Source organism: Mobula hypostoma, chromosome 10 (genome assembly GCF_963921235.1).
Source record: "Mobula hypostoma chromosome 10, sMobHyp1.1, whole genome shotgun sequence".
Classification (NCBI taxonomy): domain Eukaryota; kingdom Metazoa; phylum Chordata; class Chondrichthyes; order Myliobatiformes; family Myliobatidae; genus Mobula; species Mobula hypostoma.
Genome location: NC_086106.1, coordinates 107,970,159 through 108,215,586, shown reverse-complemented (window position 1 = coordinate 108,215,586; position 245,428 = coordinate 107,970,159). Strand labels below are relative to the sequence as shown.

General features: G+C 40.9%; 1 protein-coding gene across 2 annotated transcripts; it reads right to left on the bottom strand.

The window, feature by feature from the left end:
• Nucleotides 1-18,556: 18,556 nt before the first annotated feature.
• On the bottom strand, nt 18,557-170,864 carry LOC134353103 (nuclear protein AMMECR1-like). 2 transcript variants are annotated; one of them, XM_063061010.1, is made up of 8 exons: nt 170,709-170,864; nt 122,746-122,837; nt 113,159-113,522; nt 72,544-72,654; nt 45,231-45,345; nt 40,374-40,464; nt 40,037-40,133; nt 18,557-23,374 (listed from the first exon to the last, which is right to left on the bottom strand). In XM_063061010.1, the coding sequence occupies exons 3-8, from the start codon at nt 113,449-113,451 to the stop codon at nt 23,260-23,262; spliced, it is 822 nt and encodes a 273-aa protein (XP_062917080.1). In that variant the 5' UTR covers nt 113,452-113,522; nt 122,746-122,837; nt 170,709-170,864; the 3' UTR covers nt 18,557-23,259. The 2 variants fall into 2 exon arrangements, with proteins under 2 accessions (XP_062917080.1, XP_062917081.1); XM_063061011.1 differs by lacking the exon at nt 122,746-122,837.
• Nucleotides 170,865-245,428: the final 74,564 nt, after the last annotated feature.

Here is a 245,428-nt window from a genome sequence, read left to right as displayed (position 1 = left end):
TCGTACATTCTCCCCGTTACCCAATGGGTTTCCTCCCACATTCCAAAGACATGCAGGCCAGTAGGTTAAGTGAGGACAAGGGTGTAACTGGGCAGCACAGGCTGGTTGGGCCGCAAGGGCCTGTTAGTGTGCTGTATCTCTAAATAAAAGTTATGGAGGATGAAGGGTGTGAAGCTAGATAGCTGGGCAAGAGCTAGTTGAGTTTATAAGTTTAAGGGCATAAAAGGGTGGTGGTTTTGACGAACTGAAGCAGAAGAGATCCAGAGTTGCCTTCAGATCAAAGCAGGACATTGTTTACAGCAGCTTGGTTATCCTTACTGAGACAAGCAATTTTACACAGTTAAGTGACAATAGAGATGGTGTGAAGTTGGAAATGGCTCAGGGTGAAGGTAGAGGTTCAGATTTGTTTTATTTATCACATGTCCATTGAAACATGCCACAAAGTGCACCATTTTGCATGAACAACCAACACAACCCAAGGTTGTGCCAGGGGCAACACACAAGTGTTACCATGTATTCTGGTGCCAACATGGCATGTCCACGACGCTCGGCAGAACAACACAGAAGACAACAGCCAACAAAACAAGCCCCTTTCCTCTCTCCCTCCCTCCGTCCCACCCACCACCCACATACATACAATCCTCCAACCCTCAGGACAGGAAGTCTCTGGCCTCCAGCCTCCAGGTGGGATGCAAGGTTGGGAAAGAGTTTTCCACCCCTTTCCTTGGCCACTCTCAGAGAGTCATAAAGTAGAGAATAGAGTTTGTAATGGGAAATGAAAACAATGCCTTCAGTCTTCCCACATTTAATTAGACTACAATTTTACTTATCCAGTACTGGACAGGGAGGTGACTAAGCTGCAAGCAGGAGATTGCGAGCTGCGGTGTAAAGAGTTTGGCTGCACGAGTGTACACATGACCTGATCTTGTGTTCGTAGTTTCCGTTGCCTGACTGAAAAATTAAAGCAGCTTCCAACTGTGTGTGAGAGGAGAGGACAGTCACTGCGAAACGTGATCACTCTTACCCAACCAGTCACAGATGGAGCATCTCCCTCCCATCTCAGAGCGTGTTGGAGGGTGATGTGGTATTAGCAGAAACCCAACCTGCCAGTTTTAGCCTTGAAACGTAGCGTCGAGATCAGGTATGCTCAAGAGAAAAGCTGGGGATGGTGGGAAGAGCAAAGTGAGGTCATGGAGAAGGGCGCCAGGGGCAGAGCTGATAGGAAACTAGCAACACCATCCACATGCCAGCAGGAGGTTGGTGGGCACAAGACAGGAGCAGGTGGTGAATCATGCTTTAAATTTAGTACAGATCAAAGGGAAATGAGAAAAGCATATTTCTGAGGAAATCGGAATAATATCCATTAGAGAAAGCGATTCAGCAGAAATGGCCAAACATGTAATTTGCGGAGCCCCTCACACTTGAAGCAAAGGTAAAGTAGGTGTGAATGTGCAGGGAAAGGCCTGTGAAGAGAAACTGGAAGCAATCTTTACATTTAAGTTCGAAGAAATGAGGAACACAAATTCTTTATGACACAATCAAACCTGGCACAACTGAGGATGTATGGTGTTGGTAGCCAGAGTCCCTTGGAGAGTGGCGAACAGGGAGTGTAATCCTTGGAGTAGGGCAGGAGAGGGAGATTTGTAATTGGGGATGGATGCCGAGGACATGAATAAGCAGACCATTTAACTGGTGAAATGATATACTGATGCAACATGCATACCTGTTAGAAACTGAAAAATTGCCAGTATCAGGGATTGGTCTGGTGTGGGTTACTGCTGACTCATAATCACTGTACTGCTCATAATTACTGCCAGAACCTTGCAGCTCAGCTCTTACAGTGGATCTGACAACTTCATTGCTAAAAGATTGCAAAGATTTAATCACAGTTCTAACAATTTTCCTTCCTTCCTTTTGGACTGAATAGTTAACTCTGTGACTTCAGTAACCTGCCTTTCTCTCTGTCAGAAATAGCCACTTCTGCTGCCAAGTCATCCATATGTGAAATTGGCTCAGTTTTTGCTCTCCATATGCACAGCCTGACTTGCTGGGCAGATCTTGTATGTTGCAATTTTTTTTTCATTCCATTTGTCTGTTATTAGTCTCTAATTACTGCCACTAATCCACTGACCACAGCTTATTGCCATAGCAATCCTTGCCTCACCTTACTTTTTCTTATTTACTTTCCTTCACCCCAACCCTCACAAAGAATTCAAATTCCATTCTTTTGCTTCCTATTTCCACCTTGCTGTTACTTTCAAAGTTGATTTCCTACTATTCCCTTCCTTTTCTAGATTACCTCCATTTTCAGGGACAAGTTACAGACTTGCACAATGGCTTGTGTCAGAACTCTATTCCATTCCTCCAGCTATATCTTTTTCATTCATTTGTTCCAGTAGATTTTCCTCAAGGGTGCTTGAGGTTTTCTTTCTTCCTGAACAGTGGCTCGCATGTCCCCAACCAAGTTGACATAAACCTCGTCTGTTTCCTGCACCATGTCTCACCTCCTCCCGGACAGAGCAAGGATTGAAGGCCCTTACCTTCCACCCACTAGCCTCTGCATTCAACTGTTTCCACCATCTTCAGCAAGGTTCTCTCACTTGCCACCTCTTACCCTCCCTGCATGTTAAAGGGATCATTCTTTTTGTTTCGTTGGTGGTCACCGTTGTTTGTGCCTCCATGGTAGGCCAGTTGGCTTTGCTCCGAATTAACAGCGTGCGTACATCCACGTCTGCATATTCATCATTCAGATCCACAATATATGCCATGTGTCCTGATTAAAACAGCCCATTTTGCTCCTGCGGCTTCATTTTAAACAGAAAATGGCATATGTTGTGCCCTAAGCAAGTCGCGAAATTAGTTTCGCTTTCTGGGTCCCCACAAATCAAGTGCCTTTGTATTGGCACATTCCCATGGAACCAGAGGACATACAACACCTATCCTTTTGCCTCTTCTCTTTCCATCTTCCAGGAATCCAAATGGTCAACTGAAGCAGCAATTCATGTGTACTTTCAGTACCCTGCACTGCTGTCAGTCTTCAAAATGTGGTCTCATCCACACTGGAGAAACCAAATGCTGATCGGGTTAACAAGTTGCTAATCAAATAAGGTTTATTCCAAACTTGAGGAACAACATCTCGTCCTCCATTTCAAATGCTTTGCCACTTGTCAGACTTTATTTTCAATTCTATGATAACCTTGGAAACTTATGGTAACCTGCATACGAACTGGCCGTTTTCTCCAAATCGTCCGGCTGTGGTATTGGCACAGGCTTTCCATTCTCCATTAGCCCAACCCGACCTGCTGGGCATGTCCTGTACCCTCACATTCCACAACGGTTAGCACTCCTTTGTATTATTACAATAACTACAAAAATTAATCAATTGACCATTACTGTCAGCATGGCAACACTGGTCTCAGCCCATTACATTTCCTCCCCTCCAACCAAACTAAAACTTGGGAACAAAGAATGCAGATACTGGATACTGGAGCAAAATATAAACTGCTGGAGGAATTCAGTGGGTCAGGCAGCATCTGTGGGTGGGTGGTGGGGGGGGTGGGAATGTGGACAGTCAATGTTTCAGGTCGAGACCTTTCATCTGAACTGAAAGATTGCCAGCATACTTGATAAAGGAGAGGGGCAGAGCAAGAGCTAGCAAGTGATAGGTGGATCCAGGGGCACTGTGGCAATTGGCAGGTGCTCGTACTTGGTTCTGATGAACTGGAATGTCAGCTCTTGTTTCTCTTTCCACTGTTACTATCCGATCTGGTTAATTTTCCCAGCACTTACTTTCAATCTCACCTGTTCCTTCCAATTTCCATCCCATTCACCCCCCATGTGATCATTTATTTCCTTCTGGTTGCATCTCTAGATATATAACTAAACTTCTCGCCACCCTTTCACTGTGTGACTGTTGGTCTCCGTTCTATCACAGGTCAGTTTTCTTTATCTTTATTTCGAGATACAGCCTAGTATAAGCCCTTTGAGTAGCTCTGCCCAGCAACCACAGACAACCTCCGATTTGACCCTAATGTAATCATGGCACAATTTACAGTGACCAATTCACCTACTAACCGGGACGTCTTTGGACTGTGGGAGGAAACTGGAGCGCCCGGAGAAAACCCACACATTCCATGGGAGGACGTACAGACTCCTTAGAGAAGATGCTGGGTTTGAACTCCAAACTCCGACGCCCCAAGCTGTGAGAGGTAGGTACTCCCTTTGTTTTCCCACCCCACCCCCTCCACCCACCAACTTCAATTGTATAATTTCTAACCAAAACATTAACTTTTCCTCTTCATGGGTCTTGTCTGATGTGTGCTTTAGTTTCCTTTTTGGACAGACAATTAGTACAAAGGGCTAACACAGAACAGTACAGGCCCTTTGGCAAATGGTGTTCTGCCAACTATCATAAACCTTCTCCACAATCAATCTAACCCTTCCCTCCTACACAACCCAGAACACTCCCTTTTTCTTACATCCATCTGTCTATTTGAGTCTTGTAAATGTCCCTATTGAATCAGCCTCTACATCCACCCCCAGCAGTGTGTTCCAAGCATTCACTGCAGGTTATAGTCAAAAAAAATTCCTCAGCTAACATATTTCCTCCACTCACCTTAAACGGATGTCCTCTGGTATTAGTCATTAATAAGGGCATCCGTTAGTCTTGCGAGACCATGGATCTGCGCTGGAAAGTCTTCACTCTCCAGGGCGCAGGCCTGGGCAAGGTTGTATGGAAGACCAGCAGTTGCCTGTGCTGCAAGTCTCCCCTCTCCACGACACCAATGTTGTCCAAGGGAAGGGCATTAGGACCCATACAGCTTGGCACCAGTGTCGTCGCAGAGCACTGTGTGATTAAGTTCCTCGCTCAAGGACACAACACGTTGCCTCAGCTGGGGTTCAAACTTACAACCTTCAGATCGCTAGTCGAATGCCTTAACCACTTGGCCACGTGCCCACAGGTATTAGCCATTATCACCCTAGGAAAAAGTTAATGGTTGTCCGTGATATCTCTGCCTCTTATAATTGTATGCAGCTCTGTCATATCACCTCCGATCCGCCATCTCCCCAAAGAGAAAAACCCTAGCTTGCTCAACCTATTCTCTCAAGACATTCCACGTGCCTCAGTTCCAGAGGAGACGTTGGACTCCCTAGCCGGTGAGTGCACAAATAGCGAGCGGGGCAGTCAGAGTACTGTGTGCATCACAGTTCCCAAGGAGACATTGGATTGTGTATAATCAGGCACTTGACAAGGGCCAACAAAAAGAAGTCTGGTTTAAGCAGAGCAGCCCAGTGTTAGACTTTGGCTCATAGAAGCCCAGAAGAGGCAAAGGCTGTAGGTAGATTTTTTTTTCATTTAATTTCTTTCTCGCTCTCTTGTTGCACTGTTAGAGCAGTGGAGATGCCATGCAAAGTAGTGGAATATTCCCCTCGCAGGATGTGGGAAGGCAGGGAGACCTCCACCATCCCTGACAATTTCACATGCAGGGGATGCATCCAGCTGCAGCTCCTTTCAGACCATGTTATGGAATTGGAGCTGGAACTGGATGAACTCCGGATCATTTGGGAGTTGGAGGTTAATCGACAGGACATACAGGGAGGTAGTTACACCCTAGGTGCAGGACACAGTAACTGGGTGATGATGGTGGGGCGGGGGGGGGTGGGGAGGGGATAGGCAGCCAGTGCAGAGTACCACTGTGGCTGTTTCCTCAAGCCACAATAGGCAGGTTTCTGGCACTGAGTCCAGCCCTCTGTGGCGGTGGGGGGGAAGGGAAGAAGAGGAATGCAGTAGTGATAAAGGATTCAGTGGAGTCCATATTTAGAGGAGCAGACAGCAGATTCTATGGCCATGAAAGAGACACCCGGATGGTATGATCCCTCCCAGGTACAGTACCAGGGTTGGGGATGTCACTGATCGGGTCCACAGCATTCTAACGAGTGAGCAGCCCGAAGTCATGGTGCATAATGGTACCAATGATACATGTAGGAAAAGGGAGGAGGTTCTGAAGAGAGAGTATTAGGTAGAAAGCTGAAAAGTAGGATCTCCTAGGTAGTCATCTCTGGATCGCTGCCTGTACCATGTGCCAGTGGGGGTAAGGATAGGATGATTTGGCAGATGAGCACATGCCTGAGGAATTGGTGCAAGGTGCAGGGCTTCAGATTTCTGGATCATTGGGATTTCTTCTGGGCAAAGCATGACCTGTACAAACAGGATGGGTTACACCTGAATCCGCGGAGGACCAATATCCTCGCGGGTAGGTTTGCTAGAGCTGTCGGGGAGGGTTTCTACTAACTGGGTAGGAGGTTGGGAAACAAAGTGATGGGACTGAGGATGGGGAAGCTGGTGTACAAGTAGATGCAGCACATGAGGAAGGACGGACAGATGATAGGGCAAAATTGCAGTCAGTGAGATGAGCTGAAGTGTAACATGGGAGCAAAATCAAAAAGGGGGATGAATACAGGACTGAAGATGTTATATTTAAATACATGTAGTATACAGAATTAGGTGTTCTTGTAGTGCATTTAGAGATTGGCATGTGTGACATAGTGGGAATCATTGAATCATGTCTGAAAGAAAATCACAGTTGGGAGCTTAATATCCAAGAATACACATTGTATTGAACGGACAGGCAGGTAGGCAGAGGGAAGGGAACGGCTCTGTTGCTTAAGAATTGAAATTAAACCCTTAGAAAGAGGTAACATAGGACCAGAAGGTGTAGAATGCTTGTGGATAGAATTATAAAAACTGCAAGGGTAAAAAGACCCTGATGGGAGTCATATACGAGCTTCAAAACAGTAGGTAGGAGGTGGAGAACAAATGAGATAGAAAAGGCATGTAAAAAGGCCAAATTACGGAAGTCATAGGGGATTTCAATATTCAGTTTGATGCTGAATCCCAAGAGTTAGAATTTGTAGAATATCTATGAGGTGACTTTAGAGGAAAAGCAATTCTGGATTGGGTGTTAATGTAATGAACCAGATTTGATTAGGTTAAGGACACTTTGGGAGGCAGTGATCAAAATATGATACAATTCCCCCTGCAGTTTGAGAGGGAGAAGCTAAAGTCAGATGTATCCATATTACAGAGGAATAAAGGGAATTACAAAGAGGAGCTGGCCAAATTTGATTTGGAAAGGGACACTAGCAGAGCCACTTCACCGAGGAGGCTCTAGTTTCTGGAAATAGTTCACAAGTTGCAGGACAGGTATGTCCCACAGAAGTTGTTGTTCTCAAATGGCTAGGTTAGGCAACCGTAGCTGACAAGGGAAGTTAGGGACTGCATAAAAGCCAAGGAAAGCGCATGTAAGGTAGCAAAAATGAGTGGCAAGTTAGATGATTGTAAAGCTTTTAAAATCCAGCAAAAGGCAACTAAAAAAAGCTATACAAAGGGAAAAGATGAAATATGAGGGCAAACTAGCCAATAATATAAAGTGAGATACTAGAAGTTTTTTCAGGTATATAAAGAATGAAAGGGAGGTGAGAGTTGATATTGGATCACTGAAAAATGCTGCTGGTGAGATAGTAATGGGGGACAAAGGAATGGCTGGTGAGCTTAATAAGTAACACACAAAATACTGGAGGAACTCAGCAGGCCAGCCAGCATCTACAGAAAAAATTACAGTCAACATTTTGGGCTGAAACCCTTCAGCAGGACTGGAGAAAAAAAAGCTATGGAGTAGATTTAAAAAGTGGGGGCATGGGGAGAGATAACCACTAGGTGATAAGTGAATCCTGGAGGGGGTGGGATGAAGTAAAGAGCTGGGAAGTTGATTAGTGAGATGCGGTGAGAGAGGAAAAAGATGCTGCCTGGCCTGCTGAGTTCCTCCAGCATTTTGTGTGTGTTGCCCAGATTGCCAGCATCTGCAGATTTTCTCTTGTTTGAACTTAATAAGTACTTTGTTTCAGTCTTCACTGTAGAAGAGACTAGCTGTATGCCAGAGGTCTCTAAGTGTCAGAGAGCAGGAGTGAGTGCCATTGCTATTACAAACTGAAATTGCCAGACAAACTGAAATGCCTTAAGGTGGATAAGTCACCTGGACCAGATGGACTACGTCGCAGAGTCCTGAGAGAGGTTGCTGAAGAGATAATGGTTGCATTGGTCATGATCTTTCAAGAGTCACTTGATACTGGCATGGTTCTAGAGAAATGGAAAATTGCAAATGTCACTCCACTCTTTAAGAAGGGAGGAAGACAAAAGAGGGGAAATTATAGGCCAGTTAGCTCAACCTCAGTGGTTGGGAAAGTGTTGGACTCCATTATTAAGGGCAAGGTTTTGGGGGTACTTGGAAACCTATGATAGGTTAGCATGGTTTCTGTAAAGGGAAATCTTGCCTGACAAATCTGTTAGAATTCTTCGGGGAAGTAACAAGCAGAGTGGACAAAGGAAAGGCAGTGGATCTCATTTACTAAGATTTTCATAAGGCATTTGATAAAGTGCCTCACAGGAGGCTGCTTAAAAAGATAACATCCTACAGTGTTACAGGAAATATACTGGTATGGACTGAAGAATAGCTGACAGGCAGGAGGCAGCGAGTGGGAATAAAAGGAGCCTTTTCTGGTTGGCTGCTGTTGACTAGTGGTGTTCCTCAGGGGTCAGTATTGGGACCACTACTTTTCACATTGTTTGTCAATGATTTAGATAGTGGAATTGATGGCCTTGTGGCAAAGTTTGTGGATGATACGAAGATAGGTGGAGGGGTAGGTAGTGCTGAGGAAGCAATGTGATTGCAGCAGGAATTAGATAAACTGGAAGAATGGGCAATAAAGTGGTAGATGGAATACAGTGTTGGGAAATGTATGGTAATGCATTTTGGTGAAAGGAACAATAGTGTGGACTATTATCTAAATGGGGAGAAAATTCAAACCTCAGAGGTGTGAAGGGACTTAGGAGTTGTCATGCAAGACTCCCAGGTTAATTCACAGGTTGAGTCTGTGGTAAAGAAGGCAAATGCAATGTTGGCATTTATTTCAAAGGGAATAGAAGATAAAAGCAAGGAAATAATGTTTAGCATTTATAAGACACTAGTCAGGCTATACCTAGAGTATTGTCAACGGTTTTGGGCCCCATATCTCAGAAAGGATGTGTTGTCATTGGACAGACTCCAGAAGAGGTTCACGAGGATGATTCTGGGAATGAAGGGGTTAACATATGAGGAGCATTTGACAATTTTGGGTCTGTACTTTCCGGAACTTAGAAGAATGCCTAGGAATCTCATTGAAACCTACCGAATGTTTAAAGGACTAGATAGGGTGGATGTGGAGAGGATGTTCCCTCTGGTAGGAGTATCCAGAACAAGACAGCACAGCCTCAAAATTGAGGGGCGACCTTTTAGAACAGACAGAGTAATTTTTTTTTATCCAGAGAGTGGTGAATCTGTGGAATGCTCTGCCACAGACCGCAATGGAGGCCAAGTCCGCGAATGTATTTAACGCAGAAGTTGATAGATTTCTGATTGGTCCGGACATCAAGGGACATGGTGAGAGGGCAGGTGTATGGGGTTGAATGGGATCTGGGATCAGCCATGATGGAATGCTGGTGTGGACTTGATGGGCCATCTGGCCTAATTCTGCTCCTACATCTTATGGTTTATACAGGATGGCAGAATATAGCATTAATGGTAAGACTATTGGCAGTGTGGAGGATCAGAGCGACCTTGGGGTCCGAGTCCATAGGACACTCAAAGCTGCTGCGCAAGTTGACTCTGTGGTTTAGAAAGCATACAGTACATTGGCCTTCATCAATTGTGGGACTGAGTTTAGGAGCTGAGAGGTGATGCAGCTTTATAGGACCCTGGTCAGACCCCACTCAGAGTACTGTGCTCAGTTCTGGTTGCCTCACTACAGGAAGGATGTGGAAAGCATAGAAAGGGTGCAGAGGAGATTTACAAGGATGTTGCCTGGATTGGGGAGCATGCCTTATGAGAATAGGTTGAGTGAACTCTGCCTTTTCTCACTGGAGCAACGAAGGATGAGAGGTGACCTGATAGAGGTGTATAAGATGATGAGAGGCATTGATCATGTGGATAGTCAGAGGCTTTTTCCCAGGGCTGAAATGGCTAGCACGAGAGGGCACCGTTTTAAGGTGCTTGGAAGTAGGTACAGAGGAGATGTCAGGGGTAAGTTTTTTATGTTGAGAGTGGTGAGTGCGTGGAATGGGCTGCCGGCAACGGTCTTTGAGGCAGATACAATAGGGTCTTTTAAGAGACTCCTGGGCAGGTACCTGGAGCTTAGAAAAATAGAGGGCTATGAGTAACCCTAGGTAATTTCTAAGGCAAGGACATATTCGGTGCAGCTTTGTGGGCCGAAGGGCCTGTATTGTGCTGTAGGTTTTCTATGTTTCTATCCATAATTTAATTTTTAAAATATTATATATACAGTGCAGAATAGGCCCTTCTGGCCCTTCAAGCTACACTGCCCAGCAATTCCCGAGTTAACCCTAGCCTAATCACAGGACAATTTACAATTACCAATTAACCTAATAACTGGTATGTCTTCGGATTGTGGGAGGAAATTGGATCACCTGGAGAAAACACACATAATTCAGCTAATTAGGGAAAGTGAGGAGGTGATTGATAATACCTATAGAGAGATAGTGGACAGTCCCCCTCAGAAATCGATATATTATTTTAGATACTGTTGGAGAGATTGACCTGACAGAGGAAGACCACAGTGAATGGGACTCTGGCATTCTGCCTAGTGCCGTGATCAAGAGAGCAAGGAGAAATGCAGTAGTTATAGGGGATTCCATAGCGAGGGGAACAGACAAGAGATTCTGCGGGCTGGACAAGGATACCTGGATGGTGTGTTGTCTCCCTGGTGCCAGGGTATGGGATGTTTCAGATCAGGTCCAGAGTATTCTGAGGAGAGAGGGCGAGCAGCCAGAAGTCTTGTTACATGTTGGTACCAATGACATAGACAGAAAAAGAGAGGAGGTCCTGTAGGAAGATTACTGGGAGCTAGGAAGAAAATTGAAAAGCCGAACCTCCAGAGTAATAATCTCAGGATTACTGCCTGAGCAACATGCTAATGAAGGTGAGAATAGCAGAATTAAGCAGATCAATGTGTGGCTAAATAACTGGTGCAGGGGGCAGGGCTTCAAATTCTTGGGTCATTGGGATCTATTTTGGGGGAGGCATGACTTGTACAAAAACGATGGGTTACACCTGAACTCAAAGGGTACTAATATCCTGGCGGGATTGTTTAATATAGCTGTTAGGGAGGGTTTAAACTAAATTGGCGGGGGAAGGAAACCAGGGTGTTAGGGTCCAGGAAGAGGAAAATAGAAATAAGTCAAAGATACTGTGCAGCAAAGATGGCAAGAAGGACAGGCAGGTGAATAGGCAGGATAATTTGCTGTGCGATAGAAATATAGCAAAATCGGTAACAGATACTGATCTAAATGTACTGTACTTAAGTGCACGCAGCATTAGAAATAAAGTGGATGACCTTGTTGTACAGCTACAGGTTAGAAGATATGATATTGTGGCCATCACTGAGTCATGGCTAAATGATGGATGTGATTGGGATCTGAATGTCCAAGGATACACAGTGTATAGGAAAGATTGGAAGGTAGGTAAAGGGGGTGGCATGGCCCTGATGGTAAGCAATGATATCAAATCACTAGAAAGAAGGGACATAGGATCAGAAGAGGTAGAATCCTTATGGGTTGAGTTAAGAAATGACAAGGGTAAAAAGACACTAATAGCAGTTATATACAGGCCTCCAAACAGTAGCCGGGATGTGGACTACAAGTTACAGCTGGAAATAGAAAAAGCGTGTCAGAAGGAAAATGTCAAGATAATTATGGGGGATTTTAATATGAAAGTGGATTGGGAAAGTCAGGAAGGTACTGAACCTCGGGAGAGGGAGTTTGTAGAATGCCTAAGGGATGGCTTTTTGGAGCAGCTTGTCCAGAAGCCCACCAGGGGATCGGCTGTTTTGGATTGGGTGCTTTGTAACAAACCTGACGCGATTAGGGAGCTGGAGGTAATGGAACCCCTTGGAAGTAGGGATCATAATATGATTGAGTTCAGTTTCAAATTTGAAAAGGAGAAGCTGATATCAGGTGTATCGATATTTCAGTGGAACAAAGGAAATTACAGTGGTGTGAGAGAGGAACTGGCCCAAGTCGATTGGAAAAGTAAGCTAGATGGAGGGATGGTAGAGCAGAATTGGATGAAATTCCTACAAGAAATAAGGAAAGTGCAGGAAAAATATATTCCAAGAAAAAAGAAAATCATGATTGGAAAAATGACACAAATGTGGCTAACGAGAGAGGTTAAGGCTAAAATAAAAGCAAAAGAGACGGCGTACAAGGAAGCAAAAATTAGTGGGAAAACTGTGGACTGGACCACTTTTAAAAACTTACAGAAGGAAACTAAGAAAGTCATTAGGAAAGAAAAGATGAATTATGAAAGGAATTTGGCAATTAACATAAAAAGGATACTAAGAGTTTTTAAAAAATATATGAAGAGTAAAAGAGTGACACAGGTAGATATAAGACCAATTGAAAATGATGCTGAAGAAATTATAATGGGTAACAAAGAGATGGCAGAGGAACTGAATGAGTATTTTGCATCGGTCTTCACAGTGGAAGACATTAGCAACATACCTGATAGCCAGAGGTCTCAGGGAATAGAATTAGGTACAGTCAAGATTACTAGAGAGAAAGTGCTTGGGAAGCTAAATGGAATAAGAATAGATAAGTCTCCTGGACCGGATGAGGTGCACCCACAGGTTCTGAAGGAGGTGGCTTTGGAGATTGTGGAGGCATTGGAAATGAAATTCCAGGAATCAATAGACTCTGGCATGGTTCTGGAGGACTGGAAGGTTGCAAATGTAGTTCTGCTGTTTAAGAAGGGAGGGAGGCAGCAAAAAGACCTATTAGTCTGACATCGGTAGTTGGAAAGTTATTGGAGTCGATCCTCAAGAATGAGGTTATGAAATACCTCGAGGTGCATGACAAGATAGGCTGAAGCCAGCATGGTTTCATGAAGGGAAGATTCTGCCTCACCAACCTATTGGAATTTTTTGAGGTAATCTCAAATAAGATTGACAAGGGAGAGGCTGTGGATGCTGTGTATTTGGATTTTCAAAAGGCCTTCGATAAGGTGCAGCATAAGAGGCTGCTTAATAAGATGAGAGCCCATGGAATTACAGGAAAGATATTGGAATGGGTGGAGCATTGGCTGATAGGCAGAAAGCAAAGGGTGGGAATAAAGGGATCCTGTTCTGATTGGTTGCCGGTTACTAGTGGTGTTCCACAGGGGTCGGTGTTGGGGCCACTTCTTTTTACAATGTATCTCGATGATTTAGATTATGGATTAAATGGTTTTGTGGCTAAGTTTGCGGATGACACCAAGATAGGTGGAGGAGCAGGAAGTGTTGAAGAAACAGAAAGGTTGCAGAGAGACTTGGTCAGTTTAGGAGAGTGGGCAAAGAAATGGCAGACGAGATACAATGTTGAGAAATGTACTTCAGATTATTATTTAGATGGGGAGAAAATTCAAAAATCGGAAGTGCAAAGGAACTTGGGAGGGTCCTTGTGCAGGATACCCTAAAGGTTAACCACCAGGTTGGATCGGCAGTAAGGAAAGCTATGTTGGTATTCATTTCAAGAGGAATAGTGTGTAAGAGTAAGAAGGTGTTGATGAGGCTCTATGGGGCACTGGTGAGACCTCATTTGGAATACTGTGTGCTGTTTTGGGCCCCCTATCTTAGAAGGGATGTACTGATGTTGGAGAGAGTTCAGAGAAGATTTATGAGGATGATTCCTGGAATGCAGGGGTTTAGAGTATAGAAGAATGAGAGGGGATCTCATGGAAACATTTTGAAAGTTGAAAGGGTTGGACAGAGTAGATGTGGAAAGGCTGTTTCCCTTGGTGGGTGAGTCCAGGACAAGGAGCCACAGTCTTAGAATTAGAGGGTACCCATTTAAAACAGAGATGGGAAGAATTTTTTTTTAGCCAGAGGGTCATGGATTTATGGAATTCATTGCCACATACAGCCGTGGAGGCCTGATCATTGAGGGTGTTTAAGGAGGAGATTGATAGGTATCTAATTAGTCAGGGTATCAAGGGATATGGGGAAAAAGCCAGAAATTGGAACTAGATGGGAGAATAGCTTAGCTCATGGAGTGGCAGAGCAGACTTGATGGGCCGAATGGCCTACTTCTGCTCCTTTGTCTTGTGATACTCCATGGGGAGAATATACAATCACCTTACAGGTAACGCTGGAAATGAACTCTGAACTCCGATGTCCCGAGCTGTAATCCGTTAGTCTTGCGAGACTTGAAAGTCTTCACTCTCCAGGACGCAGGCCTGGGCAAGGTTGTATGGAAGACCAGCAGTTGCCTATGCTGCGTCTCCCCTCTCCACGACACCAATGTTGTCCAAGGGAAGGGCATTAGGACCCATACAGTTTGGCACCAGTGTCATCGCAGAGCAATGTGTGATTAAGTGCCTTGCTCAAAGACACAACACGTTCCCTCGGCTGGGGCTTGAACTCACGACCTTCAGGTCACTAGTCCAATGCCTTAACCACTTGGCCACGTGCCCACACCCTGTTTCCATCAGGAGACAAATTATCCAACTGACATCTTCTACAAACTAATAGCATCAGAGCAACCGCTACATTACCATAGCGCCCAATAATATAAAAGACAATACCAAAATTTTTTTTTGTATATTGTATATAAAAAGTAAGAGAAGTAAGAGTGGATATCGGACCACTGGAAAATGACACCGGAGAGATAGTAATGGGAGACAAATAAATGGCAGAGAAACTTGATCAGTATTTTGCAGTTCTTCACTGTGGAATTTACTAGCAGTATGCTAGAGATTGGAGTGTCGGGGGCAGAAGTGAGTGTAGTTACTGTTACTAAAGAGAAGATGCTTGGGAAGCTGAAAGGTCTGAAGGTAGATGAATCACCTGGACCAGATGGACTACACCCCATGGTTCTGAAAGGAGTAGCTGAAGAGACTGTGGAGCCGTTGGTAATGATCTTTCAGAAACCACTAGATTCTGCAATGCTTTTGGAGGACAGGAAAACTGCAAAGGTCACTCCACTCTTTAATAAGAGAGGGAGGCAGACAAAAGGAAATTTTAGGCCAGCTAGCCTGACTTCAAAGGTTAGAAAGATGTTAGAGTCCATTATTAAGGATGAAGTTTCAGAGGACTTGGAGACACATAATAGACCAGTTAGCATGGTTTCTTTATGGGAATATCTTGCCTGACAAATCTGTTGGAAGTCCTTGAGGAAAAAACAAGCAGGATAGACAAATGTAAGTCAGTGGATGTTGTATACTGAGTTTTTCTGAAGGCCTTTGACAAGGTGCCTCATATGAGACTGCTTAACAAAAGTCCATGGTATCACAGGAAAGATACTACCATGGATAGATTAGCTAACTGGAAGGAGGCAAAAAAAAAGGAAAAAAAGGTGGGGGGGGGGCCTTTTCTGGTTGGCAACCGTGTTCCACAAGTGTCAGTACTTCTTTTAATGTTATGTCAATGATTTGGATTCCCACTTTTTCCAAACTTGAAGGGTAGCCAAGGGCAATCACATAGGTCCCAGTTATGCTTGCCTATTCATCAGCTATATAGAACAATATATGTTCGAAGCCTTCCCCGATTATACTCCTGAACTCATTGGCGTTGCTCCATGCACACATGCTGAGCTCATCAATGTTATCAACTTTGCCTCTAACTTCCACCCTACCCTTAAGTTCACTTGGTCCATCTCTGACACCTCCATTCAGGGCCCCAAATAGTCCTTGCAGGTGAGGCAACACTTCACCTGCAGATGTGCTGGGTTAATATATTGTGTCCGGTGCTCCCACTGCAGCCTCTGTATTGGTGAGACCTGTCATAAATTGGGGGACAGCTTTGTTGAGCACTTCTGCATCACTGGCCGCAAGCAGGACTTCCCAGTGTCAAACATTTTAATTCCCATTCCTATTCCACATGGTAAAGGAGCAACACCTTATATTCTGCCTGGATACCCTTCAACCTGATAGTATGAATATCGATTTCTCCTTCCGGTGAAGAAGTTTCCCAACCCCCTCTGACCTCTCACTTCTTCACACTTGCCTATTACTTCCCCTGGGCCCCCTCCTCTTTCCCTTTCTCCTATTGTCCATGCTCCTTTGTCAGAAGTTCCAGACAATAAATATTCTGGTAGTTTAACCTCAACATTCAGTGGTATTTTCATTGAAATTCTCCGCCATCAGAGGCTCTGTTACATTCAGCCAGGAGAACTCCCTTCCACATATCAAAAAGCCCTGAGCACCGAATACAACAAAGACTCCATGTTCAGGCAGCAAACACCAGAGCCGCAGGATGCCCGAACTAGCTGCACCTCTTGGAAACCTGTATGGCAGAGCTTTTAAAGTGAAGGTGCCACTGCACTGGTTTGTCATGAGCGAAACTGTATGTCTTTTTAAGAAGCAGGACATACCTGGGCAATCTTCCATACTATTGTGTGCTTACTGGTGTTTAACTACTGGCTAAGTAACTGGGGAAGACTACAGCTGTGGTACGGAGATCAGAGGCTAGGTCTTTTATAGCAAGTGAGCCTCATTCTGACATCCATCATCTACAAGACACATCCACTTTCATTGATCAGTGCAACTCCAAAAACTAGTGACTCCATACCCACTTAACCAGCATTTCATTCACCACCCTAAACAGTCATTTCCACACAGTGTACACCATCTACAAAAAGTATTGCACTTGTTCACCTGGACATCTCTTGTAGCATCTCAAAGCCACCGAGGAAGGCATGGGTTTCAGGCACAAAGAAATCCACCTGCAGCTTTCTGTCAAAATAGATATAATTTGGACTGGGAAATGTACCTTTACAAAGAAAGTACGGCAGCACCTCCACATTCTCATAAGTTTTTTGAAGATGCAGCATGCCACCTAAAACTTTGATGAACTTCTATAGCTGGGTGGTTAGAGTATTTTGACTAGTTGCATCATGGTCTGGTATGGAAACAACAATGCCCTTGAACAGAAAAAGCCTACAAAAAGAGGTGGATACAGCCCAGTCCATCACAGTTAAAGCTCCCCATCCCCTACCATTGAGCACATCTATGTGGAATGCTGTCGCAGGAAAGCAGCATCCATTGTTCCCCCACCATTCAGACCATGCTCTCATCTCGATGCTGCCACCAGGAAGGAGATACAGGAGCCTCAGGACCCACACAAACAGGTTCGGGAACTGTTCTTACCCCTCAGCCATCAGGACCTTGAAGCAGAGAGGATAATTTCTCTCACCCCACCACTGAACAGGTCCTACAACTTATGGACTCACTTTCAAGGACACTTCATCTCATGTTATCAATATTTAGTACTTATAAATAAATAATAATAAATATTTGCACAGTTTGTTGTCTTTTGCACTCCGGTTGTTTATCTATCATGTTGGGTGTGGTCTTCCATTGATTGTAATTTGTTTCTTGTGTTTATTGTGAATGCCCACAAGAAAATCAATCTCAGGGTTGTATATGGTGATGTATATGTAGTTTGATAATAAATTTACTTAGAACTTAGAATATAAATCTTGGATTTAATGTCAAAAATAGAATCAGTAAAACATTATACACGAAAAGTGACAAACAACCAATGCTCATTTGGCTTACTTTGCAAATTAGCTGTTTGTCAGTCTGTGTTTGTGTGTAGTATTTCACTGATTCCATTGTATTTCTCTGTGCTACTGTGAATACCTGCAAGAAAATCAATCTCAAGATAGCAGACAGTGATTTTATTAATAAATTTACTTTGAACTTTGAAGCTCCCACCCCAAGAACAGCAGAAGGACTGCTCTGATTCAGGATAGTGATTCAACATCTTTTCAGGGGATTCTTTCTGGTGATACACAGGTCCTGAAAAAGATGAATAACTGAAGCTTCATCTCAAACAAAAATAGAAAATGCACAGAATACTCAGATCAGCCAGTATATGGAGAGAGAGAGAGAGAGAGAGAGAGAAAAAGAGTTAATGATTCAATCGATGACCTTTCATCAGAACAGATGAAAGTTCAATGGAAGCACATTGATCTGAAGTATTAACCATTTCTCTTCGTCAGTGCTGCCTGACAAGAGTTCTTCCTGCTGCACTTCAGGTTTCCAGAATCTACATTCTCCCCCCCCCACCCCCAAGTGAAATCTACATCAAAATAGATAACAAAATTAAAGAAATCATTTGCACAACTATGACCTTTCTGTAAATCATTGTGTTTTTTTTTACTTACTTTAAAAAGGGCAGCACTCTGATGTGATCTAAATTAGCTTTGTTATACTTCTGGTTTTGACGTACTCAGGATTACTGGGGATCCAGATGGTACTTAGAAAGTTTTCAGGAGATATGCATCACAGACAGCCAACATAGCTTCAATGACAATTCATTTCAAAATATTCTGCACTCAAAGACAGTTGATGAACTAAATTCTACACCATTGTAAATTATGAGCAGCACAAACTGTGAATGTATTTTGAAGCCATTGGTGGGTTACTGAGGAGAAATATGTATAACTAACAAAATTTCAATACAGTCATTCATTACAACACTTGTATGTGCTTTTATTGGCATTTTTATTGATAAAAAACATTGTGGGGAAAATGCCCCACATATTTCACTAAATATCCTTATTGATTCACCCTCCCTCCTCAAATAATCTTCAGCTTAGAAAAATTCACTGTAGATTTCTGTAGATTCCGGAATTCAGTTTGTTCTGATTGTAGGTGGTTTCCCTTCACAGAGCATTGGCAAACAGTCTCCCTTGACTGGAAGTCCATTCAATCCACTAGTACTGTTCATACTTTATGAAGTGGTATCTCTCCCAACTTGAGTGGAAATAATTTCAGTGCCTGTTACCTCCACCGTCACCCATTGCATAACATTTAAAAATAAATTCCATTCAGTCAAAAAATTGCATTTCTAACCATCTAGACCCACAACATTGTGAGATTTTTCTTGAATCTGTCCAAAACTAGTATAGTATACATTAGGCACGTGAAACACTCATTTCATTCTGTGTACCAATGAGACCAATTACTTATTAATATTTTATTGGGTTTAAAATGTAAATGGTTTAAAATGTAACAATAGTGTTAAAACTACTACATTGTTCCACAATCCATGTCTCACAGACCCACTGATCATTTTGTAATAAAGACCCCCCCCACACTGACTTACAACCATTCTATAAATGCCCATTTCAACAATCATAACACTAATAGTAATTGTAAAATTTTAAATGTGGAAGAGGATCTAGTCATAATGAAAGGGAGTTCTTCACATATACTGTGGTGCCATTATTCAACAATTACTAACAATGAAAACATTTTTGGGTACAAGCTACACCAGGTAGTTGTTATCCCAGCATCACTGTATCATCAGTAGGTAAATCAGTCTGCTGGTGACAGTGTTAACTCATTTTGTTTTAACATATAAAAAAAACACTAAAATAACTTAGAAACTAGATCCAAAAATTCAGAAAAGAATTGACTTCAATGTACAAAAACTGTCATACATGTGTTAGAAAAGTTTGATACAACTCTCTCGCTCTCTCAGTGCGATTAACAACCAGTGTAGTTACTGGGTCCAGAGTAAAATTAAGAAACAAGAGTTCAAACAACAATGGCAAAAATAATTAAACACATCTTTGTATAAAGATTTCCTGCTGGTCTCTAAGATACAGATTAAAGAAACCCTTAGGTCTGAGAGGCACACAAGTGGGCTTCTTCGATACAGCCACCACATGGCAAAGTTACCAGTCATCAATGTTCAACAGTGCTCAGTGAGAATCTTCAAATTAAACTTAATTGAATCAATACTACTAGCAAAACCAGTTACAAATTGTACAAAAATAAAAAAACAAATTATTAAAATCTCCTGCAGTACCTTGAAGGACTGGAAAGCAGGTTTAATTCACAGCAGCATTAGATCATGGCTGGAGGCATCTTTGGTTCAGTCTGAACGACAACACGATGTAACCTCTACTGCACAACAGTATATAAAAAGTGAACATGTTTAAGAGGTGGCATTTAATGTAACAGCCCCATAAAAATATTAAATATCTAATGCTTCGATTTATTCATTTTCTCAAAGGAAAAAATTGACCAGCATGAACATACTGTCATGCTCCTATAGCTACACACGACAAGATATGTCCCATTCCACCATGCCATGCAGGGAAGTATTGCTGACCTCGTCCTTGCAAGGCTGCAGGATTTTATATATTTGTTTTCATCATTATTACACTGGTAATAAAGTTTTGTATAATATCTGCATATATCAAGATTATTCCGATATGAACTCGGAGTCAGCATGACCAGTCACGTGACCTATTCAGAGTCGTATAGCACCATTTTTTCTCCCCCCCTCCCCCCAAAACTAGTAGAGAGCTCAGGGAAAGGATGAGCATGCCGAGATGATAGACATGATGTTTATAGAAATTCAGTAAACTAAGTTCCACTTGGCAGCCAAAAAGATTGTTCAGTTTTGTGCTATTTGTGTCAAAATTAAGGCAACACAAGTGAAATTTAAACAATTGCTTTTGGTGTTACTGTGGATGCACAACCCTTAAAATTCTTTCATTGTGACTAATGGAAGGAGTCAACGAAAACGGCAACTTAACATACTGAGCCCTCTTTCACAGCATAAAGACAAAACTTCATTCACTGTCTGAAAGCCCTACCATTCAATGCCTGAAACTTCATTTAAATTGCCCACTGGCATATTCAAAAGCAGAACTCATGGTTTATTCCAACAGTTATCAAAGGTGAAATTAGATGAAGACAGTTTTGACAAAAGAGTCTTTGAAACTTAGCTGATCTTCATCAATAAAGCCAAATCTTAAAAAATCTTCAGAAGAATGCCATATTGACTTTAAGGCTCAAATATATAATTCTGAGTACAAGGATCTTTAAAAAAAAGTCATATTAAAGGCTAAAAATTTAAAGACTTGTTAAGAATTCTAACAGCTGTAGTCCTCAAAATTGATTTGTTTCAATAATGCTTTAATGAAAATCTCAAAGAAAAATTGAGTAGTTAATCGAATCTTTCAGGGCAAGAGAAATATGTCCTTTGGTACCAGTAATAGTCCTGCTTATGCCAGATCTAAACATTTAATTTAGGTAGTTGTCTGCACCCTTTTTCCCTGAAGAGATACAAATTTTTATTTTCTTAAAAGGAGAGCAGACAAACATAAGGCTTAGCAAAGTAATACTATGTTGTTAAATTTTATACATGTAACCTGTTCAAAACTGCCTATATTTTGAGAAAAGGAATTGAAAATAACTCATATCTACCTGTCCAAAAGCTGGAAATCCAAAGTAAGAATGCAGAAAATGGAAAGTATTACAAACATTTCCTACTTTTATTTTGCATCTGGAAATATTGGGTTCTTCAAAAAGTTCACCTTAGTCAGAAAATTTGAAATAACTTAATAAATTCTCTTAATATAAACCTCTAACACTGACCATAAGTGCCTGAGCAAAATATTGTGTTTACAAAATGTGTTGGCAGCCTCAGGTTGCATAAAATACTGTGCATTTTAATGCTTCCCTGAGTTATAGCACCATGACAGCCCAGTCACTTAGTCTTAATTCTCTCCTTCGTATAATTGCTAATGTACACACTGACTAATGCAATCACTGTTCAGGATGTAGAGAATAGGAAAATGTTAGTCAATTATCTATAATTAAACTCAACGCAAACCATGTTTGTTTTACTCAAAGACTACATGTACTAGAACCAAAGAATTGTCACAGCCTGGCTAATTATTGGAAAAGGCTAAATCAATGTTTATGCTTTCCTAGAAGCAATCCAAAAAAATCTGTTTTCTCTGGCGATTCAGTCGGAAACAGAGTGGTAAAATTGTGTTTTAAAGGAGAAATCTTACTACTATGCTGCACTGCCGAGCCACAATGAACAAAGAATGATATAGGGTTAAGAAGTTTAGTGATATTTTAGATGTGTCCATCTAGGTTTGTTGAGTAAAAGAGAATTCCAAAATTCAATTATATTTAATTGAAGCTATTCAAAACAACAAAATAGGAGTTATTCCAAAGGGAGCACCTCATGTATGGATAAATGGATAAATGGTTTCTGGTGGTGGTAAACTTATTCAATAAAAAACATCTACCACATGATATTTTACCCTCAGTCTTCGAGGAGAAATAAAACAGCAAGAGAATGGAGACCCAAAAAACAAGAAAGCTTTCACAGTGTTACGATAGTAATGCATAATCACACTTTTTAAACCATAAATCAAATTTCAATTCAGAATTCCTTTTGAAAGGAAAAATTCAGATAATTCTGCAGCAGCATGATGATATATTAAAAATGGTTACCTTTTCCCCTCGAGGGAAAATACAACTGACGAATATTTATATTCAAAAGTAGGTGAACGTGAAGCATCTTATGATTATGTGCTATCTGGCAAATATACTTAATAGATATTCAACCATGGATAGCTCCGAGGAATAGTTTTTATCATGAGCCCTCTGCATATACATAAGTATAATATGATATTTCAGCAATTCAATTTAGCCCTTTCCTATTTAGCTAGGGAGAAAATAATCTGATCACTGGTGTTAAATACTGGCCGCCAGTTGTACTCAGTGTACACATTTGGCTTTGTTGACTGTAACAGAACCAAAGTGCAAAGCTGAGCACAAGCAGCTGATGCTCTCACATACACTCAGGATTAACCAGCATGTTTCGTAATTGCAATTTAAAGGCTGCATTTTAAACATGAAAGAGTAGTTTAAAAATTTATACTAAAATGATTAGTTTAAGGAATTTGATGCAAATCAAAAGCAGTAATGTTATAAGGATTTTTAAACTCATTTCGAGCATCTGAATCAACCTTAAAGAAAACTAAAGAGTTTTATCTGCTCAATGAAGAAATGTAATTGAGCAAAGAGATAACCCTGAAAATTCTTGTTCCTGGAATCTGGAGCGCAAAACAAACTCAACTCTCCTTCCATTTATCCACAGATTTAAGAAAATTTGGGAATGCAAAAAGCAAAAGTGACAATTTCATTGGAATTTTTTAAAAAACTGTACTGAATAAAAATATAATGTTCCACCCGTTGCCAAATTGACATCAACGAAACAGCTGTATGTCACTATGGCAACGGAAACTATCATCATAAAATGGTACAGTAATAGAGATAGCTAGACCAGGAAGGGGAAGGGTCCCCGGGGAAGAGGTCTGCTGAAAGATCAAGTGACTGGTCATGCAAGTCATTGTCAGGAATAATGGTTGTACGATGGTAGAGGGTGTGCAATGCCATTCTGGTAGTGGTGATGCTGACGGTGAGCTAGATACTCTGAGTAACTCAGTGTCATCTTTTCACTATGGTATCTGCAAAAAAAAAAGAAAAAATTTTGTTAGAAGATTTGAAAAGAGTCAAGAAAGCATCTTAACTGCTAATATGGTGAACATCTTCAATAAACATCGCTCAGTAGCATGATCCCCATTAATTTCCCCAAATTATTGAAAATATACTATGGATTCTTTCTAAGTGACTTCAATAAAGTTTGTTACTAAAGCACAAAAACAGGCAAGAAATAAAATACACAGATACTTACCTCAAATACTTTACATGAAGACAGCAATCCCAGGTTTGTATTCCCCTTATTACTTATTCATTCCCTGTATGATATCCAGTTGCACACAATGAAGTACAATGCCTTTTTCTATACCTTTAGCACTTTACTAAGCCAATCATTTTTGCTCACAATCCATCTGGTTGGTTGGGGTTGGGGTGGGAATAATTGAACAAAATCTAGCCAATTCAACTTTGTAATTCTGAGTGAATGATTAACATGGTCATTAGTTTTTGAAAGATCAAAATGAGACTTAAGGTTCAGGCGATAGCATTTGTAAATGAGAAAGAACCTTGCTGCCAATATTTATCTATATATCTACATCAAGTAACAGATTACAGAGTCATTTATCAATATTATCTGTAGGACTTGCGCAAACTATGACTGCCATTTTGTTCAAACAACTTTGCCTGCACTAAGAGTAATTCACTGAGGTGCCCAGAGGAACTTTGCAGGCATGAAGAATACAATTTAAATGCAAGTTTTGCAGGTGAATGGCTGAAGTTGAATGGTGAAGCTGAAATTTAATCCAAAAATTTGGATTAGGTTCAGAAATGTCAAATCCCTCAATCACATTTATGTCTAGTGAACTTAGATTACAATAATTATCCTTATGTAAACATTTAACACAGCAAAATGAAACAATATTAAAATCCCACTAAAATTACAGAGGACCAGGACCAGTGTGATTTCAGCATAAAGTCATGCATAATGCTGGTACCATGTTGCAGCTGGAAGGAATCATTTTCACAGTAATTACCGAAGCAGGAAATAAGAGTAAAGAATGATTAAATAACACGAACAGATCTACATTTATAGATGTATGCTTGATACAGTTCAGTTTCCAATGACAGAATTTGTTTTGTTTCAGTCGCAAGCTGACAATTCCAAAGCAAACCATCTTGTTTTACAAATAGTTCATTTTGTTTTGTTTTATACTTTGAAGCATCGCTCAACAGCAGATAGAGATGACAACAGCATTTGTACATTATTCCAGGCAATCTTCTCAACCATTAATTTGCTTGATTTCATTCAGCATGAGCAAAGGTATGTTGCAAAGTCTTGCCTTTCTTTATATTACAAAATTAAGACCTCTGTCATGTTGGGAAACTATTTGTCTCAAGGCTTGGAGATCATATGCATTTCATTTGGCTCTTACCGTATGCAAAGGCCTGGGGACTTCACAATAGGCTTTCTGGCTATTGTCTACAGGTAATTCAACAAACTAAACCAGTACCATACTATCCTTGCAATTAGAACAGATTTAATCATGCACTTGCCTTACTGTTGGCTACACTTAAATGACAACTTTTGCCAAACCTGCAAAGAGCATATCACACTGCTGTTACACAGACCGATCAGTGGGAACAAAGTGTGAAGCTAAGGAACAACCTTCTTACTTAGGCATTCCTTGAGTTCATAAATAACTTGCTTCCAAAGTCAGACCAGGACCTGCAAATTTTGGCAATGGGTTGGGCTGAATCATGCAGGTCAGTACTGGACATTGAATCATTTCCCACCAGTCCTGAAAGTTGATTCTACTCTATTGGGAACCCTGCCATAGGTACAGCAATATGGAAAAAAAGATTGGAGATGATGCTTGGAAAATGAAGCTGCCTTTTTGGACCTCATTGGTTAGAATCAAGGCCTGCATGGCATCATGATACAAACTTAAGGTCAAGAATTTCTGCTGGCAGCCATATTTGAGAAGGATGGCCCAACTGATTGAGCCAAAGCCATCAAGGAGGTCAAGAAAGGGTATGTATTATGGTACAAATTCACACATAACCTGACTACTCCCAGCAAAAAATGAGCCATCGCACCTGACAATGTCCGACTGGAAATGCACCATAATTATGATTCATGAAAATACTAGGAATCTGAATTTATTTGATGAGAATGGCCAGAATATGTAGGATTTTATAAACTGCAACTGTAAAGCATTTCAGCATTAGAAGCTCCACCATATCTCAAGGAAAAATGAACATCTACACAAGTACCTGAAGGGAAAGGTCCAATAGAATATCTGTAACCTATAGAAACATAGAAAAGCAACAGCCCAATACAGGCCCTTCAGCCCACAAAGTTGTGCCGAACATGTCCCTACCTTAGAAATTACTAGGCTTACCCACAGCCCTCTATTTTTCTAAGCTCCATATACCTATCTAAATGTCTTTTAAAAGACTCTATCATATCCACCTCCACCACAATTGCCGGCAGCCCATTCCACGCACTTACCACTCTGAGTAAAAAACTTATCCCTGGCATCTCCTCTGTACCTACTCCCTAGCACCTTAAACCTGTATGCTCTTGTGGCAACTATTTCAGCCCTGGGAAAAAGCCTCTGACTATCCACACGATCAATGTCTCTCATCATCTTATACACCTCCATCAGGTCACCTCTCATCCTCTGTCGCTCCAAGGAGAAAAGGCCGAGTTCACTCAACCTATTCTCATAAGGCATGCTCCCCAATCCAGGCAACATCCTTGTAAATCTCCTCTGCACCCTTTCTATGGCTTCCACATCCTTCCTGTAGTGAGGCAACCAGAACTGAGCACAGTACTCCAAGTGGGGTCTGACCATGATCCTATATAGCTGCAACATTACCTCTCGGCTTCTAAACACAATTCCATGATTGATGAAGGCCAATACACCGTACACCCTCCCAACCACAGAGTCAACCTACGCAGCTGCTTTGAGTGTCCTATGGACTTGTACTCCAAGATCCCTCTGATCCTCCACACTGCCAAGAGTGTTACCATTAATACTATATTCTGCCATCATATTTGACCTCCCAAAATGAACCACTTCACACTTAACTGGGCTGAACTCCATCTGCCACTTCCCAGCCCAGTTTTGCATCCTATCAATGTCCCGCTATAACCTCTGACAGCCCTCCACACTAACCACAACACCTCCAACCTTTGTGTCATGAGCAAACTTACTAACCCATCCCTCCACTTTCTCATCCAGGTCATTTATAAAAATCACGAAGAGTAAGGGTCCCAGAACAGATCCCTGAGGCACACCACTGGTCACTGACCTCCATGCAGAATATGACCCGTCCACAACCACTCTTTGCCTACTGTGGGTAAGCCAGTTCTGGATCCACAAAGCAATGTCCCCTTGGATCCCATGCCTCTTTACTTTCTCAATTAGCCTTGCATGGGGTACCTTATCAAATGCCTTGCTGAAATCCATATACACTACATCTACTGCTCTTCCTTCATCAATCTGTTGAGTCACATCCTCAAAAAATTCAATCAGGCTCATAAGACACAACCTGCCCTTGACAAAGAAATGCTGACTACTCCAAATCATATTATACCTCTCCAAATGTTCATAAAGCCTGCCTCTCAGGATCTCCTCCATCAACTTACCAACCACTGAGGTAAGACTCACTGGTCTATAATTTCCTGGGCTATCTCTACTCCCCCTCTTGAATAAAGGAACAACATTCACAACCCTCCAACCCTCCAGAACCTCTTCCGTCCCCATTGATGATGCAAAGATCGTCGCCAGAGGCCCAGCAATCTCCTCCCTCGCTCTCACAGTAGCCTGGGGTACATCTCATCTGGTCCCGGTGACTTACCCAACTTGATGCTTTCCAAAAGCTCCAGCACATCCTCTTATTTAATATCTACATGCTCAAGCTTTTCAGTCTGCTGAAAGTCATAGAACGGACGGTGGGTGAAGCCAGCAGGAGATCCAGCAACTTGATGACAATCATGATGTGCAGATTCTTCAACCTCTCACTGCTGCGGGCGGAAGTTCCCACTTGCTTCAAAAAGGCAACAATTATACCAGTGCCTGAGAAGAATAATGTGGGCTCCTTAATGATTATCGCCTGGTAGCACTCACATCGACAGTGATGAAATATTTTGAAACGTTGGTCATGACTAGATTGAACTCCTGCTTCAGCAAGGACCTGGACCCACTGCAACTTGCCTAGCGCCACAATAGGTCAATGGCAGACGCAATCTCAATGGCTCTCCACAAGGCTTTACACCACCCGGACAACACAAACACCAACGTCAGGATGCTGTTCATCGACTATAGCTCAGCATTTAATACCATCATTCCCACAATCCTGATTGAGAAGCGGCAGAACCTGGGCCTCTGTACCTCCCTTTGCAATTGGATCCTCGACTTCCTAACCGGAAGACCACAATCTGTGCGGATTGGTGGTAACATATCCTCTTCACTGACGATCAACACTGGCGCACCTCAGGGGTGTGTGCTTAGCCCACTGCTCTACTCTCTACATACACATGACTGTGTGGCTAGGTGTAGCTCAAATACCATCTATAAATTTGCTGCTGATACAACCATTGTTGGTAGAATCGTGGTGACGAAAGGGCGTACAGGAGTGAGATATGCCAACTAGTGGAGTGGTGCTGCAGCAACAACCCAGCACTCAACGTCAGTAAGACGAAAAAGCTGATTGTGGTCTTCAGGAAGGGTAAAACTAAGGAAAACATACCAATCCCCAGAGGGATCAGAAGTGGAGAGAGTGAGCAGCTTCAAGTTCCTGGGTGTCAAGATCTCTGAGGATCTAACCTAGTCCCAACATATCGATGTAGTTATAAAGAAGGCAAGACAGCGGCTATACTTTATTAGGAGTTTGAAGAGATTTGGCATGTCAACAAATACACTCAAAAACTTCTATAGCTGTACCATGGAGAGCATTCTGACAGGCTGCATCACTGTCTGATATGGGGGGAGGGGCTACTGCACAGGACCGAAAGAAGCTGCAGTGGGTTGTAAACCTAGTCAGCTCCATCTTGGGTACTAGCCTACAAAGTTCCCAGGACATCTTTAGCAAGCGGTGTCTCAGAAAGGCAGCGTCCATTATTAAGGACCTCCAGCACCCAGGGCATGCCCTTTTCTCACTGTTACCCTCAGGTAGGAGGTACAGAAGCAATTCAGGAACAGCTTCTTCACCTCTGCCATTTGATTCCTAAATGAACATTGAATCTTTGGACACTACCTCACTTTTTAAAAAAATATACAGTCTTTCTGTTTTTGCACTTTTTAAAATCTATTCAATATACATAATTGATTTATTAGTATTAACTTTTATTTTATTTTTTCTCTCTGCTAGATTATGTAGTATTGCATTGAACTGCTGCTGCTAAGTTAACAATCACATGCCGGTGATAATAAATCTGATTCTGATCTGATTCAATACTATCAAGGCCATCTGTGGCCCAAATAAGCAACTGACAACCAAGAACGGAAGTTGGCAGAGCCTGACGTCATGATTCACTGAAAGAAATACTTCGAAGAACTCCTGAATCGTGCCTGATGCATGATGAAAACTACGTGGCAAACTACCTCATCGAGACTTCCCACCATTCCTGACTGATTTCCTGACTGAAAGACCATATGAAGCCAAAGACAAAAACATTATGAATAGATGGTGTCCCTGCAGAAGTACTAAACTTGGCTGTGAGGTATTCAATCACTAATTCAATCTAATTTCCCACATCTTCAATGAAATAAGACGTAACTATAGAGGGCTCTCCCTGCTGTTTACTACAAGTCATCATTAATTCCCACCTCAATCTTTTCATCCCAGTGGTTAAAGAGTTGCACGCAGAACTGCAACATAGATTCTATTTTCATCACAATACAACTCAATGAAAAGTGTACAGAGCAGTATCAACCACTCTGTGGCTAAAGAATGGCAGGAAAACCTCTGTGTTTAAGATCGTAAGACGCAAGAGCAGAATTAAGCCATTTGACCCATTGAGTCTGCTCAGCCATTCAATCCTGGCCAACCCTGTTCTTCCTTCCTCAGCCCCGATCCTTGGCCTTCTCTCTGTAACCTTTGATGCTGTGTTCAATCAAGGACCTGTCAATCTTTGCCTTAAATACACCCAACGACCTCACCTCCACAGCTGCCTGTGGCAACAAATTCCACAAATAGTGACTAAATAGTGTAAAATACTATTGTATAAATTAATAGATTTGTTCTCTGTGTAGGAACCATTAATGAAGATAGTTAACATTTGAAGTAAAGTCTGTTTTGCTCTATCAGTCACATCTGCAGCACTTTGCTTTCAAGAGTAGCAAAAGTTAGTTGAACACGATGCATTGTGTGCATATGCATTTACTTACCGAAAAGGTACTGATACAAATGAAAAATGATTTGGAGAAACACCCTATGAATTTCATCAACATATATTCTCATTAAATCATCAAAACCCAGGAATGAAAGGGTTACCGTATGAGGAACGTCTGGCAGGTCTTGGGCTGTATTCCCTAGAGTTCAGGAGAATGAGGGGGGAATCTCACAGAAACATTCCCAATGTTTAAAGGCCTGAACAGATTAGAGTTCAGGAGAATGAGGGAGGAATCTCATAGAAACATTCCCAATGTTAAAAGGCCTGAACAGATTAGATATAGCAAAGTTATTTCCCATGATAGGGGAGTCTAGCAGAAGAGGGCTCGTCTTCAGGATTGAAGGACATCCTTTTAGAACAGAGATGCGGAGAAATTACGTTAGTCAGAGGGTGGCAAATCTGTGGAATTTGTTGCCTTGAGAGGCTGTGGAGGCCAAGTCATTGGGTGTATTTAAGGCAGAGATAGATCGGTTCTTGATTAGCCAGGACATCAAAGGGAATGGGGAGAAGGCTGGGGAGTGGAGATGACTGGAAGAATTGGATCAGCCCAATAGTGAATGGCGGAGCAGACTCAACGGGCTGGATGGACTGCTTCTGCTCCGATATCTTATGGTCTTATTAAAATAACACTGTCAATGCCTAAAAGTTCTTGTAGGAATCGCATAACACAGAAATGGGTCACCTCAGTCCAGCTCTCCTATGCTGACTAATGCCCATCTATGCTAATCCCATGTCAGCAATAGGCCTGTATCACTATGTCTAAGCACCTATTCGTATACCTGTAAAATGCCGTAAGTGTATTTGCCTCTACCACCACATCTCGCGCAGCTCTTACAAGATAAACAGATGTGTGAATAACTTACCTCTTCCTTCCCCTCCCCCCCCAGGTCCCCTTTAAATTTCTCCCATCTCAACTTAAACTTCTGCTCTCTAATTCAACTTCTTACTTGGAGGGTGGGGGGGGGGGGAAAGAAGACCATCCTGTCTGTGCCCCTCAATTTTATAAAGCTTTATTAAAGCTTTATTAAGGAGGAGGAGAAGATGGCGGTATGATGCAGCACGCACGGCCTCTCCGGTAATGAATATCTGTAATCTGTCAAGTAGGAGGCCATGCACAATCCTGATTTGATGGAGACAGGCGTGAGAGCACGGAGGAACATCTGGTGAAACTTCTGAAATGCCTGCTTCGCTGCCGCTGCTACTGTGTGATCCGAAATCTCCGGAGGGGAAGGCCCCGAATCATCGGCTTTGCCTGTTGCTTGGCGGCCGGGGCGGGGTCAAAGCGCTCAGCAGAGACGGTGCTCAGTGTTGGAGGCGCGAAGTTTTCGGACGGACTCAGAGTCGGACTGTGGTCGGGTGTTTCCAGGATGCCGCCTCGGCAAGTTTGTAGCGCTGGAAGCTCTTGGCAGGGAGAGTTTCTTCCTTCTACCGTCTGCGTGAGATGTTGGGGCTACTGGGACTTTGAGACTTTTTTTTACCGTGCCCATGGTCTGCTCTTATCAAATTATGGTATTGCTTTGCACTGTTGTAACTATATGTTATAATTATGTGGTTTTTGTCAGTTTTGGTCTTGGTCTGTCTTGTGTTTCTGTGATATCATACTTGAGGAATATTGTATGATTTTTTAATGCATGCATTTCTAAATGACAATAAACGAGGACTGAGTGTCCTCATAATCTAGTAAGATCTAGTAATCTAGTAAGGTCACCCTCTTAGCCTCCTATGCTCCAGTGAGAATAAGCCCAGCCTATTCAAACTCTCCTTACACAAATCTAGCCCTCCATTCTAGGCAACATTCTGGTCAATCTCTTCTGCCCTCTGCCTATTGCTGTTATATGCTATACTATAAGTTGTGGTACAGTGACCTTCCAGCGTTTGTAGTCATATTAGTTTGTAATTAATACTGGTAGAAATTAAGAGCAATTCATCTGAGTGCACCATATAAGCAGGGCACAAACTAAATCATACAAACAAATTTGTCACTGGGACTGTTTATCCATTTGTGGAGGATATCAACAGGTGAACTTATTACAGGTTTATAAAATCAAGGGAGGTAAAGATATGATGGATTGTTACAGACTTTCTCCCGGGGTAGGAGAATCCAAAACAAGGGACCATAGGTCTAAGATGAGGTGGAAAACATTTAAAGGGGATCTGAGAGGCAAGTTTTTTTTCCATACAGAGGGTGCTGAATATGTTGAATGATCTGTTAGATGAAGTGCTAGAGGTGAGCACAATTACAATATTTAAAAGAAATTTGGACAGATGTATGTATAGGAAAGATTTTGTGGAATGTGGGCCAGACACAGGCATATGGGACAAATAAAAGGCATAAAGAACAATCTCAGACAGACAGCTTTGTCAACCCAGATTAGTTGAGCTAAAGCATCTGTTTCTGTGCTGTCTAACTCTATGACTAACATAAAAATCTATCAGGTACATAGCTGGAGGCATGTGAAAGCCCAGTGACTACCTTAAACTTGAACCACCCTTCAAACAATGCTTAGTCACTGCATACATTTTCATATACATCATCTGCCATGGTAGAAAAACCTTCCAAGGCTCAAAACAAAACTTATAATGGAGTTTTAGTGGAACCAAGACTTAACTACAGAGAAATAGAGAATAATGTCTTAAAACCAACACTGCTGTGTGATCATACTGTCGAATTAAAATATCCCAATTCCAGAAGCAGGATTGGATCAGGAATGCTATTCCTGCGCTAATATCAGAAATATTGGACAGTTTTACCATGTGTGTGCATGAATTAGAAAAGGAAGAAATGGGAAGTTTAAGAAAAGGAAAGCCTGTTTTCCTCCCCATCTTGGACCAAAATGAACCACATCCAATCTTAAGACATCTATTCTTTTATTCCTAATTCCCTTCACTACATTAATTTTCCAGTTCCTAACCCATGTAAAGTCTCTAAACAAAACAACTTCAGTTTCCAAACAGGCAGATCCATTTCCATCTGAAAACAGCACCTTGCTGTTAGGCACTAAAATTAAGGCAGCGATGGAAACAGCAGCATTCACCATGTTTAATATACAGATTAATCAAGAAAGCAGTTCTTTGCTTTGGGGACCGTAATGTCAGACAGCCAAGAAAGATCCGGTTCTTCTTACACTGTTTTGTCCCATAACAAGTTCTCAATTCATGTGAGTATATAACCCCCAACTCCTGCATGGGGACTTACAGAAATCTAAATTCTTCACATCTACTGGTTAGAAACATAGAAAAACCTACAGCACAATACAGGCCCTTCGGCCCACAAAGCTGTGCCGAACATATCCTAACCTGAGAAATTACCTAGGGTTACCCATAGCCCTCTATTTTTCTATGCTCCATGTACCTATCCAGGAGACGCTTAAAAGACCCTATCGTATCTGCCTCCACCACCGTCGCCAGCAGCCCATTCCACACACTCACCACTCTCTGCGTAAAAAATTTACCCCGATATTTCCTCTGTACCTACTTCCAAGCACCTTAAAACTGTGCCCTCTTGTGCTAGCCATTTCAGCCCTGGGAAAAAGCCTCTGACTATCCACACAATCAATGCCTCTCATCATCTTATACACCTCTATCAGGTCACCTCTTATCCTCCATCGTTCCAAGGAAAAAAGGCCAAGTTCACTCAACCACATAAGGCATGCTCCTCAATCCAGGCAGCATCCTTGTAAATCTCCTCGGCACCCTTTCTATGGTTTCCATGTCCCTCCTATAGTGAGGCGACCAGTACTGAGCACAGTACTCCGAGTGGGGTCTGACCAGGGTCCTATACAGCTGCAACATTACCTCTCAGCTCCTAAACTCAATCCCACGATTGATGAAGGCCAATGCACCGTATGCTTTCTTAACCACAGAGTCAACCTGCGCAGCAGCCTTGAGTGCCCTATGGACTCAGACCCCAAGATCCCTGATCCTCCACACTGCCAAGAGTCTTACCTATAACACAATATTCTGCCATCATATTTGACCTACCAAAATGAACTACCTTACACTTATCGGAGTTGAACACCATCTGCCACTTCTCAGCCTATCAATGTCCACAGCTATTAAGGGTTAGCCCTCATCTATTCTACTGGTCACATTCCCAAAGAATTCTAGAAAATTAATCATGCACACCCTTCCAACTCAAATCCGTGCCAACTCTGCTTATATCTTTATACTTTCCAAAGGCATGTCACAAAACAGAATAATACGTAAGTACCAACTTTCTTGACTCCTCACACTATATCAGCCTCACAAAATACTTGTTACTCCTTCCCAACTTCTGTAGCTTTGTAGTTTAATATAGAATTTATTTTATCATTGTATGGTCCACTAATTACCATATAACAACAAAACATCTGTGATAGGCTACCATTGCATTTCTGAATTAATATGGTTGTTTTATACTGACAATGGATAGATCCTATATTTTTCACCTGGTGTCTATACCCTTTCTTTCTAGAAATCTAATTCATTCAAAAACTTAATTAAGGCACAGTCCAAAAGCAGATTCAAAAACCCCTTCAATAGAGTAAAAATTCAAAATATTGAAATGTGCTTTCCAAGGAGCTGTCACTGTGGCCAGTCTACTAATACAATATCAACGATTCAGAGTGCATTTATTATTGAAGAATGTATAAATTATACAACCTTGAGATTTGTTTGCTTACAGGTAGACACAAAGAAAGAAACCCAAAGGAACCCAATTAAAGAAAAAATAATAAAAAAGGCCAACATCCGACCGAGCATAGCTAAACTTCAATGTAGTGAAATGTCTCAGGATGATTCACAAGAAAATATTCAGAAGGAATTTAACACTGATCAGAAATCTCAGTTTTTTTTTTAAGGTGGATTACATAAAGACAATTTCATCTACAGCAGCACCTCACAAACAAACCAAGTGAAACAAAATATTTACCAAGATGTTCTTTGTAAAATGGTATTTGGTGGAGTAAAATTATATCCTGAGCATCTCCTTTGGAGAATCATTAGCATTGAAAATTCCCAAAGGATGAAAACTAACTAGCAAATGAGCCATATTGTACTGAATAAGGGTTACCACATTTAAATGGCCCAGAAGCATAAAGCCAACGATACCCTAGAATGGAGAGGCACGGTTCAGATGGCAAGTAGGTCTCATGCACACAGGGTCATTGCCCTATATTCCAGAATGTATGTAAGTTGGTCCAAACACTACAAAGTTTTAAAAGCTTTTAAAATTAATATTGATTGTGGAAATTAAATATTAAGTAGTTCAAGTGTATTAAAGTGTTAAAAATAATTAAAGCCATTAAAGTGTTTTCTATTTTTCCACTACTTATTTTATATACATACATACATATATATAAACGTAATTGTAGTGTGTGTATATATATATATATATATATATATATATGTATATACACACACTACAATTACATTTTTCTCTATTATGTATTGCACTGTACTGCTGCTGCAAAATCAACAAATTTAACAGCATATGCCAAAGATACTAAACCTGATTCTGAGAAAATAACTTGTTTTCATCACCAGAGGCAGAGAATACCCTATGAAATGAAATAGGGGTTTTGATTCTACACAAGGTTTGGTGCAGGACCACCAGGCAATTCCTCCAGCACAATGGATCCCAGCAAGATTAGGCTTTGATACACTCCAGTGATGGAATGTACTGACAGGTGCAGGAGTATCCATCACCCAGCAAGTCAAGAATTACAGTAGGCCTGGACAAGCACAGGATGTGCTTTCCTTCAAATGGCCTAATGCCAACAGTTTCTTTTGGAACTCACAGACCATCGACAAAGATACAGGCAGCAAGCCAAATTATTGAAAGGCAGGAAATCACTCATTGCTGTGGTCACAAGCTCCCACCTGCTTCAAAAGGGCAACAATTACACCGGCACCCAAGAAAGACAATGTCAGTTGCCTTAAAGACCATCGTTCAGTAGCACTCGCATCTACGGTGATGAATTGCTGTGAGAGGTTGGTCGTGGCCAGAGGCAACACCTGTCTCAGGAAGGACCTGGGCCCACTGCAACTTGTCTATCGCCACAGTAGGTCTACAGCAGACAGGGCCTTAATGGCCTTGGAACACCTGGACAATACATATACATCAGGATGCTGCTTATTGGCAATAGCTCAGCATTTAACACCAACATTCTTACAGTCCTGATCTAAAAGCTACACAACCTAGGCATCTGTACCTCCCTCTGCAACTGGATCCTCGACTTTCAATCTGTGCAGATCGGAAATAACATCTCCACCTTGCTGATAATCAACACTGGTACACCACAGAGACGTGTGTTTAGCCCACTGCTCCTACTCTCTCTACACCGATGACTATGTGCCTAGACATAGCTCAAATGCCATCTATAAATTTGCTGATGATACAACCACTATTGGCAGAATTTCAGATGGTGATGAAAGGGCATAAAGGAGTGAGATATGCGAGTTAGTTGCTGTCGTGGCAACAACCTTGTACTTATAAACAAGACCAAAGAGCTGATTGTGGACTTCATTGAGGAATCTAAACTGGACAGTGTGAGCAATTTCAAATTCCTGGGTGTCAATATCTCTGAGGACCTAACATATTGATACAGCTATAAAGAAGGCAAGACAGTAGCTATATTTCATTTGAAATGAGGAGATTGGTTTGTCAACTAAAATACTCGAAAGCTTCAACAATGGACTGTGGAAGAACATTCTCGCTGGCGACACCACTGGCTGGTATAGGGGAGGCTACTGCACAAGATCGAAGAAACTACAAAAATTAGTCACCTCCCTCATGGACCCCCACCAGCCCCAGGACATGCCCTCTTCTCACTGTTGCCACTGGGAAGGAGGAACAGAAGCCTGAAGGCACACACTCAGTAATTCAGGAACAGCGTCTTCTCCTCTGCCATCCAATTTCTAAATGAACATTGAACCCATGAATACTACCTCACTACTTTTTATTTCTGTTTATGCACTTCTTATTTTAATTTAACTATTACGTACACACACATACACTAACTGTAATAGGTTTTTCTCTATACTTATCATGTATTTCATTGTACTGCTGCCGCAAAGTTAACACATTTGACGACATATGCCAGTGATATTAAACCTGATTCTGATTCTGAAAGGAGATAAAACTCAACTGCCTTGACCAATGATAAATCTCCATTATTCATTTTTAAAAATTGGTTAATGAAAATTTACACATGATTCAGCATTAAATGGTGATGTTAGAAGAGAGCAAAAAGAATGAACAAACAAAGGACTCATCCCATATGGAAACTTCATTCAGACCAAATGAAAGCTTACATCTGGGATGCCGGAAATATGCTGGAACACTCATAAGGTAAGACTTTCTGCTGTTACCTTTTTCAAAATTAATCCAATGTTAACTGAAAATGCACTACAGAAAAGGTGCTGACAAAAATGAAAATAAAGACAGCTTGTATGTTTATGCAAACTGAAACTCTGCAGGAAAATATAACATTAATTATCCATTGCAAGTCTTAGACTGAGAAATCAGAGTGTTTTAAGACACAAATGAAGTCACAAAACATAGAAACCATACTTGAGAAAAAGCCAAGGATCTACTGCTATGTCAACAAGAAACTAAAGTTCATACGTCTTCAAGGTCACTTCATTTATTGCATAGCTCATTATAATTACTGTGGACATTTCACAGTTTCAGTCTTTTGATTACTGCACTCCAAACATCAACTTAGAACTGACCTGAAACTTTAATTCTATTTATTTCCACATACACTGATTAACCAAAGTATTTCCAAAATTTCTCTTAAGTAATACACAGTGTGGATTTTATTTAGCGGAACATATAAGCACAATTGTGAAGCTTTTTTGGTTAGGAGCAACCTCTTCAAGAACACTCCAAGACATTGACTTTGATGTTGGGAAGCCAGGAGCATATAGAGCATCAGATGAAAATATTTCAGATGATGAATGCAGCAAAGGAGCTTTAATCAGTTAGACAACAAGGTATAAGGTATCAGTATTAATCCAAAGTTAGTATCAATGCAACCCCAACCTAGTGACCAAAGTATTGCAATGTTCTTTAGAGTAAACGAGACATTCTTTGAATTGCATGGTGAGAATTCATCTTTAATCATATCTGAAAACTACTTTATACATTTAAAAGCAGCTCAGTAAGGGATTGTGGCAGATGGAGTAAATTCCTAATAACTGAAAGAACATTTAGCTGCCACCAAGCAAACATACAAAACACTTGTTAAAATATCAATTTGAAAGAGAATTTGAATTAAATACATTTTATATCTACATTTCAAGCTTTAGTGTTTGCATTGTATTTTTGGGTAATAAATGAATCAATTGTTTCAATTGTAATCTTATTTGAAAGGGGTGTTCATGAGGCTGTGGGTTTTATTTATCTACCTATTTATTGAGATAAAGTGTGGAACAGGCCCTTCAGCACTCGAGCCACGCCACCCAGCCATCCACAATTTAACCCTAGCTTAATCACAGGACAATTCACAATGACCAATTAACCTACCAACCAGTACATCTCTGGACTGTGGGAGGAAACCGAAGCACCCGGAGGAAACCCATACTGTCACAGGGAGAATGCATAAACTCCTTACAGGCAGGAGTGCAGTGCTAGCCAGAGCGCGTCCGGCACCTCTTTAAGAAAAAAGCCGAAATAAACAACCAGAGTGATTTGAGTATCTCAGAAACTGCAGATCTCCTGGGCTTTTTACGCACAACAGACTCTGGAGCTTACAAGGAATGGTGCCAAAAACAAAAACAAAAATCCAGCGAGTGGATTTAACAAGATGTTTTCGTTCACAGAACAGCCACTCGCTGTTCATATGTTCAAATTTATTTGTTTGATTATTGTCCTTTGCACATGTGATTGTTCTGCTAATTGTTGATTGCCCATGGCTATTTGCACTATTGTTGGTTACTACTGTGTTGTCTGTTATGGTTTTGTCCTTTCTTTTATGTTTGGCACCAAATCACAATCAATTCTGGCATAGAAACAGAAAATAGGTGGAGTAGGCCATTCGGCCCTTCGAGCCTGCACTGCCATTCAGTACGATCATAGCTGATCATCCAACTCAGAACCCTATACCTGCCTTCTCTCCATGTTTCACATACTGGCAATAAAGTGATTCTGATTCTTGCCTACCTGATATAACATCAGCATTGAGCTACAGCTGTCTTAAAAATATATGAAGACTCAGTTTCCACCACCAATTGAGGAATAGGATTCCAAATACTTGCAAGTCAAAGAAAATACTTTTCATTTGATTTACGAGGTGAATCTTTTATTTTTGAGATGAAACCTTAGTTCTAGGTTCTCCCAAGAGGGCATATCCTCTCCACATCTACCTCATAAACACCTCTTATGTTTCAATAAAAAGCCTCTTGAACTCTCAAACCCGAGCCTAGCCTATCTAACTATTCAAAATAAGACAACATACCAGTTATCAGTCTAATGACAGAACAGCTTCACTGCACAGCTACCAATGGCTTTATATCATTCCTTAAATAAGTATATTTCTATACACGGTTTTCCAGTATGATCTCACCACTGTCCTACATAAGTTCAACAGATTTTGCCATTTTTGAATTCAATTCCCTTTGCGATAAATGCTAATATGGTTAGCTTTCCTAATTACTTGATGCATTTGTATATATTAACCTTTTGCAAAATCATGTGCCAGACAATCCAGATCCCTCTGCATCTCATAGTTTTGCCACCTCTCAATATTTGGTCATTGGTTTTCCATTTTTCTCCCAAAATGAAGAATATCACACTTTTCCACATTATATCTCACTTGTCAAATCTTCATCCATTCAGATCACATGACCCAATGTAACAGAAATTGCATGGAAGAAAACGTACTCAAGTTGTTTTTACATTTATTTAACAGAAGAGAATAAAGTTGCCTTAGTAGTATTATTGTCATAGCATGATTGAATTCCTAGACATTGAAATGTGAGGAATATCTCAGGTTTTACATAGAATCCTCATGTCTCCATAATACGTAAATAACAAAAAAAGTCTAATCTAGAAGTACATTTTAACCACATATTATTAGAATAGAGGAATTGTGAAAGCAGATTTGAATGCTGTTTCAACAGAATACACTATTTTTCGGTTTGGAAGAAAAGCATTGGTGAGAGATGGCAGAACTGAGATATAGATCATATGAAACAGAGCAATAGTTGATAAATTTACAGTAGAAATATTATGCAATTTAGTAAACTATCAAATTTGATCTGCATACTTAAAATCAGGTGCATCTAAATGAAGGTGTACCTTTACCTGGTCAGTTTAATGGTCTTCCTGAAGTCATTAGAAATGGGAGCTTTGTAGCCACCCTTCCGTAACAAGGAATCTATGGTTTGAATATGGTCCCAGCCTGCAATAAAATACACGAAAGAGTTATTAGTATACCAGGACAAAATGTTACCTTTAAATGCATTTATTTTTCTTTAAATTAGGTATAGGAGCATTAGGTCACAGGTTGCAACCCAATCACATTCTTAAGTACAATAGTTTGGTTAAATGCAAACTATTAAGGAACTACTAAGGAATAATTATTTTAAACTTGGGAAAGAGGGAAATCTGTGTTAGAGTGTACATAAAGTGCAACATTGACCTTGCTCCTTCGCAACCTCCGGCAGGTATGTGGCGGTGCGTTTTGATCCTTTTTCATTGATGAATTCTATTCTAATGCCATGTACACCCACCTGGAAGAAATCGGCAGCTTTATTAGAATATGAGGTATGTAAATATTAAACTGAGAATTTAGTACTTAATCTTCCCCATGGTACTATTCTTTTTCTCTCAGGTGACTATATAGCTTCACTTGAAAAATCATAGCCCAATCTCAACCAAAGGAAAGGAGATTCAAAAATTAATTGAAGGCAAGATAAACCCTGATAGAAAAAACGCAGTAACAATTTGAAGAAATATCCCAAAGAGTGAGAAAGATCAGGGAATTAAAATAGTGCAGAAAGCAGAAGAGCCATGGTTGGTCAAACAGTGGTAACTGAATTAAGCAGCATTAATACTTTATTACAACCACGAGCCGATCGAATGGAGATGAAAATAGAGCAACAAACTTCACTTAGCAACTAAGAGTAACACCTGTTCACAATTAATGGGAAGTTAATGCTAGTTAACTTGTAGACTATAACTTTTATAACTCCAGTGTTGGTTTCTGGTCTTGTCAAATTTTCTAATGGACACTACTTGGGGCGGGGGGGGGGGGGGGGGGAGAATTCCAGACAGAAATTGGCTTCTTTATGTGTTTAAAAAATATATGTATTTCAAAATATGGAAACATCTTGTCAAACGGAATTAATAACTGGTAAGATATATTAGGAAAATTATGCCAAAGAAGACTACCATAAATCTTTAATGGCTTGGATCCAGACATCACACAAAGCTCAATTCTTTTTGCTTACAATTCACTTGAACCTCAAAAGGGTATGATAGAATTTTATTCACTTTTTCTAATAGTGTTCATAGAGATTATTTCATTTGAATGCAAGCAGAATGAGATTGTTATTTTATTTCAAATTAAAATAAGCAGGATTACAATAAACTGTTAAAGATCTGATTATATTTACGTAGCACTGTGAATGTTATAAATAATGTTCTTTCAGTTCTTTAAACAGAGCAGCAATGGGTACTGCACAAGTAGATGAAAGGAGGGCAAAAAGATCAGTTGGAACATGTTGGGATGAAGGGCTGCCTTCTGTACAATTTCAAGGTAATGTGTGTGAGCTGAGGCAGAGGCTGATAAACAGGAATTTCAGGGAATACGCAGCAGGTTAAGAATTGTCTATGGAGAAAGAAAGAAAAGGTGAAAAGTCATCATTAGTGACCGTAAATGTGGTAAAAGAGCATCAGGAAATTCGAAAAACACAGCAAGATAAAAGATTTAATTAGAATTCCAAGTGTATAAAAGCCTATAAGTGAGGAGGGTAAAATTAGATACAATCACTACATTTAAGAAACATTTAGATCAACAGCGAAGCGTACAATTATCAAATAAGGATATCTGTGAAGACGTAATTAACGTAGGTGAGCAAAAAGGTCAGTGGGGACATATTGGGATGAAGGGTTGCTTTCATTGCAATACAAATCTATGGTATGTAGTGATGTCATAGTGGGATTTGAAGGAGTGAAAATGTAATAGACTACAGCTCTTGGACAGACATTGCTTTGAGACCCAGGGTTAAGAAGACAAAAGCACTATACAAGTTTTTAAAGTTGTTGTAAGGATGGTGACAAAGGAAGATGGCCAGATGTGGGACAGGGTGCAGGATTCTGCAGCGAGCTACAGTTGTTGCTTTTTTATTGTAGACTCCATTTCAACAGAATGACTTGCCATTTTGTTTGCCATCTACAAGAAATTATCAATTTACTATCAAGTGTTGTCCTCTACTTTCTTCAGCAGTTTTCCAATGAACGTAGGTTTAATTGGTATTTTGTTTGTCTAAAAATGAAACGATCCTCTGTATTAAATTCCAAACAAGAGAAAATCTGCAGATGCTGGAAATCAAAGCAAGGCCCTTCCTCAGCCCAAAACACTGACTGTTTATTCTTTTCCATAGATGCTGCCAGGTCTGCTGAGTTCCTCCAGCATTTTGTGTGTATTGGTCTGTATTAAACTGTATCTATCAAAATGGCATAATTCTCAACCTAACATAGTTTAATTTGATAGGATTGATTTTGCATTTGGTACCACTCTAGGTGTGTCCACTAACCCTCAGCATTTGTGTTTCTAGTTGCTCAAAACTTTAGTAGTACCGATCAAACATCTTTTTCTGCGCTCCATATTCAATCAGGAGCATCATTTCCAGGCAAGGGACAATTTATAACAAAGGAAAACATCTCAAGGTAATGTGTGAGAGCTAGGGCAGGGGTTGATAAATAATGACTAATATTGAGCCACAATGAATTAGGCCAGATGAGAAATAGTTAAACCAGGCTAGAAGGAATCATTTGGAAGAGGGAACAGAGAGGTAGAAGATAAAGATGGAATTCCCAAGTCTACAGATTTGACAGATGTAGGGATGATTGCCAAAGCAGAATGATTAAAGAATAATTAGTAGGAGAAAATCAGAGCAGAATAAAATAAATAAATAAATTATATATATATATATATATATATATATATATATATAGATAGAAGGGTTTCAAGAGTGGAGAAAACTATGAAGAAACAGCTCAGCAACACCGATGAATCGGATTTGTTTCAAGTTAGGGTATGGCCAGAGTTTTGAATGATTGCAATTTGAGGTGAAGTAGAACGGGAGACCAGAGAACAGAGAGCATTAAAATAGTCACATAAAGATACTAGGCCAAATCGCATTAGCAGTAGAATTAAAGGAAATGACAATGTTTGAACATTCTTAACTAAATGCTGAACTTGTATAGACCCACTAAGTCTGAGATGTGGTGAGTGACTGATGTGGGTGTTTTGGCCACTCCATTCCACTTCTGGATGCCATGTAGTACAGGATCAGATTTTCTAATCACCTTATAATCATTCTCAACCTTCAGATAAGGAAAAATGCTATTTTCAAAAAAAATTATTGTGTTTTAATTCTTTTGATTCCCCCCCCCCCCTTAAATTTGCAAGCCTATTGCTGCAGCATTGAAGATGTCTGGAATCTGATACAAGGTCTTCAATGCTTTGGCAGGGGGCAAAGCTCTGACACCACCATTCAAAGTCCTGGGTTTTATCAGCACACTAACCAAGGCCTAAATGCTGCTGAGACTCCACACATTGCCAAACACCTCTGATTGTCCAGCTCCATTTCTGCTCTGCATCCAACCTAGCTAAGTGCAGGCTGGCAAGGACTCTCAGCCAAATCCAACTCAGTATCGCTCATGTCACAGATGAAGGCTTCAGCGAGAGATAAATCAAGGAAAGGACAGAACTGAGATGATTTTACCAATGACAGTCCAATAGTTCAGTTGATCGTCTTGTAGGCCAATATTGTACTCAGGTTGTTAATGATTGAGTTGAGTTTTTGGATGCTTCCGATGAAGAGGTATGCAGGTAATCGCTCGGGAACAATTTGCATTAAGGACCGAAGACAACTTTGGACTTTCCAACATTCAGTTGTGACCACATATATCAAACAAACAATCAGACATTTTAAAGACAGTAGTGGGGTCAAGAGAAGAAACTGAGGGGATCAAATGGGTGGCACCAATGTTTGTGTGAAAAATAACACAATGATTTGATGCCACCAAGCGACATTAAATAGATGAGGAGAAAACATGATGGCTTCTTTAGGATCTATATTTGGCCAAGTTAATATAGCTGACACAGAAGTCATTGCTGACAATTCTTTGGCTATAACTGGATTGATCAGAATCAAACCAGGTATCATTTGGAATAAGGACTGTGGGTCAATCATGTTAAAAGATGCAGACACATTAAGAAGGTTGAGGAGAAATATATTACCTGTATTGACAATCACATCTGATGTCATTAGTGACTTTGATCAGAGCCATCACAGTACTGTGGCAGGGTTGGATATCTGAATGGAGAGATTCAAAGAAGGAATCCTAGCTAAGGTGGGCAAAAATTTAACAGATTACAACATATTTAAGGACTTTTGAAAAGGAAGGTTGCATATGGATATATTAATTTGAAAGGAAGGTATCAAACCCTATTCCTTTGAGAACAGTTTGGGCATTTTCCTATATTAAAACTACTACCAAACCCAATTCCTATCGTACATGAGGTTTGCTAATTATTACTACTTACATAACACTGTGACTTGATCATGTGTTACTAATTATCAAATTAGAGCGAGGCAAGTCCAGAGTGAAACCAGGTAGGAGATTCTCCACTACCTAGATCAAAATTTTCAAGAGAAAGATTTGATAAAGTTGTTAGGTAAGGAATAGACATGGAGGGAAAAAGTAGCCTGAAAAGGTGGAAGTAGATTTTAGCTATGATCCACTAAAAAGGTGGAGAAGTCACATACTGCAGGCTGGCTTCCTCCAGTATCTATAGCATCCTATTCAATCTTATGATTTTTTTTGAGCCCAACATGCCAAGCTTCAATCGCAAAAGGGGCTACTTGAGAGCGAGGCAATGCAACGAGTCTGTAAAAAAAAAATCTGATGCACTCTGGAGCATTCCATTACTGCTTGCCAAGCAAAACACTCTAGAGAACTTAGTGAAATTCTGTGTAATGCATACAAGAAGAAAGACACATGATATGTTAAACATTCAAAATGAAACTCTCCCACCATGTAACATGACCAGACCCTTATTCTCCCACCATCCCTCACCCTGCCCAGGTGGGCTACAGTGGCTTCAATTTGCCAAATCCTCCAAATTTTCCATTTTGCCCGTCAAGTGAAACAATGATTGAAATTGCTGCCACAACCTCAGGAGAATGCAATTCTAAATTAACAAGACTGCAAATTGTTCAAAAGAGACAGATTTTACAGGAAATATTTAATAAAAGTTACTTACCTCCCAATCTAAGTAATCCCCAACATCTTCAAAATTGGTAAGAAGAGACACCGAACAAAAAAGTCGTGGTAACTCTTCCCTCGTCATTGGAGGAAAGCGACTGTCTTTAAGGGCACTGCAAGAAAGAGAAAGTACTTTTTGAAACCATTACAACTTCACATATGCTTTAGCCACAAGATAAAATACAAGCAGGTTAGTGTAATTAACTTGAACCTTCAACTCTGTCAATGACCTAAGCTTCTGTAGCGTATACAAGTGGACTAAATTAGAAAACAGACATTTGAACTCTGGAAAAGTGTGAGGCGTTACTTTTCTGCCCTCTGCATTCTGTCTATATCTTGTTGTAACCTTTGATCACCCACAATACCACCAACCTGCAAACTTAATTACCTATGCTTCTACTTTCTCAACCAATTCATTTATCAAAATCACAAAGATCAGGAGTCCGAGAACAGATCCTTGCAGAACACCACTAATCATCAATCAGGCAGAATACTCTTCATCTACGCCTCCTCAGTGCAAGTCAATTATAAATGCACACTGCCAAGTCCCCATGGATCCCATGACTCATGACTTTTTAGACAAGCCTACCATAGGGAAACCTTTTTAAACACTTAAAAAAAAAGTTCCAGCCCATTCTCTTCGACAGTTCCAGCATACTAAAAATCCATATATGCCACATCCACCACCCTAGCTACATCAATTTGTTTTGTTATTTTCTCAAAAAAAACTCTAGTAGGCCCATGAGACACGGCCTGTCTCTCTCCGAGCAATGCTATCCCTAATACAACTATGCTTCTCCAAGTGCTCACAAATCCCATCACTAACAATCATCTCCAATAATTTTCCTACCACTGAGTAAGACTTACTGGTCTCTTACTCTCAGGATTTTATGTATTAACCTCTCTTGAACAACATTTGCATCCTCCAATCCTCTGGTGCCATTTTGTGGCCAGGAAGGGCACAATGTCAAACAGACGCCCCAGCAATCTCTTTCCTTGCTTCTTGAAGTAACCTGGAGAAGACTTCATCTAGCCCTGGTGATTTAACTATCATAAAGTTTTACAGAAAGTCCAACATTGCTTCTTTTCTTAACCTCCAGTATATTAGCCAACTTCACATTCGCCAAAGTCCCCTCTCTGGTGAACACTGAAGCAAAGAATTCATTATGGACCCCCACTACCTCTTCTGCTTCTATGCACATTTTCCCCTTTATCCATGTATGGTCTTATCTCACTTTAGACATCCTCATTTTTCACAGATGTGTAGAACCCCTAGGGGATTTCCTTAATCTTACTCACCAAAGTCTTCCCGTGTCCCTTTCTAGTTCTCCTAAGCCCCTATTAAGTTCCTTCTTGGCTACCTTATAATTCACAAGAGCCCTGTCTAATTTTTGCCTTCTAAACCTTAGGTCATAGAACATAATTGCCCCACCAATCTCTTCCCTTGCTTCTTGAAATAACCTGGAATATACCTCATAGTGACTTATCTATTAGAGTGAATATGCTCTGCAGCTGCTCTTGGACTTTTGCATCCTTCCTAAAGTGACACAACCAGAATTAGATCCAAGTACCTAGTTATGGTATGCATAATCAATGTTTTATAAAACTTCAAGAATCACCCAACTTTTGCACTATATGCCTTTGATTATGTCCTTCCTGCAAATCATATATATTGGTATTCATTTACACATTATGCCTTTGAACAGAAAAAACTACAAAAAACAGTGGATACAGCCAAGTTGATCATGGTTAAAGCCCTCCCCATCATTGAGCACATTTACAAGGAGTGATGTCACAGGAAAGCAGCATTCCTCATCAGAGAATGGGCAAAGAAGTGGCAGATGGAATAATGTCAGGAAGTGTATGGTCATGCACTTTGGTATAAGAAATAAAATGGTAGACTCTTTTCTAAATAGAGAGAAAATACAAAAAACTGAGGCGCAATGGGGCCTGGGAGTCCTTGTGCAGGATTCCCTAAAGGTTAATTAGCAGGTTGAGTATGTGGTGAGGAAGGCAAATGCGATGTCAGCATTCATCTTCAAGAGACAAAAATACAAAAACAAGGATATAATGTTGAGACTTTCTAAAGCACTTGTGAGAGCTCACTTGGAGTATTGTGAACAGTCTTAGGCCCCTTATATTAGAAAGAACATGGTGAAGCTGGAGAGGGTTCAAATCTGGTTCATGAAAATGATTTCAGGATTGAACAGCTTATCATATGAAGAGCATTTGATAGGTCTAGGCCTGTATTCATTAGAATTCAAAAGAATGAGGGGTGATTTAATTAAAACTTTATCAAATGGTGAAAGGCCTTGATTGAGTGGATGTGGAGAAGATTTTTTTTATGTTGGGATAGTCTAAGACCAGAGAACACAGCCTCAGAATAGAATGGTGTCCTTTTAGAACAGAGATGAGGAATTTCTTTAGCCAGAGAGTGGTGAATCTGTGGAATTCGTTGCCACAGGCAGCTATGGAGGCCAAGTCTTTTATGTATATTTAAGGCAGAGGTTGGTAAGATTTTTGATTGGTCAGGGCATGAAGGGATACAGCAGGACGGCAGGAGATTGGGGCTGAGAGGAAAAATGGATCAGCCATGATGAAGTACCAGAGCAGACCCAATGGGACAAATGGCCTAATTCTGCTCTGATGTCTTAATAGTCTCATCAAGGATCCTCACCAGGCTATGCTCTCTTCTCACTGCTGCCAACAGGATGGAGGGACAGGAGCCTCAAGACTCACACCAGAAGGTTCAGGAACAGTTATTACCTCTCAACCATCAGGTTCTTGAAACAAAGGGGATATCTTCACTCATCCCAACAGCATACTGTTTGCACAACCTCTTCATCTCATGTTCTAGATCTCAAGATCAAGAACTCATCTCATATTCTAGACATTTATTGCTTATTATTATTTGATTTTTTTTTATTTTGCAGTTTGCTGTCTTTTGCACATTGGTTGTCTGTACATCTTGCGAGCTGTTTTTCCAATGATTCTATTATGGTTCTTGGATTTAATGTGAGAAAATGAATCTCGGGGCAGTATATGGTGACATGGATGTAGATAATAAATTTATACTTTGAACTTTGTAATATGCAAAATAATTCAAATTCAATGTGTAGTAGCTAAGTTACTTACTATGAACACAGTTAAGTGGCAGTATAGGTGTGTAATCCCTGGAGAGATTTCATTGACTAAAAATGTACATCAAAAATAATCCATCATAAGGGACAGAATATTGCTGTGGTAACTACATTTTTATTACACTCTTGCCTGGCAAAATGTCAGAGCTGATGGATAATTGTGTAAAATTGCCAGTGTAGAGTGCCAAGGGGAATGTACAGCCATTTGACTTTTAGTTCCTGATCTGGAAGTCGTGATTTGTACATGACAGAATGAATTTGTATCAACTAAGTTCCATGTTAAAAAAAAATCAATAATTTGACTGAAATGGGAAGATAACCTAATACGTTTCCATGTTTTAATAAAAATTAGAGAATGGACATGTATTGATTTTTTTTTAAAACTACAGCATTATTTATGACAAGAAATACTGATTGCACAGTGCTGAATGATGGAACAATAATTTAATGTGTTTCAAACACTGGTCCACAGGTACTTAGATAAGCTGAAGATCAGTAGATTTCACGTGACAGGCCATCAATGTGTCTCTGTTTGAAGGCTTTGTCGCAGGCTGGAAATGGAAAAGCCTTGCTTCACAAATCTTCAAAAAAAAAGCTTTCAGGCTGCATGTAATTTTGCTGTTCAGCTGAAAATTCTACTTTATTAAATTTCTAATACCATACTGGTGATAATTTTTGCAGTGGGCTGGCTGAAACACTTTGAAGTGTTAACCATTTTAGATTTACTTTGAACTTGTAAAAAGTATTTTTTTTTGTCAGGAATACACAATTCACCACCTTTCCTGATCTGCTCGGATTCATCTGAGAGTCATAATTAATTAAGTGTAAATGTATCATAAACAGTTAAAGATCAAGAAAAAAATGACCCTCTGATATTCAAAGTTGTGTGGGTTGATGTGTTTACTTTTTTAGCCATCCAGTACAAATATCCTTTCCCAAATAGCTAACATTCTTGAAGGTAACTTATTCTACATTTTGCTATCATTGCTAATTAGAGAGGCTATTTCCAAAAACCCCACCACAATATGATTCATCCCCTTTTAAACAAATGTGAAGACTCTGAATGTAACAGTTACACAATAACCATTGGGATCAGGTATCAACATATCAGCTTTATCATTTGGAAGGACAAGCACAGATTACATGAAAAACTCAATAATTTCAAATTTCTGGTTGAAAGCTTCCCTCCTCTCTTCTCCCCCCGCCCCCCCCGCCCACTCCCCAAATAGCTAACATTCTTCAAGGTATCTCCATAAAAGTATTGCTCAATAATCCTTTAATAAATCTGTACAATGCAGAGCTTATTTGCAAGTTATGAATAACCATACCCTGGATCCTACAAAACCTGCTCTGCTATAGTGCCTCCCACTTGCCAAAATGTCAAGGCATCCATTTAAGACACAGTATTATCCATGTCAGAATTAACACAGTTGGGAGGAGAAAGTTCTTTGCTCCCAGGAGATTCCATTTATTTGAAGCATAGAACATAATGAGCCATAGTTTTAATATAAGCTTCTTAATAACTAGGAAGAACCTAGTCATCTGGTGCAGCAGCTCAGGGCTGCTGTGCTTGATGCAGGCGTGGCCCTTCCCTCACTCGGAATCACCTGGGTCATATTCCAATTCACCTGGAGATCCAAGATGGAGTGAGTCAGATGAGTCACAATGCACAAGTCCCCAGACAAAGGGGCAAAAACATACTCAATGTAGCCTTCATCCTCATGACCACCTTCAGGTGTGGCTACATCAGGCTGTGTGGAACCTAAATATGCAGGTATCAAGTGATACTATGAGTAGAGCTTCTACCTGTCCCAGTGTGGCAAAGCCTGGGACTGTCCCTGTTGCCATGCAATGCCCCAGTCAACTGCACGTTGCTGTAGTACCCATTTTTGTAGAAAAGTTCTTCCAGACCAACACCTTTAAGCACAAATCAATCAGAGTCATAAGCATAGAATGTCATGCAGACACTACAAAAGGACTCGATGGATATAGAGGAATGGCTTCCTGAGGCATTCTGCCAGATATTCATCGCCAGATCTCACCAACAAGCACCAAGACTGAGGGATGCATTGAAGCTTAATGCAGGGGCTCAGTGAGGCAAGTTTCTACTGCTACTGGACAAGGAGGTTGGGTTGTGTGAGGAATTCCCTCAATTACTGTGGTAGTGTACCACTCCAGGGCACCACGTGACTGGCAATAGTCCCATTGCTTTAAACAATGTAATCTAAGACTAAACATTCTGCCTATGACTGCAAGAATGAAATGGCTTTACATGGTTTAATCTTGCAAATTATTTTTATTAGGAATAAAGTTTATTTTGGTTAAGAAAAATAAGCATGATCAGAGAATCCTAATGAAGAGGACTATGGGGCTTTATATACAAAGCATATGCCCAAATGTAAAGCAGCCCAGTAATCTAAGGATTCTGATTTTATTGACCTCAGCAAAAAATGTTAATAAAAATTCTTAAGAATATTAAATAGGTGCAGCAGTATAGTGGTTAAAAAGAAAACTGCCGCAACATTCAAAAAGATCATATATTAGGTCTCGTTCTGCGTTGGGTCCTCATGGCCGCCAATTCTCTAGTTTATCCTGCATTTTTCTTCAATATTTCCAATGATTCCATCTCCATAATCGTCTGGGGTAGAAAATTCCAAAGATTCACCACCCCATGATCATCCCTTCTGGTTGTTACAAACATAAGAGATGAGCTTCTTCTAGTGGAAGTAGCTCAACACCAACCACACCATGTCCCCACTGCAATCTTACCTAATTCAATAAGCTGAGGAGAGCAATTCATTTATTTATCCACTCATGACACTACAATCCTCTCATTCCAGGTAATGGATGCTTTGTAACAACTATGCCAGGATGTACTTTACTATCAAACTTTGATACTAAAGATAGAAAATACAAAAAAGGGAGTTGGGCTATTCTGCCCCTTGCACTTATTTGACTATTAAGATCAAGGCTGATCATCTACCTCAAAACCATTCTTCAAAATCATCTTTTTGTTCATAAAAACCTTGATTCCTCTAATATCAAGACAACTATGAACCTCAAGTTTTGAATGCAGTGACTGCATTTTCACAATCTTCTAGAGAATTTCAATAGCTCTCTAAGTTCTCAGTGAAGAAGTTTATCCTCCTTCCAGTCTGAAGTGACTTATTCCCCATGTTGAGATGCCAGTTCTAAACTCCTTAGCCAGAGTAAGGCCTGTCACGCCCCCTACAATGTTTAAATTAGATCACTGCTCTTAAATATGAGTCCTAGCTTACCCAATTATCTCTTGATATAACTTGTCTTCCCAAGAACCTGTTTGGTGAGTCTCTGTTAAATCAGTATTTCCAATAACTAGAGCATCTGTGGCTGTTTTTGTAAATTGTGCTTTGCTAACAGATAATCGTTTTAAGCCTTGAAAAATCCATTAAAGTTCAGATCACTGAAGGAGGCCAGATTGACATGCATCTTACCAGGTTAGAAATAATTTGAATTTATTTTATTGTCATGTGGAAATGACTTGGAATCATTCACTGTTTTATTTAATTTCATCTTCACAAACATAATGAGAAAATTAAGCATACAGCAGCTGGTCCAATGCTGTATTGACAAAATTCAATTGTCTGGATAATACAAAATTTGTGCAACCAATGTTTAAAAAAAATGTTCACAATTAAGCACGGAGAACTTTTCAAAAACACTACAAGGAGAGTTTTTAAAAACATAACTTCAGTCTAATTAAATTTTTGCTCAGTTGACTAAAATAGAGGCAGAAAATGAAAAACAGTCACGTTTCAGTCCAATTTACTGCCCATCTTTTCTTGAATTTGGTTTTCAAAGTTAAGACATAAAGTTGGAAAATAAGTTTTAACTTTGTCTTAAAAAAAAACAGCCAGCATCAAGTCATTAAGAATTTCATTCAATGCTTAAGATTCCTATGCACTGTACCATTATGTTCTTGTGTCTTCTCCGCATAAGGGTGCACATGGCATGTCAATCCTTAAAACTCAAAGTTAATACCTAAGTTGTCTTAATTTTAAGACTTCATTTGCCAAATACATTTCAAAATTCTAGCTCCAATTCCCAAGGTAGGTTTAGTGTGAAAAGGAAGAAGTGGCATGTTCATGAGCTTCACTCAAACGTTGAACAAGCAATTCCAGCTGTACTCAAAGATATTAACCAAATTCAACCAATCATCTTTTGGTAAAGGAATAATTTAGTCACAAGAAATGGAAAAAAATGAGAACATGTTTATTGACATGTACGAGTTTAATTTCCTGCAACAATTGATACCTATCCAACCGTTACAAGGTATCATTCAATACAATTGTGAAATGGCTAGCAATTTTTTATTACAAATACATACATAACAGTAAACTATGCTACTTGTATTACAGATAATTGTTTTAATCTGACACTTTATGACTACTCATTGCACCAGGTAAAATAGAATCTTTTCAGCTCCAGACTTTGTAGGTAATGTTTCGTAAATCAACACGTGCATAAGAGTACTTAAATAGCTCTCACATGAAACCCTTCACACAAGGAATTGTGTAGGAGGAAAAAAAAGGAAGATCTGGAGCTGCTGACATCTTACAAAATCACAAACATGAGGAAATCTTACAAAATCATTCTGCTTGTATATTCAGTGCATGGGTGCAGAGTGACAGCTATGATATGCAGAAGGTTCCTGTCATTCTCTTCAACTAATATGGATTTAACAATTTACCAACTTATTTTACCCCATTACAATTGTACCAATCTTCTACATCATGGCATGTTATGCAGCCAATCTTTTAAAAAATCAGTTCTCCCTGCACTTTACCTACAATGAGGAGTATCACTTAAAAGCAGATCCAAACATTCCTCTTCCTGCCTTCTCCACATCACTCCATCTCATTAAGAACAAGAAATGAATTACATAATCACAAAATTTGAGTGATTTTCTATCACATTTGTAAATACTTACATTGCAAAAATGCACCACTTGTGTTCAAGCTTGTCAGGGGACATTAGAAATGAAACAGGACAACATAATTGAACATGCATTTTTAGATGGCAGACACTGCCTCCAAAACAACATTTTTTTGCCATTTGCATAAGACAAGCAAGAAGTCTAAAACAGGGAATTGAGGCAGTCTACATAATACTTAAAATAAAGACAGCACAAACTTTCTCCAGGCTTTGCTTTTGAAACTTAAGCTTACTTTTTAAACTCTGGAAGGAGCTTCAGTTTAAAAAAAAATATCAAACCCAGCTTTGCTGTTGGCCAGCACAATAGATTAGCAGAATTGCAGGCTGAAATTTGAACTATAAATGGAGCAGAGTATATAAGTCAGTAATTGGAGACTTGTAGTCATCAAGCTGACTCTCAAGAGACAGTAGACCAATGACTGTTTCTTTCTCCTAAATCTTCAAGACAAAAATCAGGCACCACACAGCACTTCTCATGAAGTACTAAAAATGAAGAGGCATTTCCTATTTACTCATGAAACTACAATACAAATACATAAAATGCAATAGAACCCTCAAAACTCTTGCTCTAATTCACTCAGATTTCTGAAAAATGATCAAAGTATACAAGCAGATGGGCTGCAAAAATAATCAATTTCAGCTCCAGAACACTTTTTGGCAAATGACTGCAGATTCTTCTGGAATGGGAAAGATAGAGGAAAAAAATTCTATTGTGTTGAATTTAAAAGGCAGTTAAGTTTCATTATCCATATGGGCACTTTTAGATCTTTCACTGATTCTTTAAAAAGGAAAATTTGGAGAAAATCAAAAATCTTACAACATCAGTTGATCTTGCAATTACACTCATTATCTTGACTCTTCTATACATGTTCTTCCATTTATTTCTTCCTTGTGCTCTTCATTATGGTTATATCAAGCAAAACTTGTAAAGTTGACTCCAGTCCTGATGAAGGGTCTCAGCCTAAAATGTCAACCGTTTATTCTTTTCCATAGATGCTGCCTGGCCAGCTGAGTTCCTCCAGCATTTTGGATTTCCAGCATCTGCAGATTTTCACCATGTTTAGGGATAACAGTGAAGTGCAAATTGACAATTGAACTTTGAGGAAGGAGCACATTTATGCATGCTATTTTTCACATATGGAAACATTATCACGCAAGGCAGCTTATGCAGCAGCCAGAGCACTGAATGCAATGTTTTCTCACTCATCCTATAGACTGTAACATCAAACATTTGGACACAAAAACACACCAAAACTTCAAACAAAGGGAGTGAACATAATTAAGGCATATGACATTAAAGGAAAGACAGGAATTATGAGCAGTGCTGTAGGAAAACCAGCAAGCACCAATATACACAAGAGATTATATATATATATACATACACACACACACACACATACATACATACACACACACACACACACACACAAAATGCTGGAGGAACTCAGCAAGTGAGGTATCATCTATGGAGGAAAACAAATAGTTGACATCTGTTTACTCCCTCCATATATGCCATCTGACTTGCTAAATTCCTCCAGCATTGTGTTGCTCAATGGCACCCACTATTTTCCGGTGTTTTCTACAAGTATAGATTAATCAGCATTGCTTCTGCTCACTATAATCAGAAAAGGAATTATCTGCAAAAGGTCAATACAAATAATTTTGCACAATATTACATTTCACTCAATAGTCTGACAATATCTTCCTACAGTCAAGCATACCATAGCTCATTAATTATCATCTGCACATCAAATTAGGTCAGCTAATTATCCAAGTTAAAATATATCAGGTAGTTGGCTTCTGCAGAATGGGCCCTAAATATTGGATTATTTAAAATTAGTCATTTTCCATGTGGTCCAATTAAGACCATTAAAGGAGCAGTAAACACAAAATACTCTGCAGATGCTGGGGTCAAAGCAACACTCAACACGCTAGAGGAACTCAGCAGGTCGGGCAGCATCCGTGGAAACCATCAGTCAACGTTTCGGCTGGAACCCTTTGTCAGGACTGACACACATTCAGGACGGACACTGACTCAGTCCTGACGAAGGGTTCCGGCCCGAAACATCGACTGATTGTTTCCATGGATGCTGCCTGACCTGCTGAGTTCCTCCAGCGTGTTGAGTGATTAAGGGAGCAGAATTAGGCCATTTGGTCCATCAAGTCTGCTCCAGCACTCAATCATGGCTGATTTATTATTCTCTCTCAACCCTATTCTCCTGCTTTTTCCCATAACCATTGACACCCTTACTAATTAAGAACCTATCAACATCCGCTTTAAATACACCCAACAACTTGGCCTCCACAGCTGACTGTGCCAATGATTTTCACAGATTCACCATTCTCTGGCTAAAGAAATTCCTCCTTATTTCTGTTCTAAAGGGACATCGTTTTATCCTGAGTCTGTTCCTCCTGATCCTAGTCTCTCTCACTACTAGAAACATCCTTTCCACAACCTCTCTATCCAGTAGATTTCAATGTCCCACAAATTCAAACCCACTTCTCCCACACTAATCTTTAACTAATGACATCAGCTTAGTGAAACTAGTTATTTTAGAGATGGTAATGAATAAATAAATGTGTGGTGGCTCTTCTCCATCTAAAGATTTTTAAAAGTTAACAGAAGAACTAGTTTCATCACTAAACTGCTACAGTGCACACCTGAACTGGAGAAGCTCACTTTTAAAGTGGTTGGTTATACGTTCAGTCAGCATGACACTGCAAATATTCAAAATGATTACTCAAAATGTATTAGTGAAAACTGTTTTGTTGCAGTACTACAGCATGGAAGTACACTTCATTCTGCAACATTGCATTTTGGTGCAACACACGCAAAATGCTGGAGGAGCTCATCAGGCCAGACAGCATCCATGGAAAAATGTACAGTTGATGTTTCAGACCAAAACCCTTTGCCGGTCCTGCCGAAGAGTTTTGGCCCGAAACATCAACTGTACTTTTTTCATAAATGCTGCCTGGCCTGCTGAGTTCCTCCAGCATTTTGTGTGTGTTGCTCAAATTTCCAGCATTTGTAGATTTTCTCTTGTGATTTGACTGCACGTTGGTGGCTTGCACTACGTTCTACTAATATGTATACTATGTGAACCAAAGAGCAATAATAATATTTAAAAATATACAATTTGCAATAATTTTATATCTGTCCAAAGCATATATTCTAACTGATGGCAAAGTTCCTGTGCTGTTCCAATTACGTTCAAGTTCAAGCTTTGTCATTCATCTGTAATGTATACCACCAAATGAAACAATATTCCTCCAGATCAAGGTACACCACACAGTACATATACCTCACACACAGAACAAAGTATTATTACCACAAATCAATTAACAAACAAGGTGCATATACAAGTTTAAAAAATAAACAGCATAACACCACTGGCACTTCATCCGTAATGAGACCTGGGTGGTGACAGGGAGTTCAGTCATCTTACAGCTTGGGGGAAGAAGTCGATTCCCAGTTCTTGTCCTAATACTACGATACCTCCTGCCTGATGGTGGTGGGGTGGAAGAGATGGTCCAAATAGGTTTTTGGACAGATGGTGTTGTGCATTTAATATTTCAATAATATACGTTGATTAAGCATTCTTGTTCATTTAAATAATTATGGGTTTATATATAAACATGCATTAATTGCCCATGGAATTATAGGAAAGATATTGAAATGGGTGGAGCATTGGCTGATAGGTAGAAAGCAAAGGGTGGGAATAAAGGGATCGTATTCTGATTGGTTGTCGGTTACTAGTGGTGTTCCACAGGGGTTGGTGTTGGGGCCGCTTCTTTTTACGATGTATATCGATGATTTGGATTATGGATTAAATGGTTTTGTGGCCAAGTTTGCGGATGACACCAAGATAGGTGGAGGAGCAGGAAATGTTGAAGAAACGGAAAGGTTGCAGAGAGACTTAGTCAGTTTAGGAGAGTGGGCAAAGAAATGGCAGATGAGATACAATGTTGACAAATGTACGGATGTATATTTCGGAAGAAGAAATAATCGGGCAGATTATTATTTAGATGGGGAGAAAATTCAAAAATCGGAAGTGCAAAGGGACTTGGGGGTCCTCGTGCAGGATACCCTAAAGGTTAACCACCAAGTTGGATTGGCGGTAAGGAAAGCGAATGCTATGTTGGCATTCATTTCAAGAGGAATAGTGTATAAGAGTAAGGAGGTGTTGATGAGGCTCTATGGGGCATTAGTGAGACCTCATTTGGAATAGTGTGCGCAGTTTTGGGCCCCCTATCTTGGAAAGGATATACTGATGTTGGAGAGAGTTCAGAGAAGATTTACGAGGATGATTCCTGGAATGCAGGGGCTAACATATGAGGAGCGTCTGTCGGCTCTTGGATTGTATTCATTAGAGTATAGAAGAATGAGAGGGGATCTCATAGAAACGTTTCGAATGTTGAAAGGGTTGGACAGAGTAGATGTGGAAAGGTTGTTTTCCTTGGTGGGTCAGTCCAGAACAAGAGGCCATAGTCTCAGAATTAGAGGGTACCCAGTTAAAACAGAGATGAGGAGAAATTTTTTTAGCCAGAGGGTTGTGGATTTGTGGAATTCGTTGCCACATATGGCTGTGGAGGCCCGATCATTGAGGGTGTTTGAGGAGGAGATTGACAGGTATCTAATTAGTCAGGGTATCAAGGGATATGGGGAAAAAGGCTGAAATTGGAACTAGATGGGTGAATAGTTTAGCTCATGGGGGAGCTGCGGAGCAGACTTGATGGGCCGAATGGCCTACTTCTGCTCCTTTGTCTTGTGATCTTGTGAATTCCACATGTCATCACACTACCATGTGATATGCTCACGCCTTGCTTAAAGTAAAGATGAAGTTATAAACATAACGTGGTATTCAATAACTTTTACCTCTTTCAATGATTCTACTATGAAGCTGCATGCGATTAGAACCTGTGATTTACATTTTGATGGTGAGAGCTTGGCCGGATTGACTGGTCTGGCAATTTGCTGTCTCCGAGGGAGTTCAATGAGATTTGGAGCAGAGGCCTGGGAGCCTGGAGACACAGTGCGAGCCCATGAAGAACTCAAATGCTAGTCTCTGATTGAGGAATCAAGCAAGGCTAAAATCAACAAGGATGAGAGTGGTGGAAAGGCAGGTGCATGGCATAATTTGCCTTAGTTTGACCGGTCTTCTCCCTCTCGCTAGCTGCTTTCGGAGAAAAGTGCAAGGTTCTTGGGATTCACATTGCAAGGATTGATTGGCAAGGCTATGGACTCGTTTTGTAGGACTTTGAGGTTCATGTTGTATGTGTTTCTACATTCTGGTTACTTTTCTATTTTCCTGTTTTTAAGCTGCTTGTTTGGGGCAATCAAACAGCTCTTCAGCTAAGTATGGCTCTGTGGCCTGCAGAGGGCTAGCGCTATACCTCAAAACTGAACTAAAATCTGAATTCTACAGGACTCCTGGTTTGAAATTTGATATTCCATGCGCTGTTCGCTCAATTTTTGTCATTTTCACAATTGGTTTTTCATGCCTTGGGTGTTTGATATTTTCTTGAATGTATTCCACTGTGTTTCTTTGTTTTGCGGCTGCCTGCGGGAGGGCGAATCTCAGAGTTGTATTCCGTATACATAGTTTGATAATAGATGTACTTTGAATCTTTGAAGTGAGCAAGAGCTGAAAAAACCAGTTATATTAAAAGCAGATTTCCTGTCACTTGCATGACATAATAACTTAATGGGAACAAAATGGTAGTTCTGCTCATGAGCTCTGATGGTACTAGTTTCATTTTCAAAGGACTGAGTATTTTCATCATCAAAGAATGGTAAATACTATGCATGGAAATTAGGGCTATGCCAAATACAAGAGAACAGCGGTCCCCAACCACCGGGCCGCGAGGAAACGATGTGATTTGGCAATAGGAGTCAGCTGCACCTTTCCTCATTCCCTGTCACGGCCACTGTTGAGCTATTACGCATGTGAGGTCATTACCTGCGCACCATCCATGTCAGTGCGGGAAGAAGATCAACTCCTCGGGCCTGCAAATGACGGCGGGCTGAAAAGTGTGTTTGACATAACATCTCTGCCGGCATTATGGATCAAAGTCAAGGCTAAATATCCTGAGATAGCCACGGAAGCACTGAAAACGTTGCTTCCATTTCCAACGTATCTCTGCAATGAATGCAACGAAAACTAAATTGCGGAATAGACTGGACATTAGGAACCCCGTTCCAGTATCGCTGTCTCTCGTCACCCTTCGATAGGACCGTCTTGTTGCAGGAAAACAATCCCAGAGCTCCCACTGATTCAGCGATATTGGTGTGTTGCAATGATTTTATATGTTCATACGGGGAAAATATGCGCGGTGTGTTTAATATCCAAACGTTACTTAAAATGTTATGATGCTATTGACTTATATAACCATATAACAATTACAGCACGAAAACAGGCCATCTCTGCCCTTCCAGTCCGTGCTGAACGCTACTCTCACCTAGTCCCACCGACCTGCACTCAGCATATAACCCTCCATTCCTTTCCTGTCCATATACCTGTCCAGTTTTTCTTTAAATGATAATATCGAACCTGCCTCAACCACTTCTACTGGAAGTTCGTTCAACATTTACTTCGTTCCCCTGTCCTCCCCTTTTAATTGACTTATCACTATATTCATGCGAGGAAAATATGCGCTGTGTTTAATATTAAATTCGTTAGATAAACCCTTTTAGAAACGAAATTGAGTGTATTAGCTAATTATTATCTGCATTCCGGTCGTGATTAACACCCCCCACCCCGAGCAGAATCGGCAAAAACGACGAAAGAAAAAAAAAATCGTACACGCATGCGCACTGGTGACCGCGCAAAGCTTCATGGTCATTGTAGTCTTTTTCGGGGAAACAGCGTATTTGACTGCTACTCTTGTTCGTTGACAACCCTTACCCCCTCCCCCAGTCGGCCGGTCCGCAAGAATATTGACAATATGAAACCGGACCGCAGTGCGAGAAAGGTTGGGGACCCCTGCAAGAGAAGACACATGGCATTTCAATGACATTTTCAAAAATTATATTTTAGCTGCAATGAACATGGAATTACTTTGGTGTGAAGCAAGTGGCAGGTGAGTTAATGTTAAATGATCAAAAAGGCACAAAAAGAGAGGCTTTAAGAGATTGTGGATTGCTGGATGATGCAATGACTTCCCCAACCCCCTCTGCAACTAAGGTAAAGACATGTATAATTGCAGAGTTTAATGACAAATGATCAAAAACCAATCAAATCAAAGAGCTTTGGATTGATGTTAATGGTAGTGGTAGGCTACTGGGTGTGTGAGAATGATGGTGTACAAAGAGAAAAGAACCACATTTACATTCAAGATCAAAAGATAATATACAAATCATAAACTGACATTTATTCAAATAGACATCACCTATGTTTTAAGGTGTAAACATAGTCTCTCTAGTTCTTGCATGTCTTGACCACAATGCACAACCCACACGATGAACCACAGCAACTTTCAACTTGAACACAACACCTCCATCCATCACTTAGAGCAAAGGAACAACAAGATGGAAATAATTTCCACACCATGAACATAACCGAATGGTTGTTGTTCCTTTCCACACCTTGCGGCACATCGGGCAGCAACCTTGCTGTTTCTTTAACATTCAACGCTTAACCCAGCAAGGAGCCAGCTGGATTTGAACCCAAGACCACTCGCCTCAAAGTCTGGTGCAAATGCCACTACACCACCAGCTAGCCAACTGAATGATTACAGTCCTGAAAATTCCTATCATTGTTGGTCTTCCATCATCACAATGATTCCAGAAGGTGGCCCCACCATCACATTCAGGACAACTAGGAATATGAATCTAATCAAAACAAAAGGATAGAAATCACACAGCAATTCAACAACAGAAGCTAACTTGGTTTCTCTACTTGTGAGAATTGGCCAGTTCTGTGGGTTATCCATCTGTATCATTAATACGGATTTTAATCTCAGCACTGATATTGCCCAATTTGCTGGATACTTCCTATAGCTCTAACCTGCATTTGCAGTTTTTATTAGTTCCTTTGATTTCATTCTGATTTGATTGCACTCACAACCCAACCAAATAATTCTTCAATAGCTTATCACCATGGCAACCATGGCCTCACTCTTCAGCAGAAATTAGAACACAAGAGACAGTTTGAAGTGATTCCATGTCAAAAATGACTTTCATTACAGTTGAAGAACATTTAAGGAATTTCATGAGTTATGAAGAAGTTCCCTGAGGAAACAAAACTTTTTAAGAAAGGGCGTAAACATTTTCTAGGATGGAGGCATGTTGCTATTATAGCTTGGGGTGCCGGTATTTGGAGTTCATTTCTGGTGCTGTGTGAGAGGAGTTTGGTCTTTAAGTTGTCCTGTGATTGGGCTAGAGTTAAATTGGGGATTGCTGGGCAGTGCATGTTGAAGAGCCGAAATCTCAATAAATAAATAAATAAAATCATTGCCATTGAGAAAATCCTTTGGAGGACACACTCTGAGCCATTACATTCCTGCTGATGAAGGTGCTTCCACATTGTGGTTTGCTTGCACTTTCCAGGATTTAGGCCTTGTGGGAAAAATGAAGAATTGCATACTTCCAAATGAATGTGGAGCTAGAGTGGGATGGTAATGGAAAGATAACACGGCCTTGCTCCTCCGTGATGTCTGTGATTCCAGATTAGAGATGTGCTTACAGGACTAGCTTTGTTGGTGGCTGTAGTGTATTTTGTACTTGACACACTGCAGCCATGGTGTGCAGGTAGGGTGTGAATGCATAAGGCAGTAGATGGATGCCCATCAAGTGAGTTGCTTTGAGAGTTTCAGTCACCTAGGCAACTATATTCTGTATTCCTGAATTGTGCATTGCAGATATAGAAAAAGCATTATACTACTTGGAATCGACTCATCAGAAATCCCCAGATTCTAACTCACTCCTATAGTTGCAGGATTGTTAACCTCCTGGATGATGGGGGCTTGAACAAAAGTACTGTTAGAGTCGCTCTCACTGGAGGATGGCCATTACTGGTACTGTGATGATACATGTATTTGTTGTCACTATTTTTCCACATTCAACTAATCTGAAATTATGGTAAAGGCAGTAAAAGGTGAACAGAGTTGGAGGAAAGCAATGTCTCTTGTAGAGATAAGGTTAATGGCAGCAACATGGAAGAATGGACAAGCCCCCTTAAGATTGGAATGAAAATTTCAAAACCAAGCTGTCTTAGGACTGCAGCTCTATAAGAGGTCGGTACACACAGAAGTGACCACTGGGAAGGGCTTGCATAGATAAGCAATCGCTTTTGCAGAACAAGCTCTTATAAAATAGTAAACATGAGAAAATCTGCAGATGCTGGAAATTTAAGCAACACACACAAAATGCTGGTGGAACGCAGCAGGCCAGGAAAAAATACAGTCGACGTTTTGGGTCGAGACCCTTCGTCAGGACTAACGGAAAAAAGAGATAGTAAGAGATTTGAAAGTGCGAGGGGGAGGGGGAGACCCAAAATGATAGGAGAAGACAGGAGGGGAAGGGATAGTTCTTATAAAATTGTTCTCCATTTACAAAAATAGCTGACTAGCCATTAGACAAAACATGTTCAAAATAAAAAAAAAATCTTTCCTAGTCAGCAATGGAACCGAATTTTGGAAAAGATGTAGAATGTGTAGTCACTATTACAATAGAGTTTAGACTAGAGGCAAGGATGAATGTTCAGACAAATGTAATTTTAAAGTGACCTTGTCTAATTAGGAAACAGAATGTCATAGGTTAATCAATACACATTTTAAAATCAAAATTATAAACTACATTTCCCAATGGCAGAGTATTCAAGTGAAGCCTGACCAAAGCACCTGTGTTGATTATTTCTATCAAGATATTCAACTATAATTCTGGGTCCCTTTCATTTGGTCATTTCATCAGCTCATGTCCATATTTCTTCCCGATGTGAAAATCTTCATTAGCCTGCATTAAGATTTCACTAATCACTAAACAAAATATTACACAATTCCAGAGTAGCCTCCTCCAAATACACATATCCTACACATTGAATTATGTTTACAATGAGCTTTTAAATCCACACTATTTAAACTGAGAAATAATAACTAGCATCTGGATCAAACCAAGATTCAGTTGGTACAAAAAGACCACATTTCTAGAATCTTAAGCAAATCTTAAGCAAATCTAGAAGCAAAGAACAAACTGCAGTGCTAGAAACAAAAGATATACAAATCAGAATGTCTGTGTGTCCTGTGCATAGCTCAGTAATGAAACAACCTAGGAACTTGAAATTTTGCATAGGTTTTTCATTAGGATGCACACTACACTTAGTTTTTCTAAACCACCCATAAGAGGCCTTCCATGGCAACAAAGTTGGGGGGGGATCTAATTTTAATTTCCCCATTGGAATGCAGAGATTTTTTCATGTCCGGGGTACTAAATACAGGGTGGACCTGATCAGGTATTTTTGAGTTACCTGAACCACAAAGAGAAACTGAAAATTTCCGTAGATCAACTATGATTTAAAATAATTAGATGACTTCACACAAAAAAACCATACTTGAGATACCACAGAAATACATTAGCTACGATTACAGAGACCATTTACAATGATCAAGAAATGAGTTTTCGTATGGATATCTTTGGTGGAATAGAAAAACCTTTCCTTATCAATCTACTATTAGCTAAAGTTAGCTGAGAAAGCATGATTATCCTGGTTGTGATGTCATTAGGCACTGCTTCATAACTTAACAGGGAGCAAAAGTTCCCTTTAAATTCAATGCATGTGGAGACTCCAACATGTAGCATTAATTGGGGACTGCAACGGAAAATAATTCTAAAAGGTTAAGCTTATTGTCTGGGATAAAAGCACAATGGCTAACTAACAAAATGGCCATTGAAGCATTTTATCTTAGACAATAATAAATTAATGTGAGGAGTCACTTCAGTGCTAGCTGGAGATTTGTGCCAAACACTACCACAAGATGCTATAGCCTTACTAAAGCATATACTTGGGAAAATGTTAAATGTTTACACTTGAAAACCAATGTGTGATTTTCTTTGACAGGTAATCCATCTACACGAGCTTGCTTCAAACCTACTCAAATTGGAAATGGGAAAATTATACAAAGACTCAATGGTAAAAATTTCGATTTAAAAAAAAACTTGGGCTGATTTGTTACATCTCTCCCTGATCTACTACAAGCTATTTTCCCAAACATCACTCAACACCATTTGAATTACCAATGGTTACATGAAAAAGCAATTTTAACATCAGAAACGGTAGTATAGGTTAGGAGTAAAGACCTTCATGCAGAGTTTCCCCATATAACCTTTACGATACAAATCTATTGACAGAGTGGCAGAAAACTGTGCATTTTCTTATAGAACTTTTAAACTTTTACTACCTGGTGCACTGTCACATCATCTTGAACTGAAAGTAGCTTCAATCATGTCACTCACAAATTTGGATGCACCATTGCAATGCATCTGATTTAAATTACAATAATGACCATCAATGCTGTTGGGGAGAATGTTCTCATCCCTCAGATACCAATTAGCCCATCTAATATACCTTTTCAATGCAAACATCAGTTCTGTATTCAACTTAGCTTTACAAAGAGCGTTAACAAGGCACAATGTCAAACCAATAAAGATTGTTGATCTTACTCTCAAGACAGTGCTCTTCAAGTGAATTTAAATACTGTGCATCAGTATTTAAGAAAACATTATTTTTGTACACCTATTTTCAACATGTTTTGAGGGTTAAACAGTATAATTTTAACACAATTATATTATATGGAATAATTATACATAAGTTAGATTTTATTTCATTTACAAGGAATGCTGTAAAGCCCAACTGGATGGCGATAAATGCAAACATGATTACCAGCATCCTCTGACATCCTACCATCAGGCAGGAGACTGTGAAGCATAAAGATAGGCACAGTCAGGATGGGAAACAGCTTCTTCCCTCGGGCTTCTGAACTGCTGCACTGCATTTGAAGTGTCACCAGATAATTTGTACTGTACCCTACCATATTTAATTTATGCTCTTTATCAATGCGTAATTCAGTTGTAGATTTAATTCTTACTTTCCTAAGTATTGTGTGTTACGTGTACTACCGTGCTTTACACCCTGGTCCAGAGAAAAGTTGTCTCTCTTGGCAGTATACGTGTATATAGTTAAACGACAATAACACGAGCAATATTAAGCATAGTAGCTAGTCAGAAATAAACAAGTGCTGGAGATAATGTGGTCAGGCAGGTGCTGAGGGAGAAACAGCTAACATTTAGGGTTGTTAGACTGCTTTTTAGGGAGGGAGAGAGCAATAAGGATAAAGGAAGGGACAAGAGACAAACTAAGAACAGTGAGTTCAGACCATAGCTAATGCTGGAAACTTGAAATAAAGAGAGTGGTGGATGTAATAAGCAGATTTTTAGCATTTGTATGAGAACTGATGTTATAGGTGGATGACCTGTCAATCAGAACTGCCTGGTACCAATACAAACAAGAAAGTGTACTGAAGTTGTTGAAATCAATGCGTAGTTCTCAGGGCTATAAAGTACAGGTTCCCCCCCCCCCCATCCGAAGGTGCAGCGTTCCTATGAAACGGTTTGTAAGCCGGAATGTCGTAAAGCGAAGAAGCAATTACCATTTATTGATATGGGAAAAATCTGTGTGCGTTTGCAGACCCAAAAATAACCAAGTCATGTCAAATAACACAAAAAACCTAAAATAACAAATCTAAAATAACACTAACATATAGTAAAAGCAGGAATGATATGATGAATACACAGCCTATATAAAGTAGAAATACTTTTCCACAATCGTTGCTGCACTGTTCTCCGTAGTGAAAATCTCACGCAAGCGCTCTCGGCAGAAACACGGCACAAGTGCTCTCCAGTAACCTTTAAGCTGTGAGGCTGCCAAATCATACCAAATAACACCTAAAAATACACAGCCGATATAAAGTAGAAATAATGTATGTACAGTGTAGTATCACTTACCGGGATTGGGACAGCGCCGAGCACACTGATGATGGTGTGTTAGGCTGAGTCGTCAAAGGGTGGAGTGGTGCAGTGGCCCCCACCCTCCGGGCAGCGAACCGATACCGATCCGCGAAGAATGCAGTGGTACAGTGGCCAGAATGCACTCAGCACATCTTTAAGAAAAAAAGTTGAAATAAATAAGCTAATTAATTAGGTGCCGCCCAGCACGTAAATGTGGGCCCAGGTCAGAGGCGATGCAATCAGTAATCGCCTCTGATCTGGGCCGACATTTACTCGCCAGGCAGCACCTAATTAATTAGCTTGTTTGTTTCAGCTCTTTTCTTAAAGATGTGCTGGGTGCGTCCCGGCTACCACTTCATTCTCTGCGAATCAGTATCTGTCCACAGCCCGAGGGTTGGGGTGGTGGGACACTGGGGCGTCATCTGTTTCTGTCAGGGCAGGCAGGTCATCTTCTTCTATGTCTGCCTGCCTCGATGTCAAAGGTCGAGGTTCGTCGTCTGCTGTGGCTGATGTGGAAGGCTTGCTTGACTGCTTAGCATCGTGCATTTTTAGATCATACAGTTCTTTGTAAGCACTCAAACCATCCTGCAAATATGCCCTAAACCGACATACCCATTCAAAATTAAAGTCGTACTTTATCATTGCAGCGAAAATCTCACGCAGCTGCTTCACGTTCAGTTCCTGAATGACTTCACTTTTGGTCTGTTCGCTACTGCATTCGGTTTTGATTGTTATCCTTTCCTCTTCCAATTGCATCAGCTCTTCATCCATCAGTTCTTGGTCATGAGATGCCAAAACCTCTTCAACATCATCTTCGTCAACTTCCACAAGCCAAACTCACGTTGTCCTTACTTCGTTCACCACGATCGAAACCCTTAATTATGTCTAGTGTAACACCCTTACGAGCTCTTTCAGGCTTTTCCAATACATTAGAACTCATCTTGCTAACGGCTGCTCACAGGCACGTGTTTAAGCAATGCTGGCGAGAATGCCGTTCCGAATCCGGGGGAGGAGCGGCTGCTCGGGGCGCGCGCTTTTTTTTTCGCGCGCTGCCTTTTTTCATAACAGTGAAAACACCTTCTGTTAGCGAAAACAGGTAACTAATGTAGGTTTTTCGTAACAGTGAGGTTTCGTAAAGCAAACGTTCAAAAAGTGGGGGACACCTGTATACAGATGCAAGATAAGGTGTTGCTGCTCAAGTTAACATTGGCTTCCTACATAATTTCAACAAAACCCAAGAGAGATCAGAATGGGAGTGGAACTGAGAATTAATGGCAGTAAGGCAACTTCATTCTGCAGACTGGCATGGGTGACTGCTTTGCAAGACATCCTGTCTTGCTTGGTTTCTCCAATGTAGAGAAGACCAAATAAGAGCATCAAGTGTAGGAAGCTAAACTGAAAGTGCAAGATAATTGCTTCTTCTCCTGGAAGGTCTGTTTGGTTTTATTGGAAGGCCTCGAGCCGAAATGTTAATAGTGTTTCCCATTCTACAGACAATGTTCACCCTGAGTATTTTCATATTTTCTGTTCTTACAAGCCCAAGCAGCACATGTACACTATGGTAATAACAGCAGAGGAAAATTCATATAGTTCAGTCTCCAATTACTTGGAATCACCAATGATTCGGCATTTGGCTCACTAGGCTCCATTTCCTAGCTCTCTTTAAATTCAACAGTACTATATCTAGCATTGCCTTTAAACACCAAGACCCTGCTTCCTGAATACTCTTCAATTACACTGGGCTCCATTTCACAAAGCTCTTTTAAGTACATCATGCTCATTGTAAAATTTGTTAGATTATATTCAAAAGAGAAGAGAATTAAAGAGTAACATCCAACATTACAAGTCTAGAAATCTGCTGGTACATAAAAATGTCCCAAGAGACTGAATTATCAGTTTTATTGTGTTTCACTCAATGGAAATTAAAAAAGGGTTGTCCACAATATTATCTCTTTTCTACAACAAAACATAATACCACGTGAGCAGATAAGATTAAAAGCAATCACATTGTTAACATATTGGCACCAACAATATAACTGCTAAAACACACAGAAATAAATTCTATCAATTATCTACACCTATTATTCAGTTTAAACTACTTGGATAATATACTTACTGGTTAAATAAACAGAAGCTACTTGACACAGCAAGATACTGAATCAGCCCAACAGTATCAAGTGGATCAAGGCTACAAGATCTTAACATAGCTTCTATAAGCAGATGACTTCATAAAGTGACAGGATAAGTAAATGAAAAAAATCTTTCATTTTGTCATGATGCACCATTTGTGGCTAATGCAAATTTCCATTTTTACCATGAGTTTGGATATCTTGCCAGAACAAAAAATGCAACAGAATTCCAGAATTTAATAGTTTTGGGAGTCTCTGTCCACAGCTCTGTCAATTACCCAAGAGCAAAGATACATAAAGTGCAGTTTTTACATAAAAATACTAAATATATGGCTACATCAATTTATTTGGAGGGGCCCCAATGATTTATAATTTATACTCAAAGCAGTACCATACTAGCTGAATGCCTTCTGTTTCAATTTTCTGAATGGACATGCACAAACACGTGCAAAAGTCAGTATGCAATTCATTCATTTGTTTCAGAGTTTGACCATTGGACAAATTGACTGTAAAATACCAATTGATTGTTTTGGACTTTGAAAAAAACTGCACAGTCAAGGCAGTATGTACCAGAATACTTTTCCCAATCCTGTTTTGCTCATATAGAGAATATAGTTCTTCAAAATCCGCTACAACCAAGTAAAAACAGGAGCCTTCCAGGCTTACTCAGTTTATGAACAATTTAACTTTAATATTCTACCAGAAAAAAGTAGTTTTTTTTATTTACTGCAGGTGGCAATAATGCAAATGGCATTCCAATTATCAGTTCACAATTCTTCTTAACTCAAGCAATATTAAAGCTTTTGAAATAAAAAAAAACCTGGATTAAAAGGAGTTTCTTCATTCTTCAAAATAAAAAGGTACTCTGAAATAAAAGGACTTACTGGCAACTAAACTTTACAATCACAGCTCTAAAAGCCAGTTAATTATCATTTTTTTTTAAAAAAACACTGCTGCTGCCTGAAGCCAACTACCCAAGGCATAGCCAAATCGACTTCACTATCATCCCAGGTGAAATTTCACAGCAATCAGTTAAATGGACACAGGAGCCAGATTCAAACTGGAAAAAAAATACAGTTAGACCACTGTGAAAGGTAGTGTCAGTGGCCAAGATAAGAAATGCATTCGCTTTATTAGCAAAGGTCATTTTATAACCAGCTTTCAACTTCCAAATGGCTGCCATTAGAATTTGAATCAATTAATTTTGCTATGGAAGAAACATTTATTTATTTCACCTGCATAACTGGAGGATAACAAAAAAAGGTTGACATACAAGCAACCAAAGGCCAGCTGATTTCAAAAAGCATCTGCATTCCCATTATAAAAGCTATTTGTAATTTATAGTATAGAATTTTATTATTTTTGATAAACTTCCACAAATATTTCTGGTAGCTAAACATTTCAAATAACATTCTTCCATTTGACATATTTGTGACTCAACAAGAGAAATTCTGTTATAATAATGTCTGTACTTGTAAGGATTGCAATTAAAACTTAGTTTTCTTTTATGCACAATTCCAGCTATTAATGTTCCAGAATACATAGTCATGTGAATTCATCTAATATTATTTTGTAACTATCCATCAAAATATGTAAGAACCCATTCCTGATAGAAATATGGGCCCAGTCAAATCAGAAGAGAATGAAGAGGAACATTGCTATTAAGAGAATATGCACATGTTTTAAACTTTGCTGGACTTATAAGCCAAATAAAACATTTTTAAAAATGAAAATGAGGCTAATTTAACCCGAATTTGATGAAATTCTACTTCACCGATTTGGACTCCATCACGCAAAAGGTATTCTGAATTTGTAAATATTCACCTTTTGTACATGGGTGCCCCAAGTAAGTCCAGCATTTAGTTATAAATTTAGTAGTAAGTTTAGTCATGGTCTATTGATCCCGGGGGAAATTGGTTTTTGTTACAGTTGCACCATAAATAATAAATAGTAATAGAAATAGTAATAGTAATATTACTATTAGTAACTAGTAATAGTCATAGAAATAATAAATAGTAATAGAGTAATAGAAAATAGTAATAGTTAAATAATATGTAAATTATGCCAGTAAATTATGAAATGAGTCCAGGACCAGCCTATCGGCTCAGGGTGTCTGACCCTCCAAGGGAGGAGTTGTAAATTTTGATGGCCACAGGCAGGAATGACTTCTTATGACGTTCTGTGCTGCATCTCAGAGGAATGAGTCCTGTGGCTGAATGTACTCCTGTGCCCACCCAGTACATTATTTCAATGATTATGTAATTTTGAAAAAGTACAAATACACTGACACTGGAATTCAATCTTCTTCCCCAATTTTGCACCCTTGATAGATGCTTACTGACCTCTGGTGTGAAGGATTTAACTCATTAAGTATTTAAAACAAATATCTAGAGTTCTTAAACTACTCAATCAGCATATTCCTTAATTAAGGCAAGGCCTATTCTGTCAATCACTATATATTAATGATGCAAACCACTTTTAAGTCTACTTTAAAAAATTCAGTAATATCAATTTTCTTCTCCACATTACTTAAGTTAACATTGTCATAAAAAAACAGCTGTTTTGCTAACAATGGGCTGAAATGTACTGCTTATAGCCAGTTACTCCAAAGGAAATTGTGCAGTCATTCAGCTATTCCCAGATAGTACCTAGAACCTGTTGCAAGTCCAGGAAATCATGAATAAAAGATGTCATCTGGAAGTGAAATCTGGCTTTGGACTCCCTCAAGTCCAGCCACAATGAAGAAGGCTGATCACATGGAATTTCCCAGCATTATGCAAAGGAAACTGCCTTTTCCCACTCCATGAGTCAGAACTTACACAGCACCAAAGACTATTCTTTGCATACTAGAAGCATTTCAAATCTAAAAAATGCCCCTGCCTTTTAGTAGCTACTTGGGCATACTACAGTTAGAGCCTCAGCAGTACATTTGCCCGAGGCCCAACTACAGTGAGATAGGCTCTCCATCCACTTCAGTTAAATGCACTGAATCCTGCAGGTAGTGGGCTGAATCTAGCTCAGTTTGACCCAGTTTCCTTGATAAATATATGCTTCTAAAGGAAACAAGTTAACAATATTAAAAGCTCTGACTTCCTGTTTTTTCTCTTCTTCCCTCCACCCCACCCCAAGATTGGTGTGGTAACAAACTACACCTTGAAGCAGTTAATATTTATAAAGCAAATACTAGTGGAATTCTGCAGGTCCTCATGGGCAGATTCAGCAAGCTTTTTGATTTTTTTCTGCTTTTAGAAATATTCTTGGAATTCACCATAAGTCTTGGAAGTTTTGTTGACATTTTTAGTGATATACTCAAAGATAGAACTCTTCTGCTAATAAATCATCAAGCTGATCAATTAGCTTCTTTTCCAAATAGAAAGCTTTGGATATGTGTCTTTTCATTATGGGTGAAGCTGCCTTCCGAAAGTAGTTAGCATTATGCACTTTAAAAAAAACAAGGTAGACAACAGCTCCTCGACATTAAGTACTACAATTTCCAGCACTGAGCCTACCAAAGATCTCCAAAAGAAAACTGAAGTCACTGGCAAAAAATAACCCTGTTTTCATATAACTATACTCAAAATACCAGACCACTAGAGGTCATTTAATTAATGTCATGATTACAGGCCATTTCCAGATAATGAATGGGTTCTAGCTTTAAAGATATCGTCAGATTTATTTTGTCTGTAGCTCAGAAAATACACAAAGAAATCTCAATATGGTAACATACTGTACATTTACACACAAGAAAGCACAAAACACTGATAAGAAACAGCTAAAAGTTTGGTGGGGGGGTGGAAGGAGAAAGGCACAGAAAGACAAAACTTTCATGAGAATAAACATAGGAGATTTGAACTGAATGATCGTCGGAGCACATTAGGGGTGTCAGTAAGACAGATGTTCTTAATGCAGGACAGCCTGTCTTTAGTACACAAGTATTTCCCACACCACCTAAATGATTAGTTATCAACTTCCTTCCTTGATACATAGACAGAAAATACTGTTTAAACCAATGTACTGATGTGAGCATGCTTGAAAACAAAAAGAATAAATGAACTCTGCATAACTCACCTGGTAAGAGTGTACTCCCTGAGTCCTGAATGCAAGTTCATGGCAGAAAATGTACCTATGCATCCTCGCAACCGCTTATCACGGCCAATCTTCCACGTCACGAATAATGGGCTGGAAAGTAAAGTGAGAGCATAAGTACCAGGGCATGAAGTGCTATCTGAACAAATTTTATCTTAAGAAAGAAGTCTATTTACCTTTCAGCTCAATATTAGAATAAAACTTTGAAGCAGCAATGGATAATGATTTTTCTTTTTGATAAAGCATTTACAATACACAATTAAAATTCAAAATTATGGGTGCAAATTATGTAATTCAGATACATTACTGCATTTTAAGAAAGGAAGTAAAAAGTACAGGATTTATTTAAAATTTAGAAGTTTAACGTCTATAGATAAAAGCAGACCATAAAGTACTATTAATGATGGGCATACATAACAGCTAATGCTAGGTAGCTTAAGCCAGAGATACAGATGTGAAACATTATGTCCAGCACAAAAGAAATTCATACAATCATATTAAAGTGAAAGGAATGTCTAGCTGCAATCAGAAACGTTAGCAGTTTATATTACTCTTTGGCATTGATGTGCAGTGATTCTCATCAACTCAATAGAACAGAATCATTGCAATTTGCTGCATTTGGCTCAGTCTCTGCATCTACTTTAAATGCCTTTATCATTGTGAGAGATTCCATCCTTTTACATTTTAAACACATTGTTTCTGTGCTGTAATTGCGTCGCCTCTGATCTGGGCTGACATTTACATGCCAGGCAGCACCTAATTAATTAGCTTGTTTATTTCGGCTTTGATGTGCTGGGTATATCCCGACCACCACTGGACTGCGGCATTCTTCGCAGATCGGTGTCGGTCAGCGGCCCAGAGGGTGGGGGCCACTGCACCAACCCAACCTCCGATGACTCAGCCTAACACACCATCATCAGTGTGCTTGGTGCTGTCTCTCAATTCCCGTAAGTGATACTACACTGTACATACATTATCTCTACTTTATATCAGCTGTGTATTTTTACGTGTTATTTGGTATGATTTGGCAGCTTCATAGCTTAAAGGTTACTGGAGAGCGCTTGCGCCATGTTTTTGCCGAGAGTGCTTGCGTGAGATTTTCGCTACGGAGAACAGTGCAGGCCATGATTGTAGAGAAGTATTTCTACTTTATATAGGCTGTGTATTTATCATATAGTAAAAGCTGGAATGATATGTTACGGTTATTTTAGGTTTTATGTGTTATTTGGCATGATTTGGTAGGTTATTTTTGGGACTGCAAACACAGATTTTTCCCATATAAATAAAGGGTAATTGCTTCTTCGCTTTACGACCTTCCGGCTTACGAACCATTTCATAGGAACGCTCTACCTTCGGATGGTGGGGGAAACCTGTATATTATTTTAGTCAATTCTTGCTCCACTAACAATAAATACCCAACAAATAGATACTACTACATTTGTGAAGCGTTCAAATAGGCAAGGCATAGAAGGATACAATTCTAATAAGAGCACGTGGGACTGTTGTGTATGAGCAACAATAGTTGGCAACTGTGACACTACAAAAATCTCCAAGACACTGTACAAATGCACAAATTCTGAAATCTAGCATGTCTGACAATTTAAAGTTTTGTTGATTTATGTACTTTGACGCAAATGATGTTGTTCCACCACAGCTAGCTTCTCACTGGAAATACTTGGAATTGTCTTTGACATTACCAATCTCAACATTTGAGCTAGAAAACTAAGACAATAAAAAGTGGGAGGTGGCCATTCAGCCCCTCAAGCTAGCTCCAATATTTTACAGGATTACAACTAATCAAGTCCACATGCTGTCCCTTGTGCATATGTACATTGATTTGCTTACCGATACAGACATACTGTATCGCTTTCAGCCTTAAACAAACCAAAAGTCTATCTCTATAGCTCTCTGAAGTAAGGAGCTCCAAAAACTCAGTCCCAAAAGATGTTATCCTTTAGCATCCACGCTTCAATGGGCACTCCTTGTTCTGAAACCACATCCTCTGCTCCCGGACTCCCTCAAAGGCAGTTACTTCTCCCAAACATTTATCATGTTCAGTCCCCTAGGAATCAATAAGATCACTTCTCATTATCCCCATGATCCCAACCTGTTTGACCTTTTTGTCACTTCATTCATTCTAGGTTCCGGCTTTAAAGCAGCTCCAATGGAAAATTTTCCCTTGGTTAGAGCGCCAAAAAAATTGTTCAGAATGCTTGGAATGTCATCTCACTACTAGTGACTCTCTTAATTCATCTGAGAAAGCTTGGCCAATAATTACATCAGAGAAGCACGTTTCCACTAACATACTCAGAATATTCATTCACTGCTAAAACACAACTTTTGCTAAGACATGGATGCGATACAAAGGTTGGCTGCTAGTACATCTTATCTTTGTCACACTTTGCTCACATTCAGGTCATGCCAGGTCTCCCACAGCATTTACATTCCCCCACTTATACACCATTAACGTATTCTGACATATGACAATTAACACTCCTCTAACACTTCTGTCACTCACTTACCTACACCAGGGATAATTTACAGTACTCAGTTAGTTTATCATCACATTCTTGCTGGTGTCAAAGGAAATCTTTGGATAGAAAATTTTTGTACTTATCCAAAAATTTCTCTTAAATGTCTTACATCCACCACTTGTGCTGGCAGTTTGTTCCACACTCTCATCACCCTTTGAGAGAAGTTCCTCATGTTTCCCTTAAACATTACACTTTTCACCCTAACCCATGACCTCTAGTTCTAGTCTTACCTAAACTCACTAGAAAAAGCATGTTAGCATTTACACAATCTATACTCCTCATGATTCTGTGTAACTCTATCAAATCTCCCCTCAATTTTCTCCGTTCCAAGGAATAAAGTACTAACCTATTCAACCTTTCCATATAACTAGGGTCCTGAAGTCCTGGCAACATCCTTATAGGATTTTCTCTGCTTTCAATCTTACTTATATCTTTCCTGTAGGTAGGTGACCAAAACTGCACACAATATTCCAAATTAGGTCTCACCGTTAACATCTCAACTCCTGTAGTCAATACATTGATTTATGAAGGCCAATATGTCAAAAGACTTTTAAAAAAAAAAATAAAAGTCTATCTACCTGTGGCACCACTTTCAAGGAAATATGGATCTGTATTCCCAGATCTCTGTTCTACTGCACTGCTCAGAGCCCTTCTGCTCAACATGTAAAACACTCAACTGGTTGATCCTCCCAAAGTTTAACACCTTACACTTGTCTTCAGTAAATTCTATCTACTGTGGTGACCCACTTTCTACACAGGCGAAGCGGCTCACAAAATGGCGCGCGCGTGTCAGCAGAGAAGCCAGCCCCAAAATGGCGCTGGGCCGCCTTCACCAGCAAGGGGAGAAAGCCCGAGCGCGGGAAGAGACTTTTGTAATGCACTTCTGACATCATTTCTGCCCAGAGGGCGGGAACGGAACTGCGGAAAAGCCAGTGCCATGAAGTTTGAATAAACTAGTCTCGAGTGCAACTTACAGACTGCGTGTCGGTATTTCTAGCTCTGTGTGTAGCACATCGCTACATTGGTGACCCCGATGGTCCAAACGGGATTTGGACCAAAGATGATCGACTCTTCATCTGTTTACGCAGTTTCGCAAAAACTGCCAACTTTCTGGACGCTGCGACCACGCGTGTGGTTTGACCAAGCAGAAGCCCAATTCCAGATTTGGTAGATATCTTCTGATTCCACGCGTTACTTTTACGTGGTGAGCTCCCTTGACCAGGAGACAACCGCACAGGTTGGGGATTTCATACAGTCACCCCCAGAAGGTGGCAAATATGCAGCATTCAAAGCGCTGCTCATAGGGACCTTTGGCCTCTCATAGGGACCTTTGGCCTCTCATGGCGTGAGCGAGGTGCCTGCGTGCTGCACCTGGACGGTTTGGGAGACAGGCCACCGTCAGCACTAAAGAATGTGATGCTGGCTCTGGTTGAAGGACACAAGCCCTGCCTCATGTTTGAGCAGGCGTTCCTAGAGCAACTGCCCGAGGACATACATCTGCTGCTGGCCGACGCAGATTTCAGTGACCCCCGGAGGGTGGCAGCCCGGGCAAACGTGCTGTGGAAAGCCAAGAGGGAGAGCGGGGCGTCCGTCGGACAGATTACCAAGCCACACGCCCAACAGCACAGAAGCCCGCCGTTGTCGCCTGCCCTGCAAGTTCCCGGAAAACGGCAGGGCCAGACGCTGCTAATGGCTACGGTGGCTGGCCACCAGGACAGCCTCTTGTACATCTGGGACAAACAGTCAGGACGCCGCTTCTTGGTCGACACCAGAGCAGAAAATCAGCGTCTTAACCCCGACGGGGTACAACACCCACAACAGGGAGCCAGGACCCACCCCAAGGGTCGCAAACGGCAGCACAATACAGCAGTGCAGCTGCAGTTTGGCGCCAGCTGGTTCACGTGGTACTTCACACTGGCCACTGTGGCCCAACCACTCCTGGCGGCGGACATCTTGTGAGCTCACAGCCTGCTGGTCAACTTGCAAGGGAAAAGACTGGTCCATGCCAAGACTTTCCAGACGTTCTCCCTGGGTGAAGCCAAGTTGCTGGCCCCACACCTGGACTCCATCACGCTGTCTGACAACGAATTCACCAGAATCCTGGAGGACTTTCCATCGGTTCTGGCACCGTAGTTCACGGCAGTCATGCTCAGACACAGAGTACAGCACCACATTCCGATCCAGGGACCACCCCTCCATGCCCGCGCACGAAGGCTCCGCCTGGCAAAGGAGCAGTTCAAGAGGATGGAGGAATTGGGGATTGTACGGTGGTCCGACAGCCCAGGGGCCTCCCCCCTGCACATGGTGCCCAAAGCAGCCGGGGGGCTGGAGACCATGCGGCGACTACCGCAGACTGAACAAGGTTACAACTCCAGACCGCTACCCGTGCCACACATACAGGACTTTGCAGACATCCCCAAAACAGCACTCATCACCCTGTTCGGCCTGTTCGAATTCCTCCGAATGCCATTCGGCCTGAAGAATGCAGCACAGACATTCCAGCGGCTAATGGATGCGGTGGGACGCGACCTGGACTTTGCATTCATCTATTTGGACGACATCCTCATAGCCAGCAGTAGTTGTCAGGAGCATCTGTCCCACCTCCACCAGCTCTACTCCCGCCTGAGTGATTTTGGCCTCACGATCAACCCCGCCAAATGCCAGTTCGGACTCAATACCATCGACTTCCTGGGCCACAGGATTACCAAAGACGGGGCACCACCTCTGCCCACCAAGGGGGTAGACACGATCCGCCACTTCGCCCGGCCCAACACAGTCAAAGACCTGCAGGAGTTCGTCGGTATGGTGAACTTCTACCACTGCTTCCTCCCCTCAGCAGTCCATATCATGCACCCTTTGTTCACCCTTATGTTGTATAAAGGCAAGGACATTACTTGGGACGAAGAGGCCACAGCCGCTTTCGTTAAAGTCAATGAAGTCTTGGCAGATGCCGCGACGCTGGTGCACCCCAGAACGGACATTCCAACCACCCTCACAGTGGACACATCCAACACAACAGTTGGTGGGGTGCTGGAGCAAAACATCGAGGGGCGCTGGCAACCCCTGGTGTTCTTCAGCAGGCACCTACGGCCATCCGAACTCAAATACAGTGCCTTCGACCGGGAGCTATTGGCACTATATCTGGCAATCCAGCATTTCAGGTACTTCTTAGAAGGCAGGCGATTCACTGCGTTCACGGACCACAAACCGTTGACCTTCGCATTCACGAAGGTATCCGATCCCTGGTTGACCCACCAGCAGCGACATCTGTCTTACATCTCCGAGTACGTGATGGACATCTGGCATGTCTTGGGAAAGGATAACGTCATGGCGGACACACTCTCCAGACCAGCTATCCAGGCCCTGTCCCAGGGGGTGGACTATGCAGCACTAGCGGAGGCGCAGCAGGCAGACAACGAGATGCCCAGATACAGGATTGCAGTCTCGGGTTTGCAGCAGCAAGACTTCCTCGTAGGCCCAGGTGAGAGGACCCTCCTGTGTGACGTGGCTACCGGCCAACCTCGCCCCATCGTCCCGGCAGCGGCGAGTTTTCAACTCCATACATGGCTTGGCGCACCCATCTATGGGGACAACCGTCCGGATGGTCTTCAGCAAGTTCGTGTGGCATGGACTTCGCAAACAGGTCAGCAAATGGGCCAAAACGTGCATGCAGTGCCAAACAGCCAAGGTGCAGTGGCACACCAAAGCCCCGCTGCAGCAGTTCGAACCCACCCGCTGGAGGTTCGACCACATTCATGTGGATATCGTGGGACCCCTGCCAGTGTCGCGAGGAGCGCGATACCTCCTAACTATGGTAGACCGGTTCACCAGATGGCCAGAGGCGGTCCTGCTCACCAACACCACCGCTGATTCCTGCGCCCGAGCGCTGATTGCAAACTGGGTAGCACGCTTCGGGATACCAGCCCACATTACCTCCGACAGAGGCACCCAGTTCACCTCCAGCCTGTGGTCAGCTGTGGCCAGCCTGTTGGGGAACACAATTACACCACACAACTGCCTACCACCCACAGTCGAATGGACTAGTGGAATGCTTCCACCGTCACTTAAAGTCAGCTCTCATGGCCTGCTTGAAAGGGCCTAACTGGGTGGACGAGCTTCCCTGGGTCCTGCTTGGAATCCGCACAGCGTCCAAAGAGGATCTGTACACCTCGTTGGCCGAGCTGGTGTACGGCACACCCCTGGTCATCCCAGGAGAGTTCATACCAGCCCCAAGGGGGCAAGAGGAAGAACCCGCAGCAGTCCTGGACAGACTATGCAAAAGGCTCAGCAATCTGGCCCCTGTACTGACTTCACAGCACAGACAGATCCCGACCTGCGTACCCAAAGACTTGCAGAATTGTAAGTTTGTATTTGTACGAAGGGGCGCACACTGGGCACTGCTACGGTGGCCATACGAGGGGCTGTTCAAGGTGATCAGGAACAATGGGTCCATGTATGTTCTGGACATTGGAGGGGGGGGGGAGAAAGAGGAGGTTTTCACAGTGAACCGACTCAAACCAGCCCATGTGGACTTGGCGCAGCCGGTCGAGGTTCAGGCACCACGGCACAGAGGCAAATCGTCCAAACAGAGACTGATCCACATTGGGGGAGGGGGTGCATCACCAGTTCTGGGGGGGTTATGTGGCGACCCACTTTCTACGCAGGCGAACCAGCTCACAAAATGGCACGCGCGTTGGCAGAGAGGCCAACCCCAAAATGGTGCTGGGCCGCCTTCTTCACCAGCAAGGGGAGAAAGCCCGAGCGCGGGAAGAGACTTTTGTAATGCACCTCTGACATCATTTCTGCCCGGAGAGGGCGGGAACGGAACTGTGTAAAAGCCAGTGCCGCGAAGATTGAATAAACTAGTCTCGAGTGATAAATAAATAAACAAACAAACAAATCTCCCAGATGTAATAGTGGCCAGAGGACCTAGGGTAACAGAGGAACTGAAGGACATTCGCATCAGGCAGAAAATGGTGTTGGGTAAACTGATGGGACTGAAGGCTGATAAATCCCCAGGGCCTGATGGTCTGCATCCCAGGGTACTTAAGGTGGTGGCTCTAGAAATCGTGGATGCATTGGTAATCATTTTCCAATGTTCTATAGATTCAGGATCAGTTCCTGCGGATTGGAGGGTAGCTAATGTTATCCCACTTTTTAAGAAAGGAGGGAGAGAGAGAACAGGCAATTATAGACCAGTTAGCGCAAAATAATCTGCAGATGCTGGGGTCAAAGCAACACTCACAACACGCTGGAGGAACTCAGCAGGTCGGGCAGTATCCGTGGAAAAGATCGGTTGACGTTTCGGGCTGGAACCCTTCGTCAGTACTGTAGGGGGAAGGGGCAGAGGCCCTATAAAGAAGGTGGGGGGAGGGTGGGAAGAAGGCTGGTAGGTCAGGTGAAAAACCAGTAAGGGGAAAGATAAAAGGGTGGAGGAGGGGAAGCAGGGAGGTGATAGGCAGGAAAGGTGAAGGAATAGGGAAAACACAATGGGTAGTAGAAGGAAGTGGAACCATGAGGGAGGTGATAGGCAGCTGGGGGAGGGGGCAGAGTGACATAGGGATAGGGGAAGGGGGGGGGGAGGAAATTACCAGAAGCTGGAGAATTCTATGTTCATACCAAGGGGCTGGAGACTACCTACACGGTATATGAGATGTTGCTCCTCCAACCTGAGTTTAGCCCCATCATGGCAGTAGAGGAGGCCATGTATGGACATATCTGAATGGGAGTGGGAAGCAGAGTCAGATTGACGTCAGTGGTGGGGAAGATGCTGGAATCAATTATAAAAGATGAAATAGTGGCATATTTGGATAGCAGTGGGAGGATAGGACAGAGTCAGCATGGATTTACGAAGGGGAAATCATGCTTGACTAATCTTCTGGAATTTTTTGAGAATGTAACTATGAAAATGGACATGGAAAAGCCAGTGGATGTAGTGTACCTGGACTTTCAGAAAGCCTTTGATAAGGTCCCACATAGGAGATTAGTGTGCAAAATTAGAGCAAATAGTATTGGGGGTAGGGTACTGACATGGATAGAAAATTGGTTGGCAGACAGGAAACAAAGAGTAGGGATTAATGGGTCCTTTTCAGAATGGCAGGCAGTTACTAGTGGGGTACCGCAAGGCTTGGTGCTGGGACCGCAGCTATTTACAATATACATTAATGATTTAGATGAAGGGATTAAAAGTAACATTAGCAAATTTGCAGATGACACAAAGCTGGGTGGCAGTGTGAAATGTGAGAAGGATGTTATGAGAATGCAGGGTGACTTGGACAGGTTGGGTGAGTGGGCAGATGCAGTTTAATGTGGATAAATGTGAGGTTATCTACTTTGGTGGCAAGAACAGGAAGGCAGATTACTATCTGAATGGTGTCAAATTAGGAAAAGGGGAAGTACAACGAGATCTAGGTGTCCTTGTTCATCAGTCACTGAAAGTAAGCATGCAGGTACAGCAGGCAGTGAAGAAAGCTAATGGCCTGTTGGCCTTCATAACATGGGGAGTTGAGTATAGGAGCAAAGAGGTCCTTCTGCAGTTGTACAGGGCCCTGGTAAGACCACACCTGGAATATTGTGTACAGTTTTGGTCTCCAAATTTGAGGAAGGACATTCTAGCTATTGAGGGAGTGCAGCGCAGGTTCACAAGGTTAATTCCAGGGATGGCGGGACTGTCATATGTTGAAAGGTTGGAGCGACTGGGATTGTATACACTGGAGTTTAGAAGGATGAGAGGGGATTTGATTGAAAGATAAGATTATTAAGGGATTGGACACGCTAGAGGGAGGAAACATGTTCCCGATGTTGGGGGAGTCCAGAACCAGAGGCCACAGTTTAAGAATAAGGGGTAGACAATTTAGAATGGAGTTGAGGAAAAACTTTTTCGACACAGAGAGTTGTGGTTCTGTGGAATACTCTGCCTCAGAAGGCAGTGGAGGCCAATTCTCTGGATTCTTTCAAGAAAGAATTAGATAGAGCTCTTAAAGATAGCGGAGTGAAGGGATATTGTGAGAAGGCAGGAAAAGGGTACTGATTGTGGATGATCAGCCATGATCACGATGAATGGTGGTGCTGGCTCGAAGGGCTGAATGGCCTACTCCTGCACCTATTGTCTATTGAGTGCAACTTACAGACTGCATGTCGTTATTTCTAGCTGTGTGTGTAGCACATCACCACACTACCATTTTTCAGCCCATTTTTCCCTCTAGTCCTGATCCCACTGCAAGTTTTAATTGTCTTCCTCACTGTCCACTACACCCCCAAACTTGGTGTCATCTGCAAAATTGCTGATCCAGTTTACCGCATTATCATCCAGATCATTGACACAGTTGACAAACAACAATGGGCCCAATCAACAACAGAATTTTGATACTATAATCAATATATTATTACACCCAGTTCAATGCTTAAATATTTCTTTATTTTAAGTTTTTAAAGAATGAGATACAAGTTATTTAATTTGAAAGGAAACTTAACAGGGAGGAAGTAAAACTAGTTCTAAACTAGTTGTCAAATCCAGTGTATGCATCAAAACAGCAAAATATGCTGCACCCCAGAATTTGTAGAAGCTATTTGTTTCATTTGGTAACACTAAAAATATATAAAAAAAATAAACTTGAACTATCGAACCGAGGCTGAATAAATCTTAACAAAGTAACCAATCTCTGGGAAATTTTATCTCGATATCATAATATGATCTGTGCAGAATTGCAACTTAGGAAATTCCTCAATGAGTAAGTCACCTCCAAGTAATGAATGTGGCAGTATGAGAAACTCAACTTTATGAGGAAGTAGTCATTTTCAGCCAATTTAGAATTTAATATGGAGTTTGCATAACTACCTGACTAACAAAGAAACAAACCACGTAATTAATTTGCTGCCTTGATGATGATCAATCAAAACTTAGAAGTCTGAATAGAAAGTTACCATATTTCTGATGTGGGTGCTAGATTCCCAGAACCCAATATATTCTCTACCTAGGGTGACAAGGTAGTGTAGTGATTAATACAATGGTTTTACACTACCAGTAATCATCAATTGGGGTTCAATTCTCACTGCTGTCTGCAAGGACTGTACATTCTCCCCGTGACTGCATGGGTTTCTTACCAAACGCCAAAAACGTCCTGGTTAGAGTGAGTTGTGAGCATGCTATTTTGGTGCTGTAAGCATAGTGACACTTACCCCAGCACAATCCTCGGACTGTGATGGTCATTGACGCAGAAAATATTTCACTGTACACGTGACAAGTTAATCTTTAATCTTTCTCTTTGACCACGCCTACTCCCGATCGGTTTTTTTTCCTTCCTGCCTTAATTGCCAAAATATGAATTTATTTGAATATATTTTCCATTCACCTTTAGTCAGCTACTTGACTGGCAATTCCAAGAGCAAACAGAATTCTAGTGAAGCAACACACACAAAATCCTGGAGGAACTCAGCAGGCCAGGCAGCATCTATGGGAGAGAGTACAGCCGATGTTTCAGGCCGAGACCCTTCATTTCTAGCTTCTGCAGATTTTCTCATTTATAATCATTGTTTTGCACCATCAGCACGTGACATCATGTAGCATTATGCCCAAAGCTAAACATATGACACACTGGAGATTTCCAATTTTGCTATAATGCAATATGGTGTGGCATTAGTAACGCGAAGTGAGTAGAGAAAGCAGAGGGGAAAATGTGAATGCAACAACAAAAAAATAATCCAATTAACTTAGCCATATCCCAAAGTAATGAATTGTGACCACCATGCTTCACTTCTTTCACAATGATTCAATTTCTCAACTCCTATTTGGCCAATAAATCAGCAGGTGCACCTCTCAAGAGAAATTTAAATACCATTTATTACAATCCTATTTTATTATTTCGTTGTCTTACCTTCAAAAAGGGCTAGCTTAATCCATGGATTTCTAGCCATCTTTATATCCAAAGCCAGCTTGGATTTATTCAGCCAACTCCTGCTGTCTCAGAAGCCAGGATCCAAGGACTGAGAGTGTGATTATATTAATTAAATCCTGCCTGCCCGCCGATGCCAAAATTAACGCTCAGGCGGCATTAATTTAGTTAATTTATGGCTGCCTGCCTTCTTCAAACTCCTGATTTAATTCACTGTTACTTTTAGAGCAAAAATACAAATGAATCACAAAATATTTTACATTAAAATGACAAGAAAGTTTATAAACACAAGAAATTCTGCAGATGCTGAAAATCCAGAGCAATAAACACATTGCTGGAGGAACTCTGCTCCTCCCTTCAGGCCCCCTTCCCTACCCACCCACCTCCCCCTCACCTAACAAAAAGTAATTTTGTACTCCTTCCACTCCCCCACCTAATTCTGGCTTTCCCCCGGCCCCCTCCTTTTCAGTCCTGATGAAGGACCTCATTAAGTCCCTTATTGTTTGCATTGACCCTGGAACCACTGACGGAGACTATACGTTCTCACCCCAAAATCTATGGGTGCAATACAGAATATACTATCAACCAGATTTCCCTTTATGCCGACAATGTTCTGTTGTTTGTAATGAAACCATATATTACTATTCCAATTTTGCTGGAAATAGTCCACTTATTTGGCACTTTCTCAGCGTATAAGATTAATTGGGGTAAAAAGTGATTTATTCCCAGTCTGAGTAGAAGAACAGGAGGGGCTTAAACAATTTCCATTCAAAATAACCCTTGCGGAGTTGACTTACCCTGGAATTGCAATAACCAAGAATTATAGTTCTCTATTTGAAGCAAATTTTACCCCTCTAATTGAAAAGATTAAAAAGAAAACAGAATTTTAGAAGACACTCCTAATTTCTTTAGTGGGTAGAGTACATGCAGTCAAAATGATCTTCCTTCCCCAACTGCTCTATTTCAGAACCTGCCCCTTTATCTTACCAAAACCTTTTTTAAAGGATTAGATTCGATTATTCTACCTTTCACAATGAATTATAAAGCCCATCGAATTAGGAAAGAGCATCTCTGCAAGAATAAGACTAGTGGGGGGCTAGCACTACCCAACTTTATTTTTTATTACTGGGCTGCTAATGTCAGCCATATAGCATACTGGACAGATGATACAGTTGTACTTCCCGGATGGTTGGAGATGGAGCGTGAGGATTGCCTACCATATTCCATAGGGGCAATCATTACGTCCCCTATTCGGTTAAATAAAGCCTGTTATAAAGGCAATCCCATTATCCACAGCACTATACAGATGTGGAGACAAATGGGGAAGCATTTGAAACTCAGAACACTATCTTTTCTTGTACCTATATCAGCGAACCCCTCTTTTATCCCCTGATGTATAGATGGGGCCTTTGATGCATGGCGAGAATTAGGGATATGCAGCATTGGAGACATACATTCAAGGGATTTTTGTGTCATTTCAGCAGCTCCAGGACAAACTCAGATTGCAAAAGGGTCATTTTTTCCAGGTATCTCCAGCAAAGACTCTACATAAGATCACATCTTTCTGTTTTGCGATGGCCGAACCTGATAAATTAGATAATCATTTAAGATCATGTTTAGGAACAGAACACATCATCGCCTGTCTGTATCATGCCATGCAAAACAATTGCCATACAACAATGGATAATATTAAAAAAGAGTGGGAATAGGAGTTGGGTACAGAGATAGAGGTGGTTATATGGAATGAGGCTTTGGAGTATGTTAACTCCTGTTCCATCAATGCCAGGCATTGTTTAATACAATTTAAAATCCTACATAGACTACGTTACTCAAAAGTAAGGATTCATAAAATATTCCCAGAGGTGTCCCCAATGTGTGAGAAATGCAAGTCCTCAGAAGCAAATTTGTTACATAGTTATGCTTTATGTTCCAGGATACAAGAGTATTTGGAAGCAAATACTTGAGGTCCTATCGAAGGTACTAAAGGTTCAGATAGTACCAGACCCCATTTTAATAATTTTTGGAACTTCTGCGAGGTCAAATATATTCCAGGCTAGCCAGCGACAAATCCTGACCTATGGCATACTTAATGGAAAGAAACTCATACTGATGTTCTAGTAAAAGGAGGAAACACCATCACTCAGACAATGGCTGGCTGCATTAATGGATACTCTGCATCTAGAGAGGATAAGATACGTTATCAAGGACAGACTCAAGGAATTTGAAAAAACTTGGCAACCATTACTGTTGTATTTAGAAGAGACTGACAGCTGAACTAAGTGTGGGGGGCAGTAGGACCTAACCAGCACATAGGGGAGGGGTGAGGGGAAGGTAGGGCTGGGAAGGGGAAAGGAGACAGGGGTGGTAGGGTTTCCTTTTAGTCATACTTTATTGATCCAGAGGGAAATTGGTTTTCGTTACAGTTGCACCAACCAAGAACAGAGTATAAATATAGCAATATTTTTGCTTGTTTACTATACATATATTCATTTGATTTTCATTATGTTGTTATAAGAAAGAAAAAAAAATTGTACTTTAGGACATTGTCTGTTGTGGTTAAGCTGATGTTGCTTCACAATAAAAACAAATTTTCTTGGTTTCAAATGTTAAAGCAAAGTAGTAAAAGTTACACAAGGAGGGCTCAAATTGAGAAGTGTGCATGAATTAATGCATGCATTACCTTTAGAAATAAAATGCACTTCAATAGTGAGGCAAAGTGAACCTAAAATTGTTTGTCAATCTCTATCATTTGATGAAGTGAAAAGGGGAATCTTTAAGTGAAAGAATTGCAGGAGTGCAAGAGCAGGGTTCAGTTTTTTGTCATGCTTATGTATAATAGTTCTCATTTATAATCAAATATAAGAGCATAAGAAATAGGAGCAGGAGTAGGCCATCCGGCCCATCGAGCCTGCCCCGCATTTCAATAAGATCATGGCTAATCTGTCCGTAACTCAGCTCCATCTATCTGCCTTTTCCCCATAACCCTTAACTCCCCTATTTTGTAAAAAAAATTTAAAATATTTGAAAAGTTAACAAGCAGAACTTAATATCAGGCAATTTGCTGCAATATAGGAGAAAAACCTCAATGATGCAATGCACATACAGGCGCACATTCCTTTATCTGAAATTCTGAAATCCAAAAAGCTTCGAAAACCAAAGTTTTTTTTCCTACAACAGCTGACATCACTCAGGTGTGACGTGGCAGCACTAGCAGAGGCCACCCGCTAGACGTCAGTTGTGGCTCAGCACTCATACTGGTTACACGTGAATTTGCTGTTTGCTGATATTTTGTGTTCACTGTTGACATTGTGTTTAATTTCATTGTGAAAACGTCAAAAAGAGCTGCAGATACCCCTATGGGTAACAATGAGAAAAAGGGAAGGAAGCATCTATCATTATCAATAACGCAGAAAGTGGAGTTATTGCAGAAGCTTGATCGTGGGGTGTCTGTGCAGCATCTTACTGAAGAAAATAGAGTCGGAACTACCGCTGTAATATGATTTAAATAAACAGAAAGACAAGTTACTGAAGTTTTATAGTGACAGTGACATTCTACATTTATTCCAATAAGTCATTTACCATGTGTTTGATTCGGTTCGTTTGAAGCTGTATATTTTTATGTTTTATTGAATGTTTTTGTTGGAAATAAAATTTCTTCTTATCATTATTCCCTAAACAATACAGTATAACATTTACATAGCATTTACATTGTATTAGGTATTATAAGTAATCTAAAGATGATTTACAGTATACAGGAGGACGTGCGTAGTTTGGTGCGCTGCTTGGTCCTAAAGTCCACTGTACTGAGACAGGTTAAATAAGGGACTTGAGCATATGTGTTTTTTGGTATGGGGTGGGGGGGGGGTGGGAAAGAGTCGTCTGAAATCCAAAAAATTCTGAATTCCGAAATGCAACTGGCCCCAAGGATTTAGGATAAAGGACTGTGGACCTGTATCATATCTGACATGATTGGAAAAGGAGAATGAAGGTGACAAATTAATGTTAAACTGGGGACTACCAAAGATGCTACAAATTGCCACAGAAAAGCCAGGTAAGTTTAGTTGATGGAGTATCAAGATTTTTAAAAATATGTTGGTTTTCTCCACAGTTCAGGACTATAACAGATTCTGACCCTCATTAGTAAAAATAAAAGCTAAAGCAAAATTTTGCAAAGGCTCAAGTCTGACAGGAAATAGCATTTACAAGAATCAATGTTCCACTGGTCCCCATGCCATGGTGGAGAGATCATAAGTGCTAATAATCCCCAGAACCAGTGATGGTGGGTACACCTGCTCCTACCAAGTTCAACCGTACTCAGTCAGACCAAGGAGGAACAGACACACCGGTCAACAGATTAGCTGTGGGTCAAAAAGGTTGTCCGCACTGGAAATTAAAAGTGTTATGGAAACATCAGCTGAGAATTGCAATGGTGAAAGCCAAACAAAACCCACAGCAACCAAAAGTAATTGTTCAACACCAGAATAAAATACAATGTTTGAAATGGGAAATTTGGTTAAGTGACAAAGACTAAGCACTGCAAGCCAACAGAGAGCCAAGAAGCGAGTGGAAGAACCAACTGAAAAATTGGAAAACCACTGAAAGTGCCTTGCCAGAATACACAGATGTTCATGTTTTGTCACTGTCCAAAGTGTAAGTAAGCAGTGGGTTACTAATATGGGTTCATCCTTTGTATGATCGGGATTAAAATTGGTTCAAAATACTATTATTTTAAATGCATCATTTTCTTTTCAGAATTTCATACTATAACAAGCTAAGTGGGCTTTAGTTTCCCTTTTCAAATTTACATTAGGTAATACATTAAATTTTCAAATTGTACCCATTTCAAATCAATATTGCCACTTCTACTTCATCTTGCTCTGAAAATTCACAGAAAAGATAAAATTTCAAAAGCAATCTGAGTATCATTATGCACAATGTGACTACAATGTATCAGAATAGTTTAATCTTGAATGGTTTTATTTAAGGCTTTGCTCTATGAACAATAATATTACTAGTTTTATATTAAAGTAGTTTTACCTTATCCTAATGGTGAAAAAGGGATCCTCATTTCAAAATAGGAATGATCTACAATCATAAATCTTTACTTACTTCCCTCATGCAACAGATTGTGTAGAATTAGAGGAGTATTACATTACTGGAGAGCAGCAGTCAGTACTAATCAACAAGCCTCAAAACTTGGGCCTCTGTACTTCCCTCTGCAACTGGATCTTTGGCTTCTTTATTGGGAGACCACAGTCGGTGTGGAATGGTAATGACATCTCCTCACTGACTACCAATATAGGGATGCCTCAAGGATGCATTCTGAGCCCACTGCTTTACTCTCCTACACTCATGACCATACGGCTAGACACAGCTCAAATGGCAGCTATGAATTCACTGGCAGAATCACAGATGGTAATAAGGAGGTGCACAGGAAAGATTGATTCATTGGTTGACTAGTGTTCTAACAAGCACCTCACACTCAACATCAGCAAAACTAAAGAATTGACTATGGACCACAGGAAGGGGAAGGCAGAACACACCAGTCCTCATTGAGGTGTTAGTGATGAAAAGGATGAGTAACTGCAAGTTCATGGGTATCAACATTTCGGACAATCTCTATCCTGGCCTCAGCACATTGATCAAATCACAAAGAACGTACGTCAGTGTCTTTACTTCATTAGGAGTTTGAAATTTGGTATGTCACCAATGTACAGTGTAGTGGAGAGCATTCTGACTGGTTGTATCAGTCTGGTATGGAGCCTTCAAGGCTGCAGATCAAGGACCTCTCCACCATTTAGTAGCCTAGCAGTTAGTGTGACGCTATTACAGCTTGGGATCAAGTTCGGAGTTCAATTCTAGCATCCTCTGTAAGGAGTCTGTACATCCTCCTAGCAGATGCATGAGGTTTCTTTCTAGAGTCCAAAGATGTGCCGGTCAGTGGGTTAATTGGTCATTGTAAATTGTTCCATATTTGGGCTCTGGTTAAATCGGAGGTCACTGTGTGGCACGACTCAAGGGCTGAACGGTTACATTCAGCTTCTTCGTTGTGTTATGTCCATAAGGGATAAGGTACAGGAGACTAAAGACCCACACACTTCTTCCCCTTTGCCATCAGATTTTTGAACTGACCATAAACACCATCACATTATAAATCTTTTGCACTATTTTGTAACCTACAGTACTTGTCTTGCACTGTACTGCTGACTGAAAAATGACACATTTGACAACAGATGCTAGTGACAATAAACCTGATTCTGGTTGAGGCAGGTACAATAGGATCAATTAAGAAGCAGTTTGATATATACACAGGGATGGCGGGGTTGCTTAGAAGGACATGGGCCAAGTGTTGGAAATTGGGACTAGCTGGTGGACATTGTGGTTGGCACGTACTGGTAGGGCCAAAGGCCTGCCTGTGCTGTACTACACTTGTCTAATTAAAAAGACATTTTATTTTATCTTCTCGCTACTTTTTTTTTTTAAAACTCAGTGTTCCAGGACACATTCAAACAACTCTGTTCTTTATACTGATTCTGTGTTCTCAGCTGCAACACCAGCAACAAAACAGAAGTTCAGGAACAATTGCATCTGGCCTCCAGCTCATCTCAGACCAGTACCAAGCCAGGAAATGCCAGGCAGCAAGGAGATGACCAGCAACTCCTCATGGAACTGCTGGCTCAAGACAAATAAGATTTGTCCTTATTATTCCACTAGGAAAAAGTACAAATACATACGATATTACTATGGCAAAATGCCTGTTTTACTGTATACATTTGGAATCACAAGATTAGTACCTCTTAATGTTCATTTCAGCTTCGTCTGTCAGGATGCCATGCTACTTACCTCCACAATTGCTCTCCCCAGAAGCTTCATATACATTACTGCTCAAATGATTTTTCAGTTTAGCAGGCATAGGCAATAATAAATAATACCTTGCAGTTAATTTGCAAAACATGCCTCATAGTAAGATATTTGACAATCACTATAAAATTACACACAGGTGCTGTTAAGACAAAGGCAGGACTAGAGACAATGAGAATATCCTCCACAACTTCCTACAAAACATATCTTTACCTCTTCCCCCTCTCTCTGCTTTCCACAGGGTCACTCCCTCAGTGATTCCCTTGTCCAAACATCCCTCCCCACTAACCTCCGTCCTGGCACTTATCCCTGCAACTGCACATTCACCTCCTCCCTCACTTCTATTCCAGCCCTGCCCTTCCAGATGAGGCAACACTTATGCAAATCTGCTGGGGTCACCTAATGCACCTGGTGCTCTCAATGGGCCTCACCAATGTAGAGGAGGCCACATCGGGAACTGGGCTCCACTTAGTTGAGCGCCTCTGTTCCTTCTGCCAAAAGGAAAACTTTATGGTGGCCAAACATTTTAATTCCAATTCCCAGTCCGACATGTCAGTCCATGGCCTCCTCTTATGTCAAGATGAGGCCACCCTCACAGTGGAGAAGCAACACCTTATGCTCCGTCTGGGTAGTGTGATGAGAATACACATAAAATTAAGATGTTTGCTGGCCTGGGCTAGCATCAGTGGCATCAGCAGTTGGTCTGCCACCTGCCCTCAGGGGAAGGAGAGATAAGGAACAATGGAGCAGCGTCTGGAGATGTGTAATGAATGGACGTGGGAGAGATAGAGCTGTCTGGAGCGGCTCCCCCTTTGAACCCTGAACTGTTTGAAGTGATGGACAGGCGATACCCCAGCAGGGGGATAAAAAGGGACAGGTTTGCTAAGACAGAATACACGCCACCCGAGGTAACGAGACCCTGGAAGCGGTGCGCCTCTCACGAGTGGGTGAGAAGTACCAGACAACGACCAGGGTGGAAAGGTACGATCAGCGGGAACCCGGTGTGTGTCCGCCCTTGCCTGGGTGCCGGGTTCACTGCAGAGGATCGACCGCATCTGGAGGAGGGGTCACAGTTGGTGACCTCAGGTGACATCACCAAGGACCCGCCCAAAAGTTGCTTGTGAGCAATCTCGCCGGTCTGTGAGTGAAGCCGTTCTGAATGATCAGTTGTTCCTGTTCTATCTCTCTCTTCCCCCCCCCACGTTGTCCATCGCCATGGCAACGATTACTGCGAACTGAACTTTGAGTCACTTTGAAATTTGGTCATTTACCCCTAGACAACGATAGAGCTTGATTGATGCTGTTATCTTAATTCTGTGCACATGTGTGTTTATCATCGCTGAACTGTTGCATTTATTATCCTTTCGATTACTGTGTTGCTTGTTTCTTTAATAAAACTTTCTTAGTTCTAGTACTCCAGACTCCAACTGTGTGATCCATTTCTGCTGGTTTGGCAACCCAGTTACGGGGTACGTAACATTAGCCTCCAACCCAATGGCATGAATATTGATTTCTCCTTCCCGTAAAAAAGCTTTTCCCTCCCCCTCCCTTCCTCACTTTAGCCTCTTCTCACCTGCCCATCGCCTGCCCCTGCTGCCCTTCCTTCTCTTTCTTCTAACCTATCAGATTCTTTCCTCCAGTCCTTTACCTTTCCTATCCATCTAACTCCACCCATCACCTTCTAGCTATCCTCCTTCCCTTCCCCCTGCCTTTTTATTCTGGCACCTTCCCCCTTTCCTTCCAGTCTTGAAGAAAGGTCTCAGCCCAAAACATTGGCTGTTTGTTCATTTCCATAGATGCTACCTGACCTGCTGAGTTTCTCTAGCATTTTGTGTGTGTTGCTTTAGATTTCCAGCATTTGCAGAATTTATGTTTATATCAGAATATCTGTCCACAAACTATCAGTTTTGGCAATTCAGATACATCTTTGTGGTCATTTTAGTCAATGTTATTTATTTAGCATCTAATTTCATTCTGCTGCAAGTTTCTTATTCTTTTAAGACAAAAATCCACTCACATAAAAAAATGTCTAAATATTTGATCTCACAAATATTGGAAGCAGGAGGCAGCAATTCGTGCCGCTCTGGAACAAATTCTCAACTTTACCAAGTTTGACCGATCCCTCCATTTCAAATCACTTTGAGTGGGGTGACAGTAAAAACATTGACTACTTTAATTACTCTTCCTTCAGTTAGTCCTGACGAAGGGTCTCGGCCTGAAACGTCAACTGCACCTCTTCCTACAGATGCTGCCTGGCCTGCTGCGTTCACCAGCAACTTCGATGTGTGTTGCTTGAATTTCCAGCATCTGCAGAATTCCTGTTGACTACTTTAATAGCATTATTGGAGCATCTTTTCCACTTGTTCTACAATATTTCACATCAAAATATATATATATTTAAAAAATATAAAATACACACACACACTGAAGTGCAGGGCAATGGATTTAATGCTGGAAAGTGGAGTTGGATTTGGCATTTCTTCAATTGGTAGACATGCTATATCAAAGTAGTATTTGTACCTCTACCTCACTTGAGCAGAATGTTTTGTGCTTCTACAACAGTTTGGTACCACTCTACCAATAGATCCTTCTCATAGATTCCATCTGAAGTTCCTCAAATGTTATACACTTCAATCTAATCTCTCCTCTGACCCCTCCATTCCAATGGAAATAACTCTTAATTTACCTTACATTTCAGACATCCTTTCTCAAATCCCTACACTAATTTCAGAGAAATCAACTTTCCTATCTGGTGATGATCAGAATTAAATACTGAAATCAAACCAAGGTCAGCTGGATTTGTATGCAGTTCCAGAACAACCTCCCTTTCTTAGAAACATAGAAAACCTGCAGCACAATACAAGCCCTTACGGCCCACAAAGCTGTGCCGAACATGTTCTTACCTTAGAACTTACCTAGGGTTACCCATAGCCCTCTATTTTTATGAGCTCCATGTATGTGTCCAGGAGTCTCTTAAAAAGACCCTTTCTTGATTAATAAATGAAAACATTCCTTGTGTCCAGTCAAACCACCTTATTAGCCTGTGCTGCTTTAAGGGTCCGTGGATATCTATCCATAACCTTATAATAGAAAAATACACATGAAGAACAATTGAGAAATGCTGGAATTATCCAAGAGTTTTATCTCAAGTTGGATTTATTTGACAACAAAAGTGAAGCCTCCCTCAACACTCAAAAGAATGATGAAACACCTGAATGCTGAACAGAGAATCACAGAATCCTAAAAACGCATAAACATATATTTGGTCCATCATGTCCATGCTGGACAGTGTCATTAAATCACCATAATTCAGGTTTTCAGAGCAACAACTATGGAGTAATAAAGTTAGAATCAAAATGTAGTTATTCTGCAAGAGAATAAAAAAAGACTAAAGTCAGTAAACAATTCCATATAACAAGGTCAAAAAATATTTATCATTTGTTGAAGGTAGTCAGAGAAGAGGCTTTCAAACATTAGCATGACTGGTTCAGAATAACCCGTTTCCATCCAGGGGGTCAGTGTGCACATGGTGGAGGATTAAAAATACTTGGGGATACGAATTGACAATAAACTGGACTGGTCAAAGAACACTGAGGCTGCCTACAAGAAGGGTCAGAGCCGTCTCTATTTCCTGAGGAGACTGAGGTCCTTTAACATCTGTCAGACGATGCTGAGGATGTTCTACGAGTCTGTGGTGGCCAGTGCTATCATGTTTGCTGTTGTGTGCTGCGGCAGCAGGCTGAGGGTAGCAGACATCAACAGAATCAACAAACTCATTCGTAAGGCCAGTGATGTTGTGGGGATGGAACTGGACTCTCTCACGGTGGTGTCTGAAAAGAGGATGCTGTCCAAGTTGCATGCCATCTTGGTCAATGTCTCCCATCCACTACATAATGTACTGGGTGGGCACAGGAGTACATTCAGCCAGAGACTCATTCCACTGAGATGCAGCACTGAGCGTCATAGGAAGTCACTCCTGCCCGTGGCCATCAAACTTTACAACCCCTCCCTTGGAGGGCAGACACTCTGAGCCAATAGGCTGGTCTTGGACTTACTTCATAATTTACTGGCATAATTTACATATTACTATTTAACTATTTATGGTTTTATTACTATTTATTATTTATGGTGCAACTGTAACGAAAACCAATTTCCCCTGGGATTAATAAAGTATGACTATGACTACTATAAGTTATATGCACATATCAATCTGTGTTTGATGGACAATTCTCACTTCTGACCACACAATGACTAACTCCTGGCTAAACTGATATATATCAAAGTGGTTTACTGTACACACAAAATTTATTCATGAAAATGAATTCAACATTTCACTGACTACAGATTCTTAGAGAACAAATTAATTTTACTTCATCAACAGTATTCACCCATTTGAAATAGTGAGGGTAACCAACCAGTATATGTAGAAATAATTTTCTGTAATGCAGCAAATAAAATAATTCTGCTACATTGCGCACAGTAGGAACTTGCAAGCAGCTTGAAATTCTCAGTAAATTTTATTAATCTACAAAGGTCAAGCAGCTTCCCAGTTTCTTGTAATAGGAACAGAATAGCATGTATGCTATTCATTTTGTCCAATAGGAGGCTCTGATTACCTCAGTTTAATACCTGACATAATTACTTCAAAGCGTTGCTTTAATGTTGCAATCAAGGAACCTTCAAATAATCTTCCTGCAAAGAGAGTTCCTAGAAGATGAAAACCAAATTTGATTCGGCCATTTCCCCAAAATACTCTAAGAATTAGAAATAATTATCTGAATACTCTAGAAGAATTGTTGAATTGAATGTTGCAAAATTCAGATAAAATGTAGCCTGTCAACAAAATTGTAGGAATCCCACAAATGCCACGATGTGGTTTAGATTCTATAATTATGGTCAAGCAGGAAAAATGTATCATCTTATCTATCCCAATTGGCCATTTCCTCAGACTTCAATTGAATTTGCTCAATGCAATATTATTAATCATATCCTAGCATATTATGCATATCCAGACTGCGCAAATCTAATCCTTCGATCTAGATATGGATCAACATAATCTCAAAATGACTATGTATTCTGCAAAGAAAACATGAAATTCACAATTTCAACTAAGCTAGCATAAAAAACATTTAAGTAATTGTGGAAACGAACTAATCGTCATTAGTTTGAGCTGTTCTTTCAAAATGAAAGTCAAGGAAGCACCAAGTAAAATAAAAACTGTTTCTGTGCCAAGTGATTTATACAAGTGAATCCAGCGTTCAACCAAAAGGCAGCTAGTCAGAGGACTAAAATGCCAGCAAAAATAGGCCAAAAAAAAGTGGAAGATGATAAAATAATTGGACTTAATCGTAATTAATCCCCAATACATAATCACCTACATCCTTGAATTTTCAAGGAAGCGACTAGGGTGTGGCTACACCAGTCATCATCTTCAAAGATTCCACAGATGCATCACACTTCACTTTACTGGAAGCAAAAAATAATTCCTATTTAAAAGAAAGACAGCAAAAGACTTAAAATTATAGATTGCAAACCTGGCATCAGTTAGGGAGAAATGCTGAAATCTGTTAAAATTATATTAACAGGGCATTTAAAATAAACGGATGGGACATTGGCAATTATATAACAGTATTTTTGGCAGTAAATAGCAGCATAGATGGGGGCAAATCAGAGTACATGAAATATTTGATCTACAAAAGAGCTTCGGATAAAATAGATTAAGCAGGAAGATCATTGAAGGTGGTAATAAAGTAGAGAATTTCTCCCCAATTATACAGGAGGCTGGCAAGAATATTGTGTAAAAGGTCTGGATCTACACAGCTGAAGGATTGGAGTAGTGTAATAAAGAAATCAGATTGATTTCTGAGCTGGCTGATTGCATAGAGAATAAGTTGACTGAACTCCTAATCTTACAAGTACAAACTTCTTGCAGACATTGAAGGGCCTGTTGCAGGAATAATTGTCTCCATGGTTGGGGTGTCTGAAACCAGGGATCCATCTCAAAATAAGCACCTGGTCATTCAGATTAAGTCTTTATCCAGCAAGTAGAGTAGCTTTAGCATACTCTACTCGAGAAGACAATAGTAGTAGACTCCCAAAATATTTTAAAAACAGATTGGTGTTCCTTTTTAAATACCTAGGGAATCAGAGAACCAGGACTTGGTGCAAGAAAGTACCATTGAGACAAGAGTTCAGATATGATCTAATTGAACAACAGGGCAAGAATAAAAGCATCATCCTGCTTCTAATGTTTGAGTATTCATGATTTTTTTTATTTTCAAAACACTCAATTAAAAATATACATTATATTCTGAATTTATAGCAATGAACTGTTGCAATTTGGTAAACTTTTAAGATACTAGAGCAGAATTTGGCTGTTTGGGCCCCCGAGTCTGCTCCATTATGGCTGATTTATTTTCCCTCAAAACCCCATCCTCCTGCTTTCCTCCTATAATTTTTGACACCCATACTAATCAAGAAGCTACTTTATCAACCTCTGCGTTAAATATACCCAATAACTTGGCCTCCAGAGTCATCTGTGGCAAAGAATTCCACAAATTCACCACTTCTGACCAACCTGGGATGCACTAACTCCTTGGTTAATGGTTGGGTTTCACTGCATAAAAGATTGGGAACACCTGGTCTAAAGCAATTACTCATCCCTTTTCCAGAGGGATGTCCTTGTATTCAGAAGCTGTGTCCTCTGGTCCTAGAACCCCCACCCCTTCCCAGCTATAGGAAATATGGTCCTCACATCCACTCTATCTACGCTTTTCAATAGGCTTCAATGAGAATACCACCCCCCCCCCATTCTTTTGAACTCCAGTGAGTACAGGCCCATAGCCACCACCAGCCTGGGCAAGATTTTCATCACTAGTAATTTGAAGTTAAAAATTCAATACACAGAAGTTCTAATGTAATATATGTACATATACTTTCCAAGACTGTGCAATTATCCTAATTTCAGCTCTAGTGAAAGTTTTCCAACTTTCAGATGAAACTAAAATTTGTCATAGCTCCTCAACTTCGCTTAATTTTCAATTCAGATTTTACTCCAAGTGCACAATTCTACCTGTATAGTAGTTAAAATGGACTTTGTAATTCAAAAGTTCCTAATACAATAAAATAAGAACCTACCAATGCTAAAAATCTAAAATATAAACAGAAAATATTGGAAAATTCTATGACATTTAAAGAAAGAAGGAACATTTTAAGTCACAAATTATTCCCTGAAAAATATGGCTCAGCTCAAAGAGCTTATTTAAAACCTTTTTTTTTTAAATTTTAGAATTAAAGCAGCTTCTAAAAAAAGCAAGGTATTTTTGATGAAAATACAATGAACAGTGGATTGCTTTCCAGAAGTTATGCAGATGAAGTTAATTTTAGTTCAGACTTTATGCTCAATTAACAGAATTGGTTCCTTGTTTTTACACTGATAGTTTGAAGGAAGGTCAAATATTGTTTTTGTGCTCATTCAAACCCCCAGTTTCTCCAGGCAGCCTTCACAAATAAAACTGATCACTGAAAATCCAAATGTTGTAATGTAAACTGCTGATTATGCTGCTTAGAGCAGCAGTAACTTGCATGCCTAATCAGCAGCTGTTCAGAAATCAATTTACTACCCTGCCTAAAACAAAGGCTCAACTTTTAAATCCCTCATTCTTTTTCTTATGTAGGCCACTATTAAAGATTACTACAGCTTTAAGGAAAAGCGGATTATAGGCAGTATCATAACCACAAGCAGATCACTTTACTCCATGAAGCTAGAATACAGACAACCTCAAATATACAACTTCACACTTATCTAGATCATATTCCATTCTCTACCTTTTTCAACTAGGTGAAATGGATAAACTTTCTGCATTATCTGCAAATGCCTTGATCCTTCCCCATCCAAACCAATTCTGAACAAAATGCATGGGACCTGGTTCTAAGAACTCTTTACTTTCCACTAGAGCCAATTTAACACTTTCCTTTGGAATTTGCTGACATTTTATTGACCAGTAGGGCATGTGGAACCTTGTCAAACCTTGCTAAATGTTAAATTAGAAAAACTATTCAACTCAAGCACACAGCTGACCTACTGCAACCTCAATTCCTCATTCCTACTTATCCTGAGTAATTTTCATTCCCTTGTAATCACAGATCTATATACCCTGTAATAAAAATGTTTGAAGACTTTGGAACCTTTATAGGGGGCAGAAACAAAGACTCATGATCGTCTTAAAATTGCATATCCTGTTTTAAATGGGCAATACTTTTGTTTAAAAATGTGTTTCCACATTCTAAATTCTCCCCCCCAACAAGAGATATCCTCTCTACTTCAAATGCAGCAATGAACTCTAACAAAAAAAAATTGTTAACCAGGTACTTCTTTAATAATTCTATGCTGTCCATAATCAACAGCTTCCATCACTTTATGATTAGATGGCAATTAGCTAGATTGGGCTTGTTTTGCTTTTTGTGAACAGGAAATAACTGGGCAATTCCCAACATCATTGGGTAGATGCAAGTGCCTAGCTTGAGGCACAACTAGTTCCGCAGGTTTACAGAAATAAAGCTGATGTTATTTGGTCCCACAGCCTTTGCTGTAGCCAGTGCACTTAGCATTCCTTCATAACACATTGTGCAAATTTAATTGTCTGAAACTGGCTTTCTGTGTTGCTAAGTTCTTGAAGCTTTCCTGTTACCCAATTATTCACCATCATTCACAAAAATACATGATAGAAGCACAGAGATTCAACTCGATCCCTTGATTGTCCACAATTGCATACTGTGTAACATAGAAGTAGCCCTGCCTAGCAGCTTCACTGATGCAATCCTGGCAAGCCCTTCAGCACTCATTGAAGGACTGATCCACCAGCTTGATGGTAATAGTACAGCAAGGAAAATGCCAGGCCACATTTTTGGTGCTGCAGCTGGACCACAACATTTCATGGATGCCCAGCTGAGCTGGCACATCTATCCTGAGACTATCACATTACATTTGTGCCACCTAAAACTGAAAGAGTCATCTGTGATAGGACAGGACTACATCCACAAGGACTGTACTGTGGTTATTCTTTTCCATTTCAAACAAGTGTGTTAATAGTTCTCCAGCATCACAACTATATCCTAAGAGAAATGGAGAATGACAATGCCTCTATTATTTTCCATATGAGCTCAATACACATTTCATCCATCTATTCATGCTAAAAGATCAAGTTTAATTGTTATTCAACATACACGTGCATAGGCCAAACGAAACTGTGTTCTTCTGCGGCCCAGGTGCAAAACAGTTCCAAAAGTCACACGGCACACATAGTTACAATAGCAAAAAAAAAGCCCAAGTCCCCGAGTGTCATGGCCTGCAGATTGATGGCGCATGGTTGTCTTCTTGGAGCCAAGTTTCTGCAAGAACAGCCTACAGCTGTCCTCATCCCGCACTAGTGCAACCACAGACGAACACTATCTAACTTGTCTTCCACCAAGCGAACACTTGGTGAGCCCTCAACCAAGCCCGGAATCCAGCAGCACACAGCCACCTCTGGCATCTGCTTCACTCGGAGACCCAAGTACGACGGACTACCAAAGCCACAGTTGGTCTCGCCAATGAACCAGTGAATCGGACTTGCAGTATTCTGCATTATCAATGTCTAACGGGATCTTGCAATCACAACAAAAACATCCAAGACAATCACCCATACCATCTGTTGGATCACGCACTGCCTCTGACCCTTCTTCCCTCAATGGCTGAAGCAGGTGTTAAAATGGTGTGCAACAAATTCAACTCCAGTTATCGAGCGACTTATTCAAGGGGTAAGCCTACGATAGCTGTTCTTCTTATCTAGCAGTGTCTTGTAAGAAAGACAAAAGAAAGAATAATCACACCTTTGTCTGGACCCAGGCAGGCCAATGCATCTGAGCACGCTGCCACCTTACTGGAAATCCAAAATGCCAAAGCCTTCAGGTTTCCCCTCTTGCAATGTTCATTCCAAATACTTTACCTTCTTCATCAAACATGTGCACAGTAATGTCCTCAATTGTTAATAAGATGCAAAGCATTCATTACAAGCCCCCATGTGAAAAGCATTGCTGGGTTTTGGCAATTTTTACCTCTCATTTTTGAACAGATGTTGGATCACACTTTGTCTCTCAACAAATTAATGTAAGACTGGGAAATAACTTGTTGAAAGAATTAAGCAACAATTCTGACATACTGAACTAAAGGGTGATCCACAGTTCTTCAAAAATGAAGAACAAAACTGTCAAGAGTTAATACACAAATCATTCCCCAAAAAGCCCTCAAACTTCACTGGAACATTAAAAAGAATGATAGAGATATACCTCAAGAACAACTCAGATTAAAAAAAACTTGCTCACCTAAAAAGGTAGTCAGCAAGCTATAAAAGTTAGTATAATTGTGATTCAATTATTAAACATTAACTTGAAATTATTTGATTCAAGATGTAATCTAATAGGCATGCTCCAAAAATCAAGTTAGCAATTTAACAAATATATAGATTTAGTATTGTTACAAAGCTTTATTCTTAAGAAATAGTAATATTTTCCCTGCTTTGCATTTATAAATTTGGTATTTGTCCAAATTCAATTCTCCATTCGCAAACTGGTTCTAAGAAAATAACCAGGAGTTTAAAAAGAAATTAAAATTTAGCACCTGCTCGTCATTTTGGGCACTTCAAGTCGCATTACATAAGGCACTTGCATGGGCCATGCTTACAGTCAACAATTTTTAAAATAGAATGTGTGTGTGCTTGCATTCAAAACAGTTATTTGTGTTACTGGTAGGTGGTGAGGAATAAGTAGTAGACAATTCAGAACTGTTTTGCTCACTGCAGTTTCAAGCATTCAGCTTTGAGATGCCAGAAATGGCCAGGAGTGAAAATGAAATTTCACCACTTCAGCAAGTTATGAAATACAAACAACTCCCAGGTTACATCACTGATGTGTCCCAGTGCATCCTATAATGTATCTCAGCATCATGAAGGTAATGACAATCTTGAATGCTACAGTGAAAATGAAGATTTGGAGGATGCAATCATCGAAAGTATTGTATGAAGTCAGTCAATTACCTGAATTAGGTGTCTGTGCTGATATTGTTCATTTACAGTCAAAAGTAGATGGCAGTGCACACTGGATGAATTCTTCCATTGATAACTATTAAAAACTAATAGTTTTATAGTATGGTAGTGGTATTGGTAATGTTCTAATTTTCTCTATTTCATTTAAATACATAATGTTACTCAGTTATATAATAGTTTGTCTTTTAAAAAAAATACCATTTTAACTATTTTCACGAGACTTGCACTTATAGGGGCAGCTGCTTAATTGGACCACGATATATTGGTCCCAATGTATCCCAATTAATTGGAATCCACTGTAAAGTTTTTTTTTTTAAAAATAACAAGCTCAATCTTAATCACTGAAAACTTGCCACTGATGATTTAGTTTGGTAGGAATGCTAATTCCATAATACAAGATTTAAAAACTAAGAAAAACTCTTTGCAGGCAAAGAATTAATCTAACACACACCTTCTGGTTTGTATTTATGCACTGTCGTACAGTACAGAGAATTTCAACTCAATTTATCACTTCGCTAATATAGATTCCAGATTCTTGGCATGCACTGTGCCAAAATGGCACAGTGATCACCAGTTCCAGTGAAAAAAAAACACACACATAAATCTGTTTAGTGTGGAGTTTGTATGCCACACACATCAGAATCCAGGGCTTTTGCTATTTTTTCCCCCTCAAAGTGTCCCAAAATTCATGGCACAGATAAACAGAATTTTTCCACAATATAGATTAATCTAAAGCAAAATGCAACAGATTTTTGGATAACAATGCATTAACTAGAATAACTAAAGGCAGCATTAATAAACACCCCATGGTGGTTATCCAGAGTAAACTCACCGTAAATCACCCAATCCTGCCAGTTAGCATTTACATAACTTCATTGGTATTATCCACTATATTTGGTCATTATATTCAAGAAAACTATTCAAGTAATCTTCTATATTTATAAAAGCACCAAACTCAATCAGCTGAGGATAGCTATGTGTCTCATGTTTGTGACAAACAAGTATAGCTCTGAGGACACATGCAATGTTTTCAATGGTAAGCTTAAAATCAGCATGACAAAATTATACTTCATTTGCAGACATGTCAGAAAACAAAAGATCAGGGAAGCACTTAGATTTGGTCTGTTGAAATTAAGCCAAAAATGCCTTTCCATTAAAGAAAAGGTCTGTTTCCTTACGCCAATTTGATTGTTATGATTTTTTCACTAACCCCAAAATCTGGATTACATGCTGTAGAACTATTGAATACAAATTGTCATCTCAGGTTCTTGCTCAGTCATGCTTGTATTTATAAGGCAATCACATGAAATCAGCAAAAGCAACTTGCACGAGTTTGAATTTCACATAGAGCCTAATGCAAATTTATTGTGATCTTCTTCATTACTTTCTTTAAAAAAATGTTTAAAACTGGTCTTTGGTTTCTACTAATTGTGTCCACTTGGAGTTCTGAAATGCTATTAATAATTCTTAACAAATCCAAAATAAGCATTAATAGATATCTTTTTTTAATCTTTGTTGATAAAACTGACAGGCATAACAAAGATTCTGCAGTTTTAAGTTTTCGCTGCTTTAAAAGCTGGTTAATGAAAAAGCTAGCTAAGAGGTTAGATGCCTAAAATTTGAGCTAATTTATGCCATCTGTTGGCCCTGTTGGCCTGTCAAATGCATTATACTATAATATATATATATAAAAATAAAAAAAAAGTGTGAAGGGGCTTGTTCTGCTGTTCATAAACACAAGAGATTCTGCAGATGCTGGAAATATAGAAGATACTGGAGGAGCTCAGCAAGTTAGGCAGCATCTACCGAAATGAATAAACAGTCAACGTTTCAGGCCGAGACCCTACTTTGTGTGTATTGCTTGCTTTGCTGTTGCTGCTGCTGCTTGTGTTATTCTTGTGCTGAATATTGTGGGCATGCTATATTGGCACCAGAATCTGTGGCGACAATTGCAGGCTGCCCCTAGCGCACCCTTGGGTGTGTTGGTTGATAGCACAAATGATACAGTTCACCGGATGTTTCAATGTACATGTGATAAATATGAACTCTGACACCATTACTATTAACATTATTGCAATTTCCCATTTTCCCTCTGACAAATTACTATCTATATCCATCTTATCACTACAATCAATTCTTTTTTTCTAAGGTGATAGTGGGGAGATGAAAAACTACTTCAGTTAAAACAAATTTGAACTACAATTCTACATATTTTGGTATCACGTTAAAAAAATCCCTCAACTCACAAATACATGTCATAGGGCAACACAACACAGATAAATGCCCCTTTGGTCCAATACACAAAATGTAAGCTTTAGAAAGCAAATCTAACTATTTTGACAAGTATACTGAGCTATCATCTGTAGGTCTAACAGTTTATACTTTTCTGCACATTTTGGTTATTAGGCAGAGCAAATTATTCCCATTCAAATGTCCATTCATACTCATTTTGATCATAGCCAAAAAAAAATTTGCCAGGAACTATACAAAAGCGTTTTGGAATTTATTTAAAATTGAGAACATTTCTTGATGCATTTTAGAAAGGTAAGATGGTCAAGTAATTAATTCCACATTACAGGGGTTCCCAGGTTGAGTTACAGAAATAAGACTTGACACAAATTCTCCAATACTTCAAGCTAATAATAACAATAATAATAAACCCCCATAGTATTTTAATGATTGGATAGTCACTAAAGTATATACATTTTCTCCAATAGTTTTAATATGGTGATTATTCACTGAAATAAAATTATAGCAAGCGTATGGAAAGCAGTAGGATGGAGTAGCTGGAGAAAACAGGCATTTCTGGGATCTTATGGAAAAATTGATTCTGTACAATTCTCAGGATCGAAACTCTTCCACCACTCCAGGATTGCCTATATTCAAAGATAGCTTATCATAAACATTTTAGATCAACATGTCTAGATCACCAGCTTTTAAAGCAGTGAAAACTTAAAATTATGCAGAATCTTTATTATGCTCATCAGTTTTATCAACAAAAGATTTTTAAAAATCCTTTAATTCCTGTTGTGGATTTGTGTAGAATTTTTAATAGCATTTCAGAACTCTTCAAGGGGACACAATTAGTAGAAACTAAAGGCCATTAATGCGATTTGTGGCAAGGCGAGATTTAAACATCTTTTAAAGAAAGGAATGGAGAAGATCACAACAGATTTACATTAGACGTGATATAGAACCATAGAACATTACAGCACAGAAACAGACCTTTTGGCCCTTCTTGGCTGTGCCGAACCATTTTTCTGCCTAGTCCCACTGATCTGCACCTGGACCATATCCCTCCATACACCTCTCATCCATGTACCTGTCCAAGTTTTTCTTAAATGTTAAAAGTGAGCCTGCATTTACCACTTCATCTGGCAGCTCATTCCACACTCCCATTATTCTCTGTATGAAGAATCCCCCCCCCTAATGTTCCCTTTAAACTTTTCCCCCTTCACCCTTAACCCATGTCCTCTGTTTTTTCCCTCCCCCAGCCTCAGTGGAAAAAGCCTGCTTGCATTCACTCTATCTATACCCATCATAATTTTATATACCTCTCTCAAATCTCCCCTCATTCTTCTACGCTCCAGGGAATAAAGGCCTAACCTATTCAACCTTTCTCTGTAACTCAGTTTCTCAAGTCCTGGCAATGTCCTTCAAAACCTTCTCTGCACTCTTTCAAACATATTAATATCCTTCCTGTAATTTGGTGACCAATATGAAATTCAAAATCATGCAAGTTGCTTTTGCTGATTTCATATGATTGCCTTATAAATACAAGCATGACTAAGCAAGAACCTGAGATGACAATTTGTATACACATTGCTATTCAATAGTTCTACAGCATATAATCCAGATTTTGGGGTTAGCGAAAAATTCATAACAATCAAATTGGTGTATGGAAACGGACCACCTCTTTCATGGCAATAATAGTCAAACATCCAATGATTTAATTCCAATGTGTATTTTAATAGTTAAACAACTTCAGATTTAAACAACTTCTTTTAGTTATTAGGGCTGCAACTCTCAGTATACTTCTAATGATTTGTGAAAATCTACATCAACACCTCAAGTAAATAAGCACTTTAGAAATTCAAGATTTGGTTGCAATTATGAACCTCATTTGCAGTTGTCCAATCACAGTCCAAAGCTTACGAATTGAGAGATATTTTCTTGTAAACAATCAAAACCGTCAATTCCTATTATAGTCAACTCTTGAAACAAGCTTGCAAAAGTTTTCCACCTATACAGTGATACCTTTTCCAGTGGTTAATTAAAATATCTATCATGAAGGCTCACATGGTGAGACAAGTTTAGCACGTTTCAATATAACCTATTATTCTGGGAACATTACTGTTCAATTCAACTGAGCTAGATAGAATATAAAAACTAAATACTGTACCATATATTGGAATTAGGAGAAATATGACTACAATGCAAAGCAGAATCCACAAGCTATTTCAAAAGGTAACTAGATGGTTGCTAAAAAAAAAGTTGGAGCATTGGTCCTTTGGCAAAGACAGTCTAGGGAATTAATAATGGAAAACAAGGAGATGACAGATGTTTTAAACAGGTTAAGACCATGGAAAATACTAAAAAGTAAGAGTAACAGGTGAAAAATAGTTGCAAATCAGGAATTAGAAGTTGTAAAAGTTATGGTAACCAGAGAGGAGGTATAGAACATATTGTTGGAGCCAGGTTCCAAATCTGCAGGTGTGGTAGTTGAAACAATGGAAAAATAAAACCAAAGTCACTAGCATCAGGTAAGGTTTAAATCAGGGGTTCCCAATCTTTTTGATGCCATGGACCAATACCATTAAGCAAGGGGTCCATGGACCCCAAGTTGGGAACCCCTGGTTTAAATAAAAATACTGCATTTGCTCTCCCTCTTTCTACACTCACCTCCACAGCTAAAGAGACAAAGCAGGAATTAGTGCTGGCATCTCAACCTTCCCACACTTACATAGAGTCACTAAATTTACTGATTATATGAATATATAGGTCAAAATCAAATCTACTAGGCAGGCACAAGGGTGCAAAGAGGCTACAAAAGGGATAAAGTAGTTAAAATACATAAACAAAGACAAAAGGATTGTGATACGGCAAGTGTGAAATTGACCACCCGGCAGAGAAAAATACAAAGGAAGAATATCATCTAAATGGTGGGAGACTACACAGCGATTTGCGTGAAAAATTAAATCTCATTGAAAACTGAGGACTTGCTGTATAGAACATTAAGTTGACTATTTTTATTCTGATACTTCTGTGGATTTGGCAAGGCCAGAAAGCCCATCTTTGATAGAATTTAATAGAGGACTTCTCTAAGATCATTCACCATCCACCACTATTGCCTCATCATTAAAGCATTAAGATTACAGGAGCAGAATTAGGCCAGTCAACTCATCGAGTCTGCTCTGCTATTCCATCACGGCTGATTTATAATTCCTCTCAACTTCATTCTTCTGCACTCTCCCCATAATCTTTGACATCTTGACTAACCAAGAACCTATCAACCTCCACTTTAAATATACCCAGTGCATTGTCCTCCATGGCTGTCTGAGGCATTGAATTCCACAGATTCACCTCCCTGTGGCGAAGGAAATTCCTCTTCATGTTCTAAAGTAACATCTTTTTATTCTGAGTGTGTGCCCTCTGGTTCAAGACTCTCGGATATAGGAAGCATACTCTCCAGACAGCTTCAGTGAGATACCCCCCATCCTTCTAAACTTTAGCAAATACAAGCTCAGTGCAAACATTAACCCTTTCATCTCCAGAATGACTGCAAATCTCTGTACCCTTTCCAAAGCCTGCACATCTTCCTTAGATATGGGGCTCCAAACTGCTGATGATACTCCAAATGTGGTCTGACCAACACCTTAAAGCCTCAGCATTACATCCTTGCTTTTATATTCTCAAAACGAATGCTAATATTGCACTTGCATTCCTTATTATTGACTCAACCTGCAAGTTAACTTTTAGGAAATCTTATACCCGGATTTGCAAGTTTCTGTGCAGCTCCAACTTCTGAATTCTCACCCCATTTAGAAAATAGATTGTGCCATTATTCCTCTTACCAAAGTGCATAAGCATATACTTACCTACTCTATATTCCATTAGAAAATTTTTGGTTCATTCTCCCAACCTGTCCAAATCCTGCAGACTCCCCGCTTCCTTAATACTACTTGCAGCTCCATCCAACTTTGTGTCATCTCCATGAAGCCAATTCTGTCACCCAGATCATTAGCACAATGTGCAAAGTAGCAGACCCAAAACCAAACCTGCAGAATATCAATCGACACCAAGTCATTGTGGAGTCAACTTCTTTCACCCCAGGATTATGATCCTTTCCTGAGCACACGTCCTACTAATAATATGCTGCCCAATTCAAAACACCTAACACCTCAAGGAACAGCCATTTCCCATTAATGTCAAACCACTCAAGCAATTATGTAAAACACTACTGACCAACAGACCCAATGGTGGTCAACAATCTAACAATCGCTGACAGTTGATTCTCAAACTGATATCTCTAATTGTGTGCCTGATTAAAGACCTTCCACACATTACCCCTCCCACCAGGCAAGGTGGCAGGTGTATGGGGTTGAGTGGGATCCGGGATCAGCCATGATGGAATGGCAAAGCAGACTTGATAGGCTGAATGGCCTAATTCTGCTATGTCTTATGGTCTTACCCCTCTCTCCCAGCAATATGGAAACCTTTTCAGGAAACAGACAAATTCTAGACTGGGGCGTTCTACCCTGCTCCATATTGAACTCCCGAGTTGCTGACTAAAAGATTAGTTCTATTTCTAACATCAAAACATACAGTGAAATATGTCGTTTGCCTCAACAACCAGCACTGTCAGAGATGTGCTGGGGGAAGCCTGCAAGTGTTGCCATACTTCCAGCACCAGCATAGCATGCCCACACCTTACTAACACATGCATCTTGATAATGTGCGAGGAAACCAGAGCACCTGAAGGAAGCCCATGTGGTGACAGGTGAATGGACAAATTCCTTACAGACAGTGCCAAGAACTGAACCATAGTTTTCTGATCATTGGTGCTAGAAACCATTACACTAACCACCATGCTAATGTTTATCCCTCAGTGCATCTTATAGATAGCAGATACTGAACTCTCAATGCACCAATAATTTGCCCTGGAACATACTGAGAATGTGCTAATACACCTGCATTTTTTCTAGTCAAGTGGTGATCAAGGCATCAAGCTCATGATATATGCCTTGAAGTTCTACACAATCAAGGGAATGACTGATGTGTGGAGTATCCTAGATGTTGATAACAGGATAATTTACAAAGCTGACAATATCACAGAATGTTATGGAAAAGAGCCCCCACTGTTCAAAGTTTTAAAAAAAAACTGTAATACTGAAAATCAAATAAAACAATGTGCTAGAAACACCCAACAGGTCAGACAGCACCTCTGTAAAAGGAAAAACAATGCTGCCAGAAATTAGTTGCCTTATACTTGTTTGGCACATAAACCAAATCTGAATGCTATGCAGGTTTAACTGCAGATGGGCATGGATAGTAAAATATTGGAGGCATAGCAAATGAAACTATTCACTGTGACAAAACACCCCAGTTCTAATGTTACATATAGGTTTGTCTTATTCAAATACAACACCACATATTCTGAACTGAACTCCACCAGCCATTCCTCAGCCCATTGGCTCATTTCATCAAGATCTCAATGTAATTAGCCAATCACTTTTTAAACTGTCCATTGTACCACCAAATTCAGTGTCATCCACAACTGTACCAACCAGGCCATCTACATTCACTTCCAAATATTGCATTTGACAAATTCCCATAAACTTTTTGACAATTTGAAGCTGGGTGGTCTTCACACCCCATCCCAAAACATCATTGCACTTTCTCAACCAATGGTCTGTTCCACTTTTCAGAAAGTCGGGTTCTATTCCAAAATAGTTTAAAACAAGATATTCTGCATCCTGTTTGAACATATTTTAAACATTTTTCTTTTACTTCCTTGTTGTAATTTTTAGAGTATCCTTGTTATTATTTCACCGCTTAATGAAACACCTTTCCCTAGTTCATCCAAACAGTGGATCCAGTACTGATCCCATTAAGATATAGGAGCAGAATTAGGCCATTCAGCCCATCAAATCAGCACTGACATTCCAGTATAGCTGATTTACTATCCCTCTCAACCCTATTCTCCAGCCTTATCCTCATAACCTTTGACACCCTAGCCTCCACTTTAAATATGTGGCACAGTACTAACACAGACTTCCAGCCTGAAAACACAGTAATAATCTTGCCTCCTGCTGTAAAATTAATTTTGTTCAACAAAGACAAAAAGTGAGATTTTATCTGCTCCACTTCAGAATTGCATTGCAGCTTTTATTTTCTTATAGGTAAAAATAGTTTTTAAAACCAAAATCATTTCAATATTAGTCCACTTCCTTTCACATACAATTCCTCGTAATTGGATATGTAGCTGTACTATTCCAGTTATTCTACTCACAACCCACACTTTGAAAGGTTATTTCCAAGTTTACATACTACATTTCTGACATGTTCTTCTAATACTGCAAATTCATGCTGCTGAACATAATCTGTGACTTTTTTCCAATACTGAGTCCATCAAAAATAAAACAGTCTCCCCTCCAGGGACCATCTATACTTCATTAACTCGGTATAACAACCAAAATAACTAGAGACCCCTTCCACAGTAGCCATTCTTCACCCCCCCCCAATCCCTACTACCAGGCAGAAGATACAACAGCCATTATGTACAATCAAACTCAAGAACAGCTTCTATCCTGCTGCAAGAGACTATTGCATGGACCTCTTGTACAATAAGATGAACTCTTCGCCTATCAACTAACCTTGTACATTATCTATCTGCACTTCCTCAGTAGTAGTTGCATTATATTCTGTTATTGCTTTTCTCGTCTAATCTCAAGGTACAGATGTAATAAAATCATCTTTATAGATGGCATGCAAAGTTTTCCCTGCCCCTCAATACTCGCAATAATAGAACTGGTTTTATTATCATGATCTCAGTTTGCAATTATTAATTATATACTTTATCCATACCTTTACAGAATTATGATGTTTGGCATACAGTATATGCCAATTCTATACATGCACAAGGAAAATATGCACCTCACTAGAAAGCAGTAGCACCCATTCAAGATCAAAACAAGCATTCCTCCTACAGTCACCTTCTTGGCCTTGAACTATAAGCAGCAAAAAGTTTTAAACTGTACAGCCATAACTGATCCTGGACCAGACACTCTCTACCATGTACCCAAGTTTCAATAACACTGAAAATTAAAGCTCACTTTTTAAAGAATCTGCTCAAAATATAATGCTGACTCAAACTTACCTGGAAAGGAAGTTCCATGTCACAAAGTATGCATCATGTACCTTAAAATTTGGTTACAGTTTCCTGCTTATGAAACCCAAGTTTATGTGGGGGTCTATAAACACTCAGCTCAACTTATAGTGAGCATTAGAAGCAATTTATAATTAAAAGAGTAAGGAATTGACATTAGGATCACATCTCCAGAGCAAATTGTGCACTGGGCAAAAAGCAAAATTTAAAGAAACTGAAATAATTTAGTCCTTAAGGAATTTCAATTCATGTTTAATTCTGACCATGAGTAAAATTGGCACTCTTAGAACAAGATCAACTATTTCATGAAGTGCAATTTAACAATTAAACATAAGAAATAAGAACATAAGGTGTAGGCCATCTGGTCTGTGGGGTCTGTGGAGCCTGCTCCGCCATGGACTCATCTCCACCTACCTGTCTTTTCCCCATAATCCTCAATTCCCCCACTATGCAAAAATCTATCCAACCTTGTCTTAAATACGTTTACTGAGGTAGCCTCCACTGCTTCATTGGGCAGAGAATTCTACATAAGTGTAGTTTAACACTTTATTCATAAAAAACACCCGAGTAACTGATCTTCAGCTCCAGCATATGACACATCATTGAGAGAGAGAAAAATCACATATCCTTCCCGAACATCAAATGAATGCCAAGTCATTCACTTTTACACATTAGGGTACTTTATCAATACAATTGTGAACTTCACGATAGGCAGGAAAAGCAAACAGTTTGTAAATACTGTTCATTTTACTTCTTCCATACCATTAAAATATAATCTATTCGATAATAACAATCTGCATTTCAAACATCGAGATCATTCCAGAGCAATAGGACATTGCGTCCTTAGCACAAAGCAACTGTCTTAAACTCAGTTGTGGCTTGTTCAGTAGATCTCAAAATATCATCACGAAATCTAAACATCTGTCAAAATTGCGCTCATTTACTCTTGTAAGTGTAATCAGACAACCCGATTTCAACAACAGGGTAATTTAAAAAAAATCGTAGATCAACACAAATATTTGCGATTTCTTAAAAAAACAGCATAATCAATATTCCATTCTAAAAATTCCTAGAACATAACTTGGCTTATGAAGACCGATCAATGAAAGATAACACGTCGCTGGAGTTCAATAAAGTAACTAAAACCCACACTGGTCAATTTTAACTACTTCTGCAATTTTTCTTTATTTACTGAAACCAGATTTGTAACAATGACAAAAGCTAAAACTGTAAGTCTGTAAAGTGATATTACTCAACGGGAATAGACACCATAATACAGAATGGTTTCGGAGTTTCCTTGGGGAAAGCAACTAAACAAAAAGAAAAATCACTGGCCGGACAACTGTGGATCTCACTTCACTCCGCAAAGCTTTCATTTGGAAAGCAATTAGGAATGAAAAATATCTGCATTTTAAATACTGATGAAAGTCACTTGGTAACATCCCCTTCTGGAAGACTCGGACTAAAATCTCCCACAAATTAATCTGTATGGATACAAAAAAAGTGCCCCGTCAAAATTAAACTCGAGGTTATTGATTAAAAAGTTGCAAGGACGTTCAGAATCGAATGGCAAGTTTTGACGAACTTGGGCAAAAATGCACGGATTCTGAGAGCTGCTTCCTTTGTTTGTGAAGTTCACATACACAAAAAAACCCTCATGAAAATAAGAATGAATCGCGTTACTTAACTACTTGTTACCGATCAACCACAGGGAACAAATCAGAGCTCCACTGAATTTATTGTTAAATTAATGCAAATACCGAGAGCCGAAAGACAATGCAGCCTTGATTGGGAGCAGCTCCGGAGCCATGCGCCGGCAGTGCCAGGAGTTTGGGTACTTACTATGGGTCGTTGGTGAATCGTGGGCTCCGGGGCGGCTGATATCCGTACAGATGGCAATACAGGACGTCGAAGCAGAAGCAGCACATCTCCGAGTTGACCACCATGCTCCTGCCGCCGGGGCAGCCGCTGAAGCCGTTGGAGCGGGTCACTTCCTTGCAGTGGTTCTCGTTGGAGTTGTTGGACGAGGTGGAAGAGGACGAGCAACTCGACAGTTTCTGCTTCTTCACTCCACAGCACCCCGCCGCCATCTTGGAATCCGCCGGCGCTTCCGCGAAGCCTCGCTTTCTACCCATACTCCTCCGAGGTTACGGCGGGGGAGGGGGGAGTGGGAGCGGGAGCGGGAGGTGGGAAGCGCTTCGAGATCCTGGAAGGGGAAAGGGAAATAAAGAGAGCATCAGTGGATCCACTCGGCGCGAGCGGTGGTTAGACAGGTCCTGACAGGACGTACACTCGCATCTGATAGGCCCGGCACTTGCACCGCTCTCATTACTGTGGCAACAGGGGGGGCTTAGGCCCAGCCCACGGAGGGCGAAAAGCCAGGGAATCGCCGACCCTGCGGCCTTTCTGTGAGTGACCTGGTGGTGTTTATTTCCCTATCTCCAATACTTGTAAATAGATAAAAAGAGCTTTTGTTTAAAAACGGCAGAAAAATTACAAACCGTAAACCTGTTCTGCCACCAAAGACTGGTACCTTCATCGAGCTATCAGACTCAGACCTGGAGTGCGATGCAGCCAGGTGATTGTTACACGAGGCCCGAGCAAAGTGGTAACACTGAACTTCCGTCGGGACAAAAGACACTAAATTTGCCGGTGCTGTCATCTACTTTAACAGCGGGTCAGCTAAAATAGGACCAGTGATTCCCTCGAACACGAAATCATGGGTCAAATGGGGAAAAAAAAACACTAATATTGTGCAGGCGATAAAGTTTTGGTAGAGGAAGAAAAGCTGTCATGCTCTCAAGAGCTGTAGGGCTGGCAGGTTTCAATAAAATATCGAGTAGTTGAGATTTAAACAGATAAAAAGTATTGATTAATTTGTCTTTAGGGATTTGACTCCCCCTCATGCATATGTACAAAAACATTCACAAAACTTGAAAATCTGTTAAAATACTGTGTGCTATTTTCACATTTCAGAAACCAGAACTGTGTTACTCTCATTAGGTTTGCAGGGAACCGACTAAAGAGCACGTGCCAGAGGGGAGTTACCAAAGTAAATCTAATTCACATTTACTACAACTCAGTTGCTGAAATGTAAATCGAAGGAATAATGACAACAGGAGAAAAAGAAAGTGTCTTGGCAGATTAAAACATTTGTAAGTCAATAAAGTAAGGCAAAATAGGTCAGACGCAACAAACAGTAATTTCCACTAAGTTATTTTGGTACAAGGCCAGATGCTAGCCAAAGCATGAACAACTTGGATTCAGCAAATAATGATAAAATAACTTTCTTCAAACATATACTATTCACAGTAATCCAGTATGATGTCATGAGAACATCTAAGGGACTTTTAAAAGTTTTATAGGTTTGCAAAGAGAAATAATTATTACTATATAGGCAACATGCTTATAAAAAATAAGACAATGCATAGAAGTTATTCACAATCTTACTCACACTGAGGATGAAAAAAAACCACCCTGAGTCACCTGGCAGTGTAAGTAGTATCAAGTGACATTGAAGTGCCTTTTCAGAGAGGAGAGTTGACAGAAGACATTGGAGCAGAATTAGGCCATTCATCTGATTGAGTCAGCACCACCTTTCCATCACAGCTGATTTATTATCACTCTCCATTCCATTCTCCTGCCTTCTCCCTGTGACCTTTGACACCCTTAGTAATCAAGAACTTATCAACCTCCACTTTAAATGTACCAAATGACTTGGCCTCCACAGCCATCTGTGGCAATGAATTTCTCAGATTCACCCCCACGCGCTGGCTAAAGAAATTGCTCTTCATCTATGTTCCACAGGGATGTCCTTATGTTCTGAGACTGTGCCCTTTGCTCCTGGAGTCCTGCACTGGAGGAAACATCCTCTCCACATCCACTCTGTCCAGGCCTTTCAAGACTTGTTAGGTTTCAATGAAATTCCACACCCCCACTTCTTCTAAACTCCAGTGAGTACAGATCCAGAGCCAGCAAGTACTCTTCATACATTAACCCTTTCATTCCCAGGATAATTGAGATGCATGGTAATATACTAGGAAGCAGGACATTGTTTCTTTTAGAAGCTAAGGGTCTTATTAAGCCTCTTTCGGGTAGATGGAGCTCGTTAGCCTGGGAAGGCAGTCCATCTAGGAGGGAAAACTCAAACCTCCGCTGCCTTGCGGCCATACCCACTCATGGGAAAGGCTTTGAAAGTAAACCCCGAGGACAAATCCGGAGCTGGAGTCCCTAAGGCAGTCCGACGTTGTCTTCAACCTCGTTCTGGCAACTCCTGCGACGACACTGGTGCCAAGCTGTATCGGCCCTTGCCCTTCCCTTGGACAACTTGCTGCCAGTCTTCCACACAAAAGCAAATCCATGGTCTCGCGAGACTAATGGATGCCACCATATTAAGCCTCTTGTTTTTTTCCCCCTAAAGATGGTATATTCTTCTGATGCAGAGGAATTAGTGCAAGTTGTTCCAATAAGCATAAATTAAGCATATGTTTTACTTTTTTCCAATTACTGTGATAGGAAAATCAGGAGTTTAATTATCTGTGGTCAGAAATGATGAAGAAAATCTATATTTCAAAGTTTTACATAAATATTTCATTATAGAACTTAATAGTATCTACAGGACACTAATTTTAAGGAAAATTAATTCCACTGACCCAATAAAGAGAAAGTGGGAATTTTTTATGGAAGTTTTATACTAGTAATGAAAAGTATCAGTGTAAAGGTATTTAAATAGGAGGTGAAAACAGAAACAAGATATAGTAATCATATATACTCACACAAGATGAGAGAGGAACCAACTGTATAAACTGGGAATGACTAGAACTAGAGATTGAGGGTGTATTAAAAAGAAGGCAAAAACAATCTTAAAATTTTCAATCACGACTAAAATATAATTTTAGGTAAAATGTAGGTGAAATAGGACTTATTTGCTGATGAATGCAGCATGGTTAAAGCTGTTACTTTTATCCATATACCATCAGCTAAGATATGAACTTACAACACAAAGTAGAACATTTGAATGAATCATAATGGGGTTTCTAATTGTAATTTCCAAGGTAGTTAAATGTGTATTATCCAATTGTTCCTTTCTCAAGGAGAACCATTCTGTTTCAATTTTAGGAACATTGTGTGATTAGCTGTAGCACATTGCAGTGGTATCATATATAAAAATAAATCACCCTGTTAAATGCTAATAATAAGTTGTTTAAAATATCTGAAAAATTCTACTATATTGAAAGAATGCTTTATCTCTACATCCTGCTTAGTTTGATTTCAATTAAGAATAAAAACATGCTTCAAAGACTCTAACAATGTTTTTGCCAGTTTTGATGTTAATATCTCATTTTAATTTATTCCTATAAAATAACTAAATAAGGGAATCATCCTTTCTAATCTACTACAGATCCAGCGGTTTGTTCATTTTCCCTCCTAGAGAACTGGTCAAGACTGGTAAGGAAAGGAATCCTAAACCTGACAACTTTCCAGCCCAACGATTCTGTGCCACCCAATAATACAGCACAGTAACAGGCCCTTCCAGCCCAGTGAGCCCATGCCACCCAATTACACCAGTGTGACCAATTAACTTATTAACCCGTACATCCTGGGAATGTGGGCATGGGGAGAATGTACAAACTCCTTACAGACAGCAGCAGAGCTGAACCCAGGTACTGGCTTTGTAATACCATTATGTTAACTGCTATTCTAATTTGTCTCCATAATCTCAACTTGATTGATACAAAGGGCATCAGAGCACAATTTAAATCAATTAAGGTGTTCTTTCTAACCACTTAATTTTGAATAGTTAACTGTATGTTTCAGAAACTTAAGGTAATACCTCCTTTCACACACTCAGTGAGTCCAAAACTGCTTAATAGTTAATGAAGGGATTTTGAAATATAGTTACTTTCCTACTGCATTGCAAGCTACATCAAGCATCAACAAGGTAATGACTAGGTAATCTGTTTCGTGATCCCATGACAGAGGGAAGCCAATAAGCAGACTGAAGCTACTGTATAACTAGCTCAGGGGTTCCCAACCTTTTTTATGCCATGGACCCCTAACATTAACTGAGTCGTCCATGGACCCCAGATTTGGAACCCCTAGCTCCTGGTCTAGCTCTTTCCACACATTCAAGAGATGGCAATTCATATTTGTAAAGATGTAAAAAAAAATGATCTGACTTACTAATGGCCTTTAGGAAGAAAAATTTTCCATCTTTCTTCCGTATGTCGGAGTTTTGTGTTGTGATCGATTGGTCTAGAACACTGCTACCACAAGTTACGGCTTTTCTCTTTGGAGTGAAAGGCGATGAGAGGTGATTTAGAAGTGTATAAGATAATAAGAGCTATAGATATAGTGTACAGCCAGTGCATTTTTTCCCAGCGCAGCAATATTTAATAGAAGAGGACATATCTTTAAGGTAATTGTAGGAAAGTATAGGGGGAATGTCAGGGGTAGGTTTTAGTTTTACACATTAAGCATGGTAAGTGCATGGGACACATCAGGAGTGGTGGTAGAGGCAGATGCATTAGGGGCATTTAAAAGACTCTTAGAAAAGCACATACATGAATGAAAATGGAGAGTTATGTGGGAAGGAATGTTAATTTAATCTTGGATTAGACTAAGGTTGGCACAACATTGTGGACCAAAGGGCCTATATGGTTCTGTGTTCTAAGAGCAAAAATAGACAAGCTACCTAGCAACAACCTCAGAAATAGATATGATGAATAAGGCACTCCCAATCTTTTAAACCATGTAAAATCCTTATATGGACATGTGTGTTAAAATTGGAAGAGCAGTCTCAAGGAATGACCCAGCTACCAGCCTAATACATGCATCTTCACAGATTCAATATCCCAGACTCCACTGTAACCATCTCTATCACACTGGTGGTCTTACTAAATCCAGGGCATTTTGGGCCCAGAACTTGTAACATGGAGTATTATCATGGGAAATCAGCATCCGTCATCAAGGATCCACACCACCAGGTTCAGGAACAGTCATCAACCATCAGGCTCTTAAACCAAATTGGATAGCATCACTCAACTTCACTCGTCCCATCACTGAACTGTTCCCACAACCTATGGACTCACTTTCATCTCATGTTCTCAGAATTTATTGCTTTTCTCCCCTCCCTCATTTATATTTGCAGTGTTTGTTGTCCATTGCACATTGGTTGTTTGTGCTGTTGGGTGTGGGCTTTCATTGATTCTCTTGTGTTTCTTAGATTTACTTTGTATGCCCACAAGAAAACAAATCTCAGGGTTGCATATAGTAATATATGTACCTTGATAATAAATTTACTTTGAACTTCATAGACTTGCTCCAAACATGTATTTAAAGAAAGCAAAAAACAAACTGATAGAGTATCTCAACGGGTTAAGCAGCATTCACAAGGGCAAAGAGATGGTCAGTGTTTCAGGTCAAGACTCTGTAGTCTCCAAGTATCGCTAGGCACAAAAAATGGCTTTTTACATTTTTACAGGCAGCATTTTACTGAGAATTGAGGAGCACCAGAAAAAAAATAACTCAAAGGGACTACTGAGAATACTCCATTCATTGGAGTTGCAATTGTCAAAACAATTTTGTTGTTTGAAATCAATTAGCCACAAAAACAAAAAACACAGGAGCATTATAAAATGCTCAAACACATTTGCAAGTTCTTCAGTAGTGGTCTTGCCCCACCACAAAGTCTTAAGTGGGAGCATTTGCAAATCATCTCCGCGTGTATTGCAATCAGTTTATTATTGTCACAAGCTGTATCGACGCTTGCCCTTCCCTTGGACTATACAGTGATGTGGAGAGGGGGAACCCGCTGCATGGGCAACAGCCGGTTCTTCAAATCTTCCCACCCAGGCTTGCACCCTGGAGAGGGCCTCCAGCATTGCTACTCAGCATTGACATACTTAGGTACAGTGAAAAGCATGTTTTGCATTCTCCATACAGGAAAATTCATTATAGTGTATTGAAGTTGTACAACATAAAACAATAACAGAATGGAGAATAAAGTGTTACAGCTACTGAGAAAGTACAGTGCAGGTAGATAAAAAGGTACAAGATCATTATGGGATATATTGAGAGGTCAAGTGTCCATCTTATCATACTAGGGAACCATTCAGTAGTCTTAAAAACAGCGGGGGAGAAGCTGTCCTTGAGCCTGGCGGTACGTGCTTTATGACTTGAATACTTCTGGTCTGTGGGGGGACTGAAAAGATAATACCTGGGGTGGCTGAGCTGTGAGAAGTTCCATTCGCAGTGCTTCAAACAATAACTGAAAAACTGTGTTCACATACTTTCCATATGGACAACAGGCCTAAACAAAATTCGTATTTGTCCCAATCAGTGACATTTGAGAAACATAAATGCAAATAGGTTTAAAAAACTTCCTTTTATAATCAATGACACTGCCATTACTAAATTTCCTACTGTTAACACCCTAATGGTCACTGGCTGTGTAAGAGCAGTTCAGTAGTGAGAGATTAATCTCCTGACCCCCAACCTTTTTGTAGGCAAACCAATAGACATTCCCCAGTATTTTGCTTATGTATGCACGGGTTGGTTTCTCCCTGGACCATTAATTTATAAGGTAGAAATACGATGGCAAGCTTTTACATTCTTGAATGAATGCAACTCCAGCAGCACTTAGGAAATTCATCACTTTGCAGGGACAAGACAGCCTCCTAGATTAGATGGTGACAAATCACCACAAACATTCACTTCTCTCCATCACCAGGAGACCTGATTGCACTGTGAATCATCTACAAGATGCATTACAGCAATTCACCAAGGATTCTTCAACATCATCTTGTAAACTCGTGCATTGTCCAGATGTGATCATACAGAGCCATCCATTGGGTGTTGCTGGGTGAAGATGCTAGCCTCCTACCACAAAGCATTACACCTCACAGAGTACATTGTATCAGAAGATCACCCATTGCCATCTTCTTTTGAGTTTATTATTTACAGATATAGCTAGGAGTAGGCCCTTTGAGCCACAATGCCCAGCAACCCCCAATTTAACCCTAACCTAGTCCTGAGACAATTTACAATGATCAATTAACCTACTAACCGATACATCTCTGGACTATGGGAGGAAACCGGAGCACTCAGAAAAATACACGCATTCTACATTACAAAGCATTCCGGTGTTGAACAATCTGTGACACCCTGAAATGCAATAGTATCATGCTAACTGCTATGCTGTCATGGCACCCAAAGGTCAATGAGTGCTGTTTAGGACTGTTGATGAATCTTCCTGTGTAAGCATGACAAAACCTTTTTAGTAATTTACTTTTTAAGTTGCAAGTCACAGATGGCCTCAAGTAGCTTTTTGCAATATCTCATGACAATGGTTCTATTTAAATATTAGAAGAGCAAAACAGTAGCACAAGTTCAATTTGTTTTTGAACTACAGCCATTGATCTTAGAATTCAAAATAAAACAAAAAGGTCAAAAATACTCAAGACGATCACAAAATGTTTTTACTTAGTATACTTCTGGGTCAGAGAAACTGTCATTGGAAGTCAGTGGAAACACTGTAAATATTTTCATGTAAACTGGCAGGAAAACTGCTGTGCGTCAGAGTGGACTTTGTGGATACCTTTAAGAGGCAAGAAGTAAACAGATTTCATTTTTTTTGACTTAATCACCAAACTAGTTGTTCAAATGGCTAGGATGTACTAGCCATTTGAACAACACAGAAAGAAAATTCCAATAAAAAAGAAAATTCAACACATTAAATTACAGTTATTGCATAACAGAAATAATAAAACAATGAACTTTGTTTGCAATTCTTTAGATTCTTGAAACCACTCTAAGTAAACCAATATATCTGTGTTATTTCTAAAGACATTCTATTTGCATTTAAAAATAATGTGGTTAAAATTAAGATTATGCATTTCACAATACATGAATTGACATCTAAAAACACAAGCAATTAAAGAACAAAGCACCGAAGAGTAGATTTTCATTGAACTGATTTCTGAGAAGCTTGTTATGACACACATCAACTCCAGCCTCTCCTGACTTCCTAATCAACAGGCCACAAACAGTAAAGATAGGCAGTAATTCACATTTGGCTAAATTTGAGCAAAAATTTGACAAATCCTTTTTTGCTCAAATTTAGCCAAATGTGAATTTAAATTTCAAGTCAAGGACACCTGCCACAAGCTGGTGGAATCCTACTCAAATATGTAAACATACTGAGTGACATAATACACATTACTAACCAGAAAAACTTTTTATCTTTTTATGGCAAACAAAATGCAGGTTTATGCATACTTTTGTTTCCTTGTAATCCAGTTCTTGTTTTTGATACCCACCACTATGGGAAAACATTTTGACTAACCTAGCTCTGGTTCTCATAATTTGATACACTTCTGAGGCCACAGTTCCATCTTTTTCACTCCAGGGCTAATATAAACTCAGCCTATTCAATCTCTGACCTTAACTAATGTCCTCAAACCTAGGCAACCCCCTCTGCAGTCTTTCCAGTGCAATCACATCCTTCCAATAACCTGGCATGTAGAAGTACATACATACAATACAGTACCAGTGTCTGTCAAACTGTGTTGTAACATTCTGATTCTTATTTTCCCTGAAGGAAACTGTGCCATATGCCTTCTTCACTAAACTATCCACTCTCAGGGCATTGTAGACTTGGACCCCAACATCTCGGTTCATCAGCATTTAAAGGAGATTTAGGATATAAGTTTAGTTTTTAAACAGAGAGTAGCAGATACCTGAAGTGTACTCCTAGGGAAGGTGGTGGATTCAGACAACAGCAATATTTAATAGGCATTTGGACAGACACCTGAAAGGTGGGAATGGAGGGTTATAGACCAGATGCAAGAAGATGGGATTACTTGGGCCAAAGACTCATTCCTTATTGTTACTGTTCTATGATAAAAAAGAGTGTTTAAGATCTACCATGTTGCTTCAAACCAAATTGTATAGCCATCCTCTTATGTCACTTATACTAAATTACTTAAGGATGATTCATTCCAGTTGCATTTCTGGAATAACATGAAACAACAGGAGATAATCATTACCATGCTTTACTCAAAAATATTTTTAGTTGCATAACACTGCAAAGAATTATGCAATTCATAATCATTTCCAAATTAGCATGGAAAAAATCTTTCCATTATGTTAAAATGATGCGGGTAAAACATACCCAACTATCACTGTGGTAGTATTTATTACAGACATAAAACAGTCTTTTGGGTGTCAGTTGAGATGGTTTATAAAATTTGCCATTCTTACAACTTTCATTAGACATATACAGTATTTGTACGTATCATAACAGCACACTATTCTGCTGCCAAAGACCATTTCAAGTTTTCAACTCCGTTTACTTAGAAAAGTATCTAGTAAAGTTGATGTTTATATAAAAATCTCTAGGTCTGATGGCTTTTTAAAAAGAGATTTACCTTTAAATATAGTGTCTGGCTTTGTCGTATGTGCATTAAAAAATTAAACGCATCTTCCTGGGTCTGAGAGGTATTTATTCTCAGGGGAATAGCTGTAAAGCAATAGAATAACTAATTAGAATCTTGGACATCTTATACTTTGAGTGCTAGGCACGAACTTCCAATATGCCATATTATACCTTTCACCACTAACTTTCCTAAAATCCATACTCCTGAACAAATAAAGAAAAATAGTTGATCAATTACTTAAGTAAAACTTTAGTTATATACTACCATGTTGCCCCATTGAAATATAGCCAAACATAAACAATTAAAATAATGTTTCCAGTCTTGTCCTAACATGTGCCTGTCCATGGGGTACCGATTGGTCACTAAAGGTTTCAAATGGATAAAGCTATGGAAGAGAGTCAACCAGACAGCGTGACCAACCCATAAGCAGACCCACAACACGCTGGAGGAACTCAGCGGGTCGGGCAGCATCCGTGGAAACGATCAGTCAACGTTTCGGCCCGAAATGTTGACTGATCGTTTCCACGGATGCTGCCCGACCTGCTGAGTTCCTCCAGCGTGTTCTGAGTGTTGCTTTGACCCCAGCATCTGCAGATTATTTTGTGTTTACTATAAGCAGGCCCAATCTGGACTTGTAAACTGGTGGTCTTAGAGTACATTAACTAAGCAATGAATATCTCATGAAATCAATTAATTGAAAATCAGAGTATCTAATTATAGCTATCAGTGAATAATTATCAAAAAATAGAATTTTTGTGAATTATTCAGAATATTCTGGTGTTTATTTTGTATTTTTAACAAGAACAAGAACAATTGAGTTTGTTGCCTGGATGTTTAGGACTGTTATTTTTGTTGTGTCCATTTGGCTACATATCAAAGCATTTCCGTAAGGTCTTCGTTTTAACCTGCATTGCCTATACCAGAGTGCAAATGACCTCATTTACCCTGAGTCCTTTCGGTAGCTTTTCCTGCTGCACTTAGTGCTCATCTTCCTTCAGGCCTGTCCAGAGTTTTTTCTGTCTCATTGCAAGATATTTCCACTTGAGTTCTTGCTCATCTATTTTCTCTTCCATTATCATCTTAGTTGACTTGCTAGCTGAATTAACAATTAAGTGACTGACCACTGTTTCAGCGTAATAGCTGGAAAATATTGTATAAAGTACCAAAGTGCTACCCTTATCTTCAATCACCCAGACTGACTGTTTCTGCATTCATACTTCTCACTCTTTTTGTCTAGCCTGTCTCATTTGAACCCTGCTTTTTTCCAAATAATGGGAATGTCTCAGGAGTAGGGAGTTGAGATGCGCGGGTAGAATGTTCCTTATTGATCAATGAAATGAATTAGGATAGTCCAAATCTCCCCAAGTTACTTCCTGCTGCTTTTAGAGTATATTATCAGTGTCAAATCAGGAATTCCCCCATAGATTGTTGTATCATAAGAAATCTTTGTCTTTACGTAAGCAAACTAAAACAATGGCTAAGCAGGAATAATTTTTACAGTTAGTACATCTTTTGGTTTAACATTAGAATGCATAATAAATGATAACCGAATTCACTGTTACCAGTCATCCCATATTGTTTGCATGCTTTAACTTCTCACCTGGTGACAATCTCACCTGGTCCAGGAACATCACTGGGATTGTGAAACGGGCCCAGCAGAGATTGCACTTTCTGAGGAAGCTTAAACAGGCATCACTCCCCACTAACATCTTAACTACATTCTACAGAGGAGTGGTTGAGAGTGTGCTGACCTTTTGCATCACAGCCTGGTACTCCAGCTGCAGTGCTGTCGACAAAAAAGCCTTGCAGAGGGTGGTTAGGGGAGCAGAGAAGGTTATTGGGGTCTCCCTACCTTCTGTCCAAGACCTCTTCCAGAGTCGATGCCTCCAGAAGACACGGTACATCATTAAAGACCCCTCACACCCTCTCCATGAACTGTTTGTTCTTCTGCCATCAGGCACGTTACAGGAGCATCAAAACTAAAACCACAAGGCTACTAAACAGCTTCCTCCCACAGGCAGTCAGACTGCTAAATAGCTGCTCCACCTGACTCTGCTTTGGACACTTTTAACTTGTACTGGACACTTATAACTTGATTTTAACTGACATGTGGCTGTTGTGTTTTACTATTTATTGTTATGTTTATTATTTAGTGTTGCGTTTGTTATGTTATGATTGCACTGTTCCTGGGAAATGCGGTTTCATTCTGCCCTGCAGAGCTGATGTATGGTTAGAATAACAATAAAGTTTTTTGAATCTTTGATTCTTGAATCTTATGTGGAAGTCACCTGAATAATGGAAAAGGTTATTTCCCCCTCATTTTAAGAGGAATTATAAACAAAATTACTATTCGTATAGGATATCTAACTGGTTGGTTACAAGATAATAATACTTACAGATATGTTAGTCACCTTTCACATTCACCATAGCATTCTTTGTTTATGTAATTTTGATAAGGCTAAAGAAAAGGCATAGTGCTTTTATTGAACACTATTCTAATAAGTCAACTACTACTTTTTATGGTTGTGAATAAGTTTGTTACCTGTTTAGGTATGGATCTTTTCAGTACTGTAAGGGTGGCCTTTCAACAAAACCATCACTATTCAGTTGTAAGACTATTATCCCAACACATACTAAGGCCACACCGAAAACCTTCTGTTTACTTTTAGAGCAACAAATCTTCCAGTTCTATTTTCCTTTTTCAGGGGTGAGGTTACAATGAACAGAGATAATGTTGGTTGTTATTGTTTCTTTTAAGCAACACTCACTTCTATTCCTGGAGATGAGCAGCTCCTGTGGAGTGAAATATATGTGGTTACTTTATTCTAATTAAACAAGATGAGAAACTTTCAGTTACAGTCTGCTCTTTCAGAGAAGTGTTAAGGAATGTTATAGATCCAACATTAAAATAAGTTTTGTGTCATACAGAATGATTTCATAAATATTGGACAATTTTTGATGGACCTTGGTTAAAGCGGCAAATGGATCATTAACACATTAACATGCTTCTTCTTCATTTTTCAATGTTCACACGTTCTATAAAATTTATTGTTGGAAATCCTCTTGTTAAACCTGAGTAAATCATCAATACTTGCACTGTACTTTTTGTTCCTGAATTGTGCGTTGTTGCTGCCCTTAAATTTAGGTTTCTCTGAGCAATTTATTTTTGATTATTATTTTTCTATTATGGGGTAAAGAATCAATTGAGACGAGAATCATTTTCACTCTTTTAAATTGCTTTTAACTAGAAGGCTTGTTACAATTTCTGCCTTTATAAACCTTAGTCTAAGTCTATTAAAGATTCCAAAGGTTCTCTCTGACTCTTATAACATTAACTCTGTTCAAATGTTTTTGGGTAACATATATTTCAATGGTATTCGTATACATGGACATCTCAGAAGGAAATAGTGACAAACCACTTGAAACTTTTGTAAGTCTCTTGGGAAGGTGTCAAGAGTGAGGTGGATGGAGTGTTCCTGTTGGTCAAAGAGATGAGTTAGGATCGTCCAAATGAGTCAAATTGTCTGCATTCTTCTTACAATGTTTCATGTATAGTTTCCTTTTTATTTCTCATGCTTTAATCCCCTTTGTTCAAATTGTATGAAGGATATTGAGCACCAATGCACCACCCCACTTTTATATAGGTACTTTAACATTAAAAGACACAGAATCAGGGATGGTCTTATAGACTTGATGAGCTCAGACTCCACATGAGGAGAAGGTTTATATTTGAGAAAAATATGGTTTCAAAGTTAGGGCAGAGCCCAAACTTAAGTTGGGTGTGCAATGAAAAGAAAGGAACTCTACAGAAGACACTGAACAGATAGCTTCAATTTTACTTTCAAAGAAAGCCACAAGCTTTTTGCACTTATTTTGAGAGATAAACACAGTGTAAAGTTATCAATTAGTTGCCTAAAAACTTCTAGTAAGAAGAAACTAATTTTGGTAGTATGTTTTCTGAAATAAAAGGTTTTAAAAACAATTATTTCAAAGTTAATTCATTCATTTTCTATTCTCTCTGTGTTTACATTTTAAGAACATAATTGAAAGATGTTTCTTGACATACAGTATATTCCAAGTTCTTCCTTATTTTGAGCTGAGAAGTTATAGAACACTGCGGTTCCAATCATTTCCCTTGAAGATACTGCCACTATTTTGGAAACATAGTTTGCACATACTTTTACATGTATGATTATTTATTACTTAAACTATATTAATAGATCAAGAATTTATTCTTAAATTCTTTACCCATTGGCAGTCCATCCACATCCTCAAATAATTATTCCCTCTGCCACTGACATTCCATGATTGCATTGTAAGCCGTTGACAAAATGCAATGTATTACTTGCCTAGTCCACTCCAGCAATATCTTCCAAATGCAGTATCTCTATAAGAAGGATGCAAAAGAGCAAATATATGAAAATCTCCACCTGTGGATTCTCCTCCAGATCAGCGATAATGCTTACTTGAGAAAAGATCACTGTTCCATCATTGCCACTAGGTTTAAGTCCTGATTCATCATCCGTGGATGTGTGTTCACCAAAAAGGCTGCTGCAATTCGAGAATGTGGTTCCCCACCACATTCTCCAGGGCAATTCGAATAGGTCATATCAGTGATAGCCAGATCCCAAGTAAGAAATGTTTAAAAAATTACATATTGAATCTGAAACAGAATTTTTAAAAGTATTGGTTCAATAACTGAGCACATTTTATTAGCTTCCCTCTTTAACAGATGTAATTTAGGAGAAGCCAACTATAAGAAAAGTAAAACTGAAGTATGCTGTACCTATTTATAACAGTCCTGAAATGGCACTTTTTGGATACTTCCCAAATTGTGTCAAAATTGAGATCTTCTTCATATTTCTAAGAGATTACTGTTGAGAATAGAGAAGTGGGTAAGGAAATGGCAAACTTATCAGGTGTTGGACTTCAAGTGAATGACCAAATATTTGAATTGTTTTAATTCTATTTCAAATTTTCTGTGTAATTCAATTAGTGGGAAAGTTTTGAAAAATACTTTCTATATTTATTCTTTTACTTTTAAAAGTTATTGTTGTTTTAACCTATACCATTACAGGCAGTTGCATAATTAAACAAATATGTATATATTTTTCTCTGAACTTAGCAATTAATTTATGCTTTTATGCATATTTCACTCTCTTTAGGACGGGAGTTAGAACATAAAATTTAAACACAAAAGCTGAAAGGATCATATAATTAGAACTAAGAGTAGCACACAAACAGGGAAATAAAATCACATGAATGGCAAGTCAGAAGAAATAATTATCACAGGCAGAATTCAGTGTACAGTATATATCAGTTACAGTATGACTCTAGGTTTTGAGCTCTTAAGTACCAAATCATTCACATAAATTATTACCTCTTCCATGCATCAGCAAGTGACTCAAAACAGTTAAATCACTCCATCTGATTAGTTAACAAATTCTTTTAACTGTCAACAGGAGATGTTTCTGCTTTCTTGTAGGCTCAAAAACATTACTTCTTCAGCAGCAGTTTATGGTTTTATAGGCTTTTTTACATAACAAAGATATTTTGTGCAGATTGTTGGGTGGTGGGGGTGGGATGGAAGGATGAAGATGAGCAGAACAAATTGCTGTGGTGTCTGAAAATAGAGCTAGAGGAGCAGGCTCAAAGAAACCTTTGAAGGCAGAGAGAAGCGATAAGCCAGAAGCCTTATTCTGTTGATAAATAAAATATGGTTTGTTTTCACCACCCCCTAAATTGAACATCATGCTTGTAGCTTAGGCAATGATTTCTTCCTCTCTAAAGTCTATTCCTGAGCTACTTGATAACTGACTGTAGAGAATCACCAAATTTTTAAACAAACTGACAGTTCTGACTTGAATTTTTTCAACTGGCAGCTATCGTGATGTCATCAATGGAAACATTCTAACCCTACTGAAATAGTCAAGTGCAAGATATAGGAGCAGAATTGGGTCATTCAACCCATCAAGTCTGCTATGCCCTTTAATCATTGTTGATGTTTTATCAACCTCATTCTCCTGTAACCCTTAACCCCTCTTACCAATCAAAAACCTATTAATCTCTACCTAAAATACACCCTAATGACTTGGCCCCCTGCATGCCAAGAAAACTCAGATTCAGCACCCCTTGGCTGAATAAGTTCCTCCAAGTCTCAGTTTTAAAAATAATGGCTCTTTATCCTGATGGTGTGTCTCCATAAGTGACGTTGGACATACAGTTGTTTTTAGTTTGCCCCTCGGGAGCTAGGACAATGGCTCCTTCTAGTTTTGTGGGATCTGTGGTGATTGACAAGGACAATATGGTAAACACAAACACATTACTTGGGCAATAGGTGCTTGATGAGGTATGTGGGGAGGTATTTTGTGATGCGTGTACTGTTTTCGGCATTTGCAGAGTGCTTCTGAGATATGGACATTCTCAATATCATCTGGAATGCTCCTCCAATTTAAGCATCCTGGCCAAGGAATTCCCAAGAACTGATAAGGTTGTTGCTTTTTCCAAGGAGGTTTTAGGCACATCTTTGAACCTTTTAGTGTGTCCACCTGCTTAGAACATTGGTTCTTTTGGGAATTTGGTGTGATCTGCCCAACAGCTCTAATTGAGCATAATTAGGATTTCAGTGGTGAGGAGGTTGGCCTGGAAGAGGTCACTCACTCCTTTTTCTAGTGAATTTGGAGAAGTTTCCTGAGATGGCATTGGTCATATCTTTATAATGCCTTTATATATTTACAGTAGCTAGTCCAGGTCTCAGAACAGACAGGAAGTAGTTGGTTATATTAAACATGTAGTGAGTGTTCAATCAAAATATTGAATATTAATATGAACCTTTGTAGACCAAAACTACAAGATTTCACATTGTTACATGATAACAAAAACAGCTGTTCAACGTTAATTTGCTACAAATAAGAGCTCTTCAATCAGTTAAAATTTATCCAAAGTAAAAGTTCAATTGCCAAAAATAGTGAAAGAATATTAAATAATATTGGTCTTAAATTGGATACTTGAAAACAGGTAATTGAAACACAATGTCGATTTAATCTACATTTGTCCATACAATATTCACATTACAACCTTATTAACAGGATTTCAGTGAAAATAATGCAGTAGCCATACAGTTTTTGCTTTTGTTCATATTCACAGGGCTCATTTTCTAGATTGTCAAGCATCAGTTCAAGGCAGCTAATGCTATTCAAAGTCATTTTGCTCCTATTAAAGGAGAAAGTAATTCATTGTGTAACCAATGGTTGAATTCATTCAAGGCTGTGGGATCTTTATGCAAGGAGTAAAATTGAGGGCAGTCACCCCAGTTTCCCATATCACTTTGCAGGCCTCAGCTGCTGAGGTGAATAGAAGTGCAATTGTTTCCCACAGATTACCATCTCAATAAACACACTGACAAGCAGCAATAGGAGGGGTAACAATTGAGGTTAATGTAAGGACTCATTCCAAGGACATAAATAAACAGTTGCTAGAATATATTGACCTTACATATATAGCAAGATTAATAAACACATTATCAAACTCTACTTCTCTCTAAATGCACCACAAGCCTCACACATTGTTTCATGTAAGATACTCCCTTGTTTATCAATGACTCAGCATTCAGGTGCCCCGGAAAATTATTAAACGTTTAATATCACACCTACATCTCACAGCTTGCAAACACTGACAAGATATTTATTCATGGGAGGCTCATCTCCTATGGCTGTTAGATTGTTTGATGCAACTTATTTTTTGTTCTTTCTTACTACTTTGCTAATATTTATATATCTGCACTAGTAATGCTACGGTGACACTGTAATTTCCTTTGGGATCAATAAAGTATTCATCTATTATTGAAAATGTAAGTGACTTATTATGAGGCCCTATGTTGTTTGGGGTCGACTATGGATGTTGGATCCTAGCTGTCTATGTGACATGCAAGTCAGGGCAGTACAATATGGACAGCAAGCTGTTGCCCATGCAGCAGGCTCCTCCTCTCCATGCAGCTGATGAATGCAAAGCAATGACAGAGACCAATACAGTTTGGCACAAGCAGCATCGCAAGAGTTGACAGTGCTGAATTCAACATAGGACTGCCTTAGGGACTCCAGTCCCAAATTTTTCCCCTCGGGTTTACTCCCAAAGCCTTCTCCATGAGTTGGTATAGCCACAAGGCAGAGAAGGTTTGAGATCAGTTTTCCTTCTAGATGAACTGATAACCGCAGCTGACAATCCCCATCTGCCCAAAGTGACTGGTTTTAAAGTGCCAGTAACCTACCTTTGCCCTTCTTCTCTCAGTAGTAATGGTTCCACCTGGCTTAGTAGCTAAACCAGATGGGAAAGCCAGGAGCTGGACCTGGTTGTCAAAGGATATTTGGTATGCACACCATTGGGAGCATTTAATAAGTAGTGGGAGCTTATCTCCACTACCACTCCCAACAATCTTAAGGAACCGAGTGACTCATTAACAGTCCTCATTGCTGAATTCAACTAACTTGCTTCTCTGTCTGCATCAGAGCTCATTATTTCTGCTGTAAATGATCTATCTGTAATACTGGCTTACATTTTGTTGCTCCATTAGCACGATCTGATTTGTTGGTCACATCCTAAAATTGATGGGAATTTGGGGAGAATAAAAAGAAGTGGGATTAGTGTAGGATGATTGAAGATGGGTGTTCGATTGCTGGTGCGATTTGGTAGCTTGAAGAACCTGTCTCGGTGCTGTACAGTCCTATGACTCCAAAGCCATGTCCAATGTTATTAGGGAAGCTCAAACAACTCTTTATCCTAACTTCCCACCTCCCATGTATCCCATAATTCCTTTTGGTTTACATCTAGAAATAGTCTCCTCCCACCCTACCTACCCCAACTGCAACTCCTTCAATCTTCATTTAGCCAAGAATTCACATCTTGATAGTCATGGGCAGCAGATTCAAATTCAAAATCCAAGTTAATATATGTCACCATATACTAACTTGAGATTCATTTTCCTTCGGTACTTACAGAAAAATACAACAGAATTTATGAAAATAACTATACAATAAAGTCTTAACAAACAAAAGAAGACAATTGTGCAAATAAAAATAATACTGAGAACATGAATACACAGAAATTTCTTTGGCCAGAGGGTCGTGAATTTGTGGAATTTGTTGCCATGGGCAGCTGTAGAGGCCAGGTCATTGGGTGTATTTAAGGCAGATCTTGATTGGCCATAGCATCAAAGGTTGCGGAGAGGGGGCCAGGGAGTGGGGCTAAGGAAAGGAAGAAGGGATCGGCCATGGTTGGGTGGCGGAGCGGGCTCAATGGACCAAGTGGCCTGATTCTGCTCCTATGTCTTATGACTGGTGGAGACCTTGAAAGTGAGTCTGTAGGTTGAGGAATCAGTTCAGAGTTGAGGTGAGTGAAGCTATCCATACTGGTTCAGGAACCTGATGGTTGTAGCATAATTACTCGTTCCTGAATTTGGGGTTGTGGAATGCAAGGCTCCTGTACCTCCTGCCCGATGGTATAAGTGAGAAGATGGCATGGCCTGGATGGATGTTGCTTTCTTGTGGGAATGCTTCTTGTAAGTGTGCTCAATGGTGGGGAGGGAATTGCCTGAGGTGGACTGGGCTGCATTCACCCCTTTCTGTAGACTTTTTCATTCCCGAGCATTGGTGCTCCCATACCTGGCTGTGATGCAACCAATCAGGAAGCTCTCCGCAGTTTGTTGAAGTTAAGATGACATGCCAAATCTACTCAAACTTCTAAGAAATTGGAGGCACTGCCATGCCCTCGTTGTGCTGGTCTTAGGACAGATCCATTGACTAACCAGAGAGCAATGAAAAGAAAAAGCATTTTGTTTCTGATACTTACAGGGGTACTAAGATCTCACGGATACGAGTACTGTACTTTAAAGTGAGAGCAAGAAGAAAATTTAGTAGTACTAGTTCTGCTATAGGAGAGCTAGAAGAAGATTTCAATGAGGCAAGCCAGTAAAGAAGGGTGACAAGGATTGCACAGTGAAATGATTGGTGAAAGCATGTGTGAAACATTAAGGAATGTGTTAAAGTCCAGTGTAGACTTGTTCAGAACTTTCTATCCATTTCCTTCCAATATCAGTGAACAAGGTGGGTGTTAGCTCTACTTCAGTATCAATACAAGCAGAAACCTCCAGTGTCCTAATACTGGAGTGGAAGGTCAAATATGAGCCATGTGTACTGTCATTGTGGTTCTGGATAAAATTGTTCACAGAAGCTTTGAGGAAGCTACAGTACACTTAACATTCCTCTGACAGAATATTATGAATACCGAGTCGTTATTCTGGAGAAAGACCACTCTATTGAGCACAAATAGAGTGACAGAAAGAGTCATACAGACTATATGCAAACATTTTGTACATACTGTATCTATAATCATCCTATTTACCAGCAGATATACTTTAGCCTTCTTTTCTTTCGAGATTTAGATACTTAAGGTTCTGAGAGTACTTGCCCTCGCCTTTCCCTCAGGGAACGTCTTTTGCTAGTTTTAAACACCTCTACTGTTGGGGGTGGGGAGGGAAGGATTTCCTACCATCTACCCTATCTATGCTCATCATAATTTTGTGTCTTTTAAAGTACTCTTCTTTAAGGAAAACAAACTCAGCCTATCCGGTCTCCTCATAACTAAAGCCCAAAACCCTAGGCAATAGACTGTCCTCTCTTCTGCAGCCTCTTAAGTGCAATTCTGTTTTTCCTATCATGAAGTTACCAGAAATGTTCCATCTGTAGCCTGCTTTATTAAGTTGGGTCATAACATCTGGTCTTATATTCTATGCCCTAATTAGTAACCCATATACTTTCTTAATCACCATCTCCACTTGAGCTACTTTCAGGGGTGTTTAGACTTGTATACCAAATTCCTACTGTTTCTCAATATTCCATAATTCCCAACCATTCATTAAATATGTTCTGCTCTTAATTGTAAACCCAAGGAGCATAATTTTTCACTTATCAGGATTAAATTCCATCTGCCATTGCTCTGGACATCTTACCGATCAATTAGTAGGCCAAGTCTACCTTTATTATTATGACCGATTTTCACACGAGTTATGAAGTTATTGATTATACATACTTCCTATATCCATATCCAAAACATTAATATATATAACTAACAACGAGGATCCGGACATTGATCACTGTGGTACTCTGTTGATCATAGGTTTACAATATTGGTCCATTGATAATACCATAGCCTTTGTACCATTCTATCTCACCTGGAACATGGTGGCTCGTACACCAGGCTGCCGTTTTTTCCACTTCAGCTCGGGGTTCAATATGATCATCTCAGAAGCTGGTGGGTAAACTGTCCTTGTTGGGTCACAACACCTCTTTCTGGGATTGGATCTTGGACTTCTTGGTAGGAACCCTGTTTTTTTTTATTAGTCTCTGATTTGTCTGCATATCTGCTTCTCTCTTTCCTGCTGAGTTTTAGGAAGCCTGTAGCAGACACTCAGCAAAGTGACTCCATCCCTCCCCCACCTTTAGTTTCTCTTTACACATATGGCCCCACTGGAAGAGTGAGTGTATCCTTCCACATTACTGCAGTAATTAAGTGCTTATTCAATATTTCAATACCACCTCATCTTTTCCATCCGCTTATCATATCTAAAACGTTGAGTTGCCAGTACTTCTTTCAACCATGTTTCTGTGATACCAACAGATTTGTCACGTCTCTAGATGTGTGTTCTTCGGTTTCTTTGCAATGGCAATCAAAGAGGGGGGAAAAGACTTCTTTCAATTGTTCAACTACCAGGAGTGATTGTAAATAGATGAAAGATTTTGCAAGTCAGAGATCGAGTTTCTCACTGCAGAAGACATGGTCTCTGCATACAATCTCATATTCAGCAATTTAAATTTATTTAGAGAGACAGTGTGGTAACTGGTCCTTCCAGATCAATGAGCCTGTGCCACCCAATCACATCATTATTACCAATTAACCATACATCTTTGGAATTTGAGAGGAAACCAGACCCACCAGTGGAAACCCATGTGGTCACAGAGAGAACATACCAACTGTTTACAGACAGCAATGAGAATTGAACCCGGGTTGCTGACGGTGTAATAGTGTTACACTAACCACTACATTGCTATGTCACCCCATGGAAGTGTATTTTCAGTTAGTGATAATTCTTAGATCATTGCTCTTGGAGGAATACTATTGAAAATAAAAGGAAAATGGTGAAACTTTTCCTATTGTTGATGATAGTTATAGCCCAATGAAAAAAAAAATTGCAAGTTATCATTTCCAAATGACAGCAACATTTTTCTGGATTTCATTTGGACTGCTTCTGTGTTTTATCCATCTTTCAGAGTAGTAGCTGAACTGCAGGGAAATTAACTGCATTCTGACAGTATGTCCGTAGAGGGCCTCCCTTCATCATTGCCAGTGGCATTCTTTAACTTGCTCTGCTGTTGCTATTTATTGCTGCTGCACATTGGAGAAAGTGTATGTCCCCAAAGTAGCCAGATTGTCGAGGAAACAGCAGGTGTTAGCGAAGTTAGACTGCAGAGTATTGAGAAATCAGACATTATGGACTTCCTCTAGTTTCAGGGAACAATATTTTGGAACCATGCAGCAAGTGCCTAATTGAACCTGGTGCACATCTTCAGCTCTGAAGATGATTATTCAGTTGGCATTTCAGACTGTGTGTATGTCCACTAGCAAAAAAAGTTGTTAATGATCAGTAACATGCATTGAGGTAACTTGCATGACTCATTCATTCTTTGGCTGTTCACTTTGTTCTGCATGTACTCAGTCTTGACAGTCATGAAAGCTGTTGGGGGAAAAGGACAATCTTCATCCCATTTATTGTTTGTTTCTGTTAAATTATGTGTCAAATAAGAATTGCTGAAATGCAGGATTTTCTGTTGACTGTTTGTCAACAGTGTAAAGGCTAGTTTGCTGATATGTGTTCATAAATAAACAAATCTCATTAAAACCAGAATTCTGATATTAAATCACAGCACACAAAGTTCTGGAGATGCTGGAAAACTTGAGCAAAATGCACAGAATGCTGGAAGAACTCAGCAGGTCAGACAGCATCTATGGAGGGAAATGAACAGTTAGCTGGTCCCATATTAAAAACTCAATTTATGTGGTTTCTGAGTCAATAAACCTTAAAAATTGGCATGGTAGATTTTTTAAAGAAATACATGCAACAAATATGGCAATAATTGATGGAAATCTTGAACTGTGATAACTTCAACTGCAGTTTTAAATTGTAGGTGTCAAGGTCCACTGTCTGAATCCAAGGCCCATTTTACAGAGGGACTTTTGAGAATAACGTCATATAAAATTTTAACCTGGGGCCTGCCTGGTGGAGTAATAGGTTAAACAAGGACATGCAAAGAAAGCTTTTTTTTTTAAAATGTTCAAAATTCCTATGCAGCCAGATAGCTGATGAGTCATTAAAATTGATTGAAAACACAAATCTTGTTGCTTCCAAAAAGGGGCTCACTGATTGCTATTTCAAAATATTGCATTTTATTCGCTGGAACTTCAGTTTGGAAAAACAATTATTAGTCCATGATACAAATGTTTCACAACCAAATTTAAAGCTATGATACTTCCAGTTAATTACACAACCTTTCTTCTGTTTAATGTATCCAAATACACTGATTGGACTGCCATGTTCTGTAAAGTGTACTTCCTCAGAATAGGTAGATGTAGTTGAAAGCTCTCAACTATGATGGTTCTTTTTGTTTTGACTACCTTATCAGGGAGGAACCATCGCACACCCCCATGTCTCCTGATGATCCTTTGCTGTCAGTATCTGAAGATGATGTGCAGGCTGCCTTCAAGAGAGTGAATGCAAGGAAAGAATCTGGTCTGGATAGAGTACCTGGCTGAATACTGAAAACCTGGGCTGACCAACTGGTTGATGCGTTAGTGGATATCTTCAACCTCTCACTCCAGTATCCCTCTGCTTCAAGCAGGCCTCAGTCATTTCGGTACCCAAGAAGAGTGTGGTAACCTCCCTCAATGACTATCACCCAGTGGCTTTTACGAGTACATCCACCGTGATGAAGTGTTTTGAGAGGCTGATGTTGAAGCATATCAGCTCCTGTCTCAGTGGCGACGTGAATCCACTGCAATTTGCCTACCAAAGCAACAGGTCTACAGTGATGCCATCTCAAGATCAGAGGTGGAAAGGGTCAGCAACTTTAAATTCCTGTGTGTCACTATCCCAGAAGACCTGTTCTGGACCCATCATATAAATATATTTGCAAAGAAAGCATGGCATGTCATCAAAAACTCTGGCAAACTTCTATAGAAGTGTGGTGTAAAGTGTGCTGACTGGCTGCCTTGTGGCCTGGTATGAGAACATCAATGCCTTTGAGTGGAAAGTCCTACAGAAGGTAATGAGTTGGCCCAGTACATCACCGATAAAGCCTTTCCAACCATTGAGCACATCTACATGAAACATTGTTGTAGAGAAGCATCATCCATCATCAAAGATCCTTAAGCAACACACATCAAAGTTGCTGGTGAACGCTGCAGGCCAGGCAGCATCTGTAGGAAGAGGTGCAGTCGACGTTTCAGGCCGAGACCCTTCATCAGGACTAACTGAAGGAAGAGTTAGTAAGGGACCCACCCCCTCCAACTTTCAAATCCCTTACTCACACCACCAGGTTACTACCCCTCAACCATCAGGCTCTTGAACAAAAGTTGGGGCGGGGGGGGGGCATTACTAGAAGTTTGAGAAATCAGTGTTCATGCCATCAGGTTGGAGGCTACCCAAACGAAAGACAAGGCATTATTCCTCCAACCTAACTCTGGCCTTATCCGGACAATGGAGGAGGCCATGGATAGATACATCAGAATGGGAATGGGAGTGGATGGCCACTGGGAGATCCCGCTTGTTCTGGCGGATGGAGTGTAGACGCCCAGCAAATCGGTCTCCCAATCTACGTCGGGTCTCACGATATACAAGAGGCCACATTGGGAGCACAGAACACAGTGTATGACCCCAATAGACTCACAGGTGAAGTGTTGCCTCACCTGGAAGGACTGTTTGGGGCCTTGAATGGTAGTGAGGGAGGAGGTGTACGGGCAAGTGTAGCACTTGTTCTGCTTGCAAGGATAAGTGCCAAGAGGGAGATCCTTGGGGAGGGACGAATGGACTAGGGAGTCAGGTAATAAATTTTATTTTGAACTATATTATTCCTGGATAAAAATTACTACTCAGAAATGTTTCGCTAAATTATTTCAGAAGTCAATCCAATTAATCATTTTACTGCTAATGTAAATACTCTTTGAAATACTACAATTTTGTATAATGAAGAGTTACTGAGAAAATATTTTTAAAATGTGAGTACTGCTTAAATGCTGAAAAGATAGATGCAGTGGAAATCCAAATAGTCTTGGGAGCCATATGCATAGATTATCAAAATGTTCTGGACAATTGCAGAAAATATTAAACTTTAAAAGTATAACTGGAGGACTTGATTATAAGCAGATGAGTACATTACAGCCATGTACTAAGCCTGAGTACTGTCAACATTTATTTGCACCCCTTCATAGAAACATACAAACTCTTTTAAAGAGTGAGGCATCGATGTACTAAAATGTCACCGAGGCTATAAGACTGAAGTCTAAAGCAGCTGCAGAAACTTGAATCATGTTCACTGTAGTGTGGAAGACAAAGATGTAATATGACTGTAATTTTCTTTCTTCCTTTATTAATCTTTTTATTGATTAAAAAGAGCATATATACAAAAAAAGAGGAGAATTATATATATATATCAATAACAATACAAACAGAAAATGAAATGGACATTATCAAAATCATACATAGTATTAAGCTAATAGCTAGTATATAATAACAAAGAAAACAGCTAATTCTGCTTTTATCAATTCATAGAGAGGAAAAAAATCTTTAAATTTTTTACAATGAGAAGGAAAAAACCCTACTGCACTATACGAAAAAAGGAAAAAAAAGGGACTGGGCAATCCACTCTGAGGATATGACCAAAAAAAAAGGAAAGACTTTCTGATCAAATCAAAAACTTTGGAAAAACTAAAACGAAAAAAAATTTGGAAAAGTAATAAATCAAATCAAATGAAAATATTGAATAAAAGATCGCCAGATTTGCTCAAATTTAAAGGATGTGTCAAATGTCCGACTTCTTATTTTCTCTAAACTTAAACAGAACATAATTGAGGAAAGCCAATAAAAGACAGGAGATGGATTAGAATCCTTCCACTTCAATAAAATGGCTGTCATAGCCAATAAAGTTGAAAAGGCTTCATACGTTGAGCAGAAACAGGAATATTCCCTGCTTCAGATGGGATGATCCCAAAGACTGCCGTAAGTAAATTAGGTTGTAGGTCCGGATCCAAGATTTTTGATGTTTTAAAAACATCTCTCCAAGAATTATCTAGCTTTATGCAAGACCAAAACACAAGTTAAAGTGGCCACCTCAATGTTACATCTGTCACAAATAGGATTGATGTTGGAAACTGTAATTTTCAAGATATGAACAGAAACAAATAGATAAAGTAAAATTGGTTTTTGATTGAGTAGTCCATGTTGGTTAGTTAGTTAAGCTCATCACCCCTACTGCAGCATAGGCTGCCAACAACAGGCTCACCAGAGGCCTCTGTCCTCGGCCCTCGGCCAGACTTTCAAGTTGCCCCAGATGTAGCCCATCTTCTTGGTGTCAGCTTCTATGTCGTGTCGCCAGATGGTCTTTGGCTAGCCTCTCTTATGCTTTCCCTGGGCATTCTATGTTAGCGCTTGCCTTTTGATGTTGATACTTCCTTATGCAGCATGTGTCCTATCCAACCCATCTTTTACTTAATCCTTCTTCTGCTGCTACCTGGTGTTTTCTTTGCCAATAGATTGGTGCTGCTGATGACTTCTGACCAGTGGATCTGAAGGATTTTCCTCAGACAGCTTTTATTAAAGGTCTATACTTTCCTAATAATAGATTTAATTTTTCTCCAAATCTTTGCTCCATACAGAAGAACTGATTTTGGAATTGAACAGCCTGATCTGAGTGCACTGTGATTGCTCCTTAAAGCCGGATGAAGGCTGTCCTAGCTTTGCTGATCCTAGGGTGATCTGAGACTAGGCTATAAAAATTGAAGCCGGATGCTCAAGTGAAATTAAACTTTCCTGCACACAGAAGGTATTTAGACATTTGTAATAATCGGAACAGTTTTGCTAACAAAATTTGTATTTGCTTATTTATTTTAAATCCAATATGGACATATTTTAATGTTGAGCACAAATATATTAAGAATATGGGGAGCTGACTGGTGTTATGCCACAGATCACATTGAATGGCAGGACAGATTAGAGAAGCTAAAATGTTTGGTCCTTTTCTTATGTTCCTACTGGAAAAGTGGCCTGGGTGTGGAAAACCAAGGTAATATAATATACTTTAATATAAAAGAACAAATGTTCTTAAAAGTTTGGGCAAGGCCATTTTTGCATGGGGCACTCTGCCCTTGATTGGTGAATACATGATAATGGGCCTCATTATTATCATGTAAAGGATCTGCTGAAAAAAAAGGCAAATCTTTTCTAATGTGACTCTTATTAGGCCTCTCAATTCTTCAAGTGAGCAGCATATGGAAATAGACTCAATACAACAGTAAAACTAAATACCACAATATGAATTTAAAGACATAAATCTTTGTTTCACTCTCTCAAGGTACAAACTTGTTTGTGAATTGTCACTTAATGCCACCCAGCTTCAAATTTCAAGTACGTCTTTAGAAAAGCTTATAAATAAAATCTCAGTTCAATGTAATTTACGTGAATTCTTAGATTCTGTGATCTTGACATTGCTTGCAAAGCCAAAATGCTGATCTAAAGAACTGCAAAGTTTGAAAGGGCAGTATAAACTCATTAGGCATCCCAGCAAGCAGTTGCCAATATTGGAAAGCCATTGCACTGCTGGATTGTTTTTTCTTTAAAAGTATGCTGGTAGCAAGATTATCCAGAGTATTAGGTACATCACATAAGAACACAAGAAATATGAGCAGACCACCTGACCTGTCGAGAGTGCTCCACCATTCAATAAGATCATGGCTGATCTGGCCATGGACTCATCTCCACTTACCTGCCTTTTCCCCATCACCCTTAATTCCCCTACTATGCAAAAATCTATCCAACCTTGTCTTAAATGTACAGTGGCATGCAAATTTCAAAGCTTTATAAATACCCTGACTCCTCAGACCTTGTCCCAGCAATCAGCAGCCATGGGCTCCTCTAAGCAGCTGCTGAGCACTCTGAAAATTAAAATAAATGATACCCACAAAACAGGAGAAGGCTGTAAGAAGATAGCAAAGCATTTTCAGGTAGCCGTTTCCTCAGTTCTTAATGTAATTAAGAACTGGCAGTTAACAGGAACAGTGGAGGTCAAGCTGAGGTCTGGAAGACCAAGAAAACTTTCTGAGAGAACTGCTCATAGGATTGCTAGAAAGGCAAATCAAAACCCCCATTTGCAAAAGACAAAAAAACAACAGGAATTCTGCAGATGCTGGAAATTCAAGCAACATACATCAAAGTTGCTGGTGAACGCAGCAGGCCAAGCAGCATCTATTGGAAGAGGCGCAGTCGACGTTTCAGGCCGAGACCCTTCGACAGGGTCTCGGCCTGAAACGTCGACTGCGCCTCTTCCTATAGATGCTGCTTGGCCTGCTGCGTTCATTTGCAAAAGACCTTCAGGAAGATTTAGCAGACTCTGGAACGGTGGTGCACTGTTCTACTGTGCAGCTACACCTGCACAAATATGACCTTCATGGAAGAGTCATCGGAAGAGAACCTTTCCTGCATCCTCACCACAAAATTCAGTGTAAGAAGTTTGCAAAGGAACATCTAAACAAGCCTGATGCATTTTGCAAACAAGTCCTGTGGACTGATGAAGTTAAAATATAACTTTTTGGCTGCAAAGATATGTTTGGAGAAAAAAGGGTGCAGAATTTCATGAAAAGAACACCTCTCCAACTGTTAAGCACACGGGTGGATCGATCATGCTTTGGGCTTGTGTTACAGCCAGTGGCACGGGGAAGATTTCACTGGTAGAGGGCAGAATGAATTCAATTAAATACCAGGAAATTCTGGAAGCAAACATCACACCGTCTGTAAAAAAGCTGAAGATGAAAAGAGGATGGCTTCTACAACAGGATAATGATCCTAAACACACCTCAAAATCCACAATGGACTACCTCAAGAGGCGCAAGCTGAAAGTTTTGCTATGGCCCTCACAGTCCCCCGACTGAAAATCGAAAATCTGTGGGTAGACCTCAAAAGAGCAGTGCATGCAAGACAACCCAGGAATCTCACAGAACTAGAAGCCTTTTCCAAGGTAGAATGGGCGAAAATCCCCCAAACAAGAATTGAAAGACTTTTAGCTGGCTACAGAAACTGTTACAAGCTGTGATACTTGCCAAAGGGGGTGTTTCTAAGTATTGACCATGCAGGGTGCCCAAACTTTTGCTTCGGGCCCTTTTCCTTTTTTGTTATTTTGAAACTGTAAAAGATGGAAATAAAAAAGTAATCTTGCTTAAAATATTAAAGAAATGTGTCATCTTTAACTTTATGCCTTTTGGAAATAGGTAATCTTTTACTCACTTAGCTATTCACAGTAACAGAAATTTTGACCAGGGTTGCCCAAACTTTTGCATGCCACTGTATTTACTGAGGTAGTCTCCACTGCTTCATTGGGAAGAGAATTCCTCAGATTCACCACCCTCTGGAAAAAGCAGTTCCTCCTTATTTCCATCCTAAATCTACTCCCCCAAATCTTGAGGCCATGGCCCCTAGTCCTAGTCTCAGCTATCAGTGGAAACAACTTTCCTGCCTCTATCTTATCTATCTCTTCCATAATTTTATATGTTTCTGTAAGATCTCCTCTCATTCTTTTGAATTTCAGTGAGTACAGTCCGAGGCAGGTCAATCTCTCTTCATAGTCTAACCCCCTCATCTCTGGAATCAACCTGGTGAACCTCCTCTGCACTGCCTCCAAAGTCAGTATATCCTTCCTCAAGTACTAATTCAGGCAACAGCTAAGGGAAGTTGCTCATAGATTTTCCTAATGGAAAGGGTTCAACCTGCAAAGTTAAATCTACTTTTCCCAGAGGCTGCTTAATTCATTGTGTATTAGTATTTTCTGCTTTTCATATCACCAATGAATGATACGTTTTGCTGTTGTATATTTAAAAAATTCCATTCTTCTTTGAAGATCCACTTGGACAAAGTGGGAAGTTATTATTTACATTAAAATGTAATAATCTCAACTGCAAAGCACAAATTGTGTAACTGATGGTTTGCTTCTAGTTCAATCTTCAGTCCCTTAACTCCCTTAAGAAATTCAAATATATTGTAAAATTTTCTATATCAACAAATGCAGCAGTAAGTGACAAAGGAGTTACTGTATATGAACCTACAACACAAACCAGCTGCATCAGATAAACAGAAAGGAATGAAACTGAAAAAAAAACATGTAGCAACACTAAAGAGGCCAGAATTTCTTGCTTTAGAATTGTATTTGGTGTCAGCCAACAGTGCCTTATAGTTGTTATACCATGCTAGATGTTCCATATAATCTGGTGTAGAGGCCTGAGGCCTTACTCATATTGCCATAGTCATATCCCCAAGGAAAATTAACCAGCACCTTCTGGGAGCTAATGCACAAACTGCATAAATGTAATGAAAGCTGTGGTTAATTTTAGAGTTAGGTACCTCCCATGTATATGTATACAGCACCTGAGCAATGCTGCTGTTAGAGTTAATTAGGTTAAACTCAGACATCCCACCCTGCAAAAACTCGTTTCAGGGAGGTAGCACCGTCAATTTGCAGGAGACTTCTGGGAGAGGTGGGATGTCTGCAATAGAGTAGCTCCTTAGCAGCTAGCCAGCTAGAGTAAATAATGTTAGCTATGCTAATGAACGAATGACACCTGATAAACTCACCTCAACATGTCTTTTACAGTCTTAACCCACCATGGGCAATAGAAAAGTCACTGTTGCAAACAGTGCAGCGAGCAAAACTTTTTGACCCCTATTAGGCAGGGGTACACTTTAGTGTAGTCTGGGGTGACGTACGTTTTATATTTTTTTCAGAACTCTCTGCCACTCTGACTTTTTTTGGGAACTCTCTCGGTCTTTCGCTCGTGGTCACTCACTCGCGTTTGCTTTCTCGCTCTCGCGCTCTCTCGTGGTCGCTCTCTCGCGCTTGCTTTCTTGCTCTCACTCTCTCGCGCTGTCTCTCGCGGTCGCTCTCACGCTCGCTTTCTTGCTCTCGCACTTGCTTTCTTGCTCTTGCGCTCGCTCTCTCGCTCTCCCTCGCGCGTCCTGTCACGCTTGCTCTCAAAAAAATCAATTTCCGGGACATTGTATATAATTTGCAGGCATCAGGGAGCCACTATTAATTTGCGGGAGACTCCTGGAACTTCCAGGAGAGGTGGGATGTCTGTAAACTTGCATTTCTTCGATGATCCTGAACTTATTTGGAGCAACCAGCGGTTTTGAATGTCTACATACCCATGATCAGTTTTTCCTCTGGCACTGATCCTCCTCCCCTCCTCCTTGAAATTCTACTGACTTAACTCATTCATACATACTGAGGCTGCCCAAAAGTGATTTAAAATGAAGTAAGCACTGATCATTTTGGTGTATGATCAACAGAAAATCCCCCATGGTTGCTGAGAGTAGTCATAATCTGGAAAGCACGGCCTGAAAGTATGGTGAGTGCAGATTCATCAACAGCTTATGAAATAGATTTATATTTGATGGTAAAAACTGTGAAGGCTGCAGGGAAAGATTAGTGGGGTTAGTCTGACTGGATTGTTGTACACAGAGCTGGGAAAAAATCCTTCAGTTTAATGCTCTTCTCTGCATTATCTGTAATAATTCCAGGATTGGTATTATTTTATTATTGTCACATGTACCCAGAAACAGTGAATAGCTCTTGTGTGCCGTCCAGATAGATCATGTCATACATCATTACATGAAGTAGCAAAAAGGAAATAGAATGCACAATAGAGTGTTGCATTTACAGATAAAGTGCAAAGTGGGGGACAAAGTGCGGGGGCATGATAAAGTAGATCAGAAGATCAAGAGTTTAAGAGGTCACATTTTAGCATGTGAGAGATCTGTATGCCAGAAGCAGCGTCCATCGTCAAGGATTCCCATTATCCAGCCCATGCTCCCTTTTTGCTACTACCATTTGGTAGGAGGTACACCCCAGGTTCAGGAATAGTTATTACCCTACAACCAATCTCCTGAACCACCATGGATAGCTTCACTCACCTCAACGCTGAACTGTCACCATATCCTAGAGACTCACTTTACAACTCATATGCTCCGTATAAATCTACTTTCGTTTTTCTGCATGATTTGTCTTCCTTTGCACATTGATTGTTTGTCAGCCTTTGTTATGTATAGGTTTTCAAGAATTCTATTGAATTTATTTTCCTGTAAATGTCTGCAAAGAAATGATTACATACATGTACTTTGGTAATAAATTTCCTTTGAACTTTGTTCACAAATCTGCTAACAATGGGATAGCAACTGTTTTTGAGTCCAGTAGTACTGTATGTGCTCTCTAGCTTTTGTATCTTCAGCCCAACAGGAGAGGGGAGAGAGAGAAGGGCTGGATAAGAAGGGTACTTAATTATGTTAGTTGCTTTCCTGATGTGTAATTCTATAATTCTGTGCTATTATTTTCTAGCATCATGGCGTCAGATTCATGTTACTAAAACCTACATATGTTACAAGGTTTAGTATGTTAAAAGAACAAATAACCTCATGTATTTTACCTGATAAATTTAATGGCAGAATGACAGCATTAGAAATAATCTTGCACGGTACTATTACACGGTGATATTCGTTAGAATTTGCTGACTGATTCTTGAAAATGTATAGATCAAGAGTTCTCAACCTGGGATCCACGGACCCCTTGGTTAATGGTAGGGGGCCATGGCATAAAAAAGTTTGGGAATCCCCTGGTCTAGATGATATGACATCTGTTGTATGTTGTTAGCCAAAGTAAAGCAATCTTATCCAAACACTATATTATACAGTATAATGCAGTTTTACAGATGCCGTCTCCAGTTTGGATGTTTTTAACCAGTTCTGGTTGATGTAAAGACAGTGAAAAAGATACAAAAAACAAGAACAATCAAGAAAGATTGAATGGGCTGAGTTTAATGGCTTGATATTTGATCCAGATGAAAGAAAACCTGTGGATGACCTGATAGAGGTGCAGAGGTTTTGAAAGGTATTGACGCTATAGATCTATAGCCATAAATATAAAGCTATAAATAAATCCATCAATGAATTCAAGATTTTTTTTAAACCTAGAAAGTATTTGAATGAGGTACTTGTTTCAAAAAGGAGCTGTTAAGACGACTAAAATAGATCTGTTTTAGACGTGGCAACTGCCTTGCCTGTGACTGCAAGAAACTGTAGAGGGTTATGGACACAGCTCGGCACATCACAGAAGTCACCCTCCTCTGCATAGACTCGGTCTATACTTCATGTTGCCTCAGTAAAGCAGCCAACATAATCAACAAACCCACCCACCCCAGACATGGACTTCTCTCCCCTCCCATTAGGCTACAGAGACAAAATCCTGAAAGCACACACTATAAGAATCAAGGCAGCTTCAAACCAGCTGTAAGACTATTGATCAGTACCCGAGTACAATAAGATGGTCTCAAACTCGAAAGCTACCTCATTATGGCCTTGCACCTTATTGTCAACTTGCACTTCACTTTCTCTGTAACAGTAACACATTATTCTGCATTGTGTTATTGTTTTGTCCTACAAAGTTGTTCACTGTACCTTGGTACACGCAAGAACAATAAACCAAATTACAAACGTTAAATAACTGTATGACGGATAATAAAATAGCAGAATATACTGGTAGGCTGGGCTGCAGAAGGCTTATTATGAACATAAATGTTGACACAAATCCTGATGGGTAGACAGTCTCGTATGCTATAGGCATAATGTAAAACCATAATGTGTAAATCTCGGAAAATAAAGTATTACTATCCAATCCATGAGAATACCGTTATTTCAAGTGACAGACATGTTAAAATGGTTTGCCTAATTTTTGCTATGAAATCAGCGAAGGATCAGAAAGGATCTGACAAGCATGGATTGGGACAGGATGTTTTCTGGCAAAGGTATACTTGGTAAGTGGGAGGCCTTCTAAAGAGAAGTTAAGAATAGAAAATAAGGAAAGTTAGGAATAGGAAGGGGCCAATAACTCTACTGGGTGTTTTTTTATAGACCACCCAATAGTAACAGAGACATGGAGGAGCAGCTAGGGAGACAGATTCTGGAAAGGTGTAATAATAACAGGGTTGTTATGGTGGGAGATTTTAATTTCCCAAATATTGATTGGCATCTCCCTAGAGTGAGGCGTTTAGATGGGGTGGAGTTTGTTAAGTGTGTCAGGAAGGTTTCTTGACACAATATGTAGATAAACCTACAAGAGGAGAGGCTGTACTTGATCTGGTATTGGGAAATGAACCTGGTCAGGTGTCAGGTCTTTCAGTGGGAGAGCATTTGGAAGATAGTGATCATAATTCTATCTTCTTTACCATAGAATTGGAGAGGGATAGGAACAGACAAGTTAGGGAAGTGTTTAATTGGAGTAAGGGGAAATATGAGGCTATCAGGCAGAAACTTGGAAGCATAAGTTGGAAACAGATGTTCTCAGGGGAACATACAGAAGAAATGTGGCAAATGTTCAGGGGTATTTGTGTGGGATTCTGCATAGGTACATTCCAATGAGACAGGGAAAGGATGGTAGGGTACAGGAACCGTGCTGAACAAAGGCTGTTGTAAATCTAGTAAAGGAAAGAAAAGCTTATGAAAGGTTCAAAAAACTAGGTAATGATAGAGATCTAGAAGATTATAAGGCTAGCAGGAAGGAGCTTAAGAATGAAATTAGGAGAGCCAGAAGAGGCCATGAGAAGGCCTTGGCAGACAGGATTAAGGAAAACCCCAAGGTATTCTACAGGTATGTGAAGAGCTAGAGGATAAGACGTTAGAGAATAGGACCAATCAAGTGTGACAGTGGAAAAGCGTGTAGGGAACCGGAGGAGATAACAGAGGTACTTAATGAATACTTTGCTTCAGTATTCACTATGGAAAAGGATCTTGGCAATTGTAGGAATGACTTACAGCGAACTGAAAAGCTTGAGCATGTAGATACAAAGGAAGAGGATGTGCTGGAGCTTTTGGAAAGCATCAAGTTGGATAAGTCACCGGGACCGGATGAGATGTACCCCAGGCTACTTTGGGAGGTGAGGGAGGAGATTGCTGAGCCTCTGGTGATGACCTTTGCATCATCAATGAGGATGGGAGAGGTTCCGGAGGATTGGAGGGTTGTGGATGTTGTTCCCTTATTCAAGAAAGGGAGTAGAGATAGCCCAGGAAATTATAGACCAGGGAGTCTTACTTCAGTGGTTGGTAAGTTGATGGAGAAGATCCTGAGAGGCAGGATTTATGAACATTTGGAGAGGCATAATATGATTAGGAATAGTCAGCATGGCTTTGTCAAAGGCAGGTTGTTCCTTACGAGCCTGATTGAATTTTTTTGAGGATGTGACTAAACACATTGATGAAGGTAAAGTTGTAGATTTATATGGATTTCAGTAAGGCATTTGACAAGGTACCCCATGCAAGACTTATTGAGAAAGTAAGGAGGCATGGGATCCAAGCGGACTTTGCTTTGTGGATCCAGAACTGGCTTGTCCACAAAAGGCAAAGTGTGGTTGTAGACGGGTCATATTCTGCATGGAGGTCAGTGATCAGTGGAGTGCCTCAGGGATCTGTTCTGGGCCCTATTCTTTGTGATTTTTATAAATGATCTGGATGAGGAAGTGGAGGGATGGGTTAGTAAATTTGCTGATAACACAAAGGTTGGGGGTGTTGTGGATAGTGTGGAGCACTGTCAAAGGTCACAGCGGGACATTGGTAGGATGCAAAACTGGGCTGAGAAGTGGCAGATGGAGTTCAACCCAGATAAGTGTGAGGTTGTTCATTTTAGTAGGTCAAATATGATGGCAGAATATAGCATTAATGGCAAGACTCTTGGCTGTGTGGAGGATCAGAGGGATCTTTGGGTCCGAGTCCATAATTAACTCAAAACTGCTGCATGGGTTGACTCTGTGGTTAAGAAGGCATACGGTGCATTAGCCTTCATCAATTGTGGGATTGAGTTTAGGAGCCAAGAAGTAATGTTGCAGCTATATAGAACTCTGGTCAGACCCCTCTTGGAGTACTGTGCTCAGTTCTGGTCGCCTCACTACAGGAAGGATTTGGAAACTACAGAAAGGGTGCAGAGGAGATTTACAAGGATGTTGCCTGGATTGGGGAACATGCCTTATGAGAATAGGTTGAGTGAACTCAGCCTTTTGTCCTTGGAGTGACAGAGGATGAGAGGTGACCTGATAGAGGTGTGTAAGACAATGAGAGGCATTGATTGTGTGGATACTCGAAGCCGTTTTCCCAGGGCTGAAATGGCTATCACAAGAGGGCACAGCTTTAAGGTACAGAGGAGATGTCGGGTAAGTTTTGTTTTATATACACAGAGAGTGGTGAGTGCGTGGAATAGGCTGCCAGTGGCAGAAACGATAGGGTCTTTTAAGAGACTCCCGGATAGGTACATGGAACTTAGAAAAATAGGGGGCTAACCCTAGGTAATTTTCAAGGTAAGGACATGTTCAGCACAGCTGAAGGCCTGTATTGTGCTGTAGGTTTTCTATGTTTCTAAAGCTTGTATGTGCCTGTGAGAATAAAAGGAAAGGATATCAGGTTTAGGGAACTTTGGTTTTTGAGAGATATTGAGGCCCTCGTTAAGAAAAAAATGGAGGTGCATAGAAGGTAGGAACAAATGAGGTACTTGAGGAGTACAAAATATATAGGAGAACACTTAAGATTGAAATCAGGAGGGCTAAAAGAAGGCATGAGGTTGCTCTGGCAGACACAATGAAGGAGAATATTATGGGCTTCTACAGATATGTTAAGAGCAAACAGATTGCAAGGGACAGAATTGGTCCTCTGGAAGATCAGAATGGTAATCTATGTGTGGAGCCAAAAAAGATGGGGGATATCTTAAATAGTATTTTTGCACCTGTGTTTTTTGCATTTACTCGGGAGATAGATACAGAGTCTATAGAAGTGAGGCAAAGCAGCAGTGAGATGATGGGCCTCATACAGATTACGTAGGTGGAGGTGTTTGCTGTCTTGAGACAAATTTGGGTGGACAAATTCTTAGGGCCTAACAAGGTGTTCCTTTGGACCCTGTGGGATGCAAGTGCAGAAAATGTAAGGGCACTAGCAGAGATATTTAAATCATCCTTAGCAACAGGTGAGGTACTGGAGGATTGGAGGATAGCTAATGTTGTTCTGCTATTTATGAAAGTCTCCAAGAATAAACCTGGAAATTATAGGACAATGAGCCTGACATCACTAGTGAGAAAATTATTGGAAGGTAGTCTAAGAGACTGGATACATGAGTCTTTGGATAGACAGGGAATGATTAGGCATGGCTTTGTGCATGGTATGTTGTATCTAACCAGTCTTATAGAGTTTTCCAAGGAAGTTACGAGGAAAGTTGATGAAGGCAAGGCTATGGATGTTGTCTACCTGGACTGCATTTAACAAGGTCCCACATGGGAGAATGGTCAAGAAAGTTCAGTTGCTTGGCATTCAAGATGAGATAGTAAATTCAATGAGACATTTGCTTTGTGGGAGAAGCCAGAGAGTGGTAGTAGGGGGCTGCCTCTCTGATTGGAAGCCTGTGACTAGTGGAGTGCAGCAGGGGCCAGTGCTGGAGCTGTTGTTGTTTGTGATCTATATCTACAATCTGGATGATAATGATCAGCAAATTTGTGGATGACATCCAAGATTGGGGATGTTGTAGACAGCGAGGAAGGCTATCAAAGTTTGCAGTGGGATTTGACCCAGCTTGAAAAATGGGATGAAAAATGGCAGAAGGAATTTAATGCAGACAAGTGTGAGGTGTTGCACTTTGAGAGGACCAACCAGGGTAGGTCTCACACAGTGAGCAGTAGGACTTAGAGGAATGTGGTAGAACAAAGGGATCTGGGAATACAGGTCCATAACTCATTGAAAGTGATATCAGAGGTAGATAGGATTGTGAAGAAAGCTTTTGGCACATTGGCCGTCTTAAGTATTGAGCAGAGGAGTTGGAATGTTATGTTGTAATTGTGAGGCCTAATTTGGAGCATTGTGTGCAGTTTTGGTCTCTTATTCAAGTAAGAGATAAATAAGACTGAAAGAGTACACAAAAAGTTTACTAGGATGTTGCTGGGATTAGAGGGCCTGAGTTATAAGGGAAGGTTGAACCGGTTAGAACTTTATTCCATAGAACATAAAAGATTGAGGGGAGATTTGATAAAGGTATACAAAATTATGAGGGGTATAAATAGGGTAAATGCAAGCAAGTTTTTTCCACTGAGTTTGAGTGAGATTACAACTGGAGATCATGGGTTAAGGATGAAAGGTGAAATGTTTAAGGGGAACAAGAGGGGAAACATTTTCACTCTGAGGATCGTGAGAGTGTGGAATAAGCTGCCAGTACAAGTGGTGGATGTGATTTTGATTTCAAAATTTAAAAGAAGTTTGGATAGTACATGGATTGAGGGCTATGGTCTGGATGCAGGTCAATGGGACTAGGCAGTTTAAATGGTTTGGCATAGACTAGATGAGCTGAAGGCTTGTTTCTGTGCTGTATTTTCTATAACTCTATATTCTCCATCTCTTAAGGGCTAGTCCAGCAAGTATCTAAGAGGTATTTTTATTTGCTTTATTTTATTTTACCTGGTCACCATGGTACTGTAGCGGTTAGTGCAATGCTATTACATTTTAGATGTTGGAGTTCAGAGTTCAGTCCCAATGTCCTCTGAAAGGAGGTTGTACGTCCTCCCCATCCATTTCCTCCGGGTGCTCTATTTCCACCCCCCCCCCCCGCAATACAGTCCAAAGACATACTGGTTAGTAGGTTAATAGGTCATTGCAAATTGTCTGGACAGCCTCCCTTCAACCCACTTTGACAAGGCCTAGGGCAGGGACAGATGCAAACTGGACCAGGAACAGGTGCAAGCAGCTGTCAAGGAAGTGCGCACCACCAGGATGATGGGAATAGAGCAGCAAATTTGGACAAGGTGGGAGGGTTGCGCTGAAGTGGATGATCTCCTGGTCCAACATCAGGCAGGCAGAACCCTAACGCATCAAACTCATGATCCAGGCTGTATTCGGCACCCTGCCTCATCCTGCAAACCTTTTTGTTTGGGGCAAAACCGAGGCACCATCATGACTGAGGGACCCTGGAACACTTCCCCAGCAGCTGCTGATAAGCCCTGGAAGAAGGCTGCTACTGCTGGTGTCATTATCAGGTGCTGAAGGCAGAGGCAGAAAATATCTCCTCAGCCATTAACAACAGTCAGCACCTCCACCAACTCAGTAGGCTTTTGTCAAAGCTGGAGACCAACCACAGCCTCAACTCAGATCACCAACAGGCTTGCTCACCATGGTGTCTGACTGGCAACTGAAAGTTGATCTTGGCAAGCCATTAAAGTTCCCCGACTTCATCGCATCAACATCCTTGAGGCCGGACACGGTCATTCTGTCATAATCCATAAGCAGGTAATCATGGTAGTACTGACAGCGCCTTGGGATGACCAGATTGTGGAGGTGTTTGAGGGCAAGAAGGCCAAATACTAGGAGCTAGTAGAGCAGTGCCAGAGACAAGGGTGGAAGGCAGGTTGTGAGCCTTCAGAAGTCAGGTGTAGAGGTTTTGCTGGATGCTTGCTCTGCAGAAGCTACTGTCTCCTTGGCATTATTGGGCAGCAAAGAGAAGAGTCGTCAGGGCCGTGACAGAGGCTGTTGAGCATGCCTCCAGCTGACAATGCATAAATAGATGTGAACCATGGACCAAGGCTGCTGGGACACAAGCCAGAGCCTGATCAACCCTGGCTGAGTCACCTGTCCAAGGCTGTCTGATGTTGAAAGACCGGAAACATAGAACATAGAATAGTACAGCACAGTACAGGCCCTTCAGCCCACAATGTTGTGCCGACCCTCAAACCCTGCCTCCCATATAAGCCCCCACCTTAGATTCCTCCATATACCTGTCTAGTAGTCTCTTAAACTTCACTAGTGTACCTTCCTCTACCACTGACTCAGGCAGTGCATTCCATGCACCAACCATTCTCTGAGTAAAAAACCTTCCTCTAATATCCCCCTTGAACTTCCCACCCCTTACCTTTAAAGCCATGTCCTCTTGTATTGAGCAGTGGTGCCCTGGGGAAGAGGCGCTGGCTATCCACTCTATCTATTCCTCTTATTATCTTGTACACCTCTATCATGTCTCCTCTCATCCTCCTTCTCTCCAAAGAGTAAAGCCCTACCTCCCTTAATCTCTGATCATAATGCATACTCTCTAAACCAGGCAGCATCCTGGTAAATCTCCTCTGTACCCTTTCCAATGCTTCCACATTCTTCCTATAGTGAGGCGACCAGAACTGGACACAGTACTCCAAGTGAGGCCTAACCAGAGTTTTATAGAGCTGCATCTTTACATCGCGACTCAAACTCTATCCCTCGACTTATGAAAGCTAACACCCCATAAGCTTTCTTAACTACCCTATCCACCTGTGAGGCAACTTTCAGGGATCTGTGGACGTGTACCCCCAGATCCCTCTGCTCCTCCACACTACCAAGTATCCTGCCATTTACTTTGTACTCTGCCTTGGAGTTTGTCCTTCCAAAGTGTACCACCTCACACTTCTCCGGGTTGAACTCCATCTGCCACTTCTCAGCCCACTTCTGCATCCTATCAATGTCTCTCTGCAATCTTTGACAATCCTCTACACTATCTACAACACCACCAACCTTTGTGTCGTCTGCAAACTTGCCAACCCACCCTTCTACACTCACATCCAGGTCGCTAATAAAAATCACGAAAAGTAGAGGTCCCAGAACAGATCCTTGTGGGACACCACTAGTCACAATCCTCCAATCTGAATGTACTCCCTCCACCAAGACCCTCTGCCTTCTGCAGGCAAGCCAATTCTGAATCCACCTGGCCAAACTTCCCTGGATCCCATGCCTTCTGACTTTCTGAATAAGCCTACTGTGTGGAACCTTGTCAAATGCCTTACTAAAATCCATATAGATCACATGCACTGCACTACCCTCATCTATATGCCTGGTCACCTCCCCAAAGAACTCTTATCAGGCTTGTTAGACACGATCTGCCCTTCACAAAGCCATGCTGACTGTCCCTGATCAGACCACGATTCTCTAAATGTCCAATGACGCCAGGTTACGTCACTGATGATGTGTCCCAATGTATCCTAGGATATATCTCTGCATCATTGTCCCGTGATTAGGCTAGGGTTACATTGGTGTTTGCTGATGGTACTGTAAGGGTCGATTCCATGCTTTATCTCAAAATAAAAAAAATGTTTCCAAGGGATTTTAATAAAGATAAAGATAATAAATATACTTTGAATCTTTGAGATAAAAGTATCTGAGAGTCCAAACTATTCAAATTCTATTTTCCTTCTTGGCTGAAAAATGATTCTGGGAAAAAGTGACACTTGAGTAAATTACTTGCTAACTTGAAGAGTTCATTTAAAATTATAAATATTTCAGTCAGGCTTTTATGTTATTTCAACTGAGATCATAAACTGCACAAGATATTATCACTTGGTTGTATGAGAAGAGGACCAAGAATTAGGATAGCATGAGAGAACCTGCATCAAAAAAAAATTGAATCTATTAATTCTTCATGGAAGTGTGTTTTGCACTGCTCACATTAAATACCTTCACTCAATCATAATGCATTGTTTTGTCCTGCAGAAAGAGAAATGTTCAGGCAGGAGAGTGCAGAGTGTAGGATAGTGCTGAAAGTAGATATGCCTATAGAAAATAATCGAGGAGCATGAGGGATGATTAATGGAAACAAATTGCAAAGTCTGTGAAGTGTGGAAGAAGTTGGAAAGAACTTTTGATATATTATCTAAAGAACAGGATAGCCATGAACAGCATAATAGTGATGTACTTTCCTGTACTGCATTGTTAGAATCAACATCCTAATTCTAATTGTCTGTCAACTTGCATTCAAAAGCCTCAACTTTATAAATTAAAAGTACAAAATTACGCTGCTTATTTGGATTCTCAAGAATAATCTGTCCCTTCAAAAGAAAACAGAATGCTGGTTCTCTCAAAAGAAAATACTTGGCTGAAAAAGAGAAAATACAGAATTTGGTGCAAATATTTTGCTGAGTTGCCAATGAAATGTATACTCATTCATCACTTTATTACAAGGTGCCTCTTATACCCAATAATATGGACAATGAGCGTATGTTTGTGGTCTTCTGTTGTAGCCCATCCATTTCAAGGTTCAATGTGGTGTGCATTCAGAGATGTTCTGCACACCACTGCTGTTATAGGTGGTTAACTGAGTTATTGTCACATTTCTGTTAGCTTGAACCATTCTGGCCATTCTCCACTGACCTCTCTCATTAACCATTAACAAGGCGTTTTCAGCCACAGAAATACCACTCACTGCATGTTTTTTTTATTGTTTCTTGCACCATACTGTGTAAGCTCTAGAGACTGTTATGCATGAAAATCTTAGGAGATCAGCAGTTTCTGAGATACTCTAACCACCCCATCTGGCACCAATAATCATTCCACAGTCAAAGTCATGGTCACATATGTTCCCCATTTTTATGTTTTATCCGGACAACAACTAAACCTCTTGATCATGCTTTTATGCATTGAGTTGCTGCCACATGCATAGGAGTCAAAGAATACCACAGGACAACCACTGCCTTGCCTACATCAACTTTCCTGGTAACTTTCTCGAAAACATCTATTGCATTGATTAGGCATGATCTACCACACCCAAAGCCATGTTGGCTATCTCCATTCAACCTCTGTTAATTGAAGTACATATATATCTTGTCCCTTAGAATACCTTACAATAACCTTTCCACTACTGATGTCAGGTTCACTGGCCAATAATTTCCAAGCTTATTCTTAGAGCCTTTCTTAGACAACAGAATATCATTAGCTATCCTCCATTCCTGTGGCAACTCACACATGGCTAAGTATGTTTTAATTATCTTTGCTGTCGTCCCTGCAATTTCTGCACGAGTCTGCCATGGGGTCTGAGCAAACACCTTGTCTAAATTAGCTGATTAGCTATTTTGCATTAACAAGCAAGTGCACATGTGTATCTAATAAAGTGGTCACTGAGTGCACAATATTGCACAAGAATACTTTATACATATGGAATTACATTCCTAGTATCTTTGGACAACTAATGTGTCTCCTGCAGAAATCATGAAATTGGTTGAAAATGCGTTTGGAAAGGTGTTAGGGTGGTTTGTACTCAGGAAAATGTTCAAAGTAATTTAATTTTCAAAGGATATACATGTCATTATAATACCCTGAGATTCATTTTCATGTGGGCAATCACAGTAAACACAAGAAACGCAATAGAATTAATGAAATACCACACTCAACAGGAGGATAACAACCAAAGTGCAAAAAAACAATCTGAGCTGATACAAAAAGAGAGGAAAATAATAATAATAATGATCTGTGCAGTCAAGATGTTGGCAAGGAAGTGTTGAAAACATGGCTCAGAGTTGGAGACCTCTTCCCAGAAACCTTGTGGGTATCTTGTGGTAATATAGGACCAAATGGTTAACATGAAAAATATCAAAAGTATATAATAAAAGACCAACAAATTGAAGACAATAAATGCAGCAGGTGCCAAGAGAAACCAGAAACAATCTAACACATTAGAGGATTCTGCAGCAGTTTAGTTCAATCTGATTACTTACACAAACACAGTCGTCACAAACATCATTCACCAAAATCTTGCTTTAAAATACACAGTCAAGAGACACCAAACCTTACTATGAATACAAGCCTGATCCAGTTTTAGTCAGTCCTACAAATTATATTACAACCTATTCATTATTAGATCAGATAATATATAATAACCATCCAGATATGATATTATAGGATAAACAAGTAACAACAATTTATATATATATATATATATATATATATATATAAACCATTCCTAACACACACAACATACAGAATAAGTGAAAAACATCAAAAACAAAGCTGAGTTAAAAGAGGAAGTTGGAAGACTATGGAACATGAACAGGGTATACATTGTCCCAATGATAATATCAACAACTGGTATTATCCCAAAGTCACTACACATAGCATTAAATAATTAGGCCTACACAGCAATATTTATGTAAACCTTCAGAAAGCCACAATACTAAACATTACTAGAAAAGTCCAAAAGTTCCTAGCTATTGAGAAATGAGTGTGCTTGTCTATGCCAAGTTGGCTATTATATTTAATGAGCATTAAATATCGAGAAACTGAGATGAAGAGTCCTTCAAAGTGAATCTATGGGTTGTGGGAACAGTCAGTGATGGAGCAAGTGAAGTTATCCCCTCTGGTTCAAGAATTTGATAGTTGAGGAATAATAACTGTTCCTGAAACTGGTGGTGCAGGTCCTGAGGCTCCTGTACCTTCTTCCTGATGGCAGCAGCGAGAAGAGAGAAAGGCCTGGATGGTGAGGGTCCTTGATGATGATTGCTGCTTTCCTGTGACAGTGCTCCATGTAGATGTGGTCAGTGATGGGGAGGGCTTTAGCTGTGATGGACTGAGCCATGTCCATTACTTTTTATAAGCTTTTCCAAACCAGGCTGTAATGGATATGGCCCAGACAATATACTCTCCACTACACTATGAAAGTTTATTGAAGTTTTATATATAAGACCATTAGATACAGGAACAGAATTAGACCATTTGGCCCATTGTGTCTGCTTTGCCATTTCATCGTGGCTGATCCATTTTTTCTCTCAGCCCCAATCTCCTGTCTTTCCCCCATATCGCTTCATGCTCTGACCAATCAAGAATCTATCAACCTGTCTTAAATATATGTAAAGACTTGGCCTCCACAGTTGCCTGTGGCAGCAAGGTCCACAGATTCACCACTCTGGCTAAAAAAATTACTCCTCTGTTCTAAAAGGATACCCCTCTATTCTGAGCCTGTGTCCTCTGGCCTTAGACTCTCCCACCACAGGAAACATCCTCTCCATATCCACTCTATCAAGACATCTCACCATTTGATAGGTTCTGCTGTATCTTCACAAATTTCTAAGAAAGTAGAGGCGCTGCCTGCTTTCTTTGTGCTTTACTGGGACTTAATTGCCAATTTACTTTATGACCACAGTCAAGGAGGGAGAGGGGGAGTGCGAGCGGGACTCTAGGTTTGAAAGAGAGATGGACTTAACCATGAGTTGGATAAATGCCAGGATGGAAGCAGATGGCACACTCGAGAGCTCAGTGGCCCCTTTTGTGTGCAAGAATTTCCACTCAATCAAGCAGAGTAAATTTCATGTCCACCAAAACAGATCACTATGAAGTATAACACATCATATTCAAATCTGTTTGCATCAGCAGTTCATTTTTGATGTCTTAACAGCAATGGAAGTGGACCTGCAAAGCAGTAAGAGAGGGATTATTATGTGTCAGCTGGGCTCCCCCTGCTGATTATCAGTATATCAGTTGCTGGTAACCACTGGATTGGGGGAAGTGTTACTTGGCTTGTGCTGGGGCAATGATTTTGCAGAATACCTATAAAAAGTGGCTACATGAGAGTTCATGATTACAGACAGCACAGGGAGCTGAGGATATGGGATGCTGAGCAAGGACGTATCCTGTTCATTCTTTTCCTCTTGCTCCTAAGCTTTACACACTCTGCGTCCTCAGGCTCTGGGTCGGCTTCCTGCTCTTCCTCTGAAACCAGCTGCTACCTTCAGTTGAACCAGAAGTCCTTTCTCTGATGTGGGCAACAGAACCTCATTTTTAGAAGACTCATGGCATTTTTATTGCATCTTAGTACTTGTGTCTCATTTTACCAGTATTTGGCTGCGATGTTAAGACTGCCAGTTGGTGGTAGGTATGTGAAGTAGATGGCAAGACCTTATATCCAGCATCTATTTCTACATACTTTGTGCTGGCCACCAAAAAAAAAAAACGTGGTCCCTGAGACGCTGAAGCCATTGTGCTTCCCAGAAGTATGGCAGGAATGCAAAGAAATTTCTTTGATGATCCACAACCATCTGCACATTTAATTAGACCTTTTCCAGCTAATGTAAAAGGTCCAGGTTCTAAATAGGAGTCCTACTGAGCACAAGAGTGACCCAATGGGTGTCCAGACTCATGGGAGGCTAGCAAAGTCATCAAGTTCGTCAACCTGTTTCTCTGCAAAGTCAGCTGTTGGGTGGGTATCCTTTATGATGCAGCACTGAGCAGCAAATTGGAAGAGATTTGCTGCGCGTCACTCAGGTTCCCCCGGAGAGGAAGTTGAGAATCACCATGTCCTTGACCTTAGGGAGAGAGCAATCTTAGGCATGGGATCATGGCTGAATATCATCCTGCAACTTTTTACATATCTCAGTGAGGCAGACTTGGAAAACCTGAGCCTCAGTGGAATTTTTAAAAAAATATTTTAATATATAGCACAGTAACAGGCTCTTCCAACCAAATTAGTCCATGCCCAGTTACACCCATGTGACCAATTAACTTACTAACCCATACTTTGGGAGAATGTTAACATTTCCTACAGACAGGAATTGAACCCTGGTCACTGGCACCCTTAACAGCATTATACTGACCACTACGCTATAATACTGCCTGAGGAATGTGGTGTCTCTCGCGATAGGTCCTTGCTGTTAGAAATGGGTTTGCCTCTTTCCCCATGATCCTTAACTCTCGTTGGTTGGCCGTTCATGGACTGAGCAACACTTCAAGTCGAGACTACTGCCAAAAGTGCCACTCCTGAGGCAGTCATTTCATGAGTATCTCAGCAATTAAATGCTTGAGAAAACACTCTGGTAAGCTTAATACATTCCATGGACTTTAGGAAGTGTTTGCCTAGACCTATAGTCAGCCTGAAACGGCTTAGTATATTTTCCAAAGTTAGCATAATGTCACTTTATATAATGAGAAAGGCAATAATGCAGCATGCTAAGACTAATCTGTGACTGTCAAATGTTTCCCTTTTCAGTTTCAGAAAACCTCAAATGGGTGTTGCACAAATGGTGTTCATTATCTGAGTATCCAACACTGAGAATTTGCAGATATGCTAATGCAGATTATGTATAGAAGTACCTAGCTGAAGGCCAAGATGTTGTGGGAAAGAGCAAGATCAATCAGGGGACAGAAAATTTCTGTTAAAGTTGTTGACGTTTCACAACATCTTTATTCTGGCGATAGGGAAGGGGGCATGGAAGTCATCAATCTGTTTGGTAGGAGGATGGTTTTGGCCAGAACATTAGCAGTATATTGGAGAGAGGGGAGAACTTGGGGGGACAGGCCTAATGTCAGATGGGGTTGGGGCATGAGAGTTGAGGTAGGGTCAAAAGTTCAGAGGTACAGGGGAAACATAGGACATGAACCATGGACTTGGAAGAGTCATGGTGCAGGCTGGAGCTTGGTATATCCACAGTATTCAATGGAGGTGTTGGGGAGGCATCATGATGGAGATGATGGGGAATCCAGATAGATAATGAACTCAGGGGAGTGGGAATGAGATAAGGACCACTGATAGGATGTGGGTGTAGGAAGTGAGAGGGGAGCTCAACAATTAAGCTAAGTTGCCTATGGTCTAGTATCAAGGTTTCTAAATCCCATTTCTTGAACCCCCATAATATCATCCTCCCCTGTAACTACAGCCTCATCTAACCATCACAGATCTCTACATCCCTCAAATTTGACCTCTCACTAATCATAGCTTCCTTTGCTGCAACAATGGATGACTTAAGTCATCCAAGTCTCTCACTTTATCTACCTTTTCCTGTCTTATTTAAAATCCACTATATTTACCAAGTCCTTTTTCCTATTGTCTTCTTTGCTGCAATAAAAATGCTTAACTGTAAAGAAAAATCTATTTTACAGGCTAAAAATCAATTTTACTGATATATTTTGACATATCTGTAGGTGCCTTGAAATAGTTTACCTAGTCAATTTGCTAAATTACTGCATATTCATCATGTTTTAGATTTGACTCTCATCATCCCAACCCCTGGCCTGCTATTTCACTATCTTACCACATTGCTGCTTTCTTCCGCCACTGATCTCTGCTAGGGCTCTGAACTATCTCCTTTCTTTTTAATTTGCTCCCTCAATTCCCAACCTTTCCACCACCACAACCCTCCTCCATTTCTCTGCACAATTGTAATTCCAGTTCTCTGTATGACCACACTCATTGATACCACAGACTGTTACCTTGCTTCAGCTCCTGGTGTAGCTCCTGCTCCCACAGCTACTTTTTAATGAGTGCAAACCATGTGTAAGTAAACTACAATAATTAGATTTGTCAGCCAAAATGTCAGCAAGATTCATCTCCCCTAACTCCAGCCTTATTTTCTTCTATTGGCCCCTAATGCTTTTCTGACCAAACTCCACCCAACTTGGCCCTCTCCTCCCATTACCAACCATTATTAAATATAGCATTTTTATACTAATAAGTATCCTAGAGTTGACAACCTGTCTAAAATGTCTAAATAGTCTTTTCATCAGTTAGAAATTTAGAAAATATGTACTATAGAACCTAAACAGGCTCTTTAACCTCTTCATACAGGCCTCCTCCAATGTGGTCTATTGAATTTGGTTCCCACAATGTAGCTTCGTCTATGTAGGGGAAACCAAGCATATATTAGGGCACCATTTTGAGTAGCACTCATATCTTGTCAGAGTAGCCATCTTGAGCTTACAGTTGTATGCCATTGCACCTCCCCTTCCCATTTCCACACTGATCTGCCTGTTCTTGGTTACTGCAATGCCACAGTGAGGCCAACTGTAAATTAGAACTGAAGTAGATTTATTATTGTCATGTACACCGAGATAAAGTGAAAAACTTGCCTTGTATATCTTCACATAGATTAGATCATTTCACAGTGCATTGAAGTAGAACAAGGTAAAACAATTACAATGTAGAATTAAGTGTAACAGCTACAGAGAAAGTGCAGTGCAGGTAAACAATAAGGTGGAAGATCACAATGAGGTAGATTGTGAGATAAAGAATCCAACTTAATGCATTAGTGAACTATTTAATAGTCTTATAGCGGGGGCTAGAAGCTGTCCTTCAGCTGGTGGTATGAAATGGCTAACACGAGGGGGCATAGTTTTAAAGTGCTTGGAAGTAGATTCAAGGGGGATGTCAGAGACAAGGTTTTTCACGTAGAGAGTGGTGGGTGCGTGGAATGCACTGCCAGTGAAGGTGGTAGAGACGAATTCAATAGGGTCTTTTAAGAGACTCTTAGATAGGTACGTGGAGCTTAGAAAAATAGAGGGTTATATGGTAGGGAAATTCTAGGCAGCTTCTAGAGTATGTTACATGGTAGGCACAATATTGTGGGTCAAAGGGCCTATAATGTGCTGTAGATTTTCTATGTTTCTATGTGCTTTTGAGTTTTTGTATCTTCTGCCCAATGAAAGATGGCAAAGAGAGAATGTCTAGGGTGGGAGGGTTACTTGATTGTGCTGGCTTCTTTATTGAGGCAGCAAAGAGTATAGTCAGAGTATATGGAAGGGAGGCTGGTTTCTGTGAAGTGCTGAGCTGTGTCCACAGTTCCTTGTGTTCACATGCAGAGCATCTGTCTTACCAAGCTGTTTTGTATCCAGATAGGATGCTTTCAATGATGCATTGATAAAAATTGGTAAGGGTTAATGGGGTCATGCCAAATTTTTTTAGCCTGCTAAAGAAGTAGCGGTGTTGGTGAGCTACATTTCATATTCCACCTGAGAAGTCTACAACCCAACTGTATGAAGTAATTTTTCCAAATTCAGGTTGCCCTCTGTACTCTTTTTCCACTCCCACCAGTCTGCCCAGGTTTTCTCTCTGTTTGTTCACACTTTCCACTCTTCTCACATTGTTACCAAGACTTGTTACCCTCCTCATCTGGTTCCATCTGCCCAGTACTCCCATACCTTTCCACCTGACATTCCATTCACTTGGTTCACCTTTCCTATCATCTCCCCACCCCCCAAATAGTTACAACTGCCTATCAACCCTTTGTTATTTAGTTCCACTTACACCTATCAGCCTCTATCTGTACTCTTACCCTCCCCTGCCCCATCTGGTCCCATCTACCTCATCTTCAATCTCATCCCCCACCCTTTATCTGTTTCCATGATTACCTACAAAATTATATCAACACTCCACCCTCTTGGCTCCATCTGCTCATCATCCACTGTACCCCTCCATCACACACCATCCCCCCACCTCAACCCTAGTTCTACTTATCACTTTCCAGCCTTTGCCTTGCCCCTTCCTCTCACTTCTACACCATTGTCTGTAGCCATTGTCCCTTGACACTTAGGCCTGACACAGGATCTAGAGCTTTTACTAGTGCCATTGGAAACATTGACCATCCTTTTGCCTCCATGCATTGTTGCTTGAACATCTGAACTCTTCCAGTAGTTTGTTTTGTGCTACTTGATCTATTTAGACAATTTCTTTTGTGTATTATCTAATCAATCACAAACATTATCCAAACATCCTGTCTTTTGAGAAATATTTCTGCAAAATTTAGGCCTATTTTGATTCAAAGATAAACCAACTTGAACTCCAGAATATTTAATTTTCCTTCATTATTCATCCTTGGCTGTTTATTTTCATTATTACTTGTGTCTACATTTCATGCAGCTCTGAAACCATCATGTTCTGTGGAACGTTCAGGCATTGCTGTCTTTGACTTACAGGTTAAACTTTTATGTTTTTAACAATTAATCACCTGCTTCTCTTCTGAAAAGATGCTCAATCACTACAATATAATTTTATATGATACAAAACAGTCAAATTACAATTTAGCAGGACTGGGAGAAATGTCCTTGCAGAGAGCTTTTTCTAGTGCCATTGGAAAGCTTTCAAGGAACCCTGCTGGGGCTTGGGAACCTGACAAAAATTTTGGACAGATAGAATCAAATTTGGATGTGTAATCCTGAGATGAAGTAATGAGTTCGAAAGCAGAGGAAACAGCTGGAATAAAAGAAATGAAAAAAAAAATTCTTGGTAACACACACAAAATACTGGATAAATTCAGCAGGTCAGGCAGCATTTATGGAGAGGAATGATCAGTTGACATTTCAGGCTGAAATCCTTCATTAGGACTGGAAAGGAAGAAGCCAGAATAAGAAAATGGCCAAGGAGCCTTGGAAATAAATGAAATGAGACAAGGGTAACACAGTATCATGCCATTACTGAAACATAACAAAAGGGCAAGAATAACCACTTACATTCCTGGTTCAGGGTCTTTTGATGCGATGCTGAAGGAGGGGTGCACAAGTAGAAAAGTGATCTACCCTTTTCAGGATGGCATCCAGTTAGTTAGGCTAAGACATAAGAGTCAGTTGTTGCATAAAGAAGGAAATCTTAACTTCTATCCCAGCAGCATTGTTGTTCAGGCGGAATATAGAAAATACAGTTTTATCCAGATTGGATCAGAGGTGCCATGAGTGGAAATAGGATACAAGTAGGCACAAATCATTTGCGAGCTTTCTTCTTACTTCTGCTAACATTGTCATTAGGAATGGCCATATAAATTAAGAAAAAAGGACAGCTCAATGGAGGATAATTAAGACATGAACAATAGTAAGTATATTGCATACAAATCTGTTTGCTCAAAATATATATTTGTTAGGATCAAACATAATTTTATGCAAATGTTAGAGAACTTTGAAGATATTCTCAAGATGCCTTTATGTAAATGAATTCACAAAAGGATTTCACTGCTAATATTGGCAACACATGAGAAATGTAACCAATTTGAATTCAGGAGAGCTGCATTTGGCTAGAGGGTGTTGTAGATCTGATACCAGTCACTATAGCTAGCCTGACATCATTACATGTTTTACTGTTTATGCTTTGGACCACTGGGGACACGAGAACATAGGAAATAGAAGTAGGAGGAGGGTAAATGGGTCTCAGAGGTTGCTCCATCTTTCAATAAGATTATGCCTGATCTGATTCTTGCACTCAATTTCATTTTAATGCCTGATCTCCATAAACTTCAACTCTCTGTATAACAAAAGAATACATTAATTTTACAGAGTGTAGAATTAAATTTCATGTTTTGAACAGTTTTAAATTCTAGCTCAAGTACATTAAGGTCAAAGTAGCATAAAATGAAATCTGATACCACGGCCAAAAAGATCATCAACACTAACAGGGACATGGAGAACACCCATGGCGGAACACATTAACAACTATTTTGGTTGTGAGTCTGCTGCCGAAAATTCAACTGTACCCTCAGATGCTACTAGTTGTGTATTCCAATGTGGGTAAACTATAAGCTGCACCATTGTAAACCAAGACAAGGAAATTAGTCCAGTACCAAACTGGGTTGAAGGTGGGGAGTATGACGGGAGAGAAGGTTGGCAGTTAGTGGTTGAGCCATCGTCTGGTATGCTGGTGAAGATGCTACTCTGGATGATCAGGGCCTGGGGTAGGAAGATATCATAGGGTTACAGAGTATATGGGATTGAGTTGGGAGAATCAATGTGTTTGAGGGTGTCCCTTCGGAGATTTAGAGCATGGGGGTAGCACATCAGAATTCAAGATTTTAAAGGTTGGGTATGCATTTGGGTTTGCTTAGGGTTTGAAAGTTGGTTGCCAATAGGATATGAGCCTGTGATGAGAAAAGACACAGTGAGGTGATGGAGATAAAAATGTGGAGAACAGGTAAATAAGACGTACTTAACTCAAATTTCCAGGGCCCGGTTGTGTTATTTATAAATATCTGCTTTGATCATGCTGTTCCACTGGTAATAATACTAGTGAATTATTTTAGTAACAATAGTTCCCAATGCCAGAGGTGAGTGATTTCCTGAAGCAGGTGCTGGTCATCGTTAGATATGACACAATTTAAACTGGAAATCTATCTAATCACATTCTCAACTAGTAAAACAATTTTGAATATGCTTATGTGTATTGCTCTGGATTTCCAGCATTTGCGGTATCTCATGTCTTTCAGTATGTTTAATTTTGATAGAAATGGAACTACACAATCTGAAATTTGTAGGCAAGTGGCTTACAATTCATTCAGATGTGTTTTTCATACCATTTTACTCAAACAATAATAAAACACCAAGTAAAATTAATGCTGATATTTTATAAATACATTTTAAAATTCAGTTTGTGTTTCAGATATGGTTTAGTCTTATTGTTCCATCCAAAAGGATAATGTTATTGAAATAAACATTTTATTTCACATGCAGTGCTTTCAGATGATTCTGAATGAAGCTTTAGAGTACCATCCAATTTCAATATTCATATCCATCGAGTAGAATCTCAGCTGTACAATAGAGAAACAGCTTTTGGCCTAAATTGTCTATGCTGGCCACTATATCTAAATTAGTCCCATTTACCAGCATTTGATCTGTAGCCTTATATGCTTTGATGATTCAAATGTTTGCCGAGATGCTTTATAACTCTTATGAGAGTACCTGTCTCCACCATCTTCTCAGACACTGTGTTCCAGATTCCAACCACTCTGTGTGTGAAAATCCTCTCTCAGATCCCCTCTAAACCGCCTACCTCTCATCTTAAATCTACACCGTGTTGTTTTAGTTATTGCATTGACAGAAAATGATTCTTATGTATTAACCTCTTAATTTGGTATGCCTCTAATAGATAATCTCTCAGCCTCTTCTGCCTCAAGGAAAACAACGCCAGCTTATCTCATCTTCCCTTGTAATCAAAATGCTCCAATCCAGGTAACATCCTTGTGCATCTCCTCTGCACCCTTTCGAAAACAATCACATCCTTCCTATACATTTTTAAAAATAATTGTGCTCAGTACTTATTGCTTTGTAGTCCATAAGACATAGTCTGTAGTTATATTAAACTTGACAACTTGTAGGATTTTAAAATTAAACATCTGAAATTATGAGTAAGGGCAACAACTCTACTGTTTCTCCAGCAGGACAATCTGTCCAGTTATACTGCAAGTGAAAGCTTCAGGAGCATAGTTGCCATTTCTGTTGGTGTGGAATAATAGCTACAAAATACAGCTGCCATTTCATATACTCTGGAGGAGCAGATTTGGTAATGAAAAGTAGGTCTAGGACACAACATTATTCCTTCTCACCTTGTGAAGGCATATTAAACTGTTTTCAATGTAGACTATCATCCATTTCCCAAATAATTAAAGGGTCTCTGGTACTATGTGAAAAACAGATTATGGAAACAACCAATCCAGATAATATTAATTTCCTCTCATGTTCAAATGCTGATTTTTTTTATGTCATCCATGCTGGAAATAAAATAATTAAATAACTATCAACAAATGTTAAACCGTGATTTGGAAGTCCCTCGCCTTTATCAGAAATGTTTGTATATTCTTAGCACTAGAAAGAGAGTATTTTATAAATTAGCTTTATATTAAGCGCAAAAACAAGGACTAATTTAAGGGTATACTAGAAAGCCACTCAAGGACATAAATTTTCTTCATTTGAAGCCACTCCATGGTTGCTCAGGCAGTATGCTTTGGGTCATTGTCCTGCTGAAAGATGAACTTCCTCCCCAGTTTAAACTTTCTGGCAGAGGCTTAACAGTTTATTATTCAGAATCTCTCTGTATTTAGTAGCATTCATCTTCCCATGAATCCTGACCAGATTTCCAGTCCTCGCTGCTGAAAAGCATCCCTAGAGTATGATGCTACCTCCACCATACTTTACAGTAGGGTGGCATAACCTGGCTGATGCACAGTGTTAGATTTATGCCACACATCTTGTTAAAATAAAAAGCAGATCCTTGCAATAACACTTTGCGAAATGTCACTTAGAAGATACCGTAAAAATATGGAAGAAGGTCTTGTAGTCAGATGGGACTAAAGTGGAACCTCAACACTCATCAGTACATATAGGGCAAATCTAATACTGTGCATCAGCCAGGTTACACCATCCCTACTGTAAAATATGCTGAAAAGAACATCATGCTATGGGGATACTTTTCAACAGCAGGGACTAGAAATCTGGTCAGGATTAATGGGAAGATGAATGCCGCTAAATACAGAGAGATCCTGGATAAAAACCTGCCAGGAGGACAACGACCCAAAGCACACTGCCAGATCAGCGTGGCGTGACTACAACTGAAGAAAATTGATGTCCTTGCATGCCCTAGTCAGAGACCTATCCATAGCTGAATCGAACATCTCCGGCAAAACCTCTTCATTGCCGCTGCCCAACTAACCTGGCATAGCTTGAGCAATTTTGCAAGGAGAAGTAGGCAAATCTTGCTCCATCACTTTGTGCAAAGCTCCAGAGACTTATGCAAAAAGACTACTGGCTCTAATAGCTGCACGAGGTGCTTCCAAGAAGTACTGAGCAAAAAGGGATGAATACTTTTGAACTGTTGACATTTCAGGTTTTGAATTTTTAGTTTTTCATGCTTTACAATTTTCCCTGTTTTTTGGGGGGGGGGGGCTCTACCGTGAAAAAAGGAGCATGTGATTCACAAATAAAAATTCTCAGGTAAATTAATCAAAATACCTACCTGTAGTACTCATATGTGAACAAAGGGTTGGGGACTGAATACTTTTTCAAGGCACTGTACTTTGCATTTATCTTATCTTACATACACCAAAGCCATCAACAGATTAGTTATTTAAGATCAGCTCCTGTTGATATGTTCAGAAATATCCTGCAACTATACAAGTGATCACTGCAACTGTTTATTTTCTAGGTATTATTGTTTGGAGAAATATTGTTTTGATGAGGACACATCTCCAATCTTCAAATCACAGGGCAGTTTGCATTCTGCAAGCAATATATGGCTTTTATATTTTATCCAAAAGATAACAAGGAAGCAACACCTAAATTAATACTCAGAAATACTGCAATATTTAAACCTGTTTCATCTTAATAGCTTTTTAAGAAAATTAAATCCACAAACCAGGCTGCACAATTTTCAGAACTGAGCTCTCAGAGAAGCAGAAAATTCAATACTTCTACTGCTGAGCAAATGTTTGGTCCAACAGGTAAGTTTTAAGGATCAGTATAGAAAGGAGGAACTACTGAATCGATTTAAGTTGGATTTTCAATGCTTAGAACCCAGGCAACTAAAGGCATGGTTCAAATGGTGAGCAATTTTTAAAAGGTTGCAAAAAGTTTATATTTGAAAGAGCAGAATTTGGAAATCTAAAGCAAGAGGGCATAGATCTATGGTAAGATTTAAAAGGGACATAAGGGGTAATATTTTCCACACAGAAAGCATTGGCTATATAGAATGAGCTGCCATAGGAAGATGGGTACATTTGCAATGTTTAAAATACATTTAGATAGTTATAGACAGATAGGAAAGTTCTAGAGGGATATGGACCACAGGAAGGAAAATAGAACTAGCTCAGATTGACATCTTGATCAGCATGGACAATTTGGGTTCAAATGCCTATTTCTGCGAGTCTGTATATAATCTCAAACATAGGCATTTTTTATAGATGAAGAAAAATTATCAACATGACTCTAGGAACACAAAGATTTTGGTAGACCGTGGCTTTAAGGAAGATGCCATGATGAAAACCATGAATTGCCATGAGGGCCTTGGTGTTTTTGAAAATATTGTACTTTGAAATCAATGCAGCAGTGAGCACAGGTGTGATGGGTGACAGAGACTAGGGTGAATAGTGGAGCTTTGAATGGGATCAATGTTGAGAAATGTTCAAGTTAGAAGGTCACCCAGGGAAGATTTGACTGAATGATTTGAGGTAGTGTCATAGATGTTACAGTGGTGAACTCAGGTAGACTAGGTGATGGAGTGAAGGTATGATTAGAAGTTTAAGTCAGGTCAAATCTGCATGGTCAGGGTTTTTGGTGTTGCTTACTCACTTGTGACCCCTGCTGGAAAGTGACTCTTGTGGATTTTGGTGAATGCTATGAGGTCTTCCACTGGTGAGGAGGTTACCCAGTACTCATCCTGTAGACTTGTAAATAAAGAACAGTCACTTGTGCACATTACCAAACATGGAGTGAAACCCAATGGATTTCCATTTTAATAGAGAGGAATACAAAGAAACATAGTTAATCGAATTATATGCATAGATGTGGTTAGTGATCTCACGTGAGAATTCAAATGCGAAAGGTGATTGGTTAAATCCAATACGCCTTGTCTTACTGAGCTAACCTGTACCAGGATAATGATTGGAGTTATAGATGAAAGAAAAACTGGTAACAGTTTTCAATCTTGATGACTGTACATTGATTCTATTGGAACTTCTCCGTATGGAGAGGACTGAGGAAATGGTTATGAGTGATCTTACAGCCCATATCGCGCTTCAATGCAACAGTACATTGTGTGTGTGTGTGTGTGTGAGAGAGAACTGGTCAAACCTTATAGATGTCCAGTCCCTTTCAAAGTCAAAAGAATAAATTAGGGGAACAAAAAAAAATCAGTGAACGTCTCGATATGCAGCCTTTCATTTCTTAATCACAGAAAGGCGAGCTGGTTTAAGAGCTGGCCATATTTTCAGCAAAATGGCAAACAAAAAAAAGGAAGAAATGAAGCGGCTCCGATTTTCAGCCATTAAACCGAGGGAGGGAGAAAGAGGAACGGATAGTGACAACGAGACCAGCCTGTCACTGGATGTTAATGGATACGAGAGCGCCTTAGCCCCAACAGGAGATGAATGATTTGGCGATGAAATACTGTCTCATGGGGTCAGCGGTAGATATAATCTGCCCACACTATCACACCAAATCCAGGTCGATGAAAAAAAGAGCAAAACTGTACATCATAACTAAAACCAAGCGATCGAGCTGAACACATACAGACATATTTATAGTTTTTGATTTAAATGAACGTCAGGGCGATGTATGGACCGTGACTTACCGTGCTAGGCTAACAGTGACAGCGGGAGAGAAAGCCGATGGATCCAGACACTTAAAGTACGAGGGTCGGTTCCAAAGGAGGAAAGTAATCCGGCGTGATTAAAACACGGCGACCAAGTAGAGATAGCTGAGTCACCAACAGCTCAATCTTTTAACATTCTCGCTGCGTTAGCGTCTGCATCTGCAGCACCAAAATGCTCCCAAAATAGCGCACCCTCCAAATTGCTTGCTAGTGACGACTAGAGAAATCCGAGAAGGTCTTTAATATATACATCGTGCCTCGAAGCGATAGGGTCCTTCAGACTTACGACGAGCCGATACCTATCATTAAAGAAACAGGGGTAAATGCTGGCGTAAAAGCGTGCAAATACCTAAATACGAATGATATGCCAGCATCCTTAAAGTGGCATGCGTTTTTTTAAAATAAACCCATCTAGTGGCTCACGCAGTGTATCTCGAGAGAGATTTGAAGACACGTTTTTGTTTTTTTTTAAGACATTAATAACTTTGGATGATTATTTTATTGATGAGTGGTTAATGTCTGCAAAGTATTTTGACCATCGCAACAAACCACTGGTTTAGTTTTCAATTGTGCTGCCTAGAATGTTTAACGATAATCTTCGCCATAAACAGCTTTTTTTGTTAGATGTATAAACAGCTTTATCACTAGGAGGGTCCCTTTAAATAACTAAAGCCCATGCGATCAAATCCTCAATGTATACCTTACAAACATTTTCTGGATAAGTCCTGTAATATTTCAAGCATCACTGAATTTGTACCCACACCGCAAAATGAAACTGCAAATGAAGAAGAGAACTGAATAAAAGTCCCAATAAGAGTGATCAATATGAAGCTATCAGGCGGGAACTTGGAAGCTTAAATTGGGAACATATGTTCTCAGGGAAATGTATGGAAGAAACATGGCAAATGTTCAGGAATATTTGCGTGGAGTTCTGCATAGGTACATTCCAATGAGACGGGGAAGGATGGCAGGGTACAGGAGCAGTGGTGTACAAAGGCTGTTGTAAATCTAGTCAAGAAGAAAAGAAGAGCTTATGAAAGGTTAAAAAAAACTAGGTAATGATAGAGATCCAGAAGTTTATAAGGTTAGCAGGAAGGAGCTTAAGAATGAAATTAGGAGAGCCAGAAGGGACCATAAGAAGGCCTTGGTGGACAGGATTAAAGAAAACCCCATGGCAATCTACAAATATGTGAAGAGCAAGAGGATAAGATCTGAGACAGTGTCAATCAATTGTGACAGTGGAAAAGTGTATGGAACCGGAGGAGATAGCAGAGATATTAATGAGTACTTTGCTTCAGTGTTCACTACGGAAAAGGGTCTTGGCAATTGTAGGGATGACTTACAGTGGACTGAAAAGCTTAAACATGTAGATATTAAGAAAGAGGATGTGCTGGAGCTTTTGGAAAGCATCAAGTTGGATAAGTCACCAGGACCGGACAGGATATACCCCAGGCAAGGGAGAAGATTGCTGAGCCTCTGGTGATGATCTTTGCATCTTCATGAGGACAGGAGAGGTTCTGGAGGATTGGAGGGTTGCAGATGTTGCTCCCTTATTCAAGAAAGGGAGTAGAGATAGCCCAGGAAATTATAGACCAGTAAGTCTTACTTCAGTGGTTGGTAAGTTGATGGAGAAGATTCTGACAAGCAGGATTTATGAACACTTGGAGAGGTATAATATGATTAGGAATAGTCAGCATGGCTTTGTCAAGGGCAGGTTGTGCCTTACGAGCCTGATTGAATTTTTTGAGGATGTGACTATACACATTGATGAAGGTGAAGCAGTAGATGTAGTGTATATGGATTTCAGCAAGGCATTTGACAAGGCACCCCATGCAAGGCTTATTGAGAAAGTAAGGAGGCATGGGATCCAAGGGGACATTGCTTTGTGGATCCAGAACTGGCTTGTCCACAAGAAGGCAAAGAGTGATTGTAGATGGATCATATTCTGCATGGAGGTCAGTGACCAGTGGTGTGCCTCAGGGATCTGTTCTGGGACCCCTACTCTTTGTGATTTTTATAAATGACCTGGAGGAGGAAGTGGAGGGATGGGTTAGTAAGTTTGCTGATGACACAAAGGTTGGGTGTGTTGTGGATAGTGTAGAGGGTTGTCAGAGTTTACAGCAGGACATCTGTATGCAAAACTGGGTTGAGAAGTGGCAGATGGAGTTCAACCCAGATAAGTGAGGTGGTTCATTTTGGTAGGTCAAATATGATGGCAGAATATAGTATTAATAGTAAGACTCTTGGCAGTGTGGAGGATCAGAGGGATCTTGGGGTCCGAGTCCATAGGACACTCAAAGCTGCTGAGCAGGTTGACTCTGTGGTTAAGAAAGCATACGGTGCATTGGCCTTCGTCAATCGTGGGATTGAGTTCATAGTCATAGTCATAGTCATACTTTATTGATCCCGGGGGAAATTGGTTAAAGAGCCGAGAGGTAATGTTGCAGCTATATAGGACCCTGGTCAGACCCCACTTGGAGTACTGTGCTCAATTCTGGTCACCTCACTACAGGAAGGATTTGGAAACCATAGAAAGGGTGCAGAGGAGATTTACAAGGATGTTGCTTGGATTGGGGAACATGCCTTATGAGAATAGGTTGAGTGAACTCGGCCTTTTGTCCTTGGAGTGCAGGAGGATGAGAGGTGACCTGATAGAGGTGTATAAGATGATGAAAGGCATTGATCATGTGGACAGTCAGAGGCTTTTTCCCAGGGCTGAAATGGCTAGCGTGAGAAGGCACAGTTTTAAGGTGCTTGGAACTAGGTACAGAGGAGATGTCAGGGGCAATTTTTTTTTACAGAGAGTGGTGAGCGCATGGAATGGGCTGCTGGTGACGGTGGTTAAGGCGGATACAATAGAGTCTTTTAAGAGACTCCTGGACAGGTACATGGAGCACAGAGAAATAGAGGGCTATGGGTAACCCTTGGTAATTTCTAAGGTAAGGACATGTTGGCACAGCTTTGTGAGCCAAAGGGCCTGTATTATGCTGTAGGTTTTCTATGTTTCTATGTTTCTAATTGATCCTGTTTCTTCACCTCCAACAAGATGCCTTTAAGTTTGAGATGACGAACAGTCTTGGAAATAAATGACATATATCGCCTGATATAACTATAACATTAATGAGGAGAATTGATTCTACTGCCTTAACCTGCGATTTTCATCTTTAGTAAAGGGATTTGAATGCAGCTATAAAACTAGCTGACTCACTAGAATTTTGTCTATATGTACAGTCTTGAATGTATTGTCACTGCCAAGGCCCAACTTCTCCCTTCCTACTTGTCTTTCAGAAGGTGATGAAGTGATGCCCTCTTGTACATTTTCAGTTCCTGTGGTGAGGATTCTCCTACAACGCTACTAGGTAGGGAGTGCTAGGATTTTGATCCAATGATATTGAAGGAATGGTGATACACTTGCAAAACAGGATGGTGTGATTTGGAGGAAATTTTGAAAATGGTGATATTCACGGCACCAGGGAGATTACAGGTTTTGGAAGATCTTTTAAAATGTATTCATTTAATTGCTGAACCTCTTCAGTACACAGTCAAGGCACAGTGTGTTGGCGATGGAAGTGGATATGGTTGGGCTGAGTTGTTCTCTGATCTTGGTAATTCATTTGCGAGTGTTTCATCACCATACGAGGAGACTTCATCAAGTGTATACGCTTCAGGTACTGGATGAATTCAGATGAGTTGCTTTGACCTGAAAGGTGCCAAGTGTCTGGAATGCTGTGGAGCTGCATTCATTTGCTATTTGGAGAGTATTTGGTCACACAACTAGAGGGTCAGAAGATGACTCATTTGCCACAGATTGGTGGGTTGTGCTTTTGTAGTACAATGTCTTTCTATGAGCTGTCCAGATATGAGGGGGTTGGTGGGAGATTTGAATAGAATTTTTAAAAATGATAATAGTTATTGCCTGGCAACTGAGCAACATAAATGATATTTGGCACTTGTGAAACCTGGCTTGAATATCTTGAGGTCTAGCCGCATGTGGTCTTAATGTTTTGTCATCCAAGGAGGTGTGATTAGAACAGAATATTATGCAATCAACAGTAAGTGCACCTAACCTAGCCTTTAAATGAAGAGAATATAATGCAAGAGGAAACTAGAGGATTGTTGAAAATTCTGCTGTTTCAAAGAATTCCTTTGAAGATGTTCTGGGACTATGATGAATAGCCTTAATCAGGTGTAGCAATTTTGTTTATACCTGGCAGGACACATGTCCAGACTTCCCTCTGATTTCTGCTGAATTTTACTCAGACTCCATGGTAGCATATTCAGTCGGGCGCCGCTTTGATATTGATGGCAATTACTCACATCTTACCTCATGAATTCAATTCTTTTGTCCTTATTTGGGGAAAAGCTATGCTCAGGTATTGAATCAATGAAAAATCTACACTGAGGATCACTGAGCAGGTCATTGGGGAATAAGTGTCACCTGATAGCATTTTCAATTACACCCTTCTTCACGATGTTGGCAAATGGTTGTAAACTCATATGCTGGGCTTTGCTCACATTAAGGCTGTGATGTTCTTGAAGCCTGTTTTTCTCATGGGCTGTTTTATTGATGACTGCCATTCTCATATGGATGTGGGAGTATTTCAGAATAGAGCCTAATCAGTAGTTGTGGTAACTTGGCCACTCGTGTTATTTAATATGCATTGTTTGGGGTGTGTTTGGTCCTAATATCCTCTTCTACATTTCTCACTGAACCATGGTTGGTCCCAAGTTGTAAGGGTAGATGATGAGAGGCCTCGATCGTGTGAATAGTCAGAGGCTTTTTCCCAGGGCTGAAATGGCTAGCATGAGGGGGCACAGTTTTAAAGTGCTTGGAAGCAGGTGCAGAGGAGGTGTCAGGGGTGAGTTTTTTATACAGAGAGTGCTGAGTGCGTAGAGTGGGCTGTTGGCAATGGTGGTGGAGGTGGATACAATAGGGTCTTTTAAGAGAGACTCCTGGATAGGTACATGGAGCTTAGAAAAGTAGAGGGCTATGGGTAACCCTAGGTAATTTCTAAAGTAAGTACACGTTTGGCACAGCATTGTGGGCTGAAAGGCCTGTATTGTGCTGTAGGTTTTCTATATCTCTATGTAATCAAAGTCAAAGTAAATTTGTTATCGAAGTATGTATGTGTCATCATATACTACCTTGAGATTCATTTTCTTGCATGTATTTGCAGGAAAATAAAGAAATACAATAGAATTTATGAAAAATTATAACAAAGATTGACAAGCAATCAATATACAAAAGGCAACAAATTGTGCAAATAAGAAAAGAAGTATAGCAATAGTACTGAGAACATGAGTCGTAGAGTCCGTGAGAGTGAGTCCATAGGTTGTGGAATCCCTTTAGGGTTGAAGTGTGTGAAGTTATCCACATCAGTTCAGGAGCTTAAAGGCTATAGGGTAATAACTGTTCCTGAACCTGGTTGTGGGACCTAAGGCTCCTGTATCTCCTTCCCAATGGCAGTAGTGAGAAGAGAGCATGGCCTGTGTGATGTCAGAGTGAGAAATACGTCAGGACTTAATGAATTGTATCATAGCATCTAATTCTACAGCTGCTGAAGGACCACAGAGCTGTAATAAGATGGCTATTTCTAAGCAGCTATATTTGCTCTGTATTGACCTCATTTTGCATAAAGGTAATGCCATGGAATTTGATACTCTGTACTCACAATATGAAGAACATTATCGCCACAAAATACTTTATAGTTATTTATTCTACTACAGTGTCACAGGTTAAGCATTTTTAGATTATTAAAAGTGACAGAGATATTGGTGAGGACATTTTGCAAGGACCTGTGGTACAGATTTGATGGAATTTGTAAGTACTACGTGGCCATTAATGATACTATATTTTATGAAAGTATAATTTGTTTATCATCTGTTCAGTGCAGCTAAATGCTTTTATGTTTAGATTAATTTTACTTGATATTTTTAATTAGATATTAACTAAAGGCCTGTAGTAAACATAGTCATTTGGGAGTGAATGTTAGGCTGATATATTTAAAAATTTTGACTATTAACCTATGAAAATGTCCATGATCAAAAAGAACAGGAGATTAAAGACTGGAATGTTGGCTGTTTATTCCTTTCCATAGATGCTGCCTAACCTGCTGAGTTTCTCCAGCATTTTGTGTTCGTTGCTCTGTATTTCCAGCATCTGCAGGATCTCTTGTGCTGTAACCTTTTCTTCTAACAAGATAATTACTTTCATGTTTTGGAATCTAATGGAAAGCAATACCATTTAGACAAAGCTAACAATAGATCAAAAGGACTGCACACCTCAGCTAAGCAACTATTTCAAGTTATTTTCACATATTGGTGATTCTTGGAGTTTATAGGACTGGTATCAGAACTTTGAGTTTTTTTAACTTGACTTTATGTTAGTGAAATACTTTTCCTAGTGATTCAGTTATTCTCTATCTCTCTCTCAACTGATACATACCAAGAGAACACTAAAGCATGTTGCATATCTGAGCAGCAGTATCAAACATTAACAGTGTATACAGTAAATATATGAAAATAGATGTCTTTCTTTTTTTGTATTTCAAACACTCAATATTATTTGTTCAAGATTGGACTCATAAGCCACTTGAGAGCCCATAAGTAGATCAACAGAACGAAGACTATCATCCTGGACCTCGAGGGATAGCCATGACGACTACGAATATTTGTTCACAAGTTACATCAGTAAATCTGTTTAGATATAAAATTGATCACAAAATATTACCTTGCATGGGTTAATGTCAATATAAGGAACCTCTGTTTAAACATGGGTATGCAAAATGCTTGGACAAGTTATTCAAATATGTTAGATAATACTACAATGCTGCAGAATTCATTGCTTTGATGTTCTGAAATTCGTTTCAGTTTTATTGATTTTTTTTCTTTTTCTCTGCAAAAGCTAGTACAATTTGTGCCCTTTTCGGGACAAATGGTATTCAAGCATCCGCCTCCAGTCAATACTGAAGTGATGCTCCATTTTTAGCTGAGACATCTAGATGGAAAGAAGACCTGAGGCCGATGTTCGGATTGATTTTTTTAAAAAAGCATCCATGTTTAAAGTACAAAACTTTATAAAGTTTGTATTTAAAATGAAAACACAAGTCGTGTTCTGTCTCAAATTGTCGTTTGATTCCCATTCTTTGTACGTATGTACTGGTCAAAGATTTGTGGTTGAAAACCACACCTTACACGGGGACGTGGTTACTGGAGGTTTACAACAGCTTTAAACTCAGGCGTTTTCTCAGTATTTTAAATACGTACCGTTGTAACCAGTATTCTTTCGAAGTATCAACCAAACTATGTCAGCACGCAAGGAGTTGCATGATTTAGTTTAAAATCTAAATCTAATCCCAATCCTTCCAGTTTTTATTTATATTGATACTTCAATGGCAAGGAGAATGTAATCACATTGTTTGGATATTGTATGCAATTTGGAATCATATTTACATAATGACTTTGAACGGTCAATACCACAAATGCATTTATTATATTATTGGTCGATCTTAATTTCATGCCATTGATTTCTTTTGACTCGTCTATCAAAATAGCTTAAGTTTCAGGCAAATATAGCGGATCTAGAAAATTTAGTGCGCTACTTTTGGTACTAGTTCTTCCTCTGCTCTTACTCGGTTGGCCTAGACGGGTTATTTTACTCAGTACTGATCAATGAGAGTCGGGGATCAATGAGTGTGATGACGTTAGGAACAGCGAGTGAATCGACGAGAAATGATTATTGGCCTTGTTCATGAACTAGCCCTTCTACAACTAGTGCGGCTGTCCTACAAGCCTCCACCAATAAAGCATTTTTTTCCCATTGTAGGCATGTTCAGAGAGTAATTTCAAAAACAAACCCATCACAATGTAACAGGTCCTTTCTCGTACTCTGACAACTTTGAACCTTATTAAAAGACAGTGAATAACCTGTACCAATCAATGGTTTCTTATATACAGTATTGGCAGTTTTCTTTCTAAACCACGACTTCAGGACGCTTCAAAGCGTCACCGAATTCACCGGCAGGGAAGATTCATTTTCAAGGGTGATCGCTATCGTAGCAGAAATATTTAACTGTGCACATTGTGTCATCCTTCACTGCAAGGTGTGCACCTGAAAATCGCCGGCTGTGAATATAATACAAACTGTTCTGCGCGCGAAGAAGAAAAGGTTCATAATATACATCCAGCCCATCATCCGAGGAATGATAACAATTCGAATCTCCTCAATGAATGCTAACGCAACTGCCGTGCATTTACACAGAAGGAACGGCGGCGCCTCGACTTTCTTAGAAGTTTGCGTAGAACCGGTACGTCATCTAATACTTCGACAAACTTATAGAGTCGCACGGTAGAAATTATCCTGAGTTTGTATCACGGTCTTTATTGGAAACACCAGTGACAAATAACAACCCAGTCCACCACGGATAAAGTCCTTCCCACCACTGAGCACATCTGCAAGGAGTGCTGCCACAAGAAAGCAGCATCCATCACCAAGGACTCCCACCATACATTTTCCTTTTTTCACTGCTGCCATTTGGAATGAGGTACACCTCCATTTACAAAATAATCAACCCTTTCATATCCTATTCAACCCTATCATAAACAAGGCAGTTGAACTTGGTGCATGGATCAACATGTGGAACTATGACGCTGTGGCTATTAGAGACTTTGATGTCTCCAGGGTAGGAATGGCTGCTGAGTGAGCCAGGCTTTAGATGTTTCAGAAAGGACAGGGATGGAGGCAAAAGAGGTGGAGGAGTGGCATTGCTAATCAGGGATAGTATCATGACTGCAGAAAAGGAGGAAGTCATCGAGGGATTGTCTACTGAGTCATTGTGGGTGGAACAAGAAGCAAGAAAGGTGCAATAACTCTACGAGCTATTTTTATACATCCCACCCCAGTAGTAACAGAGACATCGAGGAGCAGATAGGGAGGAATGGTGCAATAATAATAGGGTTGCTGTGATGGGTGATTTTCACTTTTCCTAATATTGACTGGCATCTCCTTAGAGCAAGGGGTTTGGATGGGGTGGAGTTTGTTAGGTGTGTTCAGGAAAGTTTCCTGATGCAATATGTAGATAAGCCAACTTAGAGGAGAGGCTGTACTTGATCTGATATTGGGAAATTAACCTGGTTAGGTGTCAGATCTCTCGGTGAGAGAGCATTTTTGAGGTAGTGAGCACAACACTATCTCTTTTACCATAATGTTGGAGAAGGATAGGAGCAGACAATTTGGGAAAACATTTAATTGGGGTAGGGAGAAATATGATGCTGTTAGGCAGGAACTTGGAAACATAAATTGGAAGCAGATGTTTTCTGGAAAATGCACAGAAGAAATGTGGCAAATGTTCAGGGAACATTTGCTTGGTGTTCTGCTTAGGTATGTTCCATTGAGCAGAGGGAGGGTGGTAGGGTAAAGGAACCATGGTGTACAAACGATGTAGAAAATCTAGTTAAGAAGAAAAGAAAAGCTTACAAAAGGTTCAAGAATCTAGATACTGTTGCAGCTCTAGAAAATTACAAGGGTGCCAGGAAGGAGTTTAAGAATGAACAACACACATCAAAGTTGCTGGTGAACGCAGCAGGCCAGGCAGCATCTCTAGGAAGAGGTACAGTCGATGTTTCGGGCCGAGACCCTTCGTCAGTACTAACTGAAAGAAGAGCTAGTAAGAGATTTGAAAGTGGGAGGGGGAGGGGAGATCCGAAATGATAGGAGAAGACAGGAGGGGGATGGATGGAGCCAAAGGATATGAGAGGATCATGGGACAGGAGGCCCAGGGAGAAAGAAAAAGGGGGAGGGGGGAACCCAGAGGAAGGGCAAGGGGTATAGTGAGAGGGACAGAGCGAGAAAAAGGAGAGAGAGAAAAATAATGTGTGTATATAAATAAATAACGGATGGGGTACGAGGGGGAGGTGGGGCATTAGCGGAAGTTTGAGAAGTCAATGTTCATGCCATCAGGTTGGAGGCTACCCAGACGGAATATAAGGTGTTGTTCCTCCAACCTGAGTGTGGCTTCATCTTTACAGTAGAGGAGGCCGTGGATAGACATATCAGAATGGGAATGGGACGTGGAATTAAAATCTGTGGCCACTGGGAGATCCTGCTTTCTCTGGCGGACAGAGCATAGGTGTTCAGCGAAACGATCTCCCAGTCTGCGTCGGGTCTCGCCAATATAATAGAAGGCCACATCGGGAGCACCGGACGCAGTACATCACCCCAGCCGACTCACATGTGAAGTGTCGCCTCACCTGGAAGGACTGTCTGGGGCCCTGAATGGTGGTAAGGGAGGAAGTGTAAGGGCATGTGTAGCACTTGTTCCGCTTACAAGGATAAGTGCCAGGAGGGAGAACGGTGGGGAGGGATTGGGGGGGGGGGACGAATGGACAAGGGAGTCGCGTAGGGAGCGATCCCTGCGGAAAGCGGCGGGGTGGGGGGGGGGAGCGGAAAGATGTGCTTAGTGGTGGGATCCCGTTGGAGGTGGCGGAAGTTACAGAGAATAATATGTTGGACCCGGAGGCTGGTGGGGTGGTAGGTGAGGGCAAGGGGAACACTATTCCTAGTGGGGTGGCGGGAGGATGGAGTGAGAGCAGATGTGCGTGAAATCGGGGAGATGCGTTTGAGAGCAGAGTTGATGGTGGAGGAAGGGAAGCCCCTTTCTTTAAAAAAGGAGGACATCTCCCTCGTCCTGGAATGAAAAGCCTCATCCTGAGAGCAGATGCGGCGGAGACGGAGGAATTGCCAGAAGGGGATGGCATTTTTGCAAGAGACAGGGTGAGAAGAGGAATAGTCCAGATAGCTGTGAGAGTCAGTAGGCTTATAGTAGACATCAGTAGATAAGCTGTCTCCGGAGACAGAGACTGAAAGATCTAGAAAGGGGAGGGTGGTGTCGGAAATGGACCAGGGAAACTTGAGGGCAGGGTGAAAGTTGGAGGCAAAGTTAATGAAGTCAACGAGCTCAGCATGCGTGCGGGAAGCAGCACCAATGCAGTCGTCGATGTAGCGAAGGAAAAGTGGGGGACAGATACCAGAATAGGCACGGAACATAGATTGTTCCACAAAGCCAACAAAAAGGCAGGCATAGCTAGGACCCATACGGGTGCCCATAGCTACACCTTTAGTTTAGAGGAAGTGGGAGGAGCCAAAGAAGAAATTGTTAAGAGTAAGGACTAATTCCGCTAGACGGAGCAGAGTGGTGGTAGAGGGGATCTGGTTAGGTCTGGAATCCAGAAAGAAGCGGAGAGCTTTGAGACCTTCCTGATGAGGGATGGAAGTATATAGGGACTGGACATCCATGGTGAAAATGAAGTGGTGGGGGCCAGGGAACTTAAGAGCGTGAGAAGTGTCACGAACATAGGTAGGAAGGGATTGAACAAGGGGGGATAAAACCGTGTCGAAGTATGCAGAAATGACTTCGGTGGGGCAGGAGCAAGCTGAGACAATAGGTCTGCCAGGACAGGGAGGTTTGTGGATCTTGGGGAGGAGGTAGAAACGGGAAGTGCGGGGTGTGGGAACTATAAGGTTGGTAGCAGTGGATGGGAGATCCCCTGAGCGGATAAGAATGAAATTAGGAGAGGTAGAAGGGGCCAAGAGAAGGCCTTGGCCAACAGGATTAAGGAAAACTCCAAGGCATTCTACAAGTATGTGAAGAGCAAGAGGATGAGACGTGTGAGAATAGGACCAATCAGGAGCAATAGTGGAAACGTGTGCATGGAGTCGGTGGATGTAGTGAAGATACTTAATGAATACTTTGCTTCTATATTCACCAGTGAAAAGGACCTTGGCAATTGCAGGGATGACTTACAGTGGACTGAAATGCTTGAGAGTATAGACATTAAGAAAGAGGATGTGCTGGAGTTTTTGAAAGGTATTAAGTTAGATAAGTCACTGGGACCGGGTGAGATATACCCCAGGCTACTATGGGAAGTGAAGGAGGAGATTGCTGAGTTTCTGGCGTTGATCTTTGCATCTTCAATAAGGGTGGGGAGAAGTACTAGAGGATTGGAGGGTTGCAAATGCTTTTCTCTCGTTCAAAAAAATGTGAGTAGAGATAACCCAGGAAATTATAGACCGATGAGTCTTAGTTCAGTGGTGGCAAGTTGTTGAGAAGATCCTGAGAGGCACGATTTATAAGCATTTGGGGAGACATTATCTGATGAGGGATAGTCAACATGGATTTGTCAAAGGCAGGTTGTGCCTTACGAGCCTGATTAAATTCTTTGATAATGTAACAAAACACATTGATGCAGGTAAAGCAATGGATGGAATGTATATGGATTTCAGTAAGGCATTTGATAAGATTCCCTATGCAAGGCTCATTCAGAAAAAAGGAGGCATAGGATCTAAGGAGACCTTGCTTCGTGGATCCAGAATTGGCTTGACCTCAGAAGGCAAAGGGTGATTGTAGATGGTTCATATTCTACATGAAGAATGGTGAAATGATGTTCTGCAGGGATCTGTTTTAGGACCCCTCCTCTTTATAATTTTTATATATGACCTGGATGAGGAAGTAGAAGGGTGGGTTAGTAAGTTTGCTGATGATACAAAAGTTGAGGGTGTTGTGGATAGTCTGGAGGGTTGTCAGAGGTTACAGTGGGACATTGATACGATGCAAAACTGGACTGAGGAGTGGCAGATGGAGTTCAATCCAGATGAGTATGAGTAAGTTCATTTTGGTAGTTCAAATTTGAAGACAGAATATAATATTAATGGTATGACTCAGCAGTGTGGAGGATCAGTGCGTTCTTGGGGTCCGTGTCCAAAGAACATGCAAAGCTGCTGCGCAGGGTGACAGTGTTGTTAAGAAGGCGTATGGTGTGTTGGCCTTCATCAACTGTAGGACTGAGTTCAAGAGCCGTGCGGTAATGTTACAGCTATATAAGACCTTGGTCAGACCCCACTTGGAGTACTGTGTTCAGTTCTGGTTGTCTCACTAAGGGAAGGATATGGATACTGTAGAGAGAGTGCAGAGGAGATTTACAAGGATGTTGCCTGGTTTGGAGAGCATGCGTTATGAGAATAGATTGAGTGAATTTGGCCTTTTCTCCTTGGAACGATGGAGGATGAGAGGTGACCTGATAGAGTTGTATAAGATGATGAGAAGCATTGATCTTGTGGAGAGCCAGAGGCTTTTTCCCAGGGCTGAAATGGCTAACAGAAGAAGGCATAGTTTTAAGGTGCTTGGAAGTAGGTACAAGGGGGATGCCAGAAGTAAGTTTTTACGCAGATACTGGTGGGGGCGTGGAATGCACTGTTAGCAATGGTGGTGGAGGCAGATACAATGGGGACTTTTAAGTGACTCTTAGATAGGTACACGAAGCTTAGAAAAATAGACGGCTATGTGGTAGGGAAATTCTAGGCAGTTTCTAGAGTAGGTTACATGGTCGGCACAACATTGTGGGCCAAAGGGCCTGTAATGTGCTGTAGATTTCTATATTCTATGTTTTATGTTCACTTGCCTCTAAGGGTTTTTTTTTCTTAAGCTCTCTAATCAATTATACAACGCCCAATCCAGAATAGCTGATCTACTAGTGGGCTCAACCGTGAGCTGCTCTAAAAAACCATCTTGTAGGCACTCTAGAAGCTCCCCCTCCTGTAATCCAGCACCAATCTGATTTTCTCAATCTACCTGCACTTTGAAGTCCCCCATGATTATTGTAACATTTCCCCTTTGGCATGCATTTTCTGCCTCCCATTGTTATTTATAGGCAACATCCTTAACTACTTTTTTGGGGTCTGTATACAACTCCCTTCAAGGTCTTTTTATCCTTGCAGTTCCTGAGCTCTGTCCACAATGATCGACCTTATGACCCTATGTCACCACTTTTTAATGATTTGATTTCATTTTTTACCAACAGAGCCACACCACCCCCTCTTCTTTCATGCCTATCCTTTTGGTACAATGCGTATCCTTGGACATTAAGCACCCAGCTATAATATTTCAGCCTTGATTCTGTGATGCTTTCAACATCATACCTGCCAATTTGCAACTGTGCTGCAAGTTCATCTACCTTATTCTGTCTACTGCGTTCATTCAGATACAACACCTTCAGTCCTGTATTCACCCTTTTAGATTTTGTCACACCAATTGATTCCTAACTTTGACTGAGGTCTTACCAACATCTGCCTCCACAACCTCTCCACTAACTGTTCTGGCACTCTGGTTCCTATCCCCCTGCATCTCAGGTTTAAATCCCACCATACAGCATTAACAAACCTTCCTGCTAGGATATTAGTTCCCCTCCAATTCAGTTACAAACTCTCCCTTCTCTATAGGTCCCACCTTTCCTGGAAGAGAGACCAATGATGTAAAATCTTATGCCCTCCCTCCTACACCAACTCCTTAGCCATGTATTAAACTGAATAACCTTCATAGTTCTAACCTCACTAGCACGTTGCACAGGTAGCAATCTTGAGATCACAACCCTGGAGGTCTTGCCCTTTAACTTAGCACCTAACTCCCTGAACTCCCTATGCAGAACCTTGTCACTCGTCCTACACGTGTTACTGGTACCTACATGGACCACGACTTCTGGCTGTTCACCCTCCCACTTAAGAATGCTGAAGTTATCCCGAACCCTGACACCTGGGTTGCATACAATAGTTCGAAGTAAAATTAATTATTGGAGTACATACATGTCACCAAATTACAACCCTGAAATTCTTTTTCTGCTAGCATACTTAGCAAATCTATGAAACAGTAACTATAAACTGGATCTGTAAACTGTAAACTGTGAAAATAGCAATAGCAAACAAATAGTAATAAAAAACAAGCATGAAATAACGAGATAATAGAGTCTTTAAATGAGTGTAGTTATCCTCTTTTGTTCAAGAGCCTGATGGTTGAGGGGTAGTAACTGTTCTTGAACCTGGTGTTGTGAGCCCTGAGCCACTTGTACCTTCTACCTGATGACAGCAGCGAGTAAAGAGCATGGCCTGGATGGTGAGGATCTCTGATGATAGATGCTGCTTTTCTAAGGCAACGTTTTATGTAGATGTGCTCAAATGTTGGGAAAGTTTTACCCGTGATGTACTGGGCTGGATCCTCTACCTTTTGTAGGATTTTTCACTCAAAGGTGTTGGTGTTCCCATACTAGTCTGTAATGCAGCTGGTCGGCACACTTTCCACCACAGACCTGCAGAAGTTTGCTGAGGTTTCTGATGACATGCTGAATCTCTGCAGACTCCTGAGGAAGTAGAGGTGCTGTCGTGTGATAGTGGTGAATGCATGCTGTGCATTACAGCACATATCCAAATGTCCTTGCAGATATCCCCCATTGGTACAAGGCCAGATGTACTGCCATTAAATCAAGGCAGAAAACTCAGAGCTGGGTGTTCTATTACAACTATCCTTTTACTCAAGCTGCAATCCTGTCAGCCATGATTTCTTTGCAAATAAATGTTGTCTCTTCATAAAAGCTTTCGAAACATATAAAGAGATTAACAAGTGAATGATGCATTTTAGGAAGTCAAGAAAGGTGAATAAGAAACACCAGGGGTCAAAGTTCAGACTTTCCAAAAGTCCAGCACTGGTGGTTAGGGTACTGAAGAGGGTATATGGCAGGCTGGGACATAGTATATAAGAATGTCATTCTTACTCTGTGTCAGTGATAGTAAACCCGATTCTGATTCTGAGGGCATTACGTTGCAGCTTTATAAAACACTGGGCAGGCTTCACTCACAGTATTGCCACACTGTAGGGAGAATGTGATTACACTGGGGAGACTGTAGAGGTGATTCATCAGGAAGTTGCCTGGATTGGAGGACTTCAATTATGAGGAGAGATTAGATGGGCAGGGCTTGATTTCTCTGCAGCAAAGGAGGCTGAGCAGAGACCTGATAGAAGTATATATTGTAAGTTATGAGAGGCATCACATTTTCAAACTTCTTTTTCTTATGGTAAAGGTATTAAACAAGAGAATATAGTTGTCAAGTGATTTAAAAGGGATTTTAGAATAATTTACACAGAGTGGTTGATATCTGGAATGCACTGTCAGAAGAGGTGATGGAATCTGATGCAGTTGCTATGTTTAAGAGGCATTTAGGCAGATCCCCGAATAGCCAAGGCGTAGAAGGATGTGGTTCTAATACAGGTAGATGGGATTAGTGCAGATGGTTATAAAGTTTGGGAATGGATATAGTGGGCCACAGGACCTGTTTCTGTGTTGTACCTGAAGCACCTGAAATATAGCCCAAACCAAATGCACAATTGTCACTGTGAAAATAAATTATTAAATGATTGCCATGCTGTTTGGGTTCAACTGAATGATTAACCACTGTATAGAGGACCTTTATAATCTCAGTTGTAACCTGCAGCTATAACAGTCAAAAATTATTGCAATTCTTTGACACCCATCCTAATGAAATACTTTGATTTCTCAATGCTCAATCACAAGCATTTATGTGAACGTTGATGTCATTTCCCTGGCAGTTCTCCAGATGTCTGTGAATTTCATCTTCTTTAGCTCCTAGGTTTAATCGACCTGAGAGGCTGCATTCATTTGCTCTTTTACATTTTCCCATTTTGCTTGATGTGATAGCTAACAGTAGGGTGCTTTTTGACTCCACTGTTACAATTCCAAAAGCAAGACTTCTAGACCATCAATGTGTGTTTCTTAATACTTTTGCAGATTTATGTAAAATTATGTATATCTATTTACAATAAAAGAGGTCAACAAAATACTCAGTTAAGCCAAAGGTTCCTTGTAAAGGCAAGCAGCATTCACAGCATTCACTCAAGGCAGATTGCATTACCCAATGACTTCCAACATCTCCACTTAAACCTCCATTTCCCTTTGTATGCATATTTGAGCAGAGATAACATTTGCAAACTTAGGAAGAGTTCCAGCATTAATAGAATAGCAATTTTAAAGTCGCCTTCTTGCTTCTTAAAACTGTTTATAAATGGAAAAATATTCCTTAACTTTCCACTGAAAATAATAGATTGTGTTTTCTTTCAGCTCACTACTTGTTAGCAATTCTGAAGAATTTAACTCTTTGTTCCCGTAGTTCCATATTGTTCCTGTAACTTGCCTGTCACTAAACAGTATTGTGTTAAAAAAAAGTCTATAACCAAGCTTTGTTGGTATTTGTTCACAAGTATTTAGAAGGATGTAATGGAATATTAATATCCATAGTAAATAGAATAGAATGGTGTGGATCTGTTGATCTGTGGCGATACTGGCTTCCTCTGTATCAATATGTTGAAGTGGATCTGATGGTGTTCCAACCACATAACTCTGCAGTGGAAGATAGGATTGTTTGATTGTTATGCAGTCTAGGTTACTTTACTAACACTGTTAAGGGAAGGAAACCAGCTGACCTTAGCAAGTCTGGTGTACACTCAGAGGCCACTTTATTAGGTACAGCTCTACACTTACATGTTAGGACTTAGACAAATTGGAAGAATGGGCAAAAAAGTGGCAGATGGAATACGGTGTAGGAAACTGTATGATGATGCATTTTGGTAAAAGGAACAATAGTACAGACTACTAACTAAATGGGGAGAAAATTCCAACATCAGAGGTGCAAAGTGATTTAAGAGTCCTCGTGCGCGACTCCCAGAAGCTTTATTCACAGGTTGAGTCTGTGGTCAAGAAGGCAAGTGCAAAGCTGGCATTTATTTCAAGAGGAATGCAATATAAAAGCAAGAAGATAATGTTGAAGCTTTATAAAACACAAGTCAGACCAGACTTGGAGTACAGTATTATCAACCATTTTGGGCTCCTTGTCTCAGAAAGGATGTGTTGCCATTGGAGAGAGTCCAGAGGAGGTTCACAAGGATGATTCTGGGAATGAAGGGGTTGTCATATGAGGAATGTTTGGCAGCTTTGGGCCTGTACTCACTGGAATTTATAAGAATACATGGGGTTCTCATTGAAGTCTGCCAAATGTTGAAAGGAGTAGATAAGGTGGATGTGGAGAGGATGTTCCCCCTGCTGGGGGCTAGCCATAGCTAAAGGGCATAGCCAAAAAATTGATGGGTGACCTTTTAGAACAGAAGTAAGGAGGAATTTTCTTAGCTAAACAGTGGTGAATCTGTGGAATGCTATGCCACAGACTGCAGTGGAGACCAAGTCTATGGGTATATTTAAATCAGAAGTTGATAGCCCCATCCTCCTGTCACCACAACAGGGACAGAGTTCCCCTTGTCCTCACCTACCACCCCACCAGCCTCCGGATCCAGCACATTATCCTCCACAACTTCCACCACCTTCAACAGGACCCCACCACTAAGCACATCTTTCCCTCTCTAACCTTCTCCGCTTTCTGCAGGGATTGTTCCCTCCGCGACTCCCTGGTCTACACGTCCCTCCCCACTGATCTCCCACCCAGCACTTATCCCTGCAAGCGTAAGTGCTACACCTATTGCTATACCTCCTCTTTCACTACCATTCAGGGCCCCAAACAGTCCTTCCAGGTGAGGCAGCACTTCACTTGTGAGTCTGTTGGGGTCATCTATTGCATCCGGTATTCCCAGTGCGGCCTCCTCTACATCAGTGAGACCCGACGCAGATTGGGGAACCGCTTCGTCGAGCACCGGCAGCTCCGTCCGCCACATCAGACAGGATCTCCCAGTTGCCACCCACTTCAACCCTGCTTCACATTCCCATTCGGATATGTCCATACATGGCTTCCTCTACTGCCATGATGAGGCCAAACTCAGGTTGGAGGAGCAACACCTCATATACCGTCTGGGTAGTCTTCAGCCCCCTTGGCGTGAACATTGAATTCTCCAACTTCCGGTAATTCCCTCCCCCTCCCTTCCTCTAACCCTATTTCACTCTGCCCCCCTCCCCCAGCTGCCTCTTGGTTCCGCCTCCTTCAACTACCCATTGTGTTTTCTCCTATTCCTTCTTCACCTTTCTGCCTATCCCCTCCCTGCCTCCCCTCCCCCACCCCTTGATCTTTCCCCTTACTGGTTGTTCACCTGGAACCTACCAGCCTTCTCCTTCCCACCCTCCCACCCACCTTCTTTATAGGGCCTCTGCCCCCTCCCTCTACAGTCCTGTAAAGCATTCAGTTCTGGGGGAAGACAATGTATTTTGGCCTTGCCAATGATCCTCACACGCTGAGATTAATATTACAAGCTCATTTAGTTATTCACACATGGCACTTTTATCACAACAGAGAAATTAGAAGTGAATATTTTTACTTTACACCCTCACTAAAATCACTAAGGCTGAATTCTTGCACATATTTGTATTAAAAAGTATGATTAAAACCAAGGCATTTTCGGTGGATGAAGGATGATTAAATGAAATGCTCAGGCAGTAATACCTTTCTTGAGGAAATTTTCTATCAGCTGAAGTGGTAGCTCTTAAATGCTATCATCAGGGAAATGATTAGTTATCTAAAAATAAATTCATTTTGTTGTTTGCATTCATTAAGTGTCTGCAATTTTAGAAGGCCCATTAGTGCAATTATATTAAAGCCTGTGAGCATGCATATTAATATTAGCAATGCGAAACCTGTTAGATGGAGAAAGTTAAGTGTCTGACTGTTATCACTGAAGCATGCAGAAAGGAGTTTTGATAGTTTCTTAACTATTACGAAGTATTTTGACAGAACTATCTGGGGAAAGACTTTTTTGTTTGATCAGTGATCCATGAACAGAGTGAAGACAAATTGCAGATAGTTGTAAACTTCTATAGTTGTACAGTGGAGAGCATTCTGACAGGCTGCATCACTGTCTGGTATGGAGAGGCTACTGCACAGGACCAAAAGAAGCTGCAGAGGGTTGTAAATCTAGTCAGCTCCATCTTGGGCACTAGCCTACAAAGTACCCAGGACATCTTTATGGAGTGGTGTCTCAGTAAGGCAGCATCCATTATTAAAAACCTCCATCACCCAGGGCATGCCCTTTTCTCACTGTTACCATCAGGGAGGAGATACAGAAGCCTGAAGGCACACACTCAGCGATTCAGGAACAGCTTCTTCCCCTCTGCTATCCGATTCCTAAATGGACTTCAAAGCTTTGGACACTACCTCACTTTTTTAATATTTCTGTATTTGCACATTTTAAAATAATCTATTCAATATACATAATTGATTTACTTGTTTATTTATTATTATGTTTTATTATTTTTTTTCTCCCTCTCTGCTAGATTATGTATTGCATTGAACTGCTGCTGCTAAGTTAACAAATTTCACGTCACATGCTGGTGATAATAAACCTGATTCTGATTCTGGTACCTTTTAAGGTACAGAAAAACTCTAAATAAGCATTGATATAGGACATCCGGTTGAGAAAGTGAGGGTGAGGGGGCACTGTTTTAGACTGCTGCATGAAAACCTGAAAGGCATGTGGTACAACTCAAGATCCCTATGACACAATACCTGATAGGAATGCAGGATTGCAGAACTGCAATGAGTTAATTGTATTGAGCTGATATTATACAGCTTCATGACCAAGCACTGACCATGGTGCTTAAAGTGAGCTTGGTTCTTGATGGTGCCTACGGTGAGCCAAACAGATATTAGTCATTTCAAAAGTTTGCATGTAATTTCTGATTAACTTCTTTTTAAAAAAACATACGCACTCCAATGGCCATAAGTTTACAAGGTATAACACAATCAGTGATTTTTTTCATATTTTTAACAGCACTAAAACTTCTTAAGACAAGTTTATCCCACAGGGGAACAGACTCCTGGATCAGTTTGAACTGGTTAAGAGACCAGAGATAACAAAGGGACTAATGAGAGTTTTAACAGCAGCTAGGCTGACAGGGTGGAGCAGGACTATGCTATAGAGGTAGATAAACAGAGTCTTCTGTGCTGTCTAAAGCTGAACTTGGAATCAGATATCACACTGAGGTTATGAACAGATCACTTCAGTTTCGGACAAGAGATAGAGAGAGAGAAGAGAGAGATAGAGAGAGAGGAGAGATAGAGAGGAAGAGGGTGAGAGAGAGAGATTTGGAGAGAGGGAGAGACAGAGCAAAACTATAATTCAAAAATGTGTTGTGATTTGGCAAAGCAATTTCTTTAATCTTCTTAATTTTCGGTTTGAGGAGATTTCAGCACATTAATTATTGGGATGTTGTAAGAACAAGTGAATGGTTTAGACAAACTGTGGGGTGGGAGAAATGTTAGTGATGTAGAATTGACTTTCAAATAACATTTATGTTTAAAGATCAGTGAATGTAATTGTTTTATTTATCATATTTTAGGAAATGAATATGCAATCATGGAAAAGAATCTGACCACAGCTTCAGGATTTTTGAAAATCAAAATTAAATATGTCACATCTATTAGTTCAAGAAAACTATATTAAGCCTTACCTCAGTGTCTATTTGTTTTCTGTTATGCCTGAATTCCAATCTGATTTCATTGTTATTATGATAAAAGTGACAGTAAACTTCAGATGTTCAGCTGCAGTTCTACTCTTATTGAAATGGATTTTAATTGTACTGAGCTGAACAGTATTCAGCTGAAACTGTGACTAATCAATTGTTGAGCTCTCATCATCGATATCCTTGAGATCACTATTGACTGTCACAAACTGGCTAAGTCCAAAGCATACAGAAGTCACATGCCAGAGGCTGAGTAACCACAATGAGTGAATCACCTTTTACTTGCTCAAAGCTTTAGCACCCACCTACAATTGAATAGACAACAGACAATAGGTGCAGGAGTAGGCCATTCAGCCCTTGGAGCCAGCACCACCATTCACTGTGATCATGGCTGATCATCCACAATCAGTATCCAGTTCCTGCCTTATCCCCATAACCTTTGATTCCGCTATCTTTAAGAGCTCTATCCATCTCTTTCTTGAAAACATCCAGAGACTTGGCCTCCACTGCCTTCTGGGGCAGAGCATTCCATATATCCACCACTCTCTGGGTGAAAAAGTTTTTCCTCAACTCTGCTCTAAATGGCCTACCCCTTCATGCTTCCTGCCTCCAGCATGTCCAATCCCTTAATAATCTTATATGTTTCAATCAGATCCCCTCTTATCCTTCTAAATTCCAGTGTACACGAGCCCACTCGCTCCAATCTTTCAACATACGACAATCCCGCCATCCCGGGAATTAACCTCGTGAACCTACGCTGCACTCCCTCAATAGCAAGAATGTCCTTCCTCAAATTTGGAGACCAAAACTGCCCACAATACTCCAGGTGTAGTCTCACCAGAGCCCTGTACAGCTGCAGAAGGACCTCTTTGCTCCTATATTCAATTCCCCTTGTTATGAAGGCCAGCATGCCATTAGCTTTCTTCACTGCCTGCTGTACCTGCATGCTTGCTTTTAGTGACTGATGTACAAGAACACCTAGATCTCGTTGTACTTCCCCTTTTCCTAACTTGACTCCATTTAGATAATAATCTGCCTTCCTGTTCTTACCACCAAAGTGGATAACCTCACATTTATCCACATTAAACTGAATCTGCCATGCATCTGCCCACTCACCCAGCCTGTCCAAATCACCCTGCATTCTCATAACATCCTCCTCACATTTCACACTGCCACCCAGCTTTGTGTCATCTGCAAATTTGCTAAGGTTACTTTTAATCCCTTCATCTAAATCATTAATGTATATTGTAAACAGCTGCAGTCCCAGCACTGAACCCTGCGGTACCCCACTGTCACCGCCTGCCATTCGGAAAGGGACCTGTTAATCGCTACTCTTTGTTTCCTGTCAGCCGGCCAATTTTCAACCCATGTCAGTACTCTGCCCCCAATACCATGTGCCCTAATTTTGCCCACTAATCTCCTATGTGGGACTTTATCAAAGGCTTTCTGAAAGTCCAGGTACACTACATTCACTGGCTCTCCCTTGTCCATTTTCATAGTTACATCCTCAAAAAATTCCAGAAGGTTAGTCAAGCACGATTTCCCCTTTGTAAATCTTTGCTGACTCGGACCTATCCTGTTACTGCCATCCAAATGTGTCGTAATTTCATCTTTTATAATTGACTCCAGCATCTTTCCCACCACTGACGTCAGGCTAACCGGTCTATAATTCCCTGTTTTCTCTCTCCTCCTTTCTTGAAAAGTGGGACAACATTAGTCACCCTCCAATCCACAGGAACTGATCCTGAATCTATAGAACATTGGAAAATGATTACAGTACCAATGCATCCACGATTTCTAAAGCCACCTCCTTAAGTACCCTGGGATGCAGACCATCAGGTCCCGTGAACTTATCAGCCTTGAGACCCAACAATCTATCCAACACCATTTCCTGCCTAATATAAATTTCCTTCAGTTCATCCATTACCCTAGGTCCTTTGGCCACTATTATATCTGGGAGATTGTTTGTGTCTTCCCTAGTGAAGTCAGATCCAAAGTACCTGTTCAACTCGTCTGCCATTTCCTTGTTCCCCATAATAAATTCACCCTTTTCTGTCTTCAAGGGCCCAATTTTGGTCTTAACTAATTTTTTCCTTTTCACATACCTAAAGAAGCTTTTACTCTCCTCCTTTAAATTCCTGGCTAGTTTACCTTCGTACCTCATTTTTTCTCCGCGTATTACCTTTTTAGTTATCTTCTGATGCTCTTTAAATGTTTTCCAATCCTCCGGCTTCCTACTCATCTTTGCTATGTTATACTTCTTCTCTTTTATCTTTATACTGCCCTTTACTTCCCTTGTCAGCCACGGCCTCCCCTTACTCCCCTTAGGATCTTTCTTGCTCTTTGGAATGAACTGATCCTGCACCTTCTGCATTATTCCCAGAAATACCTGCCATTGTTGTTCCACTGTCATCCCTGCTAGGGTATTGTTCCATTGAACATTGGCCAGCTCCTCCCTCATAGCTCCACAGTTCCCTTTGTTCAACTGTAACACTGACACTTCCGATTTTCCCTTCTCCCTCTCAATTTGTAGATTAAAACTTATCATATTATGGTCACTACCTCCTAATGGTTCCTTTACCTCGAGGTCCCTGATCAAATCCGGTTCATTGCACAACACTAAATCTAGAATTGCCTTCTCTCTGGTAGGCTCCAGTACAAGCTGTTCTAAGAATCCATCTCGGAGGCATTTCACAAACTCCCTTTCTTGGGGTCCAGTACCAACCTGATTCTTCCAGTCTACCTGCATATTGAAATCCCCCATAACAACTGTAGCATTACCTTTGCTACATGCCAATTTTAACTCTTGATTCAACTTACACCCTACATCCAGACTACTGTTTGGGGGCCTGTAGTAGATAACTCCCATTAGGGTCTTTCTACCCTTAGAATTTCTCAGTTCTATCTATACTGACTCTACGTCTCCTGATTCTATGTCCCCCCTTGCAAGGGACTGAATATCATTCTTCACCAACACAGCCACCCCACCCCCTCTGCCCATCAGTCTGTCCTTTCGATAGGACGTATATCCTTGAATATTCATTTCCCAGGTCCTGTCCACTTGAAGCCGTGTCTCTGTTATTCCCACAACATCACACTTACCAATTTCCAACTGAGCCTCAAGCCCATCCACTTTATTTCTTACACTCCGTGCATTCACATACAATACTTTTAATTCATTACTCCCCTCACCTCCCATATCAATTCCTGTTTCACTTGGCCATACTGTACGATCCCTTCTTGAGCTTTCTGCTCTGTTGATTCTGTTGTCTTTCTTAACTTTTCTTATTCTCACTTTCCCTTTATCTCCATCCTTATATTTCCAGTTCGTCCCCTCCCCCCCACTACTTAGTTTAAACACACCCTTGTTGCAGTGGCAAACCTGCCTGCCAGAATGCTGGTGCCCCGCTTATTAAGGTGCAACCCGTCCCTTTTGTACAATTCATCCTTACCCCGAAACATACCTCAGTGGTCCAGGAATGTAAACCCTTGCTTCCTTCACCAGTTCCTCAGCCACACATTCAGATCCATTATCTCCCTGTTCCTGTCCTCTCCAGCACAAGGAACTAGAAGCAAACCTGAGATAACCACCCTGGAAGTCCTGCTTTTCAGCCTTCTTCCGAGTTCTCTGAATTCACTCTGTAGAATGTCTTTCCTCTTCTTCCCCACGTCATTTGTGCCGATATGCACCACCACTTCCGGATGGTCACCTTCTCCCTTGAGGACTCCCTGCACCCTGTCCGTGACGTCCTAGATCCTGGCACCAGGGTGGCAGCACACCATCCTTAAATCTCGCCTGTTGCCGCAGAAACCCCTTTCTGTACCTCTCACTATGGAGTCCCCTACTACCACGGCTCTGCCTGACACCTGTCTCCTCAGCTTTGCTTTAGAGCCAATTTTCGACTCGTAGACCTGACCGCCTCTCAGGCTGGCAGTGTCTTCTGTCCCGACAGCTTCCAAGAGGATGAACCTGTTTATGAGAGGTACATCCCCCGGGGTCTCTGGTACTTCAAGCATCCTTTCCTTCCTCATTGTCACCCCCCTTCTCTCTTCTGGTATCCTCGGTGTAACGACCTCGCTGTAGGTCCTGTCCAGAAAACTCTCGTTCTCCCGGATGAACCTGAGGTCATCCAGTTGCTTCTCCAGTGCTGTAACATGGTCCTTCAGAAGCTGAATCTGGACACATTTTCCACAGTTGTAGGAGCCAGAGGCACCATCAGTGTCCCTGACCTCCCACATCATGCACGCAGCACACTGAATCAGAATTGAATTGAATTGACTTTATTACTTACATCCTTCATATACATGAGGAGTAAAAATCTTTATGTTATGTCTCTGTCTAAATGTGCAATTATAGTAATTTATAATAAATATTATGTACAACAGGATGGTTAATATGACATGGGAATACAGTTGCATCAGCATGAATTAATCAGTCTGATGGCCTGATGGAAGAAGCTGTCCCGGAGCCTGTTGGTCCTGGCTTTTATGCTGTGATACCATTTCCCGGATGGTAGCGGCTGGAACAGTTTGTGGTTGGGGTGACTCAGGTCTCCAATTTAAAAGTGTGATAGAATAATTTCACCTCCCTAGATGACTGCATCCCTAACAACACACAAAAAGTTTAGTTTCAAACTGAGCTAAACACCTCACGTGATTTCTGATTCAGCCGTCATAGTAAATATTCTCTCACTCCACCACCAATGCACCAATACTGCAGCATTTAAATCTTATGAAATGAATCCAATTAATCAACAGATACATCGGCTGTACTCCCAAATCCATGAACTCGTCAATCAAGCTGAGATGGGCAGCAGGTTTAAGGGGAAACACCCCTTACAGCCATCTGCAGTTTCCTGACTTGACATTCCTTTGTTATTGGTCCAAATCTTGGATCTTGCAATCCAATTGCTGTGTGAATGAATACAGCAGTTTAAAAAAGCTGTTCTCTTTGATTGTATTCTCAAGGTTAATTAGCAGTGTGCAGTATTTGCACATACATTCCAAAAAATGTGTTTAAAAACCTGGAACCAGAAGAAAAACACTTGATTTTTCAATTTACAATACATTTGTGAGAACCTCAAATAATAATCTTAGGCTCTCTACTTTCTCTTCCATACATTCTGTAAATACTTCAAATAAATTGTTCAATAAATTACAATTGCTTTCGTAAAGTATATAAAAGCATCCCCTTTAATTACTCCCATAAACTTTACTCCAGTGGAAATCAATTCACTCGTGCATATAATGGAGTCGATATCTCAGCTCAGAGTAGCAGTTAACAAGCTTTTACTGGACTCACCTTAAAATCAAATCATATTGAACCAGGATGAATAACAAGAATTCCAAAGCAGTTGTATGTACACTTGTGGAGTTAACTGTGTTGGGTACGGTTGGGTTGAGTTGTTCTTCAATCTTGGCAATCTGTTTGCAAATGTTTCATCATCAGACGAGGAAACACCATGTTAATTTGCGGTGTGTCCTTGAAAGGCGTGGCCTTTATATACTTATCCATCAGCTGATTGGTTGTCATTACGGAAAACTCAATTATGATGTAGGGAGGGGATCTCGTTGCCTATAGGTTGCGTGACAAATTCTATACCTTGTGGTCTTGGATTTTGCCCTCATTGGCTTATAAATAGGATTGATGTCTATGTGTCTGTTTACAGAATGTGTTGGATATCTTTTGGTGACCTCAGTGGCCACTTTATTAGGTTCACCAGTACACCTGCAGATAAATGCAAGTATTTAATCAGCCAATCATTTGGCAACAACCCAATTCATTAAAACATGCAGACATCATCAAACGGTTCCATTCTTGTTCGCAACAAACATCGGAATGGGGAGGAAATGTGATCTAAGTGACTTTGACCATGGAATGATTATTGGTGCCAAATGAAGTAGTTTGAGTATTTCAGAAACTTCTGATCTCCCGGGATTTTCTTGTAAACAGTCTCTAGGGTTTACAGAGAACCCTAGGGGCAATAAACAATAAACAATAAACATCCAGTGAGTGGCTGTTCTGGGGGCAAAAATGCCTTCTTAATAGATGAGGTCAGAGGAGAATGGCCAGACTGGTTCAATCTGACAAGAAGGTGACAGTAACTCAAATAACTACAGATTACAAAAGTGGTGTGCAGAAGAGTGTCTCTGAATGCACAACATGTCAAACCTTGAAGTGGATGGGTCACAGCAGCAGAAGACCATGAGCATACACTCTGTTGCCTCTTTATTAGGTACAAGAGATACTGAATAAAATAGCCTCTGAGTGCATATGGCATGAAGAACCTTTCAAAGTTAAGCAGAGAAAGCAGATTAATTAACGTGCACTGCACATTTGATGCAGATGTTGCTATTTTGTAGTTCAACACCCTCTCTTAACCTTGCATGGCTTAACATATTTAACAGCGGCGGGGGGGGGAGGGAGCCTCCTGCCAGTGTTGGCCAGAAAGATAATCAGCAATTTAGAAATTATTTAATGAGGGGAACAAAGATTGCATTGAAAAACAGAACAGAATTTAAGATCGCAAACACAAGGAGATCTGCAGATGCTGGAAATTCAGGCAACACACATAAAAAATGCTGGTGAACGCAGCAGGCCAGGGCGCATCTCTAGGAAGAGGTACAGTCGATGTGTCGGGCTGAGACCCTTCGTCAGGACTAACTGAAAGAAGAGATAGTAAGAGATTTGAAGGTGGGAGGGGGATGGGGAGATCTGAATTATAGGAGAAGACAGGAGGGGGATGGATGGAGCCAAGAGGAAGGAGCTAAGAGCTGGAAAGTTGATTGGCAAAAGGGATACAAAGGGAGAAGGGAGAAGATCATGGGACAGGAAGTCTTCCTATAGATGCTGCCTGGCCTGCTGCGTTCACCAGCATTTTTTATGTGTGTTGACAGAATTTAAGATGTTGGTAGCACTTGCACATGGGTCTATTGGCAGCAGATGTAATGGGATAGAATGCATAATGGTGGAAACACATTTTCTTACTTTCCTCATTTAGGGAAGGATGCTTATGGATTGAAAGCAGTTCTGAAAAGGCTTACAATCCAAATAACTGGACTTTTTTTTTCCTGAGGAGAAGCTGAATAGATTAGGCATGCAGAGCTAGACCTTAGATGAGTGAGAAGGAACATATATTTGAAATATTCAAGGTCAAATTTCAAAGTAAATTTATTATCAAAGTACATATATTATCACCATATACAACCCTGGGATTAATTTTCTTGCAGGCATGCTCAGTAAGTCCAATAACCATAATAGAATCAAAGAAAGATTGAACCAACTGAACATTCAACCAATCTGCAAAAGACTACACACTGTGCAAATGCAAAAAGAAATAAATAATATAAATAAATAAATAAACAATGAATAGCGAGAGCATGAGATGGAGAGTCCTTGAAAGTGAATCCATTGGTTGTGGAAACATTTCCGTGGTGGGGCAAGTGACATTGCGTGAAGTTATCTCCTTTGCTTCAAGAGCCCTGATGGTTGAAGCGTAATAACTGTTCCTGAACCTGGTAGTGTGAGTCCTGTACCTTCTTCCTAATGGAAGTGGCGAGAGGAGAGCATGTCTTGGTTTGGGATAGGGGCCCCTGATGCTGGATGCTTCTTTCCTGAGACAGTGATCCATATAGATCATGAAGGATTGTGACAGGGTGCACTGGGGACAATAGTTCCATTTGTAGGATAACCTAGAATCACAGGTCACTGTTTGGAAGGAGTCACCCACCAAAGGTTAGATTAGATTAGATTATGAGGACACTCAGTCCTCATTTATTGTCATTTAGAAATGCATGCATTAAAAAATGATACAATATTTCTCCAGAATGATATCACAAGAACACAGGACAAACCAAGACTAAAACTGACAAAACCAGATAATTATAATATATAGTTACAACAGTGCAAAGCAATACCGTAATTTGATAAAGAGCAGACCATGAGCACAGTAAAAAATAGTCTCAAAGTCCCAATAGCCTCATCATCTCACACAGGTGGCAGAAGGGAGGAACTCTCCCTGCCATGAATCTCCAAGCGCCGCCAACTTGCCGATGCAGCACCATTGGAAGCATCTGACTGCAGCGGACTCTGAGTCCGTCCAAAAACTTCGAGCCTCCGACCAGCCCCTCCGACACAGCCTCTCCGAGCACCATCTCTGCAGAGCGCTTTGACCCCACCCCAGACGCCAAGTAACAAGCAAAGCCGAGGACTTGGGGCCTTCTCCTCCGGAGATTCTGGACCAGACAGTAGCAGCAGCAGTGAAGCAGGCATTTCAGAAGTTTCACCAGATGTTCCTCCGTGCTCTCATGTCCATCTCCATCAAATCAGGATTGTTCACGGCACCCTACTTGACAAATAACAGACATCACCACTGGAGTGGCCGCCGCGAGCTGCGTCACGCCGCCATCTTCTCCTCCCGCATTTATTTATTGGGCAATTGTTTTTTTTCTCAGAGGTAGTGAGACTTTGGAATTCTCTCCTTTTGAGGCTATGGAAACAAATCATTTGAATATTTTTGGGTAGATAGATTTTTGGAAAGTGAGGAGATTAAAGATTATCTGAGGTAGGAAGGAATATGCAATTGAGGTTACAGTCAGATCAGCCATGATCTTACTAAATGGGAAAGCAAAACAGAGGGACTGAGTGGCCTATTTCTGTTTCTAATATGTATGTTAAGGAGCATGAAAATAAAAAAATTTCATGAATATTGAATTTTGATTGTTGATCACTTTGTGTTAATACTTACAGCAGAAAATAGCATCCTGGATGTGATGCTTATCAATAAGACCATAGGACATAAAAGTAAATTAGGTCATTTAGCTCAGCAAGTCTGTTCTGCCATTCAATCATGCTGCTAAATTTTCCCTCTCAACCCCATTCTCTTGCCTTCTCTCTGCAGCCTTTGATGCCCTTACTAATCAAGTACCTATTAACCTCCGCTTTAATTATACGAAATAACTTGGCCTCTGTTGCCATCTGTGGCAATGAATTCCAAAGATTCACACCCTCTGTTCCTGCCTTCACACTGCATTAGAAGAGGATGTATCCAATCCTCTTGCCACGCAGTGTGAGGCAGGAGCAAAGCATCAGGAACAGAATTGGCTAATGATATTTCTCCTCATCTTGTTCTATAGGGATGTTCCTGTATACTGAGTCTGTGCCCTCTGGTCCTAGACTCCCCAACTATAATAAACATCTTCTCCACATCCATCTATCTCAGCCTCTCTATATATGATAGCTTTCAATTTAGATTCCTTTCCTCTCTCATCTTTATAAACTCCGGTGAGCACAGGCTCAGAGCCAGAGACATCAAATGTTCCTCATACGTTAACCCTTTCATTCCTGGAATCATTCTCATAAACCTCCTCTAAACACTCCAGTTTCAGCACTGCATTATTAGGTTATGGGATCCAGATCTGTTCACAAAACTAAGTGTGGTCTGACCAATGTCTTATGAAGCCTCAGCATTTCATCCATCCTTGCTTTTCTATTCTAGACCACTTGAAATGAATGCTGATACTACATTTGCCTTCATTACCCCCGATGCAAACTGCAAGTTAACCTTTAGGATAAAAAACCCAACATTCTGTGTTGGTGCCACAATTGTACAGAACCTGTTTGAATTACTTAGATTATGAATAGAAAGCTTTGAATATAAGTTTGGGCTGATGTGAGCTGTGTAAATGACCATGACATACTAATGGGTTGAACAAATAGACTTCAATGTGGCAGATGTGAAGTTATTGAATCTGACCAAGAATACAAGCAGAAAGATGTCTGTGGTATCTTTACAATTCATTAAGATTGTGGCCAATCCTCTATCTAAATTCTTTGAAGGGGTCTACAAAGGACTGAATAGCATGATGAAATCAAGAAAGAATGGATGTCTTAGAAGACTTATGAATCCATGAATATTAATCTTTAAGTACAAAAAAATCCCAAATGTCAATGGAATATTGACCATTGTAACTTGTAGTCTGTAATAAAGGAGATAGTGGTGATAATTTGGATAATTTGGTCCCAAAAAGCTTAAGTTAGATCATACCTGAAGGGTATATTGGCCTGAAAGGGAATGCAGAGTAGGTTTATGAAGCAAATCCTATGATCCACTGATTAAACAGTAAGCAGTGATGGGAGCCATGTGGAGGGCTACAGTCTATTTATGGGTCACTGGGATTAGGCAGAATAACAGGTTGGCATAAATTAGGTGTGTGGAAGGATCTGTCTCTGTGCAATGGAACTCTATGATTCTGAACAGGACAATGGCTGATTACCAGAAGCTTTGAAAGTGGCAATGAAACTCTTGTGTCTCGTGTTACTGTGAGAAGCTGGAGTTATTTGTTAACATCTCACATTTTCTGTCTGCTATTGCATAAGGGAAGTCACCAATGTTCTTGATTTAAAACTGCTAACAAACCAGAGGGAGCAGGAAGCTTTGTTGGGACTTCATGCTTCCCTTTGTGTCATCTCTGTCTAATAATAGATCTAGATGGGGATCTGCTCCCTTGGTGCTCATTGGTACATAATGACAGGCAGTAAGAATTGCAAGCCAGTGCCCGGTATCCTGGCAGCGGTCACATTGCCTTCATTCTGCAGCAGTCTCTTATCCCCATTACACTCGAGCCACCAGGCAAAGCAGTGAGGTAACCATTGACAACATGGCTGAGGACTAGGTGCACAGTACAATACAGCTTGCAAACAATGTAGTCCATGTTCCCATTCTAAGTAAGCTCAACAGAGCACTAGCATGTGCAACACCTTGGACTAATGTGCATAAGCTTTAGTACATATACAGGCAGACCTCATCAACAGCCCCTGTGTTATTTTCCCTCTACCTTAATAATACCTTAAAAATGGCCGCTAAGTCATATTGGAAGAATGAAAGGCGGAGTACATAAATGGAATCCTGTCATATTGCCTGCAGGGGTCAACCAACTGGATAACCGTACCCTTAGTTTAGTTTAGAAGAATGAGGGAAGATCTCATTGAAACCTAACGAATATTGATAGGCCTAGATAGAGTGGGCATAGAGAGGATGTTTTCTTTAGTGGGGAGTCGTGGACCAGAGAGCACAACTTCAGAACACAAGGACATCCCTTTAGAACTGAAATGAGGAGGAATTTCTTTCACCAAATGAGGGTGAATCAGTGGCAGCTGTGGAAATCAAGTCATTGGGTATATTCAAACCGGAAGTTGATAGGTTCTTGATTAATCAGCACGTCAGAGGTTGCGGAGAGAAGGCGGGAAAGTGGGGTTGAAAGGGTTAATAAATCAGCTAGGATGGAATTGTGGAGCAGACTTGATAGGCGAAATAGCCTAATTCTGCTCCTATATCTTATCGTTTTATGGTCTACGAATTCCATGTAGTGGTACAGTCTTGGCTGTAGTCTAGCCGGGAAGTTCTGAAAATGGCTGGGTATAACATGGGAAGATGAGTAGCTCTGAGACCAAAGACCTGCTCTGCATGGCAGCAGTCATGGTTGTGTGGCTGGTATGCCAAAGGAAAGACAGTAGTGGTGTTACAGGAGTGAGAGAACCAATGTTACCTTTCTGAGGAAGTAACGCAGGTTTAAACACCAAGATGCTACTGCCATTTATGAAAGGTGGCACTCAATATTCCTTCCAGTGTACAGCAGGCCAACATGGTGGATGCTGTGGCATGTGTGAGCCCCTCTGGTCTGTGTGATCCACAGCCATAATGGCACCACCATCATTAAGAGGTGGGCTAACTTTTATTCTTTGAAAGCTGTCTTTATGTGGGGTTCCTGCTCATATGCCTATCCAGTCAGTAACATATTTATCCCCGGCTGAATGCTGAAGCCTTTCTGAGTTGGTGCAAAGCCTGAGTACAATGAACAGGTATGTGCTAATCACTGGCAAATGTAGCCTCTGTTATCTTTGGTTATCCTTGAAGGTTAAGACAGTGAATATTAGTGCACAATACGTGCTCCAACAAATATTGTTCTTGGTGTTATTCTTCAGATGTTTGTGGTGTGCTCCCTGCATTCTTGTACTTTTTACATACCAGTAAATGTTCCCCCTTTATAAATTACCTTGCTGAAAGTGCACTCTGTGGCCACTTTATTAGGTACACCTGAGCATTAATGCAAATATCTAATCAACCAATCATGAGGCAGCAGCTCAATGCAGACATGGTCAAGACATTCAGTTGTTGATCAGACCAAACATCAGAATGGGTAAGCAATGTGATCCAAGTGACTTTGACAGTGGAATGATTGTTGGTGCTGGACGGGCTGGTTTTGAGTATCTCAGAAACTGTTGATCTCCTGAGAGTTTCATACACAACATTCTCTAGAGTTTACAGAGAATGGTGCAAAACACAAAAAAAATCCAGTGAGTGGCAGTTCTGTGGGCGAAAAAGCCTTGTTATTGAGAAAGGTCAGACGAGAATGGCCAGACTAGTTCAGGCTGACTCAATAACCACAGAAGAGCACCTCTGAATGCACAACACATCAAACCTTGAAGTGGATGGGCTACAGCAGCAGAAGACCTCACCGGATTCCACACACATACCTAATAAAGTGGCCACTGAGCGTAGTACTGAAATTTATAATAAACTTAGACGTAGCTAAATTCAATAAATTTTAAAATATTATTATTAACTTGTCAGAGTGCTCTCATAGCAATTCAAAATGAGCCACTGAGTTAAAAGAATTCTGCCTTTCAGTGAGATTACTATTCAAATACATGCATATAGAATGAATGGAACTGTCTGCTTACAGTACCTGGATTTTATAGAACCCAGTGCTTATTTGTGCATTCACATAAGTACTGCCACACCACACATGAATAATGTATCAATTCTTAAGGGATTGCTTACATTTATTTTACCAAGCTTGAAGGGCACGTCACAGTTTGCAAAAGGAATGAGGCCATAAAAGCAGTTCCAATAACTTTTTATTATAATATTAGAACAACATTTCCTTGTTTTCAAGCCAGATTCAATTTAGTCTTCGAACTTCTCTAGCAACACATCTACCTTGTACTTGATGCTCTTCCCTCTCAACAGGAGATAGATGCTAACTGGGAAAACATGCAATTTGACAAGAAACGTCGAGGTCATTGCACTGTATTCTAATGTATTGTATTCCTGAGACAAGGTTTGCTGCTTAATAAGTAAGAATGTGAACACGTTTTATTTCGGACTATAGAAACCTTCTGAGTATGATGAAGTGAAGGACTGGTGCTATCAAATAATTGCTTTTTCATCTCCCGTCCAGTCATTTCCCCAAGTGTTTACTGGTCTTGCCCAGGTTTGGTTAAACCTAAAATTTTTGTCAAATTTCACTAAACTTAAGTATCCCAGTATTTCTCAAACCACTGGCTATATCTACATTATTGTTGATAATAATTTCTAGGCACCGAAATAACAAACTGACATGGCCACTTCTTCATATACAAGTTAATATGAGTCTTAAATCTTTTTCATGCATACTTGTTTCTCTCTTCCACTCAACACAAGTACTGTAGTAAGATTGGCAGCTAGCTCAAGTGCAAATTTAGTCAATATGTTCTTTTATCCTCTGTGTCGTTAATTTGAGAGCTTTATCTGTTAAAGATCCCCTTCCAGCTGTTAACGTAAAGCAAACATGAATAAAATTCTTACCTTTGTCTTACAGCTGAATTTCTAATGGCTTCACTTTGGTTATTTTTGTATTTATAGGTGGAAATGACGTGAACCAGAGAATCTGTTGCTCTAGCAACATTTGTTTATATTCTCATTGTAGTTTCAGTGCATAGTTTAATTGTAACAAAGCCAACCCACTGTATTTTGGCTCAATGCAAGAAAACAAATTAAATCAGCTTTGTTCTACATTCGTTACCCACGGCCCCATTATCCACTATGCAATCAGTTTATTTTGCAGATAAACAAGAGCCACATTATGAGGCTTCCATTCTTCTACCATCTGCAGTTCAGTTTCCGCACCTGATGATTTTTAGGTCTTTGCTGCCCAACCATCTGGTGTTTATGAAATGCAGTTGTTTTAAGTGGCCTGCATTGTTTATTAAAGACATAAGACTATAATATGATTCCTAGAAATAAAAAATCCAACTTAATTAAACAAGATATCAATATTGAGATAAATTGAATTACTATTTCCTTTCCTGTAATTTGAGGTTTAGATTATTTATTTTATTAGTCTTTATACTTTTCCATACAATAATTTAAAAATGAGTTGTTTTGAAGCAGGATGCTGCTTAGCAGACACTAACAGATGGGCGATGTCCGTTAAAATACAGGTTATTATGATATTTTAATTCTGTTTCCTCAGATAGTATTCTACTCCTAAAATATTTTTGTCCACTTTATCCAATAATCTGGGTCATGCCCAAAATGATCTGGAGGCAGTACTGGCAGGACCATGCCAAATTTGTCTGCCTGTCTCATTAGTTTATTACCTACAGAGGACTGTAAGAACCTGCAATAACTCTGAGGCCTAAAGTGAGGTGGTTTGGAGGGAGACAAACCATGAGGTTCTTAAGGGTTCTTAAATGTAGGGTGGGATGGAGCAATGCCACCAGCAGCTCTTTAAACACCATTGGTCATCCTAATAATTTACCAAATGCAGTGTAAAACAGCTTCTGCCTTGGACTCAGTAAGTGAGATACCTATTGGTGCCTTATGTCAATAGTGTGATTCCTGTCCTAGGCAACTGCCAATACCATACAATTTAGAGCTATGCTTCAAGTCAGGAGGTTAGTCCTTAAAATAGATTCTTCAGAATTGTTATCTACATGGAAATGTGTACAGTATAATCAGAATTTTGAGGCTAAGCGTGAACAATGTTCAGTAAGTTGTACTTTTATTTACAAATAATGAATTTTTTTTAGCATAAATGGACACTGAATTTTCTGTATATGCAAAATTCTGAGTGGGTGATGTGAGGGTGGGATTTTCTTCTTTCTGGCATCATCTAAGCTGTTGACAAATAGCCTGCATTTAATAGGCCCAATGATACAGTTTATTAATTAAGTGGGAGCTCACAATTTTTCTATAGTTAATGAAAGGCTGCAGCATCTTAAGAAAATATTTGACAATTATAAGAATTGGAGAGTGAACTTATAGGTAGGTAGGTGGCCTCCAGTATATTTATGATATCTGTGCTATGACCATTAGGGAATTATCTGATAAACAGAAAACATTAAAGCTTGATTAAAACAAATATTGTCCATGGATGATGTTACAGGCTTCAGTTATTAAGATTAGAAAGAAGCCTAATATTCGACTTCACATGAATAAAAGGAAATAAGAAATCCAATTTCAAGCTGTTGGGCAAAAAATGCATTATCAGGAGTAATTGAATTTAGGGAACTGCATTTTCAATTTAACTGGGCAAAAGATTGAAGGTATTGATCAATTATCTTTTGGGCTTCATTACTGAGTATCCTTCAAAATAATTGAAAGTATTGGACAGATTATACATCCAAAGACAGCAGGAAAATGATAAAATGACCATTTTTATGGTTGTTGACTTCAGAAGGACACGGAGCGACCACTCTCTGCTGAACATCGATGACTCCTCCGTAGAGATCGTTAAGAGCACCAAATTTCTTGGTGCTCACCTGGCAGAGAATCTCACCTGGTCCCTCAACACCAGCTCCATAGCAAAGAAAGCCCAGCAGCGTCTCTACTTTCTGTGAAGGCTGAGAAAAGTCCATCTCCCACCCCCCATCCTCACCACATTCTACAGAGGTTGTTTTGAGAGCATCCTGAGCAGCTGCATCACTGCCTGGTTCAGAAATTGCACTGTCTCGGATCGCAAGACCCTGCAGTGGATAGTGAGGTCAGCTGAGAAGATCATCGGGGTCTCTCTTCCTGCCATTAGAGACATTTACACCACACGCTGCATCCGCAAAGCAAACAGCATTATGAAGGACCCTAAGCACCCCTCATATAAACTGTTCTCCCTCCTGCCATATGGAAAAAGGCACCGAAGCATTCGGGCTCTCACGACCAGACTATGTAACAGTTTCTTCCCCCAAGCCATCAGACTCCTCAATACCCAGAGCCTGGACTGACACCAACCTACTACCCTCTACTGTGCCTACTGTCTTGTTTATTTTTTATTATTATTTATTGTAGTGCCTGCACTGTTTTGTGCACTTTATGCAGTACTGGATAGGTCTGTTGTCTAGTGTAATTTTTGAGTTTTTTCTTACGTAGTTCAGTGTAGTTTTTGTATTGTTTCATGTAGCACCATGGTCCTGGAAAACGTTGCCTCATTTTTACTATGTTCTGTACCAGCAGTTACGGTTGAAATGACAATAAAAAGTGACTTGACTTGACTTGAAATGACAGAAAATTTGGAATGCAGTTGGCCTATTGAATCAGTAGCATAAAGATGTCATCTTCTGAAGTAAAGGAAGATCATGTGACATTACACGATCAATCCAATAAGCCAAAAAACAATGAAAAACATTCTCTCCGTAATTACAGATATGCAGGAACATGTAGAGAAATACCCACATGCAGTAATATGCAGAACAGCCATAAATCCACCCACACAATCCCACAAAATTAGCTTGATGTGTAAAAACAATGATGAGAAAGAAGCCTAGATGAAACACAATGCTTTTTGTATATTTGGCTAAGACATTTTAAGACTGTTTAGGAAGAAGAAGCATTATATGTTGTTTGGTAATAACTGAATGTAACTTATGTTTCCGTGCAATATGGCTAATGATAGCAATTTCTAAACTAAATAATTCAAAGCTAGGAATGGTGAAATAAAAATTGAAATTCAGGAGGCATTGTATTTTTGTTTCATAGTGCAACATTTTCAGTTTTATACATTTTTTCTAAACAATGTTAACTGGAAAAATATCTTTAATCAGGATGAGCATAATTTTAAAAACCCCTTTGAGTCTGCTGCAAATGAAGGGACTAGACCTTGGTTAAACTGATTGAAATTCATGGTCAAGAACTTCTGGCAATTCTGTTGCACTTTCATATTTGATCAACAGCTTATTCTAAAGCTGTTTTTAAGTCAGTATCAAGAAGACCTTGGAGTTTTGATTGACACACAAAATAAAAATGGTTGTGGCAAGGAAAAATCACAAACAAGAGAGAGTGCTGGAAATCCAAGCAACACACACAAAATGCTGGAGGAACTTGGCAGGCCAGGCAGCATTTATGGAAAAAAGTACAGTCGACATTTTGGACCAAGACCCCTCGGCAAACTTGGATCATTGGGACTTTTCTCCAAACCTGCCAAAGGGTCTCGGCCTGAAAAGTTGACTGTGCTTTTTTCCATGGATGCTACCTGACCTGCTGAGTTCCTCCAGCATTTTGTGTGTTTTGTTGCAAGGAAAGTTGATTCTTAAGTAACAAAGATTAACCAGCTCAGAGAAATAATTTATCAGTTGGGCTAGAATTCGTGATGGGTATAGTTAGTAGCTTGTGAACTGTCAAGATAATTTGTGTGATCATTGTATAAGAAAATTTGTTCTGAATAACTTTATCTGCTAAAATCAATTTAAGTATCAACCTTTAGGTACCTCCTGTACCTAATAAAGTGGCCTCTGGGTGCATGGTCGCGGACTTCTGCTGCTGTAGCCCATCCACTGGAAGGTTTGACGTGTTGTGCATTCAGGGATGTTCTTCTGCACACCAGCTTGAACCAGTCTGGCCATTCTCCTCTGACTTCTTTCATTAACAATGCCTTTTCGCCTAAGAACTGCCATTCACTGGATTTTATTTTTTGTTTTTAGCACCATTCTCTGTAAACTATAGAGACTGCAGTGTGTGAAAATCCCAGGAGGTTAGCAGTTCTGAGATACACAAACCACCCCATCTGGCACCAACAATCATTCCATGGTCAAAATCACTTAGATCACGTTTCTTCCCCAATTTGATGTTTGGTCTGAACACCAACTGAGTCTCTTAACCATGTCTGCATGCTTTGATGAATTGGGTTGCTGCTGCGTGATTGGCTGATTAGGTCCTTGCATAAATGAGCAGATATACAGGTGTACCTAATAAAGTGGCCACCGAGTGTATGTTGAAAATGCAGGGTGCAATTAGCTTCAACACATATGGCAGACATAGGGTCACTCATTCTGATTTGAGAGACGTTCAAAAATGACACAACGTAGGGAACAAATGCCATGGTTTTCTAAAGCCATACTGAATTTGTTGACGAAGCAAGAGAGGAGAGATTTTTCTGTGGAACCTCGGGAACACCTCCATTGTGAAGTGAGTGGAAGAAGATACCTTGAGGCCATCAATGTAAGGAGTCAAACTCTGAGGATCTGAAGGCATGATTTGATGACCATCTATGGAGGGAAACAAACAAAATTCCTGATGAAGGGTGTCAGCCTAACTGCTAGATGCTGCCTGACCTGCTGAGTTCTTTCAGCATTTTGTCTGTGTTGCCTACCTGAGTAATTTCCATTTACCTGCATTTGGCTTATATCTCTTTAAACCAGTAATATAGTGGTACCAACACACATCAAAGTTGCTGGTGAACGCAGCAGGCCAGGCAGCATCTCGAAGGGTCTCGGCCTGAAACGTCGACTGCACCTCTTCCTAGAGATGCTGCCAGGCCTGCTGCGTTCGCCAGCAACTTTGATGTGTGTTGCTTGAATTTCCAGCATCTGCAGGATTCCTGTTGTTTGCGTTTAAATATAGTGGTACGCTCAATTGCCGTGGCTTCTATGGGGCCAACCAAAGGTGTTAGTGTCCTTTTTAAATGCATTTTTTACCATCGTAAGATCTTGCTGGACACTAAGAACTTGAAGTATTGCAAGTCATCAGTGAGTTGGTCGCTGGTGGAGAAATAAAGGAGTTAGACTTATTGCGGAGCGTGCTGCTGCCCGGGTCAGGGGGGTATTGGTAGAGTCAATGTATAAAGGCTGAGTGCAACAGCAAGAGATCATCTTAGTCACTTTTTTTGTGATCGCAAAGCCATGTTGGACATTGTTAATGTGGAATACTGCAAGTCCGATTCACTGACTTATTGGTGGTACAAGTCTCACACTCAGACTGGACAGTTTCACCATTTTACCAATAATTCATTGATCACAGACAAGTTGACAAAACACATGCAACTTTGCACATTCAGTTCTATATTTCATTACCTCTTGCATGACAATATGGTGTGTAATTGTATTGGATGAGACATACATACTGTAGCTATAGGGCCTGAGGCATATAATACTTGTCAGTATTGCACTGACCACTGCTGAGACCAAGGAGGGTCATGTTATTATTGCATGTAAGGGAGTTTCTTTTTTTATGTCACTGTGTAGTCTAATTAAAATGGCTTCCTTGTTATGTTATAATTAAAAGGGCTTCTTTGTTATGTTAACTGCTGAGAAAGTCCTTCCCGCTAGTAGTTTGTTTTGGATTATCTATTGATAAGAGGACGAATGAACCAATTGCGATAGTTGTTATGGTTTTGGTGTGTCTGTAAGATATTGTATGCGCGGGGTTTTGGAGGAGAAGGCGAGAGAGAGAGAGACAAAGGATGGACCAGGTGCTGTGGGTCCGCTAACGGAGTCGGACCCCGAGCGAGGAGAGGAGACAGAGACGGACTCGTGTGGAGCGTCTGGTCGACCACCATTGTTGGTCCCAGGAGGCCAGTCGAGGTGGTCCGAGGGGTCGCAGGGTGAAGAAGAATGGTCCTGAGCTCCAATTGTTTGTGCACGAAGAGATTGAACTTTGATAAGTGTGGCGCCTTTTATTTTCCTTTTATATTTTATTCTCTATTAATTATATAGTTCCAGTAATATCTATAAACTGTAAATCATTTAATTGTATCTGGTGTATTGTTTGTTATTTGGGCGGGGTGGCGTACATCACACATCATCCACACAAACTGATTCCCCAGTTTGGCGGGGCCGAGGGCTGTTTCCCTAGACGACAGAGAGCTGAGCCACCCTGAGGGTGGCCAGGGGGACTACATAACAAAGAAGCCCTTTTAATTATAACATAACAAAGAAGCCATTTTAATTAGACTACGCAATGACATAAAAAAAGAAACCCCCTTACATGTGTCTAATTGTCCTTTCCACCTGAAACTTGACCTCATTCCACATTCCTTTCTGATTTACAAGCTACAGGTGATGAAATAATGATCCTCCTAATTCAACATATTACTCTCTGTAACTTCCGCCACCTCCAACGGGATCCCACCACTAAGCACATCTTTCCCTCCCCCCTTCTCTCTGCTTTCCGCAGGGATCGCTCCCTACGCAACTCCCTTGTCCATTCGTCCCCCCCATCCCTCCCCACTGATCTCCCTCCTGGCACTTATCCGTGTAAGCGGAACAAGTGCTACACATGCCCTTACACTTCCTCCCTTACCACCATTCAGGGCCCCAAACAGTCCTTCCAGGTGAGGCAACACTTCACCTGTGAGTCGGCTGGGGTGATATACTGCGTCTGGTGCTCCCGATGTGGCCTTCTATATATTGGCTAGACCCGATGCAGACTGGGAGACCGTTTTGCTCAACACCTATGCTCTGTCCGCCAGAGAAAGCAGGATCTCCCAGTGGCCACACATTTTAATTCCACATCCCATTCCCATTCTGATATGTCTATCCACGGCCTCCTCTACTGTAAAGATGAAGCCACACTCAGGTTGGAGGAACAACACCTTACATTTCGTCTGGGTAGCCTCCAACCTGATGGCATGAACATGGACTTCTCTAACTTCCGCTAATGCCCCACCTCCCCCTCGTACCCCATCTGTTATTTATTTTTATACACACGTTCTTTCTCTCACTCTCCTTTTTCTCCCTCTGTCCCTCTGACTATACCCCTTGCCCATCCTCTGGGTTCCCCCCCCCCGTCTTTCTTCCCGGACCTCCTGTCCCATGATCCTCTCGTATCCCCTTTGCCAATCATCTGTCCAGCTCTTGGCTCCATCCCTCCCCCTCCTGTCGTCTCCTATCATTTTGGATCTCCCCCTCCCCCTCCCACTTTCAAATCTCTTACTAACTCTTCCTTCAGTTAGTCCTGACGAAGGGTCTCGGCCTGAAACGTTGACTGTACCTCTTCCTAGAGATGCTGCCTGGCCTGCTGCGTTCACCAGCAACTTTGATGTGTGTTGCTTGAATTTCCAGCATCTGCAGAATTCCTGTTGTTTGCGCTCCTAATTCACTTCTTATTTTCCCTCACCACATCCGTACCCCAGCATCTCACTCCTTTCAAATAACCAAGAATGTTAAATCTAGCATGGTGTTGCAGGGAATGCAGGAAGAGAATGAAGACACTTGGTTTAACACATTGTCACCAGTTCTGGTATTAATGCTGCATTGCTGAAGCTGTATGTGAGGGGTCACTAATCTGCTACTGAGTAATGTTGCATTTGAATTATGCTTCAGGTGAGTGGTTTCTTGGGGCTGGCTGGAGGCTCATATGCATGTGTAATGAAATAATTGGTCCACTGGGAGAATTTCCAGCATGTGATGTTAAGCAGGACTCCATCACCAATGTTATTCTTTGTTTTATGCAGTGTTTGGAGTTCACCCCAAAAACGGTAACTCCATTAGGAGATCTAATCACAAAGTAATGATACCCATCATCGCAGTTTACAAAGCAACTCAAGGAGAACCTATTCAACATCTGGGTTTTGTAGTGGCATCTCAGACCCAAGTCCTCCAAACTCAGATTTGGGTTGGGAGGTTGATTGGTGTTTGTAAACTGCCACTAGAGGGTGGGGCAGGTGAGGGAAATGTGGGGTTAGCATACGATGAGGATGAATGAGTGATTGATGGTCGATGTGGACTTGGCGGGCCATGCTGCCATCTCAATGATTCTATGCTGCCATCTTTGCTGAGAATGACATTGTTTAAAGGAATTTTTGAGGCTTGGTAACTTCAGAAATTGCTGCAGTCAGCTGTCTCTGTCAAATTTCCACAATTGTCGACATTCTTCCCCAGAACAGTGGCAGTATTTCCAATGAGAATGAACCTGTAATTCTGATGAACCAACTCTGCCCCACTGCTGTTGTCTTTCCTATTTATCTTGACAGACTGGACTGCTGCCACATGTGTCAAAAGCTAGAAAGAGAGACGAGATCAGGCATTTTTTATTTGCAAAAGAAAATAAGCAGTTAGGATTCAGATTTGAGAAATGATGGAAATGTTTGCTCTCGCAAACTAGATATCAGTTACTTGATAAATAAAACTAAGGACAGCACTGTGACAGATGTTATTAACATCTGGATGGAGTCAGAGCCAAAGTAAAAGGTTTTGACTATAATAGGCAAAGCAATGCTGGCTGTGCAGTTAGTGGTTTTATTCATTGTCCAAAGCAACACGCATAAAATGCTGGAGGAACTCAGCAGGCCAGGCAGCATCCATGGAAAAGAATTAAACTGTCGATGTTTTGGGTGAGACCCTTCTTCAGGACAGGAAAGAAATATGAGGTCAGAATGAGAAGGTGGGGGGAGGGGGAGGAAGAAGTACAAGGCGACGGGCGATAGATGAAACCCGGAGGGGGGGAGGGGTGAAGTAAAGAGCTGGAAAGTCGATTGTTGAAAGAGATCAACGGCTGGAGGAGGGGGAATCTGATAGGAGAGGACAGAAGACCATGGAAGAAGGGGAAGAGGAGGAGCACCAGAAGGAGGTGATGGGTAAGGGGATAAGGTGTGAAAGGGAAACTGGAATGGTGAAGGGGGTGTGTACAAGTACAGAAAGTCAAGAAATTGATGTTCATGCCATCAGGGTGGAGGCTATCCAGATGGAATATATAAGGAAACTTTGTATCTGTATGTTCTGCATTTATGTTTATTTTTATTTCTTACATTGAAGAGAGTAAAAATCTTTATGTTGCATCTCCATCGCTATGTACAAGCAATAAAAAGGGGAAATGTGGGAGGATTTTGCCCAAACACTATGATTGTATACAGAATTATTTTGTATACAGTCAGATGCACAGTCAGATCAATGTGTATTGATAAATCTACTGGCCTGGTGAAAGAGGCTGTCCTGGAGCCTGTTGGACCTGGCCTTAGTGCTGCAGTACTGCTTGCCAGATGGTAGCAGCTGAAGCAGTTTGTGGTTGAGGTGACTGGAGTCCCTGATGATCCTCCAGGCCCCTTTTATGCACCTGCTGCTGTAAGTGTTTTGAACAGAGGGAAGTTCACATCCACAGATGCGCTGGGCTGTCCGCACCACCCTCTGCAGTGCCCTGCGATCGAGGGAAGTACAGTTTCCGTACCAGGCGGTGATGCAGCCAGTCAGGACCCGATGGTGCCCCTGTAGAAAGTTCTGAGGGTTTGGGGACTCATGCTCAACTTCTTTAGCCGCCTGAGGTGAAAGAGGTGCTGTTGTGCTTTTTTAACCACACAGATGGTATGTACAGTTCAGGTGAGATCTTCGGTGATGTGTATACCGAGGAACTTGAAATTACTCATCCTCTCAGCTACCGTCCCGTTGCTCCTCCAACCCAAGTATGGCCTTATCGTGGCAATAGAGGAGGCCGTGGACTGACATGCTGGAATGAGTTGGGAAGCAGAACTGAAATGGGTGGCTACCAGGAGATCCAATTTTTTTTTGCCTGACGAAGCGCAGATGCTCAGTGAAGTACTCTCTTAATCTACATCGGGTCTCACTGATATTCAGGAAGCATACAGAACTTCTATCCCGCTGTTATAAGACTATTGGATGGTTCCCTAGTATGGTAAGATAGATGGTTGGCCTCACCATCTACCTCGTTATCATCTTGCACCTTATTGCTACCTGCACTGTACTTTCTCTGTAGCTGTTATATTTCCCTCTGCATTCCTTTATTGTTTTATCTTGTATTACCTCAGAATCAGGTTTATTGTCACTGACACATGTCATGAAATTTGTTGTTTTGCAGCTGCAGTACAGTGCAATACATGAAAAATTACTATGTTACAATATCTGACGACATTGGGTCTTCTGGCTCCTGTACCTCCTTCCTGAAGGTAGCGACAAGAAGAGGGCATACCCAGGGTGGTGGGGTCCTCAATGATAGATGCTGCTTTTTCGAGGTATTGCCTTTTGAACATTTCCTTGATAGTGTGGAGGCTAGTGCCCGCGATGGACCTGGCTGAGTTTCCAGCCCTCTGCAGCTTTGTCCGATCCTGGTACTTCCACACCCGATGGTGACGCAACGCTGAAGAAGCTGACACCCAGGAGTCTGGAGCTTTTCACCCTTTCCATTGATGACCCCTTGTTGAGGACTGGTGGGTGTTCTCCAATTTCCCCTTCTTCAAGCCTACAATCAATTCCTTGGTCTTACTGACTCTGAGTGCAAGGTTGTTGTGACACCACTTAACCAGCTGATCTTTCTCACTCTTGTACGCCTCTTCCTCACCATCTGAGATTCTGTCAACAACAGCTGTATCATCAGCAAATTTAGAGATGGCATTTGAACCGTGCCTATCCCCATAGTCATGGGTGTATAATGACTGTGTACAGTCAATGCCTAGTGTACATAATTTGATCTGTATGAACAATATGCAAGAAGAACTTCTCACTAAATCTCAGTACAATTCCAATGCAACCAACTAAATGGGAATAAATCATTACTGATATCAGCTTTGTATTCCAGAATGTTTAAATATTTCCCTGCACTACAGAACAAGAGTGAGAGGGGGAGGTAGGGATAGAATTGCTCTACTAGGATCTGGCTTTGACTTGATGGGCTGAATGGACTCCTTTTTAGCCATTGCTGTGCATGGTTCCAACTAAATTTAAATTCCCTATGGAAGGTGAATTCAAGTTTGTTACTCGTCATTCCAGGCATGAATTACTACTCTGGTAACCTGACCATTGTGCAGTTGCATTTAGACGCTGCCCTTTCCAAACAAAAGGACATTAATCTGTCATTGTTTCATTACAAAGTATTTGAGCTGTTCCACAAAAAAAATAGGAAAGTCATTGGGGTTTGAAAATCTCATGCTGCCCTACTCTTTGCTCCTCTCCCGCTTATTAGAGTTGGAACCTTAACAACCACCATTCCTGCTCCTTAAACCCAACAAAAACTTGCTGAATGTGCAGCAACACACTGTAAAATGTTAGATGAACTCAGCATGGAGGAAAATGAACAGTCAACATTTCCAGCCAAGATCCTTCGTCAGGACTGAGTGTGCAGCAGACAACTTCACGTTTTGTTGTTAAATATGTATGTAGTTGCCTGCTACATAGTTTAGAGGGCTAAGGGCCAAATACAGGCAAATAGGAATAGCTAAGGTAGGCAACTTGATCAGCATGGATGAGTTGCACTGAAGTTGCCTGTTTTAATACTGTATGGCTCTATGATTCATGACATCTGGGAATAATTCATCAGTCATGTAGAATTGGAGTGATAGGAAACTATCTTGGTGGGAATAGTGTTTCTGGAATAGAAATGAACTTATTATGGGCATTATGAACCCTATTTTCCATCTCAAAATGCCCTTCACCCTTTGCAACTGTGAACCTCAGCTACCTCTGATCTTTGCACCAAACTATGAGCTCTGAATACAAATATGTCTGTTGTCTGGCATTCGGTATGCTTTTCCACCAATTATGTATAAGAAAATCGTTCTTTTGTATACCACGCTGGAAACCATGAGATGCCCATCTCCACCATTCTGGATTTGGGGATTTGAAACCAATTCCCTTTTGATTGGCCCAGGGAAACAGAGGCCATCACCCATCCCTTCAGAACGGCATTCAAGTACCTCTTAGGATCAGCTGATCCAGTGATGTGGGTCAAACAGTCTGTACTGTGCTGTACTGTTCTGTGTTCTTGTTAAAATTCTCTCATATCACTAATTCTTAAAAGCAACACCCAAACTAAATAAGAGTCTTATTCCAAATTGATCTGTCTTGTTAACTCTTTTGGACATAATGAGAGTGTCTTCCTTCAAGGTTTCAATCTCTTTCATATGTACCACATAGCAGCACCTCCCAGTTATCAACCTTTTCCTAAAAAAACAATGGGAAAAAAAAGAAAGTAAATGGAGGATTCCGCTTTAATTTGTTCCCCTTTAATTTTATGAGATCATTTTGCAGATCAGTGAAGTAGTTCCCCAAGGATAGCAGGCAGATCTATTATTTCTAAGCCTCTCACATTACTGGTATCAAGCCATCTGTGAAGAGATTAATGGGAAAAGATAGTTGATGAATTCCTTTTGTTTTATTTGCCTTCGACTTCTGCCCGAGGGGATAAACTTCACCTGTATTACGAGAGAGAAATCAGCTTGTGAACATTAGAATGATGTAAATGCAGAAACTTTTCATATGAAAAATCTTTCACCTCTAGAAATAGGTGAGTTGAGATTAGTCAATGCTTGCAAGTAAATCAATTTCAAATGAAGATAAGCTTTCCCTGGCTGTGTAACAGGAATAATCCCCTGTGGGTACGATACATGCAAAATTAATCCAGACATTTTTCAGTAGGGAAAGGTTCAAATATCAGGGATCCTACCAACCTTCCTCCCCCACCCCTCTGCTTTCTGCAGGAATCACTCCCTCCCCACTAATCTCCCACCCTGCAAGTGGCCAAAGTGCTACACCTACCCATTCACCTCCATTCAGGGCCCCAAACTGTTTTTCCAGGTGAGGGAACAATTCACCTGTGAATCTGCTGGGGTCACCTATTGTATCTGGTGCTCCCAATGCAGCCTCCTCTGCATTGGTGAGACCTGTCACAAATTTGGGGGGCTGCTTTATTGAGCACCTCCAAAAGCGCCAAAGTCGGAACATCTTAATTCTGATTCCCATTCCTGTTCCGATATGTTGGTCCATGGCCTCCTTCTGTGCGAAGAGGAGGCCACCCTCAGGGTGGAGGAGCAATACCTTATATTCTCTGAGTAACTTCCAACCTGATGGCATGGATATCAATTTCTTCTTATGGAAAAAACATTCTCTGCCTCTCCCCTCCTCTTCTATTCCCCACTCTGGCTTATTACTTCTTCTCAGTTGCTTATCACCTTCCCCTGGGTCCCTTCCTACTTCCCTTTTCCTTATGGCCCACTCCCCTCCCCTATCAGATTCCTTCCTTTCTAGCCCTTTACCTTTCCTACCCACCAGGCTTCACCTTTCACCTTCCAGCTGTCCTCCTTCCCCTCCCTCCACCTTTTTATTCTGGTGTCTTCTCCCTTCCTTTTCAGTCATGAAGAAGGGGGTGGGCCTGAAACATTGACTGTTTATTCATTTCCATAGATGCTGCCTGACCTGCTGAGTTCCTCCAGCATTTTGTGTGTGATGCTTAGGATGCACAGATTAATTATTAGAAATTTTGGTTAAACAGTAATGTGTGATAAGTTAGTAGGAGATGAGATTTTAAAAAAACTGCTGAAACACACAAAAAATGCTGGAGGAACTCAACAGGTCAGCCAGGATCTATGGAGGGAAGTAACTAGCTGTTATTTTGGGGTGAGTCCCTTGCAATTGTAAAATACATTTAAGACAGACCAGAACACCCTTGATTGGCCTCTTGCAAGCTGCTGCCTCCAAGCATGCCACCGGATTGTGATGAGTGTTGAGAGGGTGTCATAAGGGGGTTGCTGGGAGCGGACCCAAATGCAAGATAGACACTGAAGTACTAGGAACAGGACTTGACTAGAGAGCTGGGACAAGAACACAGACTTGGGCTAGGACATTGGCGAGGCAAGTGGGACCAGGACAAGGAACTGGGAACTAGGAACCTGGCTTGGACTCTGAGCCAGAGACTGGACAAGGACCCATGGCTTGGGTACTTCAAGGCAAAGACGTGATGAGGCTTTGGTTCTTCGAGGCGACGACATGGCGAGGCGGGTTCGGACTCCAAGCCAGAGACTGGACAAGGACCCAACACCTGGGTCTTGACTCAGGGTCGGACTCCGGAACTAGGCGAAGACATGACATGGTCTTGGGAGACAGGACTAGGCGAGGCTACAGGACAGAACGAGAGGCTCCTGGGCAAGATGAGCGAACTCCAGTACAGGACGAGGGAACTCCAGCACAGGACAAAGCGCATGGACAGGACGAGAACACGAAGCCTTGACTTGGTACTCAGGAACAGCCGAGCCTTGGACTTGGGACGACAGGAACCTCGGAACCTTGGATTTGGGATGACAGGAATGCAGAACACAGAGCCTTGATCTAGGGGAGGACAGGAACACAGAGCCTTGGTCTAGAGCATGGGAACACGGAGCCTTGGACTTGAGAGACAGGAACACAGGGACATGGAACACAGAGCCAGGACCTCTCCTTGGGAACAGGACTTGGGGCCAGGGCTCCACACAGAATGCTGAACATGATGAGGCGGTTCTCAACACGAGGTAACGGCTGGACCTACCTAGCGAAGGTGTGGACAGAGACAGTTCCAACTCAACGATAGACAGTTCCTTATCTTGACACAGCAAGGCTCCGGTCTTGCTGCGGTGGTAGAACTTGACAAGGCTGCGGGCAAGGCTCCAGACACAGGTTGCAGGGCAAGGCTCCAGAAAGAAGCGGAAGGGAACGGAACAGTCCAGCCTCAGGGTAACGGCAAAGACGGCCTGGCTTACCCAATGGAGGCAACAACAGGAAGGGACAGATCCAACCACAGGGTAACGGCAAAGATGGCTTGACTTACCTCATAGAGGCGAGGACAAGATACTGACAAGACGAACCAGCCCCCACACTTGAACCCAGGGCCACTTATATTCCCAGCCCCAAGATGACCATCAGGTGCCTATGATTAAGCCCAACTGAAACAAGGTTCAGCCAAAAGAACTGGAGTCCGGAGTCCATGGACCAGGCTGTGAACCGGAACACAGACTTCACGGACCGGACCATGACAGTACCCCCCCCACCTTTGGGAACCTCTGGGCGACTGAACAGGTTCTCCAGGACTAAGGCTGACCCGGGCAGGTGGGGGGGGGATACAATCAGGACGGAACCCAGGATGACGAGAGTTAGATGACAGTGTCTGTGTTGCTGGGTCCATGTATGGCTGGTTCGTTCTGTCATAAGGGGGGGCACTGGGAGCGGACCCAAATGCAAGAAACAGACACTGAAGTACTAGGAACAGCACTTGACTAGAGAGCTGGGACAAGAACACAGACTTGGGCTAGGACATTGGCTGGGCAGTTGGGACCAGGACAAGGAACTGGGAACTAGGAATCTGGGCTTGGACTCTTGAGCCGGAGACTGGACAAGGACCCAGAACTGTAGTCTTGACTCAGGCTCAGACCCTGGAACTAGGCGAGGACATGATGTGGCTACAGGACTGTACATGGCTTGGGTACTTCATGGCAAGGACATGACGAGGCTTGCGTTTGGACTCCGAGCCAGAGACCAGATAAGGACCCAGAACTTGACTCAGGCTCGGGCTCCGGAACTAGGCAAAGACATAACATGGTCTTAGGAGACAGGACTAGGTGAGGCTACAAGACAGAACTAGAGACTCCTGGGCAAGTCGAGGGAACTCCAGTACAGGACGAGGGAACTCTAGCACAGGACAAAGCACATAGACAGGACGAGAACACGAAGCCTTGACTTGGTACTCAGGAACAGCTGAGCCTTGGACTTGGGATGACAGGAATGCAGAACAGAGCCTTGGTCTTGGGGAGGACAGGAACACAGAGCCTTGGTCTAGAGCACGGGAACACAGAGCCTTGGAATTGAGAGACAGGAACACAGGGACATGGAACACAGAGCCAGGACCCTTCCTTGGGAACAGGACGTAGGGCCAAGACTCTACACAGAATGCTGAACACGACGAGATGGTTCCCAACACAAGGTAGTGGCAAATGGCCGGACCTACCTAGCGAAGGTGTGGACACAGAGACGATTCCCAACACTAGGTAGCGGCAAATGGCCGGACCTACCTAGCAAAACCGTGAACACAGACACAATTCCAACTCAACAATGGACAGTTCCTTATCTTGACACAGCAAGGCTCCGGTCTCACTCCGGTGCTAGAACTAGACACAGGTTGCAGGGCAAGGCTCCAGAAGAAACGGGAAAGGGGAAAGGCGAAAGAACAGTCCAGCCTCAGGGTAACAGCAAAGACAACCTGGCTTACCCAACAGAGGCAAGGACAGGAAGGGACAGATCCAACCGTAGGGTAACGGTAAAGACAACCTGACTTACCCCACAGAACTGAGGACAGGACACTGACAGGACAAACCAGTCCTGACACACAAACCCAGAGCCATTTATATTCCCAGCCCCAAGGCGAGCATCAGGTGCCTATGATTAAGCCCAACTGAAACAAGGGACAGCCGGAAGACCCAGAGTCCGGAGTCCACGGACCAGACTGTAAACCGGAACGCGGACTTTACGGACCGGACCATGACAGAGGGAAGATGGGTGAGTGAGGGAGGGGGATGATGTAAGAAGCTGGGAGGGGATAGGAGGGAGAGGTATGGCTAGTCTAAAGTGAAAGTAGAAATTGATGGAAAAGTTTTGCAGGTCATAGCAACAGAGACAATTAACGTTTCAGATCTAGTCCACAATCTGTTTCTCTTTCCATGGATGCTGACCCGCTGGGTTTGCCAATATTTTCTGTTTATTATTGATTGGTTGTTGAGGTTAAATAATAGAGCCAAGTCCTGGGGTGATGGAGATCATTGGGTTGGAGTTGGCAGTTGAGTCATTTAGGGGCTTCAAACCTGCCTGAACTGTACAAGCTAACTGAAGGTCCCTTCCAGTGCCTTGCAATGAAAGCTCTGTGGAATGCTGACCAATTTCCACTGCAACGATCCATTTGATGTGCACCTTTCATTGACAACTACGTGAGACATTAAAGCTCGTTTCCCACTGGAAGGTGACGGGTCAAGTTTCTGAAGTGATATCAAACATACCAGAAATTATTGGGATTGCTTTTCATTTTCTTCAAAGTGAGAAATGGAGACACAAGAGACTGCAGATGCTGGAATTCGGAGCAAGAAAAAACAAACTACTGGAAGAATTCAGTAGGTCAGGCAATATCTGTGGAAGCAAAGGGATGGTTGATGTTTTGGGTTAAGCCCCTACGTCAGAACTGGGAGTGTAGAGCAGGGGTTCCCAATCTGGTGTCCACGGACCCCTCGGTTAAAGGTAGAATACGTGGCATAAAAAAGGTTGGGAACTGCTGATGCAGATGAAAGATAGCCCATATATAAAAATGAGAGGGAGGGGTGAGGTAGAGGCTGGTCTATGATAAGTGGAACCAGACTGAGGCATGGGACAGGGTGAAATAATGGGCAGATGGAGTCAGATGGGAGAGTGGAGATGGAGAATAGGGAAAGAGGCTGGTAGGGTATAGGGAGAACCAGATAAGGGAGAGATGATGTACCAGGTGGGGAAGGAGATTGGGAAGGTGAACCAAGGGAGAAGAAACCCAGATGGATAGGTATGTGGGTGATGAGTAGATGGAGCCAGGCAGTGGAAAGGAATGTGTCTGGGTAATGGGATAAAGATAAAGATTGACTTTATTTATCATGTGTTGTTGCGTGAATGAAGTCACTGGACAGAAGTACTGGTAGATATGAAGCAGCCTCTTTATTCAACAAAACAAGATACAGCAGGCATCATATGGAGACACGTTTGGTCAAAAGGTCTGGCTGGTCCACGCTACCTGATATTTTATGTGCTTAACATCAAGGGACAATTCCATATTTACATTGCATTCACAATTTTTTTCTTGGAAACTACACACGAACTTTACATCGCACCACAGATATCTAAATGAATTTTAATTAGCAATGTCTGGTCTGTGATTCACGGTTTTTAGGAACCTATTGTTCAGAGCAGTATTTTAAATTAAATCTTCAATGCAAATTGAAATCTGAAGGCTAGTAGCTGAAGTCAGTTACATTAATTGTGCTACATGTACTAACCCCAAAAATTGTTCTAACAGTTCCTCCTCTTGGTCTTCTTGGACAAAACTAAATTTGTACCAGGAAAGGCCAACCTTAAGGAGGATCTACTCAAATAGAGCCGCAAAATGATTCTGAGCTACCTTGGAATTTCCCACAATTACTTTAAGTGCATCTACAACTGCCCTATCGTCCCTAATGGCTACCTACAAAATGCTAAGCAGAGAGATTGTTCCATAAATTTGAACAACAGTCTTTAGAAATGCAGTTTCATTAATTTCATATTCCTGTTGACTCTTCCCCTGCTGGCCAATTGCAGCGCAATCACATTCCTCAACTTCACCCCTTCATTCCCTAGTTGCTAAAACTCTCTCTTTCCAGGGGCACCAGCAAGGTAAGTGCATCAGGCTCATAGGCTCTCTCAACAATGTACAGGAAGGAGTTGGAGTGGTCTCTATTTGAATGACTGCAAGGACCTCTTCCAGGTGGCACCCCCTTCTGAACTGTCCAGTTGATCACTGGCCTGACTGCTGAAAGGGACCAGCTCATTTGTATTCATTCCCCATTCAGTCTGGGGGTGACTACCTTCAGATGCCATGAGGAATCTGTCTGCCATGCTATTGAAGTTGTGAAATCTGCTGTCTCCGCTTTAACTTAAATCCCTTCCCATCTATTTTCCCCAATATCTTTCTATTCTATGCTATTCAACTAATCATCTACCTTCAACAACCAGCCTTCAATACAGAGTATCATCACCATCACACTTTAGCATGTTATTCACAGGTTTCTGTCACGCTCTTGGTGTCTTCTGCCTTCGTGTTTGTTGTGGGTCTGTTTCCATCAACTGTGGCTGGCTGGTATTCATCTCTTAGGTTCTCTGTAATTACATGGTTATTGGGTACACTTGATCCCCTGCTCTGTCTGGGGGGGGGGGAGCACAAGAAGGTGAGTCGTACGGTTTAATCTGAGGCCAATGTTTTCACTGGCTGCCTCGCTGAGTATGCACAAAGACACAAGCGTTACTTGTTATAAGTACCATCTGGGAGCAAATGCTACCAGCAATCTTGATTGTTCGGTTCACCCTTTCTACCATTCCTGAATTCTGAGGGTGGTTGGGTACGTGGAACCATTGTTGAATCCCTAACAGTTGGCACATTTCCTTCATCACTTTCCCTGTGAAACGTCCTCCCTGATCTGGGTCCACCTGACCTGGGGTTCCTCACCTTGGGAGGATTTCCTGAACGAGAATCCGTGCAGCGGTGCTGGTGGTGCAGTCTCTTGTTGGGAAAGCCTCCACCCACCGGGTGAAGTCCTCTATAATTGCTAAACAGTGGCTTTTGTCCCTGCTTTTTGCAGGGACCCTGTGGTCCATCTGGATATTTTCCCAGGGTCCCCTAGACCGTGGCTGGCTTGCCAGTTGTAGCTTTCTGCCCTTACCAGGGTTATGCTGGGCACAAAAGATGCAACAGTGGCAGAATTTCTCAACATCCTCGACCATCCCTGACCACCACCAGTCCTGCGGGAGGGTTGTGATCATGCTCTGCCTTCCCTGACACATTACCCTATGATTTAACTTCAGTCATGTCTGCCTAATACATGGTGCTGCCACAATTCCTTCCTCCCTGTGTGTCCAGCTCCCTGCGTGCCCCTCTTTGCTCCCTTTCTCCTTACATTGAAACATCGAATGTACAGCGGAATACAGTTCAGATATGTGCTGGGGCAGCCTGCAAGTGTCGCCATGCTGCCGGCACTATAGCATGCCTAGATTCTAACATGTACACCTTTAGAACTTGGGGGGAAACTGGAGCAGAATCAGGTTTAAATTGCTGGCCTATGTCATGAAATTTGTTGTATATTGCAATACATTATAATTAAAGAACTATAAATTACAATAAGAAGCATCGAAGAAAATAATTAAATAAGCATTGCAAGAAGTTCACAATGAGTTCCTTGGTCTTGCTGATGTTGAGTTCAAGGTTGTTGTTGTGACTCCACTTAACCGGCTGATCTATCTCGCTCCTGTATGCCTCCTCTTCACCGTCTGAATTTCTGTCAATAGCTGTGTCATCAGCAAATTTATATTGAGCTGTGCCCAGTCACACAGTCTTGGGTGTAGAGAGAGTAGAGCAGTGGGCTAAGCACACATCCTTGATGTGTGCCAGTGTTGATTGTCAGTGAGGAGGAGATGTTATTTCCAAATGCATAGAGGTCCAAATTTCCAGATGTGCTGAGGTCTAGGTTTTGGAGCTTGTTGATTGGAACTGAGGGTATGATTGTGTTGAAAGCTGAGCTGTAATCAATGAACAGCAGCCTGACCTAGGTATTACAATTGTCCAGGTGCTCCAAGGCGGAGTGGAAAGCTGCTGAGATAGCATCCACTGTAAACCTATTGTGGTGATGGGCAAATTGCAGCAAGTCCATGTCCTTGCTTAGGCAAGAGTAGACTCTAGCTGTGACCAACCTCTCAAAGGACTTCTTCACAGTAGATATCAGAGCCACTGGGTGATAGTCATTGAGGCATCTCACTCTGCTCTTCTTGGGCACTGGTATGATTATCAACCTTTTGAAGCAGGTGGGAACCTCCGTCTGCAGCAGTGAGAGATTGAAGATGTCCTTGAACATTCTCGCCAGTTGGTTGCACAGGTTTTCAGAGCCTACCAGCTACATCTTCAGGGCCTGACACCTTGCAAGGGTTCACCTTCTTGAGAGATGTTCTAATGCCAGCCTCCAAGACAGAGATCACAGGGTCACCAGATGCTACAGGTGTGCCATTTTGTCCCCTCTTTCAAAGCGTGCATGAAAGGCTTTGAGTTCATCTGAGAGTGATCATCATAGCTGTTCACAATGTTAGGTCTTGCTTTGTAGAAAGTAATGGCCCGCAAACCTTGCCAGAGCTGACAGGCATCCAATTCCATCTCTAACCTCAATCAGAATTGTTTTTTTCACTCTTAAAATAGCCTTCTGTCGTTTGTACCTCGGCTCCTTCTGTAGTTATGGATCACTGGTCTTGAATGTCACAGCTATGGCCCTCAGCAGACTACAAATTTCCTGGTTCATCCACGGCTTTGGGTTTGGTATGTCCAATATGTTCTCGAAGGCACACATTCATCCACATGAGGTTAATGACAACTGTGGCATATCCATTCAGATTTGAAGATGAATCCCTGATTATTGTCCAGTCCACTGACATAAAGCTCTCCACCATCTTCCTTGACCGTACATTTTTAGCCCTCACCACTGGTGCTGTGGTCTTTAGTCTCTGGCTATATGCCAGCTGCAGAAGTACAGTCAGGTGATCAGTCTTTCCGAAGTGTGGGTGGGATGGCACAGTAAGTGTTCTTGACGGTGGTATAACATGGATCCTCTGGTTCCAGGTGATATGTTGGTGGTAGTTGATCAGAGGCTTCTTCAAGCTGGCCCGGTTGAAATCCCCCATGATGATAAGGAAGCTATCAGCAGTTTTCATACCTGATGATTACAGTGCTCTGCTCCACCAGTGCCTGCCTGATGTTGGCCTGTGATTAAATGTACAGCACAATGGTGAGAAACTCCATCAGCAAATTAATAGGATGACATTTGACCCCCTAGATGTTCCAGGTTGGGTAAGCTGGACTGAGACAGAACCACCATATCATTAACACGATGAATTAATCATAAATCATACCCCACCTCCTCTACCTTCAAAGTTCTGAGCTGTCCTGCCTTTGCAGAGAATGGCGAAGCCATCATGCTGTAGTGCTGCATCCAAAATGGCAGGGTATAGCCATGTTTCTGTGAAGCAAAGAACACAGCAGTCCCTGATGGCCCTCTGGAGCAGCATACTTGCTAGAGGTTTTCAATTTTATTTTCCAAAGACCATACTTTCTCCAGCAGGGTAGTTGGACAGGGGACTAAAGCATCTGCATTTCGGTCGTAACTGTAGACTTGTGTGCCTTCCCCACTTTTGTTTTCTTAAAGGGGAATTGCATTCACGACCTGAGTCTGCAGTCTGCAATCCTTTGATTTTGAGCATTGATAGTTTTTTTAAAACGCCTTAAAATGATGTTCCTTATTGAAGTACCCATGACTGTGACTGTAGATTTCAGCTGTCGTAGTCCTAAACGGGATTATGTAATGATTCTCATTGGAGCAGCATGCAAAGAGTTGCCAGTTAGTAGTGCCATCTTTAGGAGCACATGGGGAGAATGTACAAACTGCTTTCGGACAGTGGCAGAATTGCACCCAGGTTGCTGGCACTGTTAAAGCATTCCGCTAACTGCTATGTGGAAGGAGGAGAGATAGAGCTTCCCTACCACTGACTTGAGGTACACTGGTCTATAATTTCCTGAATTAACCCTATTTTCTTTCTTCAATAATAGAACGGCTTTAGCTATTTTCTAGTCCTCTGGGACCTCACCTGTGGCTAAAGGTGACATGAAAACCCTGGAAATAAGAATTTTAAAAATATAGTACAAAAAGTCAGTAAAAATCAATGGGAGAAGCTGTGTGCACTGTGATTAGTGGGAATCAATCAGGGACACAAGGAGTAGGAAAATCCAATGTTCCAGGTGAGGTAGATTCACGTTGCTCCTCCTCCAATCTGCTCCACAGCATCTGGTGCTCATGATGTGGCCTCCTCTACATGAGCACAACCGAGGATGCAGTAGGCCACCATTTAACAAAACACCCACACTCAGTCTGAAAAAAACAGCCTGAACTTCCAAATGCATGTCATTCCAACTCCCCTTCCCATTCCCACTGGAACTTTTTTGCTGTTGGCCTTTTCCATTGCCACAGTGAAGCTCAACACAAACTAGAGAATCATCACCTCATAGTACACTCAGGTAACCAACATCCCAGTGGCAAGAACACAGAAAGTTTCCATTCAGGTAATGCACCTTTGTTCCTTTTCTACTTTCACCAGTGCACATGGGTTTTCTCTCCTTTTGTTCGCCTTTTTCCATCCCTTAGTTCTTTAACCTGACTCATCCCCCTCCTCCATGTGGTTTCAACTGCCCATCGCACATGTACCTCTCAACCTTAATTTCTTCTCCCTAGCTTCACCTTTCCTAATTGCTCTACCTCCTCACACCCCACCCCCTCATCAATCACTTACTAGCCTCTGGTGCATCCTTCTTCTCATTTCCACCTCTATACTATCAGCCCTCAACACTGGCCATCCCTTTGCGTCTATGGATGCTGCTTAACCCATTCAAGTTCTTCCAGATGTTTGTTTATTAGTGCAAGATAATATGTTAATGCTTAACTTTCTCCCTTATATTAGGCAATTATAACAGGCAACAGCTTTACACTACTTATCAATCATCGCAGTAGAAAATCCCAGCAACGTTGCTGAATTTCTAAACTAAAGGCCTGAATTAAAAATGAGACAACTGGAATTGGTGAAATCTCATCTTTCACGATTTCAATTCCACTCAATTACATACAGTTGCAACACTCCCCATAATTTCTCTTCCATTTTAGTAAAATTAAAAGGCTAAAAATAATATAGAGAGCATCCATCCCAGGGCCCAAGGCCCTTTATATAATTTATGTACCCTTTATAGGCCATTTTTATAGATCAATTAAATTGTCCCACAAGGATGGAAAGGAGCCCATTATTTCCATACCTCTGACAACATTGGCATCAAGCCATCTGTGAGAAATTTGATCAATTCTTTTATTCTCGACTCTAAGACCATTAGACATAGGAGCTGAATTAGGCCATGTGGCCCATCAAGTCTTCTCCACCAGGCAGCTCCAATCTCCTGCATTCTCCTCATATCCCTTCATGCCCCGACCAATCAAGAATCTAGCAACCTCTGCCTTAAATATACCCAATGACTATTCTGTTCTCCTCTAGCTCCTGCCGAAGAGGAATCATTTCCCCTGTATTTCCACTTCAGGAAATTAGCAGTGTATAAAATGATGCCACTTGGCTGGCATCTTTCATTGAATTGCCATCAGGCATGGAAGCCCAAGTTAAATTTCAGGAGTAATGATAAATGATGTGGAAATAGTCGTTATTACATGTCATTCTGTCAGGTGCCCAGAAGCATTCCCCCAATATATTTTCCTCCAATTTCTAAAGAAGTTCTTAGCTTTGCCTTTGAAATCACATTTCCAACATGAGTAATGCCGGCAACTTTAATTGCCTTGGATTTTGCAGCAATGATGATTGGGAAATAGCGGACAGTATGCTGGCATAATTCATGGTTATGTCCATATTTACGATAAATAATGCAAACCTGGAATGGCAGGGTAGCATAGTGGTTAGCACAACACTGGATGGAAGATCATGGTTCACTTCTCGCTGTAGTCTGTAAGGAATTCGTACGTTATCCCCATGACCGCATGGGTATTCTCCATGTGCTCTGATTTCTTTCTACATTAGGGTTAGTGAGTTGTGATTTTGCTATGTTGGCACTGGAAGCCGGGTCCAACACAGTCCTCGATGATTTGACATAAACAGCACTTTTCTCGTGGTATGTCTCGATGTACACGTTACAAATAAATCTAATCTTTATCTTCAACTCTTATATTGAACATAGAAATCTCAGAACTACTTCAAGTATTCCAGAGCACCTCTGTAGGCTGTAGTATTGAGCTGTCAAATATTGAAATTAACTTTAAGATTATTAAGTTTGCAGTAACCTGGGCAGATTGTTTGTTTATTAACAAATAACTTTTGCCTTGATTTTGCACCAGATTTGAGGACATTCAAGAAAACTTTAATGGAAGAAATTGGTTGCAAAGACTCAGATTACCGATTTTAAAGTAGTTCCTTAATTTAAAGGACAGTTAACATTTCTAACTTAACAAAGTTGATGTTAATGAAGCTTTTTCAAGTATTTCTACAAATTTCCAAAGACATTTAAATACTGCAATTTCTTCATTCATAGGCAACAAAAGGTGGTAAACACAAAATAATCTGCAGATGCTGGGGTCAAAGCAACACTCACAACACGCTGGAGGAACTCAGCAGGTCAGGCAGCATCCGTGGAAATGATCAGTCAACGTTTCAGGCCGGAACCCTTTGTCAGGACTGAAGAGGGAAGGGGCAGAGGCCCTATAAAGAAGGTGAGGGGAGGGTGGGAAGGAGAAGGCTGGTAGGTTCCAGGTGAAAAACCAGTAAGGGGAAAGATAAAGGGGTGGGGGAGGGAAGCAGGGAAGTGATAGGCAGGAAAGGTGAAGAAGGAATAGGGGAAAGCACAATGGGTAGTAGAAGGAGACGGAACCATGAGGGAGGTGATAGGCAGCTGGGGGAGGGGGCAGAGTGAAATAGGGATAGGTGAAGGGAGGGGGAGGGAGTTATTGCAAGTTGAAGAATTCTACGTTCATACCAAGGGGCTGGAGACTACCTAGATGGTATATGAGGTGTTGCTCCTCCAACCCGAGTTTAGCCTCATCATGGCAGTAGAGGAGGCCTTGTATGGACATATCCAAATGGGAATGGGAAGCAGAGTTGAAGTGGGTGGCAACTGGGAGATCCTGTCTGTTGTGGCGGACGGAGTGGAGGTGCTCGAGGAAGCGGTCCCCCAATCTGCGCGGTAGAGAAGATGTAGAGGAGGCCGCACCAGATGCAATAAATGACCCCAACAGTCTCACAAGTGAAGTGTTGCCTCACCTGGAAGGACTGTATGGGGCCCTGAATGGTGGCAAGAGAGGAGGTGTAGCGACAGGTGTAGCACTTACGCTTACAGGGATAAGTACCGGGTGGGAGATCTGTGGGGAGGGACATGTGGATCAGGGAGTCGTGGAGGGTCCGATCCCTGTGGAAAGAGGAGAGGGGTGGAGAGGGAAAGATGTGCTTAGTGGTAGGGTCCTATTGAAGGTGGCGGAAGTTGTGGAGGATAATGTGCTGGATTCGGAGGCTGGTGGGGTGGTAGGTGAGGACAAGGGGAACTCTGTCACTGTTGTGGTGGCGAATTCTCCAACTTCCGGTAATTCCCTCCCCCTCCCTTCCCCTATCCCTATTTCACTCTGCCCCCTCCCCCAGCTATCTATCACCTCCCTCATGGTTCCACCTCCTTCTACTACCCATTGTGCTTTCCCCTATTCCTTCTTCACCTTTCCTGCCTATCACCTCCCTGCTTCCCTCCCCCACCCCTTTATCTTTCCCCTTACTGGTTTTTCACCTGGAACCTACCAGCCTTCTCCTTCCCACCCTCCCCCCACCTTCTTTGTAGGGCCTCTGCCTCTTCCCTCTTCAGTCCTGACGAAGGGTTCCGGCCCGAAACGTCGACTCATTGTTTCCACGCATGCTGCCCGACCTGCTGAGTTCCTCCAGCGTGTTGTGAGTGCAACGAAAGGTGGTATCATCTGCAAACTTGTAGATGGAGTTAGAGCAGAATCTAGCCAGGCAGTGGGCTCAATGCATCTTTGTGGCTCCCCAGTGTTGAGGAAGTGTTGTGGCCTATCCTTACTGATTGTGGCCTGTTGGTCAGGATGTCAAGGATCCAGTTGTAAACGGAGCTGTTGAACTCCAGGTCCAGGAGTTTGGAGATGAATTTGCTTAGAATGATAGTATTGATGGCAGAGTTGCAGTCAATCGTCTAATGTGGGTGGCCTTTACTGTCCAGATGCTGCAGAGTCAAAAAGATGGCATCTGCCGTGGACCTGTTTCGGCTGTAGGTAAATTGAAGTGGGTCGAGGTTGTCTGGGAGGCTGGAGTTTATGAGATTACATAAAATAATGACATTGGAAAGGATGGATCAGAGCTGCAGGAATTCTCTACTTTAATAATGCTTCTCAGTTGGATTTCTTTTAGGTCTATTGAATTTTCGTGCCCTTTTTTGGACAGTGTTACATGAAACTTCTCCACAGAAGGGGGCAGCATCGCACTATCTAATAACACTGAACCAGAGTAGATTTATTCCTACTGAGGCTGTGAGATACTGAGTGTGAAATTTGAGAGTAGATCACAACTACTGTACTGCTCCAAGAATAAGTTGTGCAGAAGCTCCCTAAATTTAGATTTAAACATTTCACACTGTTCACAGGATACTTAAATCATAGTAAAACTAAAATTAGAGACATATCGTAATTTTTAAAGCAAAAAATAAAATGTACTTCCAAAACTATTATCAGTTATGGTCAGGAATACCGTGAAGTTCAAATTCAAGTTTATTGACTTTCAACCTTACCAATGTATACAGCTAAATGAGACATCGTACCTCTGGGGCCAGGGTGCAAATCACAGTACATATACTCACACACAGCACCTATAGTTACGATCTGGTGCATACGGTCACAAAATAATATTAGCACAAGTCCTTGAGTGGCATGATTGACAGGTTGACGTAAAGGGCGAGGTGCACGTTTATGTAAGACAGTATAATGTTACTGGCACTATTATAATTAAATCAATCATTTGGTGCTGAATGGATGGCGGCATCACCATCTAACATGAGGGGGCACTGCACAGAATCGAAGTAAGCTGCCTATAGTTGTCAGCTCCATCGCGGTCACTAGCTTCCTCAACATCCAGGACATCTTCAAGGAGCGATGCCTCAAAAAGGCAGCGTCCATCATGAAGGAACCCCTTCATCCAGGACATGCCCTCTTCTCATTTCTACCATCAGGAAGGAGGAACAGGAACCGAAAGTAACACACTCAATAATTTGCGAATAGCTTCTTCCCCTCTGCCATCAGATTTCTGAATGGACGTTGAACCCATAAACACCGCCTCACTACTTTATATTTCTCTTTTCCAGGATTGAAAGGCCTGTCATATGAAGAGCGTTTGATGACTCTGGGCCTGTACTCATTGGAATTCAGAAAAATGAGTGGTGACCGAATTGAACCCTATTGAATGTTGAAAGGTCTCAATGTGGAGAGGATGTTTTCTATGGTGGGAGAGTCTAAGACCAGAGGACACAGCCTCAGGATATAGGGTTGTCCTTTTAGAAAGGAGGAATTTCATCAGTCACAGTGATGAATCTGTGGAAATTGTTGCCATGTGCAGCTGTGGAGGCCAAGTCTTTATGAATATTTAAGGCAGAGTTGACAGCTTCTTGATTGGTCAGCAGACATCCCACCCTGCAAAAACTCATTTCAGGGAGGTAGCACCATCAATTTGCAGGAGACTCCCAGAACTTCCGGGAGGGGTGGGATGTCTGCAATAGAGTAGCTCCTTAGCAGCTAGCCAGCTAGTTTAAATAATGTTAGCTATGCTAATGAACGAATGACACCTGTTAAACTCACCTCAACATGTCTTTTACAGTTTTAACCCACCATGGGCAATAGAAAAGTCACTGTTGCGAATAGTGCAGTGAGCAACACTGTTATTGTTGACCCCTATTAGGCAGGGGTACACTTTAGTGTAGTCTGGGGTGACGTACGTTTTATATTTTCTTTTTTTGGAACACTCTGCCACTCTGACTTTTCTTGGAACTCTCTTGCTCTTGCTCTCGCTCTCGCTCTCTCTCTCTCGCTTGCTTTCTCGCTCTTGCTCTCACTCTCTCTCTCTCTCTCTCTCTCGCACGTGCGCTCTCACGCTCTCTCTCGTGGTCGCTCTCACTCGCGCTTGCTTTCTCGCTCTTCCGCTCGCTCTCTCGCGCGCATTCTCTCAAAGAAATTGATTTCCGTGATATTGTATATAATTTGCGGGCATCAGGGAGCCACTATAAATATGCCGGAGACTCCCGGAACTTCCGGGAGAGGTAGGATTTCTGGGTCAGGGCATGAAGGGATGTGGGGAGAAGGCAGGTGATTGGGGCTGAGAGGGAATATTGATTAGCCACGATGAAATGTCAAATGGTGGAGCAGACTGGATGGACCAAATAGCCTAATTCTTCTCCTGTAGCTTATGGTCTTATATACGTATTTACTGTAATTTACAGTTTTTTATTATTATGTATTGAAATGTACTGCTGCTGACATATCAACAAATTTCATGACATATGTCACTGATATTAAACCTGATTTTGAGTCTGAATGTTTTAGACAAAATAAAGACTAGCTTTTATACAAAATCTGCATGTAGTGAGCTCTGTCAAAGGGTCTCTGACCTGTAGCTTTGACAATACTTCAATTTCCACAGCTGTGGCCTGAGCTGCTGAGTATTTCCACCATTTTCTGTTTTTGTTTGTGTGCCCACATCACCATTAACAGTAACCTGTGACTAAGGGCTTAACTGGAGCTTAATCTGCCTACAAAGTCAAGGTGGCTCTGTAATGAGTGGCTCAGTTTCTGATCGCTTGAAGCCTCTTCATCCTCTGAATCTCTGCCTGCCCAAAACATGATCTGGCTTTTTCTATAATTTGCCTCAGTAAATGCTTTGTATTTTGTTGCATCTTATTTCCTCCAATCTGTCACCTTTGAGACATGACTGAAAATCCAAAGAAACTATCAGGTAACCTATTATGCATTTCACTGGAGACCTGTTAACTTTGACAATTTTCTTGTTCACGAGTTTAAAAACAAATAGGTTTGCAGAGTGCATTAATCTCGACTCATGCATATGGACAGCAACAAGCCTCTCTACCTCAGTGTGCACAGAAGTATCAGAACTCAGGAAGGGGACTATTTTAAGAGTTTATAATTATAATTTTGTTATAGAAATAAGAATCAGAGGAAATTGTTTCACTGTTTGCATTGTACATTCCAGCAAGTTGAAGCTTTCCTCCATTTTTGGGAGCTTTATACCACATCTGGACTGTTGCTTATTTGACCAAGGAATGCCTGATGCCGACAGTTGTCAAAGTAAAAAAAAAGCTTTCATGTCTCTGCGGTGTCATTCCCTATTCTGGTCAGCCCAGGCTCGTCAGAATGCAGAATCAAATATTTCTGTTGGTGTTTCCCATTAATTCATTTCAACAGTTCCACAAATTCTTCAAGCAATAATCAACAGTTGGAGATTGCTGGCTTCATCCATTATGTTTGCAATTTATTAAACATTAACAGAAATCTTTCCTGGGGAACAGTTGTCTGCATGTTTTTTCAGCTTCTTGTGTGCTTTGGACTGGCAGCAGTTTGTAACTGATACGTCTCATCCCCTGAGACTTGGTAGTAGCTTCTTCCTGCCAGTACTGGAAAGGTAGAAATAAGCTCCAAAGTGGACATCGTCAGAATTTTAATACCCAAACCTGATGCAAAATAGTATTTGTACTGTAAATGCGAACCCTGAATATTGTTTCTTCAAATTCTGCTAAATGCTTGAAAGGACTGTTCCAATTTTCAAATTAAGTTTGGCTCCAGTAATCAAATATTCTCAGTAATTCTTGGCAGTGATGCTGGTCATCAAGGCTCACTTGCTGCATGCCAATCTCTCGTTTGGATGCTGACAGATTGACAGATGTACACCATCAAAAGCTGTGCCTTAACAATTGATAGCAAGTTTCTAGAAAAGACAAAATAAGGAGATACTCCCATTAATTAAGCTCTGCTAGGTAACTTACTCCTCATTAGCAGTCTGAAAGCCTTTGGACTTTTATAATTGGTTCTGTTTGAAGTGTCATGGTTTAATCATGTCCATCATCACATTGCTATTTGTTCTGTTAAGGCAGAACAAATGCCTTCACCAAACAACCACTTACGGACACTGCAAAAATAAAGTGAGAATCAATGGGCAAAACTCTATTATTTTAATGAATTGGGTGTTATTCCCTTTTGATTGCACTGAATGGGATTCTATGTACTTAATGCCATAAACAAAATTTGTAACATGCCAGAATGCTTGCCCCTGGATACTCTTTGTGTTATCCTTACAATTGCAAGTCATTGTTGATCATCTTGCATTTCCATTTTCCAAGAGATGAATTTGGTTTTGGCCGTTAACGCAAAACAGCCAATAGTGAATTGGCAGACCTTTATCTGCCCTACCCAGTTTTTCTTTCACTGTTGGCTATGGCCCATCTCATTCTATTGATAAAAACTAATTTTACCTCCAAGTTTTCTTGGCAGGCAATTTATCTTTTGCCGCATTTTTTGCCGTATAATCAGCTCCATTGTTATTGAAATAATGATGTATTTGTACACTATTAAAATACAGGAGTGTTATACTGCAAATGATTGCTGATGGGAGAGATGGTAACACATGCTATTCAAGAACAAGTTAATATCCATCTTATAAAGAATGCAGTGTGAAAAGATTGGTGTACAGTATTCATGTTATATGTTGAAGAATGTAAGCATCCTGGTTTTCTGGATCCTGGAACCGGAGAGTGGCTACCTGTCCTGAGATAGTGAGTAAATATTCAGTGACACTACTTTGCAATGAAAGAGTTAGCATATACACCATCAGTATAATGTTCCTTTGTATAATTGCAATAAAATGCATGAGACTTTTTCTCAAGTAGAAAAAGCTGTCCGTGTTCTGATCTTACGGTATATATGAGATCAGACTCAGAATCAAGTTTATTATCACTGACATATATCGTGAAATTTGTGTTTTTTTTTGCAGTGCAATACGTTATAAATTACATTAAGAAATATATATAAAAATTAAATTAAATTAAATTTAAGCCAATGCAACTTTGAAAAGAAGAATACAAGGCATTTTGACTTATTCAGCTAAACATTGCTATTTATTTTCTACCCTGGAAATGTGTTGCTGGAAAATTCAGTGCAAACTATTTAAGATTAAATTTTGCCTCTCAATTTTATCACTCCTGTTTTAAGTTGGATTTCTATGAGCAAATTATTCAATAATTATTTTTAAAAAGCTGACTTGCAAAATGACTGAACAAACTGTTCTCCAGTTTGTTGACAAACATAACTCCTCTCACAGTGACTAAAGTATATTGCAGCTGATTGTGTGAAGGTTTGGGAGTAGCAGCCTATCAACAGCAGATCGGTTATTTATTTTCAATTAACCTATTCATTCCTACGTCCTCTGTAATTTGATCACATAAAACTTAGCACTATATAGTGTTTTCCCACACTACTGCTTGGCTAGCAAGGATATAATTGCTTAGTTAATTTTTCTGTATCTCGTGAACAGAGGTGTGACATTGGCTGCTATCTACTCTTCTGACTAAATCTGCACATTTGAGACAAATTAGCTCCCTGCATTGGCTTCTAGCAATTGTACTGCATTCTTTTGTGGATCTCTTGATTCTGTTCGAAGTTTGTCATTAGTTATTTTCCTGAAAGCAAAAAAAAAATTTCCATAATTAGACAAAAAATGATAGTGTCTATCACCCTGTGGTTGGACAGTTTTTAAAATAAAACTCAACTGCAAGATCCATCCTACTATTACATAAGAGTAAATGATTTTATTTGCAATAGGTGAACTCCTACTTTAACCAGTAACTATTAAACATTTAGATTAGACCGTAAGGAATAGGAGCAGAATTAGTTCATTCAGCCTATTGAATCTGCTCTGCCATTCCATCTTGGCTGATTTAATATCCCTATCAGCCCCATTCTCTTACCTTCTCCCCATAACTTTTGACACTCTTACTAATCAAGAATTTATCAACATCCGCTTTGAATATACCCAAATGCCTTGGTCTCCACAGCCATCTGTGGCAATAAATTCCACAGATACACTACTGTCTGGCTAAAGAAATATCTTCTTATCTCTGTTCCAAAGGGATGTCCTTCTGTTCTGAAGCTATGCCGTCTGGTGTTAGACTCCCTCTCTGTAGGAAATATCCTCTTCACATCCACTCTATCCAGGCCTTTCAATATTGATTAGGTTTCAAAAAGGTCCTTCTTCTAAACTCCAGCAAGTAAGGCCTAGAGCCATCAAACACTCCTCATATGTTAACCTTTTCATTCCTGGGACCCTCTTCTGTGCTAGTACATCCTTTCTTAGATAAGGAGCTCAAAACTGCTCAAAATACTCCAATGCAGTTTGACAAATGCCTATAAAGCCTCAGCATAACATCCTTGCTTTTATATTCTAGTTTTCTCAAAATGAATGCTAATTAGGCCACATTTATAGTACCATTCACAATTATATTGCAGAGGAGATTTGCTGAGGGAGAAAGGATTTATTAAGAGCATATTGACTAGACAGTTTGGAATGAAGAACGTTCTGGGAAAATTTAATCAATGTGTTCTAAAGGTCTTGATGAGGTGAAGGATGAGTTTTCCTTTAACAGAGGTCAACAGCCAAGAGACATAGAATTAAGGAAATTATTGGAATCACTTTTGGGGATTTGGGGAAAAAGTTTTCACCCAAAGAATGGTAGAGTTCCGATAAGCTGGCTGAGACAGTAATCCTTATTATATTTAACCAATATCTTCATAAGCACAAGATCTGCCATACCCCACAGGGATTTGGACTGAGGATGGTGAAGTGGGATTAACCCAGGAAGTGCATTTTGCTCTCAAAATGGGGATCTTGTGTAGAAAAGATTGTGCTTTCAGTGTCTATAATTCTGAGGCCGGGTACATTGCCAAAAGGGATAAGAAGCCTGGATTTTCCTTTCTTTCAATGGTCACAAGCAGAACGGGGACATTGTTATCCTGCCAGATTCCTCATTTGGTGTGCAACACGGAAGTGGACTGATAGGGAATCTGACTCCTGTTTGATTTACCGCTGCTGGTAGTGAAATGCAGCCTGGAGTAGCCTTTAATATCTTGCAGCCCATGAAGAGCAACACCACCTTTCTGCAAGAACGCCCGAACCAGCAGCAGCCTTGGGGCATCAGGAGCTGGCCGAGCTCCCAGGATCTCCACAAATCTGAACCATTTTCACAATAAACAGGCAGTGGTAACAACTAGAGGAGTTCTGAAGATGTTCAACACGTTGGACATCGCATAGGGGAGGGAAACCAAGGAGATCATGGGCATTTCATCTATCATGCTTTAAGTTTTGGCAACTTTTGAGCAGAATAAAGGTAGAAGTATCTAGTGTATACAACGGTTTATCCCGTGCTAAACCTCAGAATCAGAATTCGATTTATTATCACTGACATATGTTATGAAATTTCTTGTTTTGTAGCAGCAGTACGGTGCAATACATAAATAATACTAGAGGTTACAATCCAAAATATAAAAATACATAAGTAGACCAAAACAGTTAGGTAGTGTTCATGGGATCATGGACCATTCAGAACTCTGATGACAGAGGGGGAGAAGATATACCTCCAATGTTGAGTATGTGTCTTCAGGCTCCTGTACCTCTGCCCTGATGGTAGTAATGAGAAGAAGGCATGTCCTGGATAGTGAGGGCCTTTAATGATGGATGTCACCCTCATGTGGCACCGACTTTTGAAAATGTCCTCGATGGTGAGGGGGCTAGTGCCCCAGATATACCTGGCAGAGTTTACAACCCTCCACAGCTTTTTCTTTTGATTCTGTTTACTGGACCCTCTATACCAGGCTGTGATGCAACCAGTCAGAATGCTCTCCTTCATACATCTGTAGAAATGTGTTGGAAAACTGAGGGAAAACCCAGTGGTAGATTATACACCCCTAGGTTTTCTCTTATATGCTATTGTGACCTGCCAAAGAGAGACTTAAAAGCTGATGGTATTGATGAAAATCTGCCCAGGAGTTCCAGAGTTTACAAAAATATTAAGACAGGCCTTTGCTAAGTCATGTAACTTTGGTTAGTGGGCAAAGGACATTTCTGCCTTTCAGACAGTCTATATGTCATGATGGGGCTGTTGGCCAGGTTATTGCAGGAAGACACTTATATCGGACAGGATAGGGCTGAATTTGGCTGGAATGTCCAGTGGTTACATTGACTGCCGTGAAGTCTCACCTGGGGTTTGATGTGAGCACAGAGGGAGGGGGTTGGAGTGGTGGGGTGCAGGAAAGCAGCCGTGGCCATAAATACAGGAAGCCAATGCTTCAGGAGAGGAGGTTTAAGAAGCAGAGGAAAGGTTTGTGGACTGAAATGTTCACTCCATTTTCCTTCTCATGGCTACTATCTAATTTGGTAAGTTTTTCCAGCATTTTCTGAGTTGATTTATTCATAAAAAGCAGAATTTTGGAAGAAACTAATTTTGATTTATGTGGTTGTTAATTCTTTCAAAAATGTGAGCATTTGGTTAAATAATCAACTGATTTTAATTAAAATGACCATCAAAATACAGTTTACTTCAGTCTAAAATAAATCTTCCTTCACTTGTGTTTCTCTGAAATGATACCTACCCCATCTGTATTGGAAATATATTGAGTTTTCCTACATTTGATTAGGTGAGTATAAATTTTGTGACTTAACTTTGGACCGGTACTGCACCACAAAGTGGGGCAGATTCTACTACAGTTGAAGAATGTTTAACTTCCTAAATCCAGGCTTTCCTCTTTGCTGAGGCAAATTAAATTATTTGTCCCCAAGCAATGAATTGGCAGCTTTCCATTTGATTGAAGCAAATTCCTGCCCCATTCCCTGCACAATAGCCTTCAATTTTCTAGGCCATAAATTCTAGAAATTGGAAATTCTGCAGAAGGGCCAATGTCCTGCTGTTTTCATTTTGACGCTGAGCACAGCAAAAAACAGAAGATATTGGAAATTCTAGACTCTACAGTGAATTTGAAATGTAATCTTGGAAAGAATAAATGCTGATTTGAAATATTAAAATTAAAACTAAAGTTGCCATATCACGACCCTGTTTTTTGTTTCTGTTGGAGACACAAAGGCTACAGATGCTGGAATCCGGAGCAAAAGGAAATCTCTGGAGGAGGTCAGTGAGTCAAGCAGCGTCTTAGGGGTGGGGGTGGGAGAAGAATGCGAAGACATTTCAAGTTGAATCATTGCATCGGTTCTAAGATTATTTGTCGCTCTTTGTTCTGTTAGTTTGGAAGGATTAAGCTATGGATCCTGGAAGTGAAAAAAACATTCTCAGTCATGGAACCGCATACCTTCTATTGCCTTTCACTCGGCCAGTCAGCAGGTGCAGATTTCAGCTGACGCTAAATAAAAGCCAAGAAAGCCAATTAATTTATAGGCTCACATCTTTTAAAGTATTTACTCAGAGGAATTGGCTCTTAGTTTAATGAATGCTGTGGTAAAATTTTGACTTGAAGTGCAAGTATTTTAGAATGGAGGAAGATGAGAGTTTATGGGCACTTGGAAAGTTCCCACAACACTCGGAGCAAGAAGATGAAAGAGGAATTAATATAGTTTGGGTTGTCACGCACATCTCAGTTGGAAAGCCAACATGTAGGTGCAGCAAATACTGTAATATAAGGGTTGATGATATGTTGGGCTTTATTAAGAGTTTTGAGGTGAGGTCTCTCATTGCAGTTATAAAGGGACTTGATGCGATCGCACCTGAACTATTGCTTATGACATGATCTAAGGTGCAGAGAAGCTTCGCTAGACTGTGTCCAGGGATGAAGCATAGGGGATTGCAGTGAAGATTCCCTGGACTGTGTCCAGGGATGGTGTACAGGGGTGTGAAATGAAGATTCACTAGACTGTGTCCAGGGATAGTGTACAGGGGAATGCAGTGAAGATTCACTGGACTGCACCCAGGGATGGTGGGTTTGCAACTTGAAGAACATTTTAGTGGACTAGGCCTGTATGAAAGTTCAAAGTTGATTTATTATTAAAGTACATATATATACCATACACAACCCTCAGTATCATTTTCTTGTGGGTATACTCAATAAATCCATAGAATAATAACCATAACTGAATCAATGAAAGTCCACCTAACTTGGGTATTCAGTCGGAGTACAGAAAACAACAAATAATAATAATAATAATGAATAAGCAGTAAATATCAAGATCATGTGATGAAGAGTCCTTGAAAGTGAGTCCACAGGCCATGGAGACACTCCAATAATGGGGAAAGTGAAGTCGAGTGAAGCTATCTCCTTTGGTTCAAGAGCCTGATGTTGAAGGGTAGAATCTGTTCCTTAACCTGATCATGTGAATCCTGAATGTAGTATTTTCTAGAACTTAGTAAATAAAAGGATCTTCACTGAAGCTTGCAAAATTGTTGCAAGGATTGACAGGTCGAATGCAGGAACAATGCTTCCCCTCTCTAAGGAGACTAGGTCCCAGTTTCAGAATAGGAGTAGGTTATTTGAAATACTGTATTGCACAATATTGGTAGCTCGGGTTGGCTATTTGGAACTTTGGTTGATCGCCGAGCTTAGCAAAATGTTTGCAGACATTTTGGTTCCAGTCGAGAAGCCATCACCAGTGTGCAGTTAAGGGGGTTGTCTCTTCAGAATGCCGGTTTATACACTCCTCCGGATTCCGAATGGATATTGATTAGATGGCGTGATCTGATTGGATGGTTCAAATCACTGTGAACAGTTTAGCAGTAGAAGATTCTGACTGGCTAGCTTCGAGGGAGGTCCATGGGAAGTGCTGGCTTCACTGCCCGGATCCCAAGATTACTGGCGATTCATGAATTGTTGACGTCGTTGTTTTTCTTTTCTTCGTAAGGGTTCATATACCAGATCTATGTTGCTGTGTTTGATGATGGATCCTTCTGTAGAAACCCATGCTTCGAGGAATTCTCGTTCTTTTCTTGTTCTTGCTTGAGTCAAGACTCTGGCTGTCATCCAGCTGAAATGGTGTCCCTCATCTGTGCACTGACGATGGCTTCTCAATTGGAGCTGACACATCTGCAAACATTTTGCCAGGCTTGGTGATCAACCAAACCTCCAGGAGTAGACTATCTAAGATGAGATGAGGAGAAACTTGGTTTGCAATGAGTGGTAAATATTTAGATTTCTCTCTCCTCAAGGGCTGTGTGCACTCAGCAACTGAATAAACTCAAAGCAAAGATTTCTGGATATTAAAGGAAGCAAGGGATTTGAGGATGCTGCAGGAAAATAGTGCTGTGATAGATCAGTCATGATCTTGATGAATGTTGGAGCAGGGTCTGATTGGGACTGACTATCCTACTCTTTTGTTATGTTCTTATATGCTACATTGTGTTTCTCTTCTCAGGCAAGACAACACTGGTTCAAAATTCAGGCCTGTTGGTGCTGAATTTTGATTTGGATTGGCCCTATTCTCATTACGATGATCAGGGAGGATGTACAGGATCCTAAAGATCCACACTCAATGTTTTAGGAACAGTTTCTTCCCCATTGCCACCAAATTTCTAAATGGTCTATGAACCCATGAACCCTACCTTCCTACTCCTCTTTGGTACCATTTATGTATTTTTAAATAGTAATTTATAGTAATTTATTATACCTACACTGTACTGCTGCTACAAAACAACACATTTCATGATTTATGTCAGTGATATTAAACCTGATTCTGTTTCTGATTTGGACAATAAACCCCATTCTGATTTTGGTTTTCAGATGCTAAGCTGACGTGATGCCCTCCCAGTTGAATAGACAAGAAATGTCCAATGGTACAATTTTGAAGTAGAACAACAGAGTTCTCACTAGTGTCCTGGTCAATAATTATTCCCCAGTCAATGTTGCAAACAGCTTATCCTGTTATTTGTCTTCCCTTTATTATTTTCCTTGAAATGCCTTGGTTTGTTGATTAGATGGTGGAAGAAGCCATGGAGGTTTGAATCTTAGAACCGAGGATGTTGCAGTGTAGTACAGGCCCCACAATTATGCTGACCTTTTGACCTACTCCGATGGAACAATGTGACCAAGGGTCACATCCTTCAGGTGGTTCACAAAACTACTTCTTTCATGTCTTTTACAACTTCTTTCTCTTTCAAATGCAGTTCTGCTACTTTTGGAGGCTGTGATTTACAAATTGATGGTGTGTTTTTGGGCTGATTGAGCGATCTGGTGCTTTGCTCTCTTCAAGGGGGGGTTGTGCAGTTTTGAGCAAAATGTGCGGCCTGGAGACGGGGTGTGAGCCAACAATCAATGCCATTTCTCGCTGATATCACTGAATAAAGTGTAGAGGAAGATTGAAACCATCAAGGATGAAAGCGGAAGGCGAGCAGGTGTTCAGCGCCGTTTACCTGTGGGTGACCGATCTCTCTCTCTCTCTCTCTCTCTCTCTCTCTCTCTCTCTCTCTCTCCCTCTTGCTCACTGCTTCTGGAGGAAAGTGTTTGCATGTGATGGTCTCTCATCAACTGTTCCTGGTGGAAGGTGCCTGCATTTGAATGGTCTCTCTCTCACTCGATGCTCCTGGAGGATGGTGCCAGAGTCCTGGGCCCTATGCAAGGTTTAATCAATGTGGTTTGTGGATTGAGCTCTGTAGTTCACATTATGATGTGTTTCTGGTTTCTGGTCACTCCTTTTTTGTTGCTATTTTGTGTGTTTTTGGTCGAGGTGGACTGGCTCTGCGGCCTAAAGTTAATGAACTAGATTGAACTGAACTGAGGTGAACTGAATGTACCGGGAGTGCTTCAATGATTTGTGGCTTGGTGTTTTATATTCTGTGTGTTTTTTGCTCTTTTTTTGCCATTTGCACAGTTTGTTTGTTTTTTTGCATATTGGGGGTTTGATGTTTCATCTTGAATGGGGTTCCAGTTTCTTTTTTTTTGTTTTGTAGCTGTCTGCAGGAAGATGAATCTCTGGGCTGTATACTGCACACATACTTTAATAAGAGATATTCTTTCAATCTTTGAATCTCTAAGATCCTTCCAACCCTTCCCTCTGACATAACCCTCCACATTTTTTATCAACCCTGTGCCTATCTAAGGGTTTCTTAAATGCCTAATGTATCTGCTTCTACCAACACCTCTGGCAGGGTGTTCCAAGCACCCACCTCTTGTGGTGTAAAGAACTTACCTCTGGCATCCCCTCAGTACTTTCCTGCAATCACTTTAAAATTATGCCCCCTTGTATTAGCCATTTCCACCCTGGGAGAAGT

What these genes read in the sequence shown, in the direction of transcription:
- LOC134353103 (XM_063061010.1), bottom strand. Translation starts at nt 113,451, where the DNA reads ATGGGTAGAAAGCGAGGCTTCGCGGAAGCGCCGGCGGATTCCAAGATG. An exon ending in AGGGAGTACACTCTTACCAG is followed by an intron (nt 45,346 to 72,543) that starts GTGAGTTATGCA and finishes TCTTTCTTGCAG; the next exon opens with TGCCCTTAAAGACAGTCGCT. An exon ending in GGAGGTTGCGAAGGAGCAAG is followed by an intron (nt 40,134 to 40,373) that starts GTCAATGTTGCA and finishes ATTTTATTGCAG; the next exon opens with GCTGGGACCATATTCAAACC.